General features: G+C 46.7%; 1 long non-coding RNA gene across 2 annotated transcripts; it reads right to left on the bottom strand.

Annotated features, from left to right (window-relative positions):
• Positions 1 to 68,771: 68,771 nt before the first annotated feature.
• LOC146801384 (uncharacterized) lies at positions 68,772 to 286,390 on the bottom strand. Of its 2 annotated transcripts, XR_014968052.1 has the most exons (4): positions 286,305 to 286,390; positions 109,569 to 109,625; positions 69,477 to 69,525; positions 68,772 to 68,957 (listed from the first exon to the last, which is right to left on the bottom strand). It is a non-coding gene; the product is annotated as an uncharacterized LOC146801384 (long non-coding RNA). The 2 variants fall into 2 exon arrangements; XR_014968051.1 differs by lacking the exon at positions 69,477 to 69,525.
• Positions 286,391 to 288,358: the final 1,968 nt, after the last annotated feature.

The following is a 288,358-nucleotide window of genomic DNA, read 5'->3' as shown; positions in this document are numbered from 1 at the left end:
TTATTTTCTGTAGACCAAAATAGAAGCAAATCTGCTGAAAAGGAATGTGTGCCCCGTTCAATCAAATACAGCCCTGTTTATTTATTTATTTGTATTATTACTACAAGGGCTATAGACTAAATGTACAACTTGCATTTACACAATTATATATATACATGTACACATCAGGAAACGTTCTGATGCGTCCATAGTGTAATGTAGGCCCCAAAGAGTAGAAATCACACACTGTCACAGTGGCTAACCTCAGATACAGAAACAATGCTCCAAAACTGCCTGCGTGGACATTTTGCTTTCAGTAGTGCTGGTCAGTTCTAAATACAGAACTTGGCCTCTGACCCTTAAACTTGTTGTCCCCTGTCTTAGCAAGGCTATCCCCATGTGGGCATCACAGCTCAAAGTAACTCTCGAGAAGCATGATTGAGGGGCTGACTCCTGTGGTGATATTTTAAAGGTAGAATGTAACTTTTGCTGTCTTATTTTTTTTTTTATTCTTGTGCACTGCGCTTTTCTAGCGCTTAAAAAACTGGCACAAAATGTTAGTTTTCAGAATGCCATAATGCGCCCAGAACTATTGCGCATTAAGGCGTGCAATGTAATTCACATGTCTCTAGAGCTACTCTTTTTTTATATAACTTTTAATTGTATTTGAGACTGCAGCCATTAGGCCATACTAGAAATCATATTTTAAGTTTGTCACTAAGATACAGTAATATTGTCATTGTTAGAGAAACTAATATTCACCTTCTTAATTCTGATGCACAATATATTTAACCTTTGAGACATTGAAATCTTAGCGCACACTTTGCACTGGCTAATTTTCAACATTGCTAAATATTATTGAATTGTCACAATTGTGTTATTAGACATTTTAAAGATCATAATAATGCGAAAACCATTTTAGTGCAATGACTTTTAATATTTTTTTTCATGTAGTCATTTTTTGAATAATGATAACTAACCCTTTTGTTGTTTCTACATATGAAAAGCAAGCCTCATTCCTTTCCTTTTGTACTTAAATGCATTTATTTAGAACACTTTACAAAACTTATTTTGAAACTAAGCACAGAAGCTTTACTGAAACATAGAAAGTTTGCTTCAGTTTGTCTTTTAAAAAGCAGTCATTTTTTACCATCAGATCCACAGATGTGCTTATTAGGAAAGCAACAAGAAAGAAAGTCCTTACTTTTATCCTTTCTCTTTTGTCCACAATAATGAAGCTTCTAACTTTCTAAATTAGTAGTCTTTCATGCACGTGTTTTTATGCCATTTTGTACTAACTTAAAACCTAGTTGCCACCGCGTTTCTTTGTAGCTTGTGCCTGGGTAAAGCCTGTCTTATTTATTCAGCTGTGTTTTATGACCGGCAGGCGTTAGCTTCTACATTATTTCAGGAGAGAAGGCATTGTGTTTTAGGACTGATAAATTCTGTCTGACAATTGATGGCACAGGGCCCCTTATAATGCCAATTGTTAAAGTGTAATTCTTCCAATGGCATCTGCATAACATAATGACGACAAAAAACAAAGTGAGCTCATTCCAAACATTTTCAAGAAGGGGCCATACACTCATAACACACAAAACAGATTGCGGAGGCAAGCCATTCTTACACAAAGAGCACAGTCGCTACTCACTCAAACAAGTACTTCACAAGCATTACCACCGGTGTCAGTCCACAAACCTCATAGACACTCAAACACACAATCAAACCACAAATCAACACCAGGACAAAAACAAGAGGCAGCCCACAGACTGTACTCAGACCAAACCATTTGTAAGTCATATTTACAAACAAAGAGCTCTCAAAAGCAGTCCAGAGACTGCACCAAGACAAGTAAACAGCCCAAAGACTGTTCCATATTCAAGGAGACAGGCTCTAGCCCCAGACCTTTTCCAAAATACGCCGAATTACCAATTTGCCTGGCGGAACACTAAAAAGCGCTCCGTATCACCACTTACGAATTTTACTAAGTGCGTAGATCAGGATCCTTTTACATATATTTGTTCCACAGTGTACTATTCATTATGGAAAAAATACCATATTTAATATTCATAAACCTATCAGGTGTCCTCTAGGGGAGCCAGCTGACTACTTTCTAGATCCATATTGGTACCTCAAAGACAGCAACATTTTCTATGAAGTGGGCTAGGAGCAGGCATGCCAAAAATATTATAGTAAATATAATATTATAACTAAAGTAGTACTTATCCCAAATATAGTACTTATCCCAAATATGTGAAAATTAGAGACAAAATATCTCCTCATTACCTGCCTTTGTACATTGCAATATACAAATCAAACAAAACCAGAATCTTGGCCAAGCAAATCCAAAACAAGAGTGTCTCTTTAGCGACCTTACCAAACCAAAGTCTCCAACCTCCACCTGCCAAGCTCTGGGTTGACCTAATGGTCTCTAGAAAAAATTTACAACAAGGGAGATCTCATTCAGGACCGGCCACACCTGGAGGGTCAGATCGGGAAAACCGGAAAAACATGTCAGTCTGCAAAGACAAAGGGTCTCCTCGTGCAGTGTACCTCCTCAGTAGATTCCTGTTTTCTGTCAAGACCACACCCCCGGATGGCCGCGTCTCCAATAACCCCCTCAAGTTGGGCGCCAATTTGTGGAAATGAGCCTTTTTAGGGGCCCACCGGTGCAGGGTGTGAGAAGTTGGCCTGATGTATGATGTCACTAATTCTAGTGTACACCCTGTATCAGTCCAAACAACCCTTATGGTGATTGGTTGTAAAGTCAACCTTAAAGACCAGCTATCCTAGTGGTAGCATGGACAAGAGCAGTCTTAGGCTAAACTCTGAATGGCATGTGAAGCCAGCTGTTATACCATATGTAATCCCTTGAATACCAAATGAAAGGACACCACAACAGATATATATAAAAATAGAATGTATTTATTCTAGTCAAACCCTCAGCACTCTTTATGAGATTCGAGGTAAGTACAACACAGTCTTATTTAAGCATACATTAAGTCACACAGGTAAGTAATACAGTTAGGCCCTAGGGGCCACGCAAACCATATACTAAGTAAGTGGTATAAGAACCACTGTCACGAACACAGGATAGGCCTAGGCCTAGGGAATCGCTGGGGCTACACTATACTACCAAAGGTTAGGAAGTGGGAGGCCCACGGGATTCAGGTGCAGAGTGGAAACACTCACGCGTAATGCGTAAAAGTCGATAGAAATGGAAGTTATTAGAAATTAACAGTTTTAGGACACTTCTGGTATAGCTAGGAAGTCGAGACTCGGAAACTAGACCCTTGGATAGTCAATACCCTTGTGAGCACCGAAATGCTCAAGTTACCTAGCCCACGGGCTGCGGGTGCATAGGTGTGAACTTGCATCGGGTTTCGTCGTCGACTCCTGTGGATGCCTGAAGGAAAGTTGCTGACAGGCAGTCAGTGAAGAGTATCCGGTGGATCCCAAGGAGGGGATCAAGAAGGAAGGAACCTGCAAGCAGAAGGGACAGAGTCTAGGTCACCAGCCAGGAGCCGGGAAGGAACCAGGAAGGAACCAGGCGATGTCGTGAAGATGCAGGTGAAGAGGTGAAGCTTGTCGCAGCAGTCACGGGTACCAGGAGGCGTCGAGGACAACCAGGACCAGGAGGTGAGCTGTCCCACGAAGGCTCTTGCTGTCGGCGGCGTCGAAGTCGAGTCAGGACCCAACAAGCCTTGGCAAGCGGAACCCACGCAGGATGGAGGACTTGCTTCTGGTGCAGACCAGGAAGGTCTGGGGTGCTTCTCTTTTACAGAGGAGCAGGTGCCAGTCTGGAGGAGCCGGACCAGCAAGTTGAAAACAAAGGTTCGTCGTCGCAGAAGTCACTAGCCAACGGGCCAGCAACCGGACAACACGTCGAGCAACTCAGGTGCAGAAGGGCCCCACGCAGAACACGTGAAGTGTGGGGAGCTGATCTTCTTTGCAGATGGTGCTCGGGATGGGGGCTTCTCAATTCCCCAAGCACAGCCTCGAGGGAGCCTCGGAAGTCGCGCTAGTCAGGTACTAGCCACTTTTCCCAAGTCGCCGGTCCCACGTCCCTCGTCGCCTCCACGGGTCTCAGCTTCGCTGGAGATGTGGATCTGGGTCAGAGGTGTCTGGAAGTCTCGGCTCTGGTCAGTCTCTGCAGTCGTCCCTCGTAGGATCAGTCGCAAAGCAAAGCAGCGGTCGCTGGATGGTGCCTGGTTGCCCAGGGTGGTCACTCCTTGGCCACAAGGGAGATTTCTTCAGTCTTCTTCCTGAGGTCGAATGTCGAAGGTCCAGAGTTTCTGTACAAGTTGCAGATTCAGGTTAATCTAATTTAGCAGGGCTCAGCTACCTCCTGATATACTGGGCTAGTGGGCTGGGCTACCTGCAAGGTCTCTCCTATGGGTGGGACCAGGAAGGGGAGTGGTTACACCCCCTTTCCTTTGTCCAGTTTCGCGCCAGAGCTGGGCTGGAGTGCCCCAGCGCCGGTTTGAACTGGACTATGCATGGGACACCTTGTGTGCCCCAGGCAGTGTCTCATTCCTTTCAGCCCTCCCTGCCCCAATACACTAAAGTCTGTCTGGGGAGGTGCTAGCACCTCCCCAAGCAGGAAACCTATTGTCCAGGCCTCCCTGGCTGGGAGGGCTCCCAGCTGCAGGAGGTCAGACTCGTGTCTGTGGCAGCAGCATCCATTTTGTGATGCTGAGGCTTTGGCCAGAGTTAAACAGAAAAGTAGGATTTTAACATGTCTCTCCCTCTAGAAGGGAGGAATAATATCCTCATCACCAGAAATGGTATGGGGGTATTATTCTAAAGTGTTAGACACCTTACACGACATGTTTTGATAAAGCCAAACCATAGTTACCATAACCGTTTAAGATTATAAGGCACTTTAAGAGTAAATGGTAGGCTATATCATAGAACAGCTATAAGGACATGGTTCCGAAAGCTGCAGACATGCCCAGCTCATGCTAGAGCACCATCTCACATGTTACCAAGCACTCTGCCTCCAGGATTGTTAAGGCCTGCCATAGGAGTGGCTGATAGGTACACATGTGTCTATTTTAAGGGTAGATATAGGTATACTATATCTAAGCAAGGGGTGATTACACGACCTTGCCCCAGCTGAGTGATCAGCCAGTTGTGTCTGATTGGAAGGCCAGACCAGGGGTGGCATAATACATGCTGCAGCCCCTGGGAGGCCTAGGGTACACCTATGCCCTGGGAACCTAGGGTACACTGTACAGGGTCCAATAAGGTGATCCTTACCAATTGGTTATGTACCTAGGGTACATAGAGTCCATTTTAAAGAGAGAGCAGACAGCCTGAGACCCTGAATGGCAGGATCTCAGGCCAACTAAGTCGAAAAACCAGCTAGACACTAGGCAAAAAGTTGGGGGTAACCATAGTCAGATATCCACCTTCCTACACAGGGGTTCACCCTTATCTGTCCACTGGTTCTTAAACCAACAAAGCAGAGATTGGCACGGAAGCTGAAATATCAAATAACAAGTTTATTAATCTCTCATGAGTGGGACTACAACAATAGAATACCCTCAGGCCACTGTAGAAGGTAGTCTATAGTATACAGAAACCAAGGGTCTTTTATACCCTATTTTCCGCTGAGTACGCATGGAGACTCAAAGAGGAGGTACAGGCATCTACAGGATTAGTTATTGACTAACAACGGCATACAGAAATTGCTTGGTCAACAAAGTGGGAGGGGAGATGTACTGCTTACTTCAGTTGGAATAGCCTGAGAGTTACAGTCTAAGACAGTTGCATTCTAGCAGCTACAGGCCTTTCTGAGCATGCGCAGTGATCTGGCTTAGTACTGAAGGAGTTAACTATAGTTGATGACTCAAGCAGAATAGAAAAGCAGGCAACAGTGAAGACGGAAGAAGCACATGGCTAATACATGGCTAATGAAAATGAATGCCACAAACAAAATGGTTTCAGTTTATGCTAATGGTAATTTTTGCGATTTCCACACCCAGGCGGCTGCACCCCAAACGCCTCCTTCTGGCGCCATGTAGAGAGCCAGCAGACAGTAAGACCGGCCGGGCAATGGAGGGGGCCACCTCTCCAAAGATACCAAGGGCAGGTCGCAGAAGCTGGTCGTTAAGGCCCGTAAGTTGCAGGAGACCAGCAGACAGTCCAGGCACTGGGGCGCAGAAGGCCTTAGGGAGCCTCAGCCGCCTTCTTGCGGGGATGGTGCGCCCACAGCCGAGATGGTAGAAACGGCCCCCAGAGCAGGCAGAGTGGCAGCGAACGTCTTGTCGGGCAGCGCAGGGCAGGACGGAGGCCTCAGCAGCCGGCGTGAGGGTATGTAGTGGGCTGAAGGCAGTGGATTGTAGTGCGGATGATGGAGGGGTCTGGAGCACTCTTAGAGTCCGACGGCCATCTTGACGCGCCAAGCCACGCCCCCATCCATCTTTAAAGAAGCATCCACCACATCTCGCTCTTCTCAAGAAAGAGGCAATGAGTATGCTACAAAAAGGAGCAATAGAGAAAGTGTCTCGCTCTCAAGTGGGAACAGGTTTTTACTCCCGTTTCTTTTTAGTCAAGAAAAAGTCGGGAGAATGGAGACCAATCCTGGATCTGAGGAAGCTGAAAAGAAATCCTTTCGCATGGTTACTCTTCAAGAGATCCTACAACTCCTAGACCATGCAGACTGCAGGATACATACTTCCACATCCTGATCCACCCCAACATCGAAAGTTCTTCCATTTTACTGTGGCAGGTGGGCATTTTCAGTTCAGGGTTTTCCCTTTTGGCCTGCTTTCAGCTCCAAGAGTTTTTACAAAATGCCTTGCTCCGGTTGCGGCTCATCTCAGGCTGCAGGGCCTGCAGCTTTTCCCAAATCTGGATGATTGGCTAATAAAAGCTCCTTTTTTCCGGCAGGCCTCAGAAGCAACGCACGCCTGCCTTCACATGTTTCAATCTCTGGGGCTGTCTCTCAACTCCCAAAAGTCAGTTATTCTTCCGTCTCAAAAGATTCAGTTTCTGGGAGCAGTTTTGGACACTACCCAGGACAAAGCATCCTTGTCCACAGAATGACAATCACATCTGGTTTCTCTAGCATCAGACCTACGAAAAAGAAGGTTCGCTTCTGTGAGGAAGATAAAATCCTTCCTCTGGATGTTGTCCTCTGCAATCCTTTTGGTTCCTCACTCCCGTCTCAGAATGAGACCTATCCAAGAAGAATTGGACCGTCAATGGCTTCAAATAACAAGGTCGTTCAACCGGCTATGCGGGTGACTCTGCTTTGGTGGCAGCGCTCCAGCAATGTCTCGACCGGGCTTACCTTTCTTTCTCCCCTACCGGAATTCATTTTGACTACAGACGTGTCTCTCGAAAGGTGGGGTGCGCACCTCCAAGATCTCTGCATAAGAGGGAAATGGTCCAAAGCATTGTCAAGAATGCACATCAACTTCCTGGAGTTTCGAGCTATTTTTCTCGCTTTGCAGTCTTTTCTCCCAAGACTTCAGGGGTCATCAGTTCTCATAAGAACCGACAACACCACTTGCATGCATTACCTAAACAAGCAAGGGGGGACTCGCTCTCACATCCTATCCCAGGAAGCGCAAAACATATGGAAGTGGCTCCTTTCTCATCACATTACTATAAAGGTGGAGCATCTGCCAGGGGTAAACAACACTCTGGCGGACACTTCGAGCAGAACATCAAATTCTTGCCACGAATGGGAGCTGCACCAGTCAGTCATGGAACACATTTTCCAAATGTGGGGCAGACCCAACTTGGATCTCTTTGCCTCCAAGACAAATTGGAAATGCCCATTCTATGCCAGTTGGGATCTAGAAAAGGGATCTTGGGGAAACGCGATCATGGTGAGATGGACGGAGATTTTCACTTACGCTTTGCCCCCCTTTCCGTTGCTCCCAAGGCTTCTAAGAAAACTGAAACTGGAACCATGCTGAATGATTCTCGTTGCCCCAAGATGGCCGCGTCAGCACTGGTTCACAGAGCTTCTCCTACACTCAGAATGCAACCCATTTTGCCTCCCAGTGTCTCCAATTCTATTGACAATGAGCAAGGGCCAGATTCTCCTCCCGCATCCAGCCCCTCTCCAGCTTCATGCCTGGCTTCTGAGCTCACTGAATTCAAGGAGCTAGATTTACCGCAAGACTTTAGGGACAAACTTGCAAAAGCAAGAGCTCCTTCTAGTCTGAAAACCTATTCTCTGAAATGGAAACGTTTCTGTTCTTGGTGCCGTGATAATAATACACATCCCCTGGACTGTTCCCCGGAGTCCTTCAGAAGAGAAAGAAAGCTTCTTTTTTTTAGAGGCAGTGTGGCTAGCCTCATGGTGAGACTTTTTAGATGTTTTGCCAGCTCTTTCAGGTGGATCATCAGATCTATCTCTCTTCTTAAAAGCTGGTAGGCTCTCACTATCATCCTCTTCAGACACTACCTCAGATCTCACCTTTAATTTCTCCAGCCAGATCAATAACCTGCTTTCTCTATCCTTTAAGGTCTTTAAAGAAAATGTTCTACTAATCCTGCAGTCCTTGACCTTATGAGAAGGATAGAAACAATACATACACTCCTTGTGGGGATCCTCAAAATGTAATCTCTTTTTCCCACAGGAACCACAAGGCGAGAATAATCATTTCTTAGAAGATTCAGACATCCTGTATTCACAGTATTCAGCAAACTATGAGAAAAAACTGAGCAGAGCTCAGGGAGACTCCCTGTCACACGAAATGCTATAGAAAATCTGAGGGACTTGCCTCTCTGTGGAGTGTTGTAGAGGGTGCTGGAGCCTGATTGGCTGTGTTCCAGATTTGTTTTTTTTTTACAAAAGGACAAGGATAGGCTAATGAAATGACTTTATTGTCCATTATAGCCTATTTTATGATATTTTATCACTGTTATGTATATATTCTATTTGTACCATGAGACTTCCACCTTGACGGGGGGAGGATTCAAGCATTTGAATCTATGAAAGGTACCAATACTGGATAACTGAAGTTACAGGTAAGTAACTTGTTTTCTTTTCATCTATCAGTAGTTAAAGGACATGCTAGAAAAGGTCCATTATGCACCACTCCTTCAGCAAGATCTAGAGGTTTCCTTTCATCCCTCGGAAGTAAATCTACATATCAGCACATGGAAGAGCATTTGCAAACTTATCTGGCATTTATATACCATGGGGCCACACATGAAATGGACATGTGGCTCTGCCACCAACGCCCTGCTAGTGCCTGATGCCTGGGATGTTGTTGGGTGGGCGGAGGCCATCAAGGAGCGCAGGTGGTACGCGGGCGGGCTACTGTGTAGCTTGCTGTCTCTTACCTTGCAGCAGCTGACCCACCGGTGTTGTTGTGCCTCTCCCTCTGTCTTCGGGGAAACCCCTTGTGGCAGACTTCTAAAGAGGAATGAATAAAAGGTGGCTTACTCATGGGGTTCTTACTGACTCCAAAAGGCAACGTCAGTACAAAAATGACTTGTGTATGTATTATGGGTCTCCAGGGCTTATGATCCAAGGCTGCCCTGTACGCCCTATAACACAGTCATGGAAATGCCAGATCCCATTCCTTGTGAAAGGGGAAAGGATGGGAAAATCTCAAGGCCCTTGAGATTCTCTGCTGTTCAAATGACACTTATGTGTCATTATTTCTTTGCCAGTCTGGTTGGAGTTACCAGCAGGAAAGAAGGAGAGAATTCTAGCTATTCTAGGTAGCAAAGCCAGTGGAGTCTACTTGGATATCAGATGGGCCTAGAACCACCATATTTCTCGAGTTTTCAAAGAAATCAAAATGCAAATAGTAGATGGTACACGTTTAAACTCTGTTCCAGTCAACGAGATAACTGCTCCTGTGAAGCCAGTCTTTGAGAATCACCAAAAGAAATTACTGCAAATCCCATTGTAAATTCCAACACAATAAATAATCTCCAAGGTTTGCTACCTCAGTATCTAGATTATGCTGAACTACTGGAGAAACCTAAAGATGTGCAATTGCCTCCCCATTGTGAATTTGCCTGTGCCATAAATATCAAGTCTATACCAAAGGGGATGATGGAAGGAGCATTTGAGCAAATCAAACACTCACCCCCAGTCAACTGATCTGGGTTTAATCTGACCCTGTGCCTCATAGGAACAGTCCAGCCCGAACTGCCAAGCCATGTCTTCCCTGGACCGGAAACAAGCATCCTGGGACCGGTTTCGCGTTCATAACCCTCATCAGCCAGGCTATCTTGAATCCAGTGGCAAAGTGAGCAAGGGACCCACGTCTGGACATACCCTGCCTACTTAGGGCGAACAAAGCGATACCAAAGGGGATGAGGGACGGAGTGTTTGAGCAAATCAAACACTCACCCCAGTCAACTGATCTGGGTTTAATCCATCATCGTTCTTTAGCTCACTCCACCACCCCAGTTCAGACATGGCCATATGCAAATCAGTCTGACCCTGTGCCTCATGGGAACAGTCCAGCCCGAACTGCCAAGCCAGGTCCTCCCTGGACCGGAAACAAGCATCCTAGGACCGGTTTCGGGGTTTCACCCATCTTCAGCCAGGATAGCTTGATTCCAGTGGCACAGTGAGCACAGGACCCACGTCTGGGCATACCTGGCGCACTTAGGGTGAGAAAGCAAAAGACACACAATTGATGGATGGAATTCAGAACAAATCAAAGATGGATTTAACCCAGATCTCTTGACTGGGGGTGAATGTTTTGATTTGTTCTGCATTACGTCCATCAATTATGTGTCTTTTGCTTTCCATGGTAACAGCTGGGCTACAGGTGAGCTGTTCACCATGGGCAAAAGTGATAAGTCACAATCTGGCCTCACCTTCGAAATGCGTAAGCCTGGCAGATTGCAGCTAAAACAAAATTTGGACTCTGAATTGGCTGCTCCAACAGACGCCGTCTCTACCCTGGAGAAAACGCTTCTGGCGATGCAATTTAGTCTGCAGTCGATTGATGGAAAGATTGATTCATAACACCTACGTATCGATCATATGTCTGCAAAACTTGACAAACAAAGCGCCAGGCTAGGCGAGGTTGAGAAGCGTGTCTCTACAGCCGAATATGACCTGCAGTCTGTTTCCAATTAAGCCTTGAATATGGAAAAAGTTCTGGCTGTTATTCAAGCGAAGAATGAAGATTTGGAGGCAAGATCCAGGAGAAACAACCTGAGGATCACGGGCCTGCCAGAGTCGACTAACACTGGGAAGCTGGAGGTCTATGTAGAAGTGATGCCTAAAGATATTTTCGGTGTTAACAATTTGCCTCCTATGCTGATCGTGGAATGCGCGGACCATTCATTGGTGGCTCGCCTGATCCCTTGGGCTACGCCCCAACCCATTATTGCGCGGTTGCTAAATTATAGAGATCAGGACATAATCCTCCGCTTGGCTCAAGAAAAAGGCTCTATCAACTATCAGGAGAATGTGCTGGCCTTTTTCCTAGACTTTACCACTGCTGTCCAGGTGGCGAGAAGGGAGTTTGTACCAGTCAAAAAGCTGCTGATGGTGGAGGACATCCCATATGCCATGCTCTACCCTGCCTGTCTGAAAATCGGTCCCGATGGGTCCTCCAAGATTTTCAACAACACGAAGGCCACCATGGGAAAAATCAAATCATTGAAAAAATGTTGTTGCAAAACCGCCAGCGATGCTGATGAAGTGGAGCAGTGAGTTTCTGTCTGTGCTTGCAATCTGTTGTTGTATTGTTGCAGTCTGGATGCTGCCACGTTACCGCTTCAGAGTTTGGTGCTCGAGGAGGGATATTCGCTGAGCCGGACAATATCATGCAAAATATCCTATCACGAGGTGAACTTATCTTGTACCCATGTTCTTTTGACTTTGTGAGTATTGCAATCGTTCTAGATTACTGTGTCCTCTTGGCCACTGAATACTGGCTGGGCTGTCATGTTGTCACTATGGACAAGTTCGGCCACCTCCCTGCTTATTAGGAAGCTCTCTGCACTCTAGTGATCCCTAATGGGTGTACCCCTTCTATTTCTCCTGGTTATGTTCTCTTGGGGGGGGTCTGTTCATTTCTTATTGGGATGTCTTTAGCAAGTTGGGGGTGCTGAAGTGGGCGGGAGGGAAGGGGGGCTTTTTGGCAGGCTCTGTGCAATATAAATGCAGTTTATAAGCTAACATGATGGTCCTATCTAGGAAATTCTAAATGTGGGATCTTACAAGTGAGGATGATTAAATGCTTGTTCGAGTGGTACCGTTAAATTAATAACATGGAATGTATGCAGGCTTTACAACCCCAGAAAGATCCGTAATGTTTTAGCGTTTCTTGATAGGAACGATGTACAGATGGCGTTTCTTCAGGAGACGCATCTTACTAAACACACAGGGAAAATGTGGGGGCTCGCTGGGCTATGGTGTGTGTGGCAGTATCGCATTTCTGGAGTGTTAGTCCTAGTCAAGAAAGGCACTCGTTCACTCTGCTCAAGACTGAGGCTGATTATCAGGGAAGGGTGCTTCTGGTACAGGGTAAACTGGGTGGCATGACTGTGCTATTTGTTAACACCTACTAGCCAAACACAGACTATCCGGCATTTTATAATGATGCCTGGAGGTGTATTTTGTCCTTCCCACCCTCTGTAGTAATATGGGGCGAGATCTAAATGTGTGTCTGGATCCTTGGCTCTACCATTCTGCAGATGCGATGGGGAAACAGGCTGCTCATGCGCTAGTGGAGCTGATGGAGGCTGAGGGCCTTCTGGATGTTTGAAGGTCCAGAAATCCGGCAGGGAAAGATGGATATTTGTGTCAACGGTGCATGGATCTTGGGCCAATCTGGACTACTGGTTGGTATCCAAGGAGGTGTGTCCCTGGACAGTTTCTATTAAGCACCCGTTAAAAACGCTGTCTGATCATTCTCAAGTGCTCCTAGAGTTGAATGAGCCTGTATGTGTTAGACCGCCATTTCAGTGACGGTTGCAGCAGTCGTCCCTTCTACACCCTCTGTTTTGGGCCACGATTGGCGCTGCTATTACTAACTTTTTCACTGAAAATGAGGGCTCGGTTGACGGGCGGCCACACTTTTGGAGGCCTTTAAAGTCACTATTAGGGGGAATGTATCGGGCGCAGGCTGGTGTATTAAGAGATCTCTGGAATAGGCTAAGGGGCTTAGCTGACAAGATTAGCGTGCAGGGGCGTGAGTATGAACAGCATCCCTCGTCCACACTCCTGGCTCAAAGCAGAGAATTGATATCAGAACATAATCAGGTACCGGATCAGGAGGTACTGCATAGATCTAGGAGATGCAAGGCGCATTACTAAGGAGAGGGTGGCAGACCCAGTCCCTCGTTGGCGCATAAGTTGACTCTTCCAAAGGGGCAGGAGCATATCATCGAGATCGTGGATTCGATGGCATGCCACTCCACCCCTGATCTTAGTAAGGTGTTTCTTGGCTTTTTCACTGGCTTATATGGGACACGGCCTTCTTCGTGCGATGGTGAGATCTGTAGTTATGTTGACGATATCGCGCTGGGTTGGCTCTCTCATGGTCTGTGTGAATATTTGCCTCAGCCCTTTACTGTAGAGGATGTCAGAGAAGCTATAATGGCCCTGCCGTATAGCAAAGCGTCGGATCTGGATATGTTGCCTGGTGAGTTTTATAAAACATATATTGGGGTTTTGGCCCTGTGGCTGCTGGAGGTCTTTGCCGAAGCTGCCGAAACTGGTACTCTTCCCCCTACCCTAAGAGAAGCCCTTATTGTCACAAAGTTGCAAATATGTGTGAGTCATATAGGCCACTGTCCCTAATGAATATTAACACCAAAATATTGGTCTCTCAAATAGAGGCACAAGGTCAAGACTGATTTGCATATGGCTGGGTTCAAACTGGAATGGCACTATGGCGCCTCAGGCATCCACAGATACAGGCATCAGCAACAATACCACAACATCAGGGCTCACAGCTTCCAGGGAAGCCGGCCGGCGTGCACCAGTTCCACGTATTGACTCCTCCACCAGCTCCAACACACATGTCAGGGCTCTTAAGTCACAGCAGCAGCGTATGTGTCCAGGGATCTGGCTCTTAGCGCACCTCTGTACCCACAGTGATCTGGCTTGTGATGAAACGCGACCAGTTTGAGCCACCATGCACCCCGGGGAAGTCAGACCAACAGAGCCGGCACACCACTGTTCACGCAGACAGGGGGCCACAGGAGTCAGCATCGCCCGCCGCGCCCAGGCCCAAGGCAGCACAGTGAGACGATGAGGGAGGCCCGTCAGCCAAAACCACAGCGATCAGGTGAGTGCAGAAAAGCACTTCGGGCCCGCTGTCAAACCTCCACAGCCAGATTGGTACTCACTATGGTGCCAGCACAGCAGGACCCCGGCAGCTTCCGCCGCAGCAGCACTATATCCCGCGTTCCCAGCACAGTGGGCCGGTGGTGCCACAGCAGGCCAGGTGTCACCCCAGCCGGGCGACAGCAGCACGGTCTGGAAGGCCTCTCCGCTGCAATCGGGTCCCCGCAGTCAACCGAACACCCGCAGCTCGATCACCTTCCCTGAGTCCAAGCGCGCCGGGCCCGGCAGCAACACCGAGACCCATGGGGCCCTGCTCGCCACCACAGGAGCAGCGGCAAACATGAGCACACGCAGCCCTCAGCTACAGACGGCAGCCGCCATGTTATTTCCGCGGCTATGCCACACAATGTCGATATCTCCTCACCGCCGCTTACGCCACTCACCAACCGCGTCAATGGATTCCAGGGGCACTTAACAAGTTCAGTGCCACGATAGGTGCAGCTGTCTGCCACGTTTTTAGGCAGGATTCGGGGCGGATAAAGGATTTGGCCGGCAGAGCTGCTCTAGGGCGCAGCCATCTTGCCGGTGCACCCTCTAGCACCCCCCAGCAGTGGGTATTTGCACATCTCCAAAATTGTGGGTATCCATAAAAGCATGTGAATTAGAGGTCATTTTTCAAATTGACTTCTTGTTTTGCGAATTGTCTTACATTTGGAATGCAGAAATACCAAGAAAGTCAATAGGTTATAACACTTGTGCCACTATTCCGTGTTTCCCTAAGTTTCTCAATAAAAATGCTACCTCACTTCTGTGGGTGGGTTAGTGCCCGCGACAGGAAACAGCCCAAAACGCAACGTGGACAAATCACATTTTTCCAGTAAAAATTGACCCTTTTTGCAATGTGCCTAGCTCTGGAATTTGAAACGTAGCTCAGCCAGCACCTAGAAAAATCTAGCAAACCTATACATTTTCGAAAACTAGACACCCAGGGAAATCCAGAATGGGATGACTTGTGTGCCTCTCACCAGGTTCTGTTACCCAGAATCACTTGAAAACCTCAGTCTTTTTAAACGAAACATATTTTCCTCAAATTTCTGTGATAGAAAGTTCTGGAATCTGCGCGGATCCACAAAGTTCCACCCACCCAGCCTTCCCCAAAGTCTCCCAATACAAATGGTACCTCATTTGTGTAAGTAGGACTAGTGCCTGCGACATGAAATGGCCCAAAACGCAATGTGGACACGCCACATTTATACAGTTAAAAGTGACCGTTGCTATGCAAAGTGCTTAGCTGTAGATTTTGAACCCTACCTCAGCCGGCACCTTGGGAAACCTAGCAATCCTACACATTTTTGAAAACTAGACACACAACAGAATACATGATGGGGTGACCCGTGTGGCTCTCACCGGGTTCTGTTACCCAGAATCCCTTGCAAACCTCAAACTATGTAAAAAACACCTTTTCCTCAAGTTTCGGTGATGGAAAGTTATGGAATCTGCGTGGACCCACAAACTTCCACCCACCCGCATTCCCCAACCTCTCCCAATAAAAATGGTACCTCACTTGTGTTGGTAGGTCTAGTGCAAGTGACAGAAAACAGCCCAAAACGCAACGTGGACACACCACATTTTTAGAGTGAAAACTGACCCTTTCTCTGCAAGTGCCTAGCTGTGGATTTTGAACCCTAGCTCAGCCGACATCTAGGGAAACCTAGCAAACATATACATTTTGTAAACTAGAAACCTAGGAGGATCCAGGACGGGTTGACTTGTGTGGCTGTCATCAGGTTCTGTTACCCAGAATTCCTTGCAAACTTCAAACTTTCTAAAAGAAAACACCATTTCCTCACATTTCTGTGATGGAAAGTTCTGGAATCTGCGTGAATCCACAAACGTGAACCCTCCTAGCATTTCCCAAAGTCTCCCGATAAAAATCGTACCTCACTTGTGTGGGTAGGCCTAGTGCCCGTGACAGGAAACAGCCCAAAATGCAGCATGGACTCACCACATTTTTACAATGATAACTGACCCTTTTATTTTCAACGGGCCTAGCTGTGGATTTTGAACCCTAGCTCGGCCAGCACCTAGAGAAACTTAGCAAACCTATACATTTTTGAAAACTAGATACCCTGGGGAATCCAGGATGGGGTGACTTGTGTGGTTCTCACCAGGTTTCCGTTACCCAGAATCCCTTGCAAACCTCAAACATCAAATTTCTGTGATGGAAATTGCTGGAATCTGCTTGGATCCACAAAATTCCACCCACCCAGCATTCCCCTAGGTCTCCCGATAAAAATCGTACCTCACTTGTGTGGGTAGGCCTAGTGCCCGTGACAGGAAACAGCCCAAAACGCAGCATGGACTCACCACATTTTTACAGTGAAAACTGACCTTTTTTATGCAAAGTGCCTAACTGTAGATTTTGAACCCTAGCTCAGCCAGCACCTAGGGAAACCTAGCAAACCTATACATTTTTGAAAACTAGGCACCCAGCGGAATCCAAGATGGGGTGACTTGTGTGGCTGTCTCTGGGTTCTGTTACCCAGAATCCCTGACAAACCTCAAACTTTTCTGTGATAGAAAAAGTTCTGAATTCCGCATGGGTCCAGAAACGTCTACCCAGCCCACATTCCCCAACGTCTCTCGATAAAAATGGTACCTCACTTGAGTGGGTGGGCCAAGTGCACGCGGCAGGCAAGAGCCAAAAACGTATTGTGGAGAAATCAAAATAGCCTATCACAAAACGACCTGGTTTTGCAGTGGGGGTCATCTGGGTTTTTGGCACCAGCCCTCGACTGCCATCTATGAAAACCTACTCAACCCAGACAGTTTTGAAAACTAGACACCTGGAGGAGTCCAGGAAGGTATGGCTTGCATGGATCACTCAACGTTTTCCTACCCAGAATCCCCTACAAACCTCAAATCTACCTGGAAAAATCACATTTTTCTAACATTTCTTTATGGGAAAGTTGTGGGATCACCGGGCTGTCACAAATTTCCCACCACCCAGCATTCCCCAGGTCTCCCGATAAAAATGCTACCTCACTTGTGTGGGTGGGCTAAGTGCCCGCGTCGGGCAAGGGCCCAAAACGTATTCTGGAGACATCAAAATTACCAGTCACAAAACAACCTGGTTATGCAAGGGAGGTCTTCTGGATTTTTCACACTGGGCTCGGCGGCCCTATAGGGAAGCCTACCAATCCCAGACATTTATGAATAGTATACACCTAGGGGAGACCAGGGGGTTATGGCTTGTGTGGATCTCCCAACGGTTTCCTACCAAGAATCCCTTGCAAACCTCAAATTCAGCTGAAATAATTTTTCTCACTTTGTTGAGATTCATGGGAGGCACACCACCCAGTACTCCCCATTTATTTTGTTAACAACAATATCTAAAGTTGGTAGATTTTCCCTAGAGACAAACTACACCTTATCACAGAAAGACAGATAAGTCAAATATGCCTGCCTATCCATCTGTTACACAAGTACGCACACACCCTGGTTGGATTTGGCATGAGGGTGAGTCTAGGGTTCAAAATGTATATTTTATGAACAAGAGATTTCACATAAAGGAAATGCACTGTTAATAATTAAAAGGTTAAATACCTGAATGAATGAATGACTTACAGCTTGACACACACGTTCACACTACCAGCTGGGGGCCCAGCACATTACAACACTCACATCAACAGACAATGTAGAAACAATGTACACCCTGGAAGAAAAATGCAGAAAATACAAATATTACTTCACTAACTAACTAACTATTCCTAAAGTACACACATATTCTGGTTGGATTTGGCACGAGGGTGAGTGAAGGTTCAGAGCATAAAATATGATTAAAAAGAGATTTCACAAAAAGGAAATGCACTGTTAATAATTAAAAGGTTAAAATCCTGAACCAATGACTCACAGCTCATGAGCTGTAAAGCCTCAGCAAGGCACCAACCTCTTTACAGGCCATTCACACACCTTTCATAAGTGACACACACAAGACCATTCACACCGCCAGCCATGGGCCCAGCACCTTACAGTATTCACACCGCCAGCCAATCTCCAGCCCACGCACACCATCAGTCAAGCGCCAGTGCACACACACACTGCTAGCCAAACACAGCCCACCCACACCCTCAGCAAAGCGCTAGCCCATGCACACCGCCAGCCAAGCGCCAGTCCACGCACACTGCCAGCCAAGCGCCAGTCCACGCACACCGCCAGCCAAGCACCATGAATGTGGAATTTTGTTTTTTTTAGCAGCTTTCTCTGTTATACCTAGGGTCGATAGTGACCACAATTTATTGTCATTGGAACTGGCAAATAATATTGGTGGTAGCTTAGTCCCTCAGGGCCCAGCACTACCAAATAGTGAGAACTTGGTGCTAGCTGCAGGAGGTAGACGCATTAGGTGGGCAAGGGTCGTGAGCGATGAGACAAAGCTTGCAGCATTATATAGTAGTGTCACTCGCTCTCTGGAGGTGGTTTCCCACCTTTTGAGCCCCAATGGTGATATTCTGCAGAATCATTTCCCAGATTTCCGGGATATCCACAAGGAACTCCTCGGTGGCCTGGTTGGCTTTTTCTACAGTTCTAGTGTGCCAAGGCCAAGGATTTCAAGGCCTGAGCATTGGTATAATAGAACTTGTAGGCTGGCCAAGACTGCCCTGATTAAAGAAGTAAAAGAGGGTACACAGTCAAGTATCAAAGCTGCGAGGGCCTTCTACAAAAATCTGATTAAGGAGGCAAAATCTGAGTGGGAGGATCTAAGGTGGCAAAATATGAAGCAAGCATTAGTAGATCGTGATTCGAGGGCTTTCTGGAACATTGTACGAACAAGTTCAGCAGCAAGCTGCCCTGCTATTATTCCCAATCTTAGTGAGGAGGTTTGGCTTGCGCATTTTAAACCTCTTTATTCACTCAGTAACTTTAGTGGTAGATTTGACCCGGTAATCCAGCCTAATGCCACTGTAACGGATCAAACGGATCATGAAGATTCGGTGAGTCGATCCTTTTCCCTTCCAGAAATAGAGCTGGCCCTTAGTACCTTATCAGTAGGGAAAGCCCCAGGGCTCAATAGGATCCCTGGTGATTTGTATAGAAGTGAAATTAAAATTTGGGCCCCCTATATTCGGGTTTATTTTAATGCTATTCTGCAGGGCCTTGAGATCCCGGATACTTGGTTGGGAGCAGAAATCATACCCATTCACAAAAAATCTTCCCCTTTGGATCCAGCTAATTATCGCCCCATAAGTTTGATCGATGTCTTACAGAAGCTGTTTGCCCGAGTCCTTTTAACAAGACTGCAGACCTGGATGGAGGACCATCAAATCTTAACCTCCCTCCAAGCGGGGTTTCGAGCAAAGGTTTCCACCATTGATCAATTGTTTAGGTTGCAGTTAATCCATTTGAAGACAGTTTGTATGGGTGCCGGTAATCTTTACTTGATTTTCGTGGACCTTCGGTTCGCATTTGATATGGTCCAAAGGGAAAAACTATGGGCTTTATTATTAGAGATGGGTGCTCCCCCTTACCTTTGCCATCTATTTAAACGTTTGCATGATGGCACTTATGCAAGGGTGAGAGTTGGGAGATGTGGGGAAATTTCAGGCCCATTCCCGGTTGAAAAGGGTGTGAGGCAGGGTTGTGTCCTGGCCCCCACACTTTTCTCCCTTTTTATTAATGGGTTGATTGAGCACCTTTTGTGTGCCGCTAATCTGGATTCCCCAATCCTAGCGGGGCGTAAGATACCGGCCCTAATGTTCGCGGATGATACGCTCCTGTTGTCTAAATCTTACATGGGCATCCAGCGTTCATTAGAGGCTTTCTGCTCCTTCTGTAAAAAAAGGGATCTGGAATTGAACCTATCTAAAACAACATTTATGGTTTTCAGCTCCAATTCAACCAATTGTCCTCACCCCAAGATGGGAGATGAAGAGCTGGATAGGGTTTCTATTTTCGATTATTTGGGGGTAACCCTTAATGACAAAATGAAATGGGGGTCCCACATGGCGGAGGCAAATTTGAAGCTAACGCAATCAGTGGGGGGTATCCTGAAGGTTTTTAATAACACTTCTTCTAAACCTCTGGGCCCCCCCATGGAAATTTACAAATCCCAAGCAAGAGGGGGTGCGCTTTATGGTGCTGAACTCTGGGGATATTGTACTTCTGCTTCTTTATCGTCAATTGAGAATTCTTTTATTAGGCGACTGCTGAAATTACCCATGAGCACCCCCTTAATTTCCTTGCGATGGGATTTAGGTTTAGTTCCCATTGAAGAGATCGCCCTGAATCGCCCTCTCCTGTACTGGAGATGACTCTGGTCAACGCCCGAGCTTGCAAGTTATAGGTATGATCTCGGCGATATACTGTCAAGGGGGAAATTGGGAAAAATACCTTGGTTAACATATGTAAAGAACCTTTGTTATCTCATAGGGATGGGGGACCTATGGTCCGCACCGGAAGAGACAAGCTGCTCGTTAACTAAGAAATCACTGTGTGAGGCTCTACAGCTGTACCGGAAGGAAATTTTATTGCATTCGTCTCTGGGAAGGCTTACTGACACCTTTCTGGATATTAAGATTAGTCCCCAGTTTGAAGTTTTTTGGATGTTATCCAACCCCCTCTGGCAAAGAAACTTTACATTCAGTTCAGACACGGCTCGTTACCACTGAGGGCCTTCACACATAGATGGTCTAATGCATCTGACCCCTTAAGCTCGTGTCCCGAATGTATTGACATCTGTGAAACAGAGTTGCATGCTGTTCTTTTTTGTCCTTTATACACCAAGGCAAGGAAGAAGTGGATCATTCAACTCTGCAAGTCCAGGGGTTTTAGGGACTATCAGGAGGTGTTTAGAATCCTGAAGTACGACACTACCCCATTGATAGTGTTTGTGATGGCTAAATTTCTTCTTTCTATGTGGTTTACCAGGTCCAAAAAAATTCTATCTGCCACATAACTTTCCTGCTTCTAGTATTGTCATTATTGTTACTATAGAAGCATGTGGTGTTGCGAGACTACTTTGGGCCGCGGATATCGTTTTAACATTATGTTTTTATGTGAAAAATCTTTTTTAACTGTCCTTGTAATTTTTTTATCACACAAACTATTAATGTTTTGATGGACTATACTCTATGCAATGTCTATTTAATCATGTTTTATTGTAAATAATTATTTATGTCTTTTTATGGTATTTTACCGAAATAAAAGCTTTGACTGACTGATATGTTGAGAATATTAAAAACTGACAACTCACGCCTAATAGTATTTGGACTCAGCCAATTTCTATTGGCCATTAACTTCATAAGGAAAAATAGAGGGCAAAAACTTTAACTCTATAATCAGGGCATCATTCCCTAGTGTCTATTTAGTGGTAATGGTGTACTATTCGGCAAGAGCAGCCATGCTTAAAATCCAAGGGGATTAGGTACCCACAACATGCACCGTACTGACACCGAATTATTAGTTAGTAAGATTATAATTTTTCTATCCTTGGAAAAAGCTGACCCAAAATGCTTTGAAGATGGCGTTGCAATCAATGTAGTGGGCTGGATACACGGGGAAGACAACTGTTCAAGACTATATAGTATTGAAAGTGAAATAGCTATTCTTCTGTGTAAATATTGAATTACTTTTAACTGCTATGTATTTTAAAAGTTTTTATATTTTTAGTAATATCTTGATGATCTTATGAACTGACAGTTCCAGTTGTACATAGGCATTCAATGAACTTTTTTACGAACATCTAAATTTTATCAATTTTTGTATCATTCTGGACACAAAGTATTTCACACTGATGTCCGTGCATATTGGTACATTGTAACAACTGCGCTATCGCACATTCACTGTATATGCACTTTTCCAGAAATCAATATTTGGTACAGAATAAATAGCACTTTGCTGCTCATAAACTGCACAGGCACTTTACATATGAGCAAGACAATAGATTAGCCCTTAGATTGTCAAGACCGACCTGTGGGACTCATTCAAACTCAACATAAACTCTAACGAATCAGATGCATATTGATGTGATGAGTAGAGTAATGGATGAGCGGAATTTTTTTTTTTTAAACTTGCTATGTATGTACTGTATTTTATTGTTTTCCTACTATTATGGCCTTACAGGCTGAAATAAAGTATTTTGATATGAAAAACACACACCACCAGCTAAGAGCCAGCCCACCCACACCGCCAGCAAAGCGCCAGTCCACGCACGCAGTTAGCCAAGCGCCAGTCCACGCACACCGCCAGTCAAGTGACAGTCGACACACACCGCCAGAAAAGCGCCAGTCCATGCACACCGCCATGCCAAACGCCAGTCCACGCACACAGTCATCATTTGTTTTTTAACAAGAAAGAAAACACAAACCAATTGAAACTAGATACAAAACTATAACTACAAACACAACAGTGGTAACTAAATACCTCATCCTAATGCCAACCGTGAAACAGAACTACAAATATAAAACAATACAGATCATGCAGTTCACTATTAGACTCACAGTTACTCCCACCCTCTTTAAAGTGTGATGCAATCTGAAACATGTGGGTACACACAGCCCAGGATTAAAAGGACAATCAACATAGTGCATACGACTCTCCATCCGTATACCTCTTTGCAAACAGACTCTGCATCTCTTACAGGGATTGTTGTTTTTGAGCGTGGGAGGAATTCACTTGTTAAAGAATCAACAACAACAAACACTTTGTAAAATAGGTAATAAACAAAACCGCAAACAAGAATTAAAAGCTCTGCTCTAGAATAACAAGCATTTACAATGCAATGGTCTCGGCATTGTTAAAGTTAGAGCTGTTGGCATTGCTCATGACATTATTCTTGTTTATGTTTTTGTTTATAAAACATTTAAAGAAACTGCATTGTTATTTACAATGTCAATAGCTTAATCGCTCTCCAATGCGAGATCTATTACATTTGCACCCACACACAGAGCCACACACACAAAGCCACCCACACACAGAGCCACCCACACATACAGAGCCACTCACATAGAGCAACCCACACACAAATAGAGCCACCCACAGAGCCACCTACACACACACACAGAGTTACCCACACACAGACAGTGCCACCACGCATAGAGCCACACACGCAGAGCCACACACACAGAGCCACCCACACACACATAGAGCCTCCCACACACACAGCCACCCACACACACAGAGCCACCCACACACACACAGAGCCACCCACACATACACAGAGCCACACACACACAGCCACACACACACAGCCACACACACACAGCCACACATACATACACAGAGCCACATGCACACACAGTGGCTTCCACAAACCTTCCAGCACCTGTGACGAGATTAGCAATAAATCATCATTTAACAGTGTTTAAGGCACGAGAAACGAAGGAGTTAAATGCCAACATCAGAAAGAAATAAAAAGAGACTGGGCCGACAACCAAGACAAATCACCCACACTGCGAGCATTCACGTAATTACAAAACAAATGCTGTCAGAAGCAACCGAGCTGTCAGAGCCTATGACCATTAGTATGAGTTCTCTGACGGGCACCCGGCCCCGCTGGAGCAGCCGCTGAGCTGCTTGCTTCTCATGGCGTGCTGTCTGGTGGGCCTCGGGACCTAAGAGGGGAAGTGAAGGCATTGAACACTGCGCACTCTGGCAGCAGATGCCAGGGAGCACCTCCCGTCAAGACTCAAAGCCATTAGAGAGGCAGACAATTAAACGGAGGGCAGTGGGCTGAGAGCTGCAGACAGAGGGAGTGAGGCAATAGCTGGAATCCCTCACTGGGCTAGAGTGCTGTGTCCGGCTCTGTCTGGCAGGAGTGCAGGAACGGCTGAGATCTGTGCAGAATATAGCACAGAGGCAGGGCTGTAAAAAAATGTGTTAGTCAGAGGAGCACAGTCCGTGAAGTAGCGTACTCGAGGCTCCCTCTGCTGGACTCACGGCAGCCAAACCTATACAGGACTCTTCTGCAGAGAGATTGCAGCGCTTGCGCCAACTTGTAGGCTAAATACAAACCTAAACTGATACAACGCATATTGCACAGGACAAGTGGGGCAGAAATGTTATACTTCCGTGTTTGTAGGGTTCAATGTACACTGCTCCGTGAAACAAGCAGCCGACCTTCTTAAATATTCGTCTTCCAGTTTCTTCTCCTGTGGTTTTGTGCTACCATGTGTTTACAATGATAAACTTTTACAAATGTAAAGAACATACAGACAAGTGTGTTTTTAGGGCATCTAGTGGGCCACATCAATACTGTCAATATTTCCTTAGGTGGCGTTTTTGTTGCGTATGATTTAATGGGGTGTTTACTTGATGGCAGGCGATCTGTTTGCTTGCTCGGCGCTTGTTTAGTGGAATTTGGGACATGCGGTGCTGAAAGCTCGCCGAATACCGTGCCTTCATCAGCAAACCGTGCTGGACAAAAGCGCGTGCTATTGGCTTGACTCGAAGCCGGCTGCCAGAGCACGCATTCCACCCACCCGGCGCAGGCTTTTGTTTTAATAACACTGACTCAAGTGCCCAACGGCTGTAGGGTCGAGTTGCATAATTGTGTGTCCTTAACAAGCCAAGGAACAGCCTGGTTACCGAGTTCAACTGCTGCGGAATTTGTTTGCAGCAATTAAGATAGTGAACTTAACCCTGAGCCACAGCAAATCATTTACCGTTTACTGCGCTTGAAAAACAAATCGTGTCCCACAGTCGGCGGCATGGCTAACACCGACCCCAGGACCCCGCAGGAGCTCGCCGACTTGGTAACCATGTTTCTCAGAGGTCAAGCAGAAATGCCTTGGAGAAACGCAGCAAATTTTCGGATTCGGGGGCGTGTTTTTCTTTCTCACCTCTTGCCATTGGCTGGAATGTTTACATTCCAGAGGAGAGAAAGAAAGTAAATAACACGCCCCCGAATCTGAAAAAGACGGAGCTTAAATGGACAGACGCCCCTCTCCTCCAATGGCTGGCCTCCGTTTAGGAAGCCAGCCAATGGAGAAGAGGGGCGGGTTCAAGCCCCATACCTAAAACATTATCTCGCCAAGCGAGACTGTGCAAGCGCAGCCTTCGCTAGCCGAGACCTAAAAAGGAGAAATAAAACATTACAATTACATATGCAAATAATGCACCAGTGCACACACAATCCATCAGCCAAGCTGGGGGGCAGGTGTGCCTAAAAGCGTAAGGCCGATCTGCCCCCAAGGGGGGGCAGAAAGTGCCAAAATATTCAGTCCCAAAATGATGAGCGACCCTTGCCCTAGGGGCCGCTCTGAGGAAATATGAATTTTGTGATCAGTTATGTCCCCTATCGTAGACCCCAACGGCTCCATGTGCATGCTATAAGTACATGTATGTTCCCTCCTACTCCAGTTTTGAAGACGCAAATATATGTGCGTCCACCGTCAATATGTCCTCTTTCAGATCCGCCATGAATGGGTCAGATATTCCATTCCTAAGTATGAAAGGCCACCGACTTTATGTGGTTCACTCTCCACATTTTACAGATTCAGGCGAGTAGGCCCGAATTCTGTCATCAAGCCTTTTCCTGCCTTCTGCCTCTGAAAGCTCCAGTCTGAGCCTGCATCTGTATCCATGAACTTTGTCCTACTCCCTGCGCGGCTAACGGTGCCTGATCCAGCATATTGCCTGCCAAAAACTGTATTTCACCTTCAAGATTATCTCCTCCGTTCCTCATCCGATGCATTCCTGTCTAGCAGTTTAGGTAAACATTCCTCCAGCTACCGTGCAAAGGGCCAGGCCTCGCTGTCCTCATGCAAGTAATTCATAGCCCCGTTACCATGGAATATTCCTACCCCCTCGCATCTCATGTAGACACTTAGACGCTTGTACACGCACTAACAGTCAGTATAGAATAGATTCTGTCCTAGAGACCTTTCCTTTTGGATAACACAGTTCTTTAAACATAGGATATTAGATATGATTTGGGATTAGGTTGACATAACCCCCAGACTTCTGTCTCCACATGTAGAGCTAAATGTCAAGTCCCCTTCACTCTCTAGTTGCACGTCAATCACACGTCATGCGGCTGCGCGCGCATCTCTGCCAAATATTTCTGCTGACATTGCAGGATTCTTCTATGGATCCACCCACTTGTGACATCATGTTTAATGACGTATTTTAGTTACACCCATGTTTACGCCTCTATTAGTTACGTATGTACAGTTTATCTGAATTATCAGCTGTCACGCCTCTTGCATCTGTTTCACTGTAATGTATTTTCTATAAAACTGCCTATCTGTCAATAATATATGCCCCCTTCCTTCCTGAACTTTCGTGGTGATGGAATAGAAGGCCCACAATTCGAATTGTATTCCTTTATATAGGAATAAAGCCTTTTAAAACCTCTAATACCACGGATTCTGCATCTTATTTTTACTGAGTTATTCTTACTAAGACTTTACCGCATAAAAAATAGTACCGGTAACGAAATATTTACCACATAAATTGGCGCCCGAACAGGGACACTTTCTCATCTCACGCGCCGGCGGTGCGTTGCAGGCCCGGTCTCCTGCCACAGCTGAACGGACAAAAACGCGTACCCGCAGGATTTCCTGTATCTCCCTCCGGCCAAGCGGGGGTGACTGAGGCTGCGATCAACATCCAGACGAGGCGGTGAGAAGTGCGAAGTATCCCGACCAGAGCCTAGCTGAGAGAGCAAGATCCGAGGTATACAGAGTCCCACCGAGTTCCGAAGTTCCGAGTCCAGTCGAGTCGAGTCCAGTCCGGTCCAGTTTCAGTTCCGTTCCGAGGCCTTCCGTTCCGAGCTACCCGGTGAGTACCATTACCGGGGAGGCAGTTAGACGTGCACATTAGGTTGTGCCGGTCAAGACGGGTTTGGGTACACAAATCCGGTCTGCACTGTTTCAGCAGTGTATCTGTACTGTTTAGCAGTATATATAGTATGTCTTGCATATAAATAAGTATTATCTAGTGTCAGTATTATGTCAGTAACTAGTTTTCTATTAGTTATCATTGTTCGTTAAAACTGTTAAATGTTAAAATGTTTTAATACGTTCTATACATTGTGGTGTGAATGACTGTTCATTATTGTGTTCATTGTATAAAGTGTGTTCTAGTAATAAGGTCTAAAAATGCCGCTCTTTTCGAAACTAAGACAGATCAAAACTAGAAAAGGTGTACTCGAAGAAGCTGTTCCCATTCCACCTAGGGACACTCCAGGATACTTTATGTATCATAAGCATGGTCTAGATGCCGTATTATTTCTTGATTTATGGGTGGACTACACCAAAGAATTACCAGAGAGTCAGAGATGGCCCGCAGCAGGGACCTGGGATGCAGATTGCATCATGAGAGTAGAAGAAGAATTATGGAAAAAGAAAGCCAGACAGTCACAGAAAGATGCCATTGAATTATGGCGTAAAGAATCATACAGACGTACAGAAAAAGCACACAGACAGGAAGAGAAAGGTAGAGAGAATTCAAATAAAACCCGAGAAAATCTATTACTTGAGGAAGGTACCCGAGTAAACTCAGAACAAATAGATAGACAAAGAAACACTCTTATGAATGGTATGTATCCTCTTCTGGCCGAAGGGTTACCTAAGGCTACCCCGGAAATACCAAAAGATTTAACTCCTCCATTGCTCCCGATAAAAGCACATCCCATAACACATCCCAAAACAGCAAAGGACGTTTTCCTTTCCTCCTATTTAGATGACGTAGCTCCCGAGTATGCTAATGCCATACCGCACATACCGCTTGCCGATGGTGTTCCACACCAAGAGCATCCGTCTGTATCCCCGCAACTACAAACTCCTACACAAGTTCCCACAGGTCCGTCCGTTTCTGCAGTTTTTCCCGCATCTACAATCTCTATCCTACGCCCAACGAATCCTTTCGTGCCTAGCACCTCAGACGGTGCTACCGGAGGTACGACAGACATGTTTGCCACCCCGCCGCGAAATAAACAGACTCTTAGAGATTTAGCACTCCAACGTACACCCCAATTAGCGACATCCGACATGTTTAAAGAACAACTTGTGGATTGTAGATACGACCCAGTACCAGGTAGACAGGATAAATTGCTCATATCATCACTACGTATAAGACGAGCTACATTATATTTAATGACGATACCAGGAATGGGTGAACACCTAGACGAAATATATCGCTTTGTCCACACAGGGCGAGGTCCAGAAAGTATTAACGAAGCTATGGAATATCAGAAAGTGGATGTCCAAAGACAACTACTACGTTTTTTCATAAATTGTGTAATTAGGAACCAATACAGGCCCGGGGCAGATCACGATACCATGCAAAGACTTGTCAAATGGGGTCAGAACATATCAGAAGAGAAACACGATAGACAGGCGTGTATAATCGCCATGAGTCGAAAGATCCGCAAGGAAGTAGAACGAATACATAAAGAAAGACGAGAAACAGACAGAGTAGAATCAGAGGAGGAGGAGGAGCAAGAATCAGAACAAGTCGAAACAATAGCTTATGTAGGTAGAGGAAGACCCCATAATAATACTAGAGACTTTAACGACCCGATACGTCCAATACGTCCAGAATATAATAGACATTTTCCAAACCCTATGTTAAATACAAAATCCCCGGAACACCTATTCCAAGCCGTTGATAAATTACTCCGAGATCGAAGAGGGTACCATATGCTCGATTCCATGGACGAACAAGAATTAGCTAGGTCAGCAGTACAATGGGCCGACAGTCCCAGCGAATACAATGATGATGTACTTGCACACACGTTTCTGAATCTTGACCCATACGAACAGCGTTTAGCTAGTATATACATGATTCAACACCTCCTTATATTATATAAGAGCCAGCACTTCGATCCAGGACCCTTACCTGACATATTGACAGAACTACTCACGAACGTATGGAGAGGGTCAAGTACTGATTTGATTAAAGAAATTCTAGAATTTCGAAACCAATATTTAAATTTCGTATGCCCAGAACACGTTCCAGTTCCCATCATGGGAAGAAAAATGTATCATATAGATAGACAGAACCCGTTACGCGAAGTACACCCAATCAGAGGTGACGGTAATAACTTTACACGCGTGTTTGTGTACACGCCTATAACTAAACTAGAATTGTTGGAAATGAAGAAAGTAGTACCCAGCCATGACAAGGATCCAGCAGGTTTCCACCGTGAAATAAAGGACATGTTACTCATGGGAGAGTATACCTACCCCGACATTATGAAAATATTAAAAGTCCTATTACCCTCTGGTGTTTATGAGAAACTTAAAGAAAAGGAATGGGAGGTGGGAGACCAAAAGATAGATTGGACAGCATTGGAAAACGAAGAAAAGGCCCGAGCTGCAGGATCAGGGCTTGGGGAAAAGACTACAGCACTAGCAGGGCTATTAGTGCAAGTACTACCACGTTTATTAACTACGAAAAAAGAAGACTGGGGTGCAATCTCAGCCTGTAAACAAAAGCCAGATGAAGACACTAGTGATTTCTATTCCCGATTTGAAAAATGTTTTGGTATAAATAGTGGCATAAAAGCCAGTAGTGAGTCATATCCACATCTGTTCGTGACAAAATTAGTTGAAAATTCTCTGCTATAAGTCAAGAATAGAGTATTGAAATTCGAAAGTACCTGGCAAGGTAATACCCCATCACAGATGTTACAGATGTTACAATATCATCACAATAGAATTAGAGAAGAACAAGAACACGAACAAAGACGTATGAAAGATACAAAAATGAAAATGCTTGTTGCACAGTCAGTTCCAGCCGATGGTCATCATAAGGGTGATTCCGCAGGTCCTACGAAAGGGACATGCAACTATTGTAAACAACCAGGTCATTATATACACGATTGTCCAGTCCTGAAACATAATATTGCTACAGGTAAAACTCAGGAGAGACCACGTCCACCTAGACAGGATCAGAATCAACAACAAATCCCTCAGCATGCACAACCTAGGTTAGCTCCGCAACAACTAGCTCCGCAACAGGGAGCTCCACAACAGACCGTAGCACCACCGCAAGCGCAGCCTATTGCTGCAACACAAGCAACAACACAACAGATGTATCAATACGCACAAGCAGATTATCCCGATTATCAGCGATACTCATGAGATAGCCTAGAGAGGGAAGTTGGCTTACCCCTTATTGAGGTTCCTGTAGACCAAGAGGGACCTTATGTACATAGTGAACTATTAGGGGAAGACAGAAAGTTTTTACTTGATACAGGGGCAAGCAGAACAACTATAAGACGCAGTGAAGTTCCAGGGGCACCCCTCTCAGGCTCACAAAATATTTCCCTTGGATTCTCAGGAAAACCTATAATAAATGACGTAACACAACCTCTTCCACTTACGATTGGTCCATTGACACGTACTACAGATTTATTGCTTACTAAATCATGTCCAGAAAACTTGTTAGGTATAAAAACATTGAAAGCTCTAGGAGCTATAATATGTTGTTCTCCGGAAGGAGTACGACTATTTTTACGTGATTTTAAAGGTCACTACGTGTCCAGAGACATGGATCACCGACTGCAGAATTTACCTACACATTTATGGGCACAAGGCCCCACTGATGTTGGTTGCATGAATATTACACCATATCGTGTCACACTAAAAACAGGAGTAATACTACCACGAATACGACAATACAAGTTACCACCCGATGCTGTTGTGGCTTTGCTGCAAATCATTGACGAGCTCATTGCACAAGGAGTGGTTGTCGAAACGGACTCCAATGTATGTAATTCCCCGATAATTCCGATTCTTAAAAGAACGGATCCAAAAGCACCACCAGTATATCGATTAGTTATTGATCTGCGCGAATTAAATAAATGTATTGTACCACAATACCCTGTGGTCCCAGATATCTCTTCATTACTAACAGCTATTGACTCAGAAGCAACGTTCTTCACTGTAATAGATCTCAAGAATGCTTTCTTTAGTGTCCCAATCGATCCGGAAAGTCAATATTTGTTCGGATTCAGTTTAAATGGACGAAGTTTTAAATTCACACGCGCACCTCAAGGATTTACAGAAAGCCCCAGCATCTATAGCCAAGCACTGAAACGAGAACTTGACAGTATCCACATGCCAGTTAACACTGCCTTGCTTCAATATGTCGATGATCTGCTGATCACCGCCCGAAGCGAACCTGAATGTGAAAAAGCGTCACTGACGGTTTTAAAATTTTTGGCTGACAAGGGGCACAAGGTGTCCCCTTCTAAGCTGCAATTCTGTGTCCAGCGAGTTGTTTACCTTGGGCACTCGCTGTCCAAGGAGGGAAGGCAGCTTACATCCGACCGCATCCAGTTAATCGCTAACATGCCACCACCCAAGACACAAAAGGAGGTAAGGGCTTTTATAGGCCTCACTTCATACTGTAGGCAGTGGATCCCTCAATATGCATTTCTAGCAAAACCACTCATCCAGTTGACAACACAGGAGGCAGCCACATCGACTGTCCTCCCTTGGACTCAAGAACATACACACGCCTTTGAAAGTTTAAAGAAAGCTTTATGCCAAGCACCTGTTTTAGCAACACCATGTTACAGCAAACAGTTTACACTCTTTGTTACAGAACGCGAAGGTACTGCTTTGTCAGTACTCACTCAGGAAAAAGCAGGATCGCACAAACCATGTGCCTATTTCTCTAGTACATTAGATCCAGTAGCTCAGGCTCTTCCTGCGTGCCTGAAATCGGTGGCAGCAACAGCTTTAGCTATCAGACAAAGCGATGCCATAGTGTTAGGACATCAATTGACAGTACAAGTACCACATACGGTAGAGGTTCTTTTGAACCGCACACAAACACAACACTTGACTATAGCGAGACTCACTGGTTACGAACTGACATTGTTTCAGCCACACATAGAAATCAGACGTTGCAATACGTTAAATCCTGCCACACTGTTACCAGTGGGCGGAACAGATCCATTGGCACATGATTGTGTCGAGGTCATTACTATCACGACGAAACCTAGACAAGACTTGACAGATATCCCTTTGTCAGATCCAGACTTGACATTATATGTAGATGGGTCATGTATGAGAACAAGTACAGGAGAGTTAGTGGCCGCTTACGCAGTCACAACAGACACTGAAGTCATTGAAACAAATCGTATTAACATTTTGTCAGCTCAAGCAGCAGAGCTCATCGCTCTGACACAAGCCTGTATTCAAGCCACAAATAAGAAAGTCAATATATACACAGATTCACGTTATGCATTCGGAGTCGTCCATGACTTCGGCGTACTGTGGCGAGAGAGAGGTTATTTAACTTCTCACGGTGCCCACATCCAACACGGACCCCTCATTCAAACCCTATTAGACGCGATTCATCTACCTACTGCAATATCGATTATGAAATGCAAAGCCCATACAAAAGTTACCGATATCATTTCTCAGGGTAATGACCTAGCTGACAGAACAGCTAAACAGACTGCTCAGAATCAGACTCTCACAACTGACATGACAAAGACAATAGTTCCGACGCCAACACATTGCATGACCGTTAAGGATCCCGCTCTTGATGTAATTGACATACAGACACATGCTACACCAGAAGAAATAAAGAAATGGACTGAATTAGGAGGGATCCAAACGGATCAAGGATGGATGACGAAGGAAAAATCTATATGGTTTCTTCCCGACTCAATGGTTCAAGTTATCATTAACACAATACATAGTCCAGCACACCTAGGAGAGAAAGCTATGCTAGACAGCATTCAACACATTTGGTTCAACAAACACTTGCGAGCAGCAGCTAAACAAAAAGTTCGTACCTGTATGATATGTTGTCAGTTTAATCCAGGTAAAAGCATCCCCGTAGAGCAGGGTGGATTTCAACCTCCTAATCATGCTTTTGAAGTCCTCCAGATGGATTATATCCAGATGGAACGATGTCGAGGATTCAAATATGTTCTCGTAGTTGTCTGTGCTCTTTCCCGTTGGACAGAAGCATACCCGGTTTCAGATTACACTGCTCCGACTACTGCCAAACAGTTAGTTCGAGAATTCTTCCCACGGTACGGTTTACCACGTGTTGTCTACTCAGATAACGGCCAGCCGTTCTCATCCGAACTAATGAAACACGTTTCCCTTTTGTTAGGCTACCAATGGAAATTCCACTGTGTCCGACATCCCGAGGCCGCAGGTCTCGTGGAACGTCATAATCAAACTCTGAAAATTAGATTGTCCAAAATATGTAGGGAAAAAGGTGTCGACTGGATAGTAGCCTTACCAGTTGCGCTCTTTTACATGAGAATGGTAGCACATTCTCGAACTGGGCTATCCCCGTACGAGGTGATCTTCGGTAGACCACCAAATATGTGGGGGACGCCTATACCTCGCAAAATAACTGATGTTGACTGTAATATGCTGACAGATTACCTGGCTTCCTTGATGTCTGCACTACAATCTTGTCGTTCACAGGTAACCGCAGCTTTTCCCGATAATACTGAGGTGAAGTCCCATGACGTGGTTCCTGGTGACCTGGTTTTGGTCAGGAATTTCGACCGGAAGACCCAACTGGATCCTAGGTGGAAGTCGCCTAAGTTGGTTCTACTGACTACAAGGACTGCCGTGAAGATTGAGGGTCGCAAAGGGTGGTTGCACTCGAGTCATATCAAAAAATTTTATGGACTACCAACCAGTGTGATTACTCAACCCTGTATTCCCTCACAGACAGACTCAAAGCTCCCCTTGGTTGAATTAACCAAACCAGAACTTTATAAACTAAAATTGAGGTCTAGTAAGTCAGACAATTTGATTGTTTAAGTCCTCTCCAAGGTGAATCGGTTGAATTTGTTTCTGACATGTATCCTCTAGACCGGAATAGAGAAAGAAATCAACAGATGCAGCTGAAAAAGCATGCGTATTGTAAATCACTTCGTAGTCACTGCACAGTAACATTATTAATTTTGTTTTTTCTAAGTCTTCTGATCATTATTTTCAGCATACTATTGCATATGTATTACCCTATTCTTAAGCGTGCTTACAACATAACTGCAGAACATTCTTTTAGCGAATTACCTCCGCATGAGTTGTCATATAGATTTGCGCTGCGCAACAACACATTCATTAGTATGTTACATCATTCCCATCAGACCAGCAATGCCACAAATTGTTGGATATGTGGCCGACTCCCTCCCTATCAGAACTATAAGGGAGTTTTGCCCCTCTTTCCATATCCGTTCACACACAATGGCTCCTGTGGAGCATGGTTTAGTTTGATTAATTCCCTAGATTCAAATTCCGCAGTTTACCAAGACAACTGGGTTTGGGGAAACCTGAACCTAGTTTTGCTTAAAGTCTGCTACCCTAACAAGGAGGGACTTCCCAAAAGAACAGGAACTGATCTAGAAAATGAAGTATATGGATTAGGTAATTTTACACTTAACCTCATGATCCTGAACGTTGAATCTGAAGCTACACCAATCTTGCCCGCCATGTCAGTATTCCCAGTAAAAGGGGAATTATGTATAAGAAAGAATGGTTCCATACATATGGGCCATAGTAAATGCACCGCTGTAATAAAATTCAGTGATCAAGGCAAGTCTACATTTAGAGCTTCCCATCATTCCTACTTCATATGTGGCCAGACCGCATATATATGTCTACCTTTAGATTGGGATGGTACCTGTTACATAGCATTCCTTCTGCCACCTGTTTTCCTAGCTCCTCCTGATTATCATAGAAATACCCATTTAGTACACAATAGACAACAGAGAGATCTCCCAATTGTCGATTACACTGAAACAGCATGGGAAAAATACACAGATTTCAATAAAGGATTCTTTCCCTATATAGGTACAGTCACTAATAGTAAGCTGATACGTAGATTAACCAGAACCCTTGAAGCAGTAGTGAACGAGACTATTTCCGCCTTAGGCAATTTAACAGAAGAGCAGTCTGCTATGCGGATTGTTGTGCTTCAAAATCGTCTTGTCCTTGACGTCATCCTGGCCGATAGGGGCGGAGCTTGTAGGGTCATCGGATCAAGTTGTTGCATTTTCATACCAGAAAATTCGCCGTCAGTATATAAAGCCATAACCCGCCTTCATAAGATTATAAGCCAGATACACCAGAGTCCAGGCACCTGGACTTGGTCCGGTTGGTTCTGGGGCGTGTTGTCAGCCTGGGGATGGAGAATCCTATCCTTCCTAGGTATTGGCTTTCTCATACTATTCAGTTGCTGCTTATGTCTACAATGCGGGCCAGCGATTTGTGGTCTGTGTGCCACATCGTGTATCCCACATCCACGTTTTCGTTCAAGATCCCGGAAGAAGAAAGAAGAACAAATGATGCTATATGAACAGATCGATGGATTGATGAAGATCGATATCTCCTGAGGGTCCGTAGGGGACAAGGAGGGAATGAGGAAATATGAATTTTGTGATCAGTTATGTCCCCTATCGTAGACCCCAACGGCTCCATGTGCATGCTATAAGTACATGTATGTTCCCTCCTACTCCAGTTTTGAAGACGCAAATATATGTGCGTCCACCGTCAATATGTCCTCTTTCAGATCCGCCATGAATGGGTCAGATATTCCATTCCTAAGTATGAAAGGCCACCGACTTTATGTGGTTCACTCTCCACATTTTACAGATTCAGGCGAGTAGGCCCGAATTCTGTCATCAAGCCTTTTCCTGCCTTCTGCCTCTGAAAGCTCCAGTCTGAGCCTGCATCTGTATCCATGAACTTTGTCCTACTCCCTGCGCGGCTAACGGTGCCTGATCCAGCATATTGCCTGCCAAAAACTGTATTTCACCTTCAAGATTATCTCCTCCGTTCCTCATCCGATGCATTCCTGTCTAGCAGTTTAGGTAAACATTCCTCCAGCTACCGTGCAAAGGGCCAGGCCTCGCTGTCCTCATGCAAGTAATTCATAGCCCCGTTACCATGGAATATTCCTACCCCCTCGCATCTCATGTAGACACTTAGACGCTTGTACACGCACTAACAGTCAGTATAGAATAGATTCTGTCCTAGAGACCTTTCCTTTTGGATAACACAGTTCTTTAAACATAGGATATTAGATATGATTTGGGATTAGGTTGACATAACCCCCAGACTTCTGTCTCCACATGTAGAGCTAAATGTCAAGTCCCCTTCACTCTCTAGTTGCACGTCAATCACACGTCATGCGGCTGCGCGCGCATCTCTGCCAAATATTTCTGCTGACATTGCAGGATTCTTCTATGGATCCACCCACTTGTGACATCATGTTTAATGACGTATTTTAGTTACACCCATGTTTACGCCTCTATTAGTTACGTATGTACAGTTTATCTGAATTATCAGCTGTCACGCCTCTTGCATCTGTTTCACTGTAATGTATTTTCTATAAAACTGCCTATCTGTCAATAATATATGCCCCCTTCCTTCCTGAACTTTCGTGGTGATGGAATAGAAGGCCCACAATTCGAATTGTATTCCTTTATATAGGAATAAAGCCTTTTAAAACCTCTAATACCACGGATTCTGCCTCTTATTTTTACTGAGTTATTCTTACTAAGACTTTACCGCATAAAAAATAGTACCGGTAACAAAATATTTACCACAGCTCCCCCAATCGCAGAAATAGATTTTGGCAAAATTTCTAGTATCTAGTGGCTTCTGTTTCCCTTGGAGGCAGATGGGCCAAAAAATGTAAGGCGATCTGCCCCCAGGGGAAGCAGAAACAGCCAAAATATTGACACCTGTAAAAGGGGCCACTCCCCAACAACAACATTTAAAAAACCCTGGTGTCTAGTGGCTTCTGACCCCTTAGGGGACAGATAGGCCTAAAAACATATGCTGATCTGCCCCCAGAAACAGGCACAATAGTAACCCCATAAAGGGGAGCGTCCCTTGCCCAAAGGGCTTGTACCCAACAACAACATTTAACAAATCTCTGGTATCTAGTGGCTTCTGCCCCCATTTGGGGGCAGATGGGCCTAAAAACATAAGGCTGATCTGCCCCCAAGGAGGGCGGAAATGGCCAAAATAATCACCCCCATAAAGGGGAGCCACCCTTGCCCAAGGGGCTGCTCCCCAACATCAAAAAAACAAAAAAAGAACACCCTGGTGGCCTAGTTGGGCACACAAAATCTTAAATAATCAGCCGATTTGCCTCCAGGGGGGCTGAAACACTCAAAATAATTGCTTCCCAAAGGGGAGCAACCTTTGGCCAAGGGGCCGCTCCCCACAATCATGAAATTGATGGGGGACAAAAATCCCATGGTGTCTAGTGGGCATTCCTGCTGCATGATCGTGCCCCATGCGCGATAGTGCAGCAGGAATGCTTGAAGAGACATCTGATGAAAGGAAAATCCTGATGTGATTAGATGACGTGGAGGAGGCGGGTGGGGGATTCAAAGGTATTCACTAATTTAGATCTTCGAGGAGCCTACCATCTCCCTCGGATGAGAAAGGGAGATGAGTGGAAGACTGCCTTCAGAACCCCAGTAGGGCACTTCGAGTACTGAGGCATGCCGTTTGGCTTCAGTAATGCCCCTGCAAGTTTTCAATGCCTTATGCACCATATCTTTGCATATATGTTGAACCAATTCACTGTAGTCTAGCTAGACCACATTCTTATCTCCTCAAAGGATTATGCTTCCTATTATGAACATGACAGAAAAGCGTTAACCAGACTTCAGCAACATAACCTTTTCTCTAAATTTGAAAATTATGAATTTCACCTGTCTGAGGTAGAATATTTAGGATTTTGATTGAACTGCACCATGATTTTCAGGGATGGCCTAAAAACATAAGGCTGATCTGCCCCCAAGGAGGGCGGAAATGGCCAAAATTATCACCCCCATAAAGGGGAGCCACCCTTGCCCAAGGGGCTGCTCCCCAACATCAAAAAAACAAAAAAAGAACACCCTGGTGGCCTAGTTGGGCACACAAAATCTTAAATAATCAGCCGATTTGCCTCCAGGGGGGCTGAAACACTCAAAATAATTGCTTCCCAAAGGGGAGCAACCTTTGGCCAAGGGGCCGCTCCCCACAATCATTAAATTGATGGGGGACAAAAATCCCATGGTGTCTAGTGGGCATTCCTGCTGCATGATCGTGCCCCATGCGCGATAGTGCAGCAGGAATGCTTGAAGAGACATCTGATGAAAGGAAAATCCTGATGTGATTAGATGACGTGGAGGAGGCGGGTGGGGGAATCAAAGGTATTCACTAATTTAGATCTTCGAGGAGCCTACCATCTCCCTCGGATGAGAAAGGGAGATGAGTGGAAGACTGCCTTCAGAACCCCAGTAGGGCACTTCGAGTACTGAGGCATGCCGTTTGGCTTCAGTAATGCCCCTGCAAGTTTTCAATGCCTTATGCACCATATCTTTGCATATATGTTGAACCAATTCACTGTAGTCTAGCTAGACCACATTCTTATCTCCTCAAAGGATTATGCTTCCTATTATGAACATGACAGAAAAGCGTTAACCAGACTTCAGCAACATAACCTTTTCTCTAAATTTGAAAATTATGAATTTCACCTGTCTGAGGTAGAATATTTAGGATTTTGATTGAACTGCACCATGATTTTCAGGGATAAAAAGAAGATTTCTTCTATACATGACTGGCCTACACCTAGAAGTGTCAAAGAAACCCAATGTTGATGGGGGTTTGCCAGTTTTTATGGGCAATTCATTGGAGATTCTGCACTTCTAACCAGTCATATTAAACACATCTTAAAGAAATATATGTTATGTAATGCTTTTCAATTGAATGACCAGGCCGAGGAGGCCTTCCTCAAATTAAAACAAGCCGTTACCTGGGCACCAGTTCTATGACATCCTGACCCTACCAAAAGGTTTGTGTTTGAAACCCATGTTTCCGATCAAGTAGTTGGAGCAGTACTTTAAAAAGTTCAAGAAGATGACAGATTGGAGCACGTAATCTTTCAATTGTCCCACATCCTATCAGATTCAGATAGAAATTATTCTGTTATTGCAAGAGAACTCTTAGCAATGAAGATGACCTGTACTGAATGGAGGCAATTTCTTTAAAAAAACTTTTTATTGTATTTTCTCACAAACAAACAAATGTGAAATGGTACATAGATCAACCAAAACTCCCAGATACAGAGGAAATATCAAGTGACAATGTCAGCCCGAAGTCAGAATGAAGGCATTAAACACATAGGGGCAGATTTATGTTTCCTGGCGCATCCCTGCAAATCAGCAGGGATGCGCCAGGAAAGATGCGTCACGCAAGTTTACCCTTGCACCACCACAGATGCGCCGCATTTACAATGCAGCGCATCGTGGCGCAAGGATAAACAGATGCGTGACGCATCTGATGGCGTAAGGGCGGCGCATTGCTGGAGTCGTGTCGCAAGCACGACGCAACTCCAGCAATGTTTAGGGGCTGCCCATACCTAACATGCTGCGTCATGCCTTACGCCTGCTTCAAGCAGGCGCAAGGTTTTGACGCAGCAGCGTCGGAAAAGTGACTGAGTGAAATCTTGTATGTTTTGACGCAGCAGCGTCGGAAAAGTGACTGAGTGAAATCTTGTAGATTGTAGCCGCGGGCAACTGAATTGGCTCTAGAAACCTCTCTAGTGCAGGACCCAGGCAGCATCCCCTGGGTTGATACAGTTGTGTGTAATGGTTAGCCAACACCCTGTGTATCTCCCTCTGTGTGTGGACCAGGGGCCCCTCTGGTGTGTGTATAGCTCCAATTGGGGAACGGTTACTCTCCTGTCTCAACAGCCAAGCCAGGAGGGAGACGACCTGCTCTGTCCGTCCTAGCATGTGTACGAGCCGTGTGGGCTAAATAGTTGTGGCACCGTAATCGCTCCAGGTGTTCGGCGTGCTGCGCCCAGAAGTCCTCCAGGTGGCCTGAGGGTCTGCCTCCACCATCGCCCTCCCAGTTGTATTGGAGTAATTGTGATTCTAGGCGAGTAAGCGATGACGTCAATTGCTTCCGAATGTTCCATTTGGCCCCGAGACAGTGACCTCTGACAGCTATTTTGTGGGCGTCCCATTCCACCAGCGCGGTGCTCGCCGTTCCCTGGTTGCGTTCGAAATACTCGAGTACTTCCCTCCCTAGAGAGGGACGGAATTCAGGGTCGTCCAGTGCAGGCGGCTGAAGGTGCCACGTAGGTATGGGAGGGCGACCAGAATCCCAACTCAGCCTGAGTGTAATGGGGTTATGGTCGAAGTGCGTCCGCCCCAAGTATTCCGACTACTCTACTAGCGGGATTAGGGGCTGGGAACCCACCACCCTATCGAGCCTCACATGCAGATTGTTAGATTTGGGGATCTCTAGTTGGCACAGGTAGGTACTTGTGACAAATAGGGACCCTTGCCTCTCGTCAGGGTAAGGGGGTACACTTCTAAAATAACCCCTGCTCACCCCCTTGGTAGCTTGGCACAAGCAGACAGGCTTATCTCAGAGGCAGTGTGTAAAGCATTTGTGACCACATACAGTAATCCAGTGACAACACGACAAATGGACACCACACAGGTTTTATATAAAAAATAAGTATACTTTATATAGATTTACCACAAGACCATAAACGACAAAAATACACAATACTATTACTTTAAGATGGTAGTTTTTAGCTTAGTTCAGTTCAGTTCTTAAGATGCGACACTTTGAGTCAATGTACCTTACGATGCAATGCGCTTTCACGACAAGCAATGTCGCAGCGATAGAAATGCGGCACAGTTCTGGTGCAAAGAAATAAAGACGTAAAGATCTTCCAGATGCGGCACGCTTCTCCGGGGATGCGAGAAGTTCTCGGTTCGATGCGTGGACTGCAGCGGCGACACCCTTGTTCAGAAGTGCGACGGCAACAGCTCCCACTGCGACACTCTTCTCCCACGATGGGTGAAGCTTCCGCACGATGCGACAACTACAGCGGCGACATCCTTGTTCAGAAATGCGACGGCAGCAGCTCCGACGGCGGCGCGCTTCTCAGGGATGCGCGGCGCTTTCTCCGATGCGTTGCAATGCGACAGTTCCAGCGGCGACACCCTTGTTCAGAAGTGTGACGGCAGCAACAGCGACGCGCTTCTTCCTCGTTGCAAGACCCTTCTCTCGATGCGGTGCAGTGCGACAACTCCAGTGGCGACACCCTTGTTCAGAAGTGCGACGGCAGGCAGCAGCGACGGCGACACACTTCCTCTTTGTTGCGAGATGCTTCTCTCGATGCGGTGCAGTGCGACAACTCCAGCGGCGACACCCTTGTTCAGAAGTGCGACGGCAGCAGCAGCGACACGCTTCGGCTTCGTTGAGTCTCGCTTCGAGCTCCTTGCGACACGCAGTCCCTCAGAAGGCCCAAACAGAAGCAGGCACTTCCAAAGAACTCTGGGGACCTGGGGGTTGAAGTCTGTTGTCCCTGAGACTTCAGCAGGAGGTAAGCTCTGTTCCAAGCCCTTGGAGATCCTTACAAGTTGAAATAAGCACACAAAGTCTCCTCTCCTTCCTTTGGCAGTCAGGCAAACCACTGCAGGCCAATCCCCCAAGCAGCACTTCAGCTTAGGGATAGTCTCTCCTCAGTTTCTTCAGGTTCCGCTCCTCTGTAAAGGTTTCTTCTTGTTCCAAAAGTGATCTAATTTCTTGGGATCAGGGTCCCACTACTCATACCCCAAAATCCTTTGTCCTCTGAGGGCAGAGGGGCCTTTGCCCAGCCCAAACCAGTACCTAAGCACTCTGTTTACCAGACTTCTCCTTTCCTTTCACAGTGCAGGGCAGAAACATCAGACGCCCCACAGGGAGTGGAGCCAGCATTGTGGAAGGCAAGTACAGCCCTGGAGCACTTTGTTGACAGGATTCCTTCTCTTCATTCACTTTGCAGGGCAGAGACATCAGCCGCTCCCCAGGAGGTGGAGCCAGCATTGTGGAAGGCAGGCACAGCCCTATTCAGGTCCCAGGTGCAACTCCTCCCACCCATCTGGATGCAGATCTCTCTATTCACCACTGGGACACCTCACCCTGTCTCCTGGAATTCCCCAGCCCTGTCACTCAAACTCCAGACAAAGGAATACACAGCCTAGCAGAGGCAGGTTTGAAAGGTTAGTTAAGAAAATACCTACTTTCTAAAAAGTGGTATTTTCAAACGCAGAATGTTAAAACCACCTTCACTAAAAGATGTATTCTATCATTCTTAGTTCAGGCATACTAAACTCTCATTTCTACCATGTACTCTGAGTCCGTTAAGATTATAAACAAGTAATAATCTAACAGCCCATTCTGGTCTATGGAGAACAGGTAGCCTTGCAATAGTGAAAAACGAAAATGGCTGTAATTCACTATTAGGACATGCCACACACACCAGGGCATGTCCTACCTTATACTTACAATGCACCCTGCCCTTGGGCCTACCATAGGGGTGTCTGATATGAAGAAAAGGGAAGGTTTAGGGACTGGCAAGTGGGTGTACTTGCCCTGTCAGCATGACAGTACCAGACTCTACGCAGGCTCTGCAATGGCAGACCTCAGACACATTTTACAGGGCTGCTTCTGTGGGTGGCACAACCAGTGCTGCAAGCCCGCCAGCAGCATTTGGATTTACAAGCCCTGGGCACACTCAGTGCACTATACTAGGGTCTGACAAGTAAACCAAATCAGTTAATCATGGAATCACTAATCAATACATTCATTTACAGTAGGGAGCACTTGCACCGTGGCACTGGACAGCAGTGGCACAGTGCCCAAAGCATCTAACACCAGCAAAAACATATGAGGCAACAGCAAAAATGGAAGGGAGACCCACGCCAATGGTGCTAGGTCTAACACGTGTCCCCTCCAACTGAAATGTGGGGAGAACTAACCTACCTCTTGGGAGTTCTCATCACTATGGCGGACAAATCTGGACAGACCATCAGCGTTGGCGTGTTCTGTACCAGGGCGGTGTTCCACCGTAAAGTCCATACCCTGTAGGGAAATGGACCACCTCAACAGCTTTGGATTCTCACCCCTTATCTGCATTAACCATCTGAGGGGCCTGTGGTCGGTCTGAACCTGGAAGTGAGTCCCAAACAGGTAGGGTTTTAGCTTCTTCAGTGCCCAGACCACAGCAAATGCCTCACGCTGAATAGCACTCCACCTCTGTTCCCGTGGAAGTAGCCTCCTACTGATGAAGGCTACAGGTTGATCTAGGCCCTCCTCATTCATCTGTGACAAAACAGCCCCCACACCATGCTCTGAAGCGTCTGTCTGAACGATAAACTCTTTGGAGAAGTTGGGTGCCCGGAGCACGGGCACCGTGCACATGGCAGCTTTCAGGGCCTCAAAAGCTTTCTGACAGGTGTCAGTCCAAATCACTTTCTTAGGCTGCTTCCTGGAAGTCAGCTCTGTCGAGGGTGCAACAATGTTACCATACCCCTTGACAAACCTCCTGTAGTACCCAATGAGTCCTAAAAAGGCTCTCACCTCTGTCTGGGTTTTGGGGGGTTCCCAAGCCAGGATGGTTTCAATCTTGGGCTGTAGGGGTGCCACCTGGCCGCTCCCAACTTGGTGTCCCATGTACACCACGGAACCCTGCCCGATCTGGCACTTACTCGCCTTGATCGTGAGGCCTGCCTTCCGCAGCGCCACCAACACTTCCCAGAGGTGATGCAGATGTTCTTCCCAACTGGCACTGAACACTGTGATGTTTTCCAGATAGGCGGCACTGAACGCATCCAGTCCAACCAACACCTGGTTGACCAACCTCTGGAAGGTGGCAGGGGCATTCGTCATCCCAAAGGGCATAACCCGGAACTGGAAATGCCCATCTGGTGTGGAGAATGCTGACCTCTCCTTTGCCCCATCAGTCAAGGCGATCTGCCAGTACCCAGACGTTAAATCAAACGTGCTGAGGTACCGTGCAGCCCCTAGCCGATCAATGAGCTCATCAGCTCTGGGGATGGGGTGCGCGTCAGTCTTCGTGACCGAATTGAGCCCTCGGTAGTCCACACAGAACCGGAGTTCTGGTGTGGCACCCGGCGCTGCAGCCTTTGGGACCAAGACCACTGGGCTGGCCCAAGGACTGCTAGAGGACTCAATCACCCCTAGCGCAAGCATCTTTGAGACTTCATCTTTGATGCAAGCCCTCACCCCGTCAGTTACCCTGTACGTTTTGTGCTTCACAGGTAAGCTGACTCCTGTATCTACATCATGGACACACCAATCTGTGATACCAGGAACCAGGGAGAACAGGTCAGAAAACTGTCCCAGCAACTGGCGGCAGTCATTCTGTTGCTCAGGGGTCAGGGTGGAAGAGAGGTTAACACCATCCACTGACCCATCTTGCTCTGTTGCAGACAGGAGGTCAGGAAGAGGCTCAGTCTCCTCCTCCATTCCAGCATCTGTTGCTAAGAGCATGCCCACTTCGGACCTCTCCAAATGGGGCTTAAGGCGGTTGACATGCAGGACCCTCAAGGGGTTCCTGGGAGACCGCAAGTCCACCAAGTAGGTAACTGGACTCTTGCGCTCCACAACCTCAAACGGTCCGATCCACTTATCTTGGAGCGCGCAGGGCTCCACTGGGGCCATGTCCTACACTTTCTGACCAGGCTGAAGCTCTACCAGAGTGACATTCTGGTCATAACATCGCTTCATCTCCTCCTGGCTGGCTTCCAGATTCGCCTCAGCGAGTTGCCTGAAACGCCTAGTCTGGTTCCTGAAGGCCAGCATTTAGCTATATACATCCTGGGGAGGTTTCCTGGGAGATTGCTCCCAGCCTTCCTTGACCAGACTCAGAGGTCCTCTGACTGGGTGTCCATAGAGAAGCTCAAAGGGACTGAACCCTAGAGATTTCTGTGGCACCTCATGGTATGCAAAGTGTAGGCTTGGGAAGAGGACGTCCCACTTGCGCCTCATGGGTTCCTCAAGACCCATTATCATGCCTTTCAGGGTTCGGTTAAACCTTTCAACCAACCCACTTTCTTGGGGGTGGTAAGGAGTGGTGAACTTGTAAGTTACCCCACACTCCTGCCATAGGGACTTCATATACTTAGAGATGAAGTTGGTTCCCCGGTCAGACACTACCTCGCGAGGGAATCCCACTCGGGAGAAAATTCCCATCTGTGCTCGTCCCACCACGGGGGCCGTCACTGTCCTCAGAGGTCTGGCTTCCGGGTACCGGGTGGCATGGTCCACCAAGACCAGGATGAACCTGTTGCCCATGGCTGTCTTGGGGTCCAGTAGCCCCACAATGTCAATCCCCACCCGTTCAAAGGGGGTACTGACCACAGGGAATGGCTGAGAGGAGCCTTCTGCTTCCTCCCACTCTTTCCACTTGCCTGGCAAGTCTGACAGGTCCTGCAATGGGTGTCTGAATGCTTGCGCATTTGGGGCCAATGAAAGTGGGTGACAAGTCTTTCTAAGGTCTTGTCCTGCCCCAAATGTCCTGCTAACGGCACATCATGAGCCAGCCCCAGTAGGAAGGCTCTGAAAATCTGGGGTACCACCAGCACACGGGCTGACCCAGGTTCAGCAACCTTAGGCTCACCATACAGGAGATCATTTTCCCAGTAAATCCAATGTGATCCTGACTGATCACCTGCTGCCTGGCTTGCAGCCTGTCGTCGCAAACCCTCAAGGGAAGAGAATTATCTCTGCTCCCTGCAGAATTCTTCCCTGGAGGGGCCACCTTCTTGCTGCCAATGGGTCAGCTCAGGCAGGTCCCCCAGTTCAGCTACTTGTTCCCCGGAAGGCTCCAGGGCATCCTCCTCAGGGTCTACCTCCTCCTGGGTCGTGGGAACTCCGGGAGCCGGTTTCCCGAACCCCCGGCCTCTTCTCTCTAAGGCAGCTTCCTGGACCTCCCTCTCAGGCTCCAGGTCCTCTTGAGCACCCCTACTGGCTACCATTGACCGGGTGGTCACACACGCCAAGTCAGGCAGACCCAACATCTCCAGGTGAGTACTCTTCTCCACCTTTCCCCAAGGTGAGCTCTCCAAATCGTTTCCCAACAAACCGTCAACAGGCATGGCGGGCCTCACAGCTACCCGAAGAGTACCAGAACCCCCCCCCCCCACTCAAAGGGAACCTGAGCCATTGGACAATGGCTCTCTGTGTTGTCGGCGGCAACAACTCGGCAAAATGCATGAGGGACAATCTGCTCTTGAGACACCAGGTGATACTTGACAGCTGTCACACTGGCTCCTATATCTCTAAGAGCCTCCATCTTGTGGCCATTGATGGTCACCCACTGCCCATATTTCTTAGTGTTCCTGGGCAGCTGGGACCACCTCACAGTCTCCTAAAGAGACGGGGGACATCTCTGCGGGACCCCACTCAACTTGGACATTAATCTCCTCCCCAAAGGCTACACTAGCCATTTGCCGGGGCGGAGCACCAGTGGGTGCTGTTTTTCCAAATAGGCGGCATCTGGGATCATTCGCCTTTTGACTCAGGTCCCCACATTTGTAACATTTCAGGGGTCCGTGTGGAACAGGACTACCTGTCGGGACCCCCTACTTTCTTTCAAGGGGAGGCTGGAAACCTTTCCCTTGGTTCCCTTGGGGATTACTTTGGGGCCCTTTACGGAACTCCTTCTGTTTACCACTCTTCTGCTGGGGACCCTGCCCACCTTTGGCTGAGTCTCCCATGTGACCCTTGTGGACCCTGGTGCTAACCCAGCGGTCTGCCTCCTCAGCAAGCTTCCTAGGGTTAGTCAGCTTGCTATCTATTAGATGCTGGCGCAGCTCTGGAAAACAATTATCAGACAAGTGCTCCCATGCAATCAAATCAAAGAGACCTTGAAAATCATTAACCTTGCTGCCCTTCACCCAACCATCCAATGCTCTGCGCAAAAAAAAGTGACATACTCTAACCTGGTACTGTTTTCTAACTTCTTGCATTTCCTGAACCTCTGTCTATAGAGTTCAGGGGTCAAACCATACCTAGACATTAATGCATCCATCATGTGGCTGTATGAATTGTGGACGTCTGAAGGTAAGTCTAACAGTGTGTCCCGCCCCTCACTAAGGAACCTTCCCCACAACCCCGCTCCCCAATCTCTCTCAGGGACCCAGTGGGAAGACATGGCTACCTCATAGGCTCTGAACCACTGCCCAATATCATCATTTTTATAAAATTCTTTCACCACATCTTTGGGAATGTATACTCTAGCTTCCACAGGCACTGACGGTATGCTGCCACCAGAGGGAGTAACCTCTAAACTCTTGGTTTTAAACTCCAACTCCCTCAAAACCTTGTCATGCTCAAACTGTAACCTTTTTTCCTCTATGTCTAATTTCCTATTTTCTAACTCCAGTTGCCTGTTCACCTTGAACTTGATCATCTCCATTTCGTGCCTCCTAGATCTCTCTCTGTCCTCCAACTCCTCTGGAGACAGACTCCTGCCAGAAGCACTGCTACCTGCGGGGGAAGGTACTTTCCTTCCTCCTTGGCCCACTGGCCCTTCCAGCTGTACATCTGACTGGTCATCCCCCTCCTCATTGTCAGAGGTTTTCTTTGCTTCTACCCAGGCCCTCAGCACCTTGTAGAACTCTTCCTTCTTGGTGCACCCAACAGTGGAATCCTTGAATTTCTTGCAGAAGTACCTCAGCTGTCTTGCTTTCTAGCTTTCTAGCTTCTCTTCTTCCCAATCACAATCAATAGAGGCTACAGATTCTGCTCTCTCCATGACAACTGAATTTGGCATCTTTCAAAAAAGAAAATTCAAAAAGGAATCTACCAAAAAGTATGTGGTTGCGTTATGGTCTGCACTCACTAAGTAGTGTTCACCAATCACTGTACATAAGTCACAAATGCAAGTCCAGAATCCTCACCGCTGACCACCAATGTTAGATTTGGGGATATCTAGTTGGCACAGGTTGGTACTTGTGACAAATAGGGACCCTTGCCTCTAGTCAGGGTAAGGGGGTGCACTCCTAAAATAACCCCTGCTCACCCCCTTGGTAGCTTGGCACGAGCAGACCGGCTTATCTCAGAGGCAGTGTGTAAAGCATTTGTGACCACATACAGTAATCCAGTGACAACACTACAAATGGACACCACACAGGTTTTATATCAAAAATAAGTATATTTTATATAGATTTACCACAAGACCATAAACAACAAAAATACACAATACTATTACTTTAAGATGGTAGTTTTTAGCTTAGTTCAGTTCAGTTCTTAAGATGCGACACTTTGAGTCAATGTACCTTACGATGCGTTGCGCTTCTGGTGCAAAGAAATAAAGACGTGAAGATCTTCCAGATGCGGCACGCTTCTCCGGGGATGCGAGAAGTTCTCGGTTCGATGCGTGGACTGCAGCCGCGACACCATTGTTCAGAAGTGCGACGGCAACAGCTCCCACTGCGACACTCTTCTCCCACGATGCGCGAAGCTTCCGCATGATACGACAACTACAGCGGTGACATCCTTGTTCAGAAATGCGACGGCAGCAGCTCCGACAGCGGCGCGCTTCTCGGGGATGCGAGGCGCTTTCTCCGATGCGGTGCAATGCGACAGTTCCAGCGGCGACACCCTTGTTCAGAAGTGCGACAACAGCGACACGCTTTTTCCTCGTTGCGAGACCTTTCTCTCGATGCGGTGCAGTGCGACAACTCCAGCGGCGACACCCTTGTTCAGAAGTGCGACGGCAGGCAGCAGCGACGGCGACACACTTCCTCTTCATTGCGAGATGCTTCGCTCGATGCGGTGCAGTGCGACAACTCCAGCGGCGACACCCTTGTTCAGAAGTGCAACAGCAGCAGCAGCGACGGCGACACGCTTCAGCTTAGTTGAGTCGCGCTTCCAGCTCCTTGCGACACGCAGTCCCTCAGAAGGCCCAAACAGCAGCAGGCACTTCCAAAGAAGTCTGGGGAGCTGGGGGTTGAAGTCTGTTGTCCCTGAGACTTCAGCAGGAGGCAAGCTCTGTTCAAGCCCTTGGAGATCCTTACAAGTTGAAATAAGCACACAAAGGGCCTCATGTAGGTAGCCAAATACCGGTCGGTAACGGCCGATTTTCGGTAAATATGCCGTTACCGACCGGTATTCAGACAAGTGAGATGTAGGAGTCCAAAAACCAATTTTCGGTAAATATGAGGCGGTAAATACCGATTCATATCTTCCGATTTCTAAAATACCGATTCATATTTACCGAATACATAATTAACGAATCGGTAAACATGAAGTGGTAAATATGAAGTGGTAAAATTGTAAAATGACATGTAGGAGCACTCGGTAATTAAGAAATCCAGTAAAATCGGTATATAAGAGTCGGTAAATAACACGGATTGAAAGCAGGTGGTAACCATCAACAGTGCAGATGAGCAATCCCAAAATGCAACAGCGTGGACAACATGCCCGCTATGTACGTCATTGCAAGGCGCCTACATCTACAGGCAGCAGGACTGAGGGTATGGCGACGGGAGGAACGCATCTACAGACAGCGCATCACACAATTCCAGCTGACTGATGCAGAGACACATGACAGGTACAGGCTACACCCCGAAACCATCATGGACTTAATCAGGGACCTGCACCCACTCCTGGACCAGCCAATCAGAAGGGCGCACGCCATACCCCCACATGTGCAGGTGCTCTGCAGCCCACATCTGTTGGCATCCAGCAGTAATCAGGTGGTGACAGCTGCGGTGGGTGGGGTATCCCAGAGTTGGCCGTCCCCTTCCTTCAGGAAGTCCCTGGATGCCATGATGCAGAGAATGCACCACTACATCAGCTTACACAACACACAGGCTGCACTGCAGAAAACAAAAACAGACATTTCTCACATGGCACAGTTCCCCCATTCCATTGGCTGCATTGATGGTACACACATCCCAATCTGTCCACCAGCTGACACAGAGCACATCTACAGGATCAGGAACTCCACCCACTCCATCAATGTGAATACCGAATTGAATGAATTTGGGAATGGTCCTGTGGGTGGCAGAACCAAAAGGTGGGCGTATGCTATTCACAACGAAGTCTGCAAGTTGTCGCACAGTGAGGCGGCTTCCAGTTTGAGAGCTACTGACCAAGCAAACATGGAGAAGGCTTCAGCCGTCATAAATAATAGCTCCAGCACTCTCACTTCTAGGATTCATACATGAGACAATAGGCACATGCAAGTACACGGCGCATGCAATGTACAAGCCCCGATTGTGGCGTGCGTCCTACGAGGTATCCCAGTGCCTGTGATGACACCTTCTTACACTCTGCTTGCAAACGGTATTTATTACATTATGATTGATGAAGCGTGCTGCGGGATGTGATTGAGAATCCCGTACATTACTGTCTCGCATGAAGTTGGCTGCTGCAATACTGTTCTTATTCCACCCCCGCATGTGCGGCGGGATGTTCTCATCTGGCCTTCGATTCCAACCTTGAAAGCAGAGTTCAACAAGTGGAGCTGAATAGAGCGCCATTGTCCCACAAAGAGGTGCCTTTGACTTCCTCTCGTGAAAAAGTTGTCCTTCACGTTGCTAATACGCGCAGTGATGTACAGGCGCCTCTGAATACTGACCTCCCCCTGCATTTCGGCTCTTTGATCCGAACTATTATCAATGCCTCGTCCGCCACCGGCCTGGCTCATTTTTTTAAACATGTGGGCTCGGATATCGTGACCTCTTTCCAAACTATTTTAGGTGTAATTCCGGCATTTGTACATTCACTTTTCCCGTGCATCTTTGGAGGTGTCCCGCTGCTTCTGGCGCTAGTGGCAGGTGTGCTGCTTTTCCTTTTCATACTCCGGAATGGCTGCTCCTGCTGTGCCACACGAGCACCTGTCCCGTCTGCATCTTCTTCGTGATAGGATGCTTGACTTCTATGGTACTTTGCCATTGGCGACTTTGAGCCTGGCTTATGGATTATCCTTCAGGTATTCCTACTTCACCTGCGTACAACCTGTATTGCACTGCCTGGATTGTCCCTTTGAATGGCCTCTGGATTTGTGCTTGACCAACATGGTGTCTCCGGTGCCGGATTTCGATCGACTGATGAGGCCCTTGGTGTCTCACGAGTTGGCCTGTTCTGGTGTCCGGATCATGGCGTGTGGTGCGGCGCATGGTATCCTGGGTAATTGGGACATCTCAGCGGCAGCCTACGACTTCTTGTCCATGAGCTATTTTGAGGAACATTCCGGGTGCCCTCTGATTGTACTAGAGGCTCCGTTGGTTGGAGAACACGTATGTTCCTTTTCTTTACTTAATTGGATGGCTGAGACTTTTAGTGGCCCTGAAAACGATTTGTTGTTGGAAGCCGTGGCCACATTTGCTGCCTATACATTCATGGATTAACTGGATTGTCGTCCATTGCGCCTGTGCTACTGGACAGCACCCTGGCGCAACATTCATTTCTGTTATTCATCGTTTTACTCTTCCTGATGGTCGCCTTGAGTTTTTAACTATACTTGCATTGTGTTTTTTGGGATTTCATGCTGCGATTAATTGGACTTTCAGACTTTGGCGCTGCATTGGTTACGCCTTGTTCTGCTCTGACGTAACTGAACTCTGCGTTCTCTCTTTTCTTGCCTATTACATGTTGCTTCGCTCAAGGGGGCGTGTAGTGAGTTCTCCCTGAATACGTACATACATTGTTCAGTTAGCATGACCACGTTGAATGTTCTGTAGCCATATTTTTGTCTTTGCACACGACACTGCGTTTACATGTTCTTTCTTGAATAAACTGCTGACTCGAGACTTCCTTCAGACGAGTGCATTCTGTTGTTCCCATCCAAAGCTCTGCGCAGCGACCTTGGTCTGTACATGCTGTGACACACAGTCTGGAATTTTACACAATGCATGTTTTCCACTCTAGGTTGTTCGACCCACTATTTAGCCATGACACACGCGCAGCTGCACATACCTGTGAGTTGGTGCTTTTCATATCACAGACATCATGTTTATTGGTCAGACCGAAGACGAGCCTTCCTGCGAGACGGCTCCTGATGCTCCTGTGATGTGATTTCACTGAGCTGATTTGTGAGGTATGGGGTCCCCTATTCAAGCCTGAGAGGCCTTCTATGATGACATGATTCTGATGTTGGCTACTTAGTTAAGGGAAGGTGGTAGTATCCTCGGTATTTTCCGAATCGCTAAATACCACCTCGGTATTTTCCGAATCGGTAAATACCGCCTCGGTATTAACCGAATCGGTAAATACCACCTCGGTATTTACCGATTCGGTGAATTCCGATTCGTATTTACCGAATGTTACCGAATCGGTAACTGTTACCGAATTTTTACCTCCATGTAACTTACCGATTCTTATTTACCGATTCGGTACGGCTCGGTATTTAAGAACCGGTAAAATTTATTTACCTACATGAGGCCCAAAGTCTCTTCTCCTTCCTTTGGCAGTCAGGCAAACCACTGCAGGCCAATCCCCCAAGCAGCACTTCAGCTTAGGGATAGTCTCCCCTCAGTTTCTTTAGGTTCCGCTCCTCAGTAAAGGTTTCTTCTTGTTCCAAAAGTGATCTAATTTCTTGAGATCAGGGTCCCACTACTCATACCCCAAAATCCTTTGTCCTCTGAGGGCAGAGGGGCCTTTGCCCAGTCCAAACCAGTTCCTGAGCACTCTGTTTACCAGACTTTTCCTTTCCTTTCACAGTGCAAGTACAGCCCTGGAGCACTTTGTTGACAGGATTCCTTCTCTTCATTCACTGTGCAGGGCAGAGACATCAGCCGCTCCCCAGGAGGTGGAGCCAGCATTGTGGAAGGCAGGCACAGCCCAATTCAGGTCCCAGGTGCAACTCCTCCCACCCATCTGGATGCAGATCTCTCTATTCACCACTGGGACACCTCACCCTGTCTCCTGGAATTCCCCAGCCCTGTCACTCAAACTCCAGACAAAGGAATACACAGCCTAGCCAGAAGCAGGTTTGAAAGGTTAGGCAAGAAAATACCTACTTTCTAAAAAGTGGTACTTTCAAACGCAGAATGTTAAAACCACCTTCACTAAAAGATGTATTTTATCATTCTGAGTTCAGGCATACTAAACTCTAATTTCTACCATGTTCTCTGAGTCTGTTAAGATTATAAACATGTAATAATCTAACAGCCCATTCAGGCCTATGGAGAACAGGTAGCCTTGCAATAGTGAAAAACGAAAATGGCTGTAATTCACTATTAGGACATGCCACACACACCAGGGCATGTCCTACCTTATACTTACAATGCACCCTGCCCTTGGGCCTACCACAGGGGTGTCTGATATGAAGAAAAGGGAAGGTTTAGGGACTGGCAAGTGGGTGCACTTGCCCAGTCAGCATGACAGTACCAGACTGCACGCAGGCTCTGCAATGGCAGACCTTAGACACATTTTACAGGGCTGCTTCTGTGGGTGGCACAACCAGTGCTGCAAGCCCACCAGCAGCATTTGGATTTACAAGCCCTGGGCACACTCAGTGTACTATACTAGGGTCTGACAAGTAAACCAAATCAGTTAATCATGGAATCACTAATCAATACATTCATTTACAGTAGGGAGCACTTGCACCGTGGCACTGGACAGCAGCGGCACAGTGCCCAAAGCATCTAACACCAGCAAAAACATGAGGCAACAGCAAAAATGGAAGGGAGACCCACACCAATGGTGCCAGGTCTAACACAGATCATGTGCTGCAGAGTAGTATGAATATATGTGTTCATGAGGGTGCTGAACGCGCCACATATCAAGTAATGACCAGTGTGTGAGCCAGTCCGTGAGTGCTTGCGCATTGGACACCGCCGTCGTCGACCGGAGCGGTGGAAATGATCTAGCCGTGTGGACATCAAGCACCGCATTAAAATCCCCGCCCAGCAGCCAGGGGAGCCCAACATAAGGTGTCAGTGCTGCGGATAGCTGTGTGAGGAACGAGGGTTGGTCTATGTTAGAGGCATATATGGAGCCTAATAATATTTTCTGGCCATTGAGGGACCCCCGCACTAAGGTATATATGCCTGCAGGATCTATCACTGGGTCCGCACAAACTAACGGAGTGCCCGCCCTAACCCAGATTAATGTGCCCCTCGCATGCGCTGAGTATACCGTGCCGTGCACCTGTCCCCTACAGCATCTGCGCAATCTATCTAATTCCGGCTATGTCATATGTGTTTCCTGTAGCAGGGCGATGCTGACCGTGTGCCGCTGGAGGTATGCAAATATGGAGTTGCGGCACGCGGGCGTATACATGCCACATATGTTCCATGTGATGTCAGTGTGCGCCATTGGTGACAGGATCGAATGACAGGGGCCTCCAGGACGGGACGCGCCGCTTGGCACGTGAGTAAAAGTGTCTGGCTGCTGCAACAAAAATAAGTGAATTAGGAACATTATAACATCTGGGGCGGACATTCTGGAATGCCTGTCCAAACCTCTGTGACATGACAACGAGATGTGGCAAACCAGGTCAGTCCGTTGCCTACTGGGTTGTGCGCACTGGTGGTATTGTGCTATGTCCTTCCCCCAAGCCCTGTGTGTGTGGTGGGCCATCTGTGGAATACCCTACGTTAGTCTGCGATGCTAATAATGCATAGATCTTAGCGCTGTCTCGGGGGGCATGCCACAGCTGACGAGGTACATAAGGTAGCCAAAGTCTGGCATAGGGGCTCTATAACATCTCCGGGTGAGGTGCATGTAGCATGTGGCCCCCTGAACCCACCCCGCCACCGAGTGGTGAACAAGCTCTCAAAAGACAACATTCTACGTGTGTGAGCTATTTGCATCATGGTCCGTCACTGCCCCGCTCGGTCATATGATACCATCCGCGGTCTGCAGGGTTATCTCTGGTAGGACAAGGTCCTCGGAGATTTCCGTTGATGGTGACGACGAGCCGATGGCCATTACCGTGTCTCGCGTGGAGGAGTCCGATCGTTCCTTGGGGTGGGGCATTCCGAGAGCTGTGACCGCATCCAGTGCATCTTATCTTTCCCTCCTTATGTTCTCCGGACTCTGCACTACAGCTCCTGATTTATTGTGTTTCATGGGTCCTCATCTTCCTCGATGCCTGGGTCCCCTGCCCGCTGTGCCACCACCATCTGAGTCTGGGGGTATCACGCCCTTCCACAGACCAGACTCCTCCAGCCAGTCCCATGCTTCCGTAGGAGAGTCAGAGAAACGGGTCCCTTCTTTCGTGACCACTCGCAGCCGAGCAGGGAACAGCAACGAGTATGGCAACTCCAGGATTCGGAGCTGACGCTTCACCACCTCGTAGTTACTCCAACGTCGCTGCACCAGAGCGGTATAGTCTAGGAAGAACATTACTCGATTGCCGCTCACTGTGAGGCCCTCCAGCTTGCATCTCTGTCCCTATAGTTAAGCAGTTTAAAGATGAGCGGGCAGGGTCTGGCTCCTGGTTGAGGCCTATGTGCTGGCACACGGTGGGCCCTTTCGACAGTAAACTGTGTGGACTGTGTTCCCTGGGGCAGGCGATCACGCAGCCAGTTCTCGATGTACTGCTCCGGGTGCCTACCTTCCTCTACTTCTGGCAGGCCCACCACGCGGATGTTGTTGCGGCGGGAGCGCCCCTCCGCATCTTCTGCTCTATCCTCCAGGGCGTGAACGCGGTCTATCAGGTCTTGCAATGCCGCTGTGTGGCTGAGCGTGACGGGCTGAAGCTCCTGCAGTGTCTGGCCCTGCGTTGAGACTTTGTCGGCTAGTTTGCGGTGGTCCGCATGGAGAAGCGTGATGTCTGAGGTGACCTTATCTATCCGGGTTTCCAGGGAGGTCCTGGTATGTTCCAGGGCAGTGCTGATATGTTCCACTGCTGCTAGGACTGAGTCCATTTTGGTCACCAAGGCTGTGGACGTGGGGCCCGTCTCCTCTCCAGCCGACGTGCTTGTGTGGTCCAGGTTGCCCGCACGTATCCGGCCCATTACAAGTTGCTGTGCCGTGGGCATTCGCGGGGGCACCAGAAGGACAGTGCACTGGCAGTGGTGATAATTCCGGGTGAGTCCGCACTCTCAGGGGTCGCCCAGAAGACTCAACTATACGTGCTCCGCGTGGCCACCAGTGCATAAGGATCCATACACCGTGTCGTAGAATCTGTGTGGCATCTCCACACCCACAGTCCGCCAGTGAGATGTGCCGACCCGGTGTCCAGGTACAGTGGGGCGGCTGTTACATCAGCATGTGGGTGGCAGAGCGCAAGGAATCCTGTCCTCAAGGGCACAAGCCGGCGCAGTCAGTGCCAGTCACCCCGCAGGCGATAGCCCCTGCGAATCACATTCCCGCCAATGCTGGAGTCAGCGCGTTTTTCCGCTCCCACCAATGCTTGCACGTCACGTTGTCCCCACCGCAGCTCAGTTCATGGCCACTGTCCTGTAACGCTCCTCAAGCACCGCAGGCAACGCAGTACCTCAGCAGTCCACACCATGTGGGGAGGGTTATGACAACTGCCCCCTCCGCGTGCTTCTCGCGTCTGTAGCACCGTCTCACCTGGCGCAGGAAGGTCGCATCCGGGGCCCGTATCTCCCAGAGGTGGCGCAGCGTCCCAATGGTCACCATTGGCGGCTCCCTAACAACGCACTGCGGGCCCAAGTCCGTGCCCCCGCAAGGATCCTACTCTGCAGCAGTAGAAAATGGCGCCCTCCCTAAAATGGCGCCCGTTCAGGCCCGCAATCACAGTCCCCGCTGGCCCATATCACTCACATGGCTTTGCGCTCCACAGTCCCACAGTGCAGCCCCCGCAGGTCCATGGTCTCCGCCACTGGGCGCTACTGATGTAAGGTGCCCCCACAGCGTATGGCATACACACTCCTACGTATGCGCTACCTGCAATGGGGTCATAGCTGTGTCACACACCTCCTCTGTGGCAGCGTGGTATCTTGTGGGCCGCTAGCAGCAACCCCGGGCCGGGCCGCCACCCATCCTCACCATTGGGTCACAACTCCTGTGGATCGCTCTCTGCGCCAGCCGGCTGACATCCGCTGGCGCCACCGCTTCACCGTGGCCCCCTCCTTGAGCCCTCCAGTTATTTCAGGGCCGGTCCGCTGTTCGCAGGTGTCGGGGGCGCCCCTCCTCCCCAGAGCCTCTGCTGTCTGGGGCAGACTCAGCGCGGGCAGCAGACGCGCCCGGGACGCCCCACCGCCAAAGCTGCCACTGGCACCAACCGCCTTGCAGGTCTTCCCCCCAGTGCGACACCTTTTCACGCCTTCAGTGTTACTCAGGGCCGCACTCGTGTCACTCTGGGCCACACTGCCCTCTCGGGCCTCCGGGAGCCGTCCGTGTGCTCAGGGGTCTGTCTGCTCAGGTGACAGGAGCCTCCTTCCTCGGCAGCCTTGGCAGGAACGGCTGCCCCACCCGGCGCGCACCACAGCCGCGGGCGTCAGCCTCCGTCGCTGTCACAGCCCCTGGCGCAGCCTTCGTTGTCACCTCTGGGCCGCACTTTCCTTGCGGGTCGTGGCCGCGCTCCTTCCAGGCAGATGAGCGCGGATCCCGGCCTCGCAGACGCCTCTCATCAAGGCCTTCCGCTTCCAACGCTAGCCAGCACAGATGACACCACTGCAGGATCGGTTTTGATGGATAATAGGGAGATTAACGGCCGGAGCGTTAGAAACTCGCATCCGCCATGCTGGCTGGCTAGCCATGCATGGCCTTTCATTGCAATAATGCTACCCTTACAACATACTCTTTTTTGCTACCAAAAGTTATCTCAGACTTCCAGGTAAATCAAACTATTTCTCCTACAACCTTTTTCTGTATCACATGTTGGCATTTGTAAATGAAGGTAACTTACAATTTTATATGTCTATGGCTTCGCAAGATGATGATGGCATATTTGAGTAGAATTCAACAACTTTTGTAGAAAGTATTGCTAATCGTTGATATTATGAGTAAACTCTTATTTATTAATTAGTCCCTTGTGAATTCAAAAGTCATAAAGATTTATGGGGGTTCAGGTTGATATGTTTGGGGGTCATATTGGTATCTAGATACGAATTGAGATTGCCCTATCTTCTGTTTTCCATCCACAAACGTAATGCCTCAACGAGAGGCTTGAGCAATACTTTGGTTGCTTTTGCAACACCACTCAGAGTGATTTATCCTCCTTTTAGGCATTAGCTGTTTTTTCCTACAATAATTCCATTCACATTGCCATTTGCTTTACCTCCTTCTTTACGTCTACAGGATTTCCATCCCAGTGCCTTGTCTACTGGTTTTCAGGTTTCCTCCTGTGTTCCTGCCATGAGTAGTTTTTTTCAGCAATTATGGACCATTGGTCAAAAAATCTCTTCTAATCTTTGTCACGCTAGAGACAAAATGAAAGACTTTGCCAGTGCCCATTGTTAGGCATCTCCCTCTTATAAGATCCGAACCAGCGATTGCGTTTTCTCCAAATGTTTACCTTCTTGCCTTTCCCTCAGTAAGTTCAAACCGCGGTTCTAATGGCCTTTCAGAATCACTCATGTTCCTAATCCAGTGAGTTTTTGAGTCCATTTGCAATTGGCTTGGAGGATTCATACTGTTTTTCACTCATCCCATTTAAAACCTATTGAGTGGATCCTTTTCACCTTCTGTTAACTTGACCCTTCTCCTGTGTTGGTCGACCATAAACCTGAGTATGAAGTGCAGGAAATTTGGGATTCCGGACTATTTCGCAACAGACTCCAGTTTTTGATTCATTAGAACAGGTATCCTTGGGAAGATACCTCCTCTGTCCATGCTCCTGTTTTGGTTTGCCATGGTTTTCTTCTCTTTCCTCATAAATCCGGGGCTCCATGGGGCGGGGCATACTCTGGCTCTGCCACCAACGTCCTGCCCAAGCCGTAAGCCTAGGATCTCAAAATCTGACCATCATTTCTGTTCTGTAATAGTACATTCGGCTGTTATAATGGCTTACAGGCATCTTGTTCACCATCCTTGTGATTAAGGATTAAATCGGATTTACAACAATTATCACAGAAGATGTCTTTGCTCGAGGCAATTAGAAGTGTTAAAAGAGTGATTGAACTTCAGCCACCTTGAGTGGAAGAAACCTGTATGGCCCTTCATTGCAATAATGTCACTCTTACAACATACTCTTTTTTGCTTCCAAAAGTTATCTCAGACGTCCAGGTAAATCAAACTATTTCTCTTGCAACATTTTTCCAAATCACATTTTGGCATTTGTGAAGAAAGGTAATTTACAATTTTATATTTTGAATGTTTATGGCTTTGCAGATGATGATGGCATATTTGAGTACAGTTCAACAACTTTTGTGGAAAGTATTGCTAATCGTTGATATTATGAGAGTAAACCTTTATTTATTAATTAATCCTTTGTGAATTTAAAAGTCATAAAGATTTATATGGGTTTAGGTTGATATTGGTTTGGGGGTCATATTGGTATCTAGAGATAAAAGTTTAACTTTACTACTCGTAAATGCCCTTTGTGAATACTGAAAGTCGTAAAGTTAGACTTTCATCTCAGTCTACCTTTGTGAATCATGTGAATCAGGCCCATAGACTTAAAGTCTAAACTTAGACCTTATAGCTAAATGTAGATTAAACTCACACTTCAGTCCTAAGTTAGACTTCAGGTCTAAACTTAGACTTAAGGTCTAAGTTTACCTTTGTGAATCAGGCCCTATGTAGTTATAGTTAAGTAGTTACCATAGGAAATAGATTTTTTGGTTTGCTGATAAGTTGGGTGCAATTTGGCGAATCTTTCCAAATAAAGTTCATCCACCTCAGCTCCTTCCTGGAAAGTTTTGGGGAGATCCATTAAGCGAGAGCCAAGAAAAAAGGGGAGTCCTAATATGCAATTTAACCCCATGCGATTTCCATAGGTAATTTTCAACACCACTACAGGCAAAACGGCTGAACGGAATTACACCATATTTGGTGGAATTTGGTGGATTTTTACCCAGAATGTGATACACTAGCACAACGTGTTTTAGCTTTACCCCACAAGCCTTGTTTATGGATGGGTGCCATTTGCTCAGACATACATATAAACATAGATATAAAAAAAGACATGTTTTTGTATCATAAATGTTATTGGGATATTTAGCAGTTCATTATGAAATATGGCTAGGAACGCAGCTAGGCCTGCCAATTTTTGCTCTTTGTCAACTAAAAAAGGACTTTTTGCCCTCTGGGCCCACTTTAGCGGATATGAGCCTCTACTAAACATTTCAGGGGGATTCTGTTTTAATTGCTTTTAGAGAAAACTTTTAAGATACTACTTGAATGTGATGAATCTGTGCTTGTGCTTTTGATCACTTCCTGGTTGGAACCACAGAGACACCATCTTGTTCAGGACACACTCTAGTGATTACACGGGCTTTCAGTCTCAGTTTAAGCAGCCTATGCACGGAAACACAGTTGCTATGACTGCTCATTTTTGCACTTTGGCCCCTTTGTGTGACCAGCTACTAAATGTTTAAGGGGGAAGTCTTTTTTAATTGATTTTAGACAAAACCTTTAGGATACAACTTGACTGTGATGATTTTGTGCTTGTGTTTTTTACCACTTCCTGGTTCCCCCGGTTGCCACCACAGAGCCCTCATCCTGTTCGGGACTTGCTCTAGTGGTTGATTTCATGGGCCTTCAGTCTCTATCTAAGCAGCCTATGGTGCAGACACGCAATGGACGCTTGCAGAAGGTGTGCCGCTGGCCTACCTAAGGCAAGTCCGTCTGCTACTGTCCTGATCGCGGCCAGCGCAGAGCCATGTTGCTGGTTTGCAGTGCAATACTGCACAGCGGCTGGCTTATTCCAGAGATGAGCTGGTAAATTTTAGAAACATTCCTCCTTCTTCCTCATGTGAGTGTCATTTCTTTGGTACTAATGAGGTCTACTGCCCTCATATTTTTAAATGTGCTGCATGTGGCTTCGACCTTTCTAACTTGGGTAGTTTGCCCCAGTCTGGCACATTTCTGCCCTCAGTGCAAAGAGATTATCCGTCACCTCTAGGTCAAGACCGCACTGTCTTGACAGATCTGCCTAATTGTAGGTCGCTTAAGAAACACTCATTCAACATACACAGTCTACTTGCAGAGAATAAGCTAGACCATTTGTTTCTGAGGGAGACATGGCTTTCTGAATCCTCATTGCCAGACTTTCCTTTAGATATCCGGCAGCGCTTCTTTATTCAATTTTGCAATAGAGTGGGGAATAGCGATATTGTACAGAGACACTATGGTTAGCACTACCTCTATGTTTGGAAGCACTCTTATAGCCAATGACTTGGGGTCTTAAAAATGTCTGTGCCTCTCAACATTTTCAGGTAGCATGGAGAGAGTCTCCCAATAAATAAATACTATAGATAGATATATATATATATATATATATATATATATATATATATATATATATACACACATAGTAGGAAGTTATAGTTAAGACCTAGTTCCCATAGGAAAAGCGATTTTTCTTTTGCCAATATCTTTGGCACCGGTTGTTGAATCGTCGCGAAATTTTCATAAACTAATGGGGCACTCCAGTCAACTCCGGTCTTGAAAGTTTCGGAGTGAATCGTGAAGCGGGGGCCGAGAAAAAAGGTGGGGTCTCAAAAGGTGTTTTCTCCATGGTAATTTCCATTGGAAATTTTGGAGAAGGCTACAGCCTGCTGAATGTAATTACACCCAATTTGGCAAAAAGGTAGCTCTTGGTTCCGAAAGCGTTCTTTTCGTTAAATGGTGTAAATCTGTTCAGTAGTTCCTGAGAAATAAAAAAAATAAAAAATATCGATATCTGGCTGCCGCAGTGGATCCACGAACCCTACAGAACACGAGCGAACTTCTGATTGGCTGGCAACACTCCAAACCGAAAAGTGTTGGCAGCCATCTTGTGACTCGGTTGAACCGAGTTACAAGAAAAAAGGTCATAAAAGAAGATAAGGGGATAGGTAGAAACACCCTGACCCCTGCGGCTGCTCAGGGTGGCCCACAGGGACCCTCAGGGCCCTCAAAAGTATTTTTTTTTAAAAAGTTCAGTGGGATTCGCGTTGGGTCTGTGAATCCAGCCGTTTAAAAAAAAAAATGACACCCAGGCTTCCTCACTTCATTTTAATAAGCCTCCGGGTGGGCCAGGTCCCAGGGGCGATGAGGAAAATATATAGGGACTGCCACCTTCCCGGGGCATTTTGCGGGGAGGGCACGCGCCCCCCCGCAGCCCCGGGGACCACCACTTCCCCGGGTTTTTCAACAAAATGCATGGGGGGGAGGCTACTGTCCCCCCACACTGCCCCGGGGACCGCCACCTCCCTGGGCATTCAGTTAATTTCGGCAGGGGCCTCATGGGCCCCCCAATCCCCAGGGACCACCAATTCCCGGGGGCTCCAATACCTGTTACCTCCAGTAAGTCCCACACAGTGGTATTGCTAAGAGGTGTTTGGAGGCCATGCCCCCCTTTCTCCACCACTCTGCAAACGCACCTCCTTGCACACTGTGGGTTGGGGGATGAAGTCCACTTTACTCCTGGGGGAATTTGGGGGCCAAGAAGCCCTCCTGTTATCTCCTGTAAGTCCTACGCAGCAGAATTCCTGTGTGCTGGTCAGAGGCCCAGCCCCCTTTCTGCACCACTCTGCAAAAGCGACCACTATGCTATAGTTATAAATTCGCATTTAAAAAACCTTTGAAATTCACTGAAAAAACCCATAGGTTTCAGGAACGTCATAGTTAGAAATTAGCATTTAAAAACCCTTAGAAATTCACTAAAAAACAACAGGTTTCAGGGACGTTATAGTTAGGCAGACATTTCACTTGTACAAAACCAGAGAAATTTGGCCGTTATAGTTAGCTGAGCTAACTTTAACTTGCGCCCCCGCAATGCACTGCATAACATAGAAGAAGGCCGTTGCCGAAACTCGTCTGTTGTGAGGTGCTCGTGGTTCGTGATAATAAACTACGGAACCTGCCCATATATATATATATATATATATATATATATATATATATATATATATATATACCTCGTGTAAGCGTTGTCACATAACATGTGAAGCGCTCTGATACCTTCGGGCTATATAAAACTCAAAATTGGGGAGAGGAGTTGGCCTAACGGCTAGGGCGGGCGACCTCGAATCTGGGAAACCGGGTTTGAGTCTCGGCAAGGACGCTGAACTTCCTGTGATTCTGGACAAATCACTTAATCTCCCTGTGCCTAACAAAAATGAATGTGTGTCCTCATGTAACAAAACTGGTACCATGTAAAGCGCTCTGATACCCGATTCGGGTCAAGTTCGCGCTATATAAAACTCTGTTAAAAAAAAAAAAAGGATAATTTTATCTCCAACAATCTCTCCCATTAAAGAGTGTCAGCCACACCTCATCAGTGGAATTCCATAAGGACTGCAAAACACCAGTGAAATGCTTTATAATTCTTTATTTTCTGTTAAGACACCAAACACCAGGACGCCAATGCGTTTTGGTCTACGCCTTCAACAGGGCAACCCCGAATCCCACAACCACAGTGATTTTAAGGTAGTCTTCATTCATTGCACTTCCTCCTTTACAGAAAGTAAACTGTTGTGAACAATTAACTGTGACCCAACATGGCTGTCATGACAATTGACAATTGCCCGTTCAAAACATTAAATAGCTGTAATCACATTGCTGCATTCATGAATCCATTTCATATGTCACAGTCCATTATAAAGGCAGCATAGGATAAAACACTGAATACATGGAAAATACACAAAGGTGCCATTATTTGAAAGAAAAAGTGGGTAACAGTTTCTTACGAAATTTTTACAGTCGCCATGCTCTATATATCCATTATATTACAGAGCTGTGCAAACTCAGAAAATCAAGTGCATCAATATTCAGGTATTGTAAATGCTATTATTCATCCAGGATTTGAGTCAATCACATTAATGTTCAAGCGGTCTTCTGTTCATTGCACGTTTCCCTTTAACAGAAACTAGACTATTACATAGAATCAGCTGTCAGCCAACATTTCCGCCATGACATTTAACAAGAGCCCGTTCATAACATTAAATTACTGTTATTACATTGCTTCCTTTCATGAAATACATTTATATGTCATAAAGGGCAGCTCCAAGCTCACAGTCAGTGCAGGCATATTGGTTAAAATGAAAAAAAGACCAATCTTTTTGCCGACAAATTTCTAGTCCAATACGCTAAAAATAGCACAAAGTAATTATTAAAATAACCCAATATTTTGCACCCACACAAACCAATATTTTATCACAGAACCAGTAACAATTTAGCCAAATTGTGTGTGATCTAGCACAATCTGGCAACACTGCCATTAGGTCAAATTCCCGGAGGATCCTGCACATCCGAGTGCCACAGGGATAGGCGCAGTGGGAGATCCTTTACCTTTCTTACAGCAAAACTTTGGAATTCATTTTTGTCCATGCTTCTCCTTTGGAAAGAACGTTTAGGAAAGATTTGAAGACCTACCTGTTTAATGCTTAGGTCAGTGATCTAGGAAGCTACCCTGTCTTTAGGGTGTCCTGCTGCTAGCGCCGATACACTCCCTTGGGAGTAGCCAGGCACTCTATAAATACCATTGTATTGTATTGTACTGTATGGTTGAGATGTTTTATAGAGTAATTAAAATTATGCCCTAGTGGGTCCACTCTATTTACCTTTTGCGATAAAGTAAATATGGGTAAACATGTACTTTATTTTCATTCTTGGCCTTAATATGTAATACAGTGTAACATGTAGCATACACAAAATTCCTGCACCATTTTCTCTCTTCTGTTATCTTGCCCATTTGGCCCGCTTATCAATTCATTCTATCTCCTTATTTTATACCATACGTGTTGATGGTGTGCACATTAAGTTTAAGCTGCATATTACCTTTAATTACATCTCCTAGTTGAGTATACACATAATCAATAGATCATACTGTTGAACTTGTCCCTCTCTGCAGGGTCACCCCCAAACGTTTTGCCTTCGCCCTGCCTGTTTTCTGAATTTGTTTGTGTTGGCCTTAGGACACTGTGCACTTTACCACAGCTAACCGATCCTAAAGTGCTTTCGCTCACTCCCTAAAACCTGGTAATATTGTCTTACACCTGACTGGTATATTTATCTTGGTATACCATATACCCTGGTCTGGTAAACTATATGCCGCTAATGGGTCGGCAGCACTCATTGTGCCACCCACTTAAGTAGACTCTTAAAACATGTCTCAGGCCAGCCACTGCAGCCTGTAAGCAGTTTTAAACTGCCAATTTGTCTTGGCAAAATAATCCCTTTGCCAAGCACAAAAAACTCTTTTTTATGGCATATAAGTCAACCCTAAGGTAGACCCTAGACATCCAGTAGTTCCAGGTGTATTGTAATTAAAAAGTTGGACATGTATTTTTATGTGTTACATGTCCTGGTAGTGAAAGAAATCACACATTTGTTTTTCACTACTGTGAGGCCTCTCCCATAGGATAACATTGGGTTTACCTAATTACATTTAATACCTGAAAACTTTTGGTTGGGTGCTGGTAGAAATGTCAGGTCTATTGTATATGGAATATACATTTAAAATCCTCTTCAATGGGAAAGTCAGATTTTAAGTCACAATTCTGAAAATTCCACTTTTCGAAAATTGGACCATTTGGTGCCTGCAGCTTGTTTCCTGGGTCACATGATTAGATTTAGTTGGCAGTTGGCCTTTATGTATTCCTCTCAGACAGCCACACAATAGAAAGACTGAGTGTTGGCAGGATGGGCAATCCAAGGCAAGATGGGAGGGCTGTGCACAGCCCTATTCACTCTTCAAAGATACTGCTTTAGCTCACACACAAAGAACTTGACACTAGCCTATTTTACCTGCAGACAAACTCGGACCAGGGCAGGGAGACAGAAAATTCCAGACAATTCTATGGGGTAAAACTCCAGCTGTTTCTTCCTCTTCGAAGTGGGCACCAGGTATAGAAATAGGGCTATTATAACAAGGAGAGAAAAAGTGGCATCATTTATTGTAACACCTCTTAGAATTTGCAACCATAAGAGTGCATGAGGAGGTCCTCAGAAATGCTCCCTACTCCTCTTCATCTGAATCTTTTTATTGTGAATGATCACCCAATGCCAAGATTTAAAGATATTGGATGAGGTGGTCTCATCCACATAATGTGGTATTATTCATCATTGGCCACCTGGTAAGATGGTACTAGCAGCGGGGGGACTCAACCTCACAATTGTTGTGTATGTTTTTGCAAGAACTCCCTCAACAATTATGAGTTTGAGTCTGCCCTCGTAGTACAATCTTACAGTGAGCAATAAGGTGGCCAAGGATAAAGCTTGCCACATTATGTAGGTGAGATCACCTATTCCAATATCTTGACATTTTGGCATTGGTTGATCACCTAGGATAACAATAGAGCTTTCGGAACCACTCTTCAGTTCACGTCTGGACCTGTGGAAGGAATCTCAGAGGACTACACTGCTGCCTACTTCAGAGAAATGCCCTGCTACACCAAGAGGACTCCTCTGCTGTCTGAGGCCTGCCCGGTGCCCTCACTGGACTGTCCTGCTGTTTGAGACCAGCTTTCCTGCCTGTACACAAGAGTTCCAGAGTGACTCCAAGGGCTAAATAGCCGGCCTTATGATCACTAGCTTAAGGGACAGAAAACGCTCTGACCATTTTAAACCTGCACCTGGATGTAGCCTAAGTGAGTGCTGACCCTCCAAGTGGTTTCTGTTAGTCCTGGACCCTTGGAAGTGGTGCTAAAATTATCCAGATAGCCGAAATCCAAAACCCGTGATAGAAAATGTTCTGTCAAAAAGTGCTCTGAGAGGTAACCGGAACTTACCCGCTTGACAATCCACCGTAGGTGCATTGCCAGTTGGCCTGACTTTGTGCCAAGCTACAAACAAGAGGTTTAAGCACAGGTCAATTTAGTGACTTTTTTGTGATTTGCCCTGCCAAGGATTGTGGCAGTTGCTTGGGTAGGGTTTCACACCCCTCAACCAATAATCTAATTTCTCATGCATGCCATACATCTCTAAATTGGTTTGTTCTCCTATGTCCATGTTGCAAAGAAAATACCATGAGCTAAATTAAAAATTACATGGTAGCAGCAACATTCAACCAACAACCATACTTCTCCACCTCATAGTTGAAAATATATTGCTTAATATATTTGAGACCCTGGAGGCTCACATATTTCCAAGTTTATGATTTATCTTTACTCTAATTTGGATAGTTCAAGACATCTATGCCTTTCTCTAGGGTGTTTCTGTACTTTGCCACTGATGTTTTGGGCATATCCCCCTGATGGGAATTCTGAAAGTGACATGCTACTGAGTACTCATGGTCTTTTGTTGTGATGGTACAAATATGTTCTAAAATCCACTTCTTCACCTGAAAGATGGTGCTCTCTACATACCTTTTGTTGCAGGAAATTCTATGCAATAAAAAAAATAAAGTCAGATTTACATTTTATATATTTCTTTATTATGCACTGTATTTGACTAAAAGATACTTCATGCTCCAATCTTTGATCACTGCTTTTGGAGGCCTTACACCTAAAGATACTTCATGCTCCAATCTTTGATCACTGTTTTGCATGCCTTGCACCTAGAACATGGATAACATCCTTTTTGTTCCTCACCTAGCCATGTTTTCTGTGTTGTGTTATTAAAATGGCTTCTTACGATAATGTCCCTCATGGTTTTACTTTTTTTGTATGTGATGCTGAGAGCATTGCCTACTAGACTAGGCCAGAAATCGTTTCTTCATTCCTAAATATTTCACAACCTGTTGTTTGACCAATCTTGATGAAATTTTCCCAAAAAAGTGTCAAGGTGGGTTCTATTATTATGGGAAGATTGGGGTGATCCATGCAGTGGGGACTGAGAATTTGGGGCAAGAAATCAGGTTGAATTTGTAATGTTAATTCCCATAGGAACCTTTAGCCACACCCACAGCCCGAACCGCTGAACGGACTTACACCAAATTTGACAGGAAGATAGATGTTGGGTCAAGGAAGTACCTTTTGCTTATTTGGTGTAAATCCATTCAGTAGTTGTTGAGAAATTTAAGTTTAAAATTTGAGTGTTGTCTTTGGTTGCAGATATTTCACGGTGGTTTTGCGATGAATCGCGAATGCAAGTGCCTACGGGAATGCTCTGATTGAAGTTACGCCCACCATTTTATCTAGGGGGAATGGTTTCTAGGGCTGAAAAGTTGTAAAAAAGCTAACATAAGAAGTATAGGTAGTCTGACCCCATGTTTGAGAAATAAGTGTGTTAGTGACGACTGGCAGCATGGACCCCGTGTACAATCGCGGGGACATCGCGACTATCAACGTCGTTGCGAATATTGGTGAAAATATCAAAAATATATCAGTGAATCATCAATACACATTATTATAGAGATATTGAGATTTTGATAAATGTTTTTAGAGAGTTATTTATATAGTGAGTTATCTACTGTGATGGTTAGAATTAATTATATAGTTATAATTTTTGAATGTGGTGGTGGCTGTTGAATTTCTGCTTTTGCTTTCCTCTTTTATGATGTAACCACCGGGTTTGCGAGGATCAACGTCATTGCGATCTCCTGTCTCACCGAGAAAAAGGAAAATGGGTTTTAGAGATGCTTGTTCTAGAAATACATGAGTTTGAAGTGTACAGTAATAAACCTCTAGTGCGTAAAATACTGTAATATGTGTGCATATATGTGTTTTCACTTTATGAAAAAGGTGCGACCATCGCGGTTAACAAGATTATCACAACGTCCTGAGTAACTGCGAAAACGGAATATAGGTCAGCAAGATGGTTTTTAATTAAACTTAGTACAACAATATGAGTTTAAATATGCTTTGAAAGGAATATGTATATAGTAAAATGTGTAGGGCAATGTTCAGAATGGATTTTTTTAACATATTTTTGGATGTGTTGTTGGTCATTGAATGGTTGCTTTTGTTTTCGTTTTCGCGACGTATCCGTGTGGATCTCGATTACCGACTTCATCGCGGTCTCTGGAGTCACTGCAAAAAGATAAAATAGGTTTTAGGGATCGTTTTTATAGAAACTATCTACATAAAACATGACTTTAGAGAATACTGTAAGAAACCCTTAGTGCGTAAAATACTGGAGTATGTGTGGATATATGTGTTTTACACTTCATGGAACAGGCACGATCGTTGCAGTTAACAATGCCATCGCAATATCCTGAATAACCACTAAAATGAAAAATAGGTCTGAAAGATGGATGCTAAAGAAGCATAGTACAAAAACATGAGTTTAAACATGTTTTTAACCCCTTGTGTGCGCACGACGGCTCCCGGCCGTCGTGCATTACGGTGGGCGTGTGCGCACGACGGCCGGGAGCCGTCGTAATCGCGAACGCTGTTTATTTCTCCCCCACAGCGGGAGAAATAAACCCGCACACAAGGGGTTAAAGAAGTATGTTTATAGTAATATGTGTAGGGTAATGTTCAGAATGGATTTTTTTACATATTAGTTTTGGATGTGTTGGTGCTCATTGAATGTTTGCTTTTGTTTACCGTTTTCGAAATGTCACTGCAGGTATCGCTACATCGTTGCGTAAAAAACCTAAAAAACAACATTTATTAATCCACTGAAGAAAATACAAGCTTATAAAAATACCTCTTAGAGAGCCATTTTAGATAGAAAATACAATGTAAAAACCTTAAAATTCAATAAAAATAATCACGGACGTTATAGTGGGATAGAAAATACAATGTAAAAACCTTAAAATTCAATAAAAATAATCACGGACGTTATAGTGGGGATTTAACATTGAAAAGACCTTAGAAATTCACTGAAAAAAACAAAGGTTACAGAGACGTTATAATTAGGAAATAGTATTAAAAAAACCTTAACATTCAGTGAAAAAACCAAAGGTTACAGGCACGTTATATTTAGGATGACATTTCACTTGTACAAAACCAGAGAAATTCAGCAGTTATAGCTGAGTTAACTATAACGCGAGCCCCCACAATGCACTGCTTATGACCTCACATATTATATCACTCATGACATGGTCAGTGACATCACTGATGACATAATCCATAGAATCTCTGACGCACCCACTCACACCCCACTTTCTTTTTCATACGCCCACTCCAACTTTCACACTACCATTCTGAAAACCATTGACACACCCATACCAGTATTTGCACACCCACTCACTGATTCATAGGTCTATACACACATCCACTCAGTCACCCATACAGCCACTCATACACGAACTCACTCACTAATAAAGCCTCTGCTATATACACACATACACACATACAGCAACTCACACACTGTCAGTTACTCATAGAGCTACTCACGCACCTACTCACTCACCGAGAAAGTCACTCATACAGCCATTTACTCACCTTTACAGTTATACACACTCAGTCACTTATTCATACAGATAATAACACATACTCACTCACTTATACAGTCACAGACGCAAGCACACAATCACCCTTACAGCAACTATCACAATCCCTCACTCACACATACAGTCACTCATATACTCCAACACTCACCGATACTGCCTTTCCCAAATCCAGTTACTCACCCATATACCACTGATACATTCATTCACTCACCAACACACCCATAAACACACTTAGTCACCAATACAGCACCTCACTTAGACATTCACTAACCCATTCACCCACTGACTCATTTATGCAGGCGTCACATACCTTCTCACCCAAATAGGTACTCAGACACCCAATCAGCCACTCACGTACCCACTCGGCAACCCATACAGCCACTTAGACACCATCTGACTGACTGATACAGACAAGTTTTTCACCCATACATTCACTGAGACACCTAATCACTCACTTATACAGTCAGTCACACACCCACTAAATAATCTCTACAGGCATCATACAGCCTCTAATCCATCAATACACCTTGTATATAAATTCAACACTTGAAAGCATTTTAAAAACACTCACAGTCACTAGATGATGTCATCAGTAATGTCATTTGAGATGTCATCAGTTATGTCACTGACCGTGTCATGAGTGATGTAATTTGTGCGTGCTTAGAGGTCGAAAACAATGCCTTACATAGGTGGAGGTGTTGACTCCTCCCAACTGGTCAGGAAGAGCCATCTGTGGCGGGGAGCTTCAAAGGCCTTGCCGCCTTTGTAATGCGACCACAGCCTCTCCTGTTAGAGGGAGCAGGACCGCTTTCTGGCCTCACCCCCTTTTTGGCGGAAGGACAAGTGGGAAAACTTAAAGAGAATAGGAAGTGTGCCCCCTCTTCCAACTCCACCCCTCACATGCGGGAGGCGAGGTGAAGTATACTTTACAGTGTCCACCATCTTGAAGATGGTGGGACTTTTCCAAATAGAGCTAGGTTAAGGTCCCCCTCCTATAGGAGGTGGGCATAATAGGGGATGTAGACCCAGGTAAGGGGCCCATTGGACACTACCTGTCACTCTTGTAGCTACCCTAAATCTAGTATTTAGATGGCATCCCCAGATCCTGATCTAAGAAGAGCCTTAGACTACAGAGTCGCACCAGCAGAGAAGACTGCAGAGAACTACTGACTTGGCCCCACCGCTACTGGCCTGTCTACAGCCCAGTGACCTCCAAAACCTAAGAAGGACAGCCTGCATTTGACAAAGACCAGGATTTCACAAAGAAACCATCTTCAAGTAAAAGACTCTTTGACCTGAAGAACCACGAAGCCTGCCCCCGGTTCCACCTCTGCACCCGATGTCTCCGGCCCGGGTCCAAGTGGCCCACCAATTCCAGCATATTTCCCCAGTGCTCCAGAGCCCAAGTCACCATGAACTGACTTCTCCTGGACTCCTCAACGCCGCCTGCAGACTCTGCACAGAGAACCCCCCAATAGCGACCAGCTCCGGTAAGCCGTTTCCAATTCCAAAAGACACCCATGCAACCGTCCGCCCTGGGCCTTGGTGAACAAGACCAAGGTGTCTCTATGTCCTCAAGCATCGCAACTCACCTCTGCAGCTGTTGGTTCCCTTTGACCAGCCTCCTGACCTGAGCCTGCAGCCTGTTTCTGATTTGGATGTCTACATTGCTTTACATTGGGCACTCAATGCTGTCTTAGCACCCTGCACTCAGTTCCCCATGTGCTGCTGGTGGTGTAGTGTTGGTGCTGCTTTGAACCCCGGCCAGTGCTTGCTTCACCTCCTGGAGACTGGCCCCCCAAGCCACTACTACTTACCTGTAAGCAGCCTCTTTCCGATTAACCCCAATCCCCATTGATTTGCATTGGGTACCCAACCTCAAACTTGCACCCATCCCCCAGCTGTCCCTTTGCTGCTGCTGGGGCACTGTTGGTACTGACCTGAACCTTGCCCAATACTGAGCTTAACTTCCGAAGAGTGGTCTTGTAAGTCAATGTTATCCCTATGTATGCTGAATGTGTTCTTCCTCCGTAGGTTATCATTGCAAAGTCCGAAAATTGCAGTTTGTCTGTTTTTTAATCTAATAAGTATGTCTATTGAACAATATATTTACCTATGACAAAGTTCTGTAGTTCTGCAAAATAAATGTAACAAAGTATTATTTTTTAGGTCTCACCTGACCCAGCGCATGCGCTGGTCTGGCGAGACTATTAGTGAGGGCTCAAAAAATGCTACCATGTCCAGCCTAGAGCTACAGTGCATGTGCAGAGGCACCATATGGCAAACCTCATCATGCTCATTAAGCACCCGCGATCACTTTCACTTTTGCCCGCGATCACTTTCGCGGCGCCCCTTTAATGTTCTCGTTCAAAGAACATCAATCATCAAAGAACATGTTGTTGTGTTAATGCTTTGCTGCGCCCTTCTGATGGATACATCTGCCAATGGATTCCTCACCTTGTGAATATCCCCTGCGCCAGCAACATTCGGAAACTTTTGTAGCAGTCCACGCCGATGAGGTCGAAGACGACGTCACAGAGGCACAGCTCCGCTCGCGACTCCACTGACGTCACCGGCTCCATAAGAAGACCTCGTCGGCGTGATGACGTCAGTTCCCTTTTTCCCGCGCCGTCGACGCCAACGGATTTCGGGAATCTCTATCTGTAGCTTCACTGTTACTATGTGTTTCTACTGGATTTCTCTGTCCTTTTTTGTGTGAAAATGTCGACAAAGAAATCGGGGTTCAAGCCCTGTCGTGAATGTGGAAAACATATGTGTATGGTGTTTATCTTCGGACCATGATGTGGATGGATGCTCTTGCTGTCGCAAGATGAGCTCCAAGGCTCTCAAGGAAAGCGAGGCGAAACTCTTCATCGCGAGGATGAAAAAAGAGAAGAGAGGAAGGAGGAAGTCGAGAACGAGGTCACGATCGAGATTGAGGTCGGTGTCGAAGTCCACTTCAGGTCATGCTTCAAGATCTAAGAAGCACAAAAAGAAGAGGAGACATTCTTCTCGACGTCACTCTGACAAGAGTACGGCTCCGAAGTCAAAGTCACCTTCTCGACGCCGTAAGGACTCTGTGTCTCCCTCACCCGTTCCGGATTCACCTGCTGGTCCTTCTTCTCCAGTGGCTTCGCCGGTTCATTCTCCGGCTCCGGCTCCATCTCCGACGCCGGTTCCATCTTCGACGCCGGTTCCATCTCCGGCTCCGGCTTCTTCTCCGGCTCCGGTGGAGGAGCTTCCAGTACCGGGTGAGCCTTCGACCCTGCAAATTCCACCGTCGGCGCTGGTTGGCCCGAGTCCGGTGATGCCTGATTAGTACCCTGCGTTCCCTGGACCAGGTCAGGACCCCACGCATTATTTGAATGAAATGTACGGGGTATTTTCAAGAGCCATGTACTCCACTGGTGCACCTTCGGGTCCGATGGGTCCTATGGCCTTCAGTTTGGGAGTGCCTCAGGCATATCCGCAGGCCCCCTTCATGCCATTTTTCCCAGCGACGCCGTCTTGGCATCTGCCGGCACCGAGGATATCGACGCAGCTTCCTTCTTCACCGGCGCCGACTCGACCTCGCTCGACGCCGGCTGCTCCTGTGGAACCACGTTCGACGCCGGCACCGGCGCCGTCGGATTCGATCACGGCGCCGCCGAGGCCGGTTGTAGGAATTCGGTTTAGGAGGGAGGCTCAAAGGGTTTGACTTACAATGTGCTTTCTCTTTCCACAAACTCGATGTTTGTGTTCCTTTATTTTGATATGCTTTTAGTATTACTGTCACACACACAACCACACACACAACCACACAACCACACACATACACACAACCACACCCACACCCAACCACACACACACAACCACACAACCCCACACACAACCACACACACAACCACAACCACACACACAACCACACACAACCACACATACCCAACCACACACACACACACAACCACACACCACACCCAACCACACACACAAACACACCCAACCACACACACAACCACACACACACAACCACACACACAACCACACCCACAACCACAACCACACACACACACAACCACAACCACACACACAAAACCACACACACAACCATCCCCAACCACACACACAACCACACACATAACCATACACACAACCACACCCACACAGCCACACACACAACCACACAACAACCCCACACACCACACACACAACCACACACACAACCACAGCCACACACACAACCACATCCAACCACACATCCACACACACACCCACAACCACTCCCGCACCCACAACTGTACCCACACATAACCACAACCACACACACAACCACAACCGCACACACAACCACACACAACCACACACACACACAACCACACACACAACCACAACCACACACAATCACACACACAACCACACACACACAACCTGACACACACATACAACCACACACACAACCACACACACAACCACACAGACACAACCACAACCACACACACAACCACACACAACCACACATCCACACCCACACCCACACCCACACACAACCACAACCACAACCACACACACAACCACAGCCACACACACAACCACACACACCCACACACAACCGCACACATATAACCACACACAACACACACACCCACACACAACTGCACACACAACCCCACACCCAACCACACCCAACCACACATCCACACACACAACCACAACCACACACACCACACACACACAATCACACATACAACCACACACACACACAACCACCCACACAACCACACGCAACCACACACACAACCACACACACACACAACCACCCATACAACCACACACACAACCACACACACACACAACCACACACACCACACACACACATACCACACACACAACCACACACAACCACACATCCACACACCCACAACCGCACCTGCACTCACAACCGCACCCACAACCACACACACACACAACCACACACAAACACACACACAACCACGCCAAGCATTGGCATAGCCAATAGGTCTCGCCTTTGGGACCTTATAAGTGTTTAGCCGCGCAACAGTTGATGTGGTTGCACCAAGGATATTGTGCTGCATAACGAAATACTTAGAAGGTCCCAAAAGCGAGACCTATTGGCTATGCCAATGCTTGTTATAACTTGGTCCCGAATTTATTTGAGTGTGTGTACTATTTATTGCCACTGTGTGTACAACAAATGCTTAACACTGCCTTCTGATAAGCTTAACTGCTCAACCACACTACCACAAAAGAGAGCATTAGTATTATCTATTTTAGCCTCTGTACAGCCTCTTGGGATCCACTGGACTCTTTGCACACTATACCTCTTTTTGGTATAGTATATAGAGATTCAGAGAATGGAGGGTGTTCAATTGTAATCGAGTGGTGTACACTGCAGTGGCATAGACTACATTGGCTTAGGGGCTGATTATGAGTCTGGTAGTCCACGGACTGCCGAACTTGTGGGGCCACAGCGGCGGCAGTCTCCAGAACGCCCTATTATGATTAGGGAGGTAGGACTGCCATTTCCCTGCTGAAGCTGCCAGGAAACCGCCTTTCCCTGGTGGTGTTGCATCAGTCAGGAACCCATAACAAGCTTGGTGGGAATACCGCGGTACTGCAAAGCATATTACAAGTTTCCTCTCCGCAAACGGTGTCATGGAGGTTCCTACTCCATGAACACTTTGGTAGAGTGGAAACAAAGGGAGCCCTACAGGGCCCTCTGGTGTCTCACGCCCTGTGGATGCACACGGGGGCATAACATGTGCCCCCTGTGCGCTTGCACACAAGTACCTGCATGGCATGGACTTTTGCAGTCCATGCGGTGCAGGAACTGTTTATGGCATTCCCAGTGCAGTGCCCATTTTCTGAGGCACCACCATGGGAACACCAAAAACCAGCCCTTCAGACCAAAGGAAACTCCTAATATGGCAGACGGCCTGACCACAGCTTTGACAGTTCGGTGGCGGGGAGAACCGGATGCCGCACCACAAATGTCATAATCAGGCTCATTAATTGAGTAGAGTAGAGTGGAGCGGCATAGAGTAGAGTGGTGAATAGTGGAAAGGTATGGAGTGTTTTGGCGTACATTATGGTGTATTAGTGTACAGTGGAGTGGTGCTAGTGTCGTACAGGTGAGCAGCATACAGTGGAATACTGTACAGTGGAGTGATGTACAGTGCAGTGGCATACACTGGAGTGTGTTAGAGTAGAATGGCATAGAGTGGAATAGCTATCAGTAGAGTGGCGTGCAGTGGAGTGGTAGAATGGAGTTTTGTAGAGTGTAGAGTGGAGTGGCATAAAGTGGAGTGAGATACAGTGGAATAGCATAAAGTGGAGTGGCGTAGAATGGAGTAGCATACACTGGAATAGTGTACACTGGAGTGGAATAGAATGGAATGTTGTAGAGTGCTGTAGCATAGACAAGAGTGGTGTACAGTGGAGAGAGGTATTGTTTAGGGGATACAGTGGAATAGTTTAGACTAGAGTGATGTGCAGCGCAGGAGCAAATAGTGTAGTGGTGTACAGTGATGTGTTGTAGAGTGCATACGTGGAGTGGTGTTGAGTGGAATAACGTTGACTGTTACTGGCGTACAGTGTAGTAACAGAGTGGAGTGGTATATAGTAGAATAGTGTACAGTAAAGTGGCGTATAATGGAGTGTTGTACAGTGGAATTGGGTAGATTGACTGGCATAAAGTGGAGTATAGTGCAGTGACATAGAATGGAGGGATGTGCATTGTAATATCGTACAGTGCATGTGGAGTGGGGTATGATGGAGAGATGTACAGTGCAAAGGCATAGATTGCAGTGGCGTAGAGTGGAGTGGCATACAGTGGAGTAGTGTACAGTGGAATAGTGTATATTTGAGTGGCATACAGTGGAGTGGCATAGAGGGGAATAGCATAGAGTGGAGTGTTGCACAGTGGCTGACACCGGGAGATAGCCTTTACAATTAGAGTTTTAGCCGAGGCACCTTCTGAGGTGGGATTAAGTCTCCAGTTCTCAAAGTGTAAAATAGCAAAGACTATATTAGTGTACAATTGAATTGCATAGGGTAGAGTGGCATAGAGTTGACTGAGGTACAGTGTAGTGGTGTACAGTGGAATGGTGTAGACTGTAGTGGTATAGAATGGAGTGGCGTACTGTGCAGTGGCATAGAGTGGAGTGTTGTAGAGTGGAGTGTTGTAGAGTGGAGCGGGAAACTACAGTGGGGTAGAGTGTAGTAAAGTGCAGTTTAATAGCATACTGTGGAGTGCTGTAGAGTGTACTGGTGTACAGTAGAATAGTGTAGAGTGTAGTGGTATAGAGTGTACTGGCATATCGTGGGGTGACATACTGTGTAGTAGTGTACAGTGGAGTGGTGTAGATTGGAATAACGTAGAGTAGAGTGCTGTAGAGTGTAGTGGTGTACAGTGCAATGCCGTAGAATAATGTACAGTGTAATAGCATGCAGTGTATTGCCCTAGAGTGGAATGGCATAAAGTTAAGTGGCATACAGAGGAATAGCTTATAGTGCAGTGGGGTACACTGAAGTAGGGTACAGTGGAGTGGCATAGAGTGGAATAGCGTAGTGTGTAGGGCCCGATTCACAGAACTAACTTAAGACAAATTCCTAAACTTACTACCATTTCGGTATTCACAGAAGGCACTTACTCATTTTGGTATTCACAGAAGGCACTTACTCATTTCGGTATTCACAGAAGTTAGGAGTCCTAACTTTAGGACTCCTAAATGCCTTCTGTGAATACCGAAAGTCTTAAAATTAGGATTTTTCTCAGTTTAGGATTAGTAAAGTTAGGTCTCCTAAACTGAGAAAAATCCTAATTTTAAGACTTTCGGTATTCACAGAAGGCATTTAGGAGTCCTAAAGATAGGAGTCCTAACTTTACTACTAGCGCCAACCAGTAGTAAAGGGGACTACTAGTCCCAGTGAGCGGTGCGACACCCACAGCTGCCGCTAGTGGGGGGAGGCATTTGCCATCACGCTTAAAGCGCTGCCTCTCCCCGCACGGCGCGGGACAACATTCTGCACTGCTTTCACCTACCACAGTACCCCACTGCCCACGGGGGTTCCTTTTACCTGCCTTCCAGCCCTGGTGGGACCGGAGTCCCAGGGCACAACAGATGTTGTTTGTTTCTGCCCCCGCAGCGCCGACCAGCAGTAAAGGGGACTACTAGTCCCAGTGAACAGTGCTCCACCCACAGCTGCCGCTAGTGAGGGGGAGGCCTTTGCCATCGCGCTTAAAGCGCTGCCTCTCGCCCCGCGGCGCGGGTTGCGCGCGGGCCATACTCTGGCCAAGGGCTGGCCTATCCTTGCCCGTCATCGCCAGGAAGAGGCAGGGAAGGGCCACCCCTCTTTTGATTATCATCTGGAGTTGGAGCATGGTGAGAGTTAATCCCGGACATAAGAGGTACTGTTTGTTTGCCCTCCATACTTGTATCTACACACAGAGGAAAATCGGACTTTGCCTGAAATCTAGCAGAGCAAATCTATGGAGTCCTTTTTTAAATTAGGGTGCATTTTACTGACATGGGAAAGACAAAGAACATGGAAGGTGGAGGAGGGGGCGGAGATGGTGGCAATGCTGGCAGGATTCGTAAAGGGAAAAAGGCTAGAATGGCAACTAAGCATACTGGCAGCAATTGTGTACTTGATCTAATAGATACACTAATTGAGGAATGTGAGGATATACTAGTATCTGCGCAACTTTGCATCTAGACAGGGACAAGGCCCCCCTAGCACAGCACAATTGTTGAGGGAAAGCCGGCTTAAGGGTCCCGCTGTTCCTACTATGTTTCTAATGCATAAAAAAGGTTCGAAGGCCACTGGGGGCGAGAGAGGAATGATTCCAGCGAGGGCGAGAGACTTGGCTGCTATCACCGCTAGTCCCCCTCTAACTGAAGGTAGCCATCCCCAAATTCACAAACCCATAGTATTCTGTTCAAATATGTATGCCATATTGTCAAACACCCAGGGGGAGAGTAACACACAGCTACCTGATTCACCACCAGATTTAACGGTAGAGCCAATTTGAAAAGAAGAGCCTTCACAGGTTTCTTGTAGTTTAAGCAGGTTTATTCTTAACTCAGCATCCCAGCATAAAGCATCTTCATCATATCAATTCTTTCCTTCAGTAACTGGCCAACCTCGGAACCTCCATTCCTTTACATTCTTCTTGTAGCTAAATAACCATCCCATGACATCAGCTCTAGAAATCTTTACATATCTCCTTTTTTTACAACAAATAATAAAATCATATATTGATAAGATAAAATAAATACAGCATAAGATAATACATTACAACTCTAATTTTATGACTAAATCTATTTAACTCCAGATTGTCACTGACGTTTCTATGGTTGGCGTACTTTACAAACATTCCCCAAACTCCAAGTTGTGCCATCTTCCAAATCGACAACATTGGATCTCACACCTTTAACTTGAAAAGGCCCAAGGTACTTGCTTTCCCCTTTTCGAACCCATTCGTTTTTCCGCACTACTACCCAATCACCTCTTTGAACACAGACTGTTTTTACACCTTTTCTGGAATCATATAACCTTTTCATTCTTTCTTGATTCCCTTGCACCTTTTTCAACATTTCCTCCCGATCAACCCATATCTTTTCCTTCTTGCACAGCCATACAGGACACTCTTTCTTCCCAGGCTCCCTTCCTTTAAGTGACACAAAAGGAGCTACTCCTGTACTAGAATGTGGAGTAATCCTGTGCATCCACATCATTTTTCTCAATTCTTCTCTCCACGACAATCCATTAGCAAGTGATAATTGTATGTTTTCCATAACAATTCGATTAGTTCTTTCCACTAAACCATTTGCCTGTGGTCTGAAAAGAGCCACTCTCTCATGTACAATTCCCAACTTGTTCAAATAATCTACCATCTCTCTAGATACAAACTGCACCCCATTCTCAGTCACAATACTGCCTGGCAATCCTTCCTCCAGAAAAACCTTTTCAAGAAATTTTATGACATTACTTGTACTAATTTCACCCATGGTCTGTATTACAAACCACTTGGAATGATAATCAACTAGGACTAAGATAAATCTATCCCTCATTCCTAATTTATTAACCGGCCCGATAAAGTCCATGGATAATTTTTCCCAAGGTTTTGACGGAAACTTAGTGCATTCTAGAGGAGGTTGACGCACAATCTTTGATTTGTCACTATTCACACAAAATTGACAATCTTTCACCAAGGCCTCAACTTCACTATCAATCCCCGGCCACCAGAACGATTCTCTAATCCTGCGTTTAGACATCCCTTGACCTGGATGACCCTCATGAATTATCTCCAAAATCTGTTTCCTTACCTCTTTTGGAGGTATGATCTGCCATCTTCTCATAATATTGTCACCACAAAGACTTAACTCCTCTTTAATTTTAAAGAATTCTATCAAATCTGAATCCTTGCAATCATGCACATTCCAGCCCTGAACAATTCTTAACTTCACCTTTTCCAACACCGGATCATTCTTCATAGCTCTCTTCCAATCTTCAGACAACAAAGCACACACTCCTACATTACCACAGACATCACCACTTACATCACCACATACTTCATCAAAATCTTCCTCCAAAGGCATCCTCGATAAACAATCCGCAATCACATTCTTTTCTCCCTTAACATATTCCACCTCATAGTTAAATTCCATGACCGATAGTAACCATCTAGAGATTCTTGGTGTCACACTTCCTTCCAAACCTTTCCCTCCTTTAAAGATATATAGTAAGGGCTTGTGGTCAGTTCGTACTTTGAACGGGATACCCCATAAATAAAATTTGAAATGACACATACCCCAGCAACACGCTAACGCTTCTCTCTCGATCACTGAATATGACCTCTCTGCGCCTTGCAGCCTTCTACTTGCAAACCCAATAATTTTTTCTTCACCTTTAATTACTTGAGACAACACTGCCCCGATTCCAACACCGCTAGCATCTGTGGTTAAAAACGTTCTCCCACCAACTTCAAACCGTCCTAACGTGGGTGCTTCAGAAATTTTCTTTTTTACCAGTTCGAAACTTGTTTTACATTTCTCTGACCATTCAAATGGGACACCTTTCTTCATAATTTCTCTTAAGGCCTCAACAGTTTCCGCAAAATTGTTAACATATTTTGAACAATATTCTGCAAGACCTAGAAATGACCTCAATTCATCCTTATTCTTGGGTTCTGGTGCCAAAGTCACAGCCTTAACAATACTTCTTTTCGGTTTTATCCCCTCTGTACTTATTTCGTGCCCCAAATAATCAACCACACCCTTTCTCAGCTGACATTTTTCTCTCTTTATAGTCAAATTGTGTTTTTCCAATCTTCTCATTACCTCTTCAAATAATCTATCATGATCAGAATGATCTCTTCCTGCAATCAAAATGTCATCTTGAAAACACCATACATTTTTTATGTCTCCAAAAATACTCTTCATCGCCCTCTGAAAGACAGCTGAAGCTGATGCTAGACCAAATGGCATCCTTTTACATCTGAATGCACCTAAGGGCGTGGCGAAAGAAGTTAAGTGCCTGGATGCTTCATGCAAGTTAATTTGATGATATGCTGCTGACATATCTAAAACGCTAAAAACTTGTCCCTTTCCCATAGTTGATAGCATTTCAGATATGTTCGGTAAAGGCTCCCTATCTACCCAAATATTTTTGTTTAAATCGCGTAAGTCAATACATAAGCGAATTTGTTTTCCATCTTTTGGCGCAATTACAATCAGAGCCAACCATTCAGAGGCCTCTATTGGCTCAATGATACCTTGATTTAATAAATTATCAATTTCTTGACGTAAAGGTTCTAGCATCACATTAGGTACATTTCTTACTTTGTGGACTACTGACTTCGCATTGTCCTTTAAAATAATCTTATGTGAAAATCCCTTTAACAATCCTAATCTAGAAGAAAACACATTGGGATATTTATCAAACAATTCCCTGTCCTCAGATACATCTTGCACATTTGTTTTTTCTAAGACCATAACTGGTTCTTTGGCGTTTGGATCAATGATGATGTTTAAATCTTTTTGATGTCTCCATCCTAGGAGATCTGATCCAAAGTCCGTAATATAGACTCTTCCCCTCACTGCTTCATTCTTAAACCTTAAAGTCATCCAACACATTCCTAGAATTTCTATTCTTTTTCCAGCATAACCCACTGCACGGATGTCTGATTTGCATATAGACAAATTATGATCTTCCGACCAATTCTTTTCAAAGGAATTTTTTGACACAAGAGTGTATAAACTTCCTGAATCTGCTAATATTCTAATCTCCCTTCCATCAAGCGTAATGTTACAGTGTGGCTTTTCTAATTTATCCGTACTTTCCATTTTCACATTAGTATTGGACAATTCTTTGATCTCATTTACCGGAACTTCTTCATGATCTACATTAACCATTAAAAAGATATCGTCGACATATTCGCAGACATCTTCTACCTCTTGAATCTTATTTCTTCCAATCCCCTTTGTTCGACACATCCGAGAGAAATGTCCCCTCTTACCACAATTTCTACATAATGTCCCTCTTGCAGCGCAATTAAGACTAGTAGCTATATGCCCTGGAGCACCACATCTGAAACATTTGATTTCTCTTGGTTGATAACTTGTTTTAGACGACTGGGGTGATACTCTCTTAATGTCAATATTAGACTTTGCGTCCCTTTTGTTGTCATTCTTTTTCTCAATAAGTTCTCTTTCCTTCAGTAACTGGCCAACCTCGGAACCTCCATTCCTTTACATTCTTCTTGTAGCTAAGTAACCATCCCATGACATCAGCTCTAGAAATCTTTACATAATTGTAAACCATACACCAGCTCTACAGGATGTAATTCAGGTGGTGTACTCACTTCGGGACGAAATAGGAACTCTGACGACATTGATTGATAATTTAACTTCCATGATTAGGCTTATGTCACATAGCGGGGCTCAAAGTCAAGATAGTGTAACCCTTGAATAATTCCGTTCCATCTAGTCAATCTACTGTCTAGATAAATCCATCTGTTTCCCAAAACTTAGTTGGGCAGCATAATGTTATTCCTTTGTTTAGCAAGGTGGCCAAACAGAAAAAATGTATATCACCATTCTCCACTACTAATAAAATACCCCTTGCTACATCAAACATTGCCAGGCCCCGACATGTGGAAGCACCAAGAAAGCACTCATTGCTCGATAGGAGCAAGAATACTTACATACCTGCAAACCAACAGTACAGTAACGCTGAAGGGAGGGGGTACCTGAACGTAGTAAAAGCATTTAACACCCATAAAATATATATGGTGAACGTTCCAAAGCTGGATCCTAGCAAAAGCACAAAGTGCGATCCCTTGGATACGTCATGTAAGGGGATGTCGATCTGTGATAAGGGAAGACATCATTAAGGCACGTAGGCTTATCTCCTCCACCAACCGCTTAGATTGTATTGAACTAACCTTACAGAGGGATGAGTTGGCTGAAAACGTATTTGCCCTCGAGTTCAGAACATGCTCCCCCTATTATTCTTCTATCCAGTTAAGGAGACTTCCGCCCGCCAGCCAGTCTAGCCACCATCTTGGGCAGCTCGTGGCTAGCAGGATGGGTAGCTCCATGTTAGAATGCAATGACTGACTGGTGAGAGAGCCTGGGTTACGCATTGGTCGAGTTGATGATTCAGTAGCCCCTAGGGGCAGCCACTTAGCCACAAATTCCAACTGTACTAATAGATTTGTAAAGTCTACCCAAATGTGAGTTTCGCATACTCCCCGTCTAGAGTACTAGCATGAGTTAAGTAATAATCCCCCAGGGCCCACTAATGATTCACTGCATACTTGTCATGAGTCCATAAGGGGCTCACTGATATCGTGGAACATCGCAGGATTGAGTTCAAAATTGATGTCTCCGGAATGGCTTGTTTTTATTAATGGTTTTGATATTTGTCTTTTTTCCAAGAGACATGGCTCTTGACACCACAATATTGTGCAGGTTTTTTAAACTATTACGTCCCAGCAGTAAAAGGAGCAAAAGGTCGGCCTGCAGGTGGTCTAACTATATGGGTTCACAAAGAAATAGGTGTAAGTATTAGGGAACTTCCTTCTAAGAGTAATGACATCCAGGTGCTAAGATTAAATCAAGACACCTCAAAGAACGTTGACATCTACAACGTCTATGTGAGGGGAACTCGAGGGGGCTTTGGACAACCTCCTCGACCTTTACTCAATGGACACCAACGTTATTATTGCAGGTGATCTCAACATAACTTTTGAACCACTTGCCACTCCAGATTGGCACCGCACTGATGAAGAAGATGCTCAGTGGGGAATTCCAAAACTGGAACTTGATCCAGTAAAAAAATGGACGGAGGCGGTCATTCAGATTAAATCTATTTGTTTAGAAAAGGGGCTAAGGGCACTAAATGGTAGGACGCCCCAAGATAGACTAGGGGCAAATACATTTAATAATGGATACAGCAAGAGTAGGATAGATTATATTCTCGCAAGTGCAAAATGTTGTCATATAATTGATGATATGGTTGTAAGGGATCGCCCTGAAAGTGATCATAATCCTTTGTGTGTAACCCATGGATGGTGGAAGCACAAGTCATTGCATAGCGGGGAGGCAGAATTGCATTCCCAGGATGTAGTCCCTACCAATGATATGAGACGGCTCAAATGGTCACGAATAATTGAAAATCGTGGGTCCTTGGTCAGCATTAACAAAGATGTTGATAGCGCTATAATAGAGTTAGAGAATATTTTGTCTTCTAATGAGAAACAAATAGATCAGAAGTCCTGCCACTGGTATAATAAGGAATGCAGGCAGGCAAGAGTCTTTCTTGGGAACACGATTAATCGTGGAGAGACAGTTATAGATCGCACAGCTAGGAAGGAATACAAAAGATCTATGCACTAAGCCAAACGCTCCTGGGATGAACTAAAATGGCAGGACTTCAAAGAGGCTAGTACCCAGAATAACAGTAAATTATTCTGGAACATCATAAAATGGGGCAGAGGGGGCCAACCCGAACAACCGCAAAACCATGTCTTGCAGGAAGACTGGGTCAACCATTTAAAACCACAATATGCCCGTAGTTTAACTGAGAAATACATGGATGACCCCAGCCACGTGTTTTATGCAGAAGAGGCTTTCAAATCTAATTATGTTGTGCTAGCTCTTGGAGCAGTGGTTGGAGGCAGAGCACCAGGTCCAGATGGTGTTCCTGCTAACGTGTTCCTTTATGATAAACCAAGAATGGCAGATATATTCTGTTGTTGGCTAATGCTGTTACCTCTTACCGGATTCCTGGGAAGGGGCAGAAATAATCCCCGTATACAAAAAGGAGACAAATCATTACCGGGGAATTACAGACCCATTAGCCTGATAGACACGATGCAAAAGATTGTGGGCAGGCTGATCCTCAACAAAATCGAAGATTGGATTGAGGATCGTAGTATACTGTCTCCTTTCCAGGCAGGCTTTCGGGCGTATACTAGCACCATCGACCAGGTGTTTCGTTTCATCCTTTTACAGTGGAAGATAGTGATTCTGGCAAAGGCAGTTTGTATGCTGCCTTCGTCTACTTAAGGTCAGCGTTCGATCTTGTTCCCCAATCCAGCTTGTGGGCGACGCTGAATGAATTAGGGCTGCCCACAGAACTTCTTACACTCATAATGAGGTTACACGAGGATAATTATGCCAAAATTCAATGGGGCTCTCAGGGCATGGTCACCAACCTGTTTCCAGTAGAAAGAGGGGCGCACCAGGGCTGTGCTATGGCACCCACATTATTTTCTTGGTATATTAATGGAATAGTTGATTGCATGTCACCAGTGAATACTGATGCCACATCTTTAGCAGGCGTAAAAATCCCCATTTTAACATTTGCGGACGACACATTAATAATTTCAAAGACCCCAAGTGGGCTTCAGCGAGCCCTGTTCATTTTTGAAGAATTTTGCTTTGCTTGTGGTCTTGAAGTTAATGTGTCGAATACAAAATGTATGGCTTTTAATCCACATAGAGCTTTTAAAGGTAGTATTTTAATGAATAATCTACCACTGTAACAAGTTAGAGCGTTTACATACTTGAGGGGTAAACATACATAGTGATTTAAAGTAGAACCTCCAAATTGACATGGCCACATTAAAGCACCGTCAACTCTCGGGAGCATTAAGCATGGAGAACAAAAAGTCACTTACAAAATGAATTAGACCTGTGCTGTAAGTTTACGATATGAAAGTGGTCAGCTCAGCACTTTACGCTGTAAAACTATGGGGGTTTGAGAATATGTCTAATCTGAGTATTTCAGAAAATAAGTTCCTACGCAGTATCACTAATCTCCCCCAGAGTACACCATTATGTCCATTACTATATGATCTTGGTAGAAAGCCTTTATCTGATGTTGTCAAACTGTGTCCAGTGTTATACTGGCGCAGGTTGTGGACTACACCAGAATTGATACCATACGCAGTGGGCTTTATGGACGTAATAAAATCGGATAACTTTCACAAAATCACCTGGCTACGGGGAGTCAGAGAAGTTATAGTAGATATTGGCATGAAAGCGCTCTGGGAGGACCCAACTAAGGCCTGCTTTCCCTCAAAAAAGATCCTAAAAGAAAAGTTTTGGGAGATGGTTACTTAAAACACTCTAAGAAATAGTGATTCAGCCTCTTTGACAGGAATCTTTTTGGAATTGAAACATATTTCGAGCCTTTAATCATATTGGGACATCATAACCAAACCACTGGATAGGAAATTGTATTTTCAGTTGCGGGTAGGTTCGTTGCCCCTAAGATCTTTCACTTCTAGGTGGTCTAACTCAAGTGGTAATAAGTGTTGCGCTTGTGCGGCTTACAAAGAATCAGTCGCACATATGCTTTTTGCCTGTCCCGCCTATGCAGCCCCTTGCCGGGTTTGGCTGAGTCCTATATGTAAACAGCTAGGTACTAGAGGGAGTGCGGAAGCTGAAGTTGCAAAATATCTTGGGTGGATGTGGGCAATAAGGCTGAAATCAATACCTGTGTGAAAGGCTTATGCAAACTGTGATTAGTCAGTATATTGAACCAGTATTGTAAATGACTCCCACCCACCCAAATTCATCCATCTTTTCTATAGCTCAGGCCTAAACCACCAAAGATGAAGCTGTTCTTACTGGGTTCCTACAAACAAGAATTTTGTGCAAGTTTTATCATTTGTAAGTATGGAGTTGTTTAAGATAAGGTTTTGCTCTATTGAAAGTTTATATGCAACCTATATTTAACAAATTTCCCCCAAACAGGATTGTTTTATAATCTATAAACAACATTTATGTATATTTATTGAATATTTTTTGTAATGTGCTTTTATGACTATATGTCGAATAAAACTTGTTTGGATTGGATTGAATATAGTAAATTTAGGGGGGGGGGCGTGGATGACGCTGAGGGTCCCCTTGGGCCGGGAAGTAGGTACCCACCTCAGATCTGATCTGCCAACCACAGCTGAAGGGTAGTCAATCTTGCAAACGCGGAGGGCCAGTCGGCGGTGGGGTGGCTAGCCTAAGGCCGCAGGCAGCGTCCATCCAGACCAATCGCCGCAGGCAGGCCCCATCCACAGGTCTCGGGACAACTGCGAGGAGTCGCAGGAGGTCTGTCGGCCTCAGTAATGGACAATGACGTGCAGGTACCCAATTCAGCAGGATGCCGCCCCTATAGTTCCAGGCAGATCCGTCCGCCAGGCATCCCCGCCTTGGCAGGCCCACCACCCCAAAAAGGCCCCATGGGATTAGGCCATCTACTGGGGTGTCAGCGGGAAGTTGCCGGCTGCGTGTCCGCCGCTGGGGGAGGAGGTCGGGTTTCAAGGAATATGGCCGCAGTGGGAGCCCGGCCATGGACGTGTCGGCGGGCCCAGGCTGGCTCGCAGGTTGTCGCTGCAGCGCCACAAACTCAGATCCCCGGGAGGGCCTCAGAGATCTCCCGCTCGAGGGCTAAAGTCAGTAGGATCTGCCCCAGCCCGCGGCAGCAGCCGGGCTGGTGCCTCAAGGCCCGGGCACAGATCCAAGCGCTGCGGAGGGGCACAGGCACCAGGGCCCGCCGCTCGAGTCTGCGGCAGATCCTCCGGCAATTATGCTTCCCAGCAGGGCCTCCCGCCGCTGGCGCTGCAGGCCTGATCAGCGGCGGCAGAAGTCAGCGCTGGGTGGGGAAGGAAGGGTCGCTCCTCCAAAGCAGATGTGGAGCCCTCCTTTACTCGATCTCCGTTACACCAGGCGCTCAGCAGGGGAGCAGGAGCACAGCGCCGGTGCCTCGGCTCCCAGCCGAGCGAGGCCGCCACGCCAAGCGCCGCTGGAGGAGAGAGCCTCAGAGGATGATCGCCGCCATCTCAGGCCATGTGTACGCCAGGGATCGGAGTCACCCTCGGCAGGCAGGTAGGACTGTGCCCAACCCCTCAATATGGAGCGCTGATCGGGATGAAGGCAGCGGCGAGTGAGTAGCAGGTTGTAGCAGGGCTGATGGCAGCGGATCGTGGCGTGGATGACGGAGGGGTCCAGAGCACTCTTAGAGTGCGACCGCCATCTTGACGCCTCAAGCCACACCCCCTCTGTGCCATATGTTTACTAGGTCATTGTCAACAATGATTGTTTTCAGTTGCGCCGCTGCCCTAGGGTGCGGGTGCCTCACATTTCCAGATCTGTCCCAGTCAGGGTCTGGTATCACGTTATAATCCCCGCCCCAAAGGATCGCCCCGGGACCCAAATGGTCAATCAGCCTCCATACCTCTGCAAAAACATCAGGGTCATCGACATTAGGGCCATATATATGAATCAGCCTGACCGGATGTCAACCAAGTGTGCTGGCTATCATGGCATATCTCCCCTGTGCATCGCAATGGGACTTCCGCAGGCGCCATGGCAGTCCTTTCCTAGCATGCAGCATGTGCGCAGATGATCACAAGTGCAGCTCCTGCAAAAAACATATATCCGTACCTTGTCGGTTCAAATAAGCCATCACCAGATGTGTTTTCTGTTTGTCGTTGAGGCCATCGACATTCCAGGTAATCAATTTAAACTGGGCCATGGATTCCTTTCGCGCCTCTGGGTTCCCTACATTTCTGTGATGCGGCATACCGTAAGCTTGATTTGGGTTTCAGAGGGAGAAGAGGAGGTTGGCAGGCGGGCAGAAAGAAAGACAGAACAATTACTGCATACATTTTTAACACTAAGTCTACCCAATACAAGACCAACCCACCTCCCACAACCACCACCCAATCAGGCTGATTAAAACCCTCTCAATCCCTAAATGGCCATCTATGGCTAACCGTTTGGTGACAAATCGGAACCATCCCTGAGGGGGAACTGCTAAGGGCCCAGCTCATCCCAGTACATATTGCTGGGTGGCAGAACAGGTATCAGGCAGTGGGGCAGAGCTCCCAACCGCCCTGGCAGCGAACATCCCAGACATGCAATCGGTAACACTAAGTTCAGGAAGAGCAATAGTAACTTCTCTGCAGGGTTTTGTGTACAGTCTCACATACTGATTACACAGTTCACAGCAGGAGTGACAGGTGCCACAAGTCTCTTTTAGTTGTTGTCGCTGATGTGGCTCTCAGTCTCGCCATCCCTCTCTGGTCTTGGAGATCGCCCTGCCTGACGAAACCCACGCACATATTTGGTGGCAAGTTTAGGGTATATGAAGTATGAGGTCTTGCCAGCGTGAAAGATGCACAACTTTGAGGGCAAAAGGAGCGAATATAAGATATCTTGCTTCTGGAGCAGTCTTTTCACTGGCAGAAACTCATGCCTGGCCGCCTGCACCGCTAGGGTAAAGTCAGGGTAGAATGATGCAGTGTTTCCGTGGTAGCATACTTTCCGCTGATCTCTCGCCGTCCGGAGTACAGTGTCTCTGTCCCTATAGCTTATCAAGCGGGCGATGGTCGGCCTGAGGGGCCCCCCTGGTGGAGGTCTCGGTGTCAGTGATCTGTGCGCTCGTTCAACTATGCAAACGGCAGTTAGCGATTCACAGCACAGAGATCTCAGCAGGTCTTCGATGTAATATTCCACTAAGGACATGGCGGTGGACTACGGTATTCCCAGAAAGCAAAGATTATTCTGCCTGGATCTGGCCACTTCCAGCACCTTCTCCATGCTGAGGAGTTTCTCCTGTGCGTTTACTCCATCATCTTCGAGTTGGGAGGTGCTCTGTTCCAAACATTCGATTTGTTCATCATGGCCGGTCACTTTGTCTTTCAGCCTGTCTGCAAGAGAATCAATTTTGTGGTTGATTGCGGTGAGGGAGCGCTTCAAGTCCTTGAACATCTCATGGATATTTGGTTCTGTTGAGGTCGCCTCTGTCACTCCCATCACCTGTTGGTCCTCCTCCACAGACTCTGTGCTCTTGGATGTTCTACGCTGGTCTAAGACCAGCTTACACTGCCCAGTGCATTACCCCTGGCAGTGTGGGTCTGCTCCACCCGCCAGGTTCTCCCCGCAGTCAGCAGCACAGCCTGCAGTCCATGCAGGTAGTTGATGATCCGGGGGGTTTTCTGATGGTTTTCCTTAGTGCAGAATCTCAGGCCCGTAGCACCGCGGAAGACATCCATGCCCTCTTTCAGTCCGGGGGAGGCCCTGCAGGGCCGACGCTCCGGGAGAGACCCCTGCCACAACACTGACCTCTGTTTTTTAGCCTGGGTCCGCCGACAGCGATCAGCTCTCCTTCCATTTTGTCGTGGTCGGCAGTAGACCTTAGCCCCAAGACCGCCGGAACAGTGAGGCGTAGTAACGGGTCTCCCGGCACTCCTCTGCGTGTATCTCCCACCTGATGTCTGGCTGCTTGCTGCTGGCAGGCATCCGGATGAGCCTTCAATCCTTGCCAAATCTCACCGCTTTGCACAGGGCGCCCTAGCGGGAGTATAGGAAGCAGGCCTGCCCTTCCCACGGATCCCTCACAGCTCCGCCTGGGGGAAGCTCCACTTTTGCCGGTCCTCCAGCAAAAGCTTTGGTGAGCGTGGTCAAGTGATTGCCAGTGTTTTTGTCGTGCATTTTACACATTTTAATTTGCCAATATAAGTGTGCTATAGAGGCACGTGATCGTGTATTGAACGGTGTTATAAAGCGAAGCAAACCCCTTTGCAGTACGTCCGAGCACTTCAAAATTTACATAGGATCGTATGATATCAAGTAAAAGGGGACATGCTGTATTTTGCCTTCAACACCCCTTGGAGGAAATAAAGATAGTACTAGTACAAATAAATACCCAATTCATTTAGGGCTACTGTGATGTTTACACTTTTCCCCTCTCAACTGCCAAACCGAAACTATGCTTTATTATACTGACGCCACGTAGGCCAACAAACCAGACAAGCGACTGCTTGCACTCTATGGTAAAGTGTATGCAGTGTGTGACTCCGCATGCAGGCTCTCGAACTGCCCCAGTGCTAGTTGAATGGTGACCAGGCATTTGGGGGTTTAACTTTCCTGGCACAACTGGTGCGAAGGAGGGTGATTTGTAAGAAACGTAACACACATTCTACGTCCAGTTGCGCACTGTGCTTATCCCTCAAGCTGTGCCTTCTCCGCCCCCAATGACAAGACTAAAGACCGTATAATAAAACGCACGTTCACAATACTCCCAGCCTCACAATACTTTAGCTCGCGCATTCAGTCCCTCCTCACACCCCTACCGAAAGTATGCATTAACTGTGGGCTCAAGCTGCACACCAGAAGGGTACGTCCACTCTTCCTTCTGCTGCGCGCCGGGAGCCCCTTCCCAAGCAGTACGTTCACTATCTGCACAGCACCAACCATGCGGATTGTAACACCCCTTCTTATTGGCTTGTACCCACTTTTCCAAGAGTTGCACGCATCACCACCAGCCCTCACGTGCCCGTACATTTAACCTGTCCCCACAGCAACACACTCTGCCGGAAACACTTCATGAGCCCTATATTGACCGGTACTAAGCACCCCTCCTTCCTACTTCTCCCTCTTCAAGGGGGGGGGGGCTGCATTCACACTATTAATGCATTGATACCCGTTCCCAGATGATACATTCACACCTGCACACACTGTTCGCCCCCCCCCCCCCCCACCACAGCTGCACTGTAGTGGCACCCCTTCATTGGGCCTGCATTCACTCTATTCCGACAGCTGCACTCTGCTGTCACCCTCCAAGGGCCCTGCATTCACTCGTACCTCACATGGCTCACACCCCTCCTCAGACCTGCATTCACACTTCGCACAGCTGCACATTGCTGGCACTGCCTCTATCCCCCACAGCTGCACCCCTTCCACAGATGATGTATTCGCATTATCTATCAAAACAAGCATTTGCAATGCAATAGGTCTCGCATTTGTGAGAGTTTAAGATATTGGCAATGTAAATAACAATGCATTTTATTTATGTTTTAAAAATCAACAAGTAAATAAAAGGCATTGTCATTTACAACGCCAATAGCTCAAACTCTAGTAAATGCGAGACCTATTGCATTGCAAATGCTTGTATATTCTTATTGTATGACTTCTCCTTTGTGTCTGTAGAAATAATGGAGAATATTTTCATTAGAAACTGCCATATGTAATCTAACTCACGTTTTGAAAAACCTTTTAAATCAGGCTTCACTCCTGTGTCGGATGCATTTGTTAATTCTGTCTCATTTCTCTGACTTTTTGCTTTGTCTGCACGTTTTTATTTTGTACTTCTGAAGCTAACTGCTCTTGAAGTGCTCTGTCTTGTGTTCAGTTCGTAAATTAGTAACAAATCACTTGGACACCTAGTGTGATTTTTATCCATGTCATAACTTGATACATTGGATATTATACTTCGTCTGCCTAACCTTCTACATTATTCTGTGTCCTTGCTTATACGCAGCTGACTCATTATTTTAATACATTGACTTTGTAGCTTCTTATTAAACATGAGATGGAACTTACTGCAAAGATTTTCTACTCCCCGGATAATTCTTTGGTGTCCTCTGGCGTGTCCGAATGTTGGGAAATGCTGTGTTAGTTTGGTTTTCAGGCCTAAGTGATAGTGTCTATTTTGTCGGCCAATTGAATGCTGGACATCGTAGTTGAGAATGTGATGTAGCACCATTCAATGTTTCTTCTTAAATTCAAAAACAAAGTATTGTTTTTAAAATGTGTATTATATTTTCCATTAAAAACAGCTATTTCTTGATGCAAATTTTTTTACCGGCAGACTGCTTACTTAGGTCTCGCATTTATAAGGTTTAAGCCATTGGCATTGTAAATGACTGCCTTTTATTTATGTTTTGAAAACCAAAACATAAATAAAGGCTATTGTCATTTACAATGCCAATGGCTCAAACTGCATAAATGCGAGACCTATTGCATTGCAAATGCTTGTTTCCTGTTTGGGAGGTAGTATCCCCTCAAATGTAATGATTGACGAGCACGGCTACGCGTACTGAAAATTACCGTAAGTAACAGGGGCATTACATTTCCTTAATCCTATAAACGAGGTGCAATCAAAATCTGGATAAAGTAACGTTAAATGTTAGGTTTTCGAGTAGACCTTCTTACTAGGTGTGGCAGTGACTTGATGTGATGGCTCAACGCACACTCAAAATGTGTCTTTCCTATTTGCAAAAAGTTAACAGCTACGAAATCTTTATAATGCTGTTTGCTGATCATGGCAAATCTAGAAATTGCATTTTGGTGTATAGCAGAGTCAAAAACTATTCAAAGTACCCGGTAAACGAGGGTGAGATTAAGTGTATACCACAAGGCTGCGTGCCAAAACACAAACATTCGAGTCTGCTTATTTTAGGACAAGTGCACTTCACTGTAAGCAGAATTCGCGAAAGACGTCAGAAAGGGAAATCGAAAGAAAGACACCCCTCAACTCCCCCCGCCTCAATGTTAACTCCTTCCTACGTTACTTTGGTACTGCTGAAAACATAGAAGAGGGACTTCATACACAAAACTATCCCTCAAGGTTGAAACTACTAATGTGGCCATCTTAAAGACACGGCGTCATCAGATTCTTACTGATAATTGTCGGGTGAAGAAACGAAACACGTCTATAATTTGCAAAATTGTTTCCCTTTCGTTATGCCCAGCATCAGTACTTCGCTGTTAGATTTTATTAAATCATAAAGAATAAAAGTGGCATACAGACAATATTCTCGTAATGTTTTAACTTGTGTGTTCCGTACATTGGAGTTTGAAAAATACAAGAGTCCAGGATCCGATTTCCAAAATGTGTAAATGATCGTGCCTTTTTAGTAAGACAGGTGTTCTAACCACTAGTCGCAAGGTTTAGTTTGTCTTTCTTCACTTTTCATGGCGGTGACACTGACTGTACGGACTGTCATGGCAGCCCCCAGTCGGTGTTGCTGCCGTGCCGGGATGTTGCTGTGGCTGCTGCAAAGAGGAGTGGGCGCGAGGGCACCTAGATACCGGGTGGGGAAGCGTGCCTCCGTGTTACTAAGTCAGTTAAGAAGCGCCCAGAGCGGAGCTTGGAGCAACAAACATGCTGCCAGTGTGGAGGTTGACGTGGGGGGAAAAGGTAAAGAGCAGCAGAGTAGAAAACACACATGGGTCAACAAATTTGCTACGTGCAGGGCACAATTCCTAACAAGCTTTGGCAACGCGAAAGTGAAAGTGATTACTCGCGTGCTATGGAGGAAAGACACATGGCGCTGCGCGCGTGCACGTTCACGTGTACTGAAGCTTTAGGCCACGGCAGCACTTTGAAAAGCCTGTATACAAAATGTCTCGGCCAGATCAGCGCAAGCGCTGGATCAGACGAGACCTAAAAAGAGGGAGTAGGAGGATTGGGCTAGTTTCACCCTCCTATTACGTTCAGAGTACAGCAAAATTAATCCATAAATAACGGATCATGAGAACCTAGCCAAGGCGAAAGTGTGGGTTCAACAATTTGGTGTGAACCTCAACTTTCAATCGAAAAGAAAAGTTTCTTTTCTTCAGTCCCCTCACTTACCCAGGGTTGCGCCTAGGTGACATGCTTCATCATTGGGGCCATCCCAAGCATCTACTGCTTGGGGCGTGCTGCGACTTGCGAAGTTATGTAGGAGCAGCACTTGTTTTTTGTGAATATATGTGTAGTGCAGTGTAAGGGGAGTGGTGTTTGTGCTAATTTAAAAATATACCTAACTAGTGAGCTAATGCTTTATTCCTGCTCCTAGTTAGCAAGATTAACAAGCATTGGCATAGCCAATAAGCCTCGCTTTTGGGACCTTATAAGTGTTTAGCCATGCAACAGTTGATGTTGTTGCACCAAGGATATTGTGCTGCATAGCTAGATACTTAGAAGGTCCCAAAGGCGAGACCTATTGGCTATGCCAATGCTTGTTTCTTTTACACAGGTGTGCCCTGAGGCAACAGCAAGATTTAACAACTGTGTTAAATATAGATTTAGGACGTGCACAATCCACCTCAAGACTTGTCTTAGATCAAGCCTAAAACAAAAGTAGGAGGCATTAGAGTTGGTCCACAAGATGAAACAAAACCTCTGCATTAAGTGTTCTCCAATGTGACTCTTACTTCACTTTATAAGTGTGTGTGTGTGATAAATTGTGTGTGTGTGTGATAAATTGTGTGTGTGTGAGAGAAATTTGTGTGTGTGAGAGAGAAAGTGTGAGAGAAAGAGTGTGAGAGAGTGTGAAAAAGTGTGTGTGTGTGAGTGAGTGTGAGAAAGAGTGTGTGAGTGTTAAAAAGTGTGTCTGTGAAAAAGTGTGTGTGAGAGAGAGAGTGTGAAAATGAATGCGTGTGAGAAAGTATGTGTGCGAGAAAGTGCGAGAAAGTGTGTGTGCGAGAAAGTGTGCGTGGGAGAATGTGTGCGTGGGAGAATGTGTCCGTGGGAGAATGTGTGTGTGGGAGAATGTGTGCATGCCAGAATGTGTGCATGCGAGAAAGTGTGCATGCGAGAAAGTGTGCGTGCGAGAAAGTGTGCGTGCGAGAAAGTGTGCGTGAGAAAGCGTGCGAGAGTGCATGGGAGAGAGTGCGTGAGAGAGTGCGTGTGAGAGAGACAGTGTGTGTGAGAGAGGGTGAGAGAGTGAGTGTGAGAGTGTGTGTGTGAGAGTGAGTGTGCCCCCAATATCATGTTTCAATATAGGACACTGGTAATTCAGCCATTGGTCCAATAATATACATTCTAGATTAACCAGGAAGAAAAAGAACATTTTAGGTCTGCAATGGATAAAAGGTGAAAGCATGCGAGCTTCAATGGCAGAAGAGACATTCAGTTGCTTTCCACTGGAAGCAGACCTGTCCCAGTGCAAAGAATCGCGCTCCAAGCCTATCCCTTACAGCGTTGAGTAACAGGGTGCAGTGAAGGAAACGTTCAAGGCTAGCTGGTGTCCATATGTAACTGGAGGGGCATGCTTTAAAAAAACACTTTTCTCTTGAGGTTCTGTCTGCTAAAACATTTTCTAATCTTTATTTAATGCAATATTGGCTAGAGGAGAGAAGCCGGAGTAAAGTTCTCTAGGTTTATAGTCTGGAAACTTACCTACACTCAGCAGTCTTTTCCGCCTGACTCCAGAATGGGGCTGTCGCTCTGTCCTTACACAATGGCAACCCCTGGCTTGCTATCTCCATCTGATGCCCATGTGTCCAGCGGTTGAAATAACACCCTGCACCGCCCTGTGTGTGCTGGAGCAGACCGCCCTGCACAGTACAAGCAGGGCACGCAGGGAAACTCTGGAGTAGGGATCACACGCCCTTCTTCAGCACATAGCAGTAAACATTTATAGGGCTTTTCTGTAACCACCTCTTATATTATTAACCCAGGTGCTTCGGGAAGTGTATGGGACTTCATTTCACTAAAGGCGAGCAAGCCTTACTGTTTTTTGGAGGTAGGACTACAGCATACTAACTCTTCATACAAATAAAGAAGTACCTGGCGAGCTTCAAACCTTACAAATGCTGTGCTCTCCTACGAATAGGATACCAAAGTCATGAATGCAGGACTCTTGAGTGGAAACAGACACACGCAGAGGAATATCTCATATAACAAGTAATCCAGTAAAACAACAAATTACAATGAAAGGAATGGCAAACATCATAATATAAATATTTACCGGCTTACATCAAAAGAAAGCGGTTCTGAGATGTGGCATGAAGAGCCAGTACATTAAGAGCCACTGAGCGGCAGAATCATTTTTGATGCAAATGGGACAGTAGCAGCGTCTACAAACAGCACGCCAGCCTACATTTCACCTTTGGAACATGGCAGAAGAAGAGCTGCTCGTAGGTGTCTTGAGACGTTCACCCAGCTCCCCCTCCCCCTCCTTCCAAGTTAGACGTACAATCTTGGCACGTCATTAATGGAATACTATAGAGGCCTTTGACCTATAAGGGCATTTAACCCCTTCTGTGCCCATGACGAGCTGGACTCGTCATGGAGCACAGTCGCGCTGTGCCCATGACGAGTCCAGCTCGTCATGGGACCCACCCTTGGGGGAAGCGCTGGCGCTCCCTCCGTGATTCGTCGATTTTATTTTTTTTTACTGGGGAGGCAGGGGAAGACCTTCCCCTGCCTCCCCCCGCCCGCGTCATCAATGACGTCAGCGCGCGAGCCGCGCTGACGTCACCGGAGGCTTCCCCTTTGCTCTCCGAGGCTCAGGAAGCCATTTGCTTCCTGCGCGTCGGAGAGTAAAGGTCAGTTTTGGGGCTGGGGAGGGGGTATTAGTGCATCGGTGGGTTAGGTAGGGTGGGGGCACAATGTTGGGGGGGGTAGAAATGTTTTTATGTAGGCTCCGCTTTGTTCCTGCGCTTGGATCGTCCAAGTGCAGGGGCTTCTATGTGAAATGGATCCAAAAAATAAACGCTCGTTTTCGGTTTTGTCTCGTTTTCTGTGTGATGGGTGCTGCTAGCGTGGGATGGGGGTGGGGGGCGAAATAAAGTCAGCCATAGGGGTTGCAAAGTGGCCAGATTGATTTTATTTGCATCCAAATACACCAGCATCAGAGTTTGCCAGTGCAGTGTGACTTTCGTTGTCTCGTGTAACTTTGAACAGCATTGTTGTACCAAGGGGGGGCGAAAGAAAGTAAGACAGAGGGGTTGCAAAGTGGCCAGATTGATTTTATTTGCTTCCAAGTACACCAGCATCAGAGTTTGCCAGTGATGTGCTTCTTTCGTTTTTTTGTCTTCCTTTGAACAGTATTGTTGTTCCCAGGGGGGGCGAAATAAAGTAAGCCATAGGGGTTGCAAAGTGGCCAGATTGATTTTATGTGCATCCAAGTACACCAGCATCACATAGTTTTCCAGTGAAGTGCTTCTTTCGTTTTCTGGTCTTCCTTTGAACAGCATTGTTGTTCCCCGGGGGCAAAATAAAGTTAGACAGAGGGATTGCAAAGTGGCCAGATTGATTTTATTTGCATCCAAGTACACCAGCATCAGAGTTTGCCAGTGCACTGCGACTTTCGTTTTCTCGTCTAACTTTGAACAGTATTGTTGTTCCCAGGGGGGGCGAAATAAAGTAAGACAGAGGGGTTGCCAAGTGGCCAGATTGTTTTTATTTGCATCCAAGTACACCAGCATCAGAGTTTGCCTGTGTATTGCTACTTTCGTTTTCTCGTCTTCCTTTGAGCAGCATTGTTGTTCCCAGGGGGGGCCAAATAAAGTCAGCCATAGGGGTTGCAAAGTGGCCAGATTGATTTTATTTGCATCCAAATACACCAGCATCAGAGTTTGCCAGTGCAGTGCGACTTTCGTTTTCTCGTGTAACTTTGAACAGCATTGTTGTACCAAGGGGGGGGCGAAAGAAAGTAAGAGAGAGGGGTTGCAAAGTGGCCAGATTGATTTTATTTGCTTCCAAGTACACCAGCATAAGAGTTTGCCAGTGATGTGCTTCTTTCGTTTTTTTGTCTTCCTTTGAACAGTATTGTTGTTCCCAGGGGGGGCGAAATAAAGTAAGCCATAGGGGTTGCAAAGTGGCCAGATTGATTTTATGTGCATCCAAGTACACCAGCATCACATAGTTTTCCAGTGAAGTGCTACTTTCGTTTTCTGGTCTTCCTTTGAACAGCATTGTTGTTCCCCGGGGGCAAAATAAAGTTAGACAGAGGGATTGCAAAGTGGCCAGATTGATTTCTTTTAGATCTTGTGATCGGTGGGTGCTGGTAGGGGAGTCGGGGGTGAAACAAAATAAGTCAGAGGGGTTGCAAAGTGCCCTGTTTTTTTTTTTTAGTATACAAATACACCAGCATCACAGAGTTTGCCAGTGAAGTGCTACTTTCGTTTACTCGTGTAACGTTGAAGAGCATTGTTGTTCCCAGGGGGGGCGAAATAAAGTGAGACAGAGGGGTTGCAAAGTGGCCAGATTGATTTTATTTGCTTCCAAGTACACCAGCATCAGAGTTTGCCAGTGAAGTGCTACTTTCGTTTTCTCGTCTTCCTTTGAGCAGCATTGTTGTTCCCAGGGGGGGCGAAATAAAGTCAGCCATAGGGGTTGCAAAGTGGCCAGATTGATTTTATTTGCATCCAAATACACCAGCATCAGAGTTTGCCAGTGCAGTGCGACTTTCGTTTTCTCGTGTAACTTTGAACAGCATTGTTGTACCAAGGGGGGGGCGAAAGAAAGTAAGACAGAGGGGTTTCAAAGTGGCCAGATTGATTTTATTTGCTTCCAAGTACACCAGCATCAGAGTTTGCCAGTGATGTGCTTCTTTCGTTTTTTTTGTCTTCCTTTGAACAGTATTGTTGTTCCCAGGGGGGGCGAAATAAAGTAAGCCATAGGGGTTGCAATGTGGCCAGATTGATTTTATGTGCATCCAAGTACACCAGCATCACATAGTTTTCCAGTGAAGTGCTACTTTCGTTTTCTGGTCTTCCTTTGAACAGCATTGTTGTTCCCCGGGGGCAAATAAAGTTAGACAGAGGGATTGCAAAGTGGCCAGATTGATTTTATTTGCATCCAAGTACACCAGCATCAGAGTTTGCCAGTGCAGTGCGACTTTCGTTTTCTCGTCTAACTTTGAACAGTATTGTTGTTCCCAGGGGGGGCGAAATAAAGTAAGACAGAGGGGTTGCCAAGTGGCCAGATTGTTTTTATTTGCATCCAAGTACACCAGCATCAGAGTTTGCCAGTGTATTGCTACTTTCGTTTTCTCATCTAACTTTGAACAGCATTGTTGAAAGACATTTGGGATAGGCAATGTTGATGTCGCATCACTACGTTTTGGGCCCTTGCCTGCCGTGGGTACTTGGGCCTCCCACACAAGTGAGGTACCATTTTTACCGGGAGACCTGGGGGAACGCTGGGTGGTGGTAAATTTGTGTGAGCCCGGTGATGCCACTACTTTCCCACCCCAAAATGTGTGAAAAAAGTGATTTTTTCAGCAAAAATTGAGGTTTGCAGGGGATTCTGGGTAAGGAAACGTTGGGGGATCCACGCAAGCCATACCTCCCTAGAAGCCGCCGGGTGTCTAGTTTTCAGAAATGCGTGGGTTTGGTAGGTTTCCCTAGATGGCCGCCGAGCACCGGGCCAAAAACCTAAGTGACCCCCCTTGCAAAACCAGGTGGTTTTGCGACAGGCCATTTTGATGTCGCCTCACTGCGTTTTGGGCCCTTGCCTGCCGCGGGTACTTGGGCCTCCCACACAAGTGAGGCACCATTTTTACCGGGAGACCTGGGGGAACGCTGGGTGGTGGTAAATTTGTGTGAGCCCGGTGATGCCACTACTTTCCCACCCCAAAATGTGTGAAAATAGTGATTTTTTCAGCAAAAATTGAGGTTTGCAGGGGATTCTGGGTAAGGAAACGTTGGGGGATCCACGCAAGCCATACCTCCCTGGAAGCCGCCGGGTGTCTAGTTTTCAGAAATGCGTGGGTTTGGTAGGTTTCCCTAGATGGCCGCCGAGCACCGGGCCAAAAACCTAAGTGACCCCCCTTGCAAAACCAGGTGGTTTTGCGATAGGCCATTTTGATGTCGCCTCACTGCGTTTTGGGTCCTTGCCTGCCGCGGGTACTTGGGCCTCCCACACAAGTGAGGCACCATTTTTACCGGGAGACCTGGGGGAACGCTGGGTGGTGGTAAATTTGTGTGAGCCCGGTGATGCCACTACTTTCCCACCCCAAAATGTGTGAAAAAAGTGATTTCTTCAGCTAAAATTGAGGTTTGCAGGGGATTCTGGGTAAGGAAACGTTGGGGGATCCACGCAAGCCATACCTCCCTGGAAGCCGCCGGGTATCTAGTTTTCAGAAAAGTCTGGGTTCGGTAGGTTTCCCTAGGTGCCGGCAGGGCTAGGGTTAAAAAACTACAGCTAGTCACTTTGCCAAAAAAGGGTCATTTTTCACTGCAAAATGGAGGTGTGACCACGTTGCGTTTTGCGCCGTTTCCTGTCGCGGGCACTAGGCTGACCCGCACAAGTGAGGTACCATTTTTCTCGTAGGACTTTGGGGAACGCGGGGTGGGTGGAAATTTGTGGATCCACGGAGATTCCAGAACTTTCCATCCCAGAAATGTGGGGAAAATGTGTTTTTTTTGTCATTTTTTTACGTTTGCAAGGGATTCTGGGTAACAGACCATGGTGGGAGGCAGTCAAGTCACCCCATCCTGGATTCCCCTGGGTGTCTAGTTTTCAAAAATGTATAGGTTTGCTAGGTTTCCCTAGGTGCCGGCAGGGCTAGGGTTCAAAAACTACAGCTAGTCACTTTGCCAAAAAAGGGTCATTTTTCACTGCAAAATGGAGGTGTGACCACGTTGCGTTTTGCGCCGTTTCCTGTCGCGGGCACTAGGCCGACCCGCACAAGTGAGGTACCATTTTTCTCATAGGACTTTGGGGAACGCGGGGTGGGTGGAAATTTGTGGATCCACGCAGATTCCAGAACTTTCCATCCCAGAAATGTGGGGAAAATGTGTTTTTTTTCCATTTTTTTACGTTTGCAAGGGATTCTGGGTAACAGACCATGGTGGGAGGCAGTCAAGTCACCCCATCCTGGATTCCCCTGGGTGTCTAGTTTTCAAAAATGTATAGGTTTGCTAGGTTTCCCTAGATGCCGGCAGGGCTAGGGTTCAAAAACTACAGCTAGTCACTTTGCCAAAAAAGGGTCATTTTTCACTGCAAAATGGAGGTGTGACCACGTTGCGTTTTGCGCCGTTTCCTGTCGCGGCACTAGGCCGACCCGCACAAGTGAGGTACCATTTTTCTCGTAGGACTTTGGCGAACGCGGGGTGGGTGGAAATTTGTGGATCCATGCAGATTCCAGAACTTTCCATCCCAGAAATGTGGGGAAAAGGTGTTTTTTTTGTCATTGTTTTACGTTTGCAAGGGATTCTGGGTAACAGACCATGGTGGGAGGCAGTCAAGTCACCCCATCCTGGATTCCCCTGGGTGTCTAGTTTTCAAAAATGTATAGGTTTGCTAGGTTTCCCTAGGTGCCGGCAGGGCTAGGGTTCAAAAACTACAGCTAGTCACTTTGCCAAAAAAGGGTCATTTTTCACTGCAAAATAAAGGTGTGACCACGTTGCGTTTTGCGCCGTTTCCTGTCGCGGGCACTAGGCCGACCCGCACAAGTGAGGTACCATTTTTCTCGTAGGACTTTGGGGAATGCGGGGTGGGTGGAAATTTGTGGATCCACGCAGATTCCAGAACTTTCCATCCCAGAAATGTGGGGAAAATGTGTTTTTTTTGTCATTTTTTTACGTTTGCAAGGGATTCTGGGTAACAGACCATGGTGGGAGGCAGTCAAGTCACCCCATCCTGGATTCCCCTGGGTGTCTAGTTTTCAAAAATGTATAGGTTTGCTAGGTTTCCCTAGGTGCCGGCAGGGCTACGGTTCAAAAACTACAGCTAGTCACTTTGCCAAAAAAGGGTCATTTTTCACTGCAAAATGGAGGTGTGACCACGTTGCGTTTTGCGCCGTTTCCTGTCGCGGGCACTAGGCCGACCCGCACAAGTGAGGTACCATTTTTCTCGTAGGACTTTGGGGAACGCGGGGTGGGTGGAAATTTGTGGATCCACGCAGATTCCAGAACTTTCCATCCCAGAAATGTGGGGAAAATGTGTTTTTTTTGTCATTTTTTTACGTTTGCAAGGGATTCTGGGTAACAGACCATGGTGGGAGGCAGTCAAGTCACCCCATCCTGGATTCCCCTGGGTGTCTAGTTTTTAAAAATGTATAGGTTTGCTAGGTTTCCCTAGGTGCCGGCAGGGCTAGGGTTCAAAAACAACAGCTAGTCACTTTGCCAAAAAAGGGTCATTTTTCACTGCAAAATGGAGGTGTGACCACGTTGCGTTTTGCGCCGTTTCCTGTCGCGGGCACTAGGCCGACCCGCACAAGTGAGGTACCATTTTTCCCGTAGGACTTTGGGGAACGCGGGGTGGGTGGAAATTTGTGGATCCACGCAGATTCCAGAACTTTCCATCCCAGAAATGTGGGGAAAATGTGTTTTTTTTGTCATTTGTTTTACGTTTGCAAGGGATTCTGGGTAACAGACCATGGTGGGAGGCAGTCAAGTCACCCCATCCTGGATTCCCCTGGGTGTCTAGTTTTCAAAAATGTATAGGTTTGCTAGGTTTCCCTAGGTGCCGGCAGGGCTAGGGTTCAAAAACTACAGCTAGTCACTTTGCCAAAAAAGGGTAATTTTTCACTGCAAAATGGAGGTGTGACCACGTTGCGTTTTGCGCCATTTCCTGTCGCGGGCACTAGGCCGACCCGCACAAGTGAGGTACCATTTTTCTCGTAGGACTTTGGGGAACGCGGGGTGGGTGGAAATTTGTGGATCCATGCAGATTCCAGAACTTTCCATCCCAGAAATGTGGGGAAAAGGTGTTTTTTTTGTCATTTTTTTACGTTTGCAAGGGATTCTGGGTAACAGACCATGGTGGGAGGCAGTCAAGTCACCCCATCCTGGATTCCCCTGGGTGTCTAGTTTTCAAAAATGTATAGGTTTGCTAGGTTTCCCTAGGTGCCGGCAGGGCTAGGGTTCAAAAACAACAGCTAGTCACTTTGCCAAAAAAGGGTCATTTTTCACTGCAAAATGGAGGTGTGACCACGTTGCGTTTTGCGCCGTTTCCTGTCGCGGGCACTAGGCCGACCCGCACAAGTGAGGTACCATTTTTCTCGTAGGACTTTGGGGAACGCGGGGTGGGTGGAAATTTGTGGATCCACGCAGATTCCAGAACTTTCCATCCCAGAAATGTGGGGAAAATGTGTTTTTTTTGTCATTTGTTTTACGTTTGCAAGGGATTCTGGGTAACAGACCATGGTGGGAGGCAGTCAAGTCACCCCATCCTGGATTCCCCTGGGTGTCTAGTTTTCAAAAATGTATAGGTTTGCTAGGTTTCCCTAGGTGCCGGCAGGGCTAGGGTTCAAAAACTACAGCTAGTCACTTTGCCAAAAAAGGGTAATTTTTCACTGCAAAATGGAGGTGTGACCACGTTGCGTTTTGCGCCATTTCCTGTCGCGGGCACTAGGCCGACCCGCACAAGTGAGGTACCATTTTTCTCGTAGGACTTTGGGGAACGCGGGGTGGGTGGAAATTTGTGGATCCATGCAGATTCCAGAACTTTCCATCCCAGAAATGTGGGGAAAAGGTGTTTTTTTTGTCATTTTTTTACGTTTGCAAGGGATTCTGGGTAACAGACCATGGTGGGAGGCAGTCAAGTCACCCCATCCTGGATTCCCCTGGGTGTCTTGTTTTCAAAAATGTATAGGTTTGCTAGGTTTCCGTAGGTGCCGGCAGGGCAAGGGTTCAAAAACTACAGCTAGTCACTTTGCCAAAAAAGGGTCATTTTTCACTGCAAAATGGAGGTGTGACCACGTTGCGTTTTGCGCCGTTTCCTGTCGCGGGCACTAGGCCGACCCGCACAAGTGAAGTACCATTTTTCTCGTAGGACTTTGGGGAACGCGGGGTGGGTGGAAATTTGGGGATCCACGCAGATTCCAGAACTTTCCATCCCAGAAATGTGGGGAAAATGTGTTTTTTTTGTCATTTTTTTACGTTTGCAAGAGATTCTGGGTAACAGACCATGGTGGGAGGCAGTCAAGTCACCCCATCCTGGATTCCCCTGGGTGTCTAGTTTTCAAAAATGTATAGGTTTGCTAGGTTTCCCTAGGTGGCGGCAGGGCTAGGGTTAAAAAACTACAGCTAGTCACTTTGCCAAAAAACGGTCATTTTTCACTGCAAAATGGAGGTGTGACCACGTTGCGTTTTGCGCCGTTTCCTGTCGCGGGCACTAGGCCGACCCGCACAAGTGAGGTACCATTTTTCTCGTAGGACTTTGGGGAACGCGGGGTGGGTGGGAATTTGTGGATCCATGCAGATTCCAGAACTTTCCATCCCAGAAATGTGGGGAAAATGTGTTTTTTTTGTCATTTTTTACGTTTGCAAGGGATTCTGGGTAACAGACGATGGTGGGAGGCAGTCAAGTCACCCCATCCTGGATTCCCCTGGGTGTCTAGTTTTCAAAAATGTATAGGTTTGGTAGGTTTCCCTAGGTGCCGGCAGGGCTAGGGTTAAAAAACTACAGCTAGTCACTTTGCCAAAAAAGGGTCATTTTTCACTGCAAAATGGAGGTGTGACCACGTTGCGTTTTGCGCCGTTTCCTGTCGCGGGCACTAGGCCGACCCGCACAAGTGAGGTACCATTTTTCTCGTAGGACTTTGGGGAACGCGGGGTGGATGGAAATTTGTGGATCCACGCAGATTCCAGAACTTTCCATCCCAGAAATGTGGGGAAAATGTGTTTTTTTTGTCATTTTTTTACGATTGCAAGGGATTCTGGGTAACAGACCATGGTGGGAGGCAGTCAAGTCACCCCATCCTGGATTCCCCTGGGTGTCTAGTTTTCAAAAATGTATAGGTTTGCTAGGTTTCCCTAGGTTCTGGCAGGGCTAGGGTTCAAAAACTACAGCTAGTCACTTTGCCAAAAAGGGGTCATTTTTCACTGCAAAATTGAGGTGTGACCACCTTGCGTTTTGCACCGTTTCCTGTCGCGGGCACTAGGCCGACCCACACAAGTGAGGTACCATTTTTCTCGAAAGACTTTGGGGGACGCGGGGTGGGTGGAAATTTGTGGATCCACGCAGATTCCGGAACTTTCCACGACAGAAATGTGTGGAAAATGTGTTTTTTTTGTCATTTTTTTACGTTTGCAAGGGATTCTGGGTAACAGACCATGGTGGGAGGCAGTCAAGTCACCCCATCCTGGATTCCCCTGGGTGTAAAAAAGAAGTCATTCTAAAAAATGACTGATAATTCTCATGCTAGTATGAGTATTCCCAATTTCAGAAATGTGCAAATATCTACTGTTTCTAAACTCTATATTTTGTTCCCATTTCAGAAATACATAGGTGTCTTTCATACCGATTTTTCCATGTACACTTTTTTACAGAATAATTACTATATACCCGGTACATAATAAAAAACCATTGCAAGTTACTACTCAGTTTTTGGCTCTGGGTTCGTCTGGTTCTTGGTGAACCTACAAGTCCTATATATCCCCACAACCAGTAATGTCCAGGGGATGCAACGGTATATTGCTTTCAAAGAGCTGTCATAATTAGAAGAAGTTACAGGTGAAAATGTTGACACAAAAGGCTGTTTTTTTCAACTAAATTTCAATTTATCCTACATTTAACTGTTTGTTTCTATAAAAAAACCTTGATGGATCTACACAAATGACCCCTTGCTGAATTCAGAATGTTGTCTTCTTTTCGAAAATGTATAGCTTTCCAGGATCCACTATTGCTTTTGTACCCATTTCTGCCACTAACTGGAAGGAGGTCAAAAGCACAAAAATAGCAAAAATAGGCTATGTCCCAGAAAAATGCCAAAACTGTGTAAAAAATGTTGGGTTTCTGACAAAAGTCAAGTATCCCCGAAAAGCTGGGAAAATGGTGATTTCAACCCCACAAACCCTTTTTTGATAACATTTGCAGGGAAAAACCCAGATGCTTTCATTTGCAGCCCGTTTTTCCAATTTTTAAAAAAAATAAAAAATGTTTGCTGTATTTTGGCTCTTTTCTGTGACCCCTCCAGGGGAATCCACAAACCCTGAGTACCTTTAGAATCCCCATGATGTTGGAAGAAAAGGACGCAAATTTGGCGTGGATACCTAATGTGGTCAAAAAGTTACAGGGGCCTAAGCGCGCACTACCCCAAATAGCCAAAAAAAGGCCTGGCACAGGAGGGGGAAAAGGCCTGGCAGCGAAGGGGTTAAGTGCACGAAGTCAACTTACTCCAATTCTACTTACACGTTTTAAAAATAAACATACAATCCAACTAGCAGCAAAAAAACACAGTTCACTGACTAAGCTCCATGAATATGTATTGTATTGAATGTTTCCTTTTACTGTTTTACCATATATTTTATTTTTATTTATTTTTTGTTCTTTGGGGTGGGGGTGTTGTAGTGTATTTAAGCTATTATTACACATTGTCAGAGGCACGCTCATGTCTGTGTTTACTTATGCCTTGTTTACCTTTTCTGGAATGGATCGGTGGTCGGGGACTCAAAGTTAACTTCTCTCAGCTGCAATTGGGTTCCCGAGCTGAGCGGTCTGTCCAGGTCGTGGGCAATCTTCGAGGATAAATTAATAAATTACCTCTTAATTACTTTTCGTTCTCCGGTGCCTTCCTTCTTCACAAGAAGATTGGCCTCTGTGTTTTTCATTCTTTATGATCAAAATCTGAGCCTGGGAGCCTTCACAAACTGTGCTGCTGAGGCAAGGGGTTCCTTTTACAAGGGCCAACCTTAGATGAAGTTAAAACATTTTAGTGAAAATTCGCCAATTTTCCTCATGTCGCAATTCCTGGGCACTTTAGCTGATTTGTAAGCGTTCCACTCCAGTGTGTTTGGAACAAACGCAGCCCTTGTTAACATCTGAAATGGTCGGAGACAATGGCAGGGAATCGCAGCGCGGCCCGGAGACAAAGGGGCTGGACGGGCCGGCGGAGGAGGCCCCATATGTCTGCAGGGAGGAGGCCTGACACGGGCGGCGGCGTGAGGCGGGAGGGACGTGCTGAGGCTGCTGTAGTGCACATCGTTGCAGAGGGCAGAGCAGGGCGGTCTGTGAAGGACTGTCCGTGCCTAGAGGAGCACAGACCAGAACATAGGCGGCCTGTAGAGCGTGACAGCCGTGCAGTAAAACCCAGGCCCTTAAGGAGCTGGTAAATGCCTGACTGCCGGGCAGCATATGATGAGAGTGAGTCTGTACGTAGGAGCCATGCCCACACAGGGCAGGGTGGTCTGTGGAGCGTGATAGCCGTGCAGTGAAATAAGTCTGGAGCAGGAGGCAGCCCACACTGGGGAGGCGGGGCGTGCGGCAGCTAAGCGCTAGCTTTAAAGAAAAATAAATGAATTAAAAAAACAGAGCGCGGTGTCCCTGAAGCAGGCACCGCACTTTAAATTAAAGTAAATAACACCCAACCAGTCACAGCTGCCAGGCTCGGGGCTAGCGAGGGAATGCAGCTGCCACACTGCCTCAGATGCTCGCTCCTGCAAGCAAAAGGCTGTGGGAGTGAACATTTGCTAAAGAGGTGAGACATGCGCCCGCCATTAGCCTTGCAGGCTACAAAAACATAAACAAGCCGAGGTGACAAGAAGGGCTGGGCGAGAAGGGAGGGGGGAATGCCAGCAACAGAGGAGCCTGATCAAAGCTGACGAAAGGGGAGGGGGAGAAGGGAGGAGGGAGTGCGAGCAGCAGCTGTGCACGTGCACGCCAACGTGCACTCAAGCTTTAGGCCTGCCAAATCATGTGGGTAGCACTTTTGAAAACCCACTTACAAAATGTCTCAAAGAGACACCTTGCGCTGTCTCAGCGAGACCTAAAAAGGGGGTTAATAAAAGGGAAAAATAACAGTTATGTAATTATAGTCCCTACTATTGTGTCGACATGTTTCGAGGTGTCCCCTAAACCTCTTCTTCAGGACAGCACGGGGGCCAGCCCCATGTGTACCACTCCGTGCAAGACCTAAATTAAGGTGAAACAAAAATATTATTTAAATTGCACACCTATTGTGTGCGCAATGATACCATACATACGGTTAAAACTGAACATGTAGTATCTGTGTTTGGAGAAGAAAAATAGATTGCAAATTAGTTCATACTGCCTGCCCCGGTGAGCAGGTTGTGATCTTACGCAGCGCTTAATCAATAGTGTTGTTGGCTTTAAAAATAAACAGTACTTAGTGCTCATATCATGTGTGGAAAACAATCTACCACACTCGTTGTCTCTATATTGAGAAAGCAGAATTAAAACCACAATTAGTACACTCATGTTTCTGGACAAAGACTTTAACATACGCAACATGTAACATAACACAAACCGTGATGGAACGTACTTATTTAGTAGCAGTAAAATGCCCATGGTCTGTCTGGGTGGAGGGGCCTGTAGAACCCTGAAGGATAATGGGAAAAAAACGGATGGATTAGAACTGCAAGGTGTTTCAAAGTATATATGCATCACTCGCACGTAGATCGGAAAATGCGGGGAAAATCCCAATATTAGGTTCCTGTTGAGAAAAAGGGAATCTTACTGTGCTCGGCTGCTCTCCGTCTGTGTGACTTATTCGTCCCAGGCTCGACCGCATCTTAGCGTGTCAGCGCCTCGGTGACTCTTCTTGTAGTCGAAACAGGACAGACGAGTCATGTCTACGTGTGGTGTAGAGCTAGCGTGTATCGCTAGCTTCGCTAGCATACCGCATTACTCGGCATAATACGGGCACCATTTTACTAATGTCCGTGATTAAGAACATGGACTTCTTTGGCTTAAGGCTACAATATGGTTAATTCCTTGTGTGTGACAATGTTAAAAAGAAATTACCAAGTGTACGAAGGCGATTTTGTTCATGAAAACGGGGGGGCATGGATCCCTTAGCTGGGAGGGTTTTTGGCGGCCATCTTGCAATGGTTAAATGTTTGAAAATGATGTTCCGCCCGTGTTCTACTTATTAAACATTCAAAATATTTACAAAAACATGGTTTATACATAGTGTTTGTTCTCGGTCTAGGCTGTCTGTGACCGATGGCTTATCTGAAGTGACCGGGCTAGTGAAAACATAACAAATATACACACATGAAATCCGACAAAACAAACAATATTCTGGTGTTGCATTTAAAACACTTTGAGGTCAGTAAAAAACCCCCATAGTTTTTTAAGGTCTTTTTAAGGTTAGGTAGGTAGGATGGATAAGAAATGTTCACTACTTTGAAACAAAGACTTTTATCGGAAAAGGTGCATAATAACACTGCTTTCTCCGTGCGGTTTTGCGTGGTTTGGAATACCTGGGTTAGTTCACCTCAGGAACTGTCACCATGGTATGTTATCATTCAACCCTGTGGTGTCTGTACATAACATGAACACCTATCTTTGTTCCTTCTCTAGTAGGATCTGTTCCAGATTTTCACATGGTTTAATGTGTTCTAGCACTACCCATCTCATGTCATTTGGGCTTGCTCTGTGGCACCGGATGTTGCTTCGATGTTCGCAGATTCTTGTGCTTATTTTTCTGGTGGTCATCCCTACATAGTGCAGGTCACAACAGCACGTTATGAGGTACACAACTCCCATGGTGTTACACGTGGTGAATTTACGTAATTCCCATGTCTTTCCTGTATTGAAGACTTCCTCTTTGGTAGTAGTAGTGAGATGGCATACACTACAGTCGCCGCATGGATAGTGGCCTGTAGGTAATGTACTAATTACCTGTTGATTATTTTTATTTTGGGGCTTCGGGCGGGTGTGTACTAGTATGTCTTTCAGATTTTTTCCCCTCTTATGTGAGAAAATTGGTAATGGTATATTCAAAGTACCACTATTCAGAATCCGCCAATGTTTTTTCACCAGTTTGGAGACTTTGTCTGATGCTATGCTGAAGGTGGTTATGCAGATTGGTCTTTTGTCTGTTTCTGTCTCATGTTTTTCATAGGTTTCTAAAAGAGCATCCCTGTGATTGTTTCGTGCTCTTTTCTTTGCCTTCGCAATGGTCTTAGGAGGGTATTTCCGTATTTTCAGTTTTTCTGCTAGATCCTTCGCATGTTTATCATAATCTGATGTTTCTGTGCAGTTCCGTCTCAATCTGAGGAACTGTCCAAAAGGAAGGTTTTCTTTCAGATGACGCAGATGGAAGCTGTCGTATAGTAGGAGGCGGTTTTTTGCAGTTGGTTTGAAATGGGTTGTGGTTTTTAGCATGCCATCTACAGCAAAAATGTTAAGATCTAGGAAAACTAACTCAGACCTGCTCATTGTGTGGGTCAACTTCAGGAAGGGATCCTGTATGTTTAACCATTCAATGAAGGCAATGGCTTCTGTTTCATCACAATTCCATATCACCACAATGTCATCAATGTATCTCTTCCATTCCAAAATCTTCTGGCGATGTGGGTTTTAGTCTGATAGAATCTTCTGTGCCTCTAGGTGATGGACGTACAGACCCGCTACACTCGGCGTGAAAGTACTACCCATACTAGTACCACGTTGTTGTTGCAAAGTAGCTCTTCAAAACGGAAGTAGTTCTCTGTCAATGCCCATTTACAACATTCAAGAACCACATGTTGTGGTGTATGGTAGGGCCATGCTGATCCGTATAGAATTTCTTCATGGATATCCAATGTTTCTTTGTGGGGAAGCTAGTATAAATGCTCTCCACATCGAGGCCTATCAGGACGTGACATGTAGGGTCAAAATGGAGGTCCCTCAGTAAACAGAGTACAGCTTTGGTGTCCTTCAGATAGGTGTTAGTAGTTTGTATCATTGGACGTAGGAAGGCATCCGCAAACTTGGAGAGTGGCTCTAGGATGGATCCAATTCCTGAGACAATTGATCGCCCTGGTGGTTTTTCTATTGATTTGTGTATCTTGGGGATTGTGTAGAAGTAGGGTACTGTCGGTTGTTTGTTGATCATGAGCTCCCCTTATTTTTTGGTTATCCAATCATGGGCGAGTGCTTGTTCCACCATGCTGGTAATCCCGATCCTGATCCTCTCAGTGCGGTCTTCTCTGATGCGTCTGTAGTTTCTTTCGTCAGACAGTAGTCTAAGGCATTCTTGGCGGTATGTTTCTGTGTCTTGTACAACGATACCCCCACCTTTGTCAGCTGGTTTTATTTTGATGTTTTTTTCTTTGGCCAAGATCTTGATGGCTGTTTTGATGTATTGTGGAAGGTTTTCATGGTTGTTGGATCCATTTCTCCCACTTCTCTCAAGACCGCCTTCTCAAAAGCCAGTAGTTCCACTGGTAGGATGGCTGAGGGGGGTGTAAATGTAGATTTCAGGTGGAGGTTAGTGTCTCCTTTCTGGGTCTCCAAACTTTCTTTGTTTTAAAAAAACACCCTCAATTTAATTTTTCTGATGATTTCATTAAGCTTGCAGCTGAGTTGGAATTTGTCTAGCGTAGGCGTGGGCACAAAACCAAGGCCCTTTTCTAATACTGCTAGTTGTATCATGGATAACGGTGATCCAGATAAATTCACAACTAGACTTGGTTGTTGCTGGTGCTCGGTTGATCCGACGGGCCAATACTCCGTGTATGGCTCCATGCTGACTCCAGTGGTTGTGCCCATTGTACCTGTTGTCCTCTTTTGGTTTTGCCTCTTGGTGCTCCTCTGCCCTGTCCTAAAAAAGGAGCTGGTGGATATTCCATATGAGGGGTTGACTCCCAATAGGAGTATGGTTGTGGTTGGGGTTGGTATTTGGGTGGGCCGTAGAAAAATGGTGGGTTTGAGAAAGGGGGATGGTGCAGTGGCCAACCATAGCCTCCTTGACCACCTCTGTTTCTCATTCTTCCTCTGAAATTGCGGCGGCCTCTTGTGTTACTTTTTTGTCCAGAACAGTTGTCAGAGCCATTTGAGCTAGTGTCCGACCCGTCTGTATCCGTGTTGTATCCTGGTTTTCTCCCTGTTAGTTGATAGTCATCCCTAGTGTAGGGGTAGGCCTTCTCGTGGTTGAAGTTCTTTCCGTCTTTTATAAATTTCTGATACTTGGTCTCCTTAAGTGTTAATTCAGACTCTGTCATGGTCTTGTTGAGCTCATCCAATAGTTTTTTTAACTCTGCTGGAGTTTGGAAGGTTTTTAGTTTGACCTCTAAGGTGTGTATTTCCTCTTTCATTGCTCGTGAGAGGCGTGTTGCGGTTTTTATGATCAACACAAGCCAGTCTCTTGTGCAATGCCAAGAGATTGGCGACCAATCTTTTTTGAAGGTTTTGTCTTCCTGGAAAATGAACGGCTCATTTCGCACAATCAATCCCCTTGGAGCTGCATTTATCCTAAGGTATTCTGTCATCATGATACCATGAATGATTGTTTTCACCTGATTTCTTTGGAGCTCTGTTAGCTCATCCCAACATTGTGCTTCATTGCTGTCTCTGTTAGGTGTGTCGACAAGGGGGGTCATGGAGGAGATAATTCTTTCTACTTCCTTCTCAGTAAATGTAAGGCCTGTTATTTCTGCCATGATGTTGTGTTGTGGTGTCCAGTGGTAAGAGTGTAAAAAAAGTGGGTTCTTTTGTGTAGGAAGTCTACCGCAGCTTGCGCTGTTAAATATTTATCAAAAAAAGAGGGAGTAGGAGGATTGGCCTAGGTTCACCCTCCTATATGTTCAGAGTACAGCAAAATTAATCCATAAATTACGGATCATGAGAACCTAGCCACGGCGAAAGTGAGGGTTCAACAATTTGGTGTGAACCTCAACTGTCAATCGAAAAAGAAAAGTTTCTTTTCTTGAGTCATCATTGGGGCCATCCAAAGCATCTACTGCTTGGGGCGTGCTGCGACTTGCGAAGTTACGTAGGAGCACTTGTTTTTGTGAATATATCTGTAGTGCATTGTAGGGGAGTGGTGTTTGTGCTAATTAAAAATATACCTAACTAGTGAGCTAATGCTTTATTCCTGCTCCTAGTTAGCAAGATTAACAAGCATTGGCATAGCCAATAAGTCTCGCTTTTGGGACCTTATAAGTGTTTAGCCATGCAACAGTTGATGTTGTTGCACCAAGGATATTGTGCTGCATAGCTAAATTCTTAGAAGGTCCCAAAGGCGAGACCTATTGGCTATGCCAATGCTTGTTTCTTTTACACAGGTGTGCCCTGAGGCAACAGCAAGGTTTAACAACTGTGTTAAATATAGATTTAGGACGTGCACAATCCACCTCAAGACTTGTCTTAGATCAAGCCTAAAACAAAAGTAGGAGGCATTAGAGTTGGTCCACGAGATGAAACAAAACCTCTGCATTAAGTGTTCTCCAATGTGACTCTTACTTCACTTTATAAGTGTGTGTGTGTGATAAATTGTGTGTGTGTGTGATAAATTGTGTGTGTGTGAGAGAAATTGTGTGTGTGAGTGTGTGTGTGTGAGAGAGAAAGTGGGAGAGAAAGAGTGTGAGAGAGTGTGAAAAAGTGTGTGTGTGAGTGAGTGTGAGAAAGAGTGTGTGAGTGTTAACAAGTGTGTGTGTGAAAAAGTGTGTGTGAGAGAGAAAGTGTGAAAATGAATGCGTGTGAGAAAGTATGTGTGCGAGAAAGTGTGTGTGCGAGAAAGTGTGTGTGCGAGAAAGTGTGCGTGGGAGAATGTGTGCGTGGGAGAATGTGTCCGTGGGAGAATGTGTGTGTGGGAGAATGTGTGCATGCCAGAATGTGTGCATGCGAGAAAGTGTGCATGCGAGAAAGTGTGCGTGCGAGAAAGTGTGCGTGCGAGAAAGTGTGCGTGAGAAAGCGTGCGAGAGTGCATGGGACAGAGTGCGTGAGAGAGTGTGTGTGAGAGAGACAGTGTGTGAGAGAGAGAGGGTGAGAGAGTGAGTGTGAGAGTGAGAGTGTGTGTGTGAGAGTGAGTGTGCCCCCAATATCATGTTTCAATATAGGACACTGGTAATTCAGCCATTGGTCCAATAATATACATTCTAGATTAACCAGGAAGAAAAAGAACATTTTAGGTCTGCAATGGATAAAAGGTGAAAGCATGCGAGCTTCAATGGCAGAAGAGACATTCAGTTGCTTTCCACTGGAAGCAGACCTGTCCCAGTGCAAAGAATCGCGCTCCAAGCCTATCCCTTACAGCGTTGAGTAACAGGGTGCAGTGAAGGAAACGTTCAAGGCTAGCTGGTGTCCATACGTAACTGGAGGGGCATGCTTTAAAAAACACTTTTCTCTTGAGGTTCTGTCTGCTAAAACATTTTCTAATCTTTATTTAATGCAATATTGGCTAGAGGAGAGAAGCCGGAGTAAAGTTCTCTAGGTTTATAGTCTGGAAACTTACCTACACTCAGCAGTCTTTTCCGCCTGACTCCAGAATGGGGCTGTCGCTCTGTCCTTACACAATGGCAACCCCTGGCTTGCTATCTCCATCTGATGCCCATGTGTCCAGCGGTTGAAATAACACCCTGCACCGCCCTGTGTGTGCTGGAGCAGACCGCCCTGCACAGTACAAGCAGGGCACGCAGGGAAACTCTGGAGTAGGGATCACACGCCCTTCTTCAGCACATAGCAGTAAACATTTATAGGGCTTTTCTGTAACCACCTGTTATATTATTAACCCAGGTGCTTCGGGAAGTGTATGGGACTTCATTTCAGTAAAGGCGAGCAAGCCTTGCTGTTTTTTGGAGGTAGGACTACAGCATACTAACTCTTCATACAAATAAAGAAGTACCTGGCGAGCTTCAAACCTTACAAATGCTGTGCTCTCCTACGAATAGGATACCAAAGTCATGAATGCAGGACTCTTGAGTGGAAACAGACACACGCAGAGGAATATCTCATATAACAAGTAATCCAGTAAAAAAACAAATCACAATGAAAGGAATGGCAGACATCATAATATAAATATTTACCGGCTTACATCAAAAGAAAGCGGTTCTGAGATGTGGCATGAAGAGCCAGTACATTAAGAGCCACTGAGCGGCAGAATCATTTTTGACGCAAGTGGGACAGTAGCAGCGTCTACAAACAGCACGCCAGCCTACATTTCACCTTTGGAACATGGCAGAAGAAGAGCTGCTCGTAGGTGTCTTGAGACGTTCACCCAGCTCCCCCTCCCCCTCCTTCCAAGTTAGACGTACAATCTTGGCACGTCATTAATGGAATACTATAGAGGCCTTTGACCTATAAGGGCATTTAAGTGCACGAAGTCAACTTACTCCAATTCTAATTACACGTTTTAAAAATAAACATACAATCCAACTAGCAGCAAAAAAACACTGTTCACTGACTAAGCTCCATGAATATGTATTGTATTGAATGTTTCCTTTTACTGTTTTACCATATATTTTATTTTTATTTATTTTTTGTTCTTTGGGGTGGGGGTGTTGTAGTGTATTTAAGCTATTATTACACATTGTCAGAGGCACGCTCATGTCTGTGTTTACTTATGCCTTGTGTACCTTTTCTGGAATGGATCGGTGGTCGGGGACTCAAAGTTAACTTCTCTCAGCTGCAATTGGGTTCCCGAGCTGGTAAGATTAACAAGCATTTGCAATGCAATCGGTCTCGCCTTTGGGACCTTATATGTATTTAGCTATGCAGCACATTAGCCTGGGTGCTGAAACATCTACTATGACCTCTGGTGGTCGTTTTCCATCAAGACAGTTAAATAGAGGCAGTTGAACAGAAAACAAAGTCCCTAAGCGGAAGCAGAAAAGTCCTAGGGCTGATCTCCAGAGCCCACAAAGTACATACACATATAAGTATATAATAAGTATATACTAAAGTATATACAAGAGGTCTTAAATGCTCGACCTGAAAAGGAAGGTTGTCTGTGGCAGATTACTTGCAGTGAATCAATTTTTAGGTCTTGGCTACAGACAAATTCACCTGTCTTTTAGCAAGATCTGCTGTTTCCAAAATACATATAGTGGACTTTGGGTCAGCCCCTAGCTAATGAATGGATGGCTTTGTTGTGAATCTCCCTTCCCTATTCCGGATTTGATTATTTTCTTCTCTATTTGTTAGAATGTAAACCCAAAAGAAGCATTTCTCTACCCTTCCTCTGCTGATCATGTTTCCAATCAGGGATTATTATTTTGTTTTCTAATTCACCACTATTTTGCTGTTCCGCCCTTGCTCCACAAAGTTAGCCATATCGCACACACACACATATACACTTTAAGAGAACCTGGAAGCTGCAAATCTCTGCTGGGCTACTCGAAATGTTCTCCCCATGCATTGTTGTAGGCCTTTCTTTGATATTTTATATTAAATGGACATTTGCCATGTTAGATTTCCAAATTAAAATAGGGAGCTGGCGACAGGACATAAGTGCTCACTGGGGAGTTTGTTGGTTATGATGAACAGTGGAGAGTTAACTTGAGTATTGTAGGTTTGTTGGGAGTTAAAACGGAGTTCCACAAAGTCATATGACTAACATGACAATATTTAAAAGCCAGTCTCGATATTTAGGGAGATCCTGTACACAAGGCTTCAAAAAATCATTTGAGTAAATCACATGAAATATTTTTGCTTCCAGTTCCATAGAATGACTGTTCGTTGCTCTGCAGTCAATCAGCTACAGTGATGAATAGGTGGAAAAATCGATTGACTTTGATGAGTAGTAGAAGCAAGAGAAGCACAGGAGTACGAAAGATGGTAGAAGAGAAGAGGTAGAATTAGGTGTAGTAGTAGAGTTAATGAGGCAAAACCAGTAAGCTGAAAAATAAGACAGGCAGAAGAACACACAAAGGAAGAGTTGTTTAGTAAACAGCAGGAAAAAAGATTTGGTACGAGAGAGCAGGATTAGAAGTAGGAATATGAGTAGGGGTAACATGTCGAAGTAGGAGTAGAAGTGGCAGTCAGTACAAATGGGAGCAGGTGAAGCGAGAGTAAGAGTTTGAAAAAGCTTACAAGAGAATGTTAAGTAAGAAAAAGTAAAAGAAAGGAGTAATGTCAAAGATGAATGAGAATAAGAGTAAGTGCAAGAGCAGGAGTAAGAGTAGGCATAATCTGAACGAATATGAATAAGCCGGAGTAAGAGGTATATGAGTAAGTCAGAAAGGGTAGGAGGATAGATATTAACAGTTTTAAGGGTAGAAACAGGGGAAGAAATAAGCACTGGGTCAGAGCAGCGGTTCTGAGTAAGAGCAGTGATCGGAGAGGAGATAAGTGACATGACAGACTAGGAGTACGAATGACAGAAGAGGTAAGTACAGGATGGAAGTAAGAAAGATGGTGTGCTCCATTATAATGCATAACAATAAAATAGCTCTTTAGGTGGATTATTAAACCTGATGGCCAAATACTTGTGTGGGCTGACCCAAGAAAGTCAAAAACTTTCACCAAGCAAGAGCAGGAGGCAACCAAAGCAACCAATTGATGTGGAGGGCCTATGTCAAAAGGTTATGAAGACATTCTAGACAAAGCTATGCTTTGCTCTGGCGGGAGCCTAAAGAATGTAATACTTGCAGAATGCATCTATCCTGGGAGGGTGGGGGTAAGCATTTGCCATGCTCATTTCTCCTATATGTACATCCCTATAGAGTACCACCAAAGCCATCTTAGCTAAAATTGATAACGGACTGAGGATCAGACTCACACAGTCCTGCAGGGAAGAGATGTAAGAAGTGTTCATCTGTCAATGGTGGCCTAAGGGGGCTGCATCATTGCTACGAAAAGTTGTTAAAAAATGTTGTCAATAGCCAAGGAAGCTTTTGATTTCACAAGGTTAAAACCTAAGAAGGTCCTCACATCCTAGTTGTGCAGCAACTCTTCATTGAGGGAAGCGCAAAGACATGAAAAGAAGGTAGGTTAAAAAATCACATTCCAGTGGAATTCTTTCAGTACCTTGTTGGCAAAGGTGGGATGAGTCCACAGGCCCACCTCGCCCTGATCAGTAACAGCGTAACAGACAAAAACATTTTTTTAAAAACCTGTTGTAGTGAAAAAAATATAATAAAAGACTTCTTTTGGTATACAGTGCATACATGAGATTGCAATGTATGATGATTCAATGGACTTTTGAGATGTAAAATGGTGCCTCGTGCATTGCAATGCATGTACCCCGTAGGAGATGAAAACATACACTAAACCGCGAGTATTTCCTTCTCACCTCGTGCTATTAGCTGAGGCAGAGCCAAACCCACTGTATATAGTTTGAAGTCCAGTAACAATATACTGAACCCATCTTGCATGACTGTCCCTGCACTGAAAGTCGGGGGAATCAGAATTCTACTCCCAGACAGATCTCAGGGGTCCCCCACCATAAACATTTATAATCTGTTGTAAAAGTACTTCATTGGCTACACGTATAAGCCCAAATTTTGTGTGCAATCTTTGTCACCCAGCTCAAACTGCTGAAAATAAAACCTTGAGACGATATTAAAGTATTTACATGTTTAACCAGGCTGGTTGCTAAGTAGAAAACCACGTGAACATTCTCTAACTCGCTTCTTGTACGTAAGAGTGTTCTAGAAAAAAACATGTATGTCGACCGCGGCGTCGGTCTAGAGTGGGTTCATAAACAAGTACATTTTTGAATAGTGCTACTAATAGTGTGTCCTAGATCAGCAGGCTGAGACAGGATCAACTTGTTCTCTCTAGTTTGAACTAAACAGCACTTCTAGCTATCAATATCAAGTTTTTTTTTTCATATAAAGGTTTAAAGATAACCTTGATCTTCTATAGTATGTTTCACTATAGCTGTGCAACAAGTGGAAACAAACGATCAAACCAGGGAAAAATGCGCAGGAAGGGCTGCACACATCCCAGTTCACCAACTGACCATTAACCAGCCTGTCTTTATTGACCCTGTGTCACGAGACCGTAAACAAGTCCCCAATACATGAACTAGAGGACGATACCCTCCCTGATCATGCCATAGCTTTTTTATCCTTTCAGGACAACAGTCTTGTGACGACCGCCTACAACATAGTACCACAGGATTACGGGCCCTTAAGAATCAGCAGGTGTTTTTGACTAGCCCCGCCCCGAGGGAGTGCGTTACGTATAGCGTCTTCCCTGAAACGGCAGTAGTGAAGGACGTAAAAGACGAAGAACCCCGAAGACGCGGGGTGTACGTGGGACTTCAGAAGATGCCGGGAGAAGACGCCGTCTGCAAGTCCAGTCAGCGGAGTTCCCTCCACACACCGACGCCAGAGCCTGACGGAAACAACGGAGCCACGGGGGTCTCGTCTGCCGTTCCCGACCGAGAACAAGGACTTCAGCGACCGCGCAGAAACCTGCCACGCTCCTGGAGGAGCGTGGCTCGCAGAGGTACGGGTCCGATTACGGGCATTAAAGGGGAGGCGAGTTAATGAAACAGAGTGAACCTTGCACATCAGTGTGTAGTCCTGCCTGTTTTCCCGCCTCCCTCACAATTGATGACTGGCTGGTGCATATTACCTCACTCCCTGTCCCCGTAGAGATAAGCACTCGAGAAAGAGGCCTCTGATTCTGGTTTCTTTGTGTTTTGTTTTCTTCCAAGCATCCTACAAGCAAGAGGATCCAAGAACAGAGTGACATGGGCTAAAGAGGTTTGAGCCTGTTCCCCTGCACATATTACGGAGAATGGTTGTCTGCCTAATTGTCTAAATAAAGAGGGACCAAAGAAATAGATTTCCGCCTGAGCATTTTTAAAACCCTGAAAGTCTGTTTCAGTGACAGGGGATCGACACATTACTCGCAGGGGTGGCCTTCTCACTCCTGACGCCCCTGTCAGTAGAAATGAGTGAAGAACCAGTATGTACATGTGACCTAAAAAGGTGCAAAAATAACTACAAAAAACAGAGTGCTGATTAACAAGGGCTGCCATGTGTTAATATTTACCAACATTTTCACTGCAGATACTTAAGAATACCGTTCTGTTTTGTCAAATATTTTGGTGTATTTTTTCATTTTTCTATCAAACTCCCTTCCAATTGTTTCCTCAGACGAGATCGATGAGATAAAAACCAGGAGCGGGATGAAATGTACGTCCCTATAGGGAAAGAGAACACGAAACCCAATGAAGTAAAGAGAAAGGGAATAAAAACAAGCATATGCATAAATTAAATATAACTTTTGAACTGATACTTTTCCCTCAAATTGTTGGAGATAATGAAAATTTTCCTAGCTATCGTAACGGAAAGTTTCAATTCTATTAAGGACTCGGAGGCGAGGATTATGCTATCCTTTCTCCACTTTATTGAATAGCAGCCATTTCAAAACCACAAAACCAAACTACTATTCCCATGCAACATAGGGAATACAGAAGAAAACAATAGAGTGTCCACAGGTAGAGCGTCCTCTCCTCTGCACCAATCACAGGCTCCGTTATGGATATAGTCCTCTGTTACTCTCCATTCCCCCTCTTTCGTCGCTGTAGGTCAGGCAGACAGTAGGTGTTCAAGAGTCTTGTTTCCCGGAATCTCCTGAGGAACAAAACAAAGTATAAGCGGCAGCTATGGCTAAGGTTTCACCTGTAGGGGGAAACAATACAACCAAGCAACAGCAAATCAAGAAAAGAAACCAGATGAGAAAAAGGATTACTTACCCCAATACGAGGGTGGGAAGGTATCACGGAGGAACGAGAGCCCTGGGTGGGATAATCCTCGCCTCCGAGTCCTTAATAGAATTGAAACTTTCCGTTACGATAGCTAGGAAAATTTTCATTCTATGTCAGGACCGGAGGCGAGGATTATGCTCGTTTAAAGCTTGCTCACCACCAAGTAAGCCATATTAATAACAGGTTTGAAGTAAAACCGCTTAAAGGTAGAGTCTGAAGACCAGTCTGCTGCGTTCAGAATGTCTTCCAGACGAGCTCCCAGGGCAAATGCCTTAGAGGCCATCGCTCATCTAGCGGAGTGAGCCCCAAAGGCTCGAAGGTCAATCCCCGCTTCCTGCATCACCCATCTCACCCAGCGGGCAATGGTGGGAGAAGAAACTGCTCTATGAGGCTTCCTGAGCGCAATAAGCAACTACTGCTCGCCCGGCGGGCGAAACTCTTCCGACATCTCCTCGTAGGCCTTGAGACATGAGACCACACACAACTTAGGAACATCAGGAAAAGCAGGGTACGAGACGGATTTCGTCCCACATTTCGTCCTTCGACGAATCATGAAAGTGACTCCCGTAGGAGAGAAGACCCTGCTGGAGATATCCAAGGCCCTGACATCAGACACTCGTCTGCAGGAAATAAGGCACAGAAGCATTGCCAATTTCGCCGATAGCTCCTTGCGCGAAAGGAACTGGTCAGGCTGCCAAGAAAGGAACAAGTTCAAAACCTGATTCACATCCCAGAGCTTGGAATAACGAGGCTCAGGAGGCAGAGAAAGGCGAATGCCCCGAAGAAGGCGGCAGACCAAAGGATGTTCGCCTACCGGAGAGCCGTCCAACACTGCATGACCAGCTGAGATTGCAGAGCGAAAGGTGTTGACAGTTCTGTAAGCCAAGCCCTCCTCCGCTAGGCTGGCTAAAAAATTCAAGATAGAGGTTACATCTGTTGCCACGGGATTGAGACTCCGTCGCATACACCAACGACACCATCTCCTCCAAGAAGATTGGTATCGCTTGACAGTGCTGTCGGCCCATGCCTTTGACATGAACTTCTCAGCCGCTCCCGAAAGGCCCGGGACCGCCCAGCGTCCCCTGTAATCCGCCACGCCATTAGAGCGAGTGAACCCTGCGCTATCAGCGGGTGAGCAACGTTGTCCGGACCGAGCAGAAGAGTCGGAAAGTGGGGGAGTGGGATTGGAAAATCCCAAGAAAGTTCCAGAAGAACCGGAAACCAGACTTGAGATCTCCAAATTGGAGAGACTAGGACCACGTCCGCATTCTGTCGACGGACTTGAGCTGAGACCCTGATCAGCATCGCAAACGGGGGAAAAGCGTAGCCCCGCTCGCTTCCCCAATTCTGAAGAAAAGCATCGGTTTGTGCCGCTAGGGGATCCGGTCTCCAACTGAAGAACCGGGGAAGTTGATGGTCCAACCGGGAGGCAAACAGGTCGACTGAGAATGGGCCCCAAATGCTCTGGAGGTCTGAAAAAACTCCTGGATGCAGCTTCCACAGACTCCCGTCGTAAAAATGACGAGACTGAAAATCCGCCACTCGGTTGTCCTGACCCGGTAAGTATTCCGCTGTCACAGACACGTGGTGATCCAGGCAATACTGCCAAAAGCTCGCCGCCATGTCCGAGAGCGCTCTGGACCTCGTGCCCCCGAGATGGTTGATGTACCAGACTGCTGATACATTGTCCATCTTCAGTAGTACACAAGACCGGACAGAGTCCTTGGTCCAGCATTGGATCGCAAAGGATCCTGCCAAGAGCTCCAGACAATTGATATGTAACTGTTGCTCTTGTGGTGACCACACACCGCCCGTCGTGAACTCGCCGCAGTGTGCGCCCCAACCGGACCTGCTGGCATCGGATTCGATAATGATCTCTGGGGCGGATCCGAAAATAGCCCGCCCATTCCAGGCCTCCATATTGGCGAGCCACCACTGAATCTCCTCTCTGGCCTCTGCCGAAAGGGGCACCTTCCGAGAGTAGGAGCAGCCTTTGCGAAGATGATAGGCCTTGAGGCGCTGCAGGGCCCTGTAATGGAGTGGGCCCGGAAATATGGCCTGAATTGACGCCGACAGCAACCCTACAAGGCGGGCCAACTGCCTGAGAGATAGATGCTGCTGTGTTAGCGCCCGCCTGAGCTCGTGACGAATCTTCGCCAACTTGCGGGAGGGAAGACTGAGAGTCGCCGCTACGGAGTCGACCGAGAAACCCAGGAAGACCACTGTCTGGGACGGAATTAGCGTGGACTCTGCTTCGTTGATCACGAAGCCTAGACTCTGTAGCAGATTGACCGCCGACTGGAGCTGGCGAGTCAAGATTGAAGGACACTGCGCCATCAGCAGGATGTTGTCCAAGTAAACAATGAGGCGTATGCCGGACGCCCGCAGCCGTTCGACGACTGGACGGAGAACCTTGGTGAAGCACCAAGGGGCGGAGGACAGACCGAAGGGAAGGGTGGCAAATTCGTAGGTGGTGCCCTGCCAGAGAAATTGAAGGAATCTCCGGTGAGGAGGAAAAATGGGAACCGTCAGATACGCATCCTTGAGGTCGAGACGCACCAGCCAGTCGTTCGGCCTGAGCAGATCGCGAAGAAGATGGATACCCTCCATCTTGAAGTGGCGGTAAACCAGCCACTCGTTGAATTCCCGCAAATTGATAACGGGACGCTGACCCCCGTCCGCCTTGTCTACGACAAACAGGTTGCTGATAAAACCGTTTGGATGGGGTAGGGTTTCCACCACCGCCCCTTTGGTAAGCAGGGAACGCACCTCTTGATCGACTAGCGCGGCGTCGGCAGCGGAGAACGTGAGCGGCCGTGGAGGGAACGGTTGGAAGGGATCCCCGAGAAACTCTATGTGAAACCCCTGCACAGTTTGGAGAACCCATGCATCCCCCGTGAGAGAAGCCCATGCCGGGAAAAAATGAGCCAGACGGCCCCCCACCCTTAGAAGGGAAGAAGGGAGAACACTCACCGGAGGAATTGGAGTTGGAGGCGCCTCCGCCTCTACCGCCTCTGTTCCGTCCTCGACGTCCTCTTGTAGGGTAAAAGTTACCAAATCGGGCTTGGTCCTGATACTGCCCTTGGTTGGAGCCTTGTCCTCTCTGTTGATTAGGACGGCCGGACGAGCGGCCCCTGCCTCGCCCGGCCCCTCGGAAAACCCGAGGGCGAAACACCTTCTTGATTGAGGATTGTGCTCTGTCAAGAGATGTAAAGGTGTTGACGAAGCGGCCAAGTTCTTTCATAAAGGGCTCCCCGAAGAGGCCCCCTTGGGCCACCGGGCCTGCTTCTGAATCCGCCAAGTCTCCCAACTTAGGATCCACTTTGATGAGAAGGGATCTGCGCCGTTCAGTCGAAATGGCGCAATTGGCATTGCCCAGAAACACCACGACACGTTGAGCCCAGGAGGAGAGATGTTCAGGGGAGATCAACGACCCGGAGGCCTTGGCCTCCTCCGCCATATCCAGGATTTTGGTGATGGGCCCCAGGGCATCCAAAAGCTTGTCTTGGCAAGCCCGCCAAGATCTGTCAATGCCCTTCTTCGGGTCTTTAACAAACTTTTGTAGAAAAGTCGCCATACGCGGGTCGATGTCGGGGGTAGCCGCCACTTTGCCCGCCAGAGAGGGCCGAGGGCACTCTGCCCTGAGACAATTCCGCACTGATGCCTCTAAAGGCTGGCGAATATGATTGGCAACATAAAGCGCGACCTTGTCAGAGGGCGCCCATTCGGAAGACCTCGGATGCAGGATGTCTGCAGGATTCAGCATATCTGCGCAAAGATTTCCCTCATTGGGATCAGGCGCAGAATCTGCAGGACGGTCATGACGTGAAGGGCCCGCAACATTGTCATCACCCCCTTGATCGGGATCCCCGGGAATGCCGGGCGTAGATGGAATGGGGTTACTTGCCAAGAAAGCTTGCTTTAAGCGCGCAAACGCGTCCACGTCTACTCCTGCCTCCCTGGGGCGTTTCGCCGGCGGAGGTTGAGAATCGCTTGGGGCAGCATCAGAAGTGCGCGAGGCGGGGACAGCTTGCGTCACTCTGGCCAATCTATCACAGGCCTGTTCAATTCTCTGGGAGAGGCGATCCTCAAGGGGTCCCATAGCCTGCTCAACTGCTTTGAAGATAGACGCATCTACCACATCGTAGAAGTCGTCGTCCCACGGCAGTGTGGCGAGTGGGTCCTCCTCCCACTGGCCCTCCTGATAATCCTCGTCCTCATAGGACTCCATAGCCAGCGCTGGGAACAATATATATATATAGCCCCGCAAAGAGCACAAAGTATGAGGCCAAACTCAATGTGGGGGGCTGGGTGACAGCCTACACTTCAGGCAAGCAGCGCTTGCAATCGGGACACAGCCCTGGCCCAACAGCCCTGGTGCAATTATATATATATCAAGGGCAACCTGCCAAATATGGGCCCAGCAGGAAAAACCTGCAATACCGACTCCCAAGAGCGTTCTATATATAGGCCTAATACAGACCCCTCAGCGGATGATCAAGCTGTCAGGGGCGTTCCAATGCAATTCTGCCTAAAGGCAGCAACAGACCGTGAAACGGTGTCGTGGCAGATCCAGGCTCGAGTCCGACGATGCCTTCCCGAGATCAAACAACGCGCGAAATGCGTGGAATCTCGGGAATTCACGTCGGACGAGGAGCGCGCACACGCGCGCCCTCTAGCGGCCAACAAGAGCACCGCGAGCCGCACCAACTGCGCAGCCGTTAGGGAGGAACGCTCCCACGGCTGACCGCGAATCCACCGAGTAGCGGTGGGCTCGCTTCAAGAGAGAAATAAGGAATTCGTCCGAATCGGGGAAAAAAGCGAGACGCGCGTCGATAAAATACCGGCGCGCGTCTCACCCTGAGGCACTGAAAAGAAAATACACCCCGCAATCGGCACCAAGGTAACCAAGCGTCCACAGGGGAACAAAGATATAAAATCAGTCACCACAGCATAAAGACATGAAAGTCGGAGAATCTGTCTCCTTAAACAATACCATGAATCAACATAAGCATATCAATTCAAAAGCAGATAAAACCAACATAGAATCAAGAGATATTAAAAATAGAACTTATCTGGCTGCAAGCAGCGAAGAAAGAGGGGGAATGGAGAGTAACAGAGGACTATATCCATAACGGAGCCTGTGATTGGTGCAGAGGAGAGGACGCTCTACCTGTGGACACTCTATTGTTTTCTTCTGTATTCCCTATGTTGCATGGGAATAGTAGTTTGGTTTTGTGGTTTTGAAATGGCTGCTATTCAATAAAGTGGAGAAAGGATAGCATAATCCTCGCCTCCGGTCCTGACATAGAATCATTAAACAATGAATGTCTATTGTATTTATTGAAAGATTCACCATTAGAAACAGTATCTCCTCTTATAAGTGAACAACACACACAATTCCAAGATGGCCGCGACACGACCGTCCTTATTGAGCAGAGACAGCGCCAGGCTTACCGCTGCCAAATTTGGAGGTACTATTTAATTCAAAACACATTGCACGTACCACTGTATTTATAGTAGCTGCTATTAGAACTGAATTTTCTGCTGTTCTGTTCAAGGAAAAACTGAAATAAATTATGTTTTTTATTTACGTTTAATTACTTCTATCGAAATGCTGGCACATCTAGTATGGCAAATCCACGTTCCAAGATGGCGACTTCGTTTATAGTGGGCTTGTTTTGAACGTGAAAAGGTTTTCCGTTTATGGGAGTGAAATGTGGAAGGACTGTGCGATCGGTATGCTAATTATGAAATGCACGTCCCCATAGGGAAAGGGAAGACAAAACCCAATGAAGTAGAGGGAAAGGGAATAAAAACCCGTCGCATTAGCCCTTCTAATGCACCGTGCGTGGATGTTGTCAGGGCTGGCAGGGAGGGGCTCTGGAAGAGAACTTTGAGGCTGTTTACATTTAAAGTGATAGGGCTTGTACACTTCCCATTCACTTACGGGGGAGCTCAGGGAAAGCGAGAGGGAGTAAGGGGTTAAGAGTGGGTGCATGGTGGAAGGGTGACTCTGTGAGGGAAACTAAGATTTTGAAGCGAGGAGGTGGCTTAACTTATAAAGCTGCCGACTTTGGTGCTGGAGAGCAGGGTTCGAGCCTCAGATGGGCTGTATCACCTAATTATAAATAAATAAACAGCGATCTCCAAGGGCCGTGGGGAGAGATAACATAAATAAATAAAAGGAGATCTCAGATGGGGGTGGGGAGAAAAATAAAACAAGCATTGGCAATGCAAGGGGGCAGTAGAAAGTAGTCTGTGCAGTAAAGGGGCCAATAGCCTTGGAAGGACACAAATGAAGACATGTCCATCATAAGGAGGGACTAACAAACTAAGAAAGAAAGAAGAAGCAAGAAAGCCTCCAAGATGCAAGACTGGGGAAAATAAGAGAAAAAAGGTTCCAACAAAAAAAAACCCGGGAGGTAGTAAGGGAAGAGAAATGGTTAGAAAAAAGTGTTAAAAACAACCCAAAGAGTATAGGGAAAGGGGGTGCTAATCTAAATGACCCTAATAGAAAAAGAGATATATGTGAAGAAAAGATTAGAGGTCCGGAAGTTACAGAGCCAAGTAATAAAAAGTGGTTATACTTTGAACCCCAGGATGCACCTAAGGTAAGGAAAACGTTAAGGAAAATTACTCCGTTAAATTGCTCGCAAATTTTATTTTCCTTCTCAAAATGTCCAAGCCTAGGTAAAATTGAATCAAGGATCTAAGGCAGGTTGGATTTTTACCAAGTAGTAAAGGCAAGGAATTGACAAAAGTCGAAGTATATTCAGGGATGATTAAATCTGCAATAGTAAATGCCGAAAAAGAGATATTAAAGGAAGGAGTAAGATTAATCACAGAGGCGGAATTAGAAAATGTAAGACAGCCAGATAGCATTTTCTTGAACTGTCGTGCAGGCTTGGGGAAAAGACAAGCAAGATTAATTACAGGGGCATGTGGAGAAAATCAAAATTGTTGTTGAAAACCACAAGCCGGACAAGAACTGGGAAAATTGGAGCATTGAGGATAGAGACTTAAATGCAGCTTGGTGGGCAGTAAATGAGTCTAGTCATCTTAGTGAAATAGATTAGGGAAATGGGTCGTCCCATAGACTAAGAATAATCTCGTGGAACATTAATGGTCTAAAAGAGAAAATAAAGATTGATTGTGTAAAAAATGTTTCACGGCAGGCAGACATTATTTGTCTGCAAGAGACTTGTCTATGTGACAGAACCCCTGTAGTGTAAGGCTTCACCCAGATTTATAAAGCTGCTATCAAAGCTAGATTTGGACGCCCATCTGGTGGGATCATGACACTAATTTCTACAAGAACAATAAATAAGGTGACCTCGATAAATACCTCTTGTAAATGGATGTTGGCCAGTGAGGTACGCTTACAGGACCAGTGAAGGCAAAATGAATACGTGATTGTGGTTAACATATATGTACAATGGAGTTCCCAAGAAGAATATGTAAACAAAATGGGGCTCTTTAAAGAAGATCTGATATCTCTAAATGATAAATATGGTAAGGATTTTCTAATTATTACGGGAGATTTTAATCATAAGCTAACTCCCGAAAAGTTGGACCCTTGGATGAAGGAAATTTTAAACGCATATGAGATAATGCCAGCCCTTTTTCCCGGTAGTAATATGAATAGGCAAGATGAAGAGCTAGGGAAATTCCTAGGGTCACATGGACTAGTTAGCTTAAATGGCAGATCAGAATTTGATAGACCAGCAGAGCAAACATTTAGAAGGGGCAATCAATTGTGCCCCATAGATTATTTCTTTGTACACGCCTGGAATTTTGCCTTAGTAAAACAGTGTAAGGTAATTAAGCGCAAAGAAAGTGACCACTGTCCACTGTACTGTGAAATAGTGAGAGCTCCCCCAAGAGTCTTTGGAAAAGTTCTAATACAACCTAGGGATTACCCAAAACGACTGTCTACAAAATTAACTGAGGAATATATAACAAAATTATCTAGTTTTCAACAAAATCTAGCCTCTGAGATAGCATGGAACCCGAAAGTTCCATGGTTCGAACAAAAAATCATGCAGGCAGTTCAATGCCTTTGTGCCAATTTAAAGAACACAGTAAAGGGGGAAAAATTCTGCAAGGGGGTGGCAGACAGCAAATGGGCTGGTTTGACCGCATGAAGAGAAAAAAAAGCTACTGGGAAGAGAAGAAAGGAAGATGTAGTTAAGTAGCGATCAGGAGGGCTATAATCATTTACTAAAATTGAGGAAGGAATACAAAATGTTAATGAGATCCAAGAAAAGAAGTTTTAAAGAAAAATGTTGGGACTCTCTACTGGAAACCATTGAAAGTAAAAATATTAAAGGTTTCTGGAGGTTGATCCAAGATGCAGCGGGTCGATCTACGGGAACAATGAGTTGTGAAGTCGATGAGGCTTCATAGGAGGAGCACCTAAACCAATTATACATGTCTAGTAATGGGCCAGAATCTAGCGAGGAAAGAACCCGTATGCGGGATGTAGTAAAAAATCTAATCCCTTTATGCTCCCTTGAAAATGTGAAGAATACCATTAGAAAACTAAAGCTAACTCGTGCGGCAGGGCCTGATAATTTACCTGCAGTAATAATTAAAACAGAGCTAAACTGGTGGGCCCAATTTTTCTCAAAGATGTTTACAGCCGTACTAACCTCAGGTATAATTCCAAAATCATGGCGGGGAGCTGTAATCAGGCCATTGCATAAAAAAAGGGATAGAAAGTACCCAAAGAATTATAGATTAATTAATCTACTAGACATTGCTGTGAAAGTGTTCTCCGAAATAATCCTGGGGAAACTGAAGGAATGGGTCAAATCAAATGCAGTTGTCCCTGTAGAACAAGGAGGGTTCAAAGAGGGGCATTCAACACTCGATTATTGTTTTGCCTTGTGGGCTGTGGCTCGGAAGTCAGTGGAACAGCAGGGTAGAATATACTGCTATTTTGTTGACTTCCGAGCTGCATTTGATCTAGTAGATAGAGAATGCTTATGGGAGACGCTAAAAAGATAAGGTCAGTTTTTTAAAATATGGAATAAGGTCAAGGACGCAAGCAATCGAGTTCCTCATTGACATGCAGTTCTTTGACATTGCAATTGCTTTGGCGAAGTTTGTCCAAGTAGCTAAGAGATTTCTCATGGAATAAGGAAATGGAAAGAGTGGCCCATGGAGGGACAAACAGAGTCAAATTGGACAGTTTTAATTATTTTATGTATTTTCTAATCATTGAACTTTTATGCATTTGGACCTGGTTCATAGTATGATACTATGGAAACAAGTTTTTTTTTTAATGAGAAATAATGAACTTTTGGTTTTAGATACTTTTACAAACCTTAATTATTTTACTTTTAGCTGTTTTATGATGGTATATGTAGTTTAAAAACCAGTTGGTCATAATACATTTATTTTGATTGATTGATTGACCAACAAACCTACAACTAATCGGGAGGCAGCATTTAAGACACAAGCCAATGAAAATGATGGGTGGAGAGTGGGCGGAGCTTCCATGAAGCTTTCACACTGTAGTGTATACTGCATGTCTCAACGAGACAGCGCAAGCGCTGCCTAGGCGAGACCTAAAAAGGGGGTTAATAAAAGGGAAAAATAACAGTTATGTAATTATAGTCCCTAGTATTGTGTCGACATTAACCCTGGGCGTAGTTTATGTAGTAGCGCTACGCGTAGCTACGCGAAGTGCTCTTCGCACTACGCGTAGCGCTACGCGAACTACGTAGTGTGCTGTTCGGGATGATTGCACAGTGCCGGATGCTTGTCCGCACTGTGCAATCATTGAAAACGGCATCTCGCACAGTGCGAGCTGTTATTTTCTGCCACTCTAGTAGATTTTTACTCGAGCGGCAGCTTTCTCAACGCGGACTGGTAGTTTCTCATCGTGAGCGGTCGCGAGCATACGGGGCCACTCGCAATGAGAAACCTGACCTCCCCGCGTTGAGAATCTCGCCGGGAGGTTTATTTTCCATGTTCGCGATTGCCAACTTGATATTGCTGATCGCGAACGAGGAAAAAGTCTCGCCGGGATGTCTTTTTGCTCGCTCGCGGTCGCCAACTTGACGTTGAGGACCGCGAGCGAGCAAAAAATGCCAACTACGCTATGCGTTTTTGCACTGTGCTACGTGTAATTCGCTTAGTGCGAAGTAGCACAAACTACGCGAGCCTAGCATATTTGGCCACCCAGGGTTAGTCAACATGTTTCGAGGTGTCCCCTAAACCTGTTCTTCAGGACAGCATGGGGGCCAGCCCCATGTGTACCACTCCGTGCAAGACCTAAATTAAGGTGAAACAAAAATATTATTTAAATTGCACACCTATTGTGTGCGCAATGATACCATACATACGGTTAAAGCTGAACACGTAGTATCTGTGTTTGGAGAAGAAAAATAGATTGCAAATTAGTTCATACTGCCTGCCCCGGGGAGCAGGTTGTGATCATACGCAGCGCTTAATTAATGGTGTTGGTGCCTTTAAAAATAAACAGTAATTAGTGCTCATATCATGTGTGGAAAACAATCTACCACACTCGTTGTCTCTATATTGAGAAAGCAGAATTAAAACCACAATTAGTACACTCATGTTTCTGGACAAAGACTTTAACATACGCAACATGTAACATAACACAAACCGTGATGGAACGTACTTATTTAGTAGCAGTAATATGCCCCATGGTCTGTCTGGGTGAAGGGGCCTGTAGAACCTTTAAGGATAATGGGGAAAAAACAGATGGAGTAGAACTGCGAGGTGTGTCAAAGTATATATGCATCACTCGCACGCAGATCGAAAAATGCGGGGAAAAAAACCAATATAAGGTTCCTGTTGAGAAAAAGGGAATCTTACTGTGCTCCGCTGCCCTCTGTCTGTGTGACCTATTCGTCCCAGTCTCGACCGCAAATTAGCGTGACAGCGCCTCGGTGCCTCTTCTTGTAGTCGGAACAGGAGAGACGAGTCATGTCCACGTGTGGTGTAGAATTAGCGCGTATCCCTAGCATCGCTAGCATACCGCATTACTCGGCATAATACGGGCGCCATTTTACTAATGTTCATGATTAAGAACATGGACTTTTTTGGCTTAAGGCTACAATATGGTTAATTCCTTGTGTGTGACAATGTTAGAAAGGAATTACCAAGTGTACAAAGGCGATTTTGTTCATGAAAACGGGGGGGATATTGAACGCTTAGCTGGGAGGGTTTTTGGCGGTCATCCTGCAATGGTCAAATGTTTGAAACTGATGTTCCGCCCGTTTTCTACTTATTAAACGTTCAAAATATTTACAAAAACATGGTTTATACATAGTGTTTGTTCTCGGTCTAGGCTGTCTGTGACCGATGGCTTATCTGAAGTGACCGGTCTAGTGAAAACATAACAAATATACACACACGAAATCCGACAAAACAAGCAATATTCTGGTGTTGCATTTAAAACCCTTTGAGGTCAGTAAACACCCCCCTAGTTTTTAAAGGTTTTTTTAAGGTTAGGTAGGTAGGATGTGTAGGAAGGTGGATATCTGACTATGGTTACCCCCAACTTTTTGCCTAGTGTCTAGCTGGTTTTTCGACTTAGTTGGCCTGAGATCCTGCCATTCAGGGTCTCAGGCTGTCTGCTCTCTCTGTAAAATGGACTCCATGTACCCTAGGTACATAACCAATTGGTAAGGATCACCTTATTGGACCCTGTACAGTGTACCCTAGGTACCCAGGGCATAGGTGTACCCTAGGCCTCCCAGGGGCTGCAGCATGTATTATGCCACCCCTGGTCTGGCCTTCCAATCAGACACAACTGGCTGATCACTCAGCTGGGGCAAGGTCGTGTAATCACCCCTTGCTTAGGTGTAGTATTCCTATACCTACCTTATATATAGACACATGTGTACCTATCAGTCACTCCTATGGCAGGCCTTAACAATCCTGGAGGCAGAGTGCTTGGTAACATGTGAGATGGTGCTCTAGCATGAGCTGAGCCTGTCTGCAGCTTTCGGAACCATGTCCTTATAGCTGTTCTATGATATAGCCTACCATATACTCTTAAAGTGCCGTATAATCTTAAACGGTTATGGTAACTATGGTTTGGCTTTATCAAAACATGTTGTGTAAGGTGTCTAACACTTTGGAATAATACCCCCATACCATTTCTGGTGATGAGGATATTATCCCTCCCTTCTAGAGGGAGAGACATGTTAAAATCATACTTCAACTGTTAGCCTCTGACCAAAGCCTCAGCATCACAAAATGGATGCTGCTGCCACGACACAAGTCTGACCTCCTGCAGCTGGGAGTGATCCCAGCCAGGGAGGCCTGGACAATAGGTTTCCTGCTTGGGGAGGTGCTAGCACCTCCCCAGACAGCCTTTAGTGTATTGGGGCAGGGTGGGCTGAAAGGAATGAGACATGCCTGGGGCACACAAGGTGTTCCTTGCATAGTCCAGTTCAAACCGGCGCTGGGGCACTCCAGCCCCAGCTCTGGCGCGAAACTGGACAAAGGGAAGTGGGTGTAACCACCCCCTCCCAGGTCCCACCCATAAGGCGTGACCTAGCAGGTATCCCAGCCCCCCAGATTAGTATAAGAGTGGGAGTTGGGCCTCAAGACTTTAGATTATCCTGAACCTGCAAAACTGAACAGAAACTCTGGACCTTCGACATTCGACGAAAGAAGAAGACTGAAGAATCTCCCTTGTAGCCAAGGAGTGGCTACCCTGTGCAAACAGGCACCATCAAGAGACTACCCTTTGCTTTGTGAAACGTTCGACGAGGAACCGACTGCAGAGCCCGACCAGAGCCTTGATTTCCAGACTTCTCCGACCCTCATCCACATCTGCAGCAGAGCTGAGATCCGTGGAGGCGACGAGCGACGTGGGACCGGCTACCTGGGAAAAGTGGCTAGTAACTTACAGCGCAGCTTCTGAGGTACCCTCGAAGTTGTGCACCGGGGATTGAGAAGCCCCAACCCCAAGCACCATCTGCACCGAAGACCAGCCCCCCACACTCCACGAGTCCTGCGTGGGGCCCTTCAGCATTTTCCTGCTTGCCGCGTCTGTCCGGTTGCTTGCCCGCTGGCTAGTGGCCTTTGTGACGACGCTCCCTGAAATCTTCTGCGCTGGTTTGGCTCCTCCAGACTGGCTCCCGCTTCTCTGCAAAGAAGAAGCACCCCAGACCTTCCTGGTCTGCACCAGAAGCAAGTCCTTTGTTCTTCGTGGGTTCCGCTTGCCAAGGCTTGGTGAGTCCTAGTCCAACTTCGACGCCGCCGACAGCAAGAGCCTTCGTGGGACAGCTCGCCTCCTGGTCCTGGTCGTCCTCGACGCTTCCTGGTCCTCCTGGCTGCAGCGACAAGCTTCACCTTCACCTGCAACTCTTCACGACATCGCCTGGTTCCTTCCTGGTTCCACGTGGTCACTGGCTAGTGACCTTGACTCTGTCCCCTCTGCTTGCAGGTTTCTTCTCTTCTTGATCCCAGCCTTGGGATCCACCGGACACTCTCCCCTGACTGCCTGTCAGCATCTTTCTTCAGGCATCCATAGGAGTCGACGACGAAAACGACGCATCTTCACCCCTATGCACCCGCAGCCTGTGGGCTAGGTAACTTGGGTACTCCGGTGCTCATCAGGGTAGTGACTATCCTAGTGTCTAGTTTTCAAGTCTCAACTTCCTAGCTACTCCGGAAGTGTCCTAAATCTATCTACTTCTAAACTGTAACATTGCTATTGACTTTTACGCATTACGCGTGAGTGTTTCCACTCTGCACACGAATCCCGTGGGCCTCCCACTTCCTAACTAACGCTAGTGTAGTGTAGCCCCAGCGATTCCCTAGGCCTAGGCCTATTCTATTTCCGTGACAGTGGTTCTTATACCACTTATTTAGTATATGGTTTGCGTGGCCCCTAGGGCCTAACTGTATTACTTACCTGTGTGACTTACTGTATGCATTAATAAGACTGTGTTGTACTTACCTCTAAACTCATAAAGAGTGCTGAGGGTTTGCTTAGAATAAATACACTTTATTTTATATATATATCTGTTGTGGTGTCCTTTCATTTGGTATTCAAGGGATTATATATGGTATCACAGCTGGCTTCACATGCCATTCAGAGTTTAGCCTAAGACTGCTCTTGTCCATGCTACCACTAGGATAGCTGGTCTATAAGGTTGACTTTACAACCAATCACCATAAGGGTATTTGGACTGATATAAGGTGTACACTATAACTAGTGACATCATACATCAGGCCAACTTCTCACATTGGTGAGCAGCGGTTGGGATCTGAGCTTGCTGTTGTAATACCATTGTAATCTTGAGATACTAAATTGAAAGATCACACAGATATTGTCTAGGTACATATAACATAGATTATTATACTTAAGTCCTACTGGACTTTGTAGTTGTAGGTTGAAGGGAGTAACACACCCTGACTACAACTACTAGAAAGGTTTAGTAGATACAACTAGTGTAGGTAGGTGCACACACCACACCCTCACTAGATCATGTCTCTGAGAGTAGATCAAGTAGATGCTCTCTCAGGAGGATCAGGTCTGCAAAAGATCCCCTCTAGATATGATACCTTAACATTCCAGGAGATGAGACACTTGTGTACCTCCAGAGGAATAAAACAGGGTGCAAACCCTACCCTCCTTCAGTTAAGACAACTCCTAGAGGAGTATGATGCTCAGAGGGCATCTCAGGCAGGTGCCCTAGGCACAGAGGAGGGTCTACCCACCACAGAGGAGTCAGATGGGGCTTCAGATGGAGAGGTAGACAGCCAGGGCCAAGTAGGAAGACTTAGCCAGGCTAACCTAAGTTTACATGGGAGTTTGCATGGGGTCCCCCCATACAGACCCACAAGTAGGTTTTCACAGAGAAGCAGGAGGGACAGATCCCCTTCAAGGGAATCCATCCACTCCCATGTCTCTAGCATCTCTAATGCTTCCTCTCACAGGGGAATGACTTCACCTGAGAGAAGGGAGCATAAAGCCAGAATGAGGGAAGCTAATCTGAGGATTCAGAGGGAAGAAATTGCCCTTGCCAAGGAGAAGCTTGCTCTGGCTAGAGAGCAAAAATTGTGTGGGTCAGAACCCACTGGTGGCAGCAACATTCCTAGAGATAGGGATAGGTCTTATGACCATAGAAACCTAAGCAAGATAGTCCCCCCATATCAGAATGGGGATGACATCCACAAGTGGATGACTGCTTTGGAGAGGGCCTGCAAAGTACAGCAGGTACCCCAAAGTCAGTGGGCAGCTATCTTGTGGCTCTCCTTTTCTGACAAAGGTAGAGACAAGCTCCTCACAGTCAGTGATGAGGATGCAAACAATTACAAAGTCCTGAAGAGTGCTCTGATAGATGGGTTTGGCTTAACCACTGAGCAATATAGGTTGTTGTTCAGAGACACCCAGAAGACACAGACACAGGACTGGTCTGATTTTGTGGATTGTGCCACTAAGGCTTTGGAAGGTTGGTTAAATGGCAGCAAGGTGCAGGACTATACAGGATTGTACAACTTGATTATGAGGGAGCAGATCCTTAATAATTGTCAGAACCAGCTTCTCCATCAACACCTGGTAGACTCAGATTTGACCTCTCCCCAAGAATTGGGAAAGAGGGCAGATAAATGGGTCAGGACCAGGATTAGGCCTAAAAATCAGGGTGGTGACCAAAAGAAAGATACTACCAAGCCTCAAGAGAAGGGTGGGGATAAAGCAAAAGAGAAATCTTCCTCAGGGCCCCAAAACTCCACACAGGGTGGTGGGTCCCAAGCTCCCTCCTCTACCACAGTTAAAAAGCCTTACTGCCATGTGTGTAAAACACCTGGGCATTGGAAAACTGACAGCAGTTGCCCACAGGCTAAAAACAAAACTGTTCCTCCAACTACTCCTGTCACACCACCTATTACTGTCAGCAGTAATCCCCCAGGTGGTGGGAGTGCCCCCAAAAATTTGGTTGGGTTTTCTTGGGGAACACAGGGGGATCCTGGCTTAGCCAATTCCCCTACAGCAGCTACTCTTGTCTGTGATGGTGGCATGGGGTTTGCCAACTTCACTGCCTGTCCCAACACTTTGGGTAGGTACAGACAGGAACCCTACATCAATGGTAGAAAAGCTGAGGCCTACAGAGACACTGGAGCTAGCATCACTATGGTGGCCCATAGGCTAGTTCCCTCTGAGCAGCTTTTGCCTGGTTTCTCATACCAGGTAACTAACATTGATGGCAAACAAAACAGTCATCCCATGGCAGAAGTATGTCTCAGCTGGGGAGGGGTCACTAGCCCTAAAAGGGTGGCAGTGTCTCCAACCTTGCCTGTGGACTGCTTGCTGGGGAATGACTTAGAACTCTCAGCTTGGGCTGGAGTTGAACAAGACACCCATTCCAAAATGGTAGGCCTTTCCAAAAAGGGTAGTGGGGTTGTGCCAGTCACAACCCCTGTCCAAGTAGCTTTCCTCCCTGAAAAGGTTGGAAGGGCAGTGGTAGCCACAGCCCAGGCACAGACAGACTTCCCTGTAGGGACTGGCAGAGCTGTGACAGTCACAGCTCAAACACAAACTGAGTGCCTTCCTGAAAAGGTTGGCAAGGCTGTAATGGTCTCAGCCCACACTCAGACTGATATAGGTGTAGTGAAGCCTGAAACTATGGATCACTCCACACAGACAGAGAGTAGTGGGGAGGAAGAAAAGTCTCCCTCTCCCCAGACATTAGGAAAAGGTCAGCCTCCTCAGGGATCTGACCTCACCCCTTGTGAAGGAACTGCCCCAGAGGTAGCCAGGCCTGGCCTGGCAGAGCCTCTGATGTCAGTCTCCCCTTCCAAGGTGGGACCCAGTCTGGTGCAGGTAGCCTGCCTCTCTCTACCCTGCCTCAGTCAGCCCAGGGCTGCAGAGGTCAGGGAGGCCAGTGGACCCCAAGAGGGCCCCTGTCCACAAGAACCCCCCCTTCAAAAGAATGAGGATTGCCTGGTTAGTTGCCCTAGCCAGGTGATGGGTAAAAACATTCCTGAGGGATCCCCTTCACAGGTAGTTAGGGACCTCCCCCAGAGGGATTCTGTTGGGCACAGGCAAACATGGGACCTTAGGACCCCAAACCTGACCTGTCCCTCCAGTAAGCCCACAAAAGGGACCCAGCCTCCAGCTTTAGGTAGCCAGAGGCTGACCCTGAGAGCACAGTGCAACTCAGTTAGAGAAAGAAAGGCATCCAGGGTGGAGGATGATTGGAGGAAGCTGAGGCCTCACTTTGAGGACACTCACTTCAGTACTCCATCTCAACACCAGCCTTTTACTTTGCAAAGACACACCAAAGGTAGAGATTCCCTATGGTGGAGACCCTATGATATCTTTAGGATGAGGGATTGCTTAGTGGACCATGAGACAGGGGGTAACCATGCCAGTGCTGGTTCTTCCTTATATGGCCACTCAGGCAATAGAGGCTTACCTTGTCAAGGCCAGCCTTATCTCCTTTCGTTTGGGGGGGGGTTGTGTAGGAAGGTGGATATCTGACTATGGTTACCCCCAACTTTTTGCCTAGTGTCTAGCTGGTTTTTCGACTTAGTTGGCCTGAGATCCTGCCATTCAGGGTCTCAGGCTGTCTGCTCTCTCTGTAAAATGGACTCCATGTACCCTAGGTACATAACCAATTGGTAAGGATCACCTTATTGGACCCTGTACAGTGTACCCTAGGTACCCAGGGCATAGGTGTACCCTAGGCCTCCCAGGGGCTGCAGCATGTATTATGCCACCCCTGGTCTGGCCTTCCAATCAGACACAACTGGCTGATCACTCAGCTGGGGCAAGGTCGTGTAATCACCCCTTGCTTAGGTGTAGTATTCCTATACCTACCTTATATATAGACACATGTGTACCTATCAGTCACTCCTATGGCAGGCCTTAACAATCCTGGAGGCAGAGTGCTTGGTAACATGTGAGATGGTGCTCTAGCATGAGCTGAGCCTGTCTGCAGCTTTCGGAACCATGTCCTTATAGCTGTTCTATGATATAGCCTACCATATACTCTTAAAGTGCCTTATAATCTTAAACGGTTATGGTAACTATGGTTTGGCTTTATCAAAACATGTTGTGTAAGGTGTCTAACACTTTGGAATAATACCCCCATACCATTTCTGGTGATGAGGATATTATCCCTCCCTTCTAGAGGGAGAGACATGTTAAAATCATACTTCAACTGTTAGCCTCTGACCAAAGCCTCAGCATCACAAAATGGATGCTGCTGCCACGACACAAGTCTGACCTCCTGCAGCTGGGAGTGATCCCAGCCAGGGAGGCCTGGACAATAGGTTTCCTGCTTGGGGAGGTGCTAGCACCTCCCCAGACAGCCTTTAGTGTATTGGGGCAGGGTGGGCTGAAAGGAATGAGACATGCCTGGGGCACACAAGGTGTTCCTTGCATAGTCCAGTTCAAACCGGCGCTGGGGCACTCCAGCCCCAGCTCTGGCGCGAAACTGGACAAAGGGAAGTGGGTGTAACCACCCCCTCCCAGGTCCCACCCATAAGGCGTGACCTAGCAGGTATCCCAGCCCCCCAGATTAGTTTAAGAGTGGGAGTTGGGCCTCAAGACTTTAGATTATCCTGAACCTGCAAAACTGAACATAAACTCTGGACCTTCGACATTCGACGAAAGAAGAAGACTGAAGAATCTCCCTTGTAGCCAAGGAGTGGCTACCCTGTGCAAACAGGCACCATCAAGAGACTACCCTTTGCTTTGTGAAACGTTCGACGAGGAACCGACTGCAGAGCCCGACCAGAGCCTTGATTTCCAGACTTCTCCGACCCTCATCCACATCTGCAGCAGAGCTGAGATCCGTGGAGGCGACGAGCGACGTGGGACCGGCTACCTGGGAAAAGTGGCTAGTAACTTACAGCGCAGCTTCTGAGGTACCCTCGAAGTTGTGCACCGGGGATTGAGAAGCCCCAACCCCAAGCACCATCTGCACCGAAGACCAGCCCCCCACACTCCACGAGTCCTGCGTGGGGCCCTTCAGCATTTTCCTGCTTGCCGCGTCTGTCCGGTTGCTTGCCCGCTGGCTAGTGGCCTTTGTGACGACGCTCCCTGAAATCTTCTGCGCTGGTTTGGCTCCTCCAGACTGGCTCCCGCTTCTCTGCAAAGAAGAAGCACCCCAGACCTTCCTGGTCTGCACCAGAAGCAAGTCCTTTGTTCTTCGTGGGTTCCGCTTGCCAAGGCTTGGTGAGTCCTAGTCCAACTTCGACGCCGCCGACAGCAAGAGCCTTCGTGGGACAGCTCGCCTCCTGGTCCTGGTCGTCCTCGACGCTTCCTGGTCCTCCTGGCTGCAGCGACAAGCTTCACCTTCACCTGCAACTCTTCACGACATCGCCTGGTTCCTTCCTGGTTCCACGTGGTCACTGGCTAGTGACCTTGACTCTGTCCCCTCTGCTTGCAGGTTTCTTCTCTTCTTGATCCCAGCCTTGGGATCCACCGGACACTCTCCCCTGACTGCCTGTCAGCATCTTTCTTCAGGCATCCATAGGAGTCGACGACGAAAACGACGCATCTTCACCCCTATGCACCCGCAGCCTGTGGGCTAGGTAACTTGGGTACTCCGGTGCTCATCAGGGTAGTGACTATCCTAGTGTCTAGTTTTCAAGTCTCAACTTCCTAGCTACTCCGGAAGTGTCCTAAATCTATCTACTTCTAAACTGTAACATTGCTATTGACTTTTACGCATTACGCGTGAGTGTTTCCACTCTGCACACGAATCCCGTGGGCCTCCCACTTCCTAACTAACGCTAGTGTAGTGTAGCCCCAGCGATTCCCTAGGCCTAGGCCTATTCTATTTCCGTGACAGTGGTTCTTATACCACTTATTTAGTATATGGTTTGCGTGGCCCCTAGGGCCTTAACTGTATTACTTACCTGTGTGACTTACTGTATGCTTTAATAAGACTGTGTTGTACTTACCTCTAAACTCATAAAGAGTGCTGAGGGTTTGCTTAGAATAAATACACTTTATTTTATATATATATCTGTTGTGGTGTCCTTTCATTTGGTATTCAAGGGATTATATATGGTATCACAGCTGGCTTCACATGCCATTCAGAGTTTAGCCTAAGACTGCTCTTGTCCATGCTACCACTAGGATAGCTGGTCTATAAGGTTGACTTTACAACCAATCACCATAAGGGTATTTGGACTGATATAAGGTGTACACTATAACTAGTGACATCATACATCAGGCCAACTTCTCACAGGATGGATAAAAAATGTTCACTACTTTGAAACAAAGACTTTTATTGGAAAAGGTGTATTATAACACTGCTTTCTCCGTGCTGTTTTGCGTGGTTTGGGATAACGGGGTTAGTTCACTTCAGGAACTGTCCCCATGGTATGTTTTCATTCAACCCTGTGGTGTCTGTACGTAACTTGAACACCCATCTTTGTTCCTTCTCAAGTAGGATCTGTTCCAGGTTTTCACATGGTTTAATGTGTTCTAGCACTACCCATCTCATGTCATTTGGGGTGTGTTGTTTTTCATTAAAATGTGCTGTCATCCTTGTGCTTGCTCTGTGGCACCGGATGTTGCTTCGATGTTCGCAGATTCTTGTGCTTATTTTTCTGTCCCCACAGCAACACACTCTGCCGGCAACACTTCATGAGCCCTATATTGACCGGTACTAAGCCCCCTTCCCGCCAACTTCGCCCTCTTCAGGGGGGGCCTGCATTCAATGCATTGGTACCCGTTCCCAGATGATACATTCACACCTGCACACACTGCTGGCACCCCTCGAGGGGTCCTGCATTCACTTGTACCCTCAAAGGTCCGCGCTGGTCAGGCGCCATTTCATGAGCCCCCCCTCCACCACAGCTGCACTGTAGTGGCACCTCTTCATGGGGCCTGCATTCACTCTGTTTCCACAGCTGTACTCTGCTGTCTCCCCTCCATGGGTCCTGCATTCACTCGTACCTCACAGGGCTCACACCCATCCTCAGACCTGCATTCACACTTCGCATAGCTGCACATTGCTGGCACTGCCTCTATCCCCCACAGCTGCACCCCTTCCCCAGATGATGTATTCGCATTATCCTCAGGACGGCACACTCTGGCGACACTACTACATGGTCCTTACATCACACTATCACGGTAGTGGCACACTTTTCCTGGACCCTAAAGGCAGCTCCTCAATTAACTTTTGGCCCTCCCAGACCACCCCACGGCCTTTGGCCTCATTTATAAGGTGCTGCAGACGGCACATAGGACACCTAAGTGCGACCCCCACCGAGCCTCACACTCCCCAGCAGGGACAGCTTGTCCTTCATACTATCCGGATTTTTTTTTAAACACACCATTCAGGCGCAAAACTCTGGAACTTCGCACTGCCCCCTCGCTGCATCACACGAACACCATACACGGAGAGTAAGCCACCCTGAATCGACACTTCACACCAACGTCACACGAAGAAACTGACCTGCTACCCACTTTGTTGTACAGAAAGGTGTCCACTCACTGCATGTAATAATGGAATCCGCCATTTGCTGTGCATAATGATAATCTTTAACACAATCATTTGCGATTCACGCGAGTTTAAGCTATTGGCATTCTAAATCACAATGCAAATAGCTTACACTCGCATAAATGCGAGACATATTGCATTGCAAATGCTTGCTTACCTTTAAAACTGAGCGTGGCGCCGCTTCAAGGACACCGCGCTTCTTTTTTTTTTTGTTTTTTTGTACTTTAACACTGAGCGTCGTGTCCTTGAAGCAGGCGTGGCACTCAGTGTTAAAGTTAAAAAAAGAAAGAAAAAAAAAGAATCTGAGCGCGGTGTTCTTGATGCGGCACCGTGCTCAGTTTTAAAGTTATAAAAAAAACGACAAACAGAGCGCGGTGTCCATGAAGCAGGCACCCTGCTCACTATAAAAGTAAAACAAGCATCCCCAAGCAGCAACAGGGATGGTACTGCTCCTCCATTGACAAAGCTGGCGTGACACGGGTGTGTGGGGCGTCAGCCATTATTAAAATGAAAGCGCATTGCGAATTCCATATACAAGTAGCGCCCGCCATTTTCCCACGAGTGCTGTGTGGGCGCGCTGCAAATTCAAGCGCCGCCATTGTCCCACTTTATTTACTAAAGAAAATATTGTCCTGTTAGGAGTGAAGTAAAAGGTCCAGTTTTTTTTTTTTTGCATATTTATATAGTGCGAACTCGACCCGAAGGTATTGGAGCACTTTACATGAGCACCGTATTTACATTACACATTCAGGCACGGGGAGATTAAGTGATTTGCCCAAAATCACAGGATGTGGACGCGACCCCGAGGCTCGAACCCTGGTTTCCAGCACCAAAGTCGGCAGTCTAGCCGACGGACCACATCCTCACCCAGTCATGATGGGTGGTCCCAAAAGGGGACGGGGCGGTAACAAGGAGGGACTAAGAAGCCTCATTATCAATCGGAAGCCAGCATTTACCATGGACGATGATGCTAGCCAATGAAAAATATGGACAGGGTTTCCACACCACTTCTAAAAAATACCCAAATACTGCATGCGCTGCAACACTAGGCTAGACCTAAAAAGGACGTCGGGGACCCTGTGCTTCCCAAGAGAAGCCTTTGGTTTTGCAAAGTTGCTGCAGGTTCGGGCAGGGAGACTTCCTGAAGGTAACTCCCAGCTGGAGAGGTAGGTTGGGATGCCTGGACACCGTATGTTGGGCCACCTAAGCTGTGGGGCTTCGGGTGCAGGGGTGTCTTCTGGCGTCAGGTTTTCTTACCAGCTCCAGTCCCGGCGGGGAGACCTTTCAGGTTGAGGCTGCAGGCGTCATCTTGACTCTTGAGGGAGATCAGGGATCACCAGATCCCAGGTCATGATTTCCTGGGGAGACCTCCTTGGGGTGTTGGGCCTCTTGAACTCGGGCTGTGGGCGTCGGGTACAGAGTGGTGCAGAATCGCGGAGTCACCGGATTCTGGAGCTGAATATTTGAGCAAATCCGGTGCTCACGGGAGACAGTATCTGTAAGATGGTTGCAGGGCAGGTCCTCCGTGCTCTGGGGGTTGCTGGCTGCTAAACTCGATGGCTGTTGACTGCTGCTGGTTACTGGTTGCTGTAGGCAGGTCGTAGATGGGACAGGCCGGTAGGGCTGGGGCCAAAACAGTTGGTGTCCTCTTCTCCTTCCTGGGTCAGCACGGCTTTTCGGTCCTCCTTCTTTCTTCCTCGAATCTCAGGAGGCAAGGTTCAGGGTTGCCACTAAATACCAGATTTAGGGCCGTTAAAAGGGTGTGCAGGTCGGGACCAATGGGTCCCTTCCTTGGGCGGGTACAGACCCTATTATGCCACCCTCCAGTGAGAGGGAGCATGATCCTTTCTCTAACTGGCTGAGTCCCCCCATCATCAAGATGGAGGGAACTAAGATGTGTGCTTTGCCTCGCTTCCCCCACCAGAGGGGTTAGGTTAGCAAAGGTGGGCACACCTCTCTTCCTAGCTTGGTTTGCCCACCAATTCTCCTGTTCAGAAAGGGGGCCAGAACTGGCGGGAACTAGTAGCTTGGGACAGTAATAGAGAGGGACAGCTTCCAAAGACGGCAGGCCTTTGAAGCTTCCCCTTTCGTGGACCCAGCCCATCCTGGGGGAGGAGGCATGACACCTTCGCCAAGGATGGGTCTTTGTTTCTGGACCCTAAGAGCAGAGGCTCTCTACCCAGGGTTCCAGAAAATTGTCTGGTGTTTGGTAGTTTTTCAAGGGGGCATCTCTGAGATGCCCTCTGATTGCATTTTGCATTAAATCCCACACTGGCATTAGTGTGGGTTCAATATGCTGAGAGGTTTGTTACCAAACTTCCCAGTTTTCAGTAAAGCCATTATAGAGCTGTGGAGTTCGTAATCTCCCAGACTATATACTCGTTATGGCTTTACTTCACTTACAATGTCTAAGAATGGACTTAGACACTGTAGGGGTACAGGGCTCATTTCACTGTACCCTCACCTAGTGCAGCCTGTTATAGGGGTGACTTACCTAGGCCTTAGGCAGTGGATTGCAGGCATGGCACACAGGGGTGTGTGCCATGGCGACTCTTCACTTCTCTCTGCACCAAAGCACACAGCCTGCAGTGGCAGTGTTTTGAGGTGCAGGGCCTCTCAGTGTGGCATAATAGGTGCTGAAGACCTTAGAGGTCTTCCCTGGTTACAGTGCCCTTGGTATCCATGGTATATTTTACAAGGGGCTTACCTGTAGTCAGGGTTGTGCCAATTGTGGATATAAAGTTACAGTCTTAGGAAAGAACACAGGCCCTGGGAACCTGATTGGCAGGGACCCATGGCACATCAAGTCTGGTTGCATCAGATATCAGGCAAAAAGTGGGGGGTAACCATGCGAAAAGGGACACTTTCCTGCAACCACGTATTCTAAGATGAATCAGGAGGTCTTTAAGATCTTGAACAAACTCAGGTCATTACTAAAGAGGTACTGGGTGTTGGTACATTGATTTCACACCTTATACACACACAACTCCGCTCATGCACATGTCCTTCTCCTCAGCCTGACATTCACCAGATCTTCATGAATGAATATGAAAATAAGTATACAGACACCCAATGAAGAGTGTAACTGACATGTCATCAATGCGTGAAGGTAACACATCCTATATGGCTGGTGATCCATTGGCCATGCACATCATAAATGAGAACCAGTTCAAACAGTCATTACTACACTCATGCCAAGAGACATGTCCTTGACATAGCTATGAGTTCGATCTTACCAATACCCATGTGATATCTGCAATAGTCTTGCATCAAGTCATTTGGAGATGCCATGTCCATCCCAGTTGTCAACATGAGGTGGATAAATTCACATAATGATTAGTCCTAACACCCTTCGTGTAATGGAAGTTGCATAAAATCTTGCTAAATTGTAACAAATAACGGCTTTAGTCCATATTGTCTACTTTAACCCATTTTGTACCCTCCATGTCTCTAGAGATGGAGAATGTACGTACCAGACTTACAACTCTGACAGTCTTCTCTATTTTAACAGGTGGATCATGCACAACATCTGCTGGGACGCAAGATAATGACTAGACTCTAGGTCAACCCCAGGATCAAGCCAACAGTGATGCTGAATCTCCTGCACAGAAGGACGTGGAGAACAAACCTGGCACTTCTGGACATTCTGGGCGGACAGAGCAAATGTGTCCTACTGGGCCCTCGACCACACCTCCCACCTCAGCGGCAACACCACAGCTGACCACTGCCACAACCTGCACCCCAGTCCCTGACCCAGCTCTGGAGGTGAGCACTGACACCGCTCACACTGAGGATGGAGCGGCCAACGGGAGGGTGCAACCTGATCCAAGGCCACAGGCCCATGAGGTCAGGGCTTGTGGGTCACTGTGGGTCCACAAAGTGTGGCCACTGGTCCCACTCACACCCAGGCTAACATTACCCAAGTCATCAGGCATACGAGGAAAATAAAGGACAGATGAGCCAGTTATTGGTAGAACTCCAGGAAATGAAAGAGCTGCAGTGGTCCATAGATCAGCATCTTGAGACGTATAGTGACAATATGGACCAGCTCATTGGGGTGCTGAGCGACACTAAAACCACCCTCTGTAGGGTTTATCCCTCCCCATCTACCCACTCCTGTGGCCAACCTACATCTTTGCCATCAACATCCGCACCTGCCACAGGAATGGAGGCCCTGCTAGAGGATGAGTTCTCAGACACCTCAGGGCCTGCAGCAGTTGATCCCACTCAAACATAAGCGGGAACGTTCTAAAAAGGATGCAGGAGATTCTGGTGGCAAGACACCAACCCACCCCAGGAAGAAGAGTTACCCCTGATGTCTCCTTTGTGTGCAACACATTGACTTTGTTGACTTTTCCTGTCCGCATATCATTTTGGCCCACAATGGAAATCCCATGGCAAATATCACTAGGTACCACATCAGGGGATCAACACAGCAACAGACCACAGGCACAGTCCAATCAACTGTATCAGCATCTGGTGGAATGTCACTAACATTTGTCAGTGGTGTCCACAAAACTCAGTGGCACATGCTGATCACACACAAACACCTACATCCAGCTCAAACACAGAATACCAAGCCAATGTGAAGAGAGACAAGCATGTTATTGTCAAACGTCGACACTGTGCAGTTGGACATAATGCCACACATATTCCCAAAGGACCACCACACAACAGGTCAGAAACCCCATGGTGTAATAGAAACATACCATCCTTTCGCTGTGCAAGCTTCCTTGCTATCAGAGTCGTACACCAAAAGAATGTGGCAAACATTCCCAGGTACATACCATGTACAATTTGCAATGCAGAACAGCATCTCACACCTGCTGAAGTCACTCCCCTCAAATGTCCAAATGATGTTTAAAGGGCATAGCTACCTACAACAGGCCAAAATTCAGATATCAGGTAGGCTAATCAAATATGTGACAATAATGACGGACCACATCAGCAGTACATGGTACATGTTGAAACTCAGAGTACAAAACAATCTACATCATTGTGTGTTTTTGTCAAGACCTCCACCACAGACAGGCCAGCACAGTCACCCACAACTGTACACAAGAAACAATCAAACATAAAATACTCCCTCACAGCACAACCACAGTAACTAACTGTCATAGTCAAGACATCTCTGAGCATACTTGTACTCAAAGGAAGAAGTTGTTGATTAGCTGTTGACGCATGTTCCGGAGTAGCTTGCTGCTCGCTGAAAAGCGCTTCAACACCTCATTAGGGATAGCAAGCTCTATATAAATGCAAACACTTCCCTCTTCTACCCTCCACTATCCTTTTCAATTCAAATAACAGACTAACATTTCAAGCATAACAAGCATCCTGGGACCGGTTTTGGGGTAACACCCCTCATCAGCCAGGCTAGCTTGAATCCAGTGGCAATGTGATCAAGGGACCCATGTCCGGGCATACCCTGCCAACTTAGGGTGAACAAAGCAAACACAAGGAGATGATGGACAGAGCGCAGAAACTTTTCAGACACTCATCCCCAGTCACAGATCTGGGTCGAATCCATCCTCATTCTATAGCTCACTTCGCCACCCCAATTTTGACCCAGCCATATGCAAATCAGTCTTGACCCTGTGCCTCATGGAAACAGTCCAGCCTGAACTGCTAAGCCGGGTCCTCCCTGGACCGGACGCTAGCATCCTGGGAATACCTGGTTTTCTTGATCCAAAATACATAATTTTTTGGAGATTAGCTGAGAAGGGAGATAAGTATTGAGATGAATGTCCTTATCTGTCACTCCTGTACATTGACCCACAGTGTAAATGTGTGTCTTACACTATTTTGTTTTTAAAGTAACTTTATTGGCATTTATGAATCACATAGACATCCGGGACAAGCAAATATCCTCTGTCAACAGTTTTCCCCCCCCCCCCGCCTCCCCTTTGTGATCCTTGGACAATAGAGTAACACAATTCCACACTGGGAAGAGCTCTTCTCATAATTCAAGGAAAAATGACATGGGAAAAACTATCTTCCGGCTCATTGATCCGTTCCATAATGTCTCATGTCCCTAATAAACATCTCTTGATGCTTATATGGCTCATGCCAACCCCAACTTTTAAGTCCCCCCTCGTCCACCCATCCCTCTTACTCCTATTGCTTGTATGAAGCCACTATATCAATGGCACCATGGCGGATGCGATTTGAGCTCGCTCCGCTCCTAATCCCCGTTCTCCGTCAATTTTATCAGGGATAGACAAGACATCTGTGGGTCGCGGCTGAAGTCAACTGCTGCGCAGATCCCCCCGTGCCAGCCTGCGAGAAAACATTGGAGAAAGGAGGTGTCCTGGGGCTCGCGATCGGCTCTGGCTACCATCCGCATATATGAGCCCTGAGGGGAGTTGGGCGCTCTGCACAGAAGAGGCTCAGGGCCGGAAGATGACCACGCCTGTGGCTACTGCACCCTACGGCTGGCCGACGTGACTCGGGGAGTCGTACTGAGCCGAACACGGAGGGTGCGTGGCTAATAGTGGCTAGTAGTGAGCCGTGTGCACAAACCAGCATTGAAGCATAGCGGAGCCTGGCCCGGTCCTGGAGGCTGTCAGTTGCGGCAGCAGGTGCAGCGAGTGAGAGGAGTTGCTGGCTCGTGCTCGGTCCTGCTCCTGGAGGCTTCCAGCTGTGGTGAGGCGGACCCGGATCCGGTCCCAGGGGTTATCGGCTGCGACAGCAGGAGCCGCAAGTGAAAGGAGCCGTAGGCCCTGCCTGGCCCTGGTCCCAGTCATGGGGACTGCGTCAGCTGTGTAACGGCAGGGAAAGTGAGCTGCATAGGAGCCGCTAGGAGAACCGGAGATTTGCCCCGAACCCAAATTGTTGGGCTGTTAGCAGGGATGAGGCGGTAGCAGAAGGAAAGAGGGTGCTGATTTGGGCAGGTACGTCCTTTGGTGAGGAGACTGAGGTTGGGAATTACCCGAGAGGGGTTCCTGGCGCGTAGGTGGAAGAGGCGTCATATGCTGTAGTGCGAGGCAACCTGGAGGCACTCAAGAGAGAAGGTGGCTTGATTGTTCCACCTGAATATTAGATGTGCTGTATTTTGGGCCACAGGGGAATAACAAAGAGGTGCATAGCAGGCACTGTGGTGTCTATTGCTTCCCCCCGCCCGGACTTGATCTGAGGAGCTGGAGACACAGCAGTGGTGGTTGAAATTGGAGTGCCCTTACTACGGGTCACGTGGTCACATCGTGTGGGAGTTGTGATAAGCAGCTCTGCAACATAGCGGTCGGTAGATCTCGCCCCCAAGGTCTACAATTGTAGCGGCCACAGGAAAACACTCAAGCATTCAGCGAGGAGACAGGTCGGCGAGGCAGCGTGCGGCTGGGGTTGTTAATACGGGGAGAACACTGTGCAAGAGAACTACGCATTGTATGCAGAGTCTGCCTCGGGGAGTGGAGCGTTGGAACACAGACTGGCCTCATGGGTCGCACCAAGGGCACCAGGTCGAGGGCCTCCTTCCAAGTTGCAAGCTCAGGGGTCATGTACGCTGCACAGCCACCTGCTCAACAGGATCTTCCAAATGACTGGCTTGACGCGATCTTACATGCTATAGAACGCACTAGGGAATCGATGGAGTCTAAGATAGATTAGGTAGCGCTGGATCTTACATTACTGCATGCAGACCACCGGAAGTTAGGAGATCAAGTCGCGGCAGTGGAGCAGGAGGTCTCTGAGTTAAAACCGGCTGCTGATTTCCTGGAAAGCAACAGAATGCGCATGAAGCTCCTGGAACAATGGCTCAAAGATACTCTTCCTTCTTCTTCCTTCTCTCCCTTCTTCTCCTTAGAAAGGGCACACTGCAACCCAAGGTAGAACATCACCGCGTGGCTCTGGGGCACACCTGCTTATCTTCAAGCTATTACATTTTAAAGACTGAGATTTGATTCTGCCTGAAACCAGGAAGTTAGCGGAAGTTAAATTTGAGAATGCTAGGATCCTCTTCTTCCCGGATTACACTCTTAGGGTCCAGAGTCAGCGAGGGTCTTTCCTCCCGGTCAAAGAGAAACTCTGTCAGTTAAATGTGGCATACTCCCTGCAAAGCTCAGAGTGGTTTAGATGGAAAGGTACACTTCTTTGTGAAACCACAGGATACCTGGGACTGGTTGGAAAAGACGGGCCAGTTGACGGGGCCCAGACCAACTGGCACAGCGAACGCCTGGCAGGGAGAGGCGAACACCTTGAGGGCTCGTCGGCGACGATCCAAGGGGCAGTATCCTGGCTCGTTGGCAGTTCCTGGACGGGACCAGATCCGGCAAGAGAGACAGGCAGCGGTACGGGCGGCGGAGTGACTGCCAGAGCCTGCACAGTTGTGGGCAGTGTGGCGGGAACGCCGCCCCACTCGTCAGAGGATGAGGGATCATCGGCAGCTGGACTCTCGGATGTGGTATAGTTGCGAATTCCAGTGTCACTCCTCAGACTTCTGATGGTATCGTATAGGTGCTGGGACTCAGGTTTTCCCACTACAAGCTATTGACAATGTTGCAGACCTGAGATGTGCGGTACTTCTGCTCTTGCCTCATTGGGTGTGGGGCTGGGGGGTCTGCATTGATGACTTTGCATGTATTTTAATGTTTGACTATTCAGGTATTTTTGGTTATCTGTATTCTTTCCCGATTACATGTGTGACACATGGGGATTACGCCAAGGAGTGCTTTGTGAGGCTGCTCACCCCCCACATTCCTCCCTACTACAGGGTACCAGTTGGTTTCACGGATAGTTAGTTGTATCCTAGTTAGGTTTGGGCAGCATCTCTAGTTTATGGGAGCCGCTCTGATGCAGTTTATTTACTGCCATGTTGGCGCTTTCTTCTTTTTTTTTATCCTTACAGACCTCCTAGGTGGGAGTGGGCAACATCACAGATATCTGTTATTCCACACTGCTGTCAGAAGGGGGCGGGATTATGAGTGGATGCTATATGATGCAGTGACTTGACAGATTACACAATACTTACATGGAATGTGAGGGGTCTCCGAACACCATCTCACAGATATGCTGTCTATTCTTATCTTAAAAGACATAAGGTGGGCATAGCCCTACTGGAAGAGCCGCATCTAGATGGTGCGGAAGCAGTTAAGTTACAAAAGAAATGGAGGGGTAAGGTGTAAGCTACCAATTATTCACTATTTGCACGTTGGGCACTGATATGGGTTCGCCCGGGCACACCTTTTATGGCGGAGGAAGTGGTGCTGGACAAATAGGGCAGATATGTATTTCTACGGGGTAGGCTGAATGGAAGCCATGTGTTGATTGGTAATGTTTATGCTCCTTAAGTCCATTCCTTGGATCACTCTCCCTCACTCTTGCTAAATGGTGCGAAACTGTGGCTGATTGGAGGGGATTTTAATAGTGTTTTGGATGTTCGGTTGGATAGATCATTTCCCCCTCTTACACATACAGCAGCCACAGCCAGTTCAGTTGCCTCGAATGGTTGGGCTCGGGGTTGGGAGTTAGTAGACATTTGGAGGCACCATAATCCTAGGGTGCGGGTGTATTCCTTTTACTCAGTGCCACATAATTTACACGTCCGATTAGACAGATTTCTTGGATCTCCCTCTCTGCTCCCATATGTTTCAGGTTCGGAATACCAGGGTCGCACTCGTTCAGATCACAACCCACACTATGTGTCATTGACATGGGAAACTGGTCCTCCTGCAATTCCTACGTGGCGGCTACAGCCGTTGACGCTAGAGGATCTACTATTCAGGGATGGGGCAGGGGAAGCCTTTAATGAGTACTTTGCACTCAAATGGGTACGGCCTCATTGAGTATGTTGGAGTGGGCTGCCATGAAGGTCACAATATGAGGGAAGTGTCTGGGGCTGGGTTGTAGCATGAGAAGGCAGGTGGAATCGGAGTTGCTTGGAGTGGAACGGGGTCTCTTAAGGATTGAATCTGTAGCAGTAGGGTCCGCTTCGGATAGTGCTCCACTTTTGGCGGCGCGTAAAAATCAGACAGATTTATTGGAACGCCAGAGACGCCTAAATTACCCGCACACTCAGTGATGGCTCATGCACAGAGGGATCGCACTAGTGCTTTATTGGCCTGGCTAATCAAGCGGGATCAGGCCACGAGTCTCATCACCACACTCTGATCTCAGGACGGTGTGCTTAAATATACACAAAATGAGATTGATAGGGAACTGACTTTACACTTTGCACAGCTGTACAGATCCGCTCAGACTGCTTCTGATGGGGACATTCTCTCCTTTTTGAATGGTATTACTTTTCCCACGCTCACGCCGGAGCAGCACCGGGAGCTAGATGCACCTCTTACCCTGGAGAAAATTAAAGAAATGATGCATGCATTGCCCAATGGTAAGGCCCCAGGACCGGATGGTCTCCCTCAGGAGTTTTATAAGACATATGCAAATCAGCTGGGTCCACCACTTTTGGGAGTCTTTATGGAGGCACTGGAGGGGGTTGCTCTTCCGGCCCTGATGACAGAAGCCACCTTGGTTACCCTTCCTAAGCCAGGTCGGGATCCTACTTGCACGAGCGCCTATATACCCTTGGCGCTGTTAAACAGAGACTACAAGATACTGGCGGGGGTTCTCGCGAGTCGATTGGCGCTGGTTACCCCACAACTGGTTCATCAGGATCAGAATGGTTTTGTCCCAGCTCGCAACACCTCCCTAAACATTCGTAGGTTATTTTGGGTGATGCGAGAGGCCGTGGCAGCCTGGCCTGTGGCAGGCTGCCTGGTCCTAGACCTGGAAAAGGCCTTTGATAGTGGAGTGGCAGTATCTGTTTGCGGTGTTGGGCAGATACGGGTTTGGACCCTACTTCCTAAATCTAGTGAAGCTGCTGTATGATTCCCCCACCATCAGGGTTCGCTCAGGGTCCTTGTTCTCTAAATCCCTGTCGATAGGTAGGGGAACCAGACAGGGGTGCCTTCTCTCTCCGTTAATTTTCTCTCTGGCTATAGAACCTTTGGCCATAGCTCTGCGTCAACTGGTGGATCAGTGGGGGATACTTTTGGAGGAAGAAACTCATGCTGTGTCATTATACGCGGACGATATTTTACTCTTCCTTAGGAACATACAGATGATTCCTCCCGTGGTTCTCAACACACTGCAGCTGTTTGCTAAAGTTTCGGGCTGAAAGTGAAATGGGGAAAGTCATGTCCATTTCCTTTCACTAAAGGTGCTGGGGATCCTCAGTGGATGGTGGATGGTGCAATAGTGTCCTGGCGGCCTGCGGTGTTCTGGTATTTGGGTGTTCGTATCTATCACACGGACCGGGACCTACTTGAAGGCAATCTGTCCAGAGCAATTACTGCGCTGCACCAACGGTAAGATTTCTGGAAAACACTTAACCTTTCTGTCGCGGGTAGGGTGGCAATCATTAAAATGGTGGTGTTACCCAGATTATTGTACTATTTCGCGAATCTTCCATTTTTTTCTACCGGCCTCGTTTTTCCGTCCATTGGAAAGCTTAATGAGGGACTTTATATGGTGTAACACTCGTTGTAGGGTTGCGCTTGCCAAGTTATACTTGCCTGTGACACAGGGTGGTTTAACTCTACCCAATATGGAACATTATTATTTGGCGTCTCAGATACAGGGGGAGCGAAGTGGCTGAGTGAGCTCAATCTCGAAGATACGGCGGAAGGTGGCCCGCCGTGTATTTTAGATAAGCTTCTCTACAATTTCCATCCGTGTGCTAAACCACGTATGGCTTTACCCTTCCTGGTACAGATAGACTATAAATGACTAGACACGTTGCGCCGTATGCGCCCACGATACCACTCCTGGGTATGTCGAGAGGTAGGGGCAGAGTCAGAAACGGTGACCTGACAGTTTGGCGTGAGGCTGTGGTGCACACTGGGGGATCGGTATGGAGAGGGCACATTAAGGCCGTTCCAATCTCTGGTGGATGAGGAAGGAGTTCCGCCGGGACAGTTCTTAAAGAATGCCTACTGGATACCCATGCTGAGGAGTCACTGGGGGGACATCTCGCAAGAGCTCCCGACGCACCTACTGTTACAATATATCCACGTACTGGGCTTGGGGACACACCTCATTAAATGGTTTGCAGGGTCTATTAGAGAAGAATACACCTTTTGTGATTTAACACACCTGCGTATTAAGTGGGAAACGGATTTTGCACGACCATTCACACCCAGGGAATGGGAAGCTTTGCTAGAAAGCCCCAGACAGATCCCCAGGAATGCAAGATTTAGGCTAATTCAATTCTACATCATGCATAGGGCCTACCTATCCCCAGACAAAATTAACACGTTTTTCAATAAGACAGATGCTTGTTGCCAGCGTTGCCAATTGGTGCACGCTGATCTAATGCATATGATATGGTCATGCCCCAGACTACAGATCTATTGGCTCATAGTGATTTGTTTATTAACCACCAGCTCGGACAGAGCTCTACCGAATACATGGAGGGCTTGTATTACGGGTATTTTTCCTAGAGACAGGATGTACAAGGCATTTCTCGATTTCTTGACTTAGGGTTGGCGGTGGCCAAGCGATTGGTTACCCGCCGATGGAAGTCAATTGACCCCCCTTCGCTCACAGCATGGGTTCACTCAATGTTATATTGGGCTAAAACAGAGGCAACCTTATTGTTAATTGAGGACACACTGGGACTCCGTAAGTATCCCATCGCAGCAGCATGGGGAGTGTTGCTCAAAGCATTACAAGTAGCATCGTCTCCAGCGGACTCCTCTGCTGCTTCTGACACCGACCAGGTTGATCCACACACCGGGCATGAGGAGCCCAGTCACTAGCGAGTTTATGCACCTAGTACATCTATTCATTTCGGATTATATCGTTTCTTGAAATGTGCTACTGGCTATGGTATGCCTGGGACAGCGTGTGGGATGATATGGTTTTTGAAAAATGGATTGTTTCCATATGCAAAACCCCCCCTTCCCTCTTTTGTTCTCCCCCCCTCCTTCCTTCTACTATTATCCACACTGTTTCTCCCAGTGGATTTTTTCTGTATGGTTATATGCAGTTCTTGTTATATAATGAATCTGGTTATTTCCATAACGATCGTGACTCAATAGGCTCGCTGAAGGCTGTTGCAAGAAATGTGCAGCCCATATGTTGTGGAGAGCAATTAGTGCTCTTCCAAGGTGCTGTGATATTGCTTTAATGACAGGCTGGGAAGATTGATTTAAAGTGTCGGATGGTCAAAGTACAATTGCTTAAGTGACTATATATCTGAAAGGCATGATACTTTCGCTGTTGTTTTGTTTTCTATCTTTGTAATGTTTTTAAGCACCTTTCAATAATGTAAATTGTCGCTCCAACTGTTACTCGTTGCTGTTATGCATTTCTGCATCACGTTTTCATATATTTACAAAAATTTGAATAAACAGATTAAACAAAAAAATGAAGCCACTATATCAATGTTCTGTCTACGTAGTTGTTATACATCATTCACCAGTACTAAGCATTAGCACATGTCCGCTGCCTGTCGTGATCCCTCCTCCCCATGGCGACCCCAATCTCACTTCCCAATTCTTAAGTTTCTGGGTCTTGTTCCTCTTTGAGTTTCACTAGCATCTGAGACCATGCCCCTATATCCGCTTCCAATTTTTCATCTGTACACACTAGTTTCATACACACTCTTTCTGTAGTTGCCCACTTGCTCGTTTCCCTCATCCATTTCCCCACCTTTGGGAGTCGGGGTCTGAGCCAGTTGATAGCAATGCGCCTTTTTGCCGTAACTACGCCCAAGCAATGTTAGAAAGCGTCTGCTGAATTATTATTTTTTGGGGGTGGGGAGTAGACCCAGCAGCACCTGTTAGATCGTTTTTAGGATCGCCCAGCATGTCGTCCTTTGTAAGTGTGTTATTACTGAGTCCTAAAAAGGTTGCAGCGGTAGGCACGACCAATCCGTATGAAGGAAGTACGCCTCTTGTGTTTTACATTTCGAACATTCATCACTTCGAGTTCGGTAAATTGGACGCATTGTGCTCGGGGTGAGGTATACTTGGTGTACCATGCTATATTGTAGGAGCTTAAAACCTGCATTAGAGCTGACTGTGCGTATCCCCTCCTGAACTCTTTCCCATTCCTTATCTGATAGCGGTTCCTCTACCATGGCGTCCCCAGGGACATTTTAAGGAATTTGGGGGCCCTGGGCCGAACATATTTTGGGGGCCCCTGTTCAGAACAGCTTTGAATTTATGATCCAATTTGAGCCCCTGTTTCCCACGCAGTTTCCGCTTCCTCAGCTGCGTTAGCGATCCAGTTTGCATCATAGGCATTAGCCTATATATTCCTGATGCAAATGGACGCATCCAGCTGACATTGGTAGGATTTAGTGTTTCCTGCCCTGCTACCAGGTTTTTAATACTTTTTAAATTGTATATGTGTGGCTGAATTACTCTGCGCTTTTTAACAATTTCTCCTACCTACACGCACTTGCACTTTACTTGATTCTGCATGCCTAGATCTCCTTAGCTGCTCCGATTCGCATCTCGCTTTTCCTCCAGTCCTGGTCCGCCGCGGCTAATACGCCGATTGTGCGGAGGGCTGGGGCTACTATCTGGCTCCTTGCTTTCACCCACGCAGTTTCCACTTCCTCAGTTGCGTTAGCGATCCAATTTGCATCACGGGCATTAGCCTATATATTCCAGATGCAAACGGACGTGCGCAGCAGACGTGCGCAACGGGCGTGCCGCTGGCGTGCCAAAGGCAAACCCGTCTGTGCCTTGAGCTGTCCTGCGCCAGCCATGCTGCCCAGTTCCCCACCGGTGAGTTTCTTCCACTATATTACAATAGGGTAAAACTGCTTAGCCTTAGGCGGCTACCATTATGTCAGTGCTCAGTGGCTGATCCGAGCTTGACGGTAGACTTTCAATGCAATAAGTGCAACTGGTCTCTCCTCCAGCCCAGGAAACTCACACCTAAGATCCTCCCACGCAACAATAAGTATAAAAACAATAAGAAAATAGAGGACTTAAAGGCCACCCTTTTAAATTGTCTCTCTATGCAAAAGCATTAACCACACATTTATGGCCTACTTTCAGACGAACAGCCTGATCTTTTATTTCTCACTGAGACCTGGCTGTCTGAAGCCTCCAACCCTACTATCACCTCGGCCATCCCTACGGGTTGTAAAATCCTTAGGAGGGACCAACCGAGTATAGCTGTTTTTCTGATTTACAGACCTCCCAGTGCATTTGGAAATTTTATTACTACGCTTAATACAGCCACCAACCCCCTGGCCTTAAAATACAACTGCCTAATTCTGGGAGATTTCAATATACATATGGACAATGGAAAAGACCCTCAAACAATTTCCTTGTTGGAGACGCTGCAGGCCTGCAAAATGTTTCCATCTATATATTTGGCCACCCCTGAGAAGGGCCATACCCTAGATCAAATCTTTCACAACTTTGACATATCAGTAAGCCTACCTCTTCCCATTAACTGGTCTGGCCACCTCCTATTAAAATTTGTCATTCCCAACTCTGCCACTGCCCCTTGGGCTAATGCAGGGCAGAGGGTCCCTAATTACAGGAGGTTCCATAAAATATCCATCCCGATGTTAGGAGACGCCCTTGTCATTCCTCACCGGAGCTGTCTGGCTGCCCCGACTCGGACGCCCTCTCAATAGATTCATCGCTCTGAACCACCATTGATGCAGCGGTACTGGTTGTTTCCCGCTCCTCAAAGAGGTCGGCCCCACTAGCTCCATGGTTTAACGATTTCCTCAGATCTAGCAAAAGAAATTGTAGAAAAATGGGATGGAAATGGCGTAAATCCTATCTACCTGAGGACAGGAAGGTGTATAAAGACACCTCAAAACCTCATTACATTCTCATGAAGGCAGCCAAAAAAAGCTTCTTTCAAACCAAGATAGAAAATGCCCAAAATAAGAGTAAGGAAATCTTTAGCATAGTTAAATCCTTTACCGCCCGAAAGCCGGCACAAAGGAAGGGCCATGCACGGAATAATGGTCTAAGCAGATAGCGCAATTCTTCCACAATAAGATCTCTGTGATCCAACATGCCTTCACTAACATCTCAGAGGAAGAACTGACCTTCTACCTTAGTTCTAATAGCAAATTTCACCTCTTGGATCCTCCATCTCACTAGCTTTCCCTGAGTTTCAGCTTGAAGAGTCACTGACCCTTCTCCAAAGCATTAAGTCTGGCTCTCATACCGACCCATGTCCAGCGAATATCCAGAACCATTTGGCTCCCACCATAAACCCCAGAGTAAAACAGCTCTTTAATGCTTCCCTCTCCTCAGGCAACATGCCGAAATTATGGAAGAATGCTAAGATTCTTACACTGATAAAAAGGCTAACGCAAAACCGGTGGACCCTGCCAACTACGAGGCCAATCTCTCTTCTTCCGGCTCTCTCCAAAGTACTAGAGAAGCATGTAAACAAGGCCCTCCAAAAACATATTGAAGATGGGAAGCTCCTTCATGAGTACCAATCCGGTTTTAGGGCTAACTACAGTACAGAGTCCGCTCTGCTGGAAGTGACTGAATTTCTCAAGGGCATGCTGGCCCAGGGAGGCAAGGCTGTTCTGATGCTGCTCGATCTGTCGGCGGCCTTCGATACGGCCCCACATGAGAGGCTCCTGGAGAGACTTGCTAACATCGGCCTGGGGGGGGACCGTCTTAACATGGATGTCATCCTTCTTGGCAAATAGATCTCAGGACATTTGGCTCCCCCTTTCTCATTCCCGGTTCCGGCCATGAATGTAGGTGTCCCTCAGGGCTCTATTCTCAGTCCTACCCTTTTTAAACTATATCTATCCCCCCTTGCATTTCTGGTAGAGGAAGAGGGCGCCAAAATGGTTTCCTTTGCAGATGACACTCAGCTGATTTTTATGTGTGAGAAAGGAACCAGCTTTGACAGGGCAATGATTAGGTCTTGCCTAACAAAGGTTTTTAACTGGCTTAAGATCAATCAGCTGAGGTACAATCCTGACAAAACTGAAGTTGTTTTCTTTGATAATCCAGAAACGCCTGACTGGAGCTTTTGGTGGCCAAAAGATCTGCCGCCCCTGCCCGCGGAAAAGATGAAAGTCAAAAACTTAGGAATTGTCATAGACAAGACACTCTTCATGAGCTTTCAAATCCAAAATCTAACTGGCGTTTGCTTTGGCATACTCCGGCTGCTAAAAAAAAGTCCTGCCACTGTTACCGCTTGAGAGCAGAAAGATCGTGGTACAGCCTCTGGTGACATCAAAGCTTGACTGTACCTCGGTCTTCCCAAATCCCTTATCCAGCACCTACAAGTGGTACAAAACGTGGTGGGCCGAGCCATCCTGAGACCTAAACCCAGATCTAGTATGACCCCTATTCTTAAGTCTCTATACTGGCTCAGGATAAAATATTGGATCGATTTTAAAGCGATGACCATCTTCTTTAAAGCTTTTCAGGGCTTAGGAGCCGGCTACCTAAATAAGCGCGTTAATCGCTACACAACATCTAGACCCCTAAGATCTTCCAATTCAGCCTGGCCATCGTGCCTAAAATATGCTGTGCCCGCACTGGAGGCAGATCCCTTGGCTTTCTAGGCACAAATTTGTGGAATAGCCTCCCTGAGTCTCTGAGACTAACCACAGAAGTATTCACTTTCAGGAAGAACTTAAAAACCTGTCTTTTTAATAACTGATGGGTCTTTTACGCACGTTTTCCTCCCACTGTCACGCGCCAGGACACTCTAGTCTGAGTAGCTGCGTGCTTTATTAAATACACTATTTAATTTTATTAGGCCCCTGACAGTGCAAAGGAACACTCGTCCAAATTCTAAGGGCCTTATTTATGAGACCTTGCTTCACTTTTATGCCGCTTGTGCGTCACTTTTTGTGACGCACTGGAAGCGTAAAAAATGTGCCATATTGCGCCCTATTTTCAAAGTGACGCATTTAGGCAGATGCGTCACTTTGTAAACCCATACCTACCCAAACCCATTATACCTGCGCCAGGTATAATGTATGCAGGGTCGGTGTTGCCCCGCAAAAAGCCTCGTAGAAGTGGCGCATTGAAATCTATGAGAACTCAAGTGCGCCACTCCTAGGAAGCCATTGCGTCAATATCTTACACCTGCCTCACAGCAGGCGTAAGACTGATGCAGGCCCTTTCACATGGGGCATGTGAAAGGACACATTGTTGGAGTTGCGTCGATTTTCAGACACACTCCAGCAATGCATCACTTTTGCACCTACAGATACATCAGAAATACTGACGTATCTGTAACTCCTTGCGAGATGATGCGTTATACAGTCAATATGACGCATCCATCATGTCGCAAGGAGGGCGCACTAAGAAGTGACGCATCCCTGTTTTCAAACAGCGATGCATCACTTCTCATAAATAAGGCCCTAAATGTGTTTACATCTAATATTCAGGGATAGTTATTGTGTTTTCAATATTGTAACACAGCAGCAGCTCACCAATATTGCTGTAAATAATCTCTGTGACGCCCTCCCATTTCTTATATGTTAGGCCTCGTTTTGATCTAAAAGAAACTTTTTTTATGTATATTGCATGAAACATAAACACAACATATCTCAGCAAAATGGTTGTACTAGACTCACACATCAGGTACATAAAAATAAATTAAAGGAAAACAGTATTTAAAACAATCTGTTTAAGAAACATTCAGGGTCATTGGGGCAAAATTCTGGAGAACAGAGCTGACTCTGTCAGGGGGCCCCCTCAAAGGCTGGGGCCCTGGGCCAGAGCCCACTTTGCCCCTGCATTAAAACGTCTCTGGGCGTCCCAGATTCACTTTACCGGTAATGTCGTGCCTGGCAGGTCATCTCTTAAAGCTATATATAAATGCAATATTAATCTCTTGCCCTGCTCCATGGAGAGGATTACTGTCAGTATATTGGTGTTAGTTGGTTCAGCCGGGAATCCCACTCAATTTCTCGCGTCACGCTTGAGAATTTTTCGTATTGTAAAAATTGGCTCTCCCAGATCGAGAGTAGCGATTGTCTCGTCACGGGTAATAAACCTTCCATCTATGTACAGGTCTCCCAGTGTATGACAACCTCCTTTCCATTGTCGTATGGACAGAGAGTCCGCTATTTGGGCAAACGGTCGTATTGCCCAGAGGGGCATGTCAGGGGCATAATGTTGTCGGATCATATATAATATGTGTTGCATCTCATAGAGACATCTTGGTAGAATAATCATTTTTATTATTGCGATTTGGCCCATAAGTGACAGTGGCAGATCCCGCCAGATCGTATGGAGCCCCGAAGTCCCTCTATTACCTTTTCTATGTTGAGGGTCTGATAGACAGCGGCTGTATCTGCTAATCGTATTCCCAGATATCTTGTTCCTTCACCCGCCCATTGCAACTCTCCATTGTGCAACTCTGCTCGGGGCACCCCCGCTAGTCTTTCAATGGGGATAAACTTGGATTTCCCTGCATTGAGCAGGAGACTAGACACCTCACTGAATTTCTGCAGCACTGCCAGCAGGTGTGGCACCGAGGTTGTCAGCTGGCGTAAATAGACCATCCTGTCATCGGCATATAGTGAGACCATGTGATTAGCCATGCCCAACCGGATGCCCCATTCTCCCAACTTGTCCCTTAGTGGCTCCATGACCAGCGTGAACAAGAGCAGGGAGAGCGGATATCCAGGACGGGAGGCCTCGATCGAGCGCTACTGGCTTGGATACAATATTTTTCACTCTTGTTCGTGCCATAGGGGATGTGTAGAGTACTTTGGCCCACTTAAGAAATCCTCTGTTGGATCTGCCATGAATACGGCCACTCAACAGAGTCGAAGGCTTGTTCTATGTCCAATAGTGCTAATGCATAGTCATCCTTCATTAAACATGGAGCATGCAAAATATGCACCAATCTCCTTGGTTTTGCATGGTGCTGCGCTTGGGTATGAATCCTGTCTGATCCGTATTTACAATGTGAGATATCCAAGGGAGAAGGCGTGCTGCCAAAATGCTACTCACTATTTTTACATCTATATTTAATAAGGAGATCAGCCTAGACGAATTAGGTAACAAAGGGTCCCTGTCCTGTTTCGGTATCATGGCCACTAGGCCCTCCCTAATGGATGGCGGAAGCAGTCCCTTCTCAAGCGCTTCATTGTAAACCTCTAGCAGGTGAACGGCCAGCAAGGGGGCAAACCTCCGGTAAAACTCCGCGGGCAGCCCATCGACTCCGGGGCTCTTAGCTGTTTTGAGACGATGAATGGCCGCCAGAACCTCATCTTTCTGAATCAGGGCATTTAGGGTCTCCTTCGCCTCCACGCCTAACTGAGGAAGCTCGACCGTGTGTAAAAAGTCTTGGATCTTGTCTTGCGATGCAGAGGATCGCCATGCATACACTTCCCCAAGGTGGTCAGTTGAGACCTCTGCAATTGCTGTCTGTGAAAAAACCAACTTCCCTTGTCTGCCCCTAATTTGTTCAATGGGGTTCGTATTTACCTCTTGTTTGACCAAACGAGCCAGTAAGGCACAAGTTCTATCACCTTCCATATGCAATCTCTGTCTTCGTGCAGTGTGCACATGCTTTTCATCATGTTGGGTAAAAAGGAGGGGCATATACATTTATAATACACAGCTCCCTACCATCGAGTCTTCCATGCAAAATACCATACCTTCCCTCTGGATCTGTTAAATGGTGTAAGTGTTGAAAAGGGACCCCGGAAGCCACCCATGTAAGGACCTCTCTAGCAAACCCAGAGTATGAGGTGGCATATAATTGCCCTCTCCTTCATTTCTTGAGACGGGGCAGGGACTCCCCACAGACATGTCTCCTGCAAGCACGCTATAGCCACTCCATATTGTTTCAGATAATTATATACTCTCCTGTGCTTATCGAGAGCAGCTAGACCACCAACATTTCATGTGATACATTTTTGTGCGGTGCCGCCATACCAGATTCCACCCACTATCATCCACTCCATGCCACCAGGTATCCCCATAACGGATTTGGTGTTTCAAATCCCGTATCAATAGCCTATGTTTAGTGGTTTCCAAAAAGAGTGGGAAAAACAGCCCTGGCCCATTCCCATTAGAACAAAACACCCCCCCTCCCCATGGGCAGTGAGGCATCCTCTCCTGGTCGCTGTCAAGACAAGGTAAGGATCTGCGTGCGCCGCCCCAATCCCCACATAACATCAACCAGATGAAAACAATGCTCAAATTTCATTTCAGATTTCCAGGTATTTGTGTTGTCCATTGTCAATCGACTAAGCAGTGCAACAGTCTTTTGCTATGAGAGTAATAGGCCCGCCCAAGGGGTGCGAGGACACACCTCTAGCTCGCATCTGGGTGCCATCCTCTGGGGGGTGTGCCCCCCGTCGATCACAGGTATACTGGGCTCCTGGGTCCCCAGTCCTTTGTATCATTGCTTGTTACCCTTCTACATTTTGATGGATAATAAAACATTCCCCCATTCCTCCTTGCCCCTCGGACCAGAATGTACTTATCTATTCCAAACGATTTCCTTCACTACTTGCTGCTGGTAGAGGCCCCCATAGTTATCATCCTCCTCACTGGTGTTAGTGACCAACAGTTGGGCCAGTCCTGATTCCCCCGACTCAGGGATCGTGTCTGATGCCTGTAGGGGGCCATCCTGGCATACCCTGATTTTGCCGGTGCTGCACATGTTGCTGTCGTGAGTCTGTGCACTTTGCGACCCCCTGTTACGTGGTGGACGATGTGAACTGTTGCTTCTCGGTGAGTCTGCGGAAGGGGCCCCGCCTCTTCCAAAGAGGCCTAGTGTGTCCAACCAATCACTGGCTTCAACAGCCGAACAAAAGAACAATACCTTTCTGTCAGTTTTGACCCTCAGTTTGGCAGGGAAAAGTAGTCTTTATTTAAGGTTTGGGTCTCTAAGGCAACGCTTCGTTCTTTGGTCTTGGACCCGTTGCGTGGAGTCTGGGTAAATTGAGATCTGGTGTCCCTCGAACATGAGCTGGCCCGAGTGCGAGTGAAGTGTAGGATTGCATCCTGATCCCAGTAATTAAAAAGTCTGGCGATCATTGCTCTAGGTGGGGTGCCTTGTTTGGGTTGAGGCACTTGGGCCCTATGTGCTCCTTCAATGGTGAAGAACTTGGAGACGTTTTTGGGGGCTACTGTGGATGTAAGCCAGTCCTCCAAGAAGAGTTAAGGTCCCTCCGCCTTTTCGGGAAATCCTATATATTGTAAAATATTTCTGCTCGGTTTTTATTTGTCGTCCTCAGTTCGTTCATCCAGCCAAATTACTTTATCTGTGAGTTCTGCCACTGTGCCTCTCAGAGTTTGGGCCGCCTCTTGTAGATTGTGCACCGTCTGTTTGGTCGTGGTTACTCTCTCCGACACCTTTTTTAATTTTTTTATTAATTTTTGTACAATCCCAAAAAAAGACATCACAAAAACATGTACAACAATAAAAAATATGCTACTCTCTCCGACACCTTGCAGAGCTCACAGCGGTGCAGATTGACCTCATGTGACAATTTCGTCATGAGTGATGTGAATGGCCACCAGTACGTCTGCAATAGATGGAGCCGAGTCCGCTACAGTTTGCGGTGTCTCTGTTTGCTCTGTCGGGGGTATTTTCTGCCCCTCATGCTCAGTGGGGAGGGGGGTGAGCATATTTCAAAATTTGTTTCGGCCACTCGGTTCCCTTTTTCTTTAACCATGACTCCGGGTATTGTAGCTTAGGGTGTCCCACCCCGCTATGACACCAGTTGTAGCCGAGCATCCGTTAACTTGGTGTGGGGGTTCCGTTTTACCCCGCCCAGACGGCACCTCGTGTTTATGCCCTTGTAATATTGCAATGCCTTTTTGCAGCTGCTGCCCAGCCCTACACGTCAGGGGACAGAAATAGCCTTCAATATGCCACTCCGTGGTGCTTTCCGACGCCAGTACCAGGTCTACAGCCCTCCTGAATGTAAGTTTATTTTCCATGGCCCTCGTATGATTTTAGACAGGGCTTTAAGTTGGCTGGATCTGTCCGGGTCTGAGCACCGGCAGTTATTTTCAGGGGGCCTCAAAACGGGTCTCTGTGGGGCACTATTTTCGGGTCTTGCAAAGGTAGTCCGTTTTTTTTTTTATTGGACTGCAGTGAGAGTATGCACATTGCTCACTACTGAGAAGTGGAGACGTCATGCCAGGTGAACCGCGTTTAAAGAGAGCCACTTTCTCTCAGGATTTCCCTTCTCTTTTTGCAGCGCAGGAGCAACATCATTGTGGGATGATTAGGAGAGAGACGACCAGGCACCCAACGCCCATTGCCCCAGGCTGAGAGAGCTTCACGGGCGCACACACATAGCCGCACCCTGGTACTTCACAGGTCTTTAAAATACCATTTGCTTGTAAATGAGGCTCTGTTGTTTTTCACCCCTTTTTAGAGCCCCTGCATCTCCACTCTGCCTATTGCTGGAAGAATTAGCCTCCCCCCAAATTTGGCTCTAGTTGCGCATCTGGAGACGACCACAGGCAGCCAACTCCAGTACAACCCTGCACTCACCTTTCACAGTTTCTTGTTTTAGTGCTACGAAAAACACACGCTTTGCCTGGCTCACTTAGTTCTCACACCCCCTCTTCAATATGAAGATAGTAGCGTTGGAATTAATTTTATATTCCTATATTGTGCTTCACATGGAAATATAGAAGGGCAGGTTCTCACCACCCCAAATTAGGTGTTTGGTTTACTCTCTCAAATGTAAGAACTACAGGTATTCATTATCTTTCAGTCACAGCCAATTTAAAGCAGTGCACCTATATAGAAATGGACAAAAGGTTATGTTTCTGAATTAGCGTCTTACACTGAATAGCTGGTTTACATTTCTTTCGCTGGATCAACCTTTGTTTAAAACACCACCAGAGAAGGGTGATGAACTATGGTCCACAAAGAGCAACTGAAAACTTACTTGTTCCTTGTTAAACATCTGCCTGTCAATGGTTATCACCAGCCTTTTCGGACCATTAAGAGGCTGGGTTGATGAGTATAATACAGGGTGTTTAGGATCGGGGGCGGAGGGTGCACGGAAAGAAGGACGATAGGTGAATAAAGGGCGAGTGGATGGATGGCCAGATGGATGAATGGATGGCCAGATGGATGGATGGAAGGATGAATGGATGCATGGACCTGTATTTAGGATATGCAGGTGAGCTGATAGATGCTTAGGATAAGTTCTGGGACAGATGTATGTATGGATGTATGGGCGTATGGATGGCACAGTGCTTATGATAGGCGGGTGGGCTGATAGATGCTTAGATAGGTCCAGGGACACATGTATGTATGTATGGATGGATGGCTGGATGGATGAATGAATGGATTGCTGGCTGGATGAGTCGATGGGTGGATGAATGGATGGATGGAAGTATGACTGGATGAATGGACCAGTACTTAGGATAGGCGGGTGGGCTGATAGATGCTTAGGATAGGTGTAGGGACAGATGTATGTATGTATGTATGTATGTAGGTAGGAATGTATGGATGGATTGAAAGATGGTTGGATGACGCAGTGCTTAGGATGGATGGATGGAGGGCTTTAAGTGGGCAGGGTCTGAGCACCGGCAGTTATTTTCAGGGGGCCTCGAGACGGGTCTCTATCGGGCTCTATTTTCAAGCCTCGCAAAGGTAGTCTATTTTTTTTTTTTTTCATTTGACTGCAGTGAAAGCATGCACATTGATGTGCGCATGCTCATTTTTCTCACTACTGAGAAGTGGAGACGTCATGCTAGGTGAGCTGCATTGTAGGTTGAAGGGAAATCCTTTAAAGAGAGTGTTTTCCGAAGGTAGGATAATTGGAGGGAATTTTCTTAAGCACGCAATGCTAGTTATCTTGATTGAGACCACGCCCCAACTCAGATAGGCCACACCCCTTTAAGTGGTTGGCCCCGCCCCTTTTAGAGCACCCCCCCAGGGTTTTTTTTCCCACGAGAAGCCCTGATTTTAGAGGTGGCGTGCTCTTGCCAGCTGCTACCCTCTGTTTTCTAGCTTGCACCGCAGTGGCCCACCTTCCCCATAAACTTTGTGCTTGTGTGCCACCGCACCCCCAGTCTTGAAGGAGCTCACTCGTCAAGCAGCCCTGCCAAGTATCACGCATTAGGCGTTAGACTAACGCATTTCAGTGTGGTGATCCGCATCACCGCACTGAAATACATGGTCACGCATTTATAGCGCCTTAGCTGTTCGCAGGTGCACTGCTATTTAGCACCTTATCTGACTGCAAAAGCTCAGCTTGTGCGCAATCTATAATGTTTTATGCGACACCGTGTCAATCACTGACGTCAGGTCACGAGTCTGGCCCATGATTTCATTAGCCCAATCACCGTAGGCGCCGTCGGCAGGCGGGGTTGCGCGGTATAGTTTCAGTTCTGTGGCAGCCTTCCCACTTGGAGCCCGCTGCTGCAGCTCGCAAAACACGTCCCGACCGCCGTAATGATTCTACCAGGGCTGGAGAGTGGTGGTGGTGGTGCGTGGCTGCCTCAGCAGCCGCCCTGCAGTCCTGTGCAGCCAGTGCGGAGTGTCCGATGATCTGGGGTGCGCTGCCCGAGACTGTGCCAGTGCAGTTGTCAGCTGGCCCATACCGTAGGGTGACCAGATTCTCAAAACAAAAAACGGGGACAGGTTATAGACATAGAAGTGGGACTAAGGTTTGCCGTAACCATCGACATAAAAGTAGGACTATTTGACAGCTGTCATAGACATAGAAAAAGGACTACAAGGACAGCTCCCTCCGCAGACCGAGATGAAGCATTACAGACAATATTAGTTTTTGTCATACCTCATGTGGGCTACATAATGACAGAGATTGTCATCAGACTTGCAATTATACATCTTGGAAGATCATGAGGGGCCTAATTCAGAGTCCTGCGGTTAGGGTACTTCATCAGAAACTTGACTGACTACCTTGTCTGCAAAACCCTCTGCTTACCCACTCTATTTTGATTAGGGTAGGCTGCCTGCGCTCCAACGGCATTGCCCCTTCAGGCTCTGCTCACGGAAATTTCACTTCGACCGCCCAGCAGAATGTGGGCAGTTAGAGTAAAGGCATCAGATGGTCTCAATTATTTCGAGTGAACAATATGATGTGCCCTTCTTTCCGTCCATCACTGCCCAATAGAAACTGGTGGTCACAAACAGAAAAACAAATAATCATACCCAACACCAAGATATAAAACACTCAGGGTGTGGGGGCATTTTTGTATTGCTTTAGAATAATCTTCCACTTTAGAAGTTTGTTTCGAATAAACAAATATGTTTGGAGCGCGGTCATCAGAAACATGGCGGGCATGCACCAAACTTTTTGAGCAACAAAGATCACTGCAGGGCTGAAGGTGTTCTCTTGATAAGGTGTCAGGCCAGACTGATGGAGGCAATGACCGATGGCTGCCACGTCATGATGACATAGGTTGCGCTGCGTGAACAAAGAGAAGGGAAATCCCGAGAGAAAATGTCTCTCTTCAAAGGATTTCCCTTCCTGCTACAGCGCTCACCAGGCGCGCGACACCCATTGAACTCAAAGGGCTTCAGCCCCCCCCCCGCCCCCCTCTCGTGTGTGGCAGCCCGGGATGAGACCGCTTCCCGGGCATGCCAGAGCACTTCACAGGTCTTTAAAAAGACCATTTGCATTTAATAAGGCCTCGCTATTGTTTCACCCCTTCTAAGAGCCCCTGCAGCTCCACTCTGCCTAGATTCAGCCCCCCCACCCCCGAAATCAGCGCCACTCTGCCTACTGTTTAAAGATTCAGCCCCCCCCCCGAAATTTTTGCTTAGCCCCCCCCGAAATTTGGCTCTAGTTGCGCCTCTGGCGCTCACCACAGTGAAGTCACACACAGTGAAAACAGAGCATGCGCGTGGAACAGTAAAAAACCGGGACATTTCTGTGTTTAACCCGGACACTGTTCTAAAACGGGGACATTTGACTCACTTGGAGAGAAATGTCGGGACACGGGGACACTTCTCTAAAAACGGGGACCGTCCGGGGAAAACCGGGACGTCTGGTCACCCTACCATACCGTCAGTGGAGTTCACAGCTGTAACAAAATAAGTGACGTGTCACTCACTGTTTCTTCTCCAGCTCCCTGACTTCTGACAGGATCTCCGCGGCACCGCAGCAGGCCCGGGCAGTGATACCTCAGAGCATCATTATCACACACGTCAAGCAAGCCGAGCGCCTCTCTGAGTGAGAGTCCTGTAATGGCCTATATGCCAGAGACCTCGTGGCTAGCGCGCTGCATCGCGCAGTAATGCACTCGGACACACGATGTGGTTTCCAGCGTGGTCCCGACTGCCGATCGCGGGCCACGCCCCTTTATTTGTACCCAGCGCATGACGTCATGCGTCAGCGCTCGTTCCTCACCTCCGACGCGGGTAGACTATACCGCTACCCGACGTCGGAGGACACTACATTCCTTCTAACCTTTGTCAAAACAAACATTAAACATTTTGACCTAGTAGGTCTGTTACCAGTCACTGGAATTCCAGTCCCAGGTCCGTCACACCAGGAAGTCAGCCAGCTGGGAGGACGGCGCCGGATTTCTTCTCAGGCTGTATCCGGACTGCTGTCCCCGCACTGATGGTGTTGTCGGGACCACTCCTTGCAAGGCTGCGCCCCCTGGGGACCGCTCCTGAGGGCTGGGCGACCTCCCGCCTGGTGTTCCTGGCGGCGACGTCGCACTCTGGTCTGGGTGATCCTCGTGATCGGAGGGGGTGGGCCCCTGACTCCCTTCTGAACCTCCATCCGCTGGCAGCTGACTCGGCCAGTCACCCTGGCGTTCCGACGGATGCTGGTCTGAGGTCCCGGGGTGCACTCTTTTGAAGAACGATATGTTCCTGGTTACCTCCTCGGTCCCTCGCCTCGCGGTGACCAGAGTTCCAGTTCGGCGGACTACTGTTCAAGGTTTGTGTTCAAAGGGGAGCCGGAATTTGCTCCCAGGATACCTGTCCTTGAGATAGACTCTGTCTCTAACTTGAATGGTTGACATCCGGGCTCCCCGGTCGGCACTGGCCTGTTCATTGGTGTGGGTCCTATTGGCTAGAACCTTCCCCGCGTCGATCTGAGGCGGAATCCAGCTTGGGTGATGCGGGATGGTGTCTCGCACTATTCTGCCCATGCTCGCCGGTCCCGGGGCTGTCTCTGTCGTGAGATGAGGCGTCAGCCGATATTCTCTCAGGAAACTGTAGATGGCCCTCTCGAGCGGCGACCCTTCGGCTGCGCAATGCGTACCACTTTGTTGAGGGTCCGCATGAACCTCTCCGCTTCCCCATTGGCTTGAGGCCAGCGCGGGGTCACTTTCCGGTGGTGGATTCCCCACTCCTTTAGATAGTCCGCAAATTCTTGCCCTTGGAAGGGTGGGCCGTTGTCCGTCTTGACCACTTCAAATATTCCGTGCGTGGCGATAGTCTTCTCGAACTTTGTGATGACCTCCGCGGCGGTCTGGCTTCCCACCACCTCGACCTCCGGGTACTTGGTGTAGTCGTCGATGATCACCAGGGCATAGCGTCCATCTGGGAGGTGCCCAAAATCTGCGCTCACCTTCTCCCACGGTCGTTGCGGGTTTTCCTCGGTGATGACGGGGTGGGGATGCTCCGGCTGACCTGACGCCTGGCACCAGGAGCATGTTCGGACCGTTCGCTCCACCATAGGGTCCATCCCCGGGAACCATACCTTGGCTCTCAGCCGACTCTTTGTTTTCACCATGCCTTGATGGCCCCGGTGTGCCAGGTCTACTGCTTGCTGGGTCAGACTGGATGGGATCACCAGTCGCGGGCCCCGAAGAAGACACCCGCTGGTGTCAACCGAGAGTTCATCCTTGACCCGCGTGAGCGACTCCAGGATGGCCTTGGCTTGCAGCGTTCGTCTGGCCATGGAGGACTGGATGGGGCGCCAGTCATGTGACTGGACGGCCGTCAGGACTAGTTGCAGACATTCGTCCTCCTGGGTGGCTGCTACGATCGTGTCGAGGCTCATGGGCAATGGTCGGGATCTCTCTGATACCATCCGGACATATTCTTCCGTGTCTTCAGCATCCTCCTCTTCCGCTTTAGTGGCTACTCTGGGATGTCTTGAGAGGTAGTCCGCGGGATTCGAGGAGCCCGGCTTGTACTCTACTGTGTAGTCGTACTCCTGTAGCTGAAGGATCCACTTTTCGATCCGCGGCGGGGGTTTTGATGCCGATCCCTGAAACAGGGGGATGAGGGGTTTGTGGTCCGTGGACACGGTGAATGGATTGCCGTACACGTAGACGTGAAAATGTCGGCAGGCCCAATGGATGGCGATCGCCTCTCGCTCGATCTGCGAGTACCTCTGTTCTGTGTCCGTCAAAGAGCGGCTCGCATAGGCTATCGGGGCCCACTCACCATTCTCCTGCAGCTGTGCGAGGACTGCTCCTAGCCCATACGGGCTGGCGTCCACTGCCACATTGGTGGGCCGTGCCGGATTGAAATATGATAGGGTGGTATCAGCCGACAACGCCGCCTTGGTGTCCTTAAAGGCTTGCTCCTGTTCTGGTCCCCATTGCCACGGGGTGGTGGACTTTGTCAGCTCCCTGAGGGGCTTTGTGAGGTTTGACAAGTCCGGGACAAACAGGCCGCAGAAGTTCACCATCCCCAGGAAACTCCTTATTTCCGAGATGTTGGAGGGTGCTGGAGTGTCCTGCACATCTTTGACCTTGTCCGGGTCCGGGGCGACTCCTTGGTCGGAGAATGTGTATCCAAAGAAACTGATCTTCTTCTTTAGGAATTGGCACTTCTCCCTGTGTAGGGTCAGTCCGGATTCTTTGATCCTCTGGAGGACCCCTCGCAGCCTCCGGTGGTGGTCTTCTATCGATGAGGCGTACACCAGGAGATCATCGCTTACGTTCAGGACCCCTGGCAGCCCGCTGAGGACTTCTCGGATAGCGTTTTGGAACACCTCCGCGGCGCTTGAGATTCCGAAGTTGAGGCGTCGGTACCGCCTGAGGCCGACGTGTGTCGAGAAGGTAGTGACGTAGCGAGAGTCTGGGTGCAGCGGCAGTTGGTGATATCCGGACCTAAGGTCCATCTTTGAAAACCATCTGGCGCCGTTCAGTTCTCCCAGGATGTCGTCAATGGTGGGAGTTAGGTGACGCTCCCTCTTCACTGCGGCGTTGGGGAGGCGCATGTCCACGCAGATGCGGACCTGCCCCGGCTGCTTCGGTTTTCTCGCCACTACGATCGGGGACACCCACGGGGTGGGTCCGCTGACCTTCTCAATAATCCCCTGTCTCTCCAGTGCCTCTAGCTCGTCCTCCACCTTCTTGCGCAAATGGAACGCAATGCGCCTGTGTCTCAGCGCCACCGGTTGGACCGACTGGTCGATGTAGAGGGATACTTCTTTACCTTTGAGGCATCCGATGCCCTTGAAGACGTCTTCGAACTCCTCTAGGATAGCCTCTAACTCTTCCTCCTGCACCGCCAGGGCGAACGATATCAGCCTCAGCTCTTCCGCTGACTGCCCACTGATCAGCATTCCATTTCCTTCAGGGGTCACGTATACTGTGGTGGGTATCTTGACATCGTTGTGGCATATCTCCGTCTTGAAACACCCCAAGAGCGGGATTGGTGTTTTCTGCCCATACGCAAACACTCTGATTCTTGCTTTGCTCAGTGGGGGGCTGGGATTTAGTTGTTCAGACACATTGGCCGCCATGAGCTCGATCGACGCCCCCGTGTCTATGGTGGCTCTCACATCCTGGTTGTGGATCTTGACTTTGCACCTTGGGAGTCGTCGTCTCTTCCGTTGTGGTTGGTCTACCGCGAACACGTAGTGGACCGGGTAGTCCCCTGCGTCGTCATCCATGTCCTCTCCGTCTTGCTCTTCCGCCACCGTCTGGGCCGCCTCTTTCCGTGACTTTGTGGACCGGCAGACTGCCGCAAAATGGTTCATCCACCCACATGCACTGCATCTTTTCCCTCTTGCTGGGCAGTCTTGCAGGCGATGGGGCGCGCCTCCGCAGTATCCGCATCCCTTTTTCCTGTCTTGCGGCTTTCTCCCTGCGTTTTGGCGCGATTTGGGCCTTACCACGTTGGTCGTGTCCACCGCGTTGACTTGCTCCGTCTTGACAGGGCGGTGGAGCGCCGCCTCCATGTGCGACGCCCTGGCTTGCGACAATTCTTTCGACCGGCCCAGAGTGAGGATGTCCGCCAGAGGCTTGCCGTCCTCCTGAAGAATGTTGACTCTGAGTTTGGACGAGTAGCATCCTTGAATAATCTGACCTCGGATCTCCTCCTGTTCATCGCGAAAACCACACGTGCTGGCCAGTTCCTTCAGGCGCCCATGGAATGCGTCCAGCGATTCTTCCGCTTCCTGCTTGGCCTGGCGAAATATGAACCGTTCGTAGTCCCTGTTCGCCATCGGCTCGAAGTGCGCATTCAGGGCATTGAGAAGCGTGTGGTAGGTCTTAGGTGTTGCCTCCACCAATGTCTTGTAAATGCGATGGATGTCCTTGCCTCCCAGGTGAAGAAGTAGGGCCCTGCGCCGCTCTCGGGCTATGCCCGCCCCTTCGAAGTAGATCTGGAGACGATCGGTCCAGTCTCTCCATCGTGGGGCAAGAGAGGAGGAAGCGCCGTCGACCACAAACGGCTCAATGGCGGGAATCTACGCCATCTTGGCGCAGTCGCAGGTACACTCCGCAGCACGTGCGCTCCCTACCTTCCTGGGACAGCGACAGCCGCCTGGCTGAGGTCAGGATGGACACCCTTAGGGCCTCTTCAGTGTCCCGGCCGTGTCAGGCCTCGCAGCGGGGTCCTCCGCTCACCAGGGTGCCGGGCGCGAATCTCCGTAGGCTCCGCCGGCCACGTGCGAGGCACACACCCATCAGCAGGCTCACCCCCGAGGAGATGGGCCCAGCGTGGGGTCTCCCAACCTGCCTAGGGCTCAGCGCAGGCGAGCTGCACCCAGGCGAGACAGCAAGGGGCCAGGGTCGATGGCACAGCAGTGGTGCACGAGGAGATGGCTGTCAGCACCATAGCATGGGGTCGTTTCTGCCCCTCGTCGCCAGTGTAATGGCCTATATGCCAGAGACCTCGTGGCTAGCGGGCTGCATCGCGCAGTAATGCACTCGGACACACGATGTGGTTTCCAGCGTGGTCCCGACTGCCGATCGCGGGCCACGCCCCTTTATTTGTACCCAGCGCATGACGTCATGCGTCAACGCTCGTTCCTCACCTCCGACGCGGGTAGACTATACCGCTACCCGACGTCGGAGGACACTACAAGTCCCTTAAGGTCTTTTAACAGTACATGTTTCCTGGGTCGGAGCTCCCCGTGTTAGTTTGGCCCAAGGGTGGCACCGTTATTTGTTTGGCCTCTGGTTAACATCCTGCTGTGCAGTGTTGGTTGGTCAATTACCTCTTGAACAATTTTATAGATAGCCAGACTCAACCTGAATAGTTTTGTTGCAGCGCTTATTTGTGATGAGGTAAGGCACCTGTAACGTGCGCTCACTAATACTCCTACTGCATCTCATTTAAATGTTTGAGCTGCTTTGCTGGACTGATAACAAAGAAGCCGCTCCTGTTCGTCAGCATCATATCACAGGCAGGAGCTCTGGTAGATTTCTTCAATCTGTCACACTGCTCACCTTTCGGTGCCCTCCAAGCCATTAAACAGTTAGGTGCATAATTACTGTGAGGAGTACTGCATATTTTTCCTGCTAGCCCTTCCAAAACAGAACGTGCTAGATGGAGCAACAGATCTTCGACTGAACAATAAGCACTTCAAAACAGGCCTCAAGAAGGGGGATAGAGATGATTTACAAAATGACAATTAAAGTAATGCATGCACTAGCAAAGTCCCGAAGTCTGCCTTTTTTATCAACAAATAAGTGGCTGAGTGCATAGATAAGTGAATGAATATAAATAAGTGCTATGTGGATAGATTAGTGGATGAATAGAAGAATGCATGGATCATGAAACGGGCAAATGCACAGAGTAATAACTATGCATGTGCAGTTTAATGGATGAAAAAGATAATGAGCGTGCATGGATGGACAAATGAGTGAGCAAGTAGATGAGAGAATGGATTCTTATAAACAAGTTAGTGAGTGCATGAGGAAATAAGTGTATTTAACTCACTGGCTCCTGCACTCATAAAACCACTAGTATACTTAGGCCAGCAGCCTCATTCACACCTCACTGCCACATGCACCAGTAACCTTCCTCATACCTGCAATGGAAGTTACAAAGTATTCTAATCTGCACCTCACTCACACAACTGGAACTTCCACCAGTAACCTCACGCTCAACTCACTCACACCTTTACTCTCACTTGTACCAGCACCTGCACTTTAACTCTCACATGCACTCACACTTGGCCTGGCATCATTAATCTTTCTCACAGTAGCACTGACATCTGCTCTGGCACGAACAATCACCCCTGCCCACCTATTTACACTCACAGCTATTCTGACATTTGCACCAGTAACATGGTCACTGCTAGATGATTTGAATGAAATTCATCGGTGGCTTCCTACAGCTTCTCAGTCTCTCGCGGCCATGCTCTTTGCCACACTTACTGCAGAGTGATTCAAAATCCTCAAAGAGCAGAAATATCTTTAGGAAGAATCTAAGGAGACTCCTGGGAACTTTGATTCCACCGATTACCATTCATTCTTTTGCAGATTAATTTTAGAATTGCAAGTTCTCAGTAAAACCAGCCCTGGCAAGTACCAGGCATCAGGTGTTACGGTGCCTGCGCTGAGCTCTGCAATGCAGTCACTGTCCGAAGTCTACACAAAGTTGAGTTCAGGGTCAATGACTGAGGCTGGCTCAGGCTCCACGCTGTGGCCTTTCTCACATCTTAGAGCCATTCCATTTCTGGTGATTTGCTGCATTTTTAAAATCTTCTCAGAGTTTTTTCTCGCTCAAATGGAAGTAATTTTTAATAATTATACGTTTTGATCGTCTTCATTGCTTGATTTTGCTCGCGAGGAAATGTCACTCATATTCGTTAAATGTCACTCAGAATTACACTGAAATTATGAAAATGTCACACATAAGCAACCTGAAACCTTGGCAGCTATGGTCAAGGGTTGTTGCTCACCACTTATTTTTAGAGAGGCACAGTTGAGCTAGGACCCCACAGACCTCCTGAGCTCTTCCTTAGTGCAGGCGGCCTTGGGGCATGCAGGTGTGCCATTCACGCCCTCTCGGTAGGGCCGCGCACCTCCGGCTATAGACGTCAGGCACCCTCGAGGGGATAATGCGGCCCACCCCACAGCTCCAGGGAAGACCGGCCTCCAGGGACGTCCGCACGTGGCCCCAGACACCAACCGTGTTACTGAATCTGCAGGCATTGCCCCCACGTCCTGCAGTGACACTGGGCGCTGCATTCAGAACTTGGCCCCCGGCGCACAACTCTCAGCTTACGCCAGTCCATCGGTGTTCCGCACCATTCCGACTGCTTGCGCGTACCTCGTCGCTGCTCACTTAATTTGCGGGGGGTTCACCTCCAATCAAGCAGCTATTATTCATACCCTCCACAGGATCTGGCCCAGGCACCTCCCCGCCGAGACGGCTCCCAATGCGGAACGAGGGAAGATGGCGGCTGATATCCAGCGCTCCTCCGCTGTCGTTTTGCGCAGCAATAATGCACCAAACAGGTCAGTTTGCAGTCGCTGGGAGTTCTACCAGAGTTTGTCTACAAACCAGGGGGCTAAACTGCGGCCAGGACAGCCAAGATTATGACGGATTTATGTATATCGACGGGTGAGATCGTAAAAGCTTCCACTCGGCCATTTTGTCAGGCCACACCCCCGTCTCTGCCACTCATTACTGTCCCTTGAGTCACAGAGGTATGTTAACATATACATTCAAACATCTTAAAGTACACATCGCAAATGCACATATCACACATATACAGGTAGGCTATTTGGACACCATTGTGACAGATAAGAGGTGTAGTTCACATGCCTGGCGAAACTAATCCAAATCACACTACACAAACGATTGTAAAGTTGGTGCCATCCCTCTGACTGTGCCACATGTGCCTAAAGGGGTGCCCTCTGATGGCAGCACATACAAAACAAACCCACCCTCTCACTAGGGATTGAAACGGAGAGGCCCCTATTTCAAAACTTCCCCAATGAGATGTGGTTCTGAATGTCACACATTATAGCCCTTGAAATTTGACATTTGTCTGTGTATGTTTTCAGAATTGTATTTCCCTTCACAGTGTACCATGTGCAACAATGGATTGGGCCTGGCAGTAACAGTGTCTGGATACTCATACACAGGTTGTGAACCATTTTGAATTCCCTACCCAGTGTACTCTCTATCATGGTCCCTCACATCAGCATTCCATCTACTATTGCCTTGGTACACATGAAGTAAATGTTGAAGCTCAGGTGTGGTCACAATCAGCATTGTAGTTCAACATCACATGCGCAGATAGGGGCCTTTATATCCATTACGTGTGGGGTGAATGTGAAATAGACACATGAGAAGTGTCATACATAGAGGGATGTGTGTGCTAGATGTGAAGCTGTGATTTAATTACCATGCAGAGGTCCACCAATTTGTAGTTAGAAACAGTTTATACAATCCTTGTACCCATAAAGACAATTGCCCATCAGAAGAAGGTGCTGTAGAAAGCCATCGTCTGGAAGGTGCAGACACTGGGGGTCTCCAACTTGCGCTGTACTCACAGCTTCAAGAGGTGGGATGACCTTCAGCGGCTGGGCGCGTCAGATTGCCGAAATCCAGCTGGGGCTGGTCCCCAAGAGCTGCAGGGGTGCACACCAGAGTTTGTCTGACCTTTTGTTCCGTATACTGTTGGTATTTCACCCAGACCTAAATCAGCAGTTTAGAGGCCAACAGCAACAAATTGGTGGTTAGTATTGGCCTGCGAGTGACATTGTGCGTGTTCAACAAACGTTTGTCACAGGCAGCTTTTTCGCATCATGTTTGGAGCTGACTCATGTCCCACATAACATGAGCTTTGTTGCATGTGAAGGTATGGTAGTTGGTGCCTAGTGTCAAAAGATAATTTTGCCAGAAAGTAAGCAGGGTCCACTTGTACATGTCATACCACTGTTGCACATCCAATGGCAGCATGATGTCTCTACTTTTCTTACATTATCTTATGATGTCACATGTCTAAGTGGTCCTACACAGGCCACTTGTCATCTTTGTGTCTGCAGTGTAGCTGCCCCACTAATGTGTCTCATGTGATGATGTACCACATACTTGTGGCATGACATTCACTGTACTCTGGGTGTAGTGACTGCGTACAACATCCCCTTTGTAGTTGGCAGTGTGCAGTACTAAGAGTTGGCTAACATCACTCATGTCATCATATTGGATTACTACATGCAGCCATGTGTACCTTTTTGTGTTGCACTGTCAGAAGTTTGCATGTGGCATACATGCACTGAAGATATAGAGGAGTCACAATATATTTATTTACTATGTATGTCTCAGACATTTCTCTTTGCCAATGTGTACATGGCTGTATGAATGAATATTATGCATATAGTATTTTGGGGTAGGCAAACCTGTGGTATGTTGGGGAATGGGTAGATGACTAATACATACCCACTGACATTGATGGGTGGCAACTTGCATGTAAACCTGTTGATTAAATGACATGTTTGAGAGGTTCCACTTTTCTCTGCCATTGCTTTATGCCTGCCAATAAAAAATGTTCTATGCAGTGTGCTGGGAAGGACCTGTGAATCTGTGGAAATTAGCCTTTTTAGGAGCCCACCGGTGCAGGGGTTCACCCTTATCTGTCCGTGGGTCCTTAGATCAACAAAATAGAGATTGGCACAGAAGCTGGAATATCAAATAACAAGTTTATTCACTGTGAGTGAGACCACATCCATACAACACCCTCAAGTTTTCCAGGAGGTAGTGACTTGAATACACAGACCATGGGCCTTTTATACTGAGTTTTCTCCACTGGTAAGCATGTAGTTACAAATAGAAGGTACCGGCCTACACAAGAATAACTACCGACAAACATGGGCAAATGGAAAATCACTTAGTCAGCAAAGGGGGAGGGGGAGCAGGCGTGCTTATGGCAGCACTAAGAGATTGATAGTTGAGTCTGAGAACAGGTGTTTTTGTAGCTACAAACTCTTTAGCATGCATATTGCTTTTACCTGAGTCAGGAAGTTAACTAAAATAGACAGCACAGGCAGGGAAAAAGACGAGCAGCAGAGGATGGAAGAATTACATAGCTGACAAAATGGATGCCACAAACAAGATGGTTTCAGTTTATGCTAACAGAGATTATCTGCAGTTTCCCCAAATCATTAGTCAGTGGATGGTGACATACATCTTGGAGTGAAATGCTGGCATGTTTGTGTGACGTGTGTGTCAGCAGTTAGTACTGCATGGATTCATATGTCACATTTACCTAGAATGTAAAGTGAGTCCTTGTCCTCTGTGTAGACCAATCTGACATCTTCATGGATGGTCCTGTACCATTGCCTCATACTTTAAGTTGCCTCATATCATTGACTTTTTAATTGTGGAAAGGGTCTCCTTACAAGAACTTAACATTAATGGAGATGTACCTTGTGAGAGTCGGGTAAAATTGTCATTAGTGCTGCTGTCTCAAACCACTTGCTGCCTATTTGTGTCTATACTACTGTTGTGTACAACATGTGACACGTACGTAGTCTACTAATTTGCATCTGTCAACAGCATCATCTAGTAGTGGACAGCACTGAAACAGTCACTTTGAGATGTTAGCTGTGTGGAATGGCCACTTCCATGTCAGTTGTTGCTTCAGATGTAGATGTAACTCATCCCTAGTATTTGCACTGCAGTACTATATGTAGCATGTTTGGGACACCTGACCTTTTGATTGTTGCAGGTCCTGTGTGGATAGGTTGTGATAATTACATGTAGACATACCATGAGATGACTTAAGTTGACAATCTCATGGTACAAAGGCATAGGTTGAGGGAGTGATGTTAAGTCTTGCTATACACATGAGGGGAACATTTGGACAGTCTCAGAAGGGCAATTGAAGATGGACATGGTTATGATACCTCAATGATTGCCTATGCTCCGGTCATAAGCCATCAATGCATTTTCTGATGCCAATGGTACAGAGGATGTACTGACTATTATACTACTAGCTGTCTCTGGTAATGTGAAATGTGTGTTGTAATGATATGCTTGCATGTTGGTCTAAAGCATTAGTTTAACACCTATTTGTACAACTATTCCAGCATCTACAGAGGGCAGTGAAGTAGACCTGCCCGAGACTGTTTGGGGATGCAGCTGGCTGGAGTGGTTCTCCATGCCACAGCGACTCGGAGTTGACCACTGGCCTGAAGGATGAGGGGAGTGCCCTAGAGGAGCAAGAGGATGACACATCAACTACATCTTCTTCTTCAACCTCCAGTGGCCACTCCCTGGTGGTGGTGGACCAACTCAAACACCAATGGGTAAACATCTCAGTCCGCCACCCCCTCACCCCCCTTTCCATCTCTATCTTCCCTGCTGCTCCCCAACCTTGTGTTCAGGCCCGCTCCTCTAAGCAGTGGAGAGTCTCCTTTAAACCAGGCAGCTCAGCCCCTGCCTCCCCTGCTGCCCTCAGTGTGGAGACAATATACGTCCTGAGACAGATCTCTCTCAGTGAAACTGCAGTGCTGAATGTCATCCAGGAGCATGGCAACAAGCTTACCCAGGCTTTTGCCTACCTAGAAGGCATTCACTCTGGCATAAAACTGCTGGAGAGATCTTTTCAGGTTCTCTCATTCACACCGACAGCAGCCTTCCAATCTCCCACCTCACCTCCTACCCATCCTCCATCCGTAGCACCACACCTGTCCAAAACACACACACACCAATATCACATATGAAAAGCAGCACACTTCAACACAAAGTTAAGAGACAAACACACAGCACAGACACACACCAATTACTCACCACCATCCTCACAACATCCACTGACACCAAATAGGTACCACACCCACAGTCCCAGCAACATCCACTCCCAAAGACACACGAGAACACATTGCAGCCACCACAACACCAACACACACACTAGACAGTGTACAGCCAGAGACAACACCTACAACACCATTGTCTTCAACAGAGAGCACACACAGACACAACACCCACAACACCGGACCCTACACTCAGGACCAAGCCACACACACATTCACTAGCCAATGAATGGACAAAACACACACCCACAAGTCACACCTTGCATTCTTCTACCTCCCACACCCAAACCCTCGCCTTACCTACTCCAAAATCTCCCAGGACCCTTACCTTGACCTCTTACCCACCACAAATGCCCCTAGCCTTCCAAAAACCAAGAAAGCTGGTTTCCCACCTATACCCTACCATACTACTTCTAACCCTAAAACCCCAAAATGTGTCCTTCGCCCTACAACTACGACCACTGCACCACAAGGAGGTTTGGGTAAGAAATCCACCCGCACTGATGTCAAAGCACCTCCTCTGAAAAGAAAATGAACAGAATCACAACCCCACCCCAAGTCAGAAAAGCAGCAAGCCAAAAGGTGCCCATTTGATGCTCCAACACAGTGGAGGGTTGCCTGGCAGAGCTCTGACTGGCAAGTTTCATGGCACAGCAGTGTGCTGGACCACGTTTCCCCCTTTGGATTGGCCTTTGGCCTTTAGCTTTTTTTTCACAGCAAATTTTATTTGTCAACAGCCGTATTAACTCCGGTATGGCCAGGTTTTCAAATGTCCCAATATACACAGTCTTGATAGTGATGTCAACTTTTATCATTTCAATATAACACAGTTTAGAGTCTAATAGTATCACAATATTACCCCAACAATAAACAGCAGTGCCTTACATCTAGTGTAAAATCTAATACATGCAATTCTCTGTTACCCTTATCTAGTAGCTATATACTTACAACCGTGTTTATCTGACATCATTTGCCTTTTTTATGTTCCCAGTTTTTAACTTAATGATACAGCAGGAATGGGCTCCAAATATAATCCCCAATATTTCCCCCACCTCTTCTAAATCTTGGGGTGTTTCTGTGGGGCACCCCCTTGTCTTAAATACTGGTAACTTTAGCCCCATGCAAAAATTGAGCCCCCTTTTCCATACTCCAACTAGTGGTGGGGATGTGTCCTTCCATGCCCTTGCTATATCGCGTTTCGCCAATGTAAGACAAAGGAGTATTAAATGGCGCTTGTATATATTGCACCAGATACAGTCTGTGATGTGGAGCATGACCAATCATGGTGAATATGGGATATTCCACCCCAATACTTCTGACAGACATGTGATTACTCCCCGCCTGAACTTCAAGAGTGTGGCACACTGCCACATGGTGTGTATGAGGGTACCATCTGTAGTTTGACATCGCAAGCAAAGAGGAGAGTCGACTAGTCCTGCTCACCAGAGCCTGTATCTAGTGAACTAAACCCATTGAAGGTATTTGAATTGTATGAGTCGTAAACATGTCGCAATGGCCGTTCCACGCAGGGATTTCAGTGCCTCAGCCCAGTCGTCATCATCTATGGGGCCTAATTCCTCCTACCAGGCATCTTGTGTTTTGCCATGTGTACTGGGATTGTTAGTTGCAAGTGTTCGGAATATCTTGGAGATCTTGTGGTCTCCTAGTTCCCCCATAAATTCTTTATCTTTAATAGGGTTAAATTTGGGTATAGCTTCTTGATGCATAAGTTATGGGGAAAAGGCATGGCGGAATCAAAGGTATTTATAAAACTGTGAGTGGGGCATATCATATTCTTTTTGTAATTCTTGGAAGGACTTTAGGGTACGGCCATGAAGAACATCTCCCACTGTAGATATGCCAATGGCCTCCCAGCTCGAAAAGCCAGACAGCGCAGATTGCTGGGGTAGAAGACCATTATGCCAGAGGGGAGCTTTCCTCGTCATCTGCCCAGCACCCAATTCGATGTAGCAATTCTTTCCTGGTAGCAAATACCGGTTGCAGTTGCCGGAGGTAACATTTTGAGTGTTGGGCCTGCTTATAAGATTGCGTTTAGTGACAGCTTGCCGATCAACCAGTGTTCGACCACATATGCGGGATCACGTCTGTCTCCGTACCACCAGTTGTTCAGGAGGTGTGAGGCCTGGGTGTCGGGAGTTGCCATGCCCCCACGGAACGTGGGTAGGAAACATGTTTTTAAGAACACCTGAGCCAAGCTCCCACCCCAGAGAAAGTGACTAAGTATTGCGTTCACCTGTCGGAAGCAGGTGGGTGATATCGGGTATGGGTGGTTTTGGAATTGGTATAGAAGGCATGGCAGGGAGACCATCTTAAATATGGCGGATCTGCCAAACAAGGAGAGTGGCAAGTGCGAACAAGAGCATGTTTTTGCTTTAATCTGTATCCATAATGGGGCTAGGTTCTTTTCCCATGATGTAGGCTGGGAAGCCGACAAAAACACCCCAGGTACTTAAACCCGTCTGGGACCACTGTCAGATCACGTGTCCATTCACCCAGCTGGCACCCACCCCGCAATGGCCACAGGAAGGATTTACGGGCATTCATAAATAACCCGGAATTCTCTCAAAAAATCTGCATTATCCTGAGTAGTGGATGCGACCTATTAGGGTGTGTAAGAAAGCACAAGACATCATCCGCATATAGCGCTATGTGATCTGAGACTTCACTAGACCATTCAAACCCACGGATCTGTGAGTCTATCCTCCCCCAGGCTGCTAGTGGTTCCATAGCCAGAGCAAAAAGGTAGGGAGAAAGGTGGCAGCACTGGAGGGTTCCTCAGCCAATGTAAAAGGTCTGTGAGGTCAAATCTTACACGCGGACGGAGGCGGTGATGTCTGTATACAGTAGGTGAATATCAGTAAGAAGGTGGGGACCAACATTTTATCGACTCAGCAGTGCGAAAAGGTAGGTCCAGCTAAGAGAATTGTCAATGTGATCTAAGAGAACGCCACCGGTCCATCAAGGCGATTTACTGTCGCAATGGCATTATGTACACGGCTAATATTGTGTTGTATAGTGCGGCCTGGCATGAAGCCAGCTTGGTCAGGGTGGACTAGATCTGTAATATATGGTACAATGCGATTGGCAATAACCTTGGCAAAGAGTTTGTTTGGCCTCTACATTAAGAAGTGATATTGGGAGATATGAGGCATGGAGTTGAGGGGGTCGACCGGGCTTTAAAAAGACTACTATCTATGCATGACGCCAATCTTGTGGGAGGTATCTGTTATCTACAGCAGCATTGAGTGCAGCTAGACATGGGGCCATCAGTAGGGACTGGTACTTTTATTAGCCACTTAACAAGGAACTCCTCCATTTTGCCGCCCTCGCAGCCCTCAGTGAATCCCACGAAGCTGAGATTATTCCTGCGTGCTCGCCCTACAGCATCTTCCACTTGTGTTGCAAGGTCCTTCCTGGGTGTCTCTAGCGTGGACATTTTCTATTTATTTTTATTTAGCAGAGCATTAAGTACTTAAAATACATATTATCATAAAAATAATTATAGAAATCAGTTTACAAAAATACGATAGCTTCTTCTTACCATGACAACATTTTAAAAGAATATAGCTATAGCATCAACAACAAAACTAGCAATGTGTAAAATGCAAAACATGTAATAAAGTGCAACGACAGGGAAAGTGCTAGAGCTTCTAAAGTGCAATGGCAAATAAAGTTCTAGTGCTTTTTATCACAATAGCTGCTACAGTTTCTACATCGATATCAGGTGTTAATATCCCTCCTTTAGCTTTTCTAGATTACTAAAAAACTTCCATTTTTTTTCAAATTTCTTAGTGGCTCCCACCCTTCTTGCATAAGCTTCTTCAAAATTTCGTGTCCTTTTCATTTTATTAAACCCCTTCAAATGAGAGGGAACGTCACTAGATTTCCAATTCTGAAGTATTGAAGAGCGGGCTACAGTGCTAGAAATAAATAGAGAAACTTTTTCGGCCTCTGTTAACATCGTTCTGTCTCTACCTAATCCTGCCTAACAGAGCAGCCTTGGCCTCAAGTGGAACTCTCTTCCCAATTGCCTGTTCTTAATCTAGAAAAATTGCCTCCCAAAAGGGCCTCAACCGTGGGCATGGAAAAAAAAAATATGGTGCCATCCACCTTCCCCATCGGCCTGGCAGCGAAAGCACTTATTTTCAAACCCAGGATATCTTTTTTCCAGAGCTTCCGGAGTTAAATAGGAGAGCCATCGTGTTAGGAAGGCCATCCTTTTAAAGTTAGCTGCGCGCAGGTATTTGCTTCATAGGTGGCATAAGGCTTCCCAATCATTAAGGGAAAAAATACATTGTGTCTCGCGGGCTATTTTAGCCGGATGGCTTTCTATCAAGGGTACTTGACCCTGGTGATGTAACAACCGGTACCAATTCCCTACACCACTAACTTTGACCCTGTAGAGAGCTATCAAACATTTGTTTGGAGTATCAAAAATGCCATTCGTGTTTTTTTAAAAATTAACCACTTGAAGATATTCAAAAAAGGCCAGTCTCCTAAGGCTCTCAGCCTTTGCTATAATCTCTTGCCAGGAGATCACCCTATTCTGAATAACAAAATGTCTTAGCTCACGTAGCCCACAACCTTCCCAATCATAAATATGGCTTACTCAAAACTGGAGGCCGAGACTCCCAATCTCAAATATTGCAAACCCGAGGAGCCTTTTTTTTTAAAAAAAGGACTGAAGTCTAAAAGAATAATCTTTTAAAGTCTTGTATCTAGTTTTCTTAGGAAGTTTGGAGGTTTTTAAAAACACTCGAATTTGAGAACTCGTTTCCTGTGTCTTTTTATCAACAAAGAAGCTATCTCTGGTACATTTAGATCCCAACAAGCCAGCATCTAAGTCTAAAAATGCGGCCTCATAATAGGTTCTTAAGTGAGGCAGAACTAAACCCCCCTGTGCAGTAGGTAATGGCACCACAGTCAATTTCACCCTTGATACTTTCTTTCCTCAGACATATTCTCTAAACAAAGTTTCCATTTCTTTAAAAAAGGACAAATTTATCTTTATTGGGACAGTAATAAAAAGAAATATAAGTAACGGAAGTATGGACATTTTAATTAATGAAACTCTGCCTACCAACGTTAAAGGGAGGAGAAGCCATTGTTCCAAAAGTCTCTTAAACCCGCCCCACACAGAGAAAGCCTCCGCAGTGTTTTCATTAATCTTAAAATATTCAGAGATCCATCCTTTAAAGCTTTTCACCCAATTCTGATCTTGGAGGAGGAGGCGGTCCAGCTGCCACCTGGGCCGCTCCCCCTCCCCAAGTATGGGTTGGAGCCCAATATATGCGTGGTCCGAGATGGGATTGCCCCCGATATCTGCTTTTAAAACCTGAAGAGATGTGGATGAAAGAAAAAAATCAATTCGGGACTCAGTTTGAAAACGGTGCGAGTAACAGGTAAAGAAATTTTTATCAGGATTAATATTTCGCCAAGGATCTACCAATTGATATTCTTGTTTAATGGCTTCCACACATTTTTGGGTATTTGGTTTCAGTTTTTTTTTTTTCTTATTTTAAGTGTCCTTTCTTAAATCCTGTATAACGTTAAAATCCCCTCCTACAATAAACTGTTCGGGGGCTCCCATCAGAAGTTCATTGATTTTGACCAACCCAGAGATGTCATCCGAGACAGGGCCATATTAATTTATGAAATTTAAGGTCCTCCCGTGTAACCTTGCTGCCACCCATATCCATCTCCCCTGTGGATCCCTATGGACGTTAAGAAATTCCCAGGGTTAGAGAAATAGATGGCAACTCCTCTCATGGCGAGGCCTGCGGACGCAAAAAAAAATTAGAAAAATCCCTGGGTATCAATAATTTAGGGGAATTAGATTTTAGGTGTGTCTCCTGAAAAAACAAGACTTGGGGGTTAAATGATGTCAGCAACCTAATAAGAGCGCCGTACTTTCGTTTATTTTAAAATTCCATTAGCGTTGACTGATAGAATCTTACATTTAGAGGTTTCTATTGGTATTGGTATTTTTAACTCTAGAGTAAACTCCTGGTTTACTCAATAACAAATCTCTAAATTGCTTACTATCTGTACCTTCTGCTCCTGCGGTAAACCCTTTCCCAACCCCGCCCTTCCCACCCTGAAAGAAAAACCCATCGAAATGTGGAAAAATCCCCACTAGCCACGCTAGCCACATTTCGGCCCCCCCCCCCTCAAACCTCCTGGGTGTCATGGAATTACACCCTAGGTGACCCCGCTGGCCCCAGCAATAAAAATAAACTATCAGAATTGTCTAGCTGGTGAGCATACCTAGCACCCCAAAAAACCCGCCCATCGAAATGTGAAAAAAACCCGCTAGTCACATTTTGACCTTCCCAACTGACATCCTGGGTGTCATGTTGCTACACCCTGGGTGAGCCCTCTGACCCCAGCAGAGGAGAGAGAAAAAAAACCAATCAAAATGACTTAGATAATGAACACATCTTAGCGCTGTTAGCAGTCAGAGTCAAAGTCCTTTTTCAAGTCCAGGATAATTTATACTATTCCCTAGAGCTCAAAATCCACACGTGATCTCTTTTAATAATGCCTGAGCCCCTTCCAAATCAGAGAACATAAAAAAATGTACCCTTGACTAGAACTCGCAGCTTAGATTGTTGAGCAATTGATGCTTGAGCACCATGGGCTTTAAATAGATGGAGAATCTTAACAAATTATTTTCTTCTCCGTGCCGCAGCAGCAGTCATATCAGAAAATATGCGACATTTAGTGGTTTAGTTTACAAAAACTGCTTCTGCAGGATCGCCTTTGTTAGGATTCTCTCTTTAATACGAAAATCTGCAAAGTTCAACAAGATTGTTCGTGGTAGCGTAGAATTAGGGAAAGAACGTGCCGGGACTCGGTGTGCCCTAGTAATAGTGAGGTCTCCTTCGAATTCTGGAAGAACTTTCTGCTTGATAAAGGAATTAATCCATTGCAGAGTTTGAGACCCTTCGATCCCTTCTGGGACCCCCACTATTTAGGAGGTTGGACCTCCGGGAATGGTTCTAGAGATCCTCAAGTTTGTTCTCTAGACAACTTATTTTTTGCTGCCTCTTTCGCTTCCCCAATAACCGTATTCATTTGATCCTCTAATAATGAAATTCTGGCTTCCGCTTCCTGAAGTTTAAATCGGTAAGCATGTCATTTGCTTCCTCAATTTTTCCTAAGCGTTGATGCAGGGAGGCAATCTCTTGTTTTTGGGTTTCTTTCATTTCACGCACCTCTTCCAATATTAAGTTCAGCATGTCTCTAATGTCCATCTGATAAACTCCTGATGTTTCCGGCCCTAGGCTTGAGTTATTTTGTGATTCCTTGATACACCGGTTCGGATCTTCAACCATAGCATCTTCCTGAACCAAAGAGCCCCCTGACGATAGTTGACCCTGAGACTGGGGTTGGGGTTGAGACTGAAATTGAGGTAGCATAGAGTTTAGCGAGTCATTAACTGGTGTCTTATTAGTTTCATCTGGAGTTCCAAGTGGCTTTGACTGAATTGAGTTGGGTGACAGTCATTTCTACAAAGCTTAATGATGTTAAAGAAACCACCTGGTCTTGGCTTTGTCCTAGTATTGACTCCTGCACTGCCACATTAAAAAATATATATATATTTTATTTATTGACATTTTCAAACAAATAGTTACATTACATTTCAACAGGCCAGTTCGATATAGACCAATATAGGAGCAGATATATGCATAGTCATTGCAGTACACAATTCTAATGATAGCATACACAGTGTCTGCCCTCCACTAGCAGAAGGATTTACATGCATTAATCATTTATGTATTCGCACAAATCAGCAGGTCTCAGCAAAAGAATAATAGTGCTGCACATATCACCCCCCCCCCCCCCCGGAGATGGCATATACTACAGTTGTACATTATACTTCTTTAACCACAGGTCTGATATATTATCGCTGGTAACCAAATTCTGGAGGTAAGTATGGGGTATTAGCACATCATGTCCGTGGTGCAGTCTGAGTGTCCTCCATGTCCGCTACTTCAGTCGATGACTGTGAACCTTGGATCCAAGTTAAAAACGGTTCCCATATATTAGAGGGTCTGGAAGAGGGTGGCATTAGTTCCCAAATGTGCTCAATTGCGTGTGCCCGTATGTGATGTCTCTAACCCACTTTTTAATGGAGGGTACCCGTCTTCTGCCCCAATGACTTGCGACCTGTCTCTTTGCAAACAGTAGGATGAGGGCATGCAACTTACGCAACTTGGGCGGTGTGTCTTTAACATACCCTAGTAGGCCAAGCGCAGGGGATGGGGGCCAGTGATACCCCTAGAATGTTGTACACTGACTCAAAAACCAGAAGCCAGAACTCGGCTATTTTGGGACAGTTCCATGCAATGTGTAAGAACGTAGCTGGGGCGTAGCCACATCGCCAGCAGTTGTCATCATCTCGAATACCCATGCGATGGAGGCTCACTGGAGTTCTATAATATCTATGCAAGTATTTAAAGTGCATCAGCCTCAACTTGTAGTTCGGGGAGAGTTCTGTGAGTTGCCCACATCAATAGTCCCATTGGGCTTCAGTCAGTGGGGCTTCAAGTTCATCGTTCCAGTGTCAAAATGAGTTTGGTGTCACTACCGGAGCGGTATTCTGCATGTGGGTGTATGGGTGCGTAACGTGTTTACGGGGAGACAGAAACTTTAGCAAGTTATCTAGTGCAGGCAGGGTTGACTGTGCTTTCGGGAACTCCTCCTAGAGGGCTCGGCATGCCATGCACATCCTATGATATAAAAAAATCTCAGTAAACGTTACCACTTGACCCTCAGGTGCCTCGGGGGGGGGGGGGAGAAGGGGGGGGGAGATGGCAAAACTCATCTCCATGGTACAGGTCCGCAAAAGTCTGAAGGTTCATTTTGTGAGCCAAGGTCTTACTCATACTGTCTTGTATTCAAGGCATCATTGGATTTTGCGACAAAGGAATGGAAGGGGCATATAGCAACAGGATCCCTGTTCGTTTGCACAGTTTATCCCATGACCAGCACAGAGTCCCAGCAGAGTCTATGTCCCCACGAGGGCGGCGCGCCTTTTGATATAGTGCAACTTTGAGTGGGACTGGGGCCATCACATCTGTCTCGACCGCCACGTGCGGTTGGAAGGGGGTCGGGTGTGCCCAGTAATGCAAAAATTGTGCTTGGGCGCACAGCGCATATAACTGCATGTCAGGAGCCCCCAAACCGCCCTGTCTCAACGGGAGAGTCAGTAGATCCCAGGAGGTTCTGACTTGGCCCCCCGCCCACGATGACCTGCTGTGATTTAAGGGTATTGAAAAAATGTCGGGTGAGTGGGATCGGTATATTTACGAACAGATAAAGAAGTTTTGGCAAGATAACCATTTTAGCCAGTGCTAGCTTGCCGGCCAGCGGCAATGGCAACTTGGGCCACACCTTTACCTTTTCTTCCAGCCACAGAATAGTTCGGCCATAATTTAGTCTCCACACCTCCTGTGTATCTCGGCTGATCAAGACCCCTAAATATATATGTATATATTTTTTTTAAAACCTTTATTTACGTCAACATGGTACACAGCTATTCAGCCGACATCCCGGAGGTCCGGCAGCACGATGAGAACAATACGTAGGAAGGTCCATAGCTATACATCAGGAGTAACAAAGGTTTAGTTTTAATGTAAACCAAAAAATAAAAAACACAAGCAAGGCAGAGCATATAATAAGCATGCGCTAGTTCTCAGCCGGGGCAAGGTCCCACTCCCATCAGCGGAGCAGTACACCACGCCAAAGAAGTGAGGGGAAAGCAGAGGTACGGACTCCAGGTTATGAACAGTTTTACGTCCAAAGTTGGGAGTAGAGCTAGGGGGAAAGTTGCACATCGAGCATCTCAGTAACCGGGGGCACACAAATATCTCCCCTATAATGGTTCCATTGCCCCCATATCTTATGCCATTTCTTAGGGCGACCTCGGGCACTGTACACCGTTTTCTCCCGGAACATGCCCCAGTCCATATTTTCCATCCATGTTACCAAGGTGGGCGGTCTCTGGGATCCCCACAGCTGCGCAATATCTCGCTTCGCCACCATATTCCCCAGGGTCACCCATTGGGTCTGAGCGGCATCATAGTCGGTGGGACCCCAGACATTCAATAGGCATCGTCTTGCCTCCGGGAAGAGTGCGATACCCGTGACCTCTTCCATCGCGTCATGAATTTGTTTCCAGAACTCTACGATCTCCCCACACTCCCAAATAATGTGTAGAAAGGTGCCCAACATCCCACAGCCTCTCTTGCATAAGCCATCATCAGAGAAACCCATATGAATCAGGCGGGGCCCCGTGACATAAACCCTGTGAAGTATCTTAAGCTGCACCAGCCGCAGTCTAGCCGGGATCGCAACCTCCTTCGGAGAAGAGATGGCATATTGCCAGTCCTCATCGTCCAGCTCGAGACCATCCCTAGTCCATTGTTCTCACACATCAAGGAGGAGGTCGGTCCGAACATTTACAAGCTTCTTGTAAATCAAGGAGATTGTACTCTCCGGCATATGACCATCCAGAATCCGATCCTCCAAAGGAGAAGACTCAGGCACGACCTCCCCCTCGGCACAGACAGATAGCAGAGCGTGACGCACCTGGGCATATCGAAAGTATTCAGTACCCCCTAATTCGTACTCCGTCTGCAGCATCTCAAACGATTTCACCCTACCCTTAGTCAGCAAATCCCCAACTCTAGAAATCCCAATTAGGTCCCACTTCTCAAACCCTTTTGTGTGCCATAATTTCCCCAATATATCGGATTCGAAAAGCGGAGTAGCCTGGGTAAGTCTGTCCTTCCAGCCCAACGAGTTTGTAACCGCCTTCCACACATGCACTGCCGTCTTGGTTGGTCCCGTGAGGGACCCATCCAGTGATTTGGAATACAGCGCCCTAAGATAATTACCCCCCCGCAACAACCACCGATCCATAGCAAACCCAGGGTTCAACGCCGGACCATAAACACCGTGGTTAATCGCTCCCAATTGGGTAGCCCAATAATATCTTCTGATGTCAGGGAGTGCAATCCCCCCGTCATACCATGGAAGGGTCAACTTTGCAATAGCTATACGCGGTCGACCGTCCCATAACAGCGAGCGCTGGAGGCTCTCCACCTCACGAAAATAACAAAGACCCCTAAATATTTAACCTCATCAGCCTCCCATCGCATGGGGAATTCTGACGTCACCAGGGGGGTACCGTCAGTCAGTGGGAAAATCACCGATTTAGCCCAATTTATAAATACACCAGAGAGCCCACCAAAGCGGACAAACTCCCTCAACATTGGATCTAGGTTCTCTTCAGGGTTTATAATGTAGAGAGTGACGTCGTCTGCATATAAGGAAATGAGTAAACTACAAGAGCTGAATCCAATACCCCGCGCAGTATGGTGTCGTCTGATGCGAGCGGCCAGGGGCTCCATTGCAATTGCAAAAAGCAAAGGGGACAGTGGACACCCCTGTCTAGTGCCTCGCGAGTTCGGGAAGGGATCAGAAAGCAAGTCATTCACCTGAACGCGCGCTCTGGGTGAGGTATATAACAGCCTGATTCGATTTATAAAGAGCGGGCTGAATCCCATGCGCTCAAGAATGGAGAAGAGGTATGGCCATTCAAGCGTATCAAACGACTTAGTGGCATCCAAAACACACGTCTGGGTGCAGATAGTGTAGTACCAAGAATATTGTCCATAAATTATGGGACGTTGACCTCCCCGGGATAAATCTCGATTGATCCGGAAGTGCTATTATTGGCAGCAGTGGCTGCAGTCTATTAGTAATCAATTTCGCCAGGATCTTTACATCCACATTAATCACAGAAAGTGGTCGGTAGGAGTCCAGCTCCTCCTCCGATTTCCCAGGTTTTAGAAGCATGAGAATCGTCGCCTCCATCATGGACTGAGGTAGCACCCCCTCCTCTAGCACCTCCTCATACACTGCTAGTAGCTGAGGTGCCAATTCCTCGGCATAAGTTTTATAGAATGACATAGTCAGGCCATCAGGTCCAGGGGCTTTACCTAATGGCAGGCCTTTAATAACCTGAGCTACATCCTCCACTGTAAACAGGAGGTCCATGTATTCTCTATGGTGGTTGTTAAACCAGACCAGTGCCAGTGAGTCAAGAAAGGACTGCAACTCTTCTGTACATGTCCCCTGAGTAGTAGTGTATAAACAGGAGTGAAACGTGGAGAATTCATTGGAAACCTTCTTGTGGCCTCTGACCATGTCACCCTGCGGAGTTCGTATCTCATGAACATATGTTGCTGACCTAGATGGTCTAATCATGCCAGCTAGAGTGCGTCCCGGTCTGTCCCCCTCACCATATCGACGCGCCTCAGCATATTTACCCAGAAATTTGGTTTCACGCTGAGCCTCCTCGGCATAATCTAACAGTAAAGACTTCAATTTTTGCGCAATGAGGGGTTCATTTGTAGAGTAGAATGTGTCTTCGAGTTTCTTGATCTGGGTCTTCAGAGAAGTGAGCGTGCCCCGAATTGCCTTCAGCACCCCTGCCCGTCTCGCAATGCACTGGCCCCTGATCACCACTTTAAATGCCTCCCAGAGTGATGCTTCAGTGGTCACAGATCCCATATTATTAGCAAAGTAGTCAGTAATGTCCACCCTTATTTCTTCCTTGAAGGCCTTGTCTAGTATGGTATGCGGCAGGAGTCGCCAGGTAAATGCCTGGGGAAGTGACCCTGGGAGTGACAGCTGTAACAAACACAGGGCGTGGTCTGACAGTGTGCGCGGTAAGTGCAAAATGTTGGTGGTCCAAGCAGCAACGTCTCTAGAGACCAACCAGAAGTCCAGGCGGGACCACGCACTATGGTGATCAGATATACATGTACCCTCCTTCACTAGAGGATGTCTGCTGCGCCATATATCTACTAGGTTCCCATCTGTAACTATAAACTGCAGAGTAGCGCTTGCAGCCGGGTGTAAGGAGCAAGCCACACCTTTCCTGTCCGTGGCATCATCTAATATCGCATTAAAATCCCCACCCCACAGTATGGTATCATATCCCGTCGTCTTGATTCTAGACCAAATGTCTTGAATGAAATCAGGGGAATCGACATTCGGGCCATAGACTGCCGCAACCACCAAGGAAACTCCTCCCAACACCCCACAGATGATGACAAACCTCCCTTCAGGATTGATCTTTGTGTACTTCCCCCCTCGTGCCAATCTACCCCCGTTTAACCAGCACAGCTACCCCTCGAGCATAATTGGAGTAAATAGATGAGTACATGTGTCCCCATCTGCGATGTCGTAATCTCAGTGACGGTGCACCATTTAAATGTGTCCCCTGCAATAAACAGACGTCTATGTTATGCCTGGATAAATAAGTATGTACAAGCCTGGAATTTCTACCATCATTTAACCCTCTAATGTTCCACGTAAGCAGATTTAGTGTTGCAGCGTGTGCGTATCCTCAACGTGTCCTTCAATGTGGATTAGGCATCTGATGTGCGTAAAAGTCAGAACATAGGTTGTGTACATTGACCAACATCTCGCAATCGTACTGGCACCAAACAAACAAACAATCCCCACCCCCCACCCACTCCAACCCCCCAATCAGGTTGCAGAATATCCCCCCCTAACAAACTAAAACACAATAGTCCTCTTAATAAGAAAGGAAAACTTCCCATGGGGGCGTAGTGGCATCAGCAATCACCCCTGATCTAACAGGGTGGCTGGGAGTACTGCGGTGTACGTTACAAGCCCTCCCCGACATCCCTAAACAAAGCAAATATCTGGACACTATATAATGCAAAAACCCACAGTCACATGTATATTAATTACCACACGGCTGCTTAACGTGGCGAAGTAGGCACTCAGTTCAGAAGGCAGCAATTTCCCAGATCAGTCATTATCACTAAGTTGGCCAGTCACAGATGCTTCTGCTCCACGAGGATCCTTGATTTTCTTCCCACCAACGTGCTTGGCAAATTTTAAGGCAGACTTCGCATCTGTGAAGTAATGCGCGGTACCATCATATGAGACTTTTAGCTTGGCAGGGTAGAGCAAGGAGTAAGGGATTTGCGCCTGTAGAAGTATTTGCTTGGCCTGTAGAAACTCACGCCTCGCTGCCTGTACAGCTGGGGTAAAGTCCGGGTAGAACGATATATTGTTACCTTTATAGGACACTTGGGCTTTTTCCCATCGCCATTCTCAGTATATTATCCCGGTCTTGATAGTTCAGCAAATTGTCCAGTACCGGTCTAGGCGGTGCCCCCACTGGAGGTTTCTGGTCTAAGGATCTGTGCACTCTTTCCACCATGAAAACAGGGGACAGATGGGGGTCGAACAGCTCATGCAGTAGGTCCGTCACAAAGGTCTCCATTTTGGAAATGACGGTAGTCTCCGGAATGCCAGTAATACGTAAGTTGTTCCTACGTGACCTCGCCTCCAAATCATCATTCTTGGTGTGGATGACCCTAAGAGTTTATCCATATGCAATAACTGTTCTTTGGTTTCCACTTGAAACTTGTGGAATTCGGTTTGGCGGTTTTCTAGGACATCTAGGCGAGTCTCATGGACAGCCACTTGGGTCTTGACCGAGTCCAGCTGCGCAGTCAGGGTATCTAACTTGGAATCGATGCTTTAGCGCACTTCCAGCATGAGAGTGCGCAAGTCCTCACCTTGATCGTCCGCGTGCATTTCTCGTTGTTCGCCCGTTTGTGCATCCGAAGTCGGCTCAGTCGCGTAGTTCACTCACCGCCGACAACACCGACTAGGTGCAATAGGAGAGGGAGGCCAATATGAAGTCTTGCTAGCCCAGGATTCAAGGGGGGAGCTGAGCTGGGGCCAGACGAGACAGCAGGAATAGCTCCACAGGGGAGGAGACCCAATGCAGGCACCAGCAGGTAGTCTTGTCCAGAGGCGCCCCTCAAACAGCAAGTCAACTGCAAGCACACCTCACCTCCTCCAGGAGCTGCACAGCCAAGGCGTCTCAAGGCCTGCAAATTATGGCGCTTCTCCCGCACCAGTATCGACCATCCTTCAGCAGTAAATAAAACGGGCGCTAGGGCAGTCACACAGCCACCTCCTCATACTCCACGGCATCCCGTAACTATCCACAAGGCATGGCAGCGAGAGGTAAACGCCGAGGGCGCAGAGTCACCATCCGGGTTTGCGCCTCCCTCCACCTCCACCATGAAAGCAGAATGTGTAAAATGGCAGCAGTAGGCCTTCCTGTGCACTCAGGAGTAGCGCCTCACCGTAGATAAAACCACCAGGCAGCGCCGAGTTGGGGTAGCCTCCACAGGTTTCACCCACATCCGTGGCTCTCTCGGGCTACGCACACAGCTCTGATGGCGAGGGCAGTTCTCGCAGGGGCCCACACTTCCGCTCTTAGGCCGCGGCCCGTAGTCCCCCAGCAGCCTCGAGCTCCAGAGCGGCCGCGCACAGCACTCCCAGAGGACATGGACCGCACAGGCAACCGGCGGCACCTCCGTCTCCCACATTGATACGCCCCAGAGTGCTCACGGAGCCTGAATTTTATATCAATCTGGTCCGCTGTGGGTCAGCCGGACAGGGACGTCGATCATAGGCTCGCCACAACACCGTGTGCCAGGATTTTAGTAGGATTTCAAACCCAGCCGGCGGAGCACACTCAGAGAGCGGCCATTCAACTGCTTGACAAACCACACCCCCCTGCCAAATTCTTTCTTAAGGGCAATGATGGAGTCTGAGCGGATTCCGGAAGGCTTTGTAGTCTCTCCTGGTCTTTTTCTGCTAAATCTTTTAATGCTGCTGGTAACAGTTACAGTGGTAATGTTGATAGCCCTTTAGGTGTGTTGGTGGTTGGACTTAAAGAGGGAGGTTGTAAAGTTGCTTTCTTTATAAACAATGGAAATTCCTTTGCCCCCTGAGATTTAGACATTAGAGCAGGAACTTCTATCGAATTAGATGTAGCGTTTATCTGATCTACCACCAACACCTCGCGTTCTGGGGAGGCAGACCTCTCAAGAGTAATATCCAGGCCATGGAAATTCGTGGTATTTTTTTTACTGACCAACCGTACAGATTCTTTTGCCTGGGCTAAGCGTGTTCTGGCCTTAAGGTGGGCTGCAGAGTCAGCTTTAGCAGCTACATTTGAATGCTTCAGAGGTTTGCCGATTTTTGTTTCTAGTATCGTATTCACCCTCTTATCTCCACCTTATCACTCAGTAACCCCTTTAACTCCTCCGTACCTGAAGTCATGCAACTTTTGCAGAGCTCTTCACCAGACTCGCAGGGTTCCAGACTCTTCAGTGCTCCATTCAAAACATGCTTCAGGCTCTGTGCTCTCTGTAATCTGGTGAAATGCCAGCTCTCTACTCCACATGGTGAAATGGCTGGTAATGTCAGCTGAAGCAAGCTGGTTTTCCAATGTCCGCAGCTTCCCTTGTAGCAATGGCACCAGGAAGCAACCCCCCCCCCCCCCCAAAAAAATACCGCTCTGTCCGCTTCACGTAAATTGCTTGGAGACTTACTTATTAAATTAATTAGCGGGAAAGAGTTCAGGTAGTCCGCATAGATAGCGAACATCAATACAAAAAGGTGTAACTTCTATGTAAGAATGCAGCGGGGGTGCCGTGCTCAATAGCCTCCGCATTTCCACAAATCAATGTGAGCCAGCACTTCAACAAAGTTGTTTCGTAATCATAAAATATGTCTGTCCATTCAGCAGGTGTTATTTCAAAATTATTTCTTTATTGGGTTCTTCTTCTCTTTACACATATAAAAAGCACATACAGCGTAGCCGACGCGTTTCGTCCCAGAAGGACTTCTTCAGGGCAAAATTCTGAGGTATAAAGAAGGGCTTCGTCTTATTCCCTTCAAGCATAATCCTAGGTCTTCCTCCAATTATCCAGACTACGTAAGTTTCCTTTTTTTTATTTTACTTGATTATTCATAGTTCTTCCACCTGCTTTTCACCTTTATGTGGTTTATAAAAATATCAATGTTTAGGAGCAGATTCCCTCCATCCAACGGTCCATGCAGAATGCAGCGGGGGTGCCGTGCTCAATAGCCTCCGCATTTCCGATGACTGTAGCTTTCCTTATAGCAGCGGGACCACGAAGCAACTCCACAAAGAAGGCACCACAAAAGGCACCGCGAAAGAGCAGTTCAGCAAGTGCCCCCGAGCCCCGTGAGACTTCCCGGCAGATTCAACAGCGGCGGTTACCGCACGCTTCTGCCATCGATTCTGGATGCCCCCGTCCGTCCACGTCTGACTACAAGGGCTGCCACATGCTCTTCCAACAAGGAGAAACGGCTTTGAAGCTCGACATACGCCTCGAGAAACCAAGAAAACACACGATTCCTCTCAGCGCGGTCGTCTGCACACCAGCCAGGTACGATTCTCCATTGGGGTGGAGCAGCGGCGTCACCTGTGGCTACTCGGAGGCATGGTACTCCGTAGCCATCATCGATTGGATTGTCGGACATTTTCTTTTGAAGGGTAGTAACTGTATCTTCCACCGTCGAGATTCTGGTCTCTGATTCAGTTATTCATTGCACTGCCTATTGGAGATCCTGTCTGAGCAGGATGACATCCGAGCCAACTGCTCCGATTTTGGCCTCCAGCATGTCCCTGGATTGTGTTATAGCTGCTAATATGGCAGCATTATCGGGCATGGGTGTCATCGGGTCCCGTGGGCTGGGTGCCTGAGCCGCAGCACCAGTGTATTTGTCCATGGTGCTTTGCTTTGCCGTAGCGCTAGGCAATTTATCATTAATCATATTGTGTATGCTAGTGAGAGGGCTACTTCCAGGCATGCACCCAGCCGCAGGTCAATGCGGTCAGGCCGCATCGGGGCCAGGGGGCCAAACCGGACCAGAACATTAACCCAATGGTAGGTAGTATCAGAATTGGGGCCACTGCCTCCCCAAATCACGCCCACGGTCCGCTCAATCGACATTGTCAGCCAGTAACCCCGATCTCTTTTAGTATGGGACTCCATCTACCACCACCTTCCGGCTCAGCGGCTGATATACCCCGGACATGGGGAGCTGCAGATCCCTGCGTCCGTCGGTCAGGGTAGAACCCAGCCGCCGCCCCAAGTAAATTATAATTCGGGCTCACGCTGTTTAGTTGGTAGGTGAGATTCTGTGGTGGGCATCTAGTGCAGGTCTAACTCCTGGCCCAGTCAAAAGGAGGGGACTGTACGACGTGGAAATGGCTCTGATGGTTTGGGTCAGCACTCTGTTGCGCCAATAGATCCGAGAGTGTTCCGGGTCAAGGTGTTTGACTCTGCACTCAGGGCTGTAGAGCCAGAGCAATATGTAGCTGGGGATATTGGGTATTTTCGGATTTGTAGCTGCCCCCAGCAGATAGCTCCCAGATCGGCCAGGCGCTGCACCACGACGGGCGGGGCCGGCCTCCTACACCGTTGGTGTCTCCAACAATGGAGGAGCGAGGAGGGCGCTCCCTGGTATCCCAATCGCCCAAATCCTGCTGCAGCCGTCTCTTGGCACTTGCACGCTGGGGGCCTCAGGCCTGACTGTCCACCGTCCCGACTAGGCAGTGGGCCTTGCCTTCTTGTAGTCTCTGAGCAGAGGAGCTCCGGGACACGTTCAGGGCACCTCCTCCGCCGCCTACATCAACGAGGGTTCATGACAACTGCACTGCGACCTGATATGGCTGCCTGGATCCGGATATCTATGCCCACTTGGCTCGTCAGTCATGCACCGTGTGCATGAGCTGCTCTTCCTGTCGGTGACACACAGCAGCGCCACCACTCCTCCAGGGAGCGCCGTATCTTTTTTCACGGCAGTGCGTCACTCGCTCCGGTGCTCCTTCTCAGGGGCCGGGGATCACCAGGCCTCGGCAGCGCCTCTGCCATTGACCGTTTCGCTCATCCGAAGGGTGATGTCAATGGGATTTTGGAGGCAGTAGGATGGGGTAGTGCCCGCGTAGGTCTGAGGTACCAATTTAAGGGCAGATGCGGCAGCATACGACAACGTATTTCTGTAAGGCTACAGGAGCTTCTTTACGGCGCGTCCACCATGTTGGACCACCTGGTCACGCCCCCTGCCTTTATCTTTACACAGTAATTTGTTTGTTGTAATAAATATCTTTGGTAATATTCCTTGGAGCCCTGTGTCCTGCCCTTGTTAATCCTGCAGACTGTTGTTAGTGTATCTGTAAGCCTGTGAGAGTTTAGTTGTTTTTGTTTCCCCATGCTTGATCTATTTACAGTGGTGAGCATGTTCTATCCTTGTGACAGATAATGGATTTACAGAGGGCGGAGATCAATGTTCAGTAGATGCATATCTGGGATTAGTTACTGTTGGTGCACACATTGCTGTGGCCTGTGCCTGCCTTGGTAAGTATGGCATCTTTGTTTCAGCTAAAGTCCACCTCAGCTACGTATTTTGTAACAGCACACATAGGAGGTTTGATCTTATCCATGAAATGTGTTACTTTGTTGACATATGTGAGCATTTTCGTGAGAGTTGTCTCAAAGAAGATTTCTTGGATGTCAGGCCAACTGCTGTTTCTGTAATGTTTGTTAGAGACTTGCACTTACACATTAGCCACATGTGCATGCTACTTTGAAAATCATCGGTTATCCCTATTGTTCAACATGCTACAGGTCCTATGATCATGGAGACATTGATGCAGGTACTATGTGCAGTGTAGCCTTGACTCCTTGTCTTCCAGAAGTCCACCAGCGTAGGATTACCCAAATCAGCAGAGAGTATTGACAGTGCGATAGTCAGATGTCTATGAATGTAACTTTACAGTAACAAATTTAGCAGCCTTTCCATTTCCATGTGTGTGCTCTTTTGTACCCCAATGCAGTCCCTCACCAGTGGAGGGAAAATGTCTTTCCCTGAAACATCATAAATGATGTATACTATAGATGACACCATGATATAGCTCATAACGTATTAGAGGCTGTCACAGGTGCTGTTTTCTATGTAAATTGTGTGGCTGTCCAGTGTGTGGCAATGTTTATGGAAGACAGTATTACAACAGCATTCAGATGCTCACACATGTAGGATTTTAAAGTGTAAGCCTGTACAGAGTCACATATCTGAACATAGGAGGAACCAATAAGATGTGATGGGAACAGACTCTATGCGATGTTGTGAATACGGCCCCATAAGATTGTTTAGGATCAGGCATACAAGGGCCCTAACCTGGTCCACTGTGTTGTGGCTCCAGGGGAACAGAATGTAGTGTCTCCCCACCTTTATTGATGTTTAGTGGGTGAAAGGGTTGGTTTTGAGTGTCTTCAGTCAGGTGTCCCACAGTGTCTGTATATGTTCAGCTAGGTTGTTTTTGCTACCCACTGTCACATACACATGCTGTCTAGCTCCTATGTTGTGGTGGTCGTGTACAGTGTTGTGTATTTGTAGGTTTGTATCCGTTACTCTCGTCCTCCACAAGTGTAGTTTTATTGGGGGGGGAGGGGGGGGGTTGGACTCTCACAGGAGCTTGGCTGATGTACATGAGGGGCTAACTTACACGCCTGTCACCTGTGTCTCGGTGAGTGGCATTTTGTCACACACAGTGACATTATTGAACCTTGTCACATGGCACTACAGCTTGATATTAGAGACTACAACTTACTTTGCATTGACAGGTGACAAAGAGAGTTGCCTTTCCCCAGTGGGTGTTAGTGGCAATAGTTGTGGAAGACCCTACTCAGACTTACTTCCATTTACTTTTGGAGATGCTGCAGTTCTAACCTGTCCAACAGTGGGGATAGACTATTATTAGTGTGTTTGTTGTCATATCTGTGGCTGTATAAGGTGTTACTGGTGCATATTTTTGTGTTTTTCCACACCTTCAATGTGTGTAACATATGTAAGGTACGTGGAGGACATTATGAGCTTGGTGACCTACCGGGACTGACAAAGGATATGCCAGGAACACTTCAAAACCTGCTACCAAATCACACTAATTTTTTCTTAAATGGGGGGAGGAGCCTAGCGCGCAACCAAGATGGCCGCGTAGGTGTGAGGCTCCCGAGGACCTCCGCGACCTCCTACATATATCCTGACAATATCCTGTCCTAGATGAGGGGACTGTGTTGGTGAGCCAGAGCTGAGGTGGCACCCGCTTTCCGCTTCCAAATTGGACCTCGGACCCCGGCGGTAGCACCGATTGAGATTTGCGGCCTTCTCCACGCCGGACCCCGGATTGGAGTTGTGGGGTGATCCGGAGGCAAAGTCAACAACAGCGGCGGGCTGGGCGCGGCGACTCGCGTACCCCGCACTTTCACTTTCGCTTTTGCACCCTCCTTGCTGTCTCGGCGAGGTTGGGTCGCGGGGCACTGTGAGGTGGTGTGGCCCCGTTGGGGTGCCCTGCCGGCCCGCCGGCTGTGACTTGCCCCGCGGCCCTGTGGTGACCCCCCCCCGGATCCCGTGAACCGGCTTGCCCGCCCTTTACGACGTGCCTGGCACGGCCGTGGGACTGGAACCATGTCCACAAAGCAAGATGGAGATCGGGCAAAGGTGAAATCGACCCGACGTGGCGCAGTCCATCAGTCTAACAGCATGGACCGCTATACCCTCCAGAAGGGATCTCCCGAGGTACCGCGTAGGTCCCCTGAGGGCCCGACTGATGCTCCTGCTCTGCCCGCGGATCTGACCCTGCGGGACGTGATGGGCGCTATCGCTGAGATGAAGGCCTCGGTGGACCAGCGTTTTGATACTCTGGCGCAGAAAATTGACTCGGTCCTCGTGGATGTTGGCCTGGTAAGGGCCGATCTATCCAAGACTAATGACCGGGTCGATTCTTTGGCCCACACCACATCGGGCCTCACGACGGATGTGGCAGCCCTCCAAAAGGAGGTGCGCCGGCTTGGCCAGGCGAGCGCGCTGATGGATCGTCGCTTGGAGGATTCTGAGGGTCGGGCCCGGAGGAACAATGTCCGTATTCTCGGGGTGCCTGAGGGACGTGAGGAGGCGGCGGCGGATCTATTCGTGGAGGACTTGATTCTCACCCACCTCCAGCCCCGGGGATTGAGTAAATTCTTCGCGGTGGAGCGGGCCCACAGGGTTCCCGGGGGACGGCCCAAGGCCGGAGCCCCCCCGAGGCCTCTCATCGCCCGGATTTTCAACTTTCGGGACAGAGACGCTATCCTGCAATCCTCCAGACTACAGGGGCCGGTCAGACTCGACAATATGGATATAAATTTTTATCCTGACTTCACCCCAGCGGTCCAAAAGCAGAGACTAAGCTTTCTCGGAGTCAAACGTCGTCTACGGGACCTAAATCTCAAGTACGCTATGCTTTTCCCGGCTAAGCTGCGGGTGGAGTTGGATGGCCGCACGCACTTTTTTGATCGCCCCGAAGCAGCCGGGGACTGGCTAGATACCTTGCCTGGGGATCGGGATCGGGGGGGTGGGGGGGGAGCGGTGGGGGGAGAGGGCCCGCCGGATCAGGACTGAGGGACTAATATTATGCCTCGCTCTGGACAAAATTGATGTCACTTTTGACTGTTCGCCTGCTCGAGTAAGTCTCCTCCTGTGGAGGTCGTGTGGGGTCTCTTGGGGGTTCTCCCTCCTCCTCTGGGGGTCTAGTTAGTTTCACCATCTATGGGGCGACAGGCACACTGCACTTTGGGGGGGCTGTTTGGGCTCATGCAGGGGTGCAGGGAGGGGGGAGTTCTGTTGGGGTGGGGGAGTTGGGGTGGGGTGTTGTTCGTTTTTACCACAAGGCAAACCCTTCTCTGTATTGTTTTTAAGGTGCTCTCCGGGGGACGACTGATGGCTCCTGTGTGTGATGGGGGGTAGGGATTTGACTTTGTTGTCTTGGAACGTTAATGGACTGGGGGATAGGATCAAACGAGGTGTGGTCCTGCAGTATTTGAAACGAATCTCACCCGATGTAGTCTTCCTGCAGGAGACACACCTTATTGGAAACTCTTTTTGTGCCATGAATAGGCGTGGCTATCGTTTGGTGGCCCACTCGGGCTTCACGTCGGGCTCACGGGGTGTGGGCATTATGGTGAAGAACTCGCTCCCGTTGGAAATTGATGAGGTGCGCCATGACGATAGGGGACGCTATGCTGTTTTAGTGGGGAGAATGGAAGGCAAAGTAGTGGTCTTTGTATCAGTGTACGTCCCACCGGGGCTACAGGCGACCACTTTTGCAGACCTGGGGCGCCTCCTCCTGGGCCTTCCGGGGGGACTCCTAGTGGTTGGGGGAGACTTCAATGCGGTGGTTTCTGGGACTCTGGATCGTCACCCCCCTAGGGACCTCCCCCGGGCCCAGGCGTGGCTATCCGGCCTCTTGGATACACTGGGATTGGTGGACTGCTGGCGCGTAAAACATCCCACGCAGCAGCAGTACACTTTCCACTCGGGGGCCCATGGTAGCCTCTCACGGCTTGATCATGTCCTTGTCCCAGCGGCCTATGCTGGGAGTGTGGGGGAGGTGCGCCATCTGGCGCGGGGTATCTCAGATCATTCCCCGCTCCTGTTCCATTTTGATGTCCTTCCGAGGGGTGGGGGCAGGGTAGTTCCCATCAATGCCTGGTACCTGTGCGACCCCACCATTCGCGCTGCTGTGATTAAATCCTTGCAGCGATACTTTGATGAGAATGTGGGGTCCGTCCCTTCGGCTATCTCCTTGTGGGAAGCCTTCAAGACAGTTCTCAGAGGAGAGGCCCTGTCCCTTATTTCCCATGCCCGGAGGCGCGAGCGGGAGGAGGTTACCCGGGTGGAGGCCGAAATTGCTGAATTGGAGGGTGATTTAGAGGGCGGAGTGACGGATGCTGCACTACATGTCCTACAACTTAAGCAGGCGGCCTACAGGGCCCTCGTTACGGAGGCGGCCAGGGGCCTCAGTAGGGAGCAACAGGGGCGACTGTATGATGTGGGTGATAAGGCGGGCAAACTGATAGCGTGGTTGGATAAAAAGGAGAGAGTGAATCGTGTGGTCCCGCTGATTGAGAGGACGGATGGTGTGAGTGTCACCGAGCCAGAAGAAATTGTCTCCTGTTTCGAGGATTATTTCCGCGAGGTGTATTCTCCGGTTTCTCCTTGCTCGGAGGAGGACTCCCATTCCCTGCTTAGGGATATCGCGCTGCCCTCCCTCTCGGAGGAGGACAGGGTGTCGCTGGATGCCGCTCCTACATCCGACGAAATTGCCCTCGCCATACGTTCGGTTGCCTCTGGCAAGGCCATGGGCCCGAATGGCATCCCTATCGAGTTATATAAGTTGCGACCAGATGTACTGGCACCCCACCTCCGCGCGATGTTCCTGGCGGCCCACTCGCTGGGCTCCCTCCCGCCGGACCAGCGTCTGGCTACTATCGTGGTGATCCACAAGGAGGGGAGGCCCCGGGACCGGGTCACATCCTATCGGCCTATCTCGCTCTTGAATGCGGAGCCCAAAATTCTCGCCAAGGTGCTGGCCAATCGGCTGGTCGGCGTGGTGGGCGACCTGGTCCACCAAGACCAGTCCGGCTTTATCCCCCATCGCAACACGGCCCTTAATCTGCGGCGCTTGCACGGGGTGCTCGCACGTGTCCCATTCGTGCGGGAGCCGGCCATTTTGGCGTCCTTAGACGCCACTATGGCGTTTGACACGCTTGAGTGGCCATACATTTGGGCGATGCTGGCGAAGTTTGGATTCGGCCCGGGCTTCATCAGTTGGGTCAAATTGTTGTATTCGGGCCCATTGGCGCAGGTGGTGGTGAATGGAAGAGTTTCGGCCCCATTCGAGCTGGGCCGGGGCACGCGACAGGGCTGCCCCTTGTCGCCGCTCCTGTTTGCGCTGGCCTTGGAGCCCCTGGCGGAGTGGCTGCGGTGGCACCCCTCCATCCGTGGTCTCCGTTGGACCCCCGAGTATGAGGACCGTGTGTCCCTATACGCTGACGACATCCTTTTGTACCTAGCCTCCCCACGTAAGTCACTCATAGTCCTGGTTGATGTTTTACGTTCATTTGGCCGGAACTCAGGCCTTGTCATCAACTGGGCTAAATCATGCGTGTATGTGCTCTCTGGGGAGGCTCCTGTCCTTCCGCGGGGTTGTCCGATTCAGATTGCCTCTCAGGGGTTTCGATACCTGGGTGTCTACATTACTCTGGACCCAGAGGCCCGCTACGAGCGGAACCTTCTTCCCCCTCTCCAGCGCTTGAAGGAGGACGTCGTGCGCTGGCGGCGCCTGCCGCTTTCGCCGCTCGGCCGGGCGGCGTTGTTTAAGATGATGTCGTTGCCACGTTTCTTATACGCTCTCCAGAACACTATGGACCCAGTCCCGGCGCGCTACTTTCGTGAGGTGGAGAGTTTACAGCGCCGCCTGTTCTGGGACGGGAGGCCGCGCATTGCCCTGGCGAAGTTGACGCTCCCATGGTATGACGGGGGGATTGCCCTCCCGGATATTAAACGGTATTACTGGGCCTCCCAGCTAGCTGCAATTAACCATGGCCTTTATGGGCCCGCCTTGAACCCGGCATTTGAGATGGACAAGATGCTACTGCCAGGTGGCGACTACAATCGAGCGCTCTACTCTGGCGCGCCCGACGCTCGCTTGACGGGACCTACGCGTGTCATGGTCAGAGTATGGCATGCGGCTAATGCAGCTATGGGGTGGAAGGACCGTTTGACCCGGGCGTCACCGCTGTATGCGTCTGAGAAGTTGGGCTCTCTCTGGACCTCGAAGGGCTTCGAGAAATGGGACATGATAGGCATCAGTAAAGTGGGGGATCTCTGGTCGAGGGGAGGATTTAAAACATTCGAGATGCTGCAGACGGAGTTTCAGTTGCAGGGCAGTGAATACTTTCGATACCTGCAGATCCATCATGCACTGGGCTCCGTCTTCCCAGACGTCGCCTCCATCCCGGAGTCTTCCCCCCTGGAGGATAGAGTGCTGGATGGCCACGTCCCAGACAGTACGATCTCCCTTATTTATAAAAAACTGATTAATGATCGATCGGGCTTGCTGATTGGCCTTCGCGAGGCTTGGGTTGCCGACGGTCTGGAATTGGACGATGAGGACTGGACCTCCGCGGTAGCCTCTCCGAAGGAGGTGGCTATACCGGCTCGCCTTCGCTTCGTCCAGCTTAAGATACTCCACCGGGTCTACATGACGGGGCCAAGGCTTCAGCGTATGGGCTATACTGAGGATGGATTGTGTAAGCGTGGTTGTGGTGCCGTGGCGACCTTCCTGCATATTTTATGGGAATGCCCGAAGGTGGAGCGATTCTGGCGCGGTGTGCACGAGGTCCTGCGAGTGGTTACGCGTGTTGCGCTGCTGCCGGAAGCGAGGAGATGCCTGTTGAATGTGTGGGAACCAACTGACTACTCGCCTCCGCAAACGTGGTGGGTGACTCTGGGATATATGATTGCTAAGCGTGATATTGCGCAACTGTGGGGATCCCAGAACCCCCCGGCGGTGTCGGCCTGGAAAGAGCACATGGACTGGTGCATGTTTCGAGAAAAGGTGGTGTATGTGGCGAGGGGTAAGCCTGGGACATGGGTGAAAGTGTGGGGCCCCTGGAACGCCTACCGTGGGAGTATTTGCGCGCCACCGTTGCTGCCCGCTGCCTCACCAGCCCCGTCCCCTTAGCTGACTCCTTCCCCTAGCCCCGGGCACAGGGTTCCCCCAGTCCTCGCTCTGTCTCCCTTCCCCTCCTTGGACTCCTCTGATAGTTGGGGTTCCCCATTGGGGAGCACGTGCTGCTACTTTCGACTGTGGGTAGCCTTGTGGGTGTTGTTTTCTTGTTGTTTGTATAAAATGAAACCGTACTGTGGGGTATTATGGCTGTGGCCCATGATGTTTATAACTCCTGCTTATGCTCCTTTGTAACGCCAAGTGTTCTATGAACGTATGCCATATGTTTCTGCCATTCCTAGCGGCCGGCCGGAAGGTTGTGGGCCCATATTTGTATATTCTTGAGATTTGTAATACACGGTTTCAAAAAAAAAAAAAAATAATAATTTTCTTAAATGGACTTCAGGCAACCGAGGCCCTGCACTGAATAGATTCTACCTGGGGAGGTCTGTGAGAGGGGTGTTCCTTATCTAATTGTGTCTGTGTCTTATGACACCTTTGATGTGCATCTGTACTTATCTTAGGGTGCCACGTGACATGCATTTGCAACCTTTTTTCATTAGTACAGGATATCTGATAGACGTGACCTCACACATGGGCATTACAGGACTCTTGGCTTTATGATGGGTTGTGAGTTGCATAGGAACTTTGTACAACAGATGGCCTTGTTGTGTATTTTGGAAGTGCTTATGTTCAGAGCTAATGAGACTGAGTGTGTTATAATGAGTATCTTGGCAGTGACATTACAGATACTGCAGGGCGGTACTACTGCTGGCGTCAGTTGTGTAGTTGTGAATCCAGATGGGGCTGGCTAGAATGGAGTGCCTGATGGATAACCGTCTGTCTAGCTGTCATTCAGCAATTGCTTGTGGTCCCCACCACCGTTCCACTTTAAGGCGCGCGCACACCTCTCCTGACGTCAGCGGGCACTGCCGTCTGTGGGGCGCGCACACAGCCAGGATGTCGTGAGAGAGAGTCGCGCCGCCGCTTTAAAGAAGAGAGCGGCACGAAAAGCAGGCACTTTTGAATGCGGTGCCAGAGGAGTCGTGACGGAGTGCAGGTAAGGGGGCTTGTGGCCTTGGGGGCTTGTGGGCATGTGGCTGCAGAGCGCGGGGCAGATTGTGGCCTTTTATTTAAGTATTGATGGTAATCACAGCCCGTGAAGGGGCTCTGATTACCATCAATACTTAAACAAAAGGCCACAATCGTCCCAGCGCTTTACTAACAAAAGAGTAGAGCCAGTTTCAAAACACAGCTTGTACTTTCAGAAAGTACACGCTGTATTTTGAAACTGGCTCTACTCTTTTTGTTAGTAAAGCGCGGTGTGGGGACTATTGTGGCATTTTGTTTAAGAATTGGGGGTAATCACAGCCCTTGAAGGGGCTCTGATGAACTTTGGTGCTGGAAACCAGAGTTCGAGCCTCGAGGTCGCGTCCACATCCTGTGGTTGTGGGCAAATCATTTAATCTCCCTGTGCCTGAATATGTAATGTAAATACAGTGCTCATGTAAAGCGCTCCAATACCTTCGGGTCAAGTTTGCGCTATACAAAAGATGCAAAAAAAACCCAAACATTGGGACAGTAACAGAAACTAAGTGGGGGCGGAGGGGTAGACGGACAAATGGGAAGCTGGGACCAGAGGAGTGAAACGTACCCCCTCACTGCATATCTAACCCTTCGTATAGCCTCCGCAGAGGGGAAGTGGGGACTGACCAACTTCGTGGTGACACAGGCAACATCGTGGAAACCACTCCGCCAAGACTCAGTGTTGCCAGTCTCGTGACCACCTTTAAGACAATGATCAGGCTGCATATACACGTCATTCCACAAAAAGGTCTATAAAGGACAGAACAAGAAATGAAAATTATGGAATAATGTACATATGAATAAAGATCATGAATCTAAAGGGTGGGAAAATGAGACAAGACTGTTCTGCAATCTACAGAGATTAGCACAAAACTGATAGCTGCGCAATAGGAAAACATACCATAGAAATAATACAAATTAAAAGGAAAGCTGACATAGGTGTGCATATAAGCACACAAGTCGGCACAGACTATTTTGTTAAATGCAAAGTGGACAAATTGTTCCCTCTCCAATCCCACAACTGGCGTGTCATTTGCACAGCAGATTCTATCCCCACTAGCTCTTATAAAACACACCATAAGCGCAGCCATTCATTGCTTTTTAGCAAGACAAGGGTGTCTGAACCAGCGCCTCCATACGAGCGATGGTATAGCAGTGATCAGCACTTTGCACCGGGTGAAATGAACGGATGAAGTTCCCCCTTATCAGGTGGCCGATTAAGGGGTCTATGTTCCGCCCTCCAGGGCAGACTGCTGCTGCTGCCACGGACCACAAAACATTCTCATAATGACCTGATGTAGGTAGGCAAAAATAGAGAAAACTATGGTACACTAATGTTAAACAAATTGCATGGAATGATGCTAATGGAATGGATTGGACTGTGGGCAGTCATTTAAATGCTGGCAGGGGGGTTTAAACGGATGTATGCACCCACTGGAAGTATTGATGTAAATTTCACTGACTGTTTAAAAGGCCTCTATAGACAGGGAGGTGTTTTGGCCTCTCTCCTGATGCAGGACTGCTCATTCCTATAGAACGTTGGGGATTCGTTAATAGTCTTGTTAGTCCCTCCTTAGTACGGCCTTGTCTTCATTGTACCCTCCCATGGCGACTGGCCCTTTTACTTCAGTTGTTACACGGGACCTGTTATTTAGTCTTGATGCACTATTTACTTATTGAGTTTCTCTTACTGCAAGCTGGACATGCGCTGCTTCAGCTGAAACCGCTTGAGTTTTTTCTTTTAAGCAGCATGGCCACCCCTTTAACCCGGGTGCCTGCTTTCGATCACTTTAACCAGCATTATCTCATGTCTGTTTCCAGCCCCCAAGTAAAATGGATTTAGAAATGATTAGCAAATTAGCTCATGTGAATTCTAAGTAGTATATAATCCTGTGCTAATGGACTGAAGCTGACAACAGCACATCTGTGTTACATGTCATCTGTACTTAAGCCACATGACGGGTTGTTTTCAAAAGCCTGTTTTATTAATAACACCACCACCACTCCCAATACTACCACCATCAGATTTTTGGCTTTTGTGTAAGTATTCATGTTAATCACAGCCCGTGAAGGGGCTGTGATTAACATGAATACATAGCTGCCACCTCCTCAGCAATCATTTTGGCAGGTGAGAAGAGAAGCCAATGGGTGGACTAGTGTGAGTTCCAATTAAAAAGCTCCTAAAAAATTTGTTGGTGAAAACCCCCATAATTGTCCCTTTGAACAAGAAGGGCAGCCGAGGCAACCCTGTCAATTACTAAAACAAGAGTAGAGCAAGTTTAAAAACACAGCGTGTACTTTCTGAAAGCACATGCCCTGTTTTTAAACTTGCTCTACTCTTTTCTTAGTAAAGTGAGCATAGCTGCCAAGGTTTCAGACTGCTTATGTGTGACATTTTCATAATTTCAATGTACTTACGATGACTAGCATTCGATGGCTAAGGGTGACATTTTCTTGTGAACAAAAATCAAAGCAATGAAGATGTGGAAAATATGCAAAAATCTCTGCAAGTAAAACAAGATTGAAGGTTATTCCTCTTGATGCAGATTTTTAAATTTAAGGCTGAATTTTTTTATTTACTGTTCGAAAACACCCTTACGTTCTTACAATAAAAAGCTATGTTACTCTTCCACTCGGGTGGTCTGTCGCAGGTTTTCTGCCATGACAATGAATGGAAATGCCGCTCTTTGGTAGTTAATAGCTCACTGTTCAATATTAGGATTTAAACTTATAAACTGTAAGTAACAAAAGGGGCTTTCTGACAGAAGCAGTAATGCACTGACCTATTTACATTGCATGTAATTTGTGATCTGCATGGTTCACCAACTTTTCACCTGGCTTTATGGTTGCCTGAAAATTGCTAGAACCTAGTTATCACATTTTTTGCACGCCACTGCAGCATCTGCAGGTGGGATGTTTTGATGGATTGTGTGCTGCTCAAGCCTGTCAATTTCCTTGTTCACCCACCTCAATCATTTGCGTAGGTTGAATGCTAGGGAAAAGCTGCATCACAGAAGGTGTAACACAAAATACAGATTTATAGACCAGTTTAAGATAATGGATGCTAATAATGAAACCCATGGGCACACGCCTATTTGTCCTAGACTGGAATCCCAGGTAATTATTTGGTCATTTTTCCTATCGGGGTCTCTAGACCGGTCCCATTCATAGTTTGTAATTCTTCAAGTGTTTGCTGACTATCTTGTGTTCAATTGCAGGTTTCCAGTCTGTAAGGTATTTGGATATGAGTGGTCAGGTGCGAGTACCCACAAAGACAAGGTAATTCTGTTTACGTTCCTCGTTGGGTTGGGTTGGGGGTTGCTGGGTAAATAGATTCACAATCTTCACCCCTTTTCTTTTGCAGGTTCTTGAGACCGTACTACGAATACAATTGCACAGGCAGAACAAACAGGTAATGGTTTGGTAGAGTTAAAGTAGTGCATCTTCTGTTGGAGGTTTCGCTGCCAGAACCCCACACATTTAAACGGGCGTATGTGAGTACAAGCAGAAGAGGTAATTGTTTGGTAAAGTTGAACTGTGTGCATCTTGAACATTGTAGTATAATATACTTACCCATGTTTTCTTCTGTTGCAGGTTTCGCAGCCAGAACTCCATACATTTAAACGGGCGTACGTGAGTACAAGCAAAAGAGGTAATTGTTTGGTAGAGTTCAACTGTGGTGCATCTTGTACATTGTAGTATAACAGATTGCATTCATGAGCTAGGCGTCAACGTAAGCCATGTTCCCTTATTTTGCAGGCTTTGTGGCACAGCAGGTTCAAACCGGCGGGCACGGAAATGTTCATGCGCAAAGCTGTAACTTTGGGAGAGTGCTGTGCTTCACCACAAAGGAAGAAATGTTGCCTTGTTTTCAAGGAAGAGTGGATAAAAGAAATTGTGGAGGGTGAGACGCAGAAATCACGAAGCAAGTTTCGCGTGCAACTCGGGGAACTTTTTCAATACAGTCCAGACGTGGGCTTGATTTGTAAAGCATGTGCTGAAGCCAAGATTGTTGGGGACTTATCCACAGGGTAGAAATGGAGTGATGGCATGAAACGCCATCTACTTAGCAAAGTATACGAGTCTGCCATGGTGATATTGAGAAACATAAGTGCTGCTGCCAGGTTTGGTTATGGAGTGCGGGCAATGCTGACAGAAACTGCCACTGACAAAGCAAATAGAATGGAAGTAGTTGAACACCAAAGATCTATGCCTGAAGAGATAAAGATTCTCATCAACAGCGTGTTGCTGGCAGTCAAGATGAATACTTCAATATTATCTGTACAAGACATCCATGACTACCTAGCTTTGTATGTCAAGATACCAGACAGCTGGAGGAGCAAGAACTATGCCTTTGAGTTCCTTGAGGCCATTAATAGCGTGATACACTGTGAAGCTATGGCAGAACTTCGGCACGATTTGTATCACACATTGATAATTGATGAGAGCACAGATATTTCTGTTACAAAAATGCTCATCCTGTACTTCAAGTTCTGACCTTTAACATCAACAGAGCGCAAAACACAGTTTGGGGGCATAGTGAAGCTGACTAGTTGTAATGCTGAGGCTATCACTACTGCTGTGAAAGAATTCTACACTACTCTGCCAATGAACTGGACCTTATGAAAATGGTCATGTTCACATCCGATGGTGCGTCCGTGATGCTGGGTAAGAATAATGGTGTTGCTACTTGCCTTAAACAATCCATACCTCATCTAGTTGAGCAGCATTGTGTCGCCCATCGAGAAGATTTGGGAGTTGATGATGCCTGGAAAAGGGTTCCAATGGTTAAAGAGATGGAGACATTATTGAGGACTGTCTACACTGTGTTCTCCAGATCTCCTGCAAGGAAGTCCAAGCTGGATGAAATTGCATCGGTCACTGAATGTGAAGTGGTCTCTTTTCGACCACTGAATGAAGTCCGGTGGCTTTCAAGGTATTTTGCTGTTGGTGCACTAATTCGTAATTACGAGGCTGTTCTTAAGTACTTTGAGCATGAGAAAGTTGAGGAGAATGATCCAGTTGCTAAATATTGTTACAAAAAGCTATCAAACTCCCAACTACCATATTTCACTTGCAGTACTTAATGACATTCTGGGTGAATTTGCATCTTTGTGCAAACTATTCCCAAAAAGTTCTTTGACTACTGTTGAAGCTGTACAGTATGCAAGAGCAAAGATTGGCCAAGGTAAGCAATAGTATTTGGGGGACACTGTCTTGTGGAGCAGCAATGTAAGAGATCTGATGGTGTTGTACAAGGAAAGGCAAGAGTTTGACAGTGGGCCTATTTTGCCTTTTGTTTCCCTTCTTTGCGAGCACATGCAAAAAAGGTTCCCTGGAGATGAGCTGAAAGAATGGGCAAGTTTTGAAATCCAGGCAATGGCAACACAATCACATTTTGATTTTGGGACTGAGAATATACAAAGACTTGTAGAAAAGTATAAAAATGTCTTGGTCCTGGGTGATTGCAAAACACCAGAAGATGTTGTTCGACAATACAGAGACTATAAATATGTGGTGGCAGAACATGTAAAGGGTGGGTTATTTACCACCGTTCAAGACATGGTGAATTTCACTGAACGCAATGCTGCTCAGTATAGTGTGGTGTCTCAGCTTGTTGATGTCTGCGCAACGTTTCAAGCATCTAGTGCAGATTGTGAACGAGAATTCAGCCTCATGAATACTATCAAGAGTAAATTGAGGACTAGACTAGAGCAGAAGCATTTGGATATGCTGATGAGGACAAAGGCCTACCTCCTGAATCGAAAAGTTGACCTAGATAGAGTTTATCACCAATGGAAAAATGCCAAAGATCGCCGTGAGAAGCAACCCTGTCACCCCTCTAGTGATGTCACTTGACATGTCTCCATTATTGTTTATATGTGATATTGTATAGGCTCTCAACATTTCCCCACCCAATGAACAGTACTCAAGTTAAGAATATTTATTAAAATCTTATGATGGTACCACCATTGAAGTCTTGTGCTTTTCTAAACTTGGTGTACTTGCCTGTGTAACCAATTCATGTCATGGCGTGTTTATCCAATTTGGAAACTGCCCTTAAGACCCTTATTGTGGCACTGTATGTGTGAAAATGCACCATCTTTTCACTTTTTAAAGTAAACGTTTTGAGTGACATTTGGCGCCGCGCAGTCTGGTTCCTGGTGCACATAGCCATGGTTGCAGCGCACAGAGACCCTCCACTGCCGCACACAGAGGAAAGAAATTAGAGGGAACATTGGTCCCCACCACTTCAGCCACTCAATCCCTTGCACTAAGAGGGACTACATTTTGCCTGACCACATCCACCTAAAAACTTTAGTGCAAGGTCTTTTGTGCCAATTTCTCCTTTCAATGGTTGCTTTTGTTAACTTTTAATTTCTCTTTGATATGCTTGGAAAACAAAATAAATAAAAATATACACGCTTGCCAAGGCCAGACCTTTTGGTCTTGCCGGTACTTGGTTTTTCAGACGGTAAGAGTGAATGTGTATATGTATGCTGTCAAAATGGTCTTTGCTGCATAATATACCAATTTGTTTGTATTGCCAGTACATAAAGCTTCCGGTTAACCTTTTTAACCCCTTCGATGCGAGTGACGGAGCGGTTCCGTCATGCGCGTCGGTTGCGCTTTGCGCATGACGGAACCGCTCCGTCACGGCCCCACCCGCGTATGGAACCCTCAGCACGGCGCGGTAATCCGCGCCGCGCTGAAGGGGTTAAGCCGATTTCAGGCTCACTATCTTGCTATTTTTTCCGGAGAAAGAATGGTCACTTGTAGCCCCAATTCCCCTTCATATCTATCTTGAATACATTTGTAAATAAGCCTTTTATCTTTCTCATTGGAATTCAGGTAATCTTTTTTACAGGAATGGCCCAGTAGTGGATTCTTAACCTTGATAGGAGCCTGTCAAGGTACAAAATGTTTGGTGAACAGCCACCTTCGGTTTTGACATCCATCTTCCCTAGCAGTTCATCAAACATTTAAAAAAAAAATGTTTTTCAAAAACAAACTTACAATGTGGAAATTTGTGTAGAAGTTATTCATTTTTTTCTGTTCCTCGCTGCCAGATTTTCCGGGCGGAGATGGACAGAAAAAAAAGTAGACTGTCTACTCTAAATCAATTGGGCAGTATGATTGCTTTACTCTGATGGCCCCTACTCCGTCAGGTCATCTGAGGTAGCTTCCTGTCGACAATGCTAATGGGGGTTCTACCGATAGAAGGCTGATGGACCATCCTTCTCTAAATGAGGTGGGCTGACCTTCAGTTTGGCTGACAGGGTACTCCAAGCATTTGAGACGAAGTATCATGTCCACAAAACTCTAAATTAAATCATGCATGCTTTAAAGTGACAGTAATTTTTAGTTATTTGTTTTTTAACATTACACTTAAAATATATTGCCTGCACTATTTGCTGTTAATTTCGGGATCAATTGGATTTTTAGAAAGAAGACACTTTGAACAAAGTAGACCATCTATTCAATTATAATAAAATAATTGCTCGCTAGTTCAAATGTTTTCTTAAATCGTGCTCATACACATATTTGCTGAATATAAATTAAATAAAGATGCATGTTATGGAAAAATTTGGAATGCAAGTAATATTTCCTTTCCTCCTACAAACATATCTTGCCATTACTGGTGGGAGTGTAATATCACATTATCTATACAATAGTTGATATTTTGTTAAATCTCAATCCCATATGCTGTGTTAGTTCGATTCTTTCAGCGAGCACATGGCTAATAAGCCTTCCAAATCACAAACAATGTTGAATTCTGTGTATAATATTTTTCTCTCTTTCTTAAAATTTTCAGAAATTGAAGATTTATGGATTGTGATGACAAGTTTCATTTGTGGATCATTCATGTACCAAAATATATTGGCACATATGTCTGCCATGGCAGCAAACACGCAGCAAGCAGCAATGTTGTACAGGGAAAAGGTAGGTTCATTTTAAATGAAAGTGCAATGACACTTGTCATAAAAGCTTTTCACTCCACCACTGCTAAACCATAACTTTTTTCCATAATTGTTTTCAATACTTTGAGTTAAAAATGAACGTGTCTTCATAACAAGAATCTCCTAATTGTAGGGAAACTGTTGGTTAATGGTTTTAGTTGTACCAATTTCCAAAAGAAAGGATGTATTCAAAAACATACTATACCCTGTGTGGGCTCTCAGGGGCTGGATCACCAAAGAATACATTACTGTAAAAAATGCTTACATATATATTTGTTTTGCAATTTATGTAAAATTATCCCGATTCACCAAAAGCCCAATTTATGAATGTGTATTCATTGTCCCTTTTGTAGAACACCAGGGACAAGAAAATGAGAACATTTACATATGGAAAATGGGAGTTACCTTAAAGAGTAAATATGAGGGCAGGCAATTGTAAAAAGCTAGCTTGCCCACAGAAGAGTCAGTTGTGCTGATTCATATATAAGGGGACATTTATTTCCACAGAGTTCTTTTTAGTGCAAATTATTTAAAACCAAAGAATGGACAAAGTAGAAAAGCAGCTCAACCAAATGACGCTGGATAGGTACGATAGGAACCCTGAATACCTAAATGAAGTAAACCTGTTTGTTACATCCGCGCTTTATGGTTTTCGGTGTCTCGGCCATCTGGTTGCCTGAGAATCCTGCTGATTTGTGGGGTTCAGTATTTCCCAGGGCTGCTGGCTGTGATTCACTCTCACCTGCGGTTGGTTTCTCTCAAGCTCCTGAGCTCCAGGCTGCTGCTGTTTGCTCCTTCAACTCAAAAATGGCAATCAATTGTCTGAGGATTGAGTCCGTGTTCATTCAGTGCTTCTTTGTATCAGGGAACACCATCTTTCCTGTAAGGTTTAGAAGTGTGAATTGGAAAGAACATAAGTGGAATCTCTGCGGTATCATCTCTCAGAGGGTGGCTGATCACTGGACTCTCAAAACATATCTGTTATTTTAGACTGGCCAACCCCCAATTCTATCAAGGAGACCCAGAGTTTTTTGGGACTGGATAACTTTTATGGACAGTTTTTTAAAAACTTTGCTGAAATGATGAATCACATTTCTGCCTCTCTGAATAAGAAGAACCTAACTAAAGGTTTTTCATGGACTACGAAGGCCCAGGATGCCTTTATAATGATCATGAAGGGTTTCACCCAAGCCTCTGTTCTCACGGATCCAGATTCGTCCATGCAATATATTATCATGGTAACCAATACCTCACATTTTTCTGTGGAAGCCTGTCTGCTTCAGCTGCAGGAGGAGGGCAATATGAAGCATCCCAATTTTGATATCTTCCATGTTTTGAACACTTATGAGCAAAGATATTCTGTTCTCAAACACAAGCTCTTGGCCATTAAGTGTGCCTGTATGGAGTTGTGGCATCTTTTAATGGGAGCAGTTGAACCTTTTGAGGTTTGGATAGACCATTGAAAACGTCTGTTTCTGTGGAGCTTGCAGTGTAGAAATGGCAGATAAGCTCACTGGCGCTATTTCTTTTTGGAATATCACTTCTTTGTAACTTACATACATGACACTCAGAACATTCTTGCTGATTCCTTGTCTAGATGAGACACTTTGGTCAAGGATTCTGAGACACCTGTATTTTTGCTCCCAAACAAAATTATCTTCCTGGCTAAGTCCTTCTTACAGTGTGTGAGGAACACTTACTCTGCGAGTTTTCCAGAAGACCCTGATGCGCCGCAGAGTCAGTTGATCTTGGCCTACCTCCAGAATCTATATTTTGTGCAGCAGGCCTTGTTGATTCAAACTAAGAGTCTTCAAACCAAGGTTCTGGAAATGTGTTATGACTCGCCATTAGTGGGCCAAAACGGAGTTAAATCAGCCTTAAAACTTTCATTTAATTATCCACGATTAGGGTATCTTTCATAGATTCATATGCTTGAATCATTCCCCGTCGTCTAGATGGGAGTCCAACGGTAAAATATGCAAGCAGTGCCTTAAATACTTCATAGGCTATAATGGTCCAAGGCCATCTAAAGAGTAGCCTATCTATGTCATTTTTTTAAAAAAGGACCAAATGTTGACATCCAGCCAATCAGCTATTAGCACCCTCTAGAACACTCCCAGCAGAGGCAAGTTCTCCTCAGATTTTCACAGCACGTCGTGTGGAAGGGAGTCTCCCTGAGTGCTACTCAGTTATTTCTCTTCAGCAAATCTTTAAATCAAGTCAGACAAAAAAGGCCTTTTCAGCCCTTGTAAAACCTGTGGGAAGAAAAGGGTCCATGCGGACGATCCACACAAGGAATGTATTTATTGCCTTTATCCAAGGCATGGGTTGGGAGATTGTAAAATCTGTATCACCTTCTCAAACAAGACCCTCAAGGACAGAGAGAGAAGAAAACATCTTCAACCTTCCCAGGACTCAAAGGCTTCAAGTAAGGAGAAGGTTACCAAGCACGCCTCTGAACCGGCGTTATCTGTACCCTCTACACCTGTCAGTAAGGAAAGAGATCACCCTAGAGCCTCCTCATCGGATCCTGTAGGTGAGAAACCCTGAAAAAGTAATTGCCGACTACAATCTCTCTCTCGGCGACGACAAACTGTGTGACATAGTCAACGCCGTCATCGATGGCAATAGTGGCGATGACAGCGATTCAATCTCCTATACTCTCCACTGGAGTCTCCATATCAACGACGAGAACCCCATCGTCATCGAGGACCGTTGACGCCCCTTCGCTGACTGCAGTGCCGTCAACGAAGATCCCGATGACGACTGACTCATCCACTAGTGGTCCGTCGACGAAGACACCGTCGACGGCAGTGACACTGTCGGCGAATACACCATTGATGAAGATACTGTCGACGAAGACACCGTCAACGAAGACACTGCCGACGAAGACACGGTTGACGACGAGACAGTCGACGATGACACCGTCGATGATGGAAGGGCCCTTTCCTGTAGTTTCTGCACCGTCGACGCCTCCGTCGACGAGGATTACTCAAGTCACCAGAGTAAGCAAGACATTCTTATGGCTGTCCATGCAGGAGTATAGCAAAGTATCGCCTTTGTTTCCATCACATCTGTTGGAAGGTTATTTAGAGGAAGAGGATGATAATGGTCTTTATGGGGTGGCTCACAGTCCATCTGAGCTCCATGTGAAGTGTCAAGAGGATGACGAGGAGGATGATGACTATCAGGAAAAGGCGCAATATTACCAGCAAGGGTATATGGCTCCACGTCATAGTTATCAATTTAACTTTCAGCCAGAACTACGCCCCAGGGACATGGCCCATCTGCGGCCATTGTTAATTGAGGATCTGCAAGCTATGTTGGCGGACTATAGACAAAGGTTCCCTCTGCAGCAACATCAATCAGATAAACAGGTACCTCAAGTGGAACCTGCAGGTACACCAGGTCCTCAACCGCCTAGCACACATGTGAATAGCCCGGACCGGGGGACAGTCGACCCTGTAGCACAGAACACTTCCTCCTCGGAAGAAGATATAGAGGAAGGTGAACTGCAACATCCAGTACCTGCTCCTGACCCTTGGGATGACTACGTTATTCCAACACCATCCCCTCCTCCACACCTTCCGTCAGACTCTCCTCTGAAAGATATCAGGGGTTTCCTAACTTAATGCAGAGGGCAGCCAGCAGGTTTCATTTGCCTATTGCAGTAAAGCAGGAAGACACAAGGAAAGTGGTACGCTCCATACCTATTATTGACCATATATGGCAGGAGGGCATCAGGATAATGAAAACGTCAGCGTCCATACCACTGGTACTGCCTCGTGTGGAGAAGAAGTATAGGGCTCTGGATGACTCTGGATGCCTTATTGGACATCCTAAGCCAGATTCGGTCATCTCCCAGGCTGCACAAAGGTGATCTAAAAACCCTGCTAACCCGATTATTACCCCCCCCCCCTCCTTGGATAAGGAAGGGCATAGAATGGACATTTAAGGACAAAGATTTTCTTCAATGGCAGCTGTGACAATCAAGGAAGCGAATGCTCTAGCTGTTATCGGCTGCTATTACGCATTTAGGAGTAGTAAAGTTAGGATTCCTAACTTTACTACTCCTAAATGCCTTTTGTGTATACAGAAAGTCATAAAGTTAGGATTTTTCTCAGTTTGGGAGTAGTAAAGTTAGGATTCCTAACTTTACTACTCCTAAATGCCTTATGTGAATATCGAAAGTTGTAAAGTTAGGATGTTTCTAAAGTTAGGATTTTTCTCAGTTTAGGAGTAGTAAAGTTAGGAATCCTAACTTTACTACTCCTAAATGCCTTTTGTGAGTAACAAAAGACGTAAAGTTAGTATTTTCTCTCAGATTACTTTTGTGAATCGGGCCCAAAGGTTTTAGATATGGCTTTTGACAGTAAATCACTCTCTGGAAATCACATAGATGAAGCACTATTGGCAATTAAAAATGATACGGACACCGCAAATGCGTTGGGCTCTCTGCAGTACAATAGGGTACAATTCAGATATGCTAGAGGGTGAGGATTCGCCACTTACAAAGGAGGATACCAGAGGACTCAACAATAACAGCCATATTAATCTCATTATCGGCAATCTTATAACCCTCCATCTTATCGCCAACCATCTACAGCTGATTTCTCTCGCCAGGGAGGCCGCAAGCGAACACCCCAGCAAGGCCGTGATTCAGGTAGAAAACAATTATCATGTCAAGGTGCCAGCCCCTCTTCCCTACCTGCCCGCGGGTGCGAAAATGTCCAGTTATGTACACCAGTGGCACGAAATAACATCATATCGCTGGATGTTGGGCCTTGTCACAAACGGTCACTCTGGAATTCCTTCAGCGGCCGCTAACCACTTCACCCAGGGGTCCCCCTCATCTTCACTTATTACAAAAGGAAGTCTTGACCATGCTTGTCAAAGAAGCAATAGAGAAAGTACCTTTCGCTAAAAAGTGAAAAGGCTTTTATTCTTGGGTTTTCCTAATAAAAAAGAAAAATCGGGGGAATGGAGACCGATTCTGGCCCCAAGGAATCCAAACAAGTTTCTCAAGAAGCAGACGTTCAGGGTGGTAACACTCTCCGATATCCTGAGCTGCTTAAACAAAGAAGAAGATTTCATGACTTTGCTCGACATGGAAGACGCATATTTTCATATCCCAATTCACCCGAAACATCGGAAATTTCGAATATTCATGGTGGCTGGTGCCCACTATCAATTCAAGGTGCTCCTGTTTGGCCTCAAATCAGCGCCACAGATCTTCACCAAGTGCCTGGCACACGTAGCAACGACCCTGCGTTCCGAGGAGTTTACAAGTATTCCCATACCTTGACGACTGGCTGCTCAAAGCAGCAACAGCGCAGGAGGCAATCGAGCAACGAAACTTACCTTCATATGTTCAGTACGTCGGGGCTCACTCTAAACAAGGGAAATAAATAAATAAATAAATAAATAAAAATAATAAAATCGGTGTTATATCCAACTCAAGTAATTTCTTTTCTGGGAGCGTCCATAGACACCATCCAATGCAAAGTGATCTTATCTCAGTAAAGACAGATATGGCTGCAAATGCTTGCAAAGACCATATAAAAAAAGGGTCAGTTTCTGTGCGAATGTACAAGTCGTTCCTGGGGATGTGCTCTTCAGCGATAAATCTGGTGCCTCTAGCCAGGCTGAACATGAGGCATTTTCAAAAGGAACTTCAAAAACAGCGGGAACAAGCTTCAGGATCCTTCGAAGATGTAATTCGAGGCACAGCATGGAAGGTAAAAGCACTGCAGTGGTGGTTTCAGGCAGAAAATTTCGTACAGGGCCCCACTTTCCTACAGAGCACCCCAGATTTCATTCTAACAACAGACGCCTCCATGGAGGGCTAGGGGAGGTCTTCTACAGGACTTGCATATTCGAGGCAAATCGTTTTCGGCCTAGAGAAAGCAGCACATCAACAGCTTGTAACTCAAAGCCATATTCCTATCTCTTCAAGCTTTCCTGCCGATAATAGCAGGCTCCTCTGTTTTTGTTCGTATGGACATTATGACCAGCAGGTACTATGTAAACACAAACAAGGAGGAACAAGATCTATTACGCTATCTCAGGAAGCGCAGGAATTATGGGAATGGATGACACAGCATGGGATCTTGTTAAAGGCCGAGCATGTCAGAAGTCTGCACAATAACCTAGCAGACACGTTAAGCTGGTCTCAGACCAGTTGTCATGAGTGGGAGCTCCAACAGTCCCAGCTGGACAAGGTATTTAGAAAATGGGGGAAACCAACATTGGACCTCTTCGCAACGGAGGAGAACGCCAAATGACAGTACTATGCCAGCAGATTGCCTCTATCAGGGTCAAGGGGGGAATGCCCTTTTAATGTGATAGTCAGGGATATATGCTAACGCTTTTCCCCCCATTCCGTTAATCCCCAGGGTTCTAACCAAGGTGAAATAGGAAGGCTGTTGTCTGATTTGGATAGTGCCACGAATGGCTCAGGCAGTACTGGTTCCCAGAACTACTTCTACTGTCGGAGTCGAAGCCCATTTGCCTGCAGCCATCCTCAACAATGTTATCGAGGGAGAAGGGACAAATTAATCATCCCGACCCACACTCTCTTCGGTTGCACGCATGGCTCCTGAATTCTTAGAATTTAAGAAATAACGTTCACCCACTCCAAGCTCCTGCTGAGCAGATTTTGCCCTATGGCTTAATTAGGTCTTACTTTCTCTTCAGTGAAGGGTCACCTGGCTGCAATTTCCCGTTATAGGAAATCTCTCTGTGCATCTAGTCTTATAGGCCCTCATGTAGGAAGCCCAATACCGGTCGGTAACGGCCGATTTTCGGTAAATATACCGTTACCGACCGGTATTTGGGCTTTTGAGATGTAGGGGGCTCATTTCATGAATCGGTATTTACCGAAACGGTAAAATTACCGATTCGGTAAAATTACCGAATCGGTAATTTTACCGATTCGGTAAATACCGAATCATGAAATGAGATGTAGGGGGAGTGTGTCGTGGGTGTGGGGATTCGTTATTTACCACCAACTAAAGGTTGGTGGTAAATGACGAATAGGTGAAAAAAAGCATTTTTGTGCACGTTTAAGTGTGCAATGTGGCAGACATACATGCCCTCAGGGCATGTATGTGTGCCACATGTGCACACATGCAGGAATCAGGGGTGCAACAGGGTGTCAATGTGCCACCCTGCCACCCTTGACTCTGCTCCCCCCATTACTGAATCGGTATTTACCGATTCGGTAATGAGGCATACCTTCCCATTGAGGAATCAATGGGAAGGTATGCCTCATTACCGAATCGGTAAATACCGATTCGGTAATTACCGAATTTTTCCGAATCGGTAATATTTACCGACTTTTTACCTACATTGCATTTACCACTTCATAAATACCGAATCGGTATGATTCGGTATTTATGAAGTGGTAAATGTAATTTACCTACATGAGGCCCATAAAGCTGTTCATGAGAGGTCCTTTCTGCGCATTTCCCCCGGTGCGTGCGCCTCCTCCAGAATGGAAGCTTAATTTAGTCCTGGCGCAGTTGATGAGACAACCGCTTGAACCAATTCACAAAGCAGAGCTTAAGTTTCTCCCTTGGAAGGTATCCAACTTAATAGCTCTTACATCTGCAAGGAGAGTGAGCGAAATAGAAGCCTTTACAGTGAAGGAACCTTTTCTACATTTCACTGAAAACTATGTAACTCTACAGACGAACCCGACTTGTATTCCAATGGTACCAACACAGTTTCACCTCAACGAGCCGGTGATATTACAATCTTTCTTTCCGAACCCATCTTGTCCAGCAGAATGGGCGTTGCATACTTTGGATATTAAGAGATGCTTAAAATCCTACCTACACAAAACAAAGGAGATAAGGAAAACAGATCAGTTCTTGGTCGCTTTCGGACAAGGAAAACAAGGAACAGAAGTAACTAAGGCCACGGTCGCCAGGTGGGTCTCTTCCGCAATGCAGTTCTGTCACGAAAAGGCTAACAAGCCTCTGACATCAAGGACTGAAGCACACTCCACAAGAACAGTTTCTACATCAGCAGCTTTGTTTGGTGGAGTGACATTGGACAAAATTTGCTGTGCTGCGATATGGAAGAATGTCTACACTTTTACAAAACATTACTGTCTGCAATCTACGCAACAAGAGGATACAGCTGTTGGCCAAGCAGTACTGCGTCATCTCCTCAATTAAGGTCAGCGTCTTTGTTTGAGATAAGAGGAACTCTTTCTTTATTTTATTAAAGGTAGTTGTATGTTTGGAGATGTATAGACAAATAATTATGTAACTGTATTTGACTATTTTATTATAATGTGACTTGTGGTGTATCTTTCAAGATTTACCTCAGCTTTAGGGGTTTTATATTTTATACTTACAAAACATTTTAGTGCATGCATTTTAAACAGTATAGTGGATAATTATTGAAAACGTTACTGGTATATGTCTATAGCATGGGAAGTTTAAAGTTACATGTCTCCCACCTTCCGCTGACGACAGTACAGTTTATGGTAGTGTGTGCTATTCTGATTCAGGCATGTGAATCTATGAAAGATACCCCAATTCTGGATTAGAAAATAAGCTACTTACCTGTAACTACGGTTATCCAGTATTGGTATCTTTCATAGATTCACATGTAACCCACTCTCCTCCCCGTGGAGGCAGTTCTCATTAATTTTGGGATCCTTAGTTCCCACTTGTGCTTAGAAAATCTGAGGATAACTTGCCTCTGCTGGGAGTGTTCTAGAGGATGCTAACAGCTGATTGGCTGGATGCCAACATATCCTTTTTTTAAAAAAGGGGCATACATAGGCTACGGTTTAGATGGCCTTGGGCCATTATAGCCTATGAAGTATTTAGGGCACTGGTTGAATATTTTACCTTGGGACTCCCATCTTGACGACGGGGAATGATTCAGGCGTGTGAATCTATGAAACATACCAATACTGGATAACCGTAGTTACAGTTAAGTAACTTATTTTCTTCCTTCTGGTGGCCTACTGTTTGCCAGGATGTAGAGAACTTTGTTAAGTGCGGTCTGGGCACAGTCCAAGGCAGGCCATGATAAGCCCTTTGGTTTTCTTCAGCCTTTGCTTATTCCTTTTTATCCTTGGCACACAATTTCCACCAAATTTATTGTGGACTTAAACATCTATCAGGATGAAACGAGTGATCCTGGTCACTGTGGACCATTTTTCCAAGATGGTTTACTTTTCTGTATTTCAGAGGCTTTCAATTGCTAGCATGATGGTTAGAAAATTCAGAAATGACAATAAATTTAAAATAGTATAAAGCGCAACTACTACCGGGGTATCTAGGCACTGACTACTGAGGTGTCAATGGGAGATGATGGATCCTAACAGTTACTGATTGAACAGTCAGGTTTCACATTTTTTTCCAAAATTCCCTCAGGTTACGGTTGTTTTTAATCAGGCGCGGTGCGTCCATTGGGGCGTTGCCCCCCGCCCCTGCCCACACCCGCAGCTCCCTCGGCGTCTCTGAACTTAGTTTACTTAAGTTCAGAGACGCCGAGGGAGAACTGACAATGCATGTCACTCAGCATGACGTCAGACCGTGGGCGGACCTGTGTCATGTTGACTGACATGCATTGTCAGACCAGGCAGGGACAGGCTGCACTGCAGCACAAGTGCGCATGAGTGGGGACGGTGTGCGAATTTTTCACCCGTGCACAGTCATGCGCACTTGTGTTTTCACTGACTTGCGCATGCCCATTAGGAGCCCCACAGTCTCCTAATGGGCAGGCGGCGGGCGAAGAGTAAGCTGTGCCCTCAGCCAATCCTGGCACTGCAGCAGCGCCAGGATTGGCTGAGGGGTTGCCACTCAAGTGCTGTTGAACTCAAGAGGCGCCATTGCCAACGCGGAGCAGAGGCGGTCGGGTAAGTTTTTGTCTTAATTTTATTCTCCCTCAGGGTAGAGAGAAATAAAACATTCAAAACATGAAAAATAACTAACTAAAGCAAGGTGGCCATATTGATTTATTCACACCTAAACACATTAGTGCCACATTACAGTGTTTGCCAGTGAAGCCCTACTTTTGTCGCCTCCTCGCTCTTTGAACAACCATGTTTTCCCTGGGTGGGAAAGCACACTATTCCTGGAGGTACTGAAATACCTGCTTGTTGGGTGCGTGCATTGGAATACAAAATGCATACTGTGGCTCTGTATTCACAAACGTGATCTTTTGAAACCATTCTGCTTTCGTTTTGTAATGATATAAGCAATGGGCATTAGGTCAGCTCCGTTACTCTCACACGTTCCTTTCTGCACCCTCGTTCCCTTATGTCACTGTTTCCTTCTCTTTCTTTTCCCCGGTCAACTGACTTTTCTCTCTTGCTCTGGGGGTGAAGGCCGATGATGAGAAATATGCCCTGGACCAGACGCCGGACCTTAAAAGAGTGGCAGCGCTAAGCGCCTGCCACCTGCAATCACCGGTACATATTAGGTGCTATAGTAGAGTCTAGAGATAGTTCATCCGATTCTTGTGTGAGATGTGCTCTGTTGTAACTACTTGTCATTTGCTATGACGGGGGAATGGAGGTGCGGAGACAGAGAAAGAGACGAGGGAGGAAGGGATACTGAGATGTAGGGAGGGATAGCAAGCAAGATGTATGTGACAGCAACAAGATAGGAAGAGATAGCAAGATAGGGAGAGGAGAGCATGGGGGGTTGCGAGACAATGGAAGGGGAACCTAAGATCAGCAGGCTCCTTCAGAATAAATCCTATCAGATTTAAAAAATGTAAATGGGATTAAAGCAGCTATATCCTGAAATCTGCTTCACTCAATCTTAGGTCTGCTCCTTCCCTGCCACAGTTAGGGAAAGTTTTGAAAACATGGCTCTTCAATCAGTAGGTTCTCTCTTCTGCTCATTGTTGCTTATAAATCAGCGCCAAGACACCTCCTGGTATACGCTGCGCTTTACAAATAGCTTAACATAACATCATTTGTCTTGTAAACTTGTGAGGTATACGTCTGAAAAATAAGAAGGTGGGTATTTTTGTTTCAGATTGTATGTGCCTAGCATTTCTGTGGAGCCTAAGAAAGTTTCAGCTTTTTTAGATTGACCTTCATTTACTAACATGAATGAACCGCAGGTTTTCTTTTGATTCATACATTTCTGTTGTTAATTTGTCAAGAAGTATGCCAAGTTAACTAGTGACTTATGTTTTGAAAAAAGAGAATGTGAAGAAGATTGGACAAAAATGCTGAGAAGGCTTTTTGTATATTTAAATAGTTGCTCACTCAACACCCATATTATGTTATTCTAATCATTGTAAGAAGTTTATTATGGAATCAGATGCCTTATAGAGAGGAGGTGGGGCATTAAAATTACAACACCATTGTGCAAGGGCCTGCGCAGAATGCAGCACGGGTAGAAAGAGGAAACAAACATTTGCAATGCAATAGGTCTCGCATTCCAGAAAGTTTGAGCTATAGACATTGCAAATAATAATGCATTGCCAATTGCGCAAACTTTCAGTATTGCAACATCTATTGCATTGCAAATGCTTATTTGCTAGTTATGACCTGGCTGTGTCTGCAATAAACAGAAACCCACCTGGATACAGCCACATCTCTTTACTGACTCAGCGGACCATTGGGGTAAACGACGATACAACTTGTAATGTCACTTCACAAGTTAACCAAAATGATAAGTGTTTCCCTTTTTAAAATGCAGAGAGCCTCCTGTGGTGTGAGGAGCGTCATGCCATGCGCTGTGAATACAGAATGCAGCTGGCAATTAAACTTTTGTCAACAGACCCCTCTACTAAAAGAAGCAAACCTGTACCTTAGAGCGTGTTATCAAAGTATAGTTCATGCGAACACCGCCCAGACACACAATAATCATGGCTCGGCTCAGTGTACAGCAAGCAGCTCGCAAGTTGTAAGCAGACTCTGAGATGTAAACATGGAGAACAAGGTATTGCGAAGGGTTAGCAAAGGTGTAAGTTAGGGATATGTACACAGAGGGGCATATTCTCAAGAACGTGTGATAACTACCGTAAAAATTGCTTAACGCAACTCTTCACATCGCAGTCCATTGCTGGGAAAATAACACTGTGGTAACGTGGTATTCCCAAGCCGGCGGTACCGTGCGATAGGCCCACGATAACTTGTCAAATGTCCGCGATACAGACAATGTGACGCCGCAAACATGCGAAACATGAACGCAAAAAAAGTTGTGATGAGGCCAATCGCGATACAAAAACCAGCGAACACCAGCCACAGGCCTGCAAATCCCATGTGTCATGCGGGAAAATGTACTATAAAAGCAACAGGAAAAAAAGCAACTGCGGAGCATCATGGATGCACCTGGACCCAGTGCAGAGAATCCCAGAGCTAAAAACAAGGAAGCAGCGGCGAGCTGGGAAAAATGAAACGTAGAGGTGCAAGACTCCCAGGTTCCCTGGAGGCACGGGTTCATAAAGAAGAAAAGTCCCAAGCAAACCAGCAAGGTATCCTGTTGTGTGTGTTTTTAACGACTCAATGCCTGCTCTGAAACTACTTGTCGAGCGAAGGGGGAGGAATGCTGCCTGCTCTTCCTGCTTGAGTGGCAAGTACTTGCAGTTGCTGCTGTAGCTGAAGGTGCTGGGACAGGACATGGGGGCTGGGACGGGAAAAGGATTGGCAGGGATAGCGCAACAGGAAGGCTGTTCTGCGGTCATGCGCTGCCGCTATTGGCTCCACCTAATGAAGGAAAAAGAGGAGTCTCTGACACAAAATATCTGCCTAAAATTATATATTTAAGCAGGGAAGCTGTGATTCATCCTGGTTTCCTGGGTCCACTGTGTACAAATCAGCCAATCAACGAGTATCTATTCGTGTTTTCTTATGTTGAGGCTTTGTTTTTACTCCTTAGTGCAGTCTTCAGCAGTTTGTAGTTATAGCGTGAATTCGACCGGAAGGGATCAGAGCACTTTGCATAAGCACGAGTTACATAACACAAGGCCACATGCATTTTTCAAGGCATCGGGAAATTAGGGAATTTGCCCAGAATCACAAGAATTTAAGCCAAAGCTGAGATTGGATCCGGGTTCCTGAGTTCCAAAGACTGCAGATCGGGCTGTAACACCACATCCCGTTTAGAGGGAGGGAGGCAGAACCCACATGGGAGCTTGGCTCGTTATGGCCTCGAGGTTCTGCTTTCATGAACAATAATGACAATTTAGCTGTAATTAAATGATTAAATAACGCAATGCCTTAGAGCCAAAAGGTTAATTTATATCACCATTTCGTTTTATTATTTACAACATTTGTTTCCAACAGCAAGTCAGTGTTCCTGAACTAATAGGGAGTGTAGGCGGGTGATGGTAGAGGGGTGTAAGGGGGGGCAAGGTAGAAGCAACACGAGGGACAGTGTGCGGGTTAAAGTGAAAGCAACACGGGGAGGGTGTTTGCAGGTAGTGGAATGAAGCACAAGGACGAGCACAACAGGAAGGGGACCGGGCCCTAGCCGTACTTGCAGTGCTGGGAGACGTGAGGCAAGGGAGGGGAGTGGAGGTGAGGGGGTGTCTCGGACGTGAATCCTGATGTGTTAATGAAAACAAGGCAAGCTCTCACTTCTTGTGCTCGGCACTCAGCTCTGCCACTCCCAGCTCTGTAAATCAAAAGTGAAAGCGCTTGCAAAACAAACAATTCATCCTCTCGTGCTCTAGAAGCTGCAATTTTTCATGAAAACACATATTTCGGATGCTATTTATTAGAAATTTAACAAGCATTTGCAGCGGAGGCCAGCACTTACCAGCATCATCATGGGTCCGTACTGCATTGATGCTGGCTGCGTGCTGGCGGCTCCGGTGCCGAGGTTGATCTTCGGAGCTGGGAAGGGAGCGGTGGGCTAACTTGCCTGGTCCAGTTTGGTTTTGGGTCCTGCTGGCTGACGGGTTTGTATTCCGTTCTCTTGCCCTTGCCACTTCCGTCTCTCCCGGGTGTTACAGGCTGGCTTACGAGCAGCTCCCGCGGCTCAGATTTGGGGCGGGGTCAGCGAGAGGTTCCCACACTGTGTGCGGCAATGAGGCATGAACGGGGGAAGACTAAAAGTAAGCAATTTGGCCGCTCTGAGTTTTTCGCCACCGCCTCTCATCACGCTAAATTGGGCTAATGCGCTGACAACCCTCTCCTTCCAAATCATGGCATACGGTGTATTCGGCGCAGGCGCAGCCCCAGAGGTATCGCGCGCATGTGAAATCAAAAACGAGTGCGTATGTACCCACCAATCAGAGGACAAACAAGCATTTAAAATGCAATAGGACTCGTATTTACGTGAGCCCTATTGCATTTCAAACGGAAGTGCTGGCATCAAAGAAGGCACGAATGGGAGGGGGTGGGAGGGGTGGTGGTGGTTGAAATAGTCACGGACTACGGGAGGGAACGGGGAGATGCAGGGGAACCAAACTTCTTTTTACAGTAAAGGGGCCGATAGCCTCGGAGTGGAAAAAATGACGCATGCCCATCCGGAGGCGGGATTACCAAGCCAAGCACCAATCCGAATGCCGAAATTATGATTCAAGCCAATCAAAAATAAGGCTGGAAAGTGGGCGGAGCTTCCCCCACTATACTGTATACAGCATCTCTCGATGAGACAGCGCATGCGCTGCCTAGGTGAGACCTAAAAAGGAGAAGCAGAAACAAAAAGCTATTTATTTTTCATGCAGCATAAAAAATCCCATGTTTTTCATTCCTTCTATAAACTCTTTATCTGATGGGCAAGCGCTGCCCTTCGTTTAATTGTAATCTTAAATTCCCAAGCAAGTGTGCTGGGAATTGATCAAAAAGCTAGTGCGCCACTCCGGTTTCAGGGCCGTAACTAACAGAATAATCAGGTATTCCATTAATGTCAGCATGTACGACCAGCGTGTGCACCTTTTGTGTGCCCTCAGTGGCCTCTTCAGTAGTTGCTTCAGGAATTAAAATAGTTGGTTAAAGCAGGCACTAGGCAGCAATAGAAAAAAGCTACCCTGAAAGCAAAAGCACTGGAATGAGGCAGCAGTGGGACAAGGCTACACCGTCTTGGAGTGAAATTTGAAAAACAAAAGAGTTCTCCACAGAAACAGATAAATAATGACACAGTAAGGAGACTATAATTGTCCAGTTCTCATCTGCCTCAAATGGAAGTGAGCTACCGGCATCCAGAACAACTCAGCAATTAAGAGGGGTACTGGAAGGAGCCGATCACAAGCAGGAGGCGGCAATAACATGGAGTTAAGTGATTACAAAAGGTTTTGCCGGCAGCGCAGGTGCTGATGCTTGACCTAAAAATTAGTAGAAATAAACCTTCTTCTCCTGGCTATGTCTTCTCTCGGCAGGCTTAGCATTCTGACACATTCCCAGATTTACTATTGTTAAACCATGGAACGCCTTCTCAGGGAAGAGCAACGCAAGGCAGCAACTTGTGCTGCCTTGTTTTACTCCGGATTGACTATGCCATGCAGAGCCAGGCAATTTAGAGTGTTTATGAAACCTTCGGAGCAGGAACTGTCACTAAACCAGATAAGCATTTTACTTAGACCAATTTAATTCTACTATCACTTGAGTGCCTGGTTCAAAGAATGTGCTAGCTGCCTTATCCTGTCATCCAGAGGCATCGCTCACTTGAGGTCAGACTGTATTTCTTCTTGAGTGGTTGGAATAGTTCAGTCTTTCTGGGGCAAAGTAAAGATGGCTCAAAACAGATAACTTCAAAGGAACTGGAATATCTTCTTTTAAAGACCCATCTAGTGTGAGCAAATGAATTGAATTTTAGACAACAAGCTATTTTAGGTCCCATAGAGGATATACGGTTGAATGGTGATAAATGTATCATTCATGAGTCTTCCATGTCTGGTCATGGAGGAGTAAATATTGCTTTGGATTGAGTATTCAAATAAGATCGATACCAAATTGAAAGACATACACACGTTGATGGTGTCAAGAAGACTAAACTATTTTTAGAATGCTAACACCTTTCTAAATAGCACAGAAAAATGATTGACAAATAAAATGGTTAGAGAAAAAGTTGAAACATTTTTGATTGTTCTACTAACATGGAAAATGTGTACACAAAACAAGATTCTATTGAATCCACTAGCTATCCATTATAGTGTCAATGCATTTTTGCAACAAATATAAATCTAGTTGTGGGGCAGAGTACAAGAAATTACAGTCCAGTCCAATAATTGACAAGTGTGGGACGCATAAACACAAAGAAAATACAATTTAATCAAGCACAAGCGAAAGTATCCATCTACATGCCAGCCACAACGAGTGTTTAATTTGAACCGGTGGTTGGAAACCACTGGTCCTCATTTCTGGAGACTGGCACTTATATTTCAACATCATAAGTTTACAGGGTGGGCGGCATCTGATAGTGGATTTAAGAGGCATAAGACAGATTTAATACTGCACAGCCTTGGTATTTGGCGCACCGTCATTTAATCGCATGGGCCTAAAGGCTTCAGAGAGGGACCTTGAGCACCCGCACTCTTTCTTTTACTAATTAAGCACTGGCCTAAACCCTGGTCAGGCTGCTATAGCACGACCTTGAAGAGAACCCTTTAAAGACATACTTACTGATATTTACTGATCATGGGACTAACTCCATGCCCATCTGTCTGCCCTTGGAAAACTTGCAGGCTCACAGATCATGGATGGCAGGCATGGGCTGATTCTAGGCTTTCTAGACCAGTGCCCCCCCCCTCCCCCCCACCCAGTCTCCCTGATCAAACAGATATCCATTGGCCTTGGGATAAATGGGCCCCCCTTGAATGGTTGGGAGCCCCCTGGAGGGTTGCCTGTGTTACACCCCTGTTCCTCCCTTTGCACTTCTTGGTGACATGCAGAGGGTGCAAATTAACACTCCCTCATGAAGACCTGCAGAGGTGACAGCTACTGTTCCAAGAGTTTCCGTCAGTTTAATGAGCCAGTGGTTGCAGGTGGGGCCCACCCTCACATATCTTTGGGAACCTGCACTTATATCTTTTTAACCTAGAGCAATAGGTAGAAAAACACAAAATAAAGAAAGGAGCGAGTAAAAGACAGAAAAACAAGGACGATGGAAGAAAGCAGGGATTAAAAGAACTAGCAAGAATGTGACAAAGGAAAAGAGAATATATGGTGGTGGTTAAGGCATGAGGTGGAAATAAGATTAAGCAGTCTTGTTATTTGGCACACTGATATTCGATTGCACAGGCTTCTGAGCAAAAGTTTGGGGCCTCAGCACTTCTTTTATAAACTAAGCACTGCTCCCCATTAGACCCTCTTAGCCTCCAATTTGCAGTTCAATGCCCAAGGGAGAGAGAGGGGATTGAAACTAAACAAACATTGGCGTAGCCAATAGGTCTCGCCTTTGGGACCTTATTAGTGTTTAGCCATGCAACAGTTGATGTTCTTTCACCAAGGATATTGTACTGCATAACTAAATACTTATAAGGTTCCCAAAGCGAGACCTATTGGCTATGCCAATGCTTGTTTCCTCTTGCTTGGCTGTTGGGAATAAATAGCAAGAAAAGATTGCATAATACTCCGCTCCGAGTCTTTAATAAAATCCAGCCTTTCTGACACCAAGGCTAGGAAAATCTCAATCACAGCTAATGAGCTCAAAGTTTACGCTCCAGAATGATGCAATTTATTTCAAGACAAAATATCACATATGGCCGGGTACCTACTGCTACCTTCCTGCTGTCTTAATTTTTGACACAGACTTTTAGTTTTGTATACAGTCAGTACCTACTACGCAGAACCTAACAAGCCACTACATCCCACACTAATCGTCGCTATATACTCACTCCATGGTGCAGTAAAATGCATACTGTGGTACATCCCTTTTAGCAGTTAATTCATGCATCACTGATATAAACATCTAAGCACAGCCTTCACGCTAAACCTTATTATACAAAAAGATTCTGTTAACTGCTGCAGCTTATATTTTCTGGCGTTGACCGACAGCAAGAGATGTGGCCATGATGTTCAGCTGTTTAACGCAAAACAAAACAGTCGTACAAAACATGCAGCTCACCCGCTTGCAAACCCTGCTCCTTCCTGGTCACATATAAAGGTGTATTTGTGGGTTGCGAATCCTTGTAATTATGTAACATTTCAGTAAAATTTCGCAAAATGCAAAAATAGAATTCAAATGCTGTATTTTAGCACAGAATGAGTACTTGCAGCCCAAAAAAGGCAAGCGCTGCAAACTGCAACCCTTCATGTTGTGATTCTTCACATTTGTTCTTTTGCGTTGGTTTTGCCGTAAATGTCGCGTAATTATGCGGCATGGCGTAATAAAATCATTTTGGGAATTTCATGTAACAAGTGTAACGTGAAATTACTGAAATTACACCAGATAACACCCACGTACAGGAAATTTTTCCTGGGCCTTACACAACACCTTTCACTGACAAGATTCCAAACTTTTCACTTCACTACCTGTCACTTACAAGGATTAGTAAATGGAACACAATCATTATGAGAGACCACAAAAAACAAACGTTTATCATTAATAATACATGAAACAAAGAGGTGCACCCAAACTCCTGTGGTGATCATGATCATGCTGGCAGAAGAGGCCTTGACCAACTGACTAACTATTGACCCATATAAGCAAATAAACTGCAACAAACAATTTTTGGATTTTACTGCCTTTCGTGCCTGTACTTTCAATTGACATCCTAACAGGGTTTCATTCAGGAAACGCGGTTACGTAATCTTAACTAATCCCAGTGATGGTCCCTCAAAAAACAACATAAACAAATTATCTGGCGCAATCCACTTGGTTTTGTGTACACACATCTGAGGTAAAGGCCGGTCCCAGATGCTAGGATTTTCTGAATTTAGTAAACTCTAATCAGTCTGCTGCAAAATCTAGAGAATATTTTTCTTAAAATAGACTGAAACGCTGACGGTATCTAGGCATTACAGGAAGTCTATTTAACGACGACTAGTTACTTTTATGCAATTAGCAGCCATGTCTTTAACTTTTTACGAATGGATAGAGCATTAAAGTAATCATGTATCTGTTGTCAAATTGGTTGCACTGCAACTTCTGAAGAGTTAAGAGTACTATGGCAAGCATATTCGACTCAACCACAACTCTGCAACAGTATTTTGACAAGAGTATCCACAGCTTTTTAATGAGACCAAGATAAAATGTGTTGCAATAACACAATCTGGAGCCAAACACTGCTTTAATTAACGTGGCTCCCTCTTTCTCCAATAAAAATGGTTAGTCTGAACGATGTGATTTTTAGTCAAAGTGTTAATTTGATGTCCCAACAACAGCCTAGAATACTGTGTTATCCCAAATGTATTTTTCCACCAAGGGAAATCGTAGGGGAAGCTAGTTAGGTCTCTTTTGGGGGCCTATAATCAATGCAGTTCAGTCCATTCAGAGCAGGCTATTTGGCGGCTATAAGAGTCATGCTTCATAGTACTGAACCAATAAGGCAGAGGTTGCTAACTTAGCACCACAAAGGCTTCCCTGCAACAGGTTGTCTGGATTTAGACACAACAAATGTATATAAATGTAATCTAAATAAGACTAGTTTAAATATTCAGTGGGTAACCAGAAAGATTTGCAGATGTGCTTTCTGTCCTACACTCGACACCCCTGCGATGCAACATGTTTTCTAGATTTAGACATGACAAATGTATATACATTTAATCTAAATAAAACTAGTTTAAGTATTCAGTGGGTAACCAGAAAGATTTGCAGATGTGGCTTTCTGTCCTACACTCGACACCCCTGCGATAAGGTATACACCTAAATTTTCCCTAACTACCAAACAGATGACAATGGAGAACTAAGTAGCATCCCACAGGTTGGTATCGATGAAGAGCCAACCTGTCCTTTAGAAACCAGAACCACCAATTGACTGTCTGTTTGGATGCTTTAGTCACCTTCCTCAATCGATATAGTATGGATTGGGTTGTCCACGTTATCAAACGGTAAAGACAGATCGAACATTACCACCAGCACAGTGCCACCCTTGGCCAAATCGGCTATCAGCATATTTCAACAAGCAGAAATGGCGTGTTACAGGCGAGTGCCTTTCAAAGATCACTTGGCACATTTTTTCTTTTATGTTGTATTCAACAAAGAAATATGGAAAATGCAGCATTTCTTGGCAAAAAGGGACCAAGGCAATGATGCTCCGCATAAGTTTACATTATAGATTGCCATTAAGGATACACGTGCACAAGAAGCAAACTGCACAAAAATATACCGTAAGCAGTAGCATATTTTTTAAGAGGACTACGACGTTATAGAACCCTTTCCATCTACCTCTTCATCACTGAAAATATCTCAACTTTTTTTTTGCAGTTTTAAATAGGGTGAACTTGACCCGAAGGTATTAGAGCGCTTTACGTGAGCACTAGTAGCATTACAGACGAGTGCCTTCCAAAGGGCGCTTTGGACATTTTTCCGATTTCTACTCTGAGATCGAGGAATGGAAGGTCACTTGATAAGCAGCAAGAGACAACCTATGTGGTACTTCTGAACAAATGGTAATCATTGTTGCTGTTAGCAATATAAAACGGAGGAAGTCCGGCTTATTAGATTTACTGATGACAATAAAATGTGGGTCCACCCTAGCTGGGTAAGTGTAGCAAATACATTCAAAACAATGCAAAGAGGTGCAACAATGTAGAAGGACTGCAACGTTTAATAAAAAGTAATACAACTGTTCAGTGAGGTTAACTCTGAGTAACTGGTCTGTCAAACGTTAGACTCCCAGCATACCGACTAAACATTTCATCCTTCTGAGGGAGATTAAAATCGGATCACCTCAACTTAGACAACAGCATGGCATCTAAAGGCTAACTATAGTTTGGTTAACGATTGGGGAGGGAGGCATGTGGGGTGGTCTGCTTTAGTATCAAATGCTATCTAACCGCAGCTTGTATGATAAACAGTATATTGAAATGCAAAAACATGAAACATTACGGAAGCCAAGTACCAGTTAGACAATTGCTTTAACACCCCAAACCGACTGTCAAATGCCACCACACGAAAGCGAGGGCGAGCAAATTCGTAAGGAGCAGAATTCTTTATAACCAGTGTACAAAGGCGGACTTAGGGAAAGCACAGGTTAAATCCTTAATGGGTCCATTCAGCTGTTCATCCCCCCGAGGTCGATTAAACGAATAGCCAACACATAATAAATATTAACACGGCAAATAGTCTGCAGTACTGTGACAGCAAGCGCTTGGCTGCTTTCACTCTTAAGAGGATGCAGACACTTACAGTACAGCATTGGCACCAGCGTACTCCTATCAAGGGACTGTATCGCTCACCTTCCTCCAGTTCCGATGGCTGCTCTGGGCTCCCGGCTCAGAGCTGTTTGCCAGCAGCAGCCCCTAGCCCTGCGATGCTCAAGCGTAGCTCTGTGACGAGGAGGGGCGAAAATGGGATGGCACGGGAGTGAAACAGCCGAAGACATAGAAAAGAGACCGAGCATGCTGAACAGCAGACTGCCATTAGACCGTAATTTGTGTACGAAGGTCAGCCATCTTGGAATATGTACGCGCCTTGTCCTGCACTGAAATGAGATGATGGTGTTGTATAATATTGGGTATCCTGTTGGGGAAAACCCGACTTTATCCCGGTGCTCGTTCTATCTTAGGCGCTCTTTCTTATGGTGTATCAAAAGATTCCCTCAGGGAAGGAAAATGGAGGGACTCGGATCTAGAAAGCGGTCCAGAGCCCGAGTTCCTTGGTTTATAACACAATCAAAAACAAGCATTGGCCGCGCGGCAGTAAAAGTAACGCAGCGCGGCCGTAAAAGCGAAAGTCATCGCGATCGCTCTGAAAGCGAATGTCATCGCGATGAGGCGCTCAAGCACAGTTTTCAAAGTGCTGCTGAAGGCTAGCGGTTCGCGTGTGCACGCTCGTGTGAACGCAAGCGCTAAGCCAGCCAGCAGCACTTTGAAAACTCATCTACAAAAAGTCTCTCAGAGCCAGCGCATGCGCTGGGCTCAGCGAGACCTAAAAAGGTAAACACCCTTCAGAGATCCAAGGTTGTTTTTAGTTTTTGTAATGCCTGGAAGTAACTGAGACATAAGTGGCAAGATCTGAGCCAAGGGCAATGCCAGGTGTCGCAGCTGCTACATCTGGTGAACCCAAAATGACTTCCATGATTTACCAGTGGTTTCCTAAATGGGATAAATGAGACACATTTCTAGAGAAGATCAAACAACGATGAACTTCACCCTACATTTATACTCCCTCGGTTGAAACCGTCACTTTTAAGCCTCTTTGCTCTCAGAAGCACACTCTCCATTGTGGATTGTTGGGTGCAACCTGTATTGCTTTAGATGTCTTTTAAGTAATTACTGACACTTCCTACATTGAACGGCTATAGTGTGGATAGTGTCCAACTACGAATCATACTTCAAGCCAACAAAGGCTGGAGGAAGCTAACCGATCACCCCAGCCTGTATATTGAGTGTTTATAAGATTAGAACATCAGAACAGCAATAAACATATGAGTCCAGCAGTCAAAACAAATGTGATTAAGACTGAAAAGTTTACGTTTCAAGGCCCTAGTAACATTTAACAGTGTCTTCTACAGGGCAGTAACATTCGCAGCCCATAAAGAAATAAACATCTAAGTATGATCAAAAGAATAGGTAGGCGACCAATGCCCTACAAACTGAAATGAATGACCGGCAGTGTATCGTTCAAGCCAGCAGAATACCCTCAGCGTGTCCATCGTAGACTAGAACTGCGTGTGGCTGCCCTCAGCGTGCAACCTTTATGTTGCGATTGCTGTTCTGATGGCTAAAACATTGTTATGATCATACGTCTTGTTTCCTTGTTATTTGCACATTGCTCACTGATTTTCCACTCTCACTGCGCCATCAATTGTAGCACCTTTTTCACACATTGGAATTGTCTATTTTTATGACGATACTGAACAATTATATTTCATTATCTTCTTCAAAATTGATTGTGTAAGCAGGGTCATTGTATAATTCCTACAAAGATATTTTTTCTTGAGTGTTTCACTTTGGAACATTATTATATATATAGCCTTAACGACCCTAGTTCCATGGGAATTCTGGGTGCCTCTTTTCTTTTTCAATATATTAGCCGTGGCAAACACCTAATGCTGTCTACAGTTATACCTAAAAATGAATCCATTTTGTTGGTATATAATGGAAATGGCGAAATATCAGTGCATATGCAGTTCGTCATTCCGACTCCCTCATTATTTTTCACTTATCCATCTTCAGCTCTCTATTAACTTTTCCAAGAGTGCACAAACACTTTCAGAAAGAGAAAACCTTTGAGAGCCCATTTTTGAAAAGAGATTTGATATTCGGGTCCTTTTGATGACAGTAAAAATAATTCACCCAGGCCTATGTAAAGGTATACGTATACTGCAAGTTGGAGCTTTCTTTTATGTTTGCTAATGCAAAATATATTTGAGATTTTGTTGCATTCTATGCTGCATTGCTGGATTTGTGTTTCAGCAAATGTTAGAATTGATACATTGTCTGGTCTTTAAAACTTCCCTGCAGATAAGCACCGTGAAAGAGTATATGGCCTACAGAAAACTACCGAAAGAATTACGCTTGCGAATATTTGATTACTATGAAACCAGGTACCAAGGGAAGTGGTTTAACGAACAGGACATTATTAGCCAAATGTCAGAGTCCCTGAAGGAGGTAAATATCAATTGGCACATGAACACATAATTGGAGTTTGATTTTGGGATATGACGTTATAAAGGGGGCATCAAAATGTGTGATTGATGACAGTTGATGTCACGCTATCAGTTATGTTTGACGGTAACTCAAAGTGACAACTACAACATAAAACTGTGGAATAGCATCCCCCTTAGTTTGACAGAGAAGTTATTTTGGTTTATCCAAGATATCTATCTTTTAATCACATTAATTGTCCTAGATTCTGATATTTTTCCATAGATTCATATGCTTGGTAAAATTTATATGACCATTCATTATTATCAGAGAAGGGATTTTAGGAGTATGTTAAACTGTCAAAAGCTACAGAGATGTTAGCCATAACACTAGCAATAGTTCCTACTGTTAAGAATTTAACTAAGCCCTAGATTATGTAAGAGAATATTATGGATTTGTTTTGTGCATTATTAACAATGAGCAAAATTAAATTTTACACTCGATTTCACACGTATAGACTGATATTAATGTCATTGCTTTAGAAAGAAGTGTGTTTTCTAGAATAAGTTAGATAGGCCCCATTTATGTTTAAAACGCCATGGAATGTGGAATGTGGGCTGCTAGGTATGTAGTGATAGAGGGTAGAAAGTTAAGTAAGTGATAATTTATTATTAATTGGTTTTAATCAATGATTATTTAATCAATTATTAAATATGTAAATTGTTCAATTGTTTTAAAAAAAATATATTCATATATATGATTTTGCTGGACCTTACTGCAGCATTCGATACAGTGGACCATCAATTGCTCATACACCGGTTAATGGCTTGCTGGATCTCAGGGTCTGCTGTTCAGTGGATCTCGTCGTAATTGAACAACCATTCACAGAGGGTGCAGATGGGTGGCCATGCCTCAGGGGCAAGGTTGTTACCCTGTTGGGTCCCTCAGGGATCTGCATTATCCCCACTGCTGTTCAACATCTATATACAGCCGTTGATTGCAGCACTAGCATAGCTGGACTGCCAACTGTTCAACTATGCAGATGACACTCAGAGGCTTATTACGATGTCGGTCAGAGTTGCCTCCTACCAGCACCGCCTCGGTCTTGGGACCAACCGACCTCTGGTCGGCTGTTTTGGCCGCCTGATTATTTTTTTTTTTAAACATAGTTTATTGGTTTTTTGCACAACCACATATAAAGCCTTACAGAATTGGTTTCACCATACATCCTGAAGTTTAATCACAAGCCCCCCGCCAATCATACAATACCTAACGCAGGGCCAGAGAAATCCCTCCAGTGCTATACATCGCATAGACCAATAATCTACATAACAAAACCTCTACCCTTAAACACTATGTGAATTATAAATTCCCTCCCCCTCCCTCAGTCCTCGTCAACAACACAGGCGGCCATCTCTGCCCTCTGATATCATACAGTCCAAGGAATACCAATGTGTCGAGTTATGTGATGTGCCCAGCTTGCTCCGGGGCCATCCCCCCATCCCCGGCTCGGTCTTCGCCTTCCGCGCCTGGCTCATAATCTCGCAGTGCCTGTACTAACGCCTCCCACACAGCTGCAATGGCCGCCTGATTATGATGCAGCCGAACACTGTTCGGTCAGATACTCACATTTCTCTAATTCTCTCATTAAACCGGCCGTTATACAGGCTCCCATAAAAAATGGGGATGTGCGTAAAAACCCGCAACTTGTGGCAGGCACCTCATGGTGCCTACCACACACTGCATAGATTTACAGGGGGGCACCCTAGGTCCCCCCTCGGCCACCATCCATAGGCCGCGGAGGCAAGGAGGCCTTGCTAGGGGCCCCCAAAGTCGATTTTTGACTCGGAAACTGACATTGTCATCCCAAAGGCGGAAACGCTGTCCATAGGGGCTTACAGTGCGGTTTCGACTGCCCGGATGACTCCGAGAGCCGGTCGAACCACGTCGGAATGACCAACCAGTTCACGCTCCGACCGCCGACATCTTAATTCGGCAGTCGGACACCAAACAGACCGTGTCGGTTAGAAAGCCTCCGACCTCAGTCAGAAAGCCTCCGACTAGCGGTTGGAGGCTTTTCCGACCAACATCGTAATTGGCCTCTCAGTTGGTCGTGTGTATCAAGAGTACTACACAGACAGAGTTAAACATGCAGAATATCTTGCGGCTCACTGTGAACTGGATGACAGCTAACTCTTTGAAGGTCAATCCAGACAAGACCAAAGTGCTAGAAATTACTACAAAGGGGAATCCCTGAATGGATAGTTTCTGGCCCCTGGAGTTAGGTTCCCCCTCTGGCACCAGATCAGCAATAAAAAGCCTGGGATTTAAGCTGGACAACAATCTGCCCATGTCCAAGCAGGTGACAACAGAGTGTGGGAGCTGCACAGGTTTCTTGAGACCGCTCCGGAAACTGTTTCCAATTCTCTCATTCTCAACCATGCTTACAGTGGTGGCGGCAATGATTTTGTCACAACTGCAGTATGGAAATGCCCTTTCTATTAGCCTCTCCAGTAAGCTGCTGGGCAACTCCAGGTGACAATGAATGATGCAGCAAGATTGCTTTTCAATTTGCCGAGATGGGCACATGCCACCTCGCTGTTGCAAAAACTTTACTGGTTGCTAGGTAAACACAGAGTTATGTTTAAAAGCTTGCGCATTGCCCACAAGACACTGCATGGTACTGTGGCAGTTTATATTGAGGAGCATCTGAGACACTATGTGCCTGGTCCCTGTTTACACTCTTCTGAGGCAATCTTATTGACCTGCCCATGTATTAATAAGGCAACTGTGGGCAGACGGTCTTTTTCAGTCTTTATACCACAGATCTGGAACAGATTGCAGGAAGGCTTGATGAAAGAAAGCACTGTCCTTCCCTGACAGCTTTCTTATTTTAAACAAGCCTGGCAGTATCAAGTTCATACTACCTTCAATTAAGCGCCAAGAGACCAGTGTTATTTATGTGCTATTAAAGAAAAGATTATATATGATATATATATATATATATATCATGAAAATCCTGCCGCTTCTTGACGTGAAAGCAGGCACCGGCAACATGAAATACAGAAAAAATGTTTATTCAGGCAGACGATGGAATCAGATGGAATGACGCGTTTTGGTTGACACAGCCACCTTGTTCACATAGCATGGCCGCCATTGTCAGGCCCTTAAATGCCACTTGTTACCACTAGGCAGGAAATAGACACGGAAAACATACTGTGCTTGAGCAGCTGAACATAACAAAACCCAAATATAAGTATTCATTTGCTTACAATAAACATAAAATATATACCTTAAATTGAGCTGCTCTTGGCAGGGTATTAACAAAATAAAATAGACAACCATAAAATACAATTGCACTCTACAACCATATGAATAAGAGAAAATGCAAGAAGCAAAAAGCTGAGTGAGGCAGAGTGTTACAAATTATCGATGGATACCCACTGCATAGTCGGTTAATAATACACTCAGATTTGCGCATTTTAGCAAAAGTATGAATAGGGCGGCACCCAAATCTACTAGTTACAGAGAATATACCTGCTGCTGGACACTAAGACATTATTGTGACTGCACCATGTTACAATAGTAGAATAGGTGGTGCTTATGGCATTACAGATAATATTGACACCATATCAGGCCATGTGGCTGTACAAGAATTAAGACTCTTTCCCAAAGTGTCAACTCACGCCCTATTGGGCCTATAGTCTACATTATGAAATAATACGCAGCAACCGCAGTGTCTGGGACAAGTGTCCTATACATACAACCCATGCTAGGTACATTTAAAATCTATTCTTAAAGTCACATGCCACCTTAAGTTGGAAAGGTTCCCTCGAGTCAATCAAAACCTCAAAAATAGTGGTGATGAGTGTCCAACAAAAAGGGAATGTTTGTGATTCTAGGCTGCAAGCACGACCAAGTGCACAAAAGTAAAAAATTGACCTGCAGAATACAATTCTGCATGCGGCTAAAAACACTAGTACCAGGCTGAGAAGGATTGGTAAGGAATCCCTTGGTTTCAAGGCAAATGTGCGGTACAGATGTATTTACATCTCTTTGTCTGAATTCAGGCCGTTGGGGATCTTGCTGTTAAGCATGATGATGTAGCGGGATTCTAATCTGCGCAGCTTGAGCTCCCTGTTGCCACCCCTCACATGCTGGGGGACTGAATCTATGACAAAGTACTCCAGGTCGCTGCTGTTACCCCCATGTCTCTCATTTATGTGTCGAGCTACGGAGTATGTTTTATCTTCTTTAGCAATTGCGCGTAGATGTTGCAGAATCCTGACATGTACCGTGTGCTTGGTACCGTCCACATAGACCTTAGGGCAGGAACACCGTAGCACATATACCACGAAGTTACTTCTGCAGTTATACGACTGAGTGACCAGTGGTATTTGTGTGCTATTAAAGAAAATATTATATATATATATGTATATCATTATTATTTTTTGATGCCATAAATCAAATAAATCACACCATTGAACTGCACGCTGTGGTCCGTACCTGATTGCCGCCGCCGAGGAGTTGGTGTGGTCAGGATTGTGGTTTCCTCATCAATATATTTCGCGAAGGACGGCTGTCTTCATGCATGCGGACCCTCCCTTCAACCTGAGGCTGACCAGTACACAGCCGACATCGCGGACGCAATCGCTGCAAAACCTGAAAGGAGTATTTTCCGTGTCAGCCCCCGCAGTCGTGATTTGAAAGAAGCAGAAAACCAAGGTTCCCGTAGGAGTTTCAGTGGTTCAGAGGAGTCGGAGGACGCTGAAGAGCTAGTCGTGCCCCAATGTGGTAAGTGGTACGAGCGCTTTCATAAAGACATTTGCGGGTAGAAGGGATTGTGCTTACACTTATTTGAATATATGCCTAATCAATCTCAGCAGACACTAATGTGCACTAATATAAAGCAACGGATTATGGCATCTCCAGCAGATGCGCTACGGGAGCGGGAGGCCATAGCTGATGCCTTGTTTTTAAATCTGCCAGAAATTGAGGATGAGCAAACAGGGTAAATTAACAGCAACAATGTCAACAAAGATGTCAGAACTTTACTCAAAACCCTGGAAAAAATGCTCTGTATGGAGCTTACAAAATGGTTGGAGAAAAAATCATTAGAAAAGTTCAAAGAAGTTGGGCGAATACCACGTGGTTTAAGAGTTCTTATAGCGCCATCATTCGAAAACCCTAATCCCTTTATGCTAAAGGAATGGGCTACCAACAATCTTGAAGCCTCTATGAATATGGTTTCCATTTTAATTAAATATGCGGAAATCGATAGAATTGAAATCCTAAAAGAAATCGACAAAATCAATCTGACATTGGAAACGCATGAGCAAAAGGAGTTAATTAAGAAGGGCAGAGATGAAATCGATGTACGCTTAAAAAAGCATGAGGAAACAATAAAGGCAAGAAAAGTGTTTAAATTTGCCCGAGATAAACGGGACTATGAAACAGGCAGAGTGCTTACATTCTCGAGAAAATTCGACACTGCCAAAAGGCAAGCACTTGCATCCAAATAAGCAGACATGTCAGCACCTAGACAATCAGACACAGAATCATCCAACGCAGAGTTAAGCTCAGCAGGTAGCAGCATTGATTGGGACGACAGCAGAGCTATCAACCAACTGGCACAGCTGCCGACAAATTTCTCACCTTCCGAAGAATTGGGTTTTTTAATCGAAGATCGCCGCCAAACATTGCGGCCACGGAATCCAGCGAAGAAAATTGAAGAAGGAGGAACAAGCGCCGGAAACAAAGGCGCAAACTCAAGAGGCAACAGGGGAAGAGGGCCGCAGGCAAAGAAGTGGCCTCAGCAATAAATAATTGCGACAATACTGTGATTAACCTCTCGGATATCGACCTAACAGTTGCAGAATCACAACTATTCTCATTAGAACTATCCTTCTGCCCTACAAATGGTTTCAAATAGATACAAACTCGAGTGGATGTTTTCAAATTCATTCGCAAGCTGAAGCTTTTAAAACATTTCAAACTCAATAGAGCAGCAGAAGTTGCCGCTCTAAGCGCACAACATAAAACTGGCTTGGCTCTTCAAATGTCAGATGTCAATATACTAAGATCTATGCATGCATTGGCCGGTGATGAAGACTATACCATAAAATCTACACAAGAGGTACTCCAGCAAATGGGCATTCGAGGCAATAGCCCTTCACTGAGCCCCTTCCGCCCACCGTCAACGTTTATCCCCCTAATGCCTAAAGACGCGATCAACACATTTAGTGACTGCGTCATAGAAGACCTAAAGAAATTAAATCAAAAGGTATTATGTAAACAAAAAACCAGAAAGTATTGCGATGTACAGTATACCAATCTTATGCGCAAACTACAAAAAAACAACAATGTGATTATCAACAAGGCAGATAAAGGGGGCAACATTGTGTTATGACCGAGGACCCTCTATTTGGAGGAAGCCAAATGACATATCCTGTTATAGGAAAGCCATTTTCAGGCTCTCAAAACAACTAAAGACGCAATATTCAAAGAACTAGCTCAATGGAAATGAATGGGAATACTCAGTAAGAATGAACACTGTTTTTTTAAAAATGACCACCCCATAACACCTGTACTATATATATTATTCCCAAAGTCCACAAGAAGGTTACAACAGTTCCTGGCAGACCAATATTATCGGCCCAAAAAAGCCTGTTAGAACCCATGTCAAAATTTGTGGACTACTTTTTACATGGGTTTGTAGAGAGTCTTCCCTCATACATCATGGATACGGGTCATTTTTTGTCAAAATTACAACCCGTCACTTGGAATGAAGAATATCTGTTCATTGTTATGGACATCTGTTCATTATATACTAGTATTCATCATTCTGATGGACTGAAAGCTGTAAAGTATTTTTTAAGCCAACGTAACATTGAGCTATACCAGCATAATGAAATGTTTCTTAAAATGATTGAGTTGTGTCTTATGAATAATTACTTTTTGTTTAACAAAGAGGTCCATCAACAGTTCTGTGGTGTGGCAATGGGGGCATGCTTCTCTCCCAGCTACGCGTGTTTACATGTGGGCTGGTGGGAGGAGCATGTCCTCAGAGACACCCAAAAGGAGATGTATGACGCCCATGTATTGCAGTGGTGGCGGTTCATAGATGATGTCTGCATAATTTGGAAAGGGTCTGCTGAAACTCTGAAATGCTTTGTATACACCATCAATGATAACTTATTGAATTTAGAGTTTACTGCCCATATAAGCAATCAACGTGTACAATTTCTAGATGTTGTTGTTATATGTTGAAAATGACATCATAAACATGAAACTCCACAGAAAGAGCACTGCTGGGAACTCTGTGCTTCATGCCAGCAGTTCCCACCCCAATCTTCTCATTAGGAGCATTCCGTTAGGAGAGTTTTTAAGAATAAGAAGAATTTGTAGTTCTGAAATTGATCTGAAAATCTGTCAGACAGAGGCTCTTCAGAGGTTTAGTACCCGAGGATATAAAATAAAAGACCTGAAGACTGCTATGGAAAGGGCCAACAGTCATTCGAGAGAGGAATGTTTACTTAACACCATATCTAAATCAACACCTACAAACCGTGAGAGCTCTAATATCCAACCCAATGACTCAGTGAGACTAATAACCACCTATAGCATCCAGGAAAAACAAGTGAGAAAAATTGTGTATAAAAATTGGCCTATAGTTATGATGGATTTAACCTTGTCCTAAATGTTGCCAGAACGACCAACACTGACATTTAGACGTGCACCCTCTATGAGGGACGCATTAGTCAAGTCTAGTCCTGATGTAAACATTTCTGGCAATTGGTTATCCAAAAGGACAGGTTTTTATAGATGCAGCTCATGCCAAGCTTGAAAGTTTGGTAAAAATACTTTTGAATATACTAAGGCCTTTGAATCTCAACCAACGAAAATCAATGGTCTGTTTACATGTAGAACAGACTATGCAGTATACGTAACTGCAAGTATTCAATCGTATACTACAAAATCTTCGTGCTATAGTAAACTCAGATCCCAGCTATCCTGTTGCTTGCCATTTCAAACTTGTGCATAAAAACAATCTCAATGACTTGAGCTATTTTGTAATTGATGCAGTCTCCAAGTCACTTAGAGTTGGGAACAGAGTAGGAAAACAGAGACAGCTTGAGTCCCACTACATTCTTACATTAGATACTAAGATGCCTAATGGACTCAAAGCAGGAGAAGACATGCCTAACGTTTTATAACTTTTTAAAGATCTTAGTTATGATGCTCTTCATGGTTCTTTTATGGTGTTTTATTGGAACAGGTATGGCTTTCAAGGTCTCCAATTTTAGTCCCGGTCTTTTACATGGCTTTTAACCTAGTTTGACTAAATTCACCTGGTTTATACTGGTTTTACCGGCTATATTGGGTTTTACGTGGTTTTAAGCTATCAGTAAGACAGGTTCTGAAATGGTTTTCTAAACCCCCTAATATTTCTGTACTGTATATACTGCATATACTGCACATATTACTTTTGTCTATGATGAACAGTTTTGACATCTTCAAACATGCACTAATTTTTCATTATTATTATTGCACTTGCATTGATTCTATGTACAAGCATACTCCCGGACGTAGCGTTCTTCACCGAAACCTGGACCAACACCGCCTTCGGGCCGTACATCGCCATTCCCCAAGGATACAAGATCACCAGAAAGGATCGCCACACCCGCCCGGGAGTTGGAATCGCCATCGTCCACAAATCCACCTTCCGCCTGAGCACACTCCCCCACGAGCCCACAGACATGATGGAACATCTACACTTCAAGATACAGACCAACCCTACCACCACTCTCCGAGGAACCATCATCTACCGACACCCTGTACCCCGCGGACTGTTTACCAACTCCATCACGGACATCATCTCCCCGCATGCCATCGCATCTACCAACTACACCCTGCTGGGAGACCTCAACTTCCACATTGACAACCAACTGGAGCCCAACACCACATCCTTGCTGGACAACCTCAGCACTCAGCAGGACACCCCATTGAACCCCTCTTCACAACAGGAAACTCTATCTCCTTCAGCCACACCACCGAACTCCCATGGACTGACCACCAATGCATCCACTTCACCTTCAGGACACCCACCATCAACAGACACCAGCACCTGCTCCCACGAAGAAACTGGACCAGAATCACAGATGACCAACTCACCTCCTCACTCAGCAACTCCAACCCAACCATCGCGCAAAACGACGACCCCAACTCAGCAGCCCCAACCCTGCACAGATGGATCTCCAACAGCGCCAACACCATTCCCCCCATCAAGAAAGACAACAACACCCACACCAAGAAAGCCAGACGGTTCACCAGCGAACTTCGAGAGTCCAGACGCACCTGCCGCCACCTCAAAAAGGCCTGGAGGAACACCAAATCCACAGAAGCCCACAACAACTTCAGAACTGCTAACAACGCCCACCACCAACTCATCAGAAAAACGAGAAAAAAAGAACTCTTCAACATCATTAAGGAGTTCGCCCAACCCACCAGTGAATCGACTGACATCCCTCCCTCACAAGACCTCTGCGAAAAACTCAGCACCTTCTTTCACCGCAAAATCAAGAGCATCTACGACAACTTTGTCAAAGACAGCCCACACACGGAACCCTCACCAACCATCCCCGACACCCTGAAGCCAACGATTGACAGCTGGAAAGCCCTCACTACTGAAGACACACTGAGGACAATGAAGTCAATCCACTCCGGGGCCCACACGGACCCCTGCCCCCACCACATCTTCAACAGAGCCACCGACACCATCGCATCCATGCTCCGCCACACCATCAACCGCTCCCTGGCGGCCACCTCGTTCCCCGACGACTGGAAACATGCCGAGGTCAACCCCCTCCTGAAGAAACCCTCGGCGGACTGCACCGACCTCAATAACTACAGACCCATCTCCCTGCTCCCATTCCCAGCAAAAGTCATTGAGAAAGCCATCAGCAGCCAACTCGCCACATTTATCGAAGAGCACAACATCCTCCACGACTCCCAATCCGGCTTCAGGAAAAACCACAGTACGGTAACCGCCCTCCTCGTCGCAACAGATGACATCTGTACCCTACTGGACAAAGGAGAAACAGTAGCCCTGATCCCCCTCGACCTCTCAGCAGCATTTGACACAGTCTCCCACTGCACCCTGATACGCAGACTTCATGACACAGGGATCCAGGACAAGGCCCTCGACTGGATCAGCTCCTTCCTCTCCGGCAGAATGCAGCGGGTCAGACACCCCCTTCCTCTCGGACCCTACACCAACCACCTGCGGAGTCCCCCAGGGCTACTTCCTCAGTCCGATGCTCTTCAACGTCTACATGGCTCCACTCGCCCCCATCGTCAGAACCTATGGACATTGTGTCATACGCAGACGACATCCAACTCATCCTCTCCCTATCCAACGAACTCAACACCGCCAGACAACTTTCGAGAAGGCATGGAAGCCGTCGCCAAATGGATGAAGAACAGCTGCCTACAACTAAACACCAACAAGACTGAGTACTCATCATGGGCCCAAACCCCGACACCTGGAACGACACTTGGTGGCCCCCCGCCCTCGGAAAACCCACCCACCCCCACGGACCACGCACGCAACCTGGGAATCATCCTGGACTCCGAGCTAAAAATGGACCGCCAGATCAACTCCGTCTCAGCCTCCTGCTTCCACACCCTCCGCCTGCTACGTAAGACCTTCAAATGGATCCCCCTCGAACACAGAAAGACCGTCACCAGCTGACTCGACTACGGCAACGCACTCTACGCCGGAATAAACAAAAACCTCACTCGCAAGCTACAGAACATCCAGAACGTTGCCGCAAGACTGGTCCTCAACCTGCCAAAACACTGCCACATCTCCCAGCACCTGCGCACACTCCACTGGCTCCCCATCGAGGCACGATTCACCTTCAAGATGCTCACCCTTGCACATAAAGCCCTCCACGACACTGGACCAGCATACCTGAACAGCTGACTAAAATTCCACGCACCCCAGAGGACCCTACGATCAGCCCAGCTCTCCTACGCCATGTCCCACGCACCAGAAAAACCAGAACGGGAGGCCGCTCCTTCTCCTACCTCACGGCCGAAGCCTGGAACGCCCTTCCGCTCCACCTTAGACAGACAACATCGCTTCCCATCTTCGAAAGAAACCTAAAAACCTAGCTCTTCGACGGACCCCCTCCTTGATGGACTGGAACCTGCACCCCCCACCCACACCGCCTTGAGACCCTTACGGGTGAGTAGTCCCTCTCAACAAACACCTGATTGATTGATAGTTTGAATAGAATATTTTTTTTTACAGTGATCTATACAATTATTATTGTATTTTTGCATTGGTTAACTGCCATGAATTTGCACTTTGATATGTTTACAGTGCATTTGCACTTTAATCATTATATGATCAAGGCTAACTATGGTTCTCTCCACATTTTAATGTACTGTATACTCTCATCTATGTTTTTTAATAAATGATGAAGTCTATTTTTGTATTATTTTTGCACTTGCACTTTATTATTATATACTTCCCCTCTTTTTAGTGACATATGATAACTAGACTATTTTTATCATTCTTGTAGTTTGGGCTTTTATCTTAACAGTTTATTCTAAAATGCTTGATATAACTGTATCGCCATCGACCACTTGGTTTTATTTTTGTATTAATTGATATATAATAATTATTAGCGCATTATCAAATGTTTTTAGATATTTATGTGAGAGAATAACAGTACAAAAGAAGATTTATTTATTTGTTGCAAATCTCTGGATTACCAATACATTATTATGTTGTTGATGGTATCCTCGTGTCTGCACAATGTGTTTTCTATGTCTATTGTGGTAGGGAAGCAATGTAATTAACTTCACCAAGGGCCATATGTAGGTAGAACAGAATTTGCGATACTGAAATAGCGATTTTTCGCGAATCGCATTTTCAGAATCGCAAATTCCGATGTAGGTATTTTTTCGCAAATATTTAGCGATTACCAAAAAGTCGCAGACTTTTTTTGCGATTACCCAAATAGCGATTCCTTAATTGCGAGAACGCAAATAAGGAATCGCAATTCTGGGAATCTGCAATTCAGGTGCAGAATGATGACATCACACCCAGGAAGTGTGACTGCCCATGCTGCACCTGATTGCCAGCAGCTGTGTTTGAGCCAGTAGCTGTGTGAGAGCCTTTGTGGGAGCCTGTGTGGAGAGGAGAACAGTTGTGCTCAGCTACTGAAAGCAAGCCAAATGGAGTCCCAGGGGCCAGAGAAGCAGCATGAAGAACCACCAAGGAAAAGAAAAAATAAATTCAGCGACAGGGAGCTGGAGGTCCTCACCCAGGAGGTTGTCACCAGCCATGATCTCCTGTTTGGGAAAAGTTCCCTACGTGTGCCAGAGGCCAGAAAACGCAAAATATGGAGTGACATCCAAGAAAAAGTTAATGCCATTGGCGTCACACACCGCACAGTCGAAGACCTCAGAAAAAGGTGGTACGACATGCGGCAAAGGTCAAAGGAGAGGGTGGCCACAAGACTTGCAGAGGCCAAAAAAAACGGTGGTGGGCCGTCCACAGCAACAGAACCGACGCCCCTGGAGGAGCTGGTGGAGGGCACACTGCAGCCTGAGAGGGTTAGTGGAGTGGCTGACCTGGACAGCTCCGACCACACAGACACCAGACAAGGTAAGATGCATGCCAAAACCCCCTGATACATCCCCAACCCTCTCACACACCCCAAAAGGCAACCTGAGTGCAACTCCAGTACATGTCAAACAGCACACCCAGAAATGCATTCTGGGAGATGTAGTCACATGCACTGATAACTTTGCCAGTGAGACACAGCCAGGTGGAATAGGGAGAACTCCATCATGCAAATAGGGAAAAAGACAGATAGTACCCATGTGAATTTTATTGTGTAAACTATAATGCATTACAAATGCCAGACAGGACACAGAACTAATGTGTGCCATTCAATTCACAGCACCACCACCAACACAGGAAATTGAGCCTGAATGTGAGGAAACTGCTGAAATGGAGGACGAGGCAGGGCAGGAGGAGCAGGGCAAAGCCAGAACTTCAGACGCTGCACCATGCAGGCGGCGCAACATTGTTTCACCACTTCCACTGTTGGAGGCACAGGCACCAGACACAGCAGAAGAACAACAGCCAGTGCACATGCAGCGTGCAGGACAGCAGCAAACACAGTCCCCTGAACACTCCAGAGTAGGGAGAGGGATGAGACGCAGGGCACGCCCGTCCACCAGCACTGCTCCTGCCGAAGAGGACACGGTGTTCTCGGGCCTTGAGGGCAGCATGCTCAAACAACAGCTCCTGCAATTCAAGGGGATATGGTCAATACAGCGGCAACTGGCTGCACACAACCACAATATGACTGAGTTGCGCGCAGGTGTAATGGCCATGACTGGTGCTTTGGAGGGACTGTGCAGGGAGATCATGAGGGACAGGGCAGCCCGGCGCAGGGAGAGACATCGCCTCCACACACAGCTGGACTTGTACACCAGAGCAGTCAACCGCCAGTCAACCGCCACATCCCTGCTGGCCAGAAGATGTGTGAGCATGCAGCGTGAGATGGCCCACTCTGCCAGGACGTTGGCAGTGTCCTGGTGCAGGTAACACATGCGGTGGACCAGATGCGTGCAGCTGCCACAGGTGGCATAGGCACACTTAGTGCAATGGACACAGACGAACAGTCCAGCAGGAGCAGCATCACTCCCCAATTCCACAGGACAGACGCCGGAGTGCACGCCAGGGCAGATGGATGATGACTCCAGGGAGGGCACTGCGCAGACACAGCGAGGGTCAACAGGGCGTGCACGTAGGAGGTGAAGGGACACCAGGGACTAATGGCCATGTGTGACGCAACACCGTCCATACTGGCTGATGGCAGTTATTGCACTGTGACACAAACATGTGCAAGCACGAACTATGAAGTCACTATGTAAGATAGATGTGTTCCTGAAACTAAGGAAATAAACATCACTGTCAAACACCATTCAGTGGCATCGTGTCCTCATTACTCACTTAGAAGTAGTTCTGTGTGATCTCATCTTGTCTCATGCGTCCGGCAGCCGCACCGGCCCCACCTGCTGGTCCGCGATGTGAGCTGGTCCCTCCTCATCTGATGATTCAGAGTCTGTCAGGTCCACTGGGGTTCCTTTTTTGGTAGCGATGTTGTGTAGCATTGCACAGGCAACCACAATTTTGCAACAGGTCACAGGGCTGTACTGTAGCGCACCTCCACTCTTATGGAGGCATCGGAAACGGCTCTTTAGGATTCCAAAGGTCCTCTCAATGGCACAGCGTGTAGCTCTGTGTGCGCTGTTGTACCTCCTCTCACCTGCAGTTGCTGGATTCAGGTACGGTGTGAGGATGTAGTCTCATACAGCATACGCACTGTCACCTGCAGGGAATAAGCAGATTCATGTTCAATACTGTCCTGCCACTGCATCACTCTACTGGTTCTGTGTCTGTATGGCATGCATTTACCTAGCAGGTAGCCCTCTGCAAATTTGCCATTTGTGAGTCTGCGATGTAATGCACAGTGGCGAAACATGAATGAGTCGTGTGTGCTTCCTGGGTATTTGGCCACAATATCAGTGATTATATGTTGGGCATTGCACACTACCTGGATGTTCAGGGAATGATATGACTTTCTGTTTCGAAAAACATACTCATTCTGTGATGGGGTGAGATTGCGACATGGGTCCCATCTACGCAGCCAATGACATGGGGGAATTAGGCAATTTGGTAGAATTCCTGCTTGGTGTGATCTAGTGCCTGTGGTGTGCTTGGAAATTGTATGTGGTGATGCAGCCTCTGTACCATTGCATCCAGGAAAGCGTGGAGGAAGCGCGAAAGTGCAGTTTGCGAGACACCTCCTGCTGTGGCAATGACCCCCTGAAAACTCCCTGATGCCAGGAGGTGCAGTGAGCACAGCACCTGAACATGGGTGGGAATGGTGTGTGCCCTGCGTGTGGGGTGTTCAAGTATGGGTGTCAGCTCCTCTATTAAATCCAGGATGCTGTCTGGGTGCAGCCTGTAGTTCACATGGATCTCCTCCTCGGTCAGTTGGAAGATGCGTGCTCTGTAGATCCTTTCCTGGCGTCTCCTTCTCTGTGTGGCATCCCTGATTCGCAGCCTCCTGGCTATCACGTACAGGCCAGTCATGGTGGGAAGTCCCAGTGGCATTGTGGGCCTGTTTAAATTGGTTGCACATGGTTACCACCTGCTCAGGGTTGGTGGTAATTGAGAAGTGCAAAATAGCGAATTTCGTGGATTCGCTATTTGCGATTTTTTCCAACATCTGATTTAGCGAATTCGCAATGTGCGAGGTCGGTAATAGTGATTTCCGCAATTGATGGGACACAGACTGTGATTACGCTAAATAATTCGCAGATTCTGCGTTACGCTAAAATGCTAATCGCTAAATTAGCGAATCGCATTTTAGAGCAGCGGAAACCTTTCCTACATAGGTACAGTCTGTTTTGCGATCGCAAACACCCAGATTCTTGCGAATCGCAGTGTTTGCGATCGCAAAAGTGATTCCTACATCTGGCCCCAAATCACTATTTAATGTTGAATCTGACCCCGGCGTGTCATGTGATCAAGCAACGCGTAATGCTGGGCACTTGCAACATTATTATTTTTTGATGCCATGAATAAAATAAAGCATACCATTGAACTGCACGTTGTGGTCCGTACCTGATTGCCGCCGCCGAGGAGCTGGTGTGGTCAGGATTGTGGTTTCCTCATATACACACACACACACACACACACACACACACATATATATATTCACTTAAAAAACCATAGGTTTCACACATGTTATAGTTAGGTGGATATTTCACTCGTAAAAAACCAATGAAATTCCCCCGTTATAGTTAGTTCAGATAACTATAACTCGCGCGCCCGCAATCCTCTGCTCATGACATCACATATTACATCACTCATGACATGGTCAGTGGCATCACTCTTGACGTCACTGATGACATCATCTGAACTAACTATAACGGGGGAATTTCATTGGTTTTTTACGAGTGAAATATCCACCTAACTATAACATGTGTGAAACCTATGGTTTTTTAAGTGAATTTGCAAGGTTTTTTAAAAGCTAATTCCTAACTATAACGTGTGTGAAACCTATGGTTTTTTCAGTGAATTTGTACGGTTTTTTAAATGCTAAGTTATGTATGTATTATTATTTTTTTTATATATTTATTTTACAATAAACTACGTATTAAATGTTTTTTTTTAATGGTTTTTCACGCACCCCCGCGATTTAAATGTTTTTTTCTGCCTTCGGGGTCCTTCAGGGACCCCCTGACAAAGGCTAGGGGGTCAGGAACTCTCTACCCTGCCCCCTTTTCACGTTCGCCACCTTCCTTTTCCACTCTCGCACTAATAACAAACAAAATGGCGGCCGACACTTCCTGATTTCGACCGATTCGAACGTTGACTGACATGTAACCACCAATCAGAATTACGCTCGCGCATGTTAGGGTGCGCGCACCGTGCGCGGCTATAGATATTTATGTGCTTTAACTGCAATTTTCTCAGGAACTACTGAACAGATTGACTCTCAGGGTAGGAGCTGAGCGGAGCGCCCCATTAGTTTTGAAAATTTCGCGAAGATTCGTCAAACCGGCGCCAAAGTTATTCAAAATAGAATTTTGAGATTTCCTATGGAAACACGGTCCTAACTATAACTATCTACTGGCGACTGCCAGTAGATAATATATATATGTATATATATATATATATATATATATATATACACACATATATATATATATATATATATATATCACAACCAAGGCCCCTCACGCGGAAGAACCAGGCACACACACAGGCTTGCTTCTGACCAGCAGATTTATTCAGTCGGCATAATGCATTTCGGAATAGTTCCTTCATTAGATGCCCAACCAGTGCTGCTGGAGTCCAAAGTTAAAATGATGCCTGCATCGCTTTGATAGGCGGAAAACACACGGTGGCCATCAGAGGGGTTACATCAAGTCAACTGTGTTTGGTGAAGACGCTTGTAATCAGCGCTGTCTTCCCCCTCACTCAACGACAAATTTAACTTTAGCCATGTCGGATGACACGGTACGGAGCAGAGAAGCAGCGGCAATAGATATTTTTAGCGATTCGACACCTGCCGCTGAAAGTCAAGACATTACTGTCAGATCAAAGACCAATTTTTCCAACACCTTAAAAGACAAATTTAAAATCTTAGAAAAAAAGAGCAAGGCTGAACAAAGCAAATGGTGGGAATCCCGATCACTTCAACGTTACATCGATGTAGGGAGAGTCCCGTGTGGTTTAAGAATTTTCCTGGCACCAAGCTATGAAAACCCAAATGTAGAAATGATGCGAGAATGGGCAGAATGCAACCTTGAGTCTTCCAAACGTCTAATTTTGATATTAATCAAGTACGCAGACATTGATAGAGCCACTCTACTGGAGGAAATTAATAAATTGAATGAGGAAATAGAGGAAATGGGTACAATGGAAGAACGTAACAAACTACGCAAGGAAATGACAAGAAGGTTAATCAAAGAGGAGGAGTTGATAAAGGAACGCAAAAAATACAAATTTAACCGCGATAAAAATGATTATGAACGAGGTCAAATCTTCACGTTTGCTAAAAGATATGAAGCAATGCGCACATTAAAGGACAAAACAGCAATACCACCTAAAATAGGAACAACTGCAAGCGGCACCACAGGGTCCAATTCAACAATCTCTGACCTCAGTTCCCCAGCTGAAAGTAGCTCTGACAACGAAACCTCAGGGATTACAGGAAGAAATACAGCCAAACCCAATACCTTGGTACAAGAGCTGTCTTTTTTATACCAAGATCGAAGGCAAACTTTACGCCCCAGGAAACCGCGGAGCAACGAAGAAGAAACAAGAACTACAGGAGGAGACAAAGAAGACAAGCGAACAGGAAAAGGTCCAAGAACCAGGCAACAAAGAGGACGTCGCTGGTAGATAATGTCACAGGCACTGTTGACAAGACCATCATCAATCTGTCCAACATTAATCTCAATGACGAAGAAAAAAAAAAGATATTGGGTTTAGGTCTATCCTACTGCCCTATGAACAATTTCAACTATGTAAAAACTCGCACAGACATCTACAAAACAGTGAGGAAGCTCAAACTAAGAAAATTTCACAAAACAGCCACCAAAACCAAAACACCATCCCTTGGAGAAACATTGAAGGATGCAACAAAGAGTGACGGTTCCCTAGAGGAGATTCTGGAAGAACTTTGGATTCAACCACAGCATGTGTCTGAAACAGGGGCAATACAAATACCCATAATGAGTCAAACAACAACACAAAACAACAAAACATAGAACGAATTTCAGACCGAAATCTACTTTCAACCCTGTCATGTTAAGAGATTCCATTGATGTCTTCCATGAACTGGTAACTGAGCAAATCAAAAAACTTAATTATAAAATTCAAGGACAACAAAACAAGTATCGGTGGCGAGATCAAAGATACAATGAGCTCATTGTTAAACTCAAAGAAAATAAAGCCATAATCATACGCAATTCTGATAAAGGAGGCAACATAGTGATCTGGAGTAAAATTGACTACAATAAAGAGGCGTACATCCAATTAAACGACAGGGAATGTTATACAAGAATCAGCAGTACCAACTTAAAAATGATTTATGAACAATATCATCAGATGCTACGTTCATGGCATAAACAGGACCTTATAACGTCTCAGGAATATAAATTTCTAAGAAATGAACATCCAGTTACACCATCGATTTACTTTATTCCCAAAACACACAAGGATCCTTTGAAGCCGCCAGGGCGTCCTATCATCTCAGCACGTAACAGCTAGCTTGAACATACATCACAATATGTTGATCATTTCCTCCAGCCGCATGTAAAATCTCTTCCTTCCTACATACGTGATACCAGTGACTTTCTTAACAAACTACAAGACATTGAATGGGATCAAACGTACATTATGATGGCGTTAGACGTGACTTCATTATACACTAGCATAAGACACGAGGATGGTATCACAGCAATCGAACATTATTTGAACAAAGAACAAGATCATTGTGAGAAACATCAAAAAATGTTGATATGACATGTTTCTGTCTAGACAACAATATTTTCATGTTCAATAATGTTCTGTATCGGCAGATAAGAGGTGTAGCTATGGGGGCCAGCTTTTCCCCAAGCTACGCCTGTCTCCACATGGGCAGATGGGAGGAGCTGGTCCTCATCAAGCTACTACAAAACAACTTGGGAGTGATTACATGGCTCAGGTATATTGACGATTTGTTCGTTATATGGAAGGGAACTAAAGAGTCAGCCCTTCAATTTGTATCGGACATTAACAACAACGAGCTTAACCTACACTTCACTGCCACCATAAGTGAGCAGTCAGTAAATTTTCTAGACACTGAGATTTACATCAAACACAACAAGATAGAGACCAAACTCTTCAGGAAACCCACCTCAGGGAACTCAACTCTCCATGCAGGGAGCGCACATCCGCAGCACCTCATCAACAGTATTCCATATGGTGAGATGTTGCGGATGAGGAGACTCCACAGCAACGACACTGACCTACAACAAGCCCAAGATGAAAGTAGGTTAAGGTTTTTGGCGAGGGGATACACCCACACAATCATTGAAGCTGCAATTAATAAATCTATGCTTCAATCGCGAGCTGAATTACTTAAGGTTAAAGACAATTACACACGCGAAAATCTCACTTCATCAGACACTGAGAACATCACAACAAAACCTAACATATTGAGAGTTGTCCTACAATACAGTAGACAACATAAAGAAATCAAAGCAATTCTACAGAAGAATTGGTCATTGGTGGTAAACGATCCAATTATTGGACCTGAATTACCGTCCTGAGTGTTGGTAACTTACAGCAGAGGTCCATCCATGAGAGACCGATTAGTCTCAACCAGTCCTGAAACAATTGAAAACTCTAGTTGGCTTTCTCAACACAAGGGTTTCTTTCGCTGCAAAACGTGCAAGGCATGCCAACAAGGCATCAATATGACAGAATATAAAACTCCTTTCAGCGACAAAAAACGTGTTATACGAAAATTGCTGACATGCAAAACCGACCATGCAATTTACGTCCTTATCTGCCCTTGTAATTTATCATATGTAGGCAGTACCAAACTCCCTGCACACAAACGTATATTACAGCATCTCAGGGCAATTAATAACCAAGATAACACGTACCCTGTTGCACGCCATTTTAAAGAACACCACTCATCGAACAACAAAGAACTTAAATACTTTGTGATCGATGCCATACCACCTAGCAGGCGAGGCGGCAACAGAGAGAATGCCCTTAGACGGTTGGAAACACAGTATATCCTCGAGCTGGATACCAAACAACCCAATGGTTTGAATATTACGGAGGACCTGTATACTTGCCTTTAAAATAACATGTACATTCAAGTCTTTTATTAATCTATAGACATCATGCGGCAAAAGTACACAAAGTTATTTTAAAACTAGAAACTCAAACATATCAGGTTCCTCTCTAAACATGAATATTGGTTACATATTTCTCAGCAGTAATGGTTAACACAGTATTGTATTGACATATTTAGATGTCCAAATTAACGGAGGAGTACAGCACTACGTATAATATTTACAATGATGATTTTTTAACGATAGCTAATTTTATAACATTGGAATTTTAGGTTATTTCATACAACTATTTTATTAGATTTTAAAAGATTGATTATTATACCATGTTATTTATTATATTATTATTTATTGCTATTTATTATCATTGTAGGACAAATGTATGATATATGTCTGCATTTCTCCAACATAATCAACACTGTGCCGTACCATGACAACATGGGATATACTGCTTTTAAACATCGCACATGTTCAGTACTTGCCTAAATATCTATATCAATGTATTTTACACATACATACCAACGACATAACAATTTATGAATTAACATATACAACTTTTTGAGGTGAAAACTTGGTATATACATCTGACCATAAACAATTATATAGTTCTGAGCACTTGCATTGTATTTGCTATTGCACAATGTTTTTGTAAAAAAAAAATTCTTGCACTTCTATTCTATTATGCACTACAGTGAGGGAGCCAAACACTAAGGTCTAAGACTCTTCACCGAGTCGCACAATTGTACTTTGATGGCACAAATGAATTGTTATTTCTATATCTATCGACTTGATATGCAATTGTCATGATATTTATTCGATCAAAAAATTTTTTACATTTTAAACTTGTGTCATTAACATATGTTGCAGGCAACCGTCAGACTCTCACAGTCTTTTTACCTTGTTTATGCTTACCTCATTGCACTGTCACTTTAAAAAATGTAAGGTTACGCTGTACCCCTGTCATGTGATCAAGGTTCTTTTTCGAACCGAAACGCGTCAAGACCGTACAGGCTAAATAAATCACGCATTTTGGCACTCAATTGTGGTCCGTCTCCGTCTTTGGCGAGAAGCTGCAGATTGACGGTGTACTTTGATATATATATATATATATATATATATATATATATATATATATATATATATATATATATATATATATATATATATATATATATATATATATATATATATTCCCATACGAGTGCTCAACACTTGAGGGTGCACCCGGGAGACTGCAATCTTTCTCTGACACCGCCAGCGCTCCAACCACTGACTGAGCCTGACGCATTTCGGACGTATCCTTAATCATAGGCTGACTCCAGTAACTGATATGGCAGCTGACATTTATTTAAATAATCTTCCTCCAATGGGATCGTTGATTCTTTACCCAATGCCTCCTGGGATTTGTAGTGTCTTGCTGCCAAAACTCTTGCCCCAATGGGATGTGGTAAGTAAAAGTTCCTTCAGCCCTCATTGGGCCGTGAGGCGCAGGCAATGTCCATATTTAAAAACACTCTCCCCACATATAGCAACGACGTGATTTCGCGCTGTGGCCCCTTCAGCAATCCAAGGGTGGTGCTACCCTCCTACGCCTGAGCCGGCGCGAAAATATTCCCATACGAGTGCTCAACACTTGAGGGTGCACCCGGGAGACTGCAATCTTTCTCTGACACCGCCAGCGCTCCAACCACTGACTGAGCCTGACGCGTTTCGGACGTATCCTTAATCATAGGCTGACTCCAGTAACTGATATGGCAGCTGACATTTATTTAAATAATCTTCCTCCAATGGGATCGTTGATTGTTTACCCAATGCCTCCTGGGATTTGTAGTGTCTTGCTGCCAAAACTCTTGCCCCAATGGGATGTGGTAAGTAAAAGTTCCTTCAGCCCTCATTGGGTCGTGAGGCGCAGGCAATGTCCATATTTAAAAACACTCTCCCCACATATAGCAACGACGTGATTTCGCGCTGTGGCCCCTTCAGCAATCCAAGGGTGGTGCTACCCTCCTACGCCTGAGCCGGCGCGAAAATATTCCCATACGAGTGCTCAACACTTGAGGGTGCACCCGGGAGACTGCAATCTTTCTCTGACACCGCCAGCGCTCCAACCACTGACTGAGCCTGACGCGTTTCGGACGTATCCTTAATCATAGGCTGACTCCAGTAACTGATATGGCAGCTGACATTTATTTAAATAATCTTCCTCCAATGGGATCGTTGATTCTTTACCCAATGCCTCCTGGGATTTGTAGTGTCTTGCTGCCAAAACTCTTGCCCCAATGGGATGTGGTAAGTAAAAGTTCCTTCAGCCCTCATTGGGCCGTGAGGCGCAGGCAATGTCCATATTTAAAAACACTCTCCCCACATATAGCAACGACGTGATTTCGCGCTGTGGCCCCTTCAGCAATCCAAGGGTGGTGCTACCCTCCTACGCCTGAGCCGGCGCGAAAATATTCCCATACAAGTGCTCAACACTTGAGGGTGCACCCGGGAGACTGCTATCTTTCTCTGACACCGCCAGCGCTCCAACCACTGACTGAGCCTGACGCGTTTCGGACGTATCCTTAATCATAGGCTGACTCCAGTAACTGATATGGCAGCTGACATTTATTTAAATAATCTTCCTCCAATGGGATCGTTGGTTCTTTACCCAATGCCTCCTGGGATTTGTAGTGTCTTGCTGCCAAAACTCTTGCCCCAATGGGATGTGGTAAGTAAAAGTTCCTTCAGCCCTCATTGGGCCGTGAGGCGCAGGCAATGTCCATATTTAAAAACACTCTCCCCACATATAGCAACGACGTGATTTCGCGCTGTGGCCCCTTCAGCAATCCAAGGGTGGTGCTACCCTCCTACGCCTGAGCCGGCGCGAAAATATTCCCATACGAGTGCTCAACACTTGAGGGTGCACCCGGGAGACTGCAATCTTTCTCTGACACCGCCAGCGCTCCAACCACTGACTGAGCCTGACGCGTTTCGGACGTATCCTTAATCATAGGCTGACTCCAGTAACTGATATGGCAGCTGACATTTATTTAAATAATCTTCCTCCAATGGGATCGTTGATTCTTTACCCAATGCCTCCTGGGATTTGTAGTGTCTTGCTGCCAAAACTCTTGCCCCAATGGGATGTGGTAAGTAAAAGTTCCTTCAGCCCTCATTGGGCCGTGAGGCGCAGGCAATGTCCATATTTAAAAACACTCTCCCCACATATAGCAACGACGTGATTTCGCGCTGTGGCCCCTTCAGCAATCCAAGGGTGGTGCTACCCTCCTACGCCTGAGCCGGCGCGAAAATATTCCCATACAAGTGCTCAACACTTGAGGGTGCACCCGGGAGACTGCTATCTTTCTCTGACACCGCCAGCGCTCCAACCACTGACTGAGCCTGACGCGTTTCGGACGTATCCTTAATCATAGGCTGACTCCAGTAACTGATATGGCAGCTGACATTTATTTAAATAATCTTCCTCCAATGGGATCGTTGGTTCTTTACCCAATGCCTCCTGGGATTTGTAGTGTCTTGCTGCCAAAACTCTTGCCCCAATGGGATGTGGTAAGTAAAAGTTCCTTCAGCCCTCATTGGGCCGTGAGGCGCAGGCAATGTCCATATTTAAAAACACTCTCCCCACATATAGCAACGACGTGATTTCCCGCTGTGGCCCCTTCAGCAATCCAAGGGTGGTGCTACCCTCCTACGCCTGAGCCGGCGCGAAAATATTCCCATACGAGTGCTCAACACTTGAGGGTGCACCCGGGAGACTGCAATCTTTCTCTGACACCGCCAGCGCTCCAACCACTGACTGAGCCTGACGCGTTTCGGACGTATCCTTAATCATAGGCTGACTCCAGTAACTGATATGGCAGCTGACATTTATTTAAATAATCTTCCTCCAATGGGATCGTTGATTCTTTACCCAATGCCTCCTGGGATTTGTAGTGTCTTGCTGCCAAAACTCTTGCCCCAATGGGATGTGGTAAGTAAAAGTTCCTTCAGCCCTCATTGGGCCGTGAGGCGCAGGCAATGTCCATATTTAAAAACACTCTCCCCACATATAGCAACAACGTGATTTCGCGCTGTGGCCCCTTCAGCAATCCAAGGGTGGTGCTACCCTCCTACGCCTGAGCCGGCGCGAAAATATTCCCATACGAGTGCTCAACACTTGAGGGTGCACCCGGGAGACTGCAATCTTTCTCTGACACCGCCAGCGCTCCAACCACTGACTGAGCCTGACGCGTTTCGGACGTATCCTTAATCATAGGCTGACTCCAGTAACTGATATGGCAGCTGACATTTATTTAAATAATCTTCCTTCAATGGGATCGTTGATTCTTTACCCAATGCCTCCTGGGATTTGTAGTGTCTTGCTGCCAAAACTCTTGCCCCAATGGGATGTGGTAAGTAAAAGTTCCTTCAGCCCTCATTGGGCCGTGAGGCGCAGGCAATGTCCATATTTAAAAACACTCTCCCCACATATAGCAACGACGTGATTTCGCGCTGTGGCCCCTTCAGCAATCCAAGGGTGATGCTACACTCCTACGCCTGAGCCGGAACGAAAATATTCCCATACGAGTGCTCAACACTTGAGGGTGCACCCGGGAGACTGCAATCTTTCTCTGACACCGCCAGCGCTCCAACCACTGACTGAGCCTGACGCGTTTCGGACGTATCCTTAATCATAGGCTGACTCCAGTAACTGATATGGCAGCTGACATTTATTTAAATAATCTTCCTCCAATGGGATCGTTGATTCTTTACCCAATGCCTCCTGGGATTTGTAGTGTCTTGCTGCCAAAACTCTTGCCCCAATGGGATGTGGTAAGTAAAAGTTCCTTCAGCCCTCATTGGGCCGTGAGGCGCAGGCAATGTCCATATTTAAAAACACTCTCCCCACATATAGCAACGACGTGATTTCGCGCTGTGGCCCCTTCAGCAATCCAAGGGTGGTGCTACCCTCCTACGCCTGAGCCGGCGCGAAAATATTCCCATACAAGTGCTCAACACTTGAGGGTGCACCCGGGAGACTGCTATCTTTCTCTGACACCGCCAGCGCTCCAACCACTGACTGAGCCTGACGCGTTTCGGACGTATCCTTAATCATAGGCTGACTCCAGTAACTGATATGGCAGCTGACATTTATTTAAATAATCTTCCTCCAATGGGATCGTTGGTTCTTTACCCAATGCCTCCTGGGATTTGTAGTGTCTTGCTGCCAAAACTCTTGCCCCAATGGGATGTGGTAAGTAAAAGTTCCTTCAGCCCTCATTGGGCCGTGAGGCGCAGGCAATGTCCATATTTAAAAACACTCTCCCCACATATAGCAACGACGTGATTTCCCGCTGTGGCCCCTTCAGCAATCCAAGGGTGGTGCTACCCTCCTACGCCTGAGCCGGCGCGAAAATATTCCCATACGAGTGCTCAACACTTGAGGGTGCACCCGGGAGACTGCAATCTTTCTCTGACACCGCCAGCGCTCCAACCACTGACTGAGCCTGACGCGTTTCGGACGTATCCTTAATCATAGGCTGACTCCAGTAACTGATATGGCAGCTGACATTTATTTAAATAATCTTCCTCCAATGGGATCGTTGATTCTTTACCCAATGCCTCCTGGGATTTGTAGTGTCTTGCTGCCAAAACTCTTGCCCCAATGGGATGTGGTAAGTAAAAGTTCCTTCAGCCCTCATTGGGTCGTGAGGCGCAGGCAATGTCCATATTTAAAAACACTCTCCCCACATATAGCAACGACGTGATTTCGCGCTGTGGCCCCTTCAGCAATCCAAGGGTGGTGCTACCCTCCTACGCCTGAGCCGGCGCGAAAATATTCCCATACGAGTGCTCAACACTTGAGGGTGCACCCGGGAGACTGCAATCTTTCTCTGACACCGCCAGCGCTCCAACCACTGACTGAGCCTGACGCGTTTCGGACGTATCCTTAATCATAGGCTGACTCCAGTAACTGATATGGCAGCTGACATTTATTTAAATAATCTTCCTCCAATGGGATCGTTGATTCTTTACCCAATGCCTCCTGGGATTTGTAGTGTCTTGCTGCCAAAACTCTTGCCCCAATGGGATGTGGTAAGTAAAAGTTCCTTCAGCCCTCATTGGGCCGTGAGGCGCAGGCAATGTCCATATTTAAAAACACTCTCCCCACATATAGCAACGACGTGATTTCGCGCTGTGGCCCCTTCAGCAATCCAAGGGTGGTGCTACCCTCCTACGCCTGAGCCGGCGCGAAAATATTCCCATACAAGTGCTCAACACTTGAGGGTGCACCCGGGAGACTGCTATCTTTCTCTGACACCGCCAGCGCTCCAACCACTGACTGAGCCTGACGCGTTTCGGACGTATCCTTAATCATAGGCTGACTCCAGTAACTGATATGGCAGCTGACATTTATTTAAATAATCTTCCTCCAATGGGATCGTTGGTTCTTTACCCAATGCCTCCTGGGATTTGTAGTGTCTTGCTGCCAAAACTCTTGCCCCAATGGGATGTGGTAAGTAAAAGTTCCTTCAGCCCTCATTGGGCCGTGAGGCGCAGGCAATGTCCATATTTAAAAACACTCTCCCCACATATAGCAACGACGTGATTTCGCGCTGTGGCCCCTTCAGCAATCCAAGGGTGGTGCTACCCTCCTACGCCTGAGCCGGCGCGAAAATATTCCCATACGAGTGCTCAACACTTGAGGGTGCACCCGGGAGACTGCAATCTTTCTCTGACACCGCCAGCGCTCCAACCACTGACTGAGCCTGACGCGTTTCGGACGTATCCTTAATCATAGGCTGACTCCAGTAACTGATATGGCAGCTGACATTTATTTAAATAATCTTCCTCCAATGGGATCGTTGATTCTTTACCCAATGCCTCCTGGGATTTGTAGTGTCTTGCTGCCAAAACTCTTGCCCCAATGGGATGTGGTAAGTAAAAGTTCCTTCAGCCCTCATTGGGCCGTGAGGCGCAGGCAATGTCCATATTTAAAAACACTCTCCCCACATATAGCAACGACGTGATTTCGCGCTGTGGCCCCTTCAGCAATCCAAGGGTGGTGCTACCCTCCTACGCCTGAGCCGGCGCGAAAATATTCCCATACAAGTGCTCAACACTTGAGGGTGCACCCGGGAGACTGCTATCTTTCTCTGACACCGCCAGCGCTCCAACCACTGACTGAGCCTGACGCGTTTCGGACGTATCCTTAATCATAGGCTGACTCCGGTAACTGATATGGCAGCTGACATTTATTTAAATAATCTTCCTCCAATGGGATCGTTGGTTCTTTACCCAATGCCTCCTGGGATTTGTAGTGTCTTGCTGCCAAAACTCTTGCCCCAATGGGATGTGGTAAGTAAAAGTTCCTTCAGCCCTCATTGGGCCGTGAGGCGCAGGCAATGTCCATATTTAAAAACACTCTCCCCACATATAGCAACGACGTGATTTCCCGCTGTGGCCCCTTCAGCAATCCAAGGGTGGTGCTACCCTCCTACGCCTGAGCCGGCGCGAAAATATTCCCATACGAGTGCTCAACACTTGAGGGTGCACCCGGGAGACTGCAATCTTTCTCTGACACCGCCAGCGCTCCAACCACTGACTGAGCCTGACGCGTTTCGGACGTATCCTTAATCATAGGCTGACTCCAGTAACTGATATGGCAGCTGACATTTATTTAAATAATCTTCCTCCAATGGGATCGTTGATTCTTTACCCAATGCCTCCTGGGATTTGTAGTGTCTTGCTGCCAAAACTCTTGCCCCAATGGGATGTGGTAAGTAAAAGTTCCTTCAGCCCTCATTGGGCCGTGAGGCGCAGGCAATGTCCATATTTAAAAACACTCTCCCCACATATAGCAACAACGTGATTTCGCGCTGTGGCCCCTTCAGCAATCCAAGGGTGGTGCTACCCTCCTACGCCTGAGCCGGCGCGAAAATATTCCCATACGAGTGCTCAACACTTGAGGGTGCACCCGGGAGACTGCAATCTTTCTCTGACACCGCCAGCGCTCCAACCACTGACTGAGCCTGACGCGTTTCGGACGTATCCTTAATCATAGGCTGACTCCAGTAACTGATATGGCAGCTGACATTTATTTAAATAATCTTCCTTCAATGGGATCGTTGATTCTTTACCCAATGCCTCCTGGGATTTGTAGTGTCTTGCTGCCAAAACTCTTGCCCCAATGGGATGTGGTAAGTAAAAGTTCCTTCAGCCCTCATTGGGCCGTGAGGCGCAGGCAATGTCCATATTTAAAAACACTCTCCCCACATATAGCAACGACGTGATTTCGCGCTGTGGCCCCTTCAGCAATCCAAGGGTGATGCTACACTCCTACGCCTGAGCCGGAACGAAAATATTCCCATACGAGTGCTCAACACTTGAGGGTGCACCCGGGAGACTGCAATCTTTCTCTGACACCGCCAGCGCTCCAACCACTGACTGAGCCTGACGCGTTTCGGACGTATCCTTAATCATAGGCTGACTCCAGTAACTGATATGGCAGCTGACATTTATTTAAATAATCTTCCTCCAATGGGATCGTTGATTCTTTACCCAATGCCTCCTGGGATTTGTAGTGTCTTGCTGCCAAAACTCTTGCCCCAATGGGATGTGGTAAGTAAAAGTTCCTTCAGCCCTCATTGGGCCGTGAGGCGCAGGCAATGTCCATATTTAAAAACACTCTCCCCACATATAGCAACGACGTGATTTCGCGCTGTGGCCCCTTCAGCAATCCAAGGGTGGTGCTACCCTCCTACGCCTGAGCCGGCGCGAAAATATTCCCATACAAGTGCTCAACACTTGAGGGTGCACCCGGGAGACTGCTATCTTTCTCTGACACCGCCAGCGCTCCAACCACTGACTGAGCCTGACGCGTTTCGGACGTATCCTTAATCATAGGCTGACTCCAGTAACTGATATGGCAGCTGACATTTATTTAAATAATCTTCCTCCAATGGGATCGTTGGTTCTTTACCCAATGCCTCCTGGGATTTGTAGTGTCTTGCTGCCAAAACTCTTGCCCCAATGGGATGTGGTAAGTAAAAGTTCCTTCAGCCCTCATTGGGCCGTGAGGCGCAGGCAATGTCCATATTTAAAAACACTCTCCCCACATATAGCAACGACGTGATTTCCCGCTGTGGCCCCTTCAGCAATCCAAGGGTGGTGCTACCCTCCTACGCCTGAGCCGGCGCGAAAATATTCCCATACGAGTGCTCAACACTTGAGGGTGCACCCGGGAGACTGCAATCTTTCTCTGACACCGCCAGCGCTCCAACCACTGACTGAGCCTGACGCGTTTCGGACGTATCCTTAATCATAGGCTGACTCCAGTAACTGATATGGCAGCTGACATTTATTTAAATAATCTTCCTCCAATGGGATCGTTGATTCTTTACCCAATGCCTCCTGGGATTTGTAGTGTCTTGCTGCCAAAACTCTTGCCCCAATGGGATGTGGTAAGTAAAAGTTCCTTCAGCCCTCATTGGGCCGTGAGGCGCAGGCAATGTCCATATTTAAAAACACTCTCCCCACATATAGCAACAACGTGATTTCGCGCTGTGGCCCCTTCAGCAATCCAAGGGTGGTGCTACCCTCCTACGCCTGAGCCGGCGCGAAAATATTCCCATACGAGTGCTCAACACTTGAGGGTGCACCCGGGAGACTGCAATCTTTCTCTGACACCGCCAGCGCTCCAACCACTGACTGAGCCTGACGCGTTTCGGACGTATCCTTAATCATAGGCTGACTCCAGTAACTGATATGGCAGCTGACATTTATTTAAATAATCTTCCTTCAATGGGATCGTTGATTCTTTACCCAATGCCTCCTGGGATTTGTAGTGTCTTGCTGCCAAAACTCTTGCCCCAATGGGATGTGGTAAGTAAAAGTTCCTTCAGCCCTCATTGGGCCGTGAGGCGCAGGCAATGTCCATATTTAAAAACACTCTCCCCACATATAGCAACGACGTGATTTCGCGCTGTGGCCCCTTCAGCAATCCAAGGGTGATGCTACACTCCTACGCCTGAGCCGGAACGAAAATATTCCCATACGAGTGCTCAACACTTGAGGGTGCACCCGGGAGACTGCAATCTTTCTCTGACACCGCCAGCGCTCCAAACACTGACTGAGCCTGACGCGTTTCGGACGTATCCTTAATCATGGGCTGACTCCAGTAACTGATATGGCAGATGACATTTATTTAAATAATCTTCCTCCAATGGGATCGTTGATTCTTTACCCAATGCCTCCTGGGATTTGTAGTGTCTTGCTGCCAAAACTCTTGCCCCAATGGGATGTGGTAAGTAAAAGTTCCTTCAGCCCTCATTGGGCCGTGAGGCGCAGGCAATGTCCATATTTAAAAACACTCTCCCCACATATAGCAACGACGTGATTTCGCGCTGTGGCCCCTTCAGCAATCCAAGGGTGGTGCTACCCTCCTACGCCTGAGCCGGCGCGAAAATATTCCCATACGAGTGCTCAACACTTGAGGGTGCACCCGGGAGACTGCAATCTTTCTCTGACACCGCCAGCGCTCCAACCACTGACTGAGCCTGACGCGTTTCGGACGTATCCTTAATCATAGGCTGACTCCAGTAACTGATATGGCAGCTGACATTTATTTAAATAATCTTCCTCCAATGGGATCGTTGATTCTTTACCCAATGCCTCCTGGGATTTGTAGTGTCTTGCTGCCAAAACTCTTGCCCCAATGGGATGTGGTAAGTAAAAGTTCCTTCAGCCCTCATTGGGCCGTGAGGCGCAGGCAATGTCTATATTTAAAAACACTCTCCCCGCATATAGCAACGACGTGATTTCGCGCTGTGGCTCCTTCAGGAATCCAAGGGTGGTGCTACCCTCCTACGCCTGAGCCAGCGCGAAAATATTCCCATACGAGTGCTCAACACTTGAGGGTGCACCCGGGAGACTGCAATCTTTCTCTGACACCGCCAGCGCTCCAACCACTGACTGAGCCTGACGCGTGTCGGACGTATCCTTAATCATAGGCTGACTCCAGTAACTGATATGGCAGCTGACATTTATTTAAATAATCTTCCTCCAATGGGATCGTTGATTCTTTACCCAATGCCTCCTTGGATTTGTAGTGTCTTGCTGCCAAAACTCTTGCCCCAATGGGATGTGGTAAGTAAAAGTTCCTTCAGCCCTCATTGGGCCGTGAGCCGCAGGCAATGTCCATATTTAAAAACACTCTCCCCACATATAGCAACGACGTGATTTCGCGCTGTGGCCCCTTCAGCAATCCAAGGGTGGTGCTACCCTCCTACGCCTGAGCCGGCGCGAAAATATTCCCATACGAGTGCTCAACACTTGAGGGTGCACCCGGGAGACTGCTATCTTTCTCTGACACCGCCAGCGCTCCAACCACTGACTGAGCCTGACGCGTTTCGGACGTATCCTTAATCATAGGCTGACTCCAGTAACTGATATGGCAGCTGACATTTATTTAAATAATCTTCCTCCAATGGGATCGTTGGTTCTTTACCCAATGCCTCCTGGGATTTGTAGTGTCTTGCTGCCAAAACTCTTGCCCCAATGGGATGTGGTAAGTAAAAGTTCCTTCAGCCCTCATTGGGCCGTGAGGCGCAGGCAATGTCCATATTTAAAAACACTCTCCCCACATATAGCAACGACGTGATTTCGCGCTGTGGCCCCTTCAGCAATCCAAGGGTGGTGCTACCCTCCTACGCCTGAGCCGGCGCGAAAATATTCCCATACGAGTGCTCAACACTTGAGGGTGCACCCGGGAGACTGCAATCTTTCTCTGACACCGCCAGCGCTCCAACCACTGGCTGAGCCTGACGCGTTTCGGACGTATCCTTAATCATAGGCTGACTCCAGTAACTGATATGGCAGCTGACATTTATTTAAATAATCTTCCTCCAATGGGATCATTGATTCTTTACCCAATGCCTCCTGGGATTTGTAGTGTCTTGCTGCCAAAACTCTTGCCCCAATGGGATGTGGTAAGTAAAAGTTCCTTCAGCCCTCATTGGGCCGTGAGGCGCAGGCAATGTCCATATTTAAAAACACTCTCCCCACATATAGCAACAACGTGATTTCGCGCTGTGGCCCCTTCAGCAATCCAAGGGTGGTGCTACCCTCCTACGCCTGAGCCGACGCGAAAATATTCCCATACGAGTGCTCAACACTTGAGGGTGCACCCGGGAGAGTGTTTTTAAATATGGACATTGCCTGCGCCTCACGGCCCAATGAGGGCTGAAGGAACTTTTACTTACCACATCCCATTGGGGCAAGAGTTTTGGCAGCAAGACACTACAAATCCCAGGAGGCATTGGGTAAAGAATCAACGATCCCATTGGAGGAAGATTATTTAAATAAATGTCAGCTGCCATATCAGTTACTGGAGTCAGCCTATGATTAAGGATACGTCCGAAACGCGTCAGGCTCAGTCAGTGGTTGGAGCGCTGGCGGTGTCAGAGAAAGATTGCAGTCTCCCGGGTGCACCCTCAAGTGTTGAGCACTCGTATGGGAATATATATATATATATCTCACAACCAAGGCCCCTCACGCGGAAGAACCAGGCACACACACAGGCTTGCTTCTGACCAGCAGATTTATTCAGTCGGCATAATGCATTTCGGAATAGTTCCTTCATCGGATGCCCAACCAGTGCTGCCGGAGTCCAAAGTTAAAATGATGCCTGCATCGCTTTGATAGGCGGAAAACACACGGTGGGCGTGGCAGGGATTCGAACACCTACGGTGAGTACCTTCCTCCAAGTGGATAGTATTCACATTCCTGCCAATTGCACCTATGTGATAGGCATTGCACTGCTGGTCCCACAAGCCATCACCCTACCGCTTCTGTCTCTTCGGGAAATCCCGGAGTGGAGTATCGGACCCGCTTGGAGCCCAACGAGTGTTGCTAGATTCCAACTAGTGTTGCTAGATGTTTGAAGACAGCGGCGGTGCAGCAGCTTTCCAAACGTTGAAAAAGACCAAGGTTACCACCTTCTCTGCTGCACTGCTTGTGGGTGGGGTGCCCAAGGTGCATAGTGGCCACGCACCGAAACATCACAACCAAGGCCCCTCACGCGGAAGAACCAGGCACACACACAGGCTTGCTTCTGACCAGCAGATTTATTCGGTCGGCATAATGCATTTCGGAATAGTTCCTTCATCGGATGCCTTCCCCAAACAACCAGTGCTGCCGGAGTCCAAAGTTAAAATGATGCCTGCATCGCTTTGATAGGCGGAAAACACACGGTGGGCGTGGCAGGGATTCGAACACCTACGGTGAGTACCTTCCTCCAAGTGGATAGTATTCACATTCCTGCCAATTTCACCTATGTGATAGGCATGGCACTGCTGGTCCCACAAGCCATCACCCTACCGCTTCTGTCTCTTCGGGAAATCCCGGAGTGGAGTTTCGGACCCGCTTGGAGCCCAACGAGTGTTGCTAGATTCCAACTAGTGTTGCTAGATGTTTGAAGACAACGGCGGTGCAGCAGCTTTCCAAACGTTGAAAAAGACCAAGGTTACCACCTTCTCTGCTGCACTGCTTGTGGGTGGGGTGCCCAAGGTGCATAGTGGCCACGCACCGAAACATCACAACCAAGGCCCCTCACGCGGAAGAACCAGGCACACACACAGGCATGCTTCTGACCAGCAGATTTATTCGGTCGGCATAATGCATTTCGGAATAGTTCCTTCATCGGATGCCTTCCCCAAACAACCAGTGCTGCCGGAGTCCAAAGTTAAAATGATGCCTGCATCGCTTTGATAGGCGGAAAACACACGGTGGGCGTGGCAGGGATTCGAACACCTACGGTGAGTACCTTCCTCCAAGTGGATAGTATTCACATTCCTGCCAATTGCACCTATGTGATAGGCATTGCACTGCTGGTCCCACAAGCCATCACCCTGCCGCTTCTGTCTCTTCGGGAAATCCCGGAGTGGAGTATCGGACCCGCTTGGAGCCCAACGAGTGTTGCTAGATATATATATATATTTGTATTGTGTTACTCCATTATCCAGAATTTCTCGGATCGCCTCTGTGGCTAATATCAGGAGAGATTCTGGGCTCCGATTCTGTCTAAATCCATGCTGCGTGTCATCCAGAAAATAATTTTTCTCAATGTATTCCGAGAGTTGTTCGTTCATCACTTTCTCCGCCAATTTTGGCAGCGAAAGGGAGTCTTGATATTTGGGCAGTAATTATTAGGATCTAATTTCTTGTTTCTTTTCACTCTGATGTGCAGTCCCCGTTCCGCCACGGCTTGAGCCGCTTGAGCGGAGGGACTCCCACCACAGAATCTTCCTTCCATCGGAAGCCACTTTCACTCCACGGTCAGCGCTCTAGACACGGCCGTCTTTCTTCCCCCTCCCACTCCCTACCATTTTTAAGAAAGCACTTTGCGCAGATGCGCAGCAGACGCGCACCAAAGGTAAGCCCATCTGAGGCCGTCCGCTCCTAGTCGTCGCTGGACGCCGGACACTCTGTCCGTCTATCCTGCTGCCATTCCCCCCCTATCTGCATTCTCCTGTCCACATTTTCCACAAAATTTGTTTGTACTCATGGCCATCATACAGTATTCGAGTCAAGAACTCCGTGCATTTAATAGAGCCAACCGCTTTGAGAGGCCCATATCTCTCTTCCCGCCAGCATGTTCCACTGATGGTAAGGCAGAAAACCTCTCTAACCATCTGCCCCCTCTTTTTAAATCACGCTCGATTGACCCCGCAGGTGGTAATCCGTAGATTCACCTAATCAACTAATAGGGTTATATTGTAATGCCCGTTCGATTCCCAAATACGCTCTCGAAATATGGGGTCTGTTAGATTTTGAGAAACCTGACTTCTTTTTTGTCACTGAAACGTGGCTCCATGAGTCCTCCCTTCCTGACATTGCGACGGACTTCCCCCCAGACTACCAGTTGATCAGACTTGATAGGAACAACAAGAGAGGTGGCGGCCTAGCAATTGCTTTCAAAGCTAATTCCAAATTTAGTATAATGGACACTTTCCTTCTGGAATGGGGAGAACTTTGTATTTTTAAAATGGATTTCTCAACCGAGGGGTCCTGGAGAGGGGCCTTACTCTATTGCCCTCCTGGTACTAAAATCAATTTTACTAATCATCTGATAAAAACAATTGTGCCTCATGTATAAGCAGCCGATAATTTTCTCCTACTTGGAGATTTTAATTATCATGCTGAACTTTTATTTGACATCCATACCAGCACACTTATCTCTAGCCTAAATACTTTGGGCCTCAATCAGCTGGTAGTCGGCCCCACCTATTCAGCAGGTCACACCATTGACCTCCTGTTTACCAACTCCTCCCATATCAAAGTGGAGTCTCCCATCCCAGTCCTCTGGTCAGACCACCACCTATTAAAATTCTCTCTACAGAAAGCTTCTACTCAAAGCAACCCCTGTTAAGAACCGAGATGGAGTAGGCCATGGAATTAAGTCAACTTAGCTACCTTTTCTCACCATTTCCCCACTCCCCCCACCTCAACATAGACAACCTAAATTCTGCAGTTGAAACTTTTGGGGCAGCAATTATTCAGGCCCTCGACACCATTGCTCCCGTAATTAAAGTCAAACGTAATCATAAAATGTCACCGTGGTTTACGGCTAACTTAAAATCTAATAAGCTAGTGACCAGAAAAGCAGAACGTAAGTGGAGGCACTCCAAAGGCGCAGAAGACAGACAGGCCTATAAATCTATTCATAGACGCTATCTTGATCATATTGCAACGGGCAAAAAGATCTTTTTAGGCGACAGAATAAATAAGGCCTCCAACTCCCATAAAGAACTCTATAAAATATTAAAATAATTCACCAGTCCCATCTCATGTCAGTCTGAACAACCCATTTCGCACGACTGGGTAGACACTCTGTCCACCTTTTTTGAGGATAAAATCAATAATATTCACAGCCTCTTTCCTGACCAGGCATGTGAAAATGTGTCAACAATAAGGAGCATAAGAGGGAAAGATACAATCAGGTCGCCCTCCACTCAAAAGCAAACAATATACTGAATAGACCGGACTGTTATGGACATACAACAACTTTCTTGGATCCTGGCGGTGCGATACTAATATCTCCAATCAGACACTGGCTTTCAATAAATGCCAGTTGCATCCAGTCCTAAATGTCCACATTTTTTATTTTGTATTTATTGTTTATCAGTCCACCCCATTCGTACCCCCATTTAATAATGTGTACAAAAGAAAGAAAAATGTGTGAAAGGTCAGAAAGTACCTCACGTAAGCGTCACCAAGGGAGCTGCTGGTAGGTACTCACCAGTTTGCTCATGTTTTTCATCATCGGTGACTTTCTTGACCATGAAAAAGATAAATCCAGTGTTTAATATATAATAAAGAGTGGGAAGAAAAAGAAAGATATGTGAAAAGTTGCACAAGAAGTGCTAGTGTCAAGCTAGACCCCGTGGTACGAGAAAGAATAACCACGTTTCTCCAAACTAAAATGAGTTAAGACTCACATACCCATGCTCCAATTTGTATTAATTGTTGTGAGCCCACTCAATCTTAAAAACAAACAGCATGTTTCAGACCACTTTACGATAGGCCAACATGTTTTATTGCCAAACATACTTTACAGCAATTTCACCAGGGCTTGGGGACAATCTTCACCTCACTGGACTTCTGACTTAAGCCAAGGGTGACTGATAAACAAAAGAACAGACAAGTGGTACAAACCAGTCAGGACATCATTCAAAAAGCCAGTTAGTACTGCCCTTTGTAAGGTCAAATCAGGCTCCCCTTCTGACCCAGTCTCCTCCATATTCTGTCCATAATTGGGCCAGCCCTTCTCACAGGCCTCACCAAGCTTTTTAACCTATCCTTATGCCACTCAACGGTTCCTACAAAATGGAAAGTGGCTATGTTCAAGCCCATTTTAAAAAAGTCTACTCTGGACCCAAGGAACCAAACAACTTGGGCCCATCTCCCTTCTCCCATTTTTGATACGGTCTTGAAGTCGCTAATTAACAAACAACTTACCACCTTTCTGGAGAGTAATAACCTACTGGACTCTTCCCAATCTGGGTTTCGGGCTACACATAGTACGGACACCGCTTTGTTAGAGATAGTAGACAACATTAGACTCTCCCTTGATGCTGGTCAGTCAGCCATTCTGATTCTACTTGATCTGTCGGCTGCCTTTGACACCATCTCCCACAGTATGCTTGTGAATCGTCTGTGGGAGATTGGTGTCAGGGGCAATGCATTGAACTGGCTCAGGAGCTATTTAACAAATCGATCTTTGAAAGTATACGTTGGTATTTTTTGTCTCCTGTAGGCAATTGATAGACAAGGGATCTATCCTAAGTCCCACACTCTTCAATGTGTACATGGCATCCCTAGCTAGAGTGATCTAATCGTATGGCTTCGACACTGTCTCGAATGCTGACTATACACAACTACTAATCACGCTAGGCCCAGATCCAACAGATGCCAAACTCCAAATCATGAAGTGTATGTTTAACATACACATCTGGAAGCAAACCAATCATCTACAACTTAATGCCAGCAAGACGAAAATCATCCTCTTTGGCAAAGCTCAAACCTTGTGGTCGAGTGATTGGTGGCCTCCCAATCTTGGCCCCAGTCCATTCCCAAAGTCGGTAGTTCATAATATCGGGGTCCTAATTGACAATCACCTCTCCATGACTGACCATGTTAATCATGTGACGGATATCTGCTATGAACTAATGCGCAGTCTTCGTAAGATCTTCTAATGGGTTCCATTGGCGTCTCGGATGCCGCTGGTTCAAGGATTAATCATTAGTCAGCTAGACTATGGAAATGCCCTTTTGGCATCCATTAATGCAGAGCTCCTTACCAAACTACAGGTCCTTCAAAATACAGCTGCTAGACTTGTATTAAACCTACCCTCTTGATCCCCCTTGACACCTAGTTTGAGAGCTCTTCATTGGCTTCCCATTAGGAAACGCATAATATTTAAGATCAACTGTCTGGTCCATAAAACCATTTATGGGAATGGACCACACTATCTTGCAAAAAAACTGATCAGGTATAACCCCACCAGAACACTTAGATCCGCCATCAAACATCTTTTTATCCCTGCAAGATTTGTACTGCCAGGAATGGCGGGAGATCTTTTTCGTATCTTGTCCCAACCCAGTGGAATTCACTCCCTCTACATCTACGTATGGAGACCAACTATAGAAAATTTCGTAAGACTCTAAAAACCTGGCTGTTCTGATCACTCTTCTCTCTGTCTGCTCCCTTTATTCCTTTTCCTCTATGTTTTTGGGTTTAGGCTAGCGCTTTGATACCCTCGGGTGATATGTGCACTCAATAAAATAAAAAATTAATTAATTAATTAATCTAATGTGTTCAAGTTATCCTTCTTCAGCAAGGGCTGAACAGCGGCACGTTTCGACTGTGTAGGAAAGATTCCCTCCCTGAACATTTTGCTAAAAATGTGTCCCAGACTTTGTGCCACTTGAGCAGGGATCAAGTGCATTATTTTAGGTGGGCAGGGATCTTGCGGGGCACCAGATTTAATAGATGGGATTAGGTTTATAAATTGTTCTTTCGAAATTTCCCTAAAGTAAGGAAACTGGCTTGCAGTGATGTGGAGATTAAAAGTTGCCCATCCTGGTGAGTGGTAGTTCTGCCCATATTAAAGTTCTTAAAAATGTTGGTAACCTTTTGTTGAAAGGAGTTGGCCAGGGCATCACAGAAATATTGATTATTGACTGCAGTAACGGGGCTTGTTGGTGTCACCAATTTTTTTATTACTTGAAAAAGAGTTTTGTTAGCATCATGAGCTAATTTTATCTGCTCCAAATAATACGAGGATTTTGCAGCTATAATCAGTTTTTTATGTTCTGCTAGTTTATTCCTGTAGATGATTTTCTCCTCCTCGTATTTGTTTTCTCCATTTCTGTTCCTGCCTACAGCAGTCTTGCCTAGATATCCTGAGTGTTTCACTATACCAGGGCTGGGAAGCTATTCTATTAACTATGGTTCTTTGTTTAATAGGGGCTACAATACCTAGCGCCGAGTTTAGCCACTGCAAGAAATTATTAACACTCTGTTCCAGTTTGTCAGCTGGTTGCCAGGGTGCCAAGTTTAAGGTATCTTAAATTTAACTGGCTGTAACTCGTGCCAGGCTCTACTGGAGGTATGTTGGATTATATCTCTCTGTCTGGCGATTTTTTTCTGTCTTTATCTGCCCGTTAACTGCCCAGTGATCTGACCAAGTGGGAGGGAGAGATTGAAGTAGATCAATGATTGGGTAGCTTGTGAAAATCCCATCAAGCATATGTCCAACCTTATTCGTAGGACCTTTAGAAATTAGAGATAGCCCTAGTGCATTCATTGCCTCAATCAGTTTTACGGATTCAGGGCTCCTTTCATTTTCCAGATGGAAATTTAAATCCCCTATCATGGAAAAGTTGGCATTAAGAATGTATGATTCGAGAGACATGCAAAGTTCATCATGAACCCACTTCTAGGTCCTGGAGGGCTGTAAATCTGCATTCCCTTGAACGGTTGCGAGTCCCACTCTTGTATTGATAATGCTATGGCCTCAAAACCAGAGGTAGCTAATGGCTCAAACGTGGTTTTAAGAGGTGAACAAAAAAAGATCGCTAGGCCCCGCCCTTTTTTTGTGCCTATCTAATCAATAGACGGCATATCCCGGTGGAGTGGCTGCGACAATTTCTGGGCCCGAGTCACAATCCGCCTAAGTTATGGTTACTAACACAATATCCATTTGTTGCGCTTGGATCAGGTCTGAAAACTCCAAGTGGTGTTTCACTGGGAACCTGGTGTTTATTAATATGCACAAAATGTTTGCAGGCGTTAAATTGCAATCTTTTCTGTGTTGCTGGTCAGGTGTCATAGTTTTTACTGAACCAGTGACTGAATTCAAGGCACAAATCATGGTTTGTTTGTAGCAGGGGAATAGGGGAGTGGTTGGGGTGCTTTCCCTCCGCCGTACCCGCACACCGCCAGCTAAGCAGGGCCAGACTGGGAACAGCAACCAGCCCTGGCAGATTGCTGCTTGACTTGCCCTGGGAGGGGGTCATGCTAGTAAAAAGCACAGCTCTGGCTCCTGTTACTGGGGCCCAAAACTGCGACACTGCTGCAAAACCGGCCCACAGTGACAAAACTGCCCCCCACAGCCATAAAACCGGCCCCCACCCCTCTGGGCCACAGGGGAAACACCCGGTGCCTGCTATGGCCAGTCTGGCCCTGCAGCCAATCACCATCCACACACACAGCCAGCCAAGCACCAGTCCACGTACACCCCCAGCCAAGCACCACTCCACGCACACCACCAGGCAACGCCAACCTACACACACTGTCATCAAACGTGAGTCCGCCCACACCATTAGCCAAGTGCAGGTCCACACACACCACCAGCAAAATGCCAGCCAAAGGTCAGTACATGCAGACATAAGCCAAACTCCAGTTCACACACACACAAGCTCTCACTGGTTTCTAGTGGTTTTCTGCCCCCACTTGGGTGCAGATGAGAATAAAAATATCACTGATACAGCCAAAACGTGTGCCTAAAAAAAGGGAGCATCCCTTGCCTATGGAGCTTCTCACTGGCATGCCCATAAACATATCCCTGGTGCCTAGTGGGCTTTCTGTCCCACGGGGGCAGATAAGGGGCTATTGCCTTCTGGGGGAAGAAAGCCTTTTTTGGTGGTGGGGGCATTAGCGTGCCTATTCTCGTCAGCCCCCAACCCTACATATAAAAAAATATATATATATCCCTGGTGCCTATTGTGCTTTATACACTCCCAGGGGGCAGATTAGGGACTATTGCCCCCACCTGCCTCCTGGGGGGGTCAGAAAGACTGGGGGATTTTGGGGAGGTCGGGGCTTCGGCAGGCCCATGTTCGGCAGCCCCTACCCCAAAGTATAAAAAAAAAAGATCCCTGGTGCCTATTGGGCTTTCTGCCACCCAGGGGCAAATCGGGGCCTATTTCCCCCATCTGCCTCCCAGGGGGAACTGAAAGACTGTGGAATTTTGTGTGAGTGGGGGCATTGGCATGCCCATCTCTGGCAATCCCCACCCCTAAATAAAATAAGAAAAATAATCCCTGGCATCTAGTGGACTTTCTGCCCCCGGGGGTGCACAGAATGGGGGCTATTGCACACATTTGCCTCCCATGGGAGCAGACAGACTGTAATATTGTGGGAATGGGGCCATTGGCATGGCCATCTCGGGCAGCCCCTACCCCTAAATTCAATATTAAATATAATCCCTGGTATCTAGTGGGCTTTCTGCCCGCGAGGGGGTAGATATGGGGCTAATGCACCCATTTCCCTCCCAGGGAAGGCAGAAAGACTGTAATATTATGGAGATGGGGGCATTGGTATGCCATTTCGGGCAGCCCCCACCCCTTAATTCAGTATTAAAAATAATCCCTAGCATCTAGTTGGCCTTCTGCCCCAGGGGGGCAGATCGGAGGCTATTGCCCCCACATGCTTCCCAGGTGGGGCAGAAGGATTGTGCAATAATGCGGGGGCGGGGGCATTGGCATGCCCATCTCGGGCAGCCCTCATGCCTAAATAAAATGAGAAAAATAATCCCTGGCATCAAGTGGACCTTCTGCCCCCTCCCCCCCCCCACGGGGGGGCAGATCAGGGGCTATTACCCCCATTTGCCTCCCAGGGGGGCAGAAAGACTGTAATATTGCTGGGGTGGGGGCATTGGCATCTAGTGGACTTTCTGCCCCCGGGGGTGCACAGAATGGGGGCTATTGCACACATTTGCCTCCATGGGAGCAGACAGACTGTAATATTGTGGGAATGGGGGCATTGGCATGCCCATCTCGGGCAGCCCCCACCCTGAAATTCAATATAAAATAATTCCTGGTATCTAGTTGGCTTTCTGCCCCCGGGGGTGCAGATCAGGGGCTTTTGGCCCCATCTGCCTCCCTGGGGGGGCATGAAGACTGTGGAATTTTGCAGAGGTGGGAACATTGGCATGTCCATCTCGGGCAGCCCATACCCCTAAATAAAATGAGAAAAATAATCTCTGGCATCTAGTGGACTTTCAGCCCCCCGGGGGGAAGATCGGGGCTATTGCACCCATTTGCCTCCCAGGGGGGGCAGAAATAATGTAATATTGCTGGGGTTGGGGCATTGGCATGCCCATCTCGGGTAGCCCCCACCCCGAAATTCAATATTAAAAATAATCCCTGGCATCTAGTGTGCTTTCTGCCCCCAGATCAGGGCTATTGCCCCATATGCCTAACAGGGGGGGGGGGCAGAAAGACTATGTAATATTGTGGGGGGTGTTGGCATGGGCATGCCCATCTCGGGAAGCCCCCTACCTCTAAATTCAATGTAAAAAATAATCACTGGCATCTAGTGGGCCTCCTGGGGTAATCCCCAAGTAGGGATCCACTAGCCATTCTCCCTTTCCGTAGATACTTCTCCTGTCTTTCTACATGCTTGGGAGTCTGAGATAGCCCCCTGAGCACATAGAAAGTGACACTGAAACAAGCCTGTTGGCTCATTTCAGTTTCGGTTTCACCGAAATGACGTCAGTGCGATGTGCGCAATGATCGTCATTTCAGGGAAACCAGGGGAACAGCTTTGGGAGCTGGGGAAGCTCCTCAGCTCCCGAAGTTGTTGCGGGGAATAGGAAATCCCTCTGGCGCCTGCACCAGAGGGATTTCTAGTGCCATTGCGTTGGACTCGCGGGAGCTGTCCGACGCACATAAGCACTAGTGTGTCAGACGGCTCCTGCGCATCCGACACATAGAAGGGGTTAATTGTAGCTGTTGTCCTCAATATTCCAGACTGGTTGAGAGGATTAACAGATCTCTCAAGAATAAACTGGCCAAAGTGTGTGCTTCGACTGGTTTGAAGTGCCCAGATGCTCTTCCTCTTGTTTTGATGACCATTAGATGTACTTCTGATAAAAATACTGGTCTCTGACCCCATGAAGTGATCACTGGTAGAGCAATGAGATTGGCTTATACTCCTGCAGCTGCACTTGTTTTAATTACTGATTACATCATTCTAGAATACTGCAAAGGTCTGGCTGATGTGGTGAAATCTGCCCCTCACCAGGTAAACTTGGCAAAAGAAGCAAAACAAGCATTGGCTAAGCCAATAGGTCTCGCTTTTGGGACCTTCTAAGTATTTAGTTATGCAGCACAATATCCATGGAGCAACCACATCAACTGTTGCGTGGCTAAACACTTATAAGGTCCCAAAGGCAAGACCTATTGGCTATGCCAATGCTTGGTGTGGTTGTGCATGTGTGTGTGTGTGGTTGTGTGTGTGGTTGTGTGTGTGTGGTTGTGTGTGTGTGAGGTTGTGTGGGTGTGGGTGCGGTTGTGGGTGCGTGTGTGTGGTTGTGTGTGTGGTTGTGTGTGTTGTGTGTGTGTGGTTGTGTGTGTGCGGTTGGGTGTGGTTGTGTGTGTGTGGTTGTGTGTATGGTTGTGGTTGTGTGTGGTTGTGTGTGTGCTTGTGTGTGTGGTTGTGTGTGTGGCTGTGTGTGGGTGCGGTTGTGGGTGCGGGTGTGGTTGTGGGTGTGTGTGTGGATGTGTGGTTGGGTGTGGTTGGGTGTGTGGTTGAAGGGCATCAGATTGTTCTGACTCCTAATATTGACTTGAAGTGGGAAGAAGTGAAGTCTACTCTGTTTCAAGATCTAATTCAAACGCCCGATACGGAGATGAGACTCATTACTTGGAATATAGCCGGTCTTCACAAGCTGATAAAAGGGTCGCATGAGAATGCTCTTTTTGATACTCAAAGCGTTTTCATGAAACCTAGTTAACCCATCATTATGCTCTGCAAAACTTCGATTTTTATTATTACCATAAACATGAAGGGACACAAAAGTGAGTCTGGCAAAATGTCTTGATGAAAGTGATAACTGGATCTGCATTCAATCAATAGTTCAACCCTGGAAACCAAGTTGAATCCCCCTAGGCACAATCCTTCACCCTATCAGAGACGGGTGTGAATCATTTAGTATTATGTGGTAATCAAACACGTTAGTCGAAGTTTGCAATCAAAAGGTTCTATTTGATAGACTTAATTTCAATCCATAATATTGATAATTCAACAGTGATAATTAATGTCCATTTGTCATTCCAAATGCAATCCAATGCATTTCGGGCATAGTGCCCTTCCAGGGATCACTCTACAATTAAACAAAAAAATGCAAAGATGCAGCAAGGAAACCATCCATGTGTACAAAATTGTTTTTAGACTAACTTAAACACACGTTTTAAATTAATGGTGTCAAGTGCATAGTTGCGGTGAAAAGTATTGAAAAGGATAATCACAGTTTCAAAGGAAATGATAATCAAGAATGGATGTGATAAAACAAGTGTTTGTTAAAACCAGTGCGCCAAAGAGAGTCCCAGTGAGACAAGTGTGATTAATTGTGTAAATTGAAAAGTTAGATCACGTTACCGTAATGCGATTTGCTATTCTGTCGAGTGTGAAAATGAAAAGTCAAAACAAGGGTAAATAGGCAGGTGCTCTTAAGATCAGTGTGAGTGTGTTGAGTTCATATTAAAATGTGGTGTCCCATGAAACATGCATTGGGGTTTATCGCTAAAGTTTATAGGGCAATATCGCAAGTGAAACATGCATTCGGGTTTTTCAATAGAGTTAAATGGTAATATTGCAAATCCGAACTTACTTAATGTTTCATATATCCGGAATGAAGGTGTAGAAACGAGTTTGAGTATCGCTGTGAGGTTAGAAACGAGTACGCCGTAACCGACGAGGTTTTTAAATTACGAGTGTCCGGGTAAACAGAAAAGTAGGACTAAGATAGAAACTCCACCGACAGTGGCGGCCATCTTCTAGAAGATGCAATCAGTAAATGAAGTCATGTGGAAAGTGCTCAATTACATAAGAAGTGATTATATGAAAACAATAATCCAATGTTAGGGCAGCAGAAGTAATGGTGGAATTAATGGTTACGTAAACTTGAAGTAATGAATTGTGATAGCTGTCAAGTTGTATCTTCACAATAGTTGAGCTAGACAACAGATTAAGCTGTTGCGCATATGACGATGTAAAAGAAACAAGCATTGGTTGCGCGCGCGAGCACAAGCATCGCGGCACCGGCGCTTTACTTTGAAAATTAAAAGTAAAGCGCAGGTGAGGCGGAGGCACCGTAGTTGTGAGAAGGTTGCTGTACTTGGGGCAGAATCTCCATGATGAGAATTCTCATTGTTAAGAGCCTGTCCCGAGTGCAGAGACGCCCCCATGACTGCGGGTCTCCACCACGAGTACACAGGTCCTTTGTGAATCAGGCTTCTTGTATTTGTGTGTGCTACAACTCATGTGGCAGTGTGGCCATATGTCACACATACACCATGGGTCAAGTGGACCTGGGTAAAGACATGGATTGTCAATGCTCATAGCTGCCAAGTTTCGGCAGCTCCATTCATGATGTGGCACTCCAGGCCTGTTAGTTCTTTCTTTGAATTCTGGGACTTGTAGTCCTGTTTTACTATGGAATAAATAAGACTACAAGTACAAGAATTCAAGACTATAAGTACAAGAATTCAAAGTAAAAACCTGGACTGGAGCAGTACTTCACGCATGGGTCTCGGAAACTTGGCAGGGCTGTGGCTCAGAAACAAACTCCTTCATGCATTCAACTAATAACTAAGTGCCTGATTAAAAAAGGATAGGCATTTTGTTTTGTGTGTAATGCTTAATGTATCATACATGCAGGTCTAATGTCTACCTATGATCATATGAAAACTTGCAGGTACCCTATTGCTCCACCCCAGGCATTGGCTGTGCCGGGGTGTATTGTAAGCAGCCCTATGATGAAGCATGTCACACACCTGTGTGAGTGAGGGCAGTATTAGGACACCCAGCACGTGCCACCACCAGATCATGATACCATGTTTTCACTCCCTACTCCTCTTGATGTGTATATGTAATGCTTTTTTTTTTTTTTTTTTTTTTTTTTTTTTTCAAAAACCTTTATTGTTCCATCGAAGAGTACACCGCTATTCAGCCAACAACCCGGAGGCAGGCAGCTAGTATACGAGGCGGAACTCCGCCCAAGCATTTGAGATCGTACTTTCAAACGGCAATACAGCAGTTTACAATGGAATAAACAAAACAGAACTAATAAAGAGCCCGAGTCGAAGGAAAGCAAACAGTAAATGATCGAAATGACATAATCATCTTCACGCTGCGCCCACAGCCCGCCCAGACAGAGCAAGCGACAGACAACCCCTCTCAGCGAACGAACCCCATATCCCAGATCACTTATGCCAGGCGGATCACCACTTTCAGCACCCCACAGTCGAACTCCAACCTCTCCACGTCATTTAAGCCACGATCAGCCCGCTTGGTCATCTTCCAACGCTGTCGTACTAGCCAACCAGTCTACCAGTGGCTGCCAGATATCTACAGGCCGCGAGCGCTGCGGCAGCTGGTCCCAGTATGAGGTCAGCTGCTCCCTACAGTACACCGCCGATCTTATCCAGGCCTTCACGTTTGGCGGCATTGTCTTCTTCCAGTGTAGCGCTACCTGACGCTTAGCAAGTAGTAATAAAATGGCCACAAGCCTACGTGAGGTCTTGGGCACATTTCTAACGAATCCCAATAGGGCCACAAGTGGGTCCGGCCCCAGTACCATCCCCACGATCTGCCCCACGGCAGTGAAGACTGCAATCCAGAAATCGCGTATGGGGCCACACACCCAGACAAGGTGATAGAACG

Source organism: Triturus cristatus, chromosome 8 (genome assembly GCF_964204655.1).
Source record: "Triturus cristatus chromosome 8, aTriCri1.1, whole genome shotgun sequence".
Taxonomy (NCBI): Eukaryota; Metazoa; Chordata; class Amphibia; order Caudata; family Salamandridae; genus Triturus; species Triturus cristatus.
Note: the sequence above shows the minus strand (reverse complement) of the source record. Positions and strands in the feature narration are given on the sequence as shown.